General features: G+C 37.5%; 11 protein-coding genes across 25 annotated transcripts; 5 read left to right on the top strand and 6 right to left on the bottom strand.

The window, feature by feature from the left end:
* Positions 1-8557: 8557 nt before the first annotated feature.
* amacr (alpha-methylacyl-CoA racemase) lies at positions 8558-33182 on the bottom strand. The gene is made up of 6 exons (XM_028026158.1): positions 32803-33182; positions 30564-30820; positions 30292-30435; positions 27734-27894; positions 17048-17234; positions 8558-10210 (listed from the first exon to the last, which is right to left on the bottom strand). Exons 2-6 carry the CDS (start codon positions 30808-30810, stop codon positions 9801-9803), a joined length of 1149 nt encoding a protein of 382 aa, XP_027881959.1. The 5' UTR covers positions 30811-30820; positions 32803-33182; the 3' UTR covers positions 8558-9800.
* Positions 33183-63124: 29942 nt separating this feature from the next.
* LOC114149331 (lysosome membrane protein 2-like) lies at positions 63125-87622 on the top strand. Of its 2 annotated transcripts, XM_028025113.1 has the most exons (13): positions 63125-63569; positions 72808-72965; positions 73851-73998; positions 74161-74346; positions 74510-74601; positions 75777-75896; positions 80794-80972; positions 83135-83253; positions 83872-83945; positions 84044-84095; positions 84468-84620; positions 84774-84815; positions 85581-87622. In XM_028025113.1, exons 1-13 carry the CDS (start codon positions 63447-63449, stop codon positions 85683-85685), a joined length of 1551 nt encoding a protein of 516 aa, XP_027880914.1. In that variant the 5' UTR covers positions 63125-63446; the 3' UTR covers positions 85686-87622. The 2 variants fall into 2 exon arrangements, with proteins under 2 accessions (XP_027880914.1, XP_027880915.1); XM_028025114.1 differs by lacking the exon at positions 84774-84815 and having other exon boundaries at positions 63128-63569.
* Positions 87623-88539: 917 nt separating this feature from the next.
* On the top strand, positions 88540-95971 carry nup54 (nucleoporin 54). Of its 2 annotated transcripts, XM_028025111.1 has the most exons (15): positions 88540-88683; positions 89190-89297; positions 89766-89846; positions 90022-90186; positions 90571-90654; positions 91560-91715; positions 91955-92181; positions 92443-92630; positions 92722-92918; positions 93008-93062; positions 93170-93263; positions 94128-94235; positions 94525-94644; positions 95430-95540; positions 95715-95971. In XM_028025111.1, exons 1-15 carry the CDS (start codon positions 88641-88643, stop codon positions 95841-95843), a joined length of 1866 nt encoding a protein of 621 aa, XP_027880912.1. In that variant the 5' UTR covers positions 88540-88640; the 3' UTR covers positions 95844-95971. The 2 variants fall into 2 exon arrangements, with proteins under 2 accessions (XP_027880912.1, XP_027880913.1); XM_028025112.1 differs by lacking the exon at positions 90022-90186 and having other exon boundaries at positions 88541-88683.
* A 1231-nt stretch (positions 95972-97202) lies between these two features.
* On the bottom strand, positions 97203-105240 carry ppef2b (protein phosphatase with EF-hand domain 2b). The gene is made up of 18 exons (XM_028024847.1): positions 105175-105240; positions 105055-105072; positions 104935-104943; positions 104557-104684; positions 103584-103638; positions 103262-103437; positions 103026-103140; positions 102883-102929; positions 102647-102813; positions 101730-101766; positions 101491-101640; positions 101052-101399; positions 100273-100458; positions 100002-100144; positions 98953-99059; positions 98708-98871; positions 98529-98616; positions 97203-97703 (listed from the first exon to the last, which is right to left on the bottom strand). The coding sequence occupies exons 1-18, from the start codon at positions 105230-105232 to the stop codon at positions 97519-97521; spliced, it is 2181 nt and encodes a 726-aa protein (XP_027880648.1). The 5' UTR covers positions 105233-105240; the 3' UTR covers positions 97203-97518.
* Positions 105241-114787: 9547 nt separating this feature from the next.
* Positions 114788-117982, top strand: LOC114149177 (growth/differentiation factor 6-like). Of its 2 annotated transcripts, none has more exons than XM_028024822.1 (5): positions 114788-115034; positions 115398-115555; positions 115662-115745; positions 115836-115966; positions 116308-117982. In XM_028024822.1, the coding sequence occupies exons 1-5, from the start codon at positions 114913-114915 to the stop codon at positions 116455-116457; spliced, it is 645 nt and encodes a 214-aa protein (XP_027880623.1). In that variant the 5' UTR covers positions 114788-114912; the 3' UTR covers positions 116458-117982. The 2 variants fall into 2 exon arrangements, with proteins under 2 accessions (XP_027880623.1, XP_027880622.1); XM_028024821.1 differs by having other exon boundaries at positions 114789-115034; positions 115659-115745.
* Positions 117983-121594: 3612 nt separating this feature from the next.
* Positions 121595-138741, top strand: aff1 (AF4/FMR2 family, member 1). 2 transcript variants are annotated; one of them, XM_028024602.1, is made up of 19 exons: positions 121595-122036; positions 127300-127420; positions 128118-128927; positions 129723-129764; positions 130421-130504; positions 130685-130718; positions 131085-131142; positions 131853-131982; positions 132085-132960; positions 133045-133127; positions 133213-133423; positions 133495-133595; positions 134408-134471; positions 134563-134699; positions 134900-134971; positions 135130-135223; positions 135308-135348; positions 135441-135661; positions 136565-138741. In XM_028024602.1, exons 1-19 carry the CDS (start codon positions 122020-122022, stop codon positions 136684-136686), a joined length of 3318 nt encoding a protein of 1105 aa, XP_027880403.1. In that variant the 5' UTR covers positions 121595-122019; the 3' UTR covers positions 136687-138741. The 2 variants fall into 2 exon arrangements, with proteins under 2 accessions (XP_027880403.1, XP_027880404.1); XM_028024603.1 differs by lacking the exon at positions 129723-129764.
* Positions 138533-160105, bottom strand: LOC114149051 (macrophage mannose receptor 1). Its single transcript, XM_028024601.1, has 50 exons — positions 159910-160105; positions 157341-157486; positions 157148-157260; positions 156873-157006; positions 155889-156112; positions 155682-155785; positions 155478-155596; positions 155233-155368; positions 154404-154486; positions 154168-154287; positions 153988-154089; positions 153751-153909; positions 151446-151528; positions 151178-151322; positions 151053-151097; positions 150792-150959; positions 150239-150358; positions 150049-150159; positions 149934-149966; positions 149703-149837; positions 149437-149583; positions 148648-148782; positions 148216-148373; positions 147698-147842; positions 147543-147597; positions 147394-147460; positions 147154-147287; positions 147005-147048; positions 146740-146913; positions 146499-146653; positions 146303-146416; positions 146095-146210; positions 145240-145394; positions 144955-145160; positions 144076-144253; positions 143773-143997; positions 143495-143664; positions 143347-143417; positions 143109-143209; positions 142904-143023; positions 142539-142676; positions 142312-142466; positions 142128-142227; positions 141801-142036; positions 141179-141362; positions 140839-141087; positions 140551-140733; positions 140390-140446; positions 139258-139403; positions 138533-139154 (listed from the first exon to the last, which is right to left on the bottom strand). Exons 1-50 carry the CDS (start codon positions 159962-159964, stop codon positions 139110-139112), a joined length of 6498 nt encoding a protein of 2165 aa, XP_027880402.1. The 5' UTR covers positions 159965-160105; the 3' UTR covers positions 138533-139109.
* A 1959-nt stretch (positions 160106-162064) lies between these two features.
* On the bottom strand, positions 162065-172185 carry klhl8 (kelch-like family member 8). 2 transcript variants are annotated; one of them, XM_028024607.1, is made up of 12 exons: positions 172084-172185; positions 169634-169853; positions 169479-169540; positions 168808-168973; positions 168381-168701; positions 167511-167697; positions 166876-167019; positions 165295-165406; positions 165048-165216; positions 164800-164959; positions 164170-164371; positions 162065-164079 (listed from the first exon to the last, which is right to left on the bottom strand). In XM_028024607.1, exons 2-12 carry the CDS (start codon positions 169829-169831, stop codon positions 164031-164033), a joined length of 1770 nt encoding a protein of 589 aa, XP_027880408.1. In that variant the 5' UTR covers positions 169832-169853; positions 172084-172185; the 3' UTR covers positions 162065-164030. The 2 variants fall into 2 exon arrangements, with proteins under 2 accessions (XP_027880408.1, XP_027880407.1); XM_028024606.1 differs by having other exon boundaries at positions 162065-163544; positions 172084-172184.
* Positions 172186-172921: 736 nt separating this feature from the next.
* sdad1 (SDA1 domain containing 1) lies at positions 172922-178835 on the bottom strand. Its single transcript, XM_028024605.1, has 22 exons — positions 178615-178835; positions 178434-178538; positions 178252-178350; positions 178042-178152; positions 177399-177470; positions 177213-177313; positions 177073-177130; positions 176912-176986; positions 176721-176822; positions 176389-176458; positions 176194-176297; positions 176038-176095; positions 175907-175965; positions 175750-175826; positions 175150-175247; positions 174978-175054; positions 174643-174766; positions 174415-174506; positions 174143-174330; positions 173569-173653; positions 173266-173427; positions 172922-173140 (listed from the first exon to the last, which is right to left on the bottom strand). Exons 1-22 carry the CDS (start codon positions 178702-178704, stop codon positions 173093-173095), a joined length of 2055 nt encoding a protein of 684 aa, XP_027880406.1. The 5' UTR covers positions 178705-178835; the 3' UTR covers positions 172922-173092.
* Positions 178836-181331: 2496 nt separating this feature from the next.
* On the bottom strand, positions 181332-228737 carry ptpn13 (protein tyrosine phosphatase non-receptor type 13). Of its 4 annotated transcripts, none has more exons than XM_028025131.1 (49): positions 228391-228737; positions 222343-222462; positions 219244-219410; positions 217546-217611; positions 216253-216438; positions 216022-216109; positions 212998-213630; positions 204536-204628; positions 203934-204030; positions 202321-202525; positions 201633-201707; positions 201378-201555; positions 200766-200916; positions 200497-200635; positions 200108-200260; positions 199539-199721; positions 199274-199436; positions 197874-198306; positions 196205-196311; positions 195604-195657; positions 195051-195140; positions 194613-194720; positions 194378-194515; positions 193801-194282; positions 193318-193449; positions 190244-190337; positions 190081-190166; positions 189822-189990; positions 188091-188305; positions 187879-187977; positions 187413-187786; positions 186828-186987; positions 186571-186726; positions 186188-186359; positions 185859-186069; positions 185646-185728; positions 185493-185554; positions 185021-185176; positions 184705-184870; positions 184531-184617; positions 184346-184440; positions 184206-184261; positions 184019-184119; positions 183768-183916; positions 183208-183298; positions 182797-183134; positions 182503-182718; positions 182359-182421; positions 181332-182266 (listed from the first exon to the last, which is right to left on the bottom strand). In XM_028025131.1, the coding sequence occupies exons 2-49, from the start codon at positions 222455-222457 to the stop codon at positions 182189-182191; spliced, it is 7713 nt and encodes a 2570-aa protein (XP_027880932.1). In that variant the 5' UTR covers positions 222458-222462; positions 228391-228737; the 3' UTR covers positions 181332-182188. The 4 variants fall into 4 exon arrangements, with proteins under 4 accessions (XP_027880932.1, XP_027880933.1, XP_027880936.1 ...); XM_028025132.1 differs by having other exon boundaries at positions 193333-193449; XM_028025135.1 differs by lacking the exon at positions 193318-193449.
* A 5504-nt stretch (positions 228738-234241) lies between these two features.
* On the top strand, positions 234242-273343 carry mapk10 (mitogen-activated protein kinase 10). Of its 7 annotated transcripts, none has more exons than XM_028026184.1 (13): positions 234242-234589; positions 252040-252111; positions 254034-254203; positions 258300-258429; positions 258875-258933; positions 259291-259429; positions 260728-260893; positions 261383-261454; positions 264838-265020; positions 268029-268153; positions 268318-268381; positions 268628-268705; positions 271756-273343. In XM_028026184.1, exons 1-13 carry the CDS (start codon positions 234587-234589, stop codon positions 271896-271898), a joined length of 1404 nt encoding a protein of 467 aa, XP_027881985.1. In that variant the 5' UTR covers positions 234242-234586; the 3' UTR covers positions 271899-273343. The 7 variants fall into 7 exon arrangements, with proteins under 7 accessions (XP_027881985.1, XP_027881991.1, XP_027881987.1 ...); XM_028026190.1 differs by having other exon boundaries at positions 234243-234589; positions 271751-273343; XM_028026186.1 differs by having other exon boundaries at positions 234243-234589; positions 252040-252128.
* The last annotated feature ends 4320 nt before the right edge of the window (positions 273344-277663 follow it).

The raw sequence follows: 277663 nt of genomic DNA, 5'->3' as shown, positions 1-277663 counted from the left end.
CTCCATTTATATCCTTGCTGACATATTTTTATCTCATACATTGTTTGCTCTGAATGGCAAGAAATGTATTGTTTTCTCTTTGACATGTTCTTTTTGCGCTTGTTCTCAACAGGAGGAGAGTACCTTTTCCTGGATTTTCTATCATATTTATTAAGTTACTGCAAATCAAAAGTAACCGTAGGCCCTATTGGAGAGGCTGTGTTAAACTTTTTAATTAAAATGTATCCTACCATGTCCAGAAGCAGCAGCATATCAATATTTTACAAAAAAGCTGAAAACATACTGAGAAAATCCATTTCTGTTTGCATAATGTTCCCTCAAAATAACAAGAAATGCTTGTTTTAGAAAAACAAATAAATGACCTTTAACTTTATCAAGTTCCCAGGAGCACATTTTGATCTAAGCACCCCTCCACACTCTTAAATAGGCTATTTTCTCTATTACTTGTAATAAAGCATTTTTATTGCAAGTAATAAAAATAAAACTCATTTACTCATTTGTGTGAATATTTCTACAACATCTATCTTATACAACAAGAACTGGACTACCTGACAAGATGTTTACCCCCAAAACCTTATCACTCAGGAGCATAACAATATTATAACAATAACAGCCTGTGTTGTCAGACAAGGTTTGCTATCTCCAAATCTTTTAAAGGTCTACAGCAATTACCCCACAGACAGTTATGAAGCAAACAAAAAAATGATACAAGAGAGAAAGAATTAACAAATAAAAAAATAAATCAACACATAATCTCCTATTTTAAATTCATATCCAGGGAAAAAAATACTCTTCACCTGACTGAACTTATATCAGTTCTGTCCAATGTGCAGTCAATTATATGCGGCCCCTGGACTGATTTTGTGCGTCCCGCAACAGCAGTTCAAGAATGATACACATTTAGCCCAAAAGCCACGGTAGTTGATGCAACGGTGAGAAGTTTTATAGTTTATTAGAACAGAACTGCTTCCCAAAATCTTAAATCTTCTTCCAAAAACAGAGTAAACACAAAGTAATTGTATTTTATTAATTGAGCTTTCTGCTTTGGCTTTGTAGTAAATAGAACCACATCTATCCAGGGACTTTTACTCTAAAGCAAATCTTAGTGCACCCAAATCTGATTTAATCATTGTTATTAACACTTAGAATGAACAAAAACGTAAAACAAATTACACCTAGAGAATTGCATTATTAATTATTATTATTTGTAAAGTTGTCTTTCCTCTTTATACACAATGGTTGGCTTACTTCTCTTATTTATTTTTTACCATTAAATAGTAGAATATGGAGATTTAACAAATACCTAACAAAAGAGAGCTGAAATATTTTAGTAAAAATAGTCAGGTTCTCAACTAAAGATGAAAACAGCTACATAAAAATAAGATTTATTGAGCAACATTTATAAAAGAGTACCAGTAAACATGCCTTTCAGATTTTTGAACAAATCTAATTAAAGGGCAGTGTTGTAGCAGTCATATCTTTTTAACAAACATGAATAAACGGCTTTTATACTAAGAATCCCCTTTTCACACTTTATTGCAGAGGGAACGTTAGCACACAGTGCATTTGTGATTGTCAACAAGTGAGGAAAAACATCTCTTGCAAATTAGCTCACAAAGCAACAAGTGATAAATGTTATCAGTACATCGACATTGTGTTAAATTAAAGCCAGTACAGCACAGTTTACATTTACATTTTTAAATATTAAGTCATTTGTACATTTCTCCTTCAGAATACGTGCTTTGACAAGCCTCATTTATTGAAGCCGAAACTGATTAAGTTATTATGCAAATGAGATTGGAGATAAAAAAAAAAGAAAAGCTTTTAATTGTTATCAAGAAGCCAGTGTCCTTATGGGAGAAAACTAAATTCTCTCATATTAGCTTAAAAGGGAAAAAAAAATATTGCTGAGAGCAAATACACAGGTCAAAACACTGCACAAAGCTACAGCAAGCATATTTGATAACCATGGAAGATGCTGAAACATATGTAGACTGTTAGTGGACATGATGTTTTATCAATTCTGCTGTTCAAAGCCCTACATGACATTTGTACTAAATTAGTCCCAGACTGTGTGGGAGCAAGCGAAAAATCAGAATGCTCGTTCACGACATGACATTAAGGAGGAAAAGATCCAATAATAAAGGAGCTTTCCTGTTCCTGTGGGAGATCTTCAGCCAGTCCTGAATCTGCAGCCAGACAGAAGTAATTTAGAGCCGAAATGGACCGTTCTAAGACTTTAATGACAGTGTTGTCAAGGTGGGAGGGTAAAGGTGAAAGTGAAAAGAGACCAGTGATTTTATTGGTATTGTATTGTTCAGGATAGTTCTTGACTATATATGGTCAAGATGCCTCAGACAGCCATTATTTTAGCAGTAAATGGAGTTGAAGTGCACACATGGATGCTTATGTGCCAATTATAAGTTCCTTTATTTCGTATATAAAGAAAGCACACAAAATGTAGATATGGTAAATAACATATACCGTCATATACTGTATAATTACGAGAACAGTAATTTAAACACTACTACTAAAAAAAAACTAATCATGAAATAAACAAGAAACGATGGTGGTGAAGGCAAATAGCAACATGTTTAAACCAGGTCAGCTCATAAACTATCAAGACATGATGTCCAGATATCACAATAAAAGAATGTTCAATTATCCATGAAGGCAGCTTTCAAAGAAAAGGTAAATGCTGTCATGGCCACAAAAGAAGACTAATTCCAGTTAAACACTAATAAGGTTTTCCTGCCTTTATTAATTTTTTTCAAACTGCATTAGTGCTTTCGGTAGGTACGTATGAAGTGCACTTTGCTGCAGAGTTTGCAGCACTAAATAGATGATACAGAAATGATTAACATTATTTTTAAGGAACATTTGTTTTTTCTATAACTTTTTCCAGATGGATGTTGGTGTAAGAAATATCTTATTTCTTGAAAACAGAGAGCTCTCTGGGGCCAACATCTCCCTATCTGAAGTGCACATGCAATTATGATTTACATTTTCTTCTAAAACAATGCAAAATGACTCATCTACATTGTTTTTAAACCCTTACACTCCAAGCAGTTCAACCATCGTTGACTTCTTTCAATGATGGTTTCTAACTACTGTACTCCTTCATGAATGAACTCCTAATCTGCAGAATGTGTGAGTAATAGTAATCAACAAATTCTCTACCTAGTTCTGGATTTCTGAGGCTCCCCAAACACATCGCAGTTACTATCGCCATCTCGGCTGCTTCTCTAATAACAGATTGATCAATTATTCATTTATAACATTTAGGATATTTTATTTTTACAATATTTTATCATTTGGTGAATTATAAGAGTAGTGGCTTACAATGAGGTTTATTAAGGGGTATCAGAGTACAGAGGTGTCACATGGCACACATTTTGGTTTTTTATGTAAAACATGTTGGACCAGGAATACTTTTACTTACAACTATGCAGTACATTGTGTTCCTCAATTACACAAAATTCCAATAAAAACCTGTGAGGTTTCCGGTTGCAGCATGATGATGTGTTGAGAAGGGGTTTGAATACTTTTGCAAGGCACAAGGCATTTCAAACAATACACATAACTGCATTAATGTCTAGTAGTAGAATATGACAACAGTGATGTAAAAATTTTACACGTCAAAGAATTTGCAAGGGATGTTAATTGTCTAGAAGAGAGCCAAACTCAAAGCGCTGCTGGCCGTAGAAAGCAGCTGGTTCCCATTGACTTTCATCCCTGGGTGGCAATTAAAAGGTATAACATTTCCCGGTGTCTAACCACTCATATCTAAATAATTAATCACAACAGAAGGCAGAACTCCAATATTGCTGTTTCAATTAATTACACAATGTAAAAGACAAAACGGGCTCTCGAACCCTGAAAGCTCTGAGCTAATTTTCTAATTTCTACGAACAAAGACATCCCCTTAAAGCTCTACTAATTAAAAAAATAAGCTGCTACAAGGCATTTTGGGGAAACAGTCCTCATCTTGTTTTGGAAATTGAAAGCTCCAAATCAACAAATATCTGCCTTTTAAAACTTGACATTTGCAGCTTTAACTAACCCTACTCACCATAAACGACGCACATGATCTGACCATAAACACGTGCCGCAAATAACTTTGTCTTTTCAACATTTCAAGGGGAAAATGTAAAGACCTTTCAACCGTTCAAATGACTTGCCCTGGTGAATGAATCACAAGGGTTCTTCTGTGGTGGCTGGCTCTCAAAGCTAATCAAGTGATGCATGTGATCCCCGAGGGAGGGGATAGAGATCTGCAGAGGGAGAGGAGGGAACAGCGAGAACATTGCTTGAAGAAAAAAACTTAACAAATGCAGGCCAGAACGCACAAGATATTACCTGCTTTCCCTGACAGGCACATCAAATGTCAGAGCATACTGAAAGCTCAAACATGCTCATTCATGTGCTCTCATCCGACAGAACCAAATGTGTGATCCTCCTTCTGTTGTCACACTGTTCAACTGAGAGACTAATTTACACTAACAAGATTTTTTTTTTATTTGACAAGAAATGTCTCCTTTATCGCCATAGACACAGCAGACATTTTCATGTGCAAAAACAGGAATAAATCGGATCGTGGATGATAATGTGTTGCATTTGCATTTTCTCCACCAAGTATTTTGCCCTTTTTGCTAAATTTATTGAACCTGCTAATTTTAGCATTTGTTTGTAGATCAGGTTTCCACCTTAAGATTAGACCCTCTGTTTTTCTCTGATGAGATGTCAAGAATCTTTTACCACACATTTTAGTTTTTTTGTGTGTTGAATAATGCTTTCATCATGTCAAGCTTAAAATTCATATAAACAAGCTGTTACTTTTTAAAAAGAACACAGCATGAAGAAGTAACCAACACCGCAACATAATTTAACTGTTTCATGAGTCCAGACTGTGTTTCAATATTAAATATTTACAAGTCTTTCATGCTCCTGCTGCATATTCAAAAATAATTCCCTCTGCAATATTTACAGGGGAAAAAAGGTTAGTTGTTCAGACATGCACATTCATGGAAATACAAAGTCTAGGCAAAACTCACAAAAAAAAAAAAACCCACAAGGAAATACGTGAAGTGTGAATGCACTTCAAGGATGAGCAGCAGTGAAGATGGAAGAGAGGTTTTTTAAATGCTGGTCTTTTAGCAAGCACATGAAAGGAATTATCCACCTGTAGAGCATACAGGTGGCTCTACAGACATGTAATATATACAAATAGTAGCATCAGGAAAGAGCTTTAATTTTCTCGATGGTCTCCTCAGAGCACTTGCATTTAAACCAAAGCCCCATTATAATCTTTAGCACAGCAGACAGTGTACTGCTTTATCACAAAGCACTGCAATAAAGTACATGTAGGACAAAACACTCTGTGTCAGATGTCTGGTTTCTTCACATGCCTCATATGTTAGTCGCTGGTGGTGCGACAGTCTGGAAGCGTATGTATCAGGGAGAGAAAGGCGGAAAAAAGCAAATAGCAGTAACACTGTATAACATGTTTGTGACAAGGCTCAGGAGTACAGAACGAATTGTATCTTTCCTTGTTAACAGGTGACAAAGACTGCGCGACGAGGATTAGACCATTTTAGCTTGCTGCATTCAGAGGTTGCCTAGTGACATGAGGAAAAGCCATGATCGTAGCTGGAATACCCACAGAACCCAAAAGGTCGGTTGTTAATCAGCTCAGGCAGAAAATTTGTTGTTTGCTTCAGTAGAAACTGACACTAATGACTGCACTGATTCTGAAAAACACATTCTTCCCCTCAGACTTTATTATCCATTTCCGTTCTTCCTATCTGAACACAAATCTCACCTACTCATCTCAGCAAGAGCTATTTCAAATTCTTGCAGAAGAAGAATGCAACCATTTGGCTAGATCCCCCTTGGTGTCTAATGCTTATTAGACCAACCTATGAAAAGCAGATTTCAGGATATTTTAAACCTCTTTCAGGTTTATTAATTGTCTAAGCACAAAAGAAATACTTAGATATTGTTGGTTGTATATGAGTTGAAGGATATGGCTGTTCATCGGTTACACACAAAAACTAGCTGGGTGCAACAACCTTGGCTGAATAAATCAGTAAGCTCACAGTATCAGGTCATTGCTAACCCATAACATCAGTGAAATCCTTCCAGCTTGTGATCTGTTTCACATCAAAGGCATCACTAAGCCTTCACATGCAGCCCTGGGACCTCACAATGTTTTCTCAGGTAACCTCTGACCTCAGAAAAAAGAAAATTATTAACTGCATCAATTGTGCTGTAATGTAATGTAATGTTTCAAAGGGTTTCAAGTGAAAAGAATCCAGATGAGATGGGATTGTAAACGCAACAGCGCAAAGTAGTTCTTAGAAGTTCATACATGATATTATATAGAAGGATATAAATTTATTTACAATTTAGAAAATTGTTTCTTCTACTTAAAATGTATTACGCAATTATCTTGTTTAATCTTTTCATAAATAAACCCTAATAAAATGAAACAGATTTTTGTGTTCACATCCTCTTTGTGTGATGTCGATATATGCCTGATTATATGACTTTGTAACATTAAAACAAAAGCAAAAACTGAAGAAGTCTTTAGGACAAATATTAAATATTTCTGTTAAAACTGGTGAAGCGCTGAGGAAATACTGTTTGAATTGTATTTTTTATTTTTTTTTAAAGGCACAAAATTAATATTTTTAAATCAAGTTATTTCTTTTTATACTTGGGATAAACATTTTGCTTCTGTGAATACAGCATAGCTTCTGATAATGTGTTAACTATTTTTCTGTGACTGATCTTATCTGCTAACTTATCCATCAACTCTGCAAACAGGAAAGGGTTCAGAGTTCATTCATAACGTAATCCTCACCCCTGAACCTTGAATTCATCTGTAACTCTGACCTCATTGCTGTCCTACTGTACCTGTACATCTAAAAAAAAAGAGCTGGAAAAGTGAGTCTACATTATGCATCACTATATGTTTCCAAGATATACCAAAGAAAAATTAAAAAAATCCTAAACTAAGGAATTTATTTTTCCACAGGTGACCATATGGGAAGAAAATACATAAAAAACGACAAAAGCTCACTGAGCAAAAGAGAAACAAGCAATTGCAGCTGAAATGAAAGTATTTCAACACAAACTTTAATTAAATTTTGAGTAATGGAACTGAAGTGTTAAAAATGACAAAATGAGCACTCTCTACTCCTCCTGCTCTCCTTATGTTCAAATCTGTTTAAGCCCTGCTGTTTACCACCTCATGGGTGTTGTGCAGCGATCAATTTACAGTGTGTTTACATTTCAAACCAGATTACACAGCTGCTAACAAGCAAGCAAATTAAAAGTAAAACATATGCACACCCTGGAGTAATTCATTAATATTTTATGGCAGCCTTGAGTCATTTTGCTTATTTAGCTTTGTGCTTTTAAATATATTGACATACAGTTTTTACTCTTCATGAGTTTACAGATATCCCTAATCTTGCTACATATTACTTCTTGACTGAGCACTCGTACCCTAAATTAAAAGCAAGGGAAAAACTTTTTCTGCTGTAAAGTCTTAGAAAGTTTTTTTTATATATATTTTTGCCTTTCATTGACTTTGTGGCCACACATTTCTCTGAAGCACAAACAAAAAAAAAACATTTCTGCAGTTAAAAATATTGCAGAAATTGTAAAACTACACGATAGCCATAATTTGGTTTCTTAAGGCTTGCTGTCTGCTGTACAGCTGTCATTAGCAGATACCACATGTCTGTTACATACCTCGGTCTATTCCTGAAGCATTTCTGCATTATTTTTTTTCCCACTTATTCAGGAACTATGTTCATATTAGTCATCTGTGATTTACATAACCTCATAATTTTATAGCTGGTAAGAGCAATTCTTGTGCTGTTACGTTTGTCCGTGTTTTATATAACTATATATATACTCACACACACACAAGTTTATGGTATAAAAAGTGAAAGGTACAGTATAGTTAGTACATGGTGATACTATCAGCTCCAAAACTCAATCAAAAGAACTATTGAAAAGAACTTTTGAAGAACTAAATAAATAAATGTACTTATTTTAAAGAATACATAATAAAAAAGTTAAATCCGAAGGTGATCTGAGGTTAATGTCTTTTTTCTTTCCTTTTCTTTTTGACTGATATGCAGTCTCTCACATGGCTTCTTGTCCAAAAACATATAGTGCCGATGTGAAGCTGGAGCTGTAAGCTACAAATAAAACATTACCCTAGTTTATCAAGAAAAACCTTGACTCCCTCTATAAGTCTTCTTTTTTTTATCTGCACAGCTTGCCCACTACAGCCCATAAAACTATTAAAATCTATCCTTAGTGAAGTTTGAATGCTTGCTTGCAATGTTACTTATTTGTAACACTATAGCATGAAATGTTGTCACCTGTTCAGCATCTCCTGGATTGATTGCTTCTTTGCTTTGCATTATAAGATCCAAGTAAAGATTCATAAAGCTATTGGGTAAAAGTACAGCTTGTTTTTGATTGAAGAGGAAAACTGTGCGAAATTTGAGGCTGAGCAGGGACATCGGTCAAAGAATGGTGGTGAATGTTTTTATTGTGATCAAATATGTTTTTATTGGTAAATGTAGTCATTTACCAATTGAGTTAATTAGCTGGAGTCACTCTTACTCCAGCTAATGATTTTCACAATGCAGCTACAGTTATCAGAACCTGTGATATATCCCAAGTATACTTGGGACTGTATCAGGAAATCCGTAGATATTTTGTTATTAATCACTAAAATAACTCCACAAAATGCTACAATTTGAATGACAGATTTTTGTTTTACTTGTGATGTTTTCCATTGTATAAGTACAAACGTCTGGTGTCAAATAATTAACACAAAGGAGATCTTTGTTTAACATTGACAGTAAGTCTATGAGAATCACCAATGAGTTAAAAACAATCAATTAGTATAAACAAACTGGTGACTTTAGCAAAAATACGTGATGCAGACAATAAAATTAATACACATCTCTAAATGAAAATAATTACTGATCAAAAATTTTGATAAAGTCAATCCAATCAATCAATTCAACTCCAGAAAAAAACAGATAAATTCTACTCATAGAACAGTCAGTCCACTGTAACGATGGTCCTACTTCAGTGGATAAGTTCAGTATCTGCTGTATCTAAATTAGTTTTTAGAGGACAATAAATCTGCAACAGATCTGATACCGAGACCTACTACACAATGCAGACAGAGTAGGTGGACATCACACATTAGGATGACAAACCTAGAAACTCGGAGAGAACACCAAAGAAAAAAGAAAAAAAAAGTTTCTAGTTATTTCTGTTGATGCCGCTTTATGGTCTTTCAGGCCGGGCCCACAAATCTCTTTTGGCATGTTTTGACCCTGAGCTGGGTAATGTATCACCCATCAGGAAGGCGTGATTTCACTGGTGGCTGTCTTTTAGACCGACTCACTCAGAAGGCAAGAGAGGCAAAAAAAAGTGAGCTATTGCTGTAGAATAGCATATTTATTTTCAATTGTAGAACTAAAAAACTAAAAAGATAACCTGTGGGAGAAGTGCATGGCCCTTAACACCATTAAGTCAAGACACACTCACTTCACAAGAAAGAGTGTTTATGTCAGGTTACTCAGAAAGTTCAGCCTAGATTCAGCCTCAAACACAAAACGATTTTTCCCTGCCTTTTGTTAATGTTTTGTGGCTCTTACACACAATAATTAATATTTCAGCTTCGCTGAAATTACTAAAATAAAATTTCCCCCTTTTATTTTTCAGCTTGATCATCAAAGGTCTATTGATATCTTCTTTTACAGCTTTGCTTTGCCAGCATTACACTGCACAACGCCAGCTGCTAACATCTCGTCTATCTCTGCTGAAGTGTAGCCGTAGTCCAGCAGGACCTCGACCGTGTGTTCTCCTACTGCTGGGTCGGAAGCGAGACAGGGCTCAGCGGGAGTCCGAGACAGAACCGGAGCTGGCCGGGGGAACTCCTCCCCGCTGGAGTCCTTCATGAAAGAGCCTCTTTCTCGGTTGTGAGGGTGAGAGCTCACCTGGTCAAAAGACAACACAGGTGTGACGCAGGCATCGGTTCCGTCAAAAATCATCAACCAGTCCGCCTGGGTCTTTGAGGCGAAGCGCTCTGTGAAGAGCTGCTTGAGCTCCGGCCAATCGCTGAAACTCATCTGAGGAGGCAACTCTCCAGCGTCTAATTCTAAGCCTGAGAGAAAAACAAAAAAAAAAAAAACCAACTGATGCAACTCCACAGAAAAATAAATACGACTACAGTAGCAAAATTGAGTGAGATCAGTGTGAATATCTCAAAGAAGGACCTTTAAATGTTTACTTTTTAATTAGTGCAAAACTGAATTATTTGGACACAGAAAAAAATAAAACAATTAGAACACAGTAGGAAAACAACATTTGTGCCAAGATTCTTACAAATACTTGGAAAGTGCTTTTAATTTTCCAGTAATTGAAAGGTATGAAGAAGCTCTTGAGCTTCCAGAAAATGTTACTTGTATTTTGAATCAAGTTTCAAAATAATGGCAATTCACTAGACATGGTTTTTTTTGAGTTTTCTCTAGAAAAATAAAAGTGTAAGTCTTTTACAGTCTGAATTTACAGTTTGACTATTTTCTTGTAGACTATTTTCTGGACAGAGGAATGGCTGATTTTATATTCCTTTTGAGATGTCTTTAAATAACAAATCTCAAAATGCTAGAATCTTCTTTTTGAATAGGACGGCTCTTTTCATCTTACCATGATGCTCACTCTCACATCAAAAGGTCAGAAACACACCAAACTAAATATCTGGGGTTAAAACAAATCTTCAACAAAATTAAGTGTGAATAAGTCTAAGACAAACTTTTGCATCATTTTCTGCGCTGCAAGATGCACTTTTTTAGTGGATTATAACTTAAATATCTGATTTCTCATTACTGTTTTAAAGACTTTACTTCTGCTTGCTTACTGGCTAACCAAAGGTACTAGAAGAGATGCGCGGCTGACAAAGAATGGTGTGGAGATGAGGAGGTGTAGTAGGATGGCGGAAGAGGAGTAAGACGTGCCTCGCTGGGCTCCCGCTTCAACCTCTTTAGTTTATGGTTCTCTACTAAATGTCCTTGCTGTTCTGAGCATTAGGTCTGTCCGGACTCGACCTCTAAGTGACTCTTGCCTGGAAGAGTAGAAGAATGGCGACAAATTTGAGGAAAGGCAAACATTCTAGCTTTGCGGCTGCTAGGCCCGATACCGCCTCGGAGCAGACTACTGCTAAAGCCGGAAGCTCAGCACCTCCTTCTCCCTCCCGCGGCGAGGCGGACGCACTCTCCTTGAAGTCTGACATTCTTGCCGCTATAAAAACCGATCTCTCAGCTGTGATTAAATCCGAAATAAAAGAGGCTTTGGCTGAAGAGTTCGCTTTTATTAAAGGAGAGCTACAAGCGGTGAGAGCGGAAGTGGCTAACGGCACAATGCTACTTCGTGCCGACCTAGACCACGTTAAACAAAGCGTCAAAGAGGTAGAAGACGGCTTGTCAACCTGGTCCGATGAGGTTGTTACTCTACGCACCACTGTGTTGGAGCTGAAAGAAGAAGTTGATGGGCTCAAAAAGAAGTGTGACGATATGGAAGGGCGCATGAGAAGGTGCAACTTGCGGATCATTGGGGTTCCTGAGACGCCAGAATCCAGCTCCACTGCAGCAGTGGCTAAATTGCTAGCAGAGGTGCTACAGATGGATAAAGCGCCACTGATTGACCGAGTTCATCGCACTGGCAGTGGGAGCAAGTCAGGCGATAAGCCGCGGGTTATTGTCGCTAAGCTGCACTATTATCAAGAATGTGTGGAAATATTACGTCGGGCCCGGAGCCGTGGCCCTCTTCGCTTCAAGGAGGTACCGATTATCATCACATCTGATTATACAGCGGCTGTGGCCAGGGCTCGGGCGGCGTTTTCGGAGGTGAGGAGGCTTCTTCGCAACCGACGAGATGTTCGTTACGGCCTGCTTTTTCCTGCTAGGCTTCGCATTTCTCATGGGGAGGAAGACAAGGAGTTTTTGGATGCCAATAAAGCAATGGATTACGTCAAAAAGAAAATCATCTCAGCGACGGCCAGCGAGGACCGATGTTAACTGCAGGTCCAATCCCCATCGCTCCATTATTTCAGGTTGTACGGAACCTTCTGACATTATGTCCCGTGCTATATCTTGATTTAATTTTCGATTCTATTCTGAGGGACAACATTTTTCTTTTGTGTTCTATGTATGAGGGTTTCGCAGGGGGTCTGCCCAGATCTTGGTTAGTGATGCATTTACTGTATCAATGCAGCAAGGAGCATAAACGACATTAATATTTTAAAGTAGGGGAACCTTTTTTTTTTTCTTTTTGATTACTGTTATTTAGTTTTGGCGGGAGCCCAGGCAGGGAGTTAAGTTCCCCAGTACAAGCACAAATGTGTGGATTTTTTGTTTGTTGGGTTCTCCGTGGTTATTCAGGAGAGAGGGGTGGGACTATACTGGATCTATTTGTTTTGAGTATGCCTTCTGTCAGGTTACCTTTTTGTGATGGTTTGTGGATACTGTACTACATCTGATTGACCATTCATGAGCAGTCCTAATACTAATAGGTTCATCAACAGTCACCCAGTTAATTGTGTGAGTTGGAATGTGAAATCCCTTAATGGTCCAGTGAAATTTAGGAAAGTTATGACACATTTAAGACAACTTGATGCTAATATTTCTTTCTTGCAGGAGACCCATTTGTGTAAAGCAGACAGTGTAAATTTATGTAGGCGATGGTCTGGTCAGGTGTTTCAGTCTAATTTCCAATCTAAATCGAGAGGGGTAGCCATCTTAGTTGGTAAACAGGTGCAATTCACGGCATCCAGTGTTAAAACGGACGCTGCTGGACGCTATGTTATTGTGGTTGGAAAACTGTATGCACTTCCAGTTATTTTAGTCTCGGTATATGCTCCAAATTGGGATGATCAAACATTTTTTAATACGCTCTTTTCAAATTTACCTAATATTTCAACACATAATCTTATAATTGGAGGAGATGTGAACTGTGTGCTATCATCCCTTGATCGTAGTACAGTGGGAAGGATCTCTCTCTCTAAATCTGCCCAGTCAATTAATTCATTTCTTAACACTTATGGAGTGGTTGATGTATGGCGTTTTCGAAATCCGACCCTAAGACGGTATTCGTTTTTTTCCCCTGTTCATAAGAGCTATTCCCGGATTGACTATTTTCTCCTCGATAAACGGATTTTACCTTTAGTGAGCGAATGTAAATATGGAGCTATAGTCGTTTCTGACCATAGTCCGCTCATAATGAAACTGAACATTCCTGTTATGCAATCAGTTTATCGTCCTTGGCGACTTAATCCCATACTTTTATCTGACGAAAACTTCGTAGATATGCTTACTTCTGAAATTAAGTTTTTTATTGATATTAATCGGACTCCTGGGATGCCACTTAGCACTGTTTGGGAGTCATTAAAGGCTTACCTGAGAGGCCAAATCATTTCTTACTGTGCAAACAAAAAGAAGAAAGGTATCGAACGGCTAAAATTGTTAACAGATCAGATTCTACAATTAGATAGGGAATGCTCCCATACTTTTACACAAGACTCTCTTCAGAAACGTGTGTTACTTCAGACAGAGTTTAACATCTTATCTACCCAAAAGGCCGAATATTTATTATCCAAATCTAGGTGTGGCTATTATGAGCATGGTGAGAGGGCTGGACGCCTTCTTGCGCAGCAGCTACGGCAACGTTCAGCTAAACAGGATATCTCAGCGATAAATGATGATCATGGTGTAAAATGTTGTGAGGATGCTGGAATTAGTCTATGTTTCAGCAAATTTCACCAATCTCTGTATACCTCTGAAGCCTCACTTAACCCAACTGAATTGGATGATTTTTTTAAAGATATTAAAATCCCTTCACTAAGTTCTGATCTATCTAACGAATTGGAAATACATTTTTCTTTAGCTGAGATTAACTCTGCAATTAAAAATATGCAAAATGGAAAATCTCCAGGACCAGACGGTTTCCCGGCAGAATTTTTTAAGACATTTTTGGATTTACTTTCTCCCCTGTTGCTATCAGTTTTTGAGGAGTCCCTGGCCACACATTTATTGCCGCTGTCTATGCGTCAGGCTGTAATTTCATTGCTTTTAAAGAAGGATAAAGACCCTTTGAGCTGCAGTTCATACCGTCCAATATCGTTATTAAACACTGATGTTAAAATTCTCACAAAGATGTTGGCAAAACGAGTCGAACGGATTATCCCTACAATTGTTTCACCTGACCAGACTGGTTTTATTAAAAATCGTCAATCCTTCTTTAATATCAGGCGGCTATTTAATGTGTTGTATACTTCTGCCCCGCCCAGTCACAACTGTAATGAAATTTTAATCTCGCTGGACGCTGAGAAAGCGTTTGACCGGGTGGAATGGAACTATCTATTTAAGACCTTGGTGATGTTTAACTTTGGTCCTAAATTTGTTTCATGGGTGAAGTTGATATATACCTTGCCAATGGCAGCAGTACGCACTAACAGTAATCTATCCAGTTATTTTGAATTGAAACGTGGGACGAGGCAGGGATGCCCACTCTCGCCACTTTTATTCGCAATTGCAATTGAACCACTTGCAGTGGCTTTGCGAAACAGCCCCAAAATTAAAGGTATTAATCGGTTTGGCACTGAACATAAAGTTTCCCTATACGCTGATGATACACTTCTTTATATCTCGGATCCCTTATCTAGTATTCCTGAGTTACTTATTTTACTTCAAAAGTTTGGAAACATTTCTGGCTATAAGGTTAACCTTCAAAAAAGTGAATTGATGCCTGTGACTCCAATGGAAGTGCAGCATATGGGTCCAGTTCCTTTCAAAATTAGCCCTGCTAAATTTAAATACCTTGGTATCTGGATTACTCATAGTCACAAAGATCTTTATACAGCAAACTATCTGCCTCTTCTGGTGAACCTTAGGAAAGACATCACTACATGGGCATCTCTGCCTCTATCCTTGGGAGGTAGAATCAATATAATCAAAATGGCAATACTGCCTAAATTACTTTATCTATTTCAGAGCGTGCCAGTGTTTCTCACCAAGACTTTCTTTACAAAATTAAATAGTGAGTTGTCGTCATTTATTTGGAATAAAAATCACCCGCGAATAGGCTGTAAGATGCTACAGCTACCCCATGGTCTTGGTGGCTTGTCACTTCCCAATTTCCTATATTATTACTGGGCGGCTAATATTAGAGCCTTACTGTACTGGTTGAGAGAGGACAATCCTGCTCCCACTTGGGTGACTTTAGAGAGGAATTCAGTTACGGCTAGCTCTCTCTCTGCTTTACTCTGCTCCCCGTTACCGTTTAATCAACCAATCTCAACTTATACTTCTAATCCGGTTATAACTCACACAATAAAAATCTGGAATCAGTGCAGGAGGATGTTTAAAAGTACGGAATTATTAATATCTGCTCCAGTATCAAATAATCACATGTTTGCTCCTTCACTAATGGATTCTGTTTTTAATGCCTGGAGTTTAAAGGGAATAACTTCTCTAAATGATCTTTATATAGATAATAAGTTTGCCTCATTCGAACAGCTCACACAGAAATTTGACATTCACAAGTCACAGTTTTTCAGGTATTTACAATTGAGACATTTTGTAATGTCAAACTCTGGATGTTTCCCTTTACATCCACCAACTTCTCTTGTTGATGAGGTTTTGATGTGCAAGTCTGTAACAAGACGCTCTATGAGTAGAGTCTATTCTCTGCTCAGTTCATTTAATGATACCAATTTAGATTCCTTGAGGGTCAAGTGGGAAATGGACTTGGAGGAGTCCATATCAGACACAGTTTGGCAAAAAATTATTCAAAATATTTATTCGTCCTCAATATGTCTGAAACATGTTATAGTTCAATTCAAGGTAGTACATCGTCTACACTGGTCTAAGGACAGATTGTGCAAACTCAAAAGGGACTTGGATCCGACGTGTGATCGTTGTAAACAATCTCCAGCCACACTTTTACATACATTCTGGTCTTGTCCAAAGTTACACAGATATTGGCAAGGCATTTTTGACACTTTTTCAGGAATATTTGGACAAACTGTCTGTCCATCACCACTCATCTCTCTCTTTGGGGTGGCTCCAGCAGAGTCCTCCTTCAGCAAACATCAGAGGACTGTGTTAGCTTTCTGTTCTCTACTGGCTAGAAGACTCATTCTTCTTCGATGGAAGGACCCTCATCCTCCAATATATGGACATTGGTTAAGAGAAGTTATGTCTTACATTCATTTAGAGAAGATCAGATATACTGTTAGGGGATCTGTAAACAAATTCTTTGACATCTGGCAGCCATTTATATCTTATGTCGGGAATATTTCGGCAGATAACTTTGTGTAAAGGTCAAATATTGGTTCTTTGTGTGCAAACCTGTGCTTTGTATCGGCTGATGTATGAATAAAAGGTGTATTCGTGTTGGGGTAGTAGATCCGGTATAGGAGAGGAGGGTTGGGAGGGATTTTTGTTGTAAATTTTGTCAGTCTTTTTTTTTTTGTGTTTTTTTTTGTTTGTTTGTTTGTTTGTTTTGTTTTTGTTGTTTTTTTTGTGTGTGTGGTGTATGTAAAAAATAATAATAATAAAAAGACCTTGAAAAAAAAAAAAAAAAAGAAGAGATGCGCAATTGATACTGTTTTTACTTTATTGCACAGTTCTCAGATGCTTAACAATCAAAAGCGACTTTGAAATGTGATCTATTTCTGGATCACAGAAATGTTAAATCTGTGATCCAAGAAACTTCAAAGTTCTTAATCCTACTGAAAATCAGTAAATGCCCCAAAAAGGTCTAAAATTGTAAAAACATAACATGCTTTTTTTTCCATATAATTATGAATGTTTTTCAAATAGTATCTACAGAAACAAGCTAAAATATAATCTAGAAATTATAAATCAACAGAATAGCACACATGTGTCACTGCCAAAAAGTTTTGTCCTGACTGTAGAATAAACTTAATAGTGATTTTAGTACAAACCCTTAAGCAGCTGGTCGTAAAACTCTGTTTCTATGGCGCCCACAGCCAGGTATTTTCCATCCAGAGTCTTGTACGTGTCGTAGAAGGGAGCTCCGCTGTCCAAAAGATTTTCTCCCCTGGGGCGACTCCAGATACCAATTCTACGAGACTTCCATAAAAACGAACCTGTAAACGCTGCTCCTTCCACCTGAGGACAACAAAGACAGCATGAAACTATAAACGTTTCAATTTACAGGATGTATTTTTGCAAAAATTACTGATGCATGAAAGTCTGCAGCAAGTAATAATAAAATAATTCAGGACTATTCACATAAAGTCACTAGTAAAAAGTATTTAGAAGCACCAAGCCACATTACAACCACAGATATCAATGTATTTTACTTAATATTAAGGTCCAACACAAACTAATTATGGTGTTTATCACCATCTGTCTTTCCCACTAACTCTAAGCAACTTCCCAAGACCTGCTAAAGAAAAGCCTCCCCACAGCATGATGCTTTCACTACCATGCAGGGATGGCTTCAGTATACAGACAAACTTTGTGTATTTTAAGAGCTTATGTGACAGGAAAACACAAAGAAGTACACAGTTATGAACAGCAATACAAACTAAACGTTTTAAAACATTTGGGGATATGTCCAGCTTTGTACATCTAAAGGCTGACATTTTAAACATTCTACTTAAAGAAGACAGCTGAAGGTTACCGTAATAGGATTTTATGGAGAGAAACAAGGAGAGGTGTTCTTTCAGTCAGAAATTGTAAAATAAGTCTGGAATTGGCATATTTTGCAGTGCTCTAAAAACAAGGTTGAGAAAAAAAACTCTGTTGCTTCAATCACAGCTAAAAGTCTTTATAAGTTATGGCACTAAAAGCTTTACTCATCTCCGAGATCAAATCATTCTACTTGTAAGAAAAAAATCCCTTGGTTCTTAACTTTGATTTAACTTTTTTAAAATGTACATATGTTGATATAGCTCTTATTGAATAGACACTTTAACTAATTTGAAAGGCAAAACAGTTTTTCAATGCATATAAAAATAAACAAGTGATGACAACTCGTTTAATTCTTCAGATGGAAAATCTGTTGTTTGCTGAATAAACAATAGGCTGCTGAGTCAAAGCTTATCCTGACATTGCAGAATAAATAACACCATGATCAAACAGTAATGCCTGACAACTCTGATAAATCTGCCAGCTTTGAATGTCATCCGTTAGATTTCAAAATGTTGTTAAGTGAAAACAGCAGCAGCTGAAGACAAGATATCTATCACAACTATTATTGCTGATGGTAATCAATTACCCCTGTCTGAACTAATAAAAGGTGCACTTCATTGCAAAAGTTGCAGCTTGAACAGAAAAGAATTAGAGGAACACAAGAACCCATCTCTCTACTGTTCAAAAGGCTTTTTTAGAGGTTCAAATCTAATGTGACCCAAACCACATTTTGTTTTGTTGAAACTAAAATGGAAAAAAAAAATATTGTATGACGACTGAAACATAATAAAAAAAACCCAAAACTTTACACTTGAGAAATTATTGTGTTTTTTCTGACCGTGTTGCTGCTTTATGAAAAGAACAACTAGTAGAAGAACAGAAGGCCGCTCTGACACTGGTCAGATTTTCAATGCACTTACAATTATTCTATACCAGAAAAGAAACAAAGAAAGAAAAAGAAAAATCCAGACTCATGCTTGAAATATTTACTCTGTAGAAAAACAAGGATAAAACTTGGAATGTGGATTCTTCGCTTACTGGTCTTCATCATGAAAAATGCATCTGTGAATAAGAAAAAGATGAGAGACTCCAAGCAGTGTGTGTGTGAATGTGTAAAAAAAGACTCTAAACTTTTGAATTCTGTTTGCTTCTACCTGGCATCGAACATTCTACAGCTGCTCACCCTCTAAAAGTAATTTTATTAATATGTCCAGGACAGGACATGAAAGCATAATTTATAACTAATAGTAAAATTATGAATGTCTGAGTGCCCCTCTTCTTTTTACTGCTTTCATGACCTGCTGCACTGATTTCATTTTAATTCAACATTCCTTGTTGGTCCACTCTGAAATGTCAGAACAAAGGACGACTAGAGTTCCTGATTGAGGCTCTGTCAAGGTTTTCTCATGAAAATCTACAACAATAGACTATTGTTCCCAACATTACTACAGCAGAAATAGGCTGCAAGCTAAACAATCAGCATTAGTGCAACATTTCAAAGTGATTGTGGGGAACAAACTAGCAGCATTCTGGAGTCCTAATTATGTCCATTTGATAAACAACCATCTTGACAGTGACCTGGGGGAACTATTGACGTTTGGGCTTTTTAGCAGCTAAATGCCCCACCAAGTTCAGTCATTCACTGTGTAGGTCAGCCAATTGACAACTGAGGTTGATTCCCTTGCAGAGGTTTCTTGAGAAAGGTAATTTGGTTCCAAATAGTGATATTTTTCTGTAGCTGTATGGGGTTGGTACTGTTGCATACAGACGACTGAAGGACAGACAGCTAAAGCAGACAATTAACCTTTGCACAATTTAACAGGTGATGAAATGAAATCATTATATCGATTATATCAGAGATATATATCAGAGAAAAAAAATATAACATAAAAAACTGAACTTCTTTATTATTGGTAAACAACAAAAACAAATTTTAAACTCCGCTAAAATGGAATGTACATCAAGAAAAAACATGTGCTATCCTCTTTAGCCAACAAGACAAACAAAACTTTTGTTCAGAAGTACTTTCCCTATAAATCATTTACACAGAAAAACACCCACATGCTTTTTATTTTATTTTTTTTCCTGTTAAGAACCACATGGTAGTGAGTATCTTTTTAGTATTGGTATCAATATGGAAATTTTAGTGTCCTGACAACCACATTAAAACATAATCATGACGTACACAGAAACCTTTTTTTTGATTCACTATGTGAAATCATCCATAAATGCTGGTAATAAAATTAAAATATACATGTTTTAATGGAATTTTTTTTTAATAATATTTGATAACACATTTACATGATCTGCAACATTTTCTGTTAGTAGGAAACAGATGTTGTGGGTGGATTTCATCATTTAGTTAAGTAAAGGCACTTGGAAATGCCTGCAAATGCAGTTCAGCAACATTTCATCTTCTATAGAGAAATTTCTTAATAGAAAAGTTCAAATTAGTTTTCAAAAATGTTCAAACTAAAAGCTCTTAAAAAATGTAAATTCATTTTCTAAAACTATATCTTCTGAACCGTTTACTACCAAGTTTAATCTACAATAAATAAAATAAAAGTCAGACAATGAAAACAAATTCCAGCTAATAGGAATGTTTATTCTTGAGTGTTGTTAAAAAACTGCAAAAGTGTAAAAAATGGTTGCCTGCTAAAAATAATTGGAATGGATGAAAATAACTAAAATCAAAGGAACCCCAAAGTAAACTACTATATGTATAACATATGAAAGATAGCAATGTTCTGTGAGAATATGCAGAAATATATACAGAGTGCAATTATGTACAGAGACATTGCAAGAAGAGAAAAAAATGATAAAACACAATGATCACAGAAGTATAGCTTGCAGAAAGATACACAAGATGTAAAAGAATTGCACAGTAGGAATTATATGTGTGGAAAGAAAAAGAAAAATGTGACAAAAACAGACTCAAAAGGTAAACCTGAAACTAATTATTAGTAGGACATGAGATACTTCACTAAAAGACTAAAAAAAGGTGTGAAAAGTTAAATTGAATATTACATTTGAGTGACAGGGATCACTCTGAAAGACTTCCGAGAAAAAGCTGTCTGTGGAAGAAAAAATGAGCTTGCTTTGATTAAAAAAAAAAAAAATGTAAGAAGTATGTCAAAGTGACCCAGAGGGCAGAATCAGTAATTAGCGGAGAACTTCCAAATTGTGGAGGCGGTTCATTCCAGGTGTGCACAGGGCTCATGTGGCTAGATATGTCACACAGACTGCCAGTAACAAAAGTTTACATCCTCACAACCACTTAATTTAATTGTAATATAAGTTCCAGTGCACAGAAGCCTCAAAAGACGCGAGTGCTTTGAACTGGGAGGCTGAATGGAAAAGCAAGATGAATGGAAGCATACTGCTGCTGTTAGATGTTTGGAAGATGAAAAATGGAGCAGAAAAATGTACCGCCCTGATGTGTCACAGTTGACAGCTCTGAAGCAGATGGTGTGCGCTTTTGCAGCCTGTGATTATGGGAGGCTCATGGAGAGGCTCTGAGAGTCAGTATAATAACGTGATTGTTCCGCTAACAAAAGTGGCCACGCCAGCTGGTTCTGCACCCTAACAATGACGAACTGTCTATAGTGAAGTGAGGAAATAAGATTCAAGTGTTCATGATGGAGTCCTACAACACCGTGCAATGTTTCACGACTGTTTCCCAATTTAAACTTTCCTTTGGCAAAGTAGCAAAACAACGCAGCAATGTATAAGACTTTTTTTTATTAGGATGAATAACCGATTTTATACTGGTTCAATACTTTCTACAAAATATGACAAATTTATGCAGCATAAACACACTTAGGGTTTGAATTAAATCAATGGGCTGAAGATTAGTTAACAAAATTACCATTTAGTTCAATTTTTTAAGCTAAAACATTTTACACTGAACTTTGTCAACTAAATGAAATTCCTCTTTTGCCTGTTTATACGTTTTAAATTGAAATTCAGCATACTTTAATTAGTATTAGTAATAACGTTTACTGAATCAAGGAAAAATAATGTATTAATTTCAATTTAATGGAGGAATGTTTAAGTAAATACACACTCTGAATTGACCTTACGAGAGATTTACCATGAGTACTTTTTTTTTAAGACTTTATTACTTCTTAAAGACTGTTCCACTTACATATGCTGCTTTTTACTTTTCTGTATCTTGTTATTGACTGCAATGGAGGATGACTTGTGGAGGCTGTCACACAGAGACTACTGGGAAAGGTTCCAGCGACCACGTACAATGAATAATACATGCTGTAGAGAAGACAAAGTAGTAAGGACCACTTGGCAGACCCTCGATGTACTCTGTGTTACTTTCTGTTATATGTTTTGATGTGTGATGTTCATGTATAACTTGGTTCTAGTAAGCAGTTTTAGTCCAGAAGACTGAAATGTTATTTATTGTGTCTGAAGCTGCATTTTGTTTTCTTCTGAAAAACCTGACACAGCGATCTGCCCTTACTTATCAAAGGAGAGTCATTCTGACAAGTCTTACAACAACCACAAAGTTGTTTTGTAATTTTTACCGAGAGGTAGCAGAAGTTTGAGTAAAAATATTTAATATTAGACAAGCAGACAAGAAAGGAAAGAAAGGAAGGAAGAAAGGAAAGAATTTGCCTTGAAACTGTACAAATATTACATAAAATTTGCAACAACTATTACATGGCCTTGAAAAAAGACTAAAAGGTCCACAAGGCATCGACTCGTGGCTACAATTACACACCAAACCTTATTTTACAATCCATAATTTTCCTTCCACTTCTTTAAAAGTGACAAAATTTGGAGAAGTTCCAATCATATGAATACTTTTACCAAGCATCCAAATGAGTGACTTTCCTGTCACAGTTTTAAACTCAGCAAATTAAGCAATTTTTCAAATTAGTGAAACCTCATTAAAGTCAGCTCTGCAATTAATCAGAATCAAATTTCTGAACCCCCCCCAAAAAAACCAATGATGATAATTAATAAATCACCAGAGCCAAAAATATTCTATTAGAGGCTTCTAAAATGCTGTTGCCAGACGACAAACAGGAAATTCATTCAAAATCTAATAACTGCACTTCAGAACATGTGAGGGGTATGCACTGTTTCATACACAATGAAAGAGTGTATGTGTTCATTTTAAATCCAACATCCACATCATTAACCTAACAAATGTGTATGATGTGCTCTAAAACTTCTTGTTCCTGCTGTACCTAATAAAGTGGTCAGTGCCTGAATCTGTAAAATCCTAGGAGCATATGTCTGCATCCATAATCCCATCGCTTCTCTCCTCACTGACAGCCTGTAGGTGAAGTTTAAATTAGAGCTCTAGTAAATGTCCAAAATATTTAACTTTGCTCAAACAAATTATCAGTTTTGACACCCTCGCTCAAAATCTCTGCTTCTGCTAAAACCCCAGGGGAGCCTGGTTAAATTTAATCTTTAAGTCAACAATTGAGCTGGCAAGGTCACCTTTACTTTTTATCTCCTGCACCCCTCAAAGAACAAAAAAGAAGTACCAAGAGGGAAACTTTGGGCATTTTAGATTTACATAAAAAAATCAGGCTTTGGAAAGTGTCCTAAGAGTGTCTGGGATTTCTGCATCTCCTTGCTTCAAACAGCCTCTGGTACTGTCAGATTCTGGGACTGATTTGAATGCACAGTTCTTTTGAGGTCTGCTTAGTGATTTATGATTATCTTTGACTTAAGGGACTCCAAAGGCTGAGGAAAAAAAACTTAAGTTTGAGGCCTCTCTGGAGAGTCCAATACGGATTTTGCCTTTTTCTTTTTTCTGCAGATGGAGCAAAGTTTTTGTTCATGTAAAAACTAATTTTTCTTTTTTTGTGTGTGTGTCTAGGCCCCACTGAAAACAACTCAAACCCAGAAATGATTTGTTGGAGAGGAGCGTAGTTGATCTTTTAGAAACTCAAATTAGTGTTAACGTGAAGGACTTTCCGACAGCCGTTTTCAGAAGGTGCTCCTTAATCCTGTTCCTCAGGGCTCTTCATCCTGCTTACCTAATTAAAATTATTGCATTGCCTTCTCCAGAATATTCATGGCTGCCTATTAATCGCAAATTCATTTAAGTCCGGTGTGTGGCAGCTGTGAAAAATCTAAAACATGCAGAAAATGGGCCCTGAGGACCAGCATTCAGAACCTCTTGAGGTAAAAAACAAATTCGACTGAAAATACCAGAGGCAAGACATTGCATAACTAGAAATCTGTGACTGCAGAGTAGAAAAATGTTAAGGCCGCATTTGAATCAGTGACATAAAGGAGCTGTACAAACGAGCAAAGTGAGCAGCTCTAGAGCAAGTAGAGATTATTGTAAAAAAAACAAAACATATATATATAAAAAAATAATAATAATACACACAAAAATTCAGTTTGTGTTTTCACAAACAGAATTAAGTTTTAATCTCAGTTTCTACAAAAAAATTAAATGTTCCTCAGTCTCCAAGTGTTTTAGAACTTGAAGTAGCATTGCACATCCATTGAATAGTAAAACAACTTTTTCATTTAATGTTGGCAGAAGCCAAATATCAGCTTTAGCAGATGGTGTCTCCTCCTGTGTTTTTTCTGACAATAATAACAACATGACCTAATAGTGATTTGGGATACTTCCAGTCTGTCTGATATATTAAAATTTCTATTTTGCTGATAGATGGTGTAATAGGGGCACAAGACTGTGCTTACACGTTGAACAGTGTAACGTAAAAAAAAAAAAAAAAATATTCTATGACTTTCTCTTTTTTTTTTTTTATAAGAAGCATCATTTACACTGGAACGGTTGGTAAATATGCAAAGGCCTTATCGTTACAGCCAGGTGTTAACAGGAACATAACAGTGAATAAGTTCCTAACACACACACGCCCCCATACACCCCCACACACTGTTGATATCTCTTGGAATGTGATGTAAAAAATATATTTAATGCAATATACCCTTGGGAACAAAAGTTAGGAATATTAACCTAAATGGCAAAAAGTCAAAAATAAATGAAGGTGCAGAAAAATTTGGAAATTTGTTAAAGATAAAGGCTGCAAAAGCTTTATACATTCAAATCAACTTTCTTATCTCTTGAGTAAACACTTCCCACACTCAGCACTGACCCACTTAGCTCATTTTAGGTTCAATTCAATACTCAAAGAACACAAAAAAAGATCCTGAAAATGAGACAATAATGAATGAAAATAAAAAACCTCTCCTGCGTGTTCTCCATGCACTTCAATTTTCACTGCTCATTTCAAGAATATAAATTAATAAGATCTTCTGTAACTACATTCTCAGCAACACAGCCCCCTCTCTGACAGAGCTTCCCACACAACCACACTGATTCAGACCATCAGCTGACAAACCTTCCAGCTAAATCTCATCCTGTCACCTGAATCACTGCAGTTTGTTCTGCTGCTCTTGTCTGTTTTACACAGAGAACTGCACCACATCACCCCAAAAGGCTTTACAAATGGTGCCTTGTCTGAAAATTACCTGACAGAGATGTGAAGTGGATGAATAGACAACAGCTCTGCTCATTTATGTCTGGAAGCTACATCCTTGCTGGCTGCCAGCCTCTTCACTTGGCTGCATTTAGGTCTAACAGGAAAAACATTAGACTCCTCTTACTGCACGCTTTAATGGTATAGCTTTAGAGACGGCTTTGCACTTGGGCCCACTTCGAGCTGAAGCACACGTAAAAGCAGCGATGTTATAATATAAAGCAAACTGAAGGTACTAGAAAGCACTTCTAAGTGCATCATATCTGAAAAGTTTCTATTCAGGGTGGGGTTGGTTAGCTTTATACAGTATGGTTTAAAATGACATTGAATTAGAATTAATCCACCTTCCATAAGCAATTGCTGCTTTCACATTTCAAATAAGATTGAAGGCATGAGTCGCTATCAACGCATACTTAGTTTTCAAGAAGATATACTGTCATTTAAAAAAACCCAAAACAAAATGTAAAGTCTTTCTAAAGGGATATTAGAGAAAGTGTCTGAGTTACAACAGTTTTCTGCCCCTGATTTTTCCTGTTGCTTATCACTGCTAATCAGCTTGCTGAAAGAAGGCTCTTAAACTTTTAGGTTTTTAGCTTCTTCAATTGTAAAAAACACAGTCAGTCAAGTTAAAGCAACTAAAAGAACAGGATTCATCATTCTTATTAACGACATGCAGTTTTAGAGCTGCAGCTGGTAAAAATCAATGTTCTATCACAGCAAATTCTGCAGAGTTAAATCAACACTATGCCAAGTCTATTTGGTCCTTATCAGAATTGGTGTTAATTTAACTCTTTTCGGAGTTATTTCACCAAGAAAATGAGTAATTTTAACACTTGAAAGAGTTATAACTATAGTTGAAATAACTCTGTAAGAGTTAAATTAATGCCAATTCTGAAAGGGACCAAATAGACTCGGCATAGCTACAGTAGGAAAATGTTTTTCTTTATAATTTAAAGAAGAATAAATTAGATTATATTAATATATATAATGTCAAACATTAATATCAATCCCTCACCAGTCTGAATTCAGGCAAGCATTTCATTGGGTTGCTGTCTTAAATTATTTAAGAAGCTGTGTTTAGCTAACTGAAAGTGATTATCAGTCAATAACAATGACCCGAATACAATAACAAACAGCAGGTTTGTCTTGTTTCCACTTTGTAGAACAACTTGGAATGCAGAACTTGAAAGATTCACATCAATTTGTTGTACTAGTGTGAACTTTAGCAAATCCCAGCTCCCCCCCAAAGGTAAAGGCGAAGCTACAATTTGTAGACGCAAAAACACAAAGCGCTTTGTCTTATAGAAGGCAAAAGCTTTGTTTTCCAGCTATGCACAGAACATCTCTCTTGCAAGGACAACTCTCTGAGGTCTCATTTATGTGTGGACTGCTGGGTTTCTACAAGGACTCCTCTCCTACAAAATTTCAGAAAGGTGTTTTATTTTTGCTCTGTTTATTTGCCTTATCTTCCTTTGCAGCTGTTCAGCAGTTTCAATACCCTGCTGGTTCTCCCTCAATGAGGATCCATCTACAGATATTTTTCATCTTTCAATGTTTCACACAGAAACACTGACAAAAACAATTCCCTAAAATTTTGTAAAAGATCGGTGCTTCTGACATGCAGACATCTACACCACAGAGAAATCTGCATTCAGAAAACAAGAGCTAAGGTCCCGTTGTGATCAATTTTCAGGCAGAAGTCAAACTGAAGAATTAAAATATTTCATCACATCAATGAAACACTAATAAGAGCCGCAAACCAAGCCTGGAGTATATTTGTCTCTTAGCTTTAATAAAATTCAACCCAATTTGGAAGAAGTGTGGAATAGAAGGAATCAGATGCTGTAATTAAACAGAAATATGTGGTTATAGTTACATAAATTAAATCTACTTTGCATAGAAGCTCGATATATTTGTTTCAAATCAGCTCTTTCTAAAGCCATTAATATATCAGCTGCATTGAATGTGCATCATAACTTCCTTCCCATTGGGCTTCATTTAAAGATGTTCTGCCTTCTGAGACTCTGATGGGCTTTTCCAAGTAACTCCACCATGAGCCGTCCAACTTAACCCACCGATGCTAATTGGGACTTTACAACACAGAAGAGCCCCACCATGCAGCAGTGCAGAAAACATTTTTGCTTGTTTATGTCAACAGATCACATCACAGAGACAGAAGAGACAATTAGTTCTGCATCCTGTCCAAAAGGCATCTGAAGAATGTATGATCCTTTATTGTGTCTGATCACTTTTCTGGTTGAATTTCCTGAACTGTATCTCATCTATCTACACAAATGCATACAATTTTGCTGTCAAGTACTTTTTAAAACATTTTCATACAATGATACTGGTAACCAGCCCCTTACCTGTATTGTGGTTCTAAGCTTTGCGAAGTTTGCTTTGCCATAAAGCAGTGACTGCGGTCAGGAGACATATGAATAAATGGAAACTTGTTCTAAAAATCACAGGGTTCCTTACCATGCTAGCGTCAATGATCTGTCCTTTCCCTGACCTTGTGCGCTCCAGCAGGGCTAAGATGATCCCCAGAGCACAAGTAAGACCACCACCGGCAAAATCTGCTACCAGATTCAAAGGTGCATAGGGCTTCTCTCCACTCCGACCCAGTTGGGACAAAAGGCCTGTATGGACATTAAACAAACTCTTTAGATAAAACTTACAGCACACTAAGGACCAATTTAGTTCCAAAACCAGATATTGTTTAGAAGCTTTTCACTGAACTGGAGGAATTCACTGCACAAATTGTTGCAAAAGAACCTTGACTTTGTGTGAGACTTGGTGCTCCTTTTGCTGCACTGCTATCGCACTGGTATAACAAAGGGCCTTGAAGAATAATAAAAGCATAACTGTGCAGCTGCACAAGGATTTTTCAAAGTTTCTTTGTAATATTTGCTTTGGATGCCACATTAGAAAGGCCATACACAAAATACCAAACAGGATTTCTACAATGTCTTCAATCCCAATAATCTAATCCTAATTTATTCTTAAAATATCATTTGAGCAGTCATTTATTTGTGCTTTTTTTCAAACTCGCTTGTTGTATTTTAAGATATGAATTAATTTTTGTTACTAAAGATAATGAACCAATAATAGGGGTTCCAAAACAGCACTCCACTTCGATTTGTACCCTAAAATGACCTTTTAGTCATAGCTGAACTCAATTTGTGTGCTGCAAAATAGAGACGGGGCTGATGAACAACTGCAGCGTTCATCATTTGAAACGGAAAAAAACAGAGCTTTTAGCGCTGCAGCACAGAAACATCCAAAAAGCTCCTAATTATGTACTTGAGTTGCAGAATGAGGAAGAGCAACTTGTGATTTTGTGCTTATTGAAAGCATCTTAATTAGAAGTGTTCTAACTTTAAACACATGCAACTCATTTATTATACGAGACATTTTTAATCATTTCAAACTCTACTAATAGTTTGGTAAAACAAACAGCCTAATCTCTTATATGAAGAGCACTACTACTTAAAATAACTCTGAACCAGATTTTTTTTTTTCCAGTTTCCATCTAATTTTGAATGATGGTAGGCAAGTTAGCAAGTAAGGACATCATTTCCCCAGGTTTTGCTGTAATTGTTTATCTTTTCTTTACGTATCCTTCCTCTGTGCTCACTCGAAGGTTATTTTAAAGTTTCTGAACAATGCTGCTGGGTCTCAATAGTTTGAATGCACAGCACTTCCAGAAATAACAATAAAAAACATCTAACACTAAAGTTTAATGCCCTCCATATTTGCTGAGTTCTCTGGTAATGGTGTTTAAAATAACCTAAAACAAGCAGATTTGCTTTTCTTTTTAAGCAGCATGATTTCACAAATTTCAGAAAAAGAATCCAGCTTCTAATTTGACAACATTTATTCAGAGTAGAAAAAAAAACATTCCACTGATGTTACTGTTTAGTACAAACTTTCTTGCTTATAGTACTATAAGTACTATAGTACTATAAGCAAGAAAGTTACACAGCGTTCACCCACAAAATGTTATAAGCTTAAAGTACATGGGCAGAGGGATCTTTGGTAATTTTTCATTGGACACCCTTTGTAGCTCACATGCAATGAGTCCAAACTCTCCTCAGCTCACCCTGCAGGTTTTCAACAGGATTTATGTCTGAGGACTGACATGGCTAAGGAGGAATGTTGATTTTGAATTTGATTAACCATTTCTGTGTCGGTTTGGCCATATGTCTTAAGCCTCATAGTCACCCTTTTTAATTTAATTTTCAGGGTTATTTTATTACATTTGTATATCAGACAGATTTTTACAGGGTTTCATGGGCTTTGGAAGGAGAAACAGACCCCCAGCATCTTACATCCTTTAATATAACATTAGACATGAGGTGTTTTTCCACACTTTCACCTTCTGTTTAACACCAAAAATCACCAGGAGCAATTGGTGCTAAAAGCACGACTGTTTGCCACCTGATCAAAGCGCTCAGTTCCAAAGCAAAGTCCAAACAGAGTTCAGTAAGCTCCAAGTCCTTAAGTTTTTGATGATAGGACAGGATGGTGGAAATAGCTTTTTCCTGACATACCCCAAAAACATTTGTTGAACTTCTCTTATTATCCTCTCAACTTTAGACTAAATCAGTCACAATAGCTCCAGTTGTTTATACTTTTCAATCATTGGTCTGACTGTAGGCACAGATACTTTTATAAACAGCTATTTTCTTCAAGCCGTTTTCTTATTCATGGAGATCAAAATATATGCAGCAGTTCGATTATATTTTCCATTTCAAATAGCGGGGAACAGAACTGGATCTCTGCATCATTTATAAGGAAGTCAAAAATAAAAAAATGACACAATTGAATTTTTGTGACATTACTGTGAGGATGACTACATTGGAAGTGAGTGGAAGAGCATCCAAGGTTCAAAGAAAAACTCTGACGATCATCAGAAATTCTGCATTTTTCAATTTATATTCTGGCTCTTAGAATCAAAACAAAAAGAAATTTGGAATTAAGACTTTTGCAACAAACCAATCTTATTATTTACAGGTATCCCAACCAGTCTTTACCTGACATGGCGAGGTAGTTGATGTCATGTCCAGCTGCAGAAGCGTAACACCCACTCTGGCCATATCCCGTCAACCGAGCGTAGATCAGACGAGGATTTTCTGAAAGTAATTCACTTGGACCAAGGCCCAGTTTTTCCATAACACCTTCAAATAAGAAGAATAACGATTATTCATTGCTTCCTTACTGTGTTAGTTTAAGCTCAATGGTTTTAAGACAAATTAGCAGTCACTTAAAAACGTTCCCCCCATCTTTTTACAGATTCAGTTCTGACCTTTGCGATAGGGCTCGAGGACGACATCCGACTGAACGCAGAGCCGCCTGAGCAAAGCCACACCCTCTGGCATTTTCAGGTTGAGGGCAACGGACCGTTTCCCGCGAGCTTGAGTGTCCAGAGTTGAGAAAACCTTGGTGCGGTCCACACGGATCACCTTGGCTCCAAAGTCTGCCAGGATCATGCCACAGAACGGTGCAGGGGCCAGACCTGCCAACTCGATGACTTTCACTCCCAACAGTGCCATGGGTTTATGACTGCCAAGTTTATTTACACATATCGATCTCAATTTATGTGAGATAATGCATTAGTTATGTTAGCATTTAAAAAATGTCACAAGCAAGACACAATCAATATTCTCACTAAGCCCATCACTATGTTCTCCTTTTTCCAAATAATTTAATTCAGGCTGTTTTTCAAAAAGATTCAACAGATACTTAGACAAAGAAACTAACTGGCTCACTGCAAAATAGCCTAATTATGCAGAATGATCTGGTAAGTATTCAATGGTAAGTATTCAATGGTAAGTATTCAAAGTATTCAAAGGCAACGATTTTGCCTTTCTCCTGAAATTACATGTTGATCTCATTAAATTCAAATTCAGAGCCTTTTGCTATTGCAGCATGACACATTATCTGACACTGCGTAACAAAGTCTTTTTTTGTTACCGTAGTTGCAAGTTATTGCATTTTTCTCTGCATTTCATCTATCAGCCAAATTTTGACAGATGCTCCAATCCAGCTCTGTATCACACTGACTAAGGCAGTATGGCACTGAGTCGCAAAAAAAAAAATTGTTTTCTTTAATTGAATTGTTTTTGCACATTGTCAAAAAAAACATGAATCTATTTACTTTGGTTAATTTATCCAATTGCTGCAACTGTTCCACAGTTTCAGCCTCTTGCAACACAATTTAGTATGTACAGCCCAGGGTCAAGCATGCATTGACACACATTTAATTTATTTCAATTGAGTTTATAAGTGTCAATTTTTCATCTTTTGTCTGCAACCTGTCAGTCCACAAAAAAAGTTTTTCTCTCTGACAAAAGAAAAACTAATGTTCCAGAAGCTTCCTGTTCATGGTTATTTGTGAACATCCTAACCCACTTCCTTCCATCTACAAGTGACAATTTGGGTCTTTCTCCAGACATTGGCAAAGAAGAAAAACCTTCTGATATCTTTCATTTATAAAATGATGAAATTTACAGCTGTTTACAAAAGGCCCAAAAAGACATTACAATGTTTTTCAAATCATTAATTCTCTAATTATTTGGACTGTCCCATTTTGAGTATCAGTAAATCAAATGCCATCAAACTGATTGTTCTTATGCTGGCATATTGAATCACCAATTTGTTATTAATAGCCAGCCCTCGCCCTATCTTAACATATTTCAAACATACAGTACTACACAGCAGGGTTATACAATCGAACTAACCTCCACCAAGCAGGTGCAGAACCTCAGACTTTGCACTAAGAAAAAGTTAATTTGTGTAATGTCTACTCCTGTCCATGAAAACTAGAAACCTTGCAGCAAAATAAGCACAAAACAACAACTGATATGGTGATTATACCAATTTGTGAATACTTTAACTCTTTTCAGTACAATGCAGGTACCATCCACTACTCAATTTTTCATACTGCTTTGACAACTACTTTTCATTAAGCCCATATTTCTATATTGAAAATCTCTCTTTAATGAATCTTGGATATTATAATCTTAAGCATCATGTTTTCATTATATTCAAACTTTTTTTTTAACAATTAATCTAATGTTTTTACTTAATTAATTAAGTTACTGAAAGAAATTACCTTTCTTAAAGTATTCTAATTTTTGTTTATGACTGCAAATAAAAATCTACTTCACTATAATGCTTATTTTTCTGTTTCGAGGCGGATCTATGGAAACAGTGTATAACAAACAACCTTTAGTAAATAATATGCATCTCAAGTAAATGGGTGTTGTGATTTACCTCCATAATGCACTTATAGCTACTAAGACAAATAAACTGAGGTGAAAGGACAATGTTGGAACAACAGGTGGGTATGAAAAGGAGTTATGACTTCTCAAAGGCAAAATAACCCGCATACGTGCAATAAAGTAAATTATAACGTAAGTGAAACAGTGGCGTCTATGTTACAATGCCTAAAGAGCCAAAACAAGATATGTATTTGCAGAATCTATTCATGCATGTGAACAAAAATGCAAACAACGTGTTTGAATAAAGGTTTATCAGCTCACCTCAGTCAGCTCAGGACACCGACAGCTGGAGACTCGGCTCAAATTGACCGGCTCCTTTATCTTTAGACTGAATTTAGCTGTTTGAACAGCGGAACATGCACAACAGCGGGGTCACTGGCTAATGGGTTGACCTTAAATTCAAGTAAACTACGAGGGATACAAAACAGACAGTGTAGCCTGTCTGCAGACAGCTGGCATGCAATAATGATTCCAGATAGACATGCGTGGTTTAAGCAGAAACTCTAGCCTCCGTAACTCCGTGACCGCTTCTGCGGTGTTGCTCAAACATATGACGGGCTAGAAGACGAGGGAGGACGCAGGAGTTCACCCGGTCTTATGCGGGGAACGATAACTCCTCCTGGTCGGGCAACTTTCAGGTTTTCGCTGCGGTGTAAAGGTAACGAGATTCATGAATAAACTTCCTGGTGGCGTCTGGCGTCATCGCGTTGTTTTGCGATGGCCATCTGGGAAATGACGTTTTTTGTTGTTTTTTTGTCCATTAAGTTGGACTGACTTATTTTATTGTTTAATCTATTCACAATTTAATAATTTTGATAAATAAGCTCAAAATTAGACTTTATTATGAAGAAACTTGCTTTGTTCTTTTACACAATTAAAACATGAAAAGTGTCGCTTTGTATTTAGTTCTCCAGTAGAAGCTTATTTTTCTGCAAGTACACTTGCTGTTGACAGACTTTTTTCACAACATGTGAAAGCTGTGATGTTTTGAAAATCTTTTGGGTTAAAGCTTTGCACATCTAGAGCCTAGAATTGTTACCCATGTTCCTCAGAAACTACCTCGAGCTCAGTCAGATTGGATGTAGAGCATCTGTACACAGCAGTTCTCAAGTCATAGATTGTCTTTGCCATGTAGGTGTTTGGTCTTCCTCCTGCTGGAAAGGGAACCTCCATCCAACGGTTTTGCTTCTTCGGAGATGCCTTCTGACAGGTTTGCTTTGCATTTCAATCCATCTTCTCATTCATTCTGACCATCTTTCTCGTTCTGTTGAAAATAACTCTTACCCACAGCATGGTGTTGTTGAGGAAGGTTCTTTTCACAGTGGTGAGTGTTTGTTCAGTGTAGTCTTAGTTTTGCTCCATATATTTTACATGTTGCCTAGAAAGTTCCGATTTGGTCTCATCTGTCTAGAGCAAGTTCTTCTAATGTTTGATGCCCCCAACATAACTTGTGGGTTAAGGTTTCCTTTCAAAATTAGCTTTCTAAAGGACAGATTTATGGATCACATAACTAAATATTCTTTCCATTTTCACAATTGCATCACACTTTAAAGTCGATCCTTTTTTTAAGCTTTGCCACATATTTACCCCTGACCTTTCTGGTGTGTACCCTGCTCTTGATGGTGCTGTTTGTTCAGTAATGGTAATGACAAATCCCTGAGGCCTGAGATTCAGAGACTCAGTCAACATCAGTGAGGATCAGAGCTAATTGCATCATAATAATAGGATTACAAAATCAGCAAGACAGACAGCAAGCAGTTGGAGATCTTTTATGTCAACGTTCACATCAGAATCCTCACAAACGTTCAACAGTGCACAACTAAAAGGCTGACAGGCTTTATCACAACATGAGGACCGAAACAGACCATGTTGTTAAAGGAAAGCACGGATCTTCTCTGACCCCTACCAAACAAGACATTTATTTTGAAAAGGGTGTTGTAAACTTTAGGCCATTGTCTTTTATGTTTTACTTTGCAATATTGAAGGGCTCAGAGCCAATGCAATCATGTTTTGGTTGTTATAGCCCCTAATCTGAACTATGGCTGACTTGATACAGGTCAATCTTTCTATTAGGAAATATCTTTTAAAGGACCTATGGTTGCTTGTTTTTGTTTAATTCCCTGAGGAAGGAATATGACGGAATGCATTAGAGAGCTGACTTGTTATGCCAACAGACTTTAGCTCCAATGAACCAAGATTAATTTAATGGGGACTACAAAAGTGAGTAAACTGAGGAAGAAACTCATTGTAGGACCACTGGCCAAGTGGATTCTGATATAAACTATAACGTAAAAGTTTTAACAGCACAGTCCTTTATGACCTATCTGAAAATGAAAACTGAATCAGCAAAAAAAATAAATAAATAGATTGGTGGCAGAACGTTCACCAAAAAGCTAGCAGAAAGAAATTCTGCTTGAAGAAGTCCTTGTTCTCTGGACCCAGCCAATTTAATGATTCAGCTGGAGGTACTTAACTAGTGCTTGTTCTCTGTTACACAGCCACAATCTAAATATGGTTGGAGAACTGCTATGGATCTGAGAGCAGGGAAACAAAACTGCCAACATGATTTGGCCCAATGGTGCATTGAGTTTATGCAGGGACAGCTTCTGCCATCAGATGGTATACTAGTGTTACTTGAGATGCCAAAGTAGTTTCACACTGTGACAAAAAACTTGTGGCATGTGCTTGAGAACAGCCTAACATTCTAACTTTCTTCATTTGAAACACAATGAGTGGTAGATCAAACATGACTCGCAGTTATAAGGAGAAAAAAACCTATTACAGCCTATTAAGTAGTCTCTCTTATTACTGTTTATCCACTTGAATAAAGTAAATATTTCATTTTGCCGAGTGTGAAATGTTTTGAAAATGACAGTTTTCAAAATGTAATTGTATAAACATACCATTTTCACTTATTTTTCTTTAATTACAATTTAGAAAATTCAAGGATGTGCTTGACAAATTGTCTTCTGCGGGTTTAATAATTTCTGACACTGGATGGTTTTTCATGTTAGACATGTCCTTTAAGTTAAGTTTAGAGCTGATTGAAAAATATGTCATGTTTATCTTACATTGTTATTCCAAGTAGTCACACAGTACACCTGAAAATGATCAAAATTAATTAAAAACATTAATCTGAAACTTTTAAGTAGCTTGCTGGTGTAAAATTAATAAATAAATAGAGTCACTAACATCTTCACTGCAAAATTAAAATACCTCCAGGCTTTAAAAAACTGCTGGCAGATTTTTTTTAGTTGCAGTCGGTCGCTTGAGCCCATGAACCAGAAGGGAAGCTATTGAGTAAGTCCAAAAATATATATGAATCCCACAGATTATAAAAATGTGATTACGATAAGTTTCTGCCAAGTTACTGTGACTTTTCCTGTTAAAGTCACAAACATCAGTGGGAATAATGAAGATTTTACCTGATAGACTAAAGTGATTTATTGCTGCAAAAGAATAACAATAGAGAATAAAAAGAGAAGAAATGTATCTTGCTAAATTTTACACAAACATATAAATTGGTTGCATATGGTGTGCATTATAATTATGCCTCCTTCACTCTGGTACACTGTACAAACATTTTTTAAATCTAATTTACAGTAAAATACTGGCAGCTGTGGTTGCCAGAATTTAACCGTATTTAGAGAGTGTAGATCGAAGTAAAATCTGGTTCAAGCTATTTTCTTAGTAGGTCATTACATTATTAAATGGAGTCTTCCTGTGTGTAATTTTTTGTCAGTATAAATATAGTTCTTCTATGAAGGCCTCAGATGTTTGTTGAAGAGCATTAGAAAACAAACAGCATCACAAAGTTCAATGATAAAGTTGTGGAGAAGTTTTAAACAAGGTTAGGTTATTAACTAATATCCCCAACTTTAAAAAATACCCAGTAAACCATATAAATTTGAATAGCTTCTATATTATACATAGAAAAAAAGCTACATCTGTTTTGTTCTAATTTAAGGTTTTTGAGATAAATAAATTGGATTGTGTTATTTTTGCTTTTTGTGCATGTATAATCATCATACATAGCTGAGATTCTGCTCCCAGAACCTGTGGACAACTACATTGCAGCAGAGTAGCAGAAATCCACAACAATATGTGTATGACAACCTTGAATTGAAATGTCACCTTATGCCAGCAGATGCAGACTGATGGTTTATGTAAGATTTCTGTGGTTCGGTTTGCAAAGGTCATCTTACCTTGACAGTCAGATTTTGTGCAAACCTAGATGTGAGATTTTTATTTATTTATTTAGTTAGTTAGTTTTTGCAACATTTTCTGGCAGAAAGAAGAGAGAGGCAGGAGACAAGGTTAAAGAGGTGTCTTCATTTCTGTTATAATCTTGATTTGTAAAGGCAATGTAATTTAGACGCATTCAGCTCACACATAAGACATAATTACAGCTTTCAATTGAACCTTTTCACATTAGTCACCGTGTTTACGCCTCACAGAGCTGCTCAGCAAAGCACTGCCATCTGCTACATGAAAAAACAGTTTAAAAGGGGAAAATTAGACAAAAAAACGAAAGTGATAATGCGCAAGTATGAGGAAAATATTTGATGTTATTTATTGCACCTGTCTGAAAAAATGGAAGTCATTTCGAACTTGAAGATATCTAAAAAAAAGATATCTTTTATCATTTATCAAAAAAAGATTGTTGATAAATGTTGATAAATGGAAGTAAATTAAAATAGATCTCCGAGTGTTAAAATATTTTGGAGCTACATTGTAGTCTTAGCACAATAACTCACCTACAGTGGGATTTTTAGAAACAATTTTGCTCACACCAAATATTTTTGGGGTCTTTCTGTGTTTGTTCACATCTAAACCTAGTATTAAAGAAGATAAGCAGTTTTGTCTTACAACTTCTCCTTTTCATTTCTGTTCAGGTTTGTAGCTCTCCGTGGTTAGATTTATTTTAATGACCAAAATCGAGGGGTTGAATAAAGTGCTAAGGTGGGAGAGCAAGGCAGTCGTGACTGCAGTTAAAAGTTGCTGGAAAGTGATGTCACATTTGGAATACTAAACACAGGTATCAACCCATACTTCATTATTCATCTGAGATTAATAATATCAAATTTCAAATTTTAGTTCCTAAAATGAAGATTTTAGTGCCAGTTTATCCAGCTAAGAAAAACAAGTGCTTAAAGACCTAGTAAACTGGCACTAAATCGAGGGGTTTAAAAAAGCTTGCTTCGCCTTTGATTCACCACAATTTGGACGTGTCACATGTAGCAAAAATGTTTATTAAAACTATGAAATCCTAGCAGCATTCAAATAGACGCATACTGTTATAAAGGTACTTTCAAAAACACGTCTGCATCCTATTAACTGTATGCCCATAGTTCCTTAAACAATTCTTTTCCAAATGGCATTTTATTATCCATTTTGTACTCTCCTCCTGTTTTTGAGAAAGAAGGCTACAATTGCCCTTAAATCCACACTTCTTGTTTGGAAAACAATGGAATTGCTGATTGTTAATCATACATGTTTATTTCAATATTTCTGTATTTTATAGCTGTAAATTACATTTGCTCAAAAATTATAATGACACACATTGTCATTACTTCTTTGTAGAGACAGAATCTTGTCAAATTAACTGCTGATTTCATCATTTATTTGTTTTGTCTGACTGGCTCTAATGTTTGATTTTGTTTATCAGTATCCCTGCTGAGACTGATCAAGACTGAAACAAATTGATTTAAATAAAATCCCAATCAAATGATTGCAGTGAGGTTCAGGCAGTTAAACTGTAGCAATGGCTCCACCAAAAAATAACGCACTATATGAAGGAAATTGCTCGGGAGACCAAGAGATGGTAAGATAAAGTGAAAGTGGGAGGGCTGGAAAGATAATAAGATGGTGAGAGAAAAAGTGTTCGGCTGTTAGGAAGGAGAAAAACTTGAGATCTTTGGTTAAGAATGCCAATATTGCCAAGAAACTCATGGGAAGTGAAAAATCTTTGAATGCCACTGGAGCCTTGACTCAATGACAATAACAGCAAAGAGGCATTATGGAAAATCCTTGCTAAACAGCCTTTTCTGCAGGCATCAGGTCCATGAGGATTCACACTTTGAATCAATACAGCCCAAGCATTGTTGGGGTCTCTTAAATCTTTTAATCTTTTATGTCTCTGTTCCTGAACTGCTGCTGAATGTGTTCAGTGCATTTGCAGTTGAAACTTTTAAATGAAAATTGTTTCAGTCAGGCTCCATGTACAGTAAAGATTGATAAATCTTGGTATTGATTTCTCTGCAGGGAGCCTGCAACACTCCAAGGCACAGAGGAGAACATTCTTCTCTGCTGCAAGGAAGAATTGTCATCATGAGCTTGGCAAATGCCACGCATGAGTTTTTTTTCCCTATTATTTCTACATCTATTTTTCTATAAAATGCTTTTATGCTCATGCTTTGTTATTGTCTTTTGATACCTTGTAAAGTACTTTGAATTGTACATGCGTGGTGCTGTACAATTACAGCGCCAGTTTACAGATAAACTATCCTGGCTTTAAGTTCATTACAATAAGAGCCAGCCATTCTTTAAGTAAATAGCTTCTGTCAGGCTTCTGCTTCTCCTCTTTTCAAAAACTCATCTATTCCCATCCACTGTTCATCTTTAATAACAGAAATGTTTATGTGTATCCATGTTGACCTGAACTCGGTGAGCCATCACATGCTGAACTTAATGGTACAGTTGAGTCTTTATTAACAATTTACCTCTGTAAACATGCTTATGTGACTTCCTTGTTCAATTTGTGTATGACTGGTTTTATGTAAAATGCATTTCCCCTTATCCACCTTCCTCTGTTGGCATTTTAGTGAGGATGATTGTAGTTGCACTTTGTGTTTCTCATGTATTAGCATACATTTTCATCTCAGTGATAAATGGTGGCTCTCAGGACACTTTGCTGTGGAATCAACTCTCTCATTTGGTTTTGGAAACCGATACTCTATGAGTCATAATAAGACCGGACAGAAAAATGTTGAATTGTCTCAAAGCTTAGACCATAACTGGTTCAAATGTTCCTCAAATATTCATGTGTTACTCTGCTATCACCTCTGGCTGCTTGGGGAAATTTAAATAATGCATCAAACGCCCTCCTCCAACTATTATCATCTTCATTTCATGCCGTTAGCTTTGGGTGCTTCCCATAGTTTGATTAGCTATTTCACATCCTCTATTTAACCTGCTCGGAATGACAGAACTACCAAAACAAAGAAAGAAAAGCATGATTAATTAACAACTCTAAATAGTCCCTTATGTCTACACTACTGCACTGCATTTTGCTTATAATGGTTCACTCCAGGTACTACTAATCTATAAAACCTCTACTGAAGCAGATTCACTGTTCTTCCTGTCGCTCAAATTCACATTCATGTTCTGTTTTGCTTCTGCTGACTCTTGCGTTTGCATTTCAGGGGCATTTTCAGGCTCCCTAACCTACTACAAGCAATTGACAGAGTGTAGGATATACATTTAACATTAAATATCACAAAGTTAATTTAATTTAACTAGCATCACTGAGGAAACTGGTACTTGGGCTTATCTACTTAGTTATTTGTAATAATATGAAACCAGTCAGAGTTCTTGTTTGTGCTCACAGTCTTGGTGAATAAAGCTGATTCTAATTACTAAGCTGCTCACAGATTCCTGCATTCATCTGATGTCTTGGCTGTTTCGGTCTGCATTTTCCCTGGCCCTGTTTCCCTCCCGACAGCTTTCTAAAGATGTCTGTGATGTTGCTGCTGTAAGTTAAAGCTTGTTTTGTGATCTTTGTTACATCAACATGACCATTAGTTTTCCATATAAAGCCCCTCTGCACCAAACTGTTTATTTTCTTCTGTGCTTGTCCATCTTATGAGCAAAAATGATGCAAGGCAACTCATCTTTAAAAATTGAAGCTGTCAATGCCATCAAAGATTGCCCAGAAAAATATTTTTGTGTTTCCTCATAATGAAACATCCTCCTGTGTATAGGCGCCTGTATAAATAAATCCTTTTAGATACAGCGTTGCATTTTTTAGCTGATTTATTTGTTTGTTTCCAGCATTTCTTCTTTTCATTCTCTTTGTACGTTACGTCTATATTTAATTTCCAAATATCTGTGTAACTTTTTTATGCTGCCATCCAAAAATATTTAGATACATTGAAGATATTTTGGTACATTTAAGCTTTTCATATGTTGTGTTATGATGCATATAATACATTAAAGTCACTTTTATCAAAATGTGACTGTTCACCTAAACTGAAACCAAATGACCTTACCAAAATTAATTTTTTGAACATCATAAATTAAGGATTTTTATTCTTCATCATGATTGGAAAAATAAGTCAGAGAGCATACAAAAATGGATGGAGGTAAAGCTAAAAAAGAACTTAAAAATAGCTTTTCACAGATGACTGAACTTAAACTATTTTTAAATTTATTTCGTTTTTAAGTATGCAAAACAGGCCAAGACATTCTGCCCAAATTTACAGCTGTAAATGCTGAGAAAGATGATTTAACAAAGACTCAATGTAAAATATAAGCTGCGTTTTTCAGTTCATCACTATGTATCGTATTCCTTCCACTTAACAAGTATGCACAATTTTGTTTTGGTTTATCATGTAAAATTCAAACATAATACATGAAAGTTCATGGTTGTAATGTGACAAAATGTGAAGTGGTTTAACAAGTCCAAAAACTTTTGCAAGGCACTATACTGTTCACGTATTTAAATCTAAGTACAAAAAAGAGAGATTATACACAGGAAATGAACAAAATACTTTTCTGATTGGAACATAAATCCCTTTCTGAAATGGCCATGGATCCTCTAAAGCATTGGTTTCATCTGTGCAGTTTCTTGCTCATGGACAGTAGTTTTGAAACTAAAAGTAGCACAAGTTTTACAAGCTTTGAAATTCAACTTTTGAGCCACATTTTACAGTTAATATCTTTATGTGGAAACTTTTTTTCACTTTTTGACCAGAATGCACATCGCTTAGATGGATATAATGTCATCCTCCAATGAAATTTTGCTTGAGGGAAAGGTTCCAAATTTGTTCCAAGTAAAATTAATTCATTTTTTATAAAACTTTGTTCACATATTTACTAGTATTACTCTCATTTAACAATGGCAAATTGTTAATTATTCAGAAAGCTAAAGCTTTAAACTTTAAACAAATCATGAAAGAACACCTGCCATTAGATGTGTATTTGGAAATTAAATGGACCTTTATGTGTATGAAGGTCCATTCATAATCCTTGGTAAATGTGCAGCTTTTAAACAATTATAACTTTGTGACCTGACCAAGCATTTATGTAGAATAGCTCTTGAATAGCTTAGGCCCAATTATGTGTAAAGAGTAGGCCAGTCTGTTCTGACATAAAAGGCTATTTTGGGTTTGTGCTGCACATAAGAGAAAAAATAGGTTGGTATCACTCTGGGTCATTCATAAAAAGACTAAAATTTAATTAAATTCTGGATTTTATTCAGCTGGGTGCTCAAACCTGTGGGATCCTTGACACTTTTTAAGAAGCCTTGTGATTAGAGGGGCTCTCTGAATTTGAAGCTTTGAATGACAGATGGCATGCTTTACTCAGGGCAATTTTGTGAATGTTGTTCATCCAAAAAACACACTGGAAGCAGCGAAGTTATATAGGAGTTATATATATTTATTTACCTCGTTTGCTCTGTATAATGTTTTGGCCTTATAGCAGCAGCACAAAAACAAAGTTTGGAGCAAAACTGGGCTACATATTCTCCTCCCTTTTTAGTGGCAGCAATGCAGACTTTAATCATGGCCATTTTTCAGTAATGGCAGTTTATCAAAGCTGCACAAAGATGATGGAAACACCCTGCTGTTTTTCTGCAAGAGAGGAGGGGAGGTGAGAGGAATCCACAGATCGTTGTTGCCCTCTGTTGGTCATGATGAATCAAGCATTTTATTCCTACCTAGACATTGTTTCTACCACAATGAAAAAGAAATTGCAGGACCTGTGGTGATGAAACCACAGCAAATTATCTCTGAAACAGCTTACGGTCCTAGGAAGAACTTCAAAGCTTAAAATATGTTTCCTTTGTGGTACTAAATAGATTTTTAATGCTTGGATTAAGCTTGGACTATTATTTTTTTTTCTCTGTTGAAAGGTAGCATGGGGTGTCTTCAGGAATCATGCAGCTTATCTTCACAATAAGGTGAAATTAAACAAGAAAATTGTTCTTTCCTTATTTGGATTATTGATTTTTTTCCCCCCTTTTTCTCTGTAAAAACATTCTAAAAAGGATTCACTCCTAACATTTTGTTCACTACATAGAATATAGTGATTAACATTTGCCACAACAAGCCTTGTTGTGGCAAATGGCACAGCAAACGTGGAAAAAGGTGATCTGCTCAGATGCGATTAGAAAAATTATTTTGGCCAGCATGTAAAGCTAACACTGCACATCACTTTGATTAAACATTCATGAGTACATTTTAATAATATAACCTTTTTTACATCGCATTGTAAATTTGACTTGATTCTGAATGAGGTAGAAAAAAATGGTGAGCTGATGCCTGTATCTCATTAAACGTATGCCAAGTTCATCTTTTTATGGCATGGTGGCTTTTGTGCTCCAAACCCAATGCTGTGAAAATGATTCATGAATGTTCAGACAGACAACTCTCAAACAGGAACCCTGCAGAGATAAAGAGATAAATGCAGCTCTGGCAAAATTGGTGAGAACTGTTCATTCTAAGGACAAACTGAGGACACCATTGTGTCCTCAGTTTGTGTCCAGGTTGTATCAGTCTACCTACATATGGCTCTAATTGTTTTTCACATAAGGAGTTTAGGTTATTACAGTTTCAATTATCTTCCACTATGACTGCAGACAGATTTTTACATCAGTGCAAATATTGATGACATAATTTCATACATGTCAGAAGACACAGGTGCTGTGTTTGTTGCAAGTGTGGAATAAAAGACTACAGAAAAACACAAATGTTTGTCACGAAAAATGCCAAAATACAAAGGCACCCTGTCAGTTCAAGCATTTTAGAAGTCATACATCCTTCTAGTAGTTATGTGTTGCCATTTTATTTCTGATGAATTTCGTCATGGTTAGGTGTGTACTCTGTAGATGACTATTGTTTCAAATTGGCTCACGCCACACTTAATGGCCCCAGAGAGACCGCTCCTGGGTGTCTGCATTTCTCATTAAATTTGTTCAAAGATTTGTTGTGTGTGGGTAGGACATATTGTTTCCTTATCTGCTGTAAAAGTTGTTATCTGATTACATAAATCTCATATTTGGGATATTATTAGTAACAACGACAACAGGAGTACATTCACGTGTTTACAGTCTGACTTTTATTCATGATTGGAAAGTAGCTTGGTCTGGAGTTCACAACCCGAGGCCATTTTCCCTCCTTACTCGTTTATACATCCCACTTTGCACCTACGCCTTTCAAAACATATTACACATATCTTGCATCAGTTTGTTTTCACTTATTATTTAAATATTTTGGTGATTTAAGGAGATATTTAATCCAAAATGCTTGACTGCCGAGGAAAACTTCATTTATTATAAATTATTTTCTTAGAATTTTATATGAATCTCTATTGCTAAAAACTGATTCTGATCCAGGTTTGGGTCACTTTAAATTGTTAAATATGGCTAATTATAATTCTTAATCAGAACAATATAAAAGAGTGTCCTTCTACTGATGGATTTTGCTCGGGGTCAATTTATTTTTATTTTTTTACTGAAGTTCTAAAATGACAGAAAACAGAAAAATACTGAAAAATGAATGAATTCTCAGTATTGAGGGTAAATGTTACAAAACACAAACTGATGCAGGATGAAAATGACCAGCAGTCAGAAAGAAATCAGTACTAGCTCTTTCATGCAGATGTGTCTCCATACTGAAAAGTCTATTTCTTCAGTAATTTAGTTGATGAAGAATTTATTTCATTATCACAGTGTAACATGTTTGAAGTGTTTATTGGCTGTTTATTGGCTTACAGCTAATGAAAGCCTAGAATTTAGTTTTCTCACAATCCAACCACATCTTCAGCTAGCCGTATTTCTTACACTCCTTTTCCTATAACACTTTTTACTTTCAGTCAACCCTCCTTTAATATTCTTGGATGTTACTCTCTATGACCTGCCAGCTTATTTAGCAATTACCTTTTATGAGGAAGTCAAAACTTAACATTTCTGTTTTAAAAACGAATCTAGATTTGTTTTCATGCCTATTATCCAATTTACAGTCACTACAACTCTCCTTTTTTTTTTACTTAATGACATGATGGCATTAATGTTAGAAAATCAAATCAGGTTTCTAACTTAGTTTCAACCTCCTATGTTTTTGTATCTTTTGCTTGTGCCTAGTATGCAGTTCTGAAATAAAAAATTCTTCTTACCCTGAGCTGACGTTGATAGTCTTTCCAGAGCCAGTTGTTGCCATTCCACAGCTCAACCTGGAAATAACCACATGCTCACACACTTAATGAGGTCATCAGTCTATAAAAATAGTTTTCCTTGTCAGCGAGTGTCAAACATAGAACAATCAAAGCTTTGATGTGCAAGTGCTTTATTCCACTTTACAGTTCCAGCTGCTTCACTGTCGTTTTCTGTCAAAATTTAAAGTTACATTTTGAAGTTTCACCAAGCTTATATGCTGAAATGGGTACTGTAGTTGGTGTTTAATAAATTACTTAATATTTAAACTTACTAGGGCTTGAAGCAATAATTCTAAATCACTGTGCAAACAAAAGATGTTTCTACTTCTGCGTTAAAGCTTCTTTGAACATGGACTTTGGATCATGTGAAAGGAAGGCAACTATTACAACCCCTACTTCTATTATTAGCCTGGGCTGCTCACACCTGTTTTTCCACTCTAAACAAATTATTATATGTTACGTGAAACATAAAGCATCACTATACATTGATAGACTTTGTAGAATATCTTGACATGAAACAAATTCAGATGCTTTGAATGCCTAAATAATCATTTTCAAAAATTTGCATAAAATAAACCTACTCGGCATTGTTTTATGTAATGTCTACCTCTTACTGAGGTACAGTGGCTGTGCTCAGTTAACGTTTTTCCGTCTAATGGTTGAATTAATCCCAGCGGAGGTCTTGCTTTAGCAGTATTATTTTTAGAACTGTCAAGTGAAGAAGTCTGAAAGGCAGAAATAACTTATTACAACTGCATTTAGACGCAGCAAAGTTTTATGGAATAAATTAGGCTTAACAACACAAATCAGGTCTTCTTTTTTTAAACGTGTCAGTTTGAATTACGACACTATTGGATTGGGCTTAGTGCTTTAAAATAGCCTAAACAAAGACAATGCCAGGATGTCAGGTGACGTTCATTTATGTCTTTAACAGGGAACAACTACAACCAGTCCTGGAGTGAGAGGAAGAAATATTGTTTTGGACCCCAAAGAAATGACAAGTTTAAACAGTAGACCTTCAAACAATTTATTCAAGGTCATCATAAGATGTTCATACGGCTATGACAGCAGTAGTGGAAAACATAATTATTCTTCAAAATTGGGATTTTATGCTGTAGCCTCATGCAAAGGAGTGGATACATTCTCAAAGGAGTGGAGTGTGTTTCTATTCAGGCCCTAATTCACATTCAGTGCAAACAATTGACATCAGAAGTCACCTAAGTATCAAATACAATCTCTTTCTGTGTTTATTTATTCCAGTAAATCTACAGCTGTAAGGATGCTTTTAATTTTATAGACAGAGGAACATGTTGTACCTACACTTTGTTTATATACTTACATTGCAAAATACTTACATTGCAAATCAATGGGTCCAGATAATGGGTTAATAAAAGTATTACGCAAAAACGCTTCAAACCCAAAATTAGAAATAACCTTTGAAATTTTGGTCACATGTTTTCTATTCTGATATCAGTGGAAGAGGACATTAGTAAGCCTTTTCTCATTGCACAATTTAGGTTAGGGTTAAGACTATTTACTTTTATGTTAATCAGTCAGAATCCATGTGGTTGGCCCATTGCACATTTTTGAATCCATAAACCATGTGTTATCCACACTTAAAACCCCTAGGTAGTACAAAAAGACTTTTAATATTGTCCTTAGTATGGGAGCCATATGTAACAACCAACATTTGTGGTACTAGTGCACAAGAAAACAGGTATGTCCATAATTTGCTTTGCTTGGGATTGGAAGGATAAAATGTTTCCAAGTTGTACTTTTTAAAATGTTCTATACAAATAAAAAATCTATACATAAATTTCTTCTTCCCTTTATTTTTACTAGTAAAATTCTAATTACAGAAGTGTTGCCTGGTATATTTCCACAGTAAGTTAAACTGCTAGACTGGGGGGAAATTTTGCTACAGAGAAGAATAACTTGCCCAGGTCAAAAACAATGCATTGCACACAGATTTTGTTATTTTAGTTTATTTTTCTGAAAAAGAGAATATGGCTACATATTACTGAAAGAAGCATGAAAAGAAATGTCCTTGAAAAACGGATCGATTCAAGAAAACACATTAAACTCCAGTTCAGCTGAATAATACATCTTTAACCATTCATATAAAGAGGAAACGTCAGTGAGACCATAACAGAGGGTAAGAGTGTGTTGATTCAACAAAAAAGGGTAATCATTAACCTTTAAGTCAATAAACAGCAACTGAACATCAGCAGTAGGTGTTCAGATGTGTCTCCTTCGGAAACACTGACAAATATTTTCACTCATTTAGTTTCAAAATTAAATTGAGCCCAGAGTCGCTGACAGTTATAAGCCTGATCATGTTTCAAATGTAATAATGACACATAGAGAGGAAGTGGTGCCGGTTTCCTCTTCAGCTGCGTGACTGAATATAAACTGCACAGCCACAGGCTTCAGATAGGGGTCAGAGGTACAGTAGCTGCTCACACAAAGCGTTGACGCTTTGACCCCTATTTGAAAGGACTAATCTGGGACTCAGACACAGATGATGGATGCTGCTGTCTGGGAGTAAATATCAGCATTTCAAATGTAACTTTTCCACAATGCCCTGTTTTGAATCACAAACCTTTGCACAGCTACAAAGTTTGTCACACATTAAATAGCAACAAGGTTTCTGTTAGAGAAAGTGACTCACCCACAACAACTGGACAATATGTAGCAAAGAAAACAGCTATGAAAACAGATTTTCTTTCCATTTCTGTTTAAATAAAATTTAAGCAATGTTTAATAGTTTTCACAGAGACTGAAGTGTGTTGCAAAGTTGTAACAAACTTTTGCCTTGTTTGTAACAGAGCAAAAGGTCAATAGTGATATGCCATGTGGGAGTGGACACTGACATTTGTCCCCATTAACCTGGATCTGTGAGTGGAAGCTGGAGTGAAGGAAGCTGGAGTCAAGGAAGTAAATACCATTCAGGCTTTACGTCCAATTCATAGTAATGTGCTGCTATGTACTCGTCTATCAAAAAAAAGTCCCAATAAATTTAATTAGATTAGTATAATTTGAAAAACATAGGTTTATGGGAAATTAACACAGATACCTCCAGAAACACCTCAAGCTAATAATGCACAAAACCTATATGGGGATTTAGCAGGAGAAGCATCCATTTATCAGAGAGAGTCCCTCATTTCATAATTTACAGTTATTACTGAGATGTGCTATCTTAAATTCATCCACAAATCTCTTAGAAATTTTCAGCTGGAGAAAGAACCTGTGGCTTCAAAGGCTTCCTTTTTGCATTTGCGGAAGACATTTCCTCCTACACAGAAAGTGTAAATTGCTCAAACCAAATCTGTCTTTGTTTACAGGACGTAGTTTTCTGGGAGGACAAAACGACCTTTACAATGCCAACTAAATCTAGAGAACAGATGAATGCAAAACACCTTGTTACAGAAACTTTTGTTTTTCATGTGTTTTGTGGTTCTTAAAGTAAAATTATTTTGGTTACCGCTTGGTCACACAAAATTACTCTCCCCCCAGTCCCTATGAAACAAAAATAGGACTTTTTGGCTTAAATTACAAGCATTTTTTCAAGAGAAAAACTCAGACAACTCAGTTCCCAGATTGAGCTGATTTTGGCTGAATCAGACTGGAGACACATAATCAAACTACATCTTCCTCTTCTCTCATCGTCTTAAAACTTTGATCATGTAGATTATTTTATAGCCAGTAGGAAACAATTGGTTGTAAACACACCCAACAAACCTTTGAACACATTTAAATGCAATTGCAGATATCCAGGAAGGAATTCCTTGGGGCCTTTCAGTGTTGTGTCAGCCAAGTTGAGCAAAAGGTCATTGGAGACCATATCCCCTGTGTCGTAGTGGAATAACATGCAACTAATGCCTGAACAATTACCCTGAGGAATTCCACTTCCAGACACAATCGGAAAATGTAGAGCAACAGTTTTAGCCAAATCCATACAAGATGTTCATTACAGTTCTACACGTTGTACACCGGTGTATGTTTCAAACTGGTAAAGCTACTGCCTCCTTTGTTTACCATGGGCGGAGTGTTCTGTCGTCCATCCTGCTTTGTATCTTTAAACTGTATGGGAAAATGTTCGGAAGTGAGATTAACACACCAAGTCCAAGGCTAGAACACTTCCTGACTGTTAAAAAGACCTTAAAGTTCAGTCCGTACATTCCAATAAAAACAACAACGAAAGAAATCATGTGCGTGCGACACTGGAGGGACGCAAAAACGCTTCTCATGGCATTTCCTTAATTCTGTAAAGCATCACGAGAGGTGCTCAGCATAATCCTTTGGGAAAAAGCAGTTTGTTTACAAAAGATAAACAATATTAATATAAACTTGGAGAGGTTCCCTCCTAATTCAGAAATGCCATTTCACATCTTTCCTGAGAAAGGGTGTCTCTGGGCTGCTGCAGGCTGATAATAGTTGCAGCTGAGTGTTTTCTTTTTTTAAATCACTTTCAGCACAGCCACGTTCTTCTTCAAGGCAGATAAAGAGCAAGTTGAGGATGTTTGTTTTGACTCTTCCTCTACAGATGTTTCCACGTAGTCAAAGCAAAGTCCATCCATCCATCCATCCATCCATTTTCTGTTCACCCTTGTCCCTAATGGGGTCGGGAGGGTTGCTGGTGCCTATCTCCAGCTACGTTCCGGGCGAGAGGCGGGGTACACCCTGGACAGGTCGCCAGTCTGTCGCAGGGCAACACAAAGACATACAGGACAAACAACCATGCACACACACACTCACACCTAGGGAGAATTTAGAGAAACCAATTAACCTAACAGTCATGTTTTTGGACTGTGGGAGGAAGCCGGAGTACCCGGAGAGAACCCACGCATGCACAGGGAGAACATGCAAACTCCATGCAGAAAGACCCCGGCCGGGAATCGAACCCAGGACCTTCTTGCTGCAAGGCAACAGTGCTACCAACGGCGCCACTGTGCAGCCCGTCAAAGCAAAGTCACAAGAATTAAATAAGTAATGTGAGGAAGAAGTTATTCCCTCCTCAAAACCTTCCATGACTGTTGCTTTTATTCCTTTCAAGTCTGTTTGAGAAATCCTTGAATCTCCCATAACAGTCATTCAGCTGTGCAGAACGCATGGGGGGGAGATCAAGCGCCAATTTCAAGGACAAAGCTCTTCCTCAGACCTCACAGAGCAGCCCTTCACCACGATTCTCCAACTCAGCTCCTTCAGACGAGCCATCAGGAATTTACAAACAACTGGTGCAACTGATCATCTCTTAGAGGAGCGACATTGTGATGTTGTGAGACAGAGGAACAAGACACAAAACACACAATACTGCTCCTTTAAAACATGATCAAAATGCCTCCAGGCAAAATATACAGCACTAATTTGACACTATACTCTTGTTTCAATTTAAAATGTCTTTTACAGCACAACTTCATCAAAAAATAACATTAGTAGTAATAACGTTATAGCAAAAGTAGTGGCCATAAGTAGTATTGTGAGGAATGTATCTCCAATTGAGTATTCATCAGTTTAAAATGTATTTTTATCTATTCAAAAATGGTCTTCAAAATGTTCCCTTCTTTTAGAAATGGCTAGAACATGTTAGAATAGTCCTTTATGACTATCATTTTGTAAATTTTGTTATGTGGATACTCAAATTTACATTTCACCTTGTTTAATTAAGATTTCTCCATTCATTTGTTTGTTGTCTTTAGCTTATCTGAAATTAAGGAACAACAGATCCAAATGGGGAAACCAAGATGCATCGTCAGCAGCGTTCCAGTTTACTCTTGAGGGTCCCGTGGAGTTCCCAGGCCAGACGGGATATATAGATATAGTGACGCCTGGTGTTTCTGGGTCAACTCCAGTGTCTCCTCCCAGTGGGACCTGCTTAGAAAAACCTTTAAAAATAGGAAACCTTTTGATCAGTTAACTGTACCACCTGAACTGACACATTTTCAAGAAAAGTCTCTTATGTAGGAACATCACTTCAACTACACTTATTCAGGATCTTTTTGTTTCAGTCATGATACATATCTGATGACCACAGATGAAAGTAGACCGGCGGGGAAATCAAGATCTTCATATTTTGGCTTAGCTGGTTGTTGACCACAACAGACGAGGGTAAAGGTCACATTACTGCAGACCAGGACAAAATCCATTTATTAATCTCCTGCTCCATCATGTCACTCATCAACAAAATCCCAACATACTTGAACTCACCTATTTGAGGATGAAATTGAAAGAGGTAGCTGTCCTTTTTCAAGTTGGGCACTGTGGACTTAGATGTTTTTGGAGTCCATCATAGCATTCAAGGTGCTTCACACTCAGCTGCAAACCAATTCTGTGCAACCTGAGAGTCATCACCATGATTACTTGTGGAGGTGAACCCATGCACAGACAGGGCAAAGACAGTCTTGTGTTGATGATGATAGAATTTATTCAGCTGAGGATTCACAAAACTAAGGAATTGCACAACAGAATGCAAGAATCATCAAACTGGAAATAACAACAACTGGGGCACAAGGAAACAGGCATAGAGGAACCTGGTCACAAGAGAACTGAAAGAATGCAATGAGGGGGTAGGGACAAAGATGGGGTTATAAGTAGTGGCAAGTTCAATGATTGGCATGACATCCATGTGTGCCTAATCAGCAAACACTTGTGCAACTGAGAAAGAACCAGACAGGGCAATGAGAGAAATGCTAACATAAAAATCTTAACCAAACTCACCAGAAAATTATCTAAAGCTCTATAGGCGTGAAAGGTAAATGTATAAGTCTCAGGATTTATACAATTTATTTTTACCAAAATATTTTTATTGAGATTTTCCACTTTGGAAATACAATCATGTAACTATCTGAACAAGTTTTCTGTGTAGTTATTACATGACAGTAATTATTCTTTCTTATATCAGAGAAATGAAAACAAAGAAAGACAGAAGAAAAAAAATGACAGACATAGGAACAAAAAACAGCTTCTCAAAAACAATCTATTCAGCATGGCACACTGCAGGTTCCAGCAAATCAAAACAAAAAACAAATCCTCTGACAAGTCTAAGTTCTTAATAAAAATAATAAAAGGACCCCAAATCCTCTCAAAAAGGTACTGTTTGGATTTCCTAATATATGTCATTCTTTCTAGCGGCAAATTAGATGACATCTGCTTTAACCACTGCGTGGCACTTGGTCTGTTGACATTTTTCCAAGCTAAAGCAATACTTTTTTTTTTTTGCAGATAATACACTTTTCTATATCTATAAAAGTACATTCTGATTTACTAAAGTTATGCTTCTCGGGGTGTAAAGCTAACAGAAACAATTCAGGATCCAGTGAGATCTACTTTGAGAGAATTCTTTCAATTATATCTTTCACCTCTGTTCAAAACGTATTGATTTGTCTACACTCCCACATGCAGTTCATTAGAGTCCCTTTAGAATTACACTTTACTCAAAGATCTGGGATGTTATTATTGTATTTATTTAGATGCACAGGCATAAAATAAACACACATTAACCATTTAAACTGTATGATTCTAAGGCACCTTCTTGTTAAGCTCCAAAGCTGCTACTTTCTCTTTAAAAAGAATGTAAGTACAGTAGTTTAGAGTTTCCCTTAATACATCTTCTGATGCATTGGAGGGAATTATAAGTGTAAAGTTGAATATCAATGAATATCCAAGTCTGTGCATGGAAATGTTCATTCCCCTTGTCTGGTTTTAGGCTGTGGCATTCTTTCCTCCTTAGACAAGGACGCAAAGTGACCCTAATTACCGCAGTAGATTCATACAAGAAACTGGACAGTCCATGCAAATTTACAAGTTATTATTAATTTATGTTGTTTTCTGTTTGTCTGCATTGCAATTATATCCTTTAATATATAAAACAAGTGTAAACATTTAGTGAAATTAACAAAAAATTTCAACAGTGATGTGTTTTTTGCTTTTCAGTTGATTTTTATATTAGTTTCAAGTCCTGGTGTTAAAAATGCAATGGTTGTCAAGAGTTTATACACTCATAGAACCAGATTTTTGGGACCTCTTGGATGAGTCATTGATTGCTGAAGTAATTTGGTTGACTAGCCACTCCTGCAAGGGTTCACCACTCTCCAATGGTTTCCCTATTTGTAGATAATGGTTCTTACTGTGGTTCACTGGTAAATTTTATAAACTTTACCAGACTGGTTTATGCCAAAGCGGGAACAGCTTTAGGAGCTGCTCCTGCATTTCTCTATATCCGGACATGATATGTTGCTTTTTGAAACCTTTTAACCAACTTCATGTAATTATACAGGCCCTGTCTTTTTTCATCATCATTTGAGAATGGGATTATTTCTGTACTCCAACTCATCAGAACAGATGGGAGGAGCAGTTCTGACACTCTATCCTGAATTGAACCCATATGCCCTGCCAGACAGAAATATTAGCAACTAGCACAGAATGTCCCACTGATTACAACAGACTTCCCAGACATTTCACAATGGTGTCACTGCTCTGACTTTACCAGAATAATTGTAGACTTGTTGATTTGATTCAGGTTGACATGAGAAACTAGGAAAAAGTTCATTGATAAACTCTGTTCAATTTTGTGTGGAGTCAGAAGCTTTGAAAAGCTCAGGTTTAAATAAGTGGGTTAGTGGTGGTGAGTGATCTTTAGGGGATTCTTTAGGAAATAGGATGGCACGAGATTGGCTATAGGTACACACTAAAAATATAAAGATGAGTATAATAACTTTCCAGATGTCCAGGCTTCTATAGCCACTTTGCTTGCAGAAAGATCCCAGATACTCCTTCCACAGTCTGAAAATATAATTGGTGCACTTAGGTATGTGCTTGTGTGTGTGTTGCCCTATGGTAGATCAGTCCAGGGTGAACTCTGCCTGACTCTATCTGACGGTGAAGATAGGCACTAGGCCAGCTCTGCCCTGCAAGGAAGAGCGGATTAGACCATTACTAGGTGGATGGATAATCATATTCAGCATGTTAAGTTAAAAAAAAGTAAAATTATTGGTCGGATAACATTTTCAAATGTCAAAAGCAAAAAAACCAAATAAATAAAAGTAATTTGTTTGATATGTTAATGATCATATGTGTTAATGTAACCTTGATGAAAATGTTGAGAACGGTCGAGGCCATAATCTGAGAGGACAGATGGGTCAGGAAAATAGTAATTTACGAATAAAATTAGCATAACTGGTTTCACGAGGACAAGATACACTGAAACCTGCATGTTTGGGTGCTTCTTGTTTTTACGTTTAAGTCCTTAACTCCTACATTAACAGAGAAAAAATTGCCACCATGTTTGACAATGGGGATGGTGTCTTTTGGGTGATGTACAGTGTTAGATTTCTGCCACAAATAAAATTTTGCATGTAGAAGAAATAGTTTGATTTTAAACTAAAGGATTTGGATGAAATTCACTGAGCTGTTCAAAGATTGTGATATTGTTAGAGCTTTGCTGCCTACCTTTCGACAACTGCACATCAACCTATGTGGTCCTTTGTCTTTCTGATAGTTTGTTTTCTAGTAAACCTCTACAGGTTATATTTATACCAAGACTAAGCTACATGTAGACAGACTCTTATTTAGTACTTAGGTGACTTCTAAAACAGCTTTTGGCAATATGAATATTTGGTATTTAAGGGGGGCTGCACGGTGGCGCAGTTGGTAGCACTGTTGCCTTGCAGCAAGAAGGTCCTGGGTTCGATTCCCGGCCGGGGTCTTTCTGCATGGAGTTTGCATGTTCTCCCTGTGCATGCGTGGGTTCTCTCCGGGTTCCTCCCACAGTCCAAAAACATGACTGTTAGGTTAATTGGTCTATCTAAATTCTCCCTAGGGGTGTGTGTTGTGTGTGAATGGTTGTTTGTCCTGTATGTCTCTGTGTTGCCCTGCGACAGACTGGCGACCTGTCCAGGGTGTACCCCGCCTCCCGCCTGGAACGTAGCTGGAGATAGGCACCAGCAACCCTCCCGACCCCATTAGGGACAAGGGTGAACAGAAAATGGATGGATGGTATTTAAGGGTATACAATCAAGGTGCAGAATAGAAATGCATGAGATATTTTCAGACTTTTACTTAAAAATACAATAAAAAATATGTCCTTTTCCTTTCGCCTCAAAATTATGTAATAAGGGCGTGCCGTGATGGCGTAGGGGTTAGCGCGACCCATATTTGGAGGCCTTGAGTCCTCGACTCGGCCGTTGCGGGTTTGACTCCCGGACCCGACAATATTTGCCGCATGTCTTCCCCCCTCTCCTTCCTCGTTTCCTGTCAGCCTACTGTCATATAAGGGACACTAGAGCCCACAAAAGACCCCTAGAGGGGTAAAAAATTATATATATAATTAAAATTATGTAATAAATTCATCATCAACTCTGTGGTTTAAGTGTAAAAAATGTGAAATTCTTCAGGGGGTATGGTCAAATATTTGGAGGGTTTTTTTTATATTATGTTACCATTTTAGCCAGTTTAAGGCTCATTTATGGAAACATGTTTGTTTTGACTATATAAGGAAGTTAGTGAGGAATGAAGTGAAGAATCCAATGCAGAGTCTCGAAGGAAATGCCAAAAAAGGCTTTCTCCTTCTCATCCAACTCTGCTACCGTGCCACCAGTTACAACAAATATTTCTGAAAACACTAAATGTCAAAAAAACCTTTTAACAATAACAAAATTTGATAAACGCCAGTAGTTTGTTTCCGAGTCAGATTCAAACGACACAGCAGAAGCACCTCTTTGTTGTTTCTTGCTGCCATTTGGCACATAAAAAGCATGTGCTTGGAGGACTTTGGTAAACCACAAAATATATGTTTCAGGGGAGTGGCTAAAAATGTTCTACTCATGCTGTGTCTCAAGCCTTAAATCACAGACAGTTACTTTTAACTTGAAAGTCAGTGCAGAGAGCTGAAATCTGCTTTTATTTCTGATTGCTAGGCAGAAACCTGACGGTACTGTGTTGTACTGATCGGAACATTTTGGTGGACTCTTTGATTCCCCCTCACTGGCAAGAGTTCTTCAGAGCTAGTTTTCTTTCAGGTCAAAGAAACAGTGTTTTGGGACCCTCAGCCCTCTGTTGATAAAGCCTTCTTGACCCTTCCCAGAAGGAAGGGTCAAAGTGCACATGCTGAAACAGGAGGAAAAACTGGGGATTCCAATAAAGACAGTTTTGTGTTTCCAAAAAGGCCCTGTAAGCATTTTCATTTACTGATGAAGGTAAAATTATCACAAAGAGAAATGATGATTTTTCTTTTTATTCCTAACTGATAAAGTATTTACTACAAAAATTATGTCTACGTGAAGCACCAAAGCAGCATTGGACCATCTCAATATTACTGTTAATGTTTGAGTGTCAGTATGATGTGGTTTTAAGTTATTTTTTTATTAAAACTGCACTAATTCTACTTTTTGGAAAGTAGAATACTTTCCAAAAACTGTCTTATTGTCACCTAGAATGTTTTCTCAAACTCCTGGGAATTAAAAATATGCCTTTTATGTTTATTTTTGAACACTATTTGAATTTAAGAAGCTTGTATTTGTATGATATTAAAATTAATTGGATAACCTGAAATATTGAAGTTTGACAATCAAGCAAAAGCAGAGTCTTTAAGGAGATGAGCACTATATGATACTGCTGATGTTTCATCATGTGTTAGTGTATCATAACCCATTTGTAAACTTAATCTTACTTATACAAATAGTATTCTTTTCTACAAATAACTGCATTTCTAAGACCGTAATTGAATAAACATTTGCTGTATTCTACAACAAATGTTTGAAGGTCAATACTTTGTTGAGTCCAAAAAGCTAACTTTTTGTGCTGCTTTTTTATAACACTGATCATTTTTATAAGATACCTGAAGGTGGCTGATATCTTATTACCTGAATTATATGTTTGCACATTCTTCAGGTGCATAAATCAAGTATTCTGTTAAACTTGTAGAAAATATTTAAACCTTCATCCTCACATTAAGGGTGCTTGTATGTAATTTATGTGCCACTGAAGAAAGTACAACAGCTTGACACTTTCAAAACTTTAGATTCTTCTTTTAAAAAAAATTGTGATCTAAGTGCATTTTTAATTCGACTGACAAAAAGGTTCAGTTTTAGAAAACCACTGGAATTTAATTTTCTTGGGCAGATATTTTGTTTTTCATGTTAACTTTTTTCTTCTTTAAAGTAATCTGTTTCAGAAAAGGATTTTCACCTCTAACATAATTAAATTGTCTGAGTAATGGTTCCGTGAAATATTACTCATTGTATTTATTTTTTGATAGCCCCACCTCCCACACATACACACACCATCACTAACATGCACAATCTCACAAACAGTAATATTGAAACCTCTGACTCACCTATTTTCATCTGCAGCCTACAAAAAATGTATCTTTAGTTTCTAAAGCTGCATGCAAGTGCAGGAGTTTTTCTAAGTGGTGTTTCAAAAATTATTTGAAAATATATATGAACTTGGATATAAAGATTGGATGGGTATCAAGAAGAGATTTAGAAATAAAATTATACATGTAGAACCAGGAACTGTCTGCTGTTTGCCTAAACATGAAATAAGAGATATAAATATTTGCTTTTCTGACTATTGTTGAATATTTCACTTAGGTGTAGATTTTAACAGTAAGCAATGATCTTTTAATTGAACATGCTATTGATATTAGGTCAAAGTCATTTATGATTAGCTTCCCTTTTGCCGACTGATCATATAAATTAAGCGTGACTTCAACCTTTGTCTCATTGCTGAAGCAAGTTTGAGTTGTATTTAGGACAGTCATTTCCTTCCTTGTGATAAGCAAGAACGGAAACTGAACTTAAACTTTTCAACATTTTGTCACATGACATTTACAAAATTTACAGGGATTTTACTCTTTCTGAAAGACCAACCTAAAATATATTGTGAAGTACATGCAAATGGCAGATACATTGTTTCCAAAGTTTATTTTTACAAATAAAAAAATATGGGAGATGGTGGTAGCAGCTTCATAACGTGGTGACATTTTTCCTGAACAAGGACTGAGAAGCTGGCAACGGTTATAGAGAAGATAGATGTAACAAAACAGGGAAATCCTGGAAGGAAAGTTGCAAGATGTAATACTGGGCTAGGGCTGAGATTTGCCTCCCAGCAGCACAACAATCTTAGACATCTTGATATAGATACAATGGTTAGGTTTAGATCAAAGGATGTTCATGTGTTCATGTGTTGCACACATGCTTAAATACTATAAATTTTAATAATGGTTCAGAGTTTACCTTCTGCCTTACTAGTGACCCCAGTTTCTCTCAGATCCTCAACTCAGACACATGTATATTTACACATGTCTACACAATGTGTACTGAGCATTGTTCCTTCGTCCAAAGGTAATTCTGGGAGGAAACGTGCTTTTGAGGTTCAGTTAGCCAATGATTACATTTTCTTGTTATATAGAATATGCAGTTGATGTTTGAAGATGAAAAAAAAAAACTGCTTCCACAAGTTTTAGATATTAGTACTCTATACAATGTAAACCACAGGAGGCTCCTGTAGGACAATGGTCATTTCCTAAAATCTATTTTTAAAATTAGGCCACCGGATGAAAAACGACTTTTCATTTGGCCTGTAAAAGGGTTTGATCTTTGAAGAGATATTTTGTCTTTGTTTGAGGTTGCACCTGTTTACCAGCTGTGCTGTTTACATTCTCAAATCTACAGGGGCTACTAGACAAGCAGCCTTTAGAAATTATATAGCATGACTATCATTTAATAACAGATATTTTAAGAGATTCAAGACATTACGATTCAGCTTTCCACCTTTGTCCATATTTAAAGCAGACAAACTCATGAAAAAAAGCAATTTTTTAATGTGAATGTGTAAGAGCTGATTGCAAAATATATGAGTCATTCTGCTCCTTCCTCTTTTTCTCATAAAAAAGTTTCATAGTTTGCAAAGGATTCAGTTCTAATGATTGCAAAAAAAAGTGAGATATCACACTAATGATGATAAAATTAGTAGCGTGTTGATAAAGAGGTGGACTTTGACCAAAGTGGAGTTCTGGGCAGGAAAAGTGTTAATTACATAACAACTTTATGCAGTAGGTCAACTGCACGGTTGACCTACTGCTCACTAAAAGAGGGAACCAACTTATTCTTATCAAAGACATCACAAGTCTTGTATTGCACTGTATTGTCAGCCTTGACATTGTGAATTACCTCAACATTAAGGACATGTTCACTCCATCAGTTCAATCAGTGTCAAAGTTTTAGCTTGTCAAAAGGGCGTGTTGATGGTCTAAGACTGGCTGAAACTTGTTCATTTCCCATATATCAAGAAATGGTGTCTAGCAGAGTTGCATACTTAGCAATAAGGAGTTTTTCATTTTATTAAAGTTCTTAAGCAATAGTTAAAATAAAAAAAAATTTTACTTGAGGGTTTTTCCATGCTATTTCCTTGGAAAATCTACAAATCTTAACATGCTCCTTTTAAAATGCCACTGTCAGGATTTTTTTTTTTTTTTTTTGTCCTGCAGGGGTAGTCAAGATCAGACCAGTTACCTTGAAACTGTGAAAAAACGTATACATGGCATATCATCGAGATTTAGAAACCATAATTTTGGACAAAACCCTTTATAAAAGTGCTGCAAATGACCATTGTGTTGGTGTCTGATGAAACTATAAATCAATAGAATAACCATAGTGATCAATAGTGCATTTTGAAGAGAAAGGTGAAAGCTTGGAGACCTGAAAAGAACACTGCAAAGGAAGGGAAATCTTCACAAAATGAATGGCATCTTGAGAAAAGTCCCTTAATTTTAATATTTACGTCATCACCACTGCAATATTCTGCAAGATTGTAGTAGTACAATTCTTCCTGACATTGTGCAGCCTTAATGAAAAGTGTTTTGTTTGGTGCTGATAAAGTAAACCAAGACATCTGACCTTATTCATAATAATAAATTAATTAGAAAGCAGTTTAAAGACCACCATGTCAATTTTTCAGTCTATTTTTTCTGAATTTACTGGAAACTTTGTGGGGAGCACTAAAACACAAGCAGAGGCACAACTACATAATTTCTATGCGAAAACATTGTAGGCATACTTTACCCTTCTCCCTCTTCTGTTTTTTTTTTTTTTGTGCTCGCGAAAGCTTTAATTTCTGCCTCTCAATCTTTAGCTCCCTTTCAGTGATTCAAAAGAAAAAATTGCGCCTCTGTGAGTTCTCCAAGGGGTGAAGATGAAGGAGCAGAGGGACACCTAATACATATTGTTCCACTGTTATTAATCACATAATGTGCAACAGCTTCTAAATACAGAAAATGTCAACTAGAAATTATTTTTGCGCCAGAAATTTACCGCTTCCTCCGGCTCTATGCCCCTGTGCGTCACATACAGTGCATGCCCACCATTTGCACCACTGCCTACAAACATGACTCACTTACACCAGTTCTGTCCCAAGAAAGGGCCAAAATCTCAGCAAACTATTGCAAAATGCTTGTCTAAGGATAAACAAATGTATGATCAAATATGAACAAAATATGTGCCTGTTTGGAATTAGAAAAAGCTTGTGCGTCTTTTCGTACAGTGTACATAAACATTGGGTTTCAATTTTAGGTTTTCAGCACCATTTGGATCTAAAACCTTTGGTTTGATATAACAAAAACTCTATTTTTCTTATTTCACATAATCTATTTTCTCATTCCAGATGGTTAAAGTACTAGAATGTTGCAGTTTTGTCTTTTTTAAAAAGGTTACAATCCAGTGGTCCAATAGGCCTTTTAAGGCCTGGAGTTTTGCCAAGGAATATGTCAAAGCTCAAATATTTTGGCAGGCTCTGATTTCTGCATGGCTCAATGTTAGTTTATAAAAAAAAAAAAGGTCTCAAAAGTTTAATACTTTTAACTAAATTTTAAAATAGTAAAATGTGCCATTATTTTCCCTGGATATATCGTTTTTGCCTAATATCGACCGTAAACAATAATACAGACCTTCGATTTGGACAGTTGTCTCTGAATCACCTAACTTAAGAAACAGCATATTTTGGACAGATTATATTCAAGTGGAAATAGCGTGAACTGACCAGCAAAACAAACCTCCTTAGCAGCAGGGAATAAACGTATTCTTGCATCCTCGGGATTCAGGCACCGTGCAGCCACTGAATCAGCCGTGGCCTCCTCCGTGTCCCGAAGGATTCCACAGACAATACAAGGAAATGTAATTCGAAAATGATTCCAAACACACCATCAAATCTTCAATAACTTCCTTAATAAAACTGTATAAAAGTGATGAAATGACCCACTCAAATTCCAGACTCTAACTTAAAAAAAAAAAAAAAAATTGGAACTATAGAAAGCAGTGATTTAACTTGTTCCCAAAGGACACAACTTTCTAAAGTTGTAGAGAATGTGCCACAGTTGTGCTAACATGATGTGTATGCTATCTGTTGCTGTTTTGCACATTTTCAGAAATTATTAAAACATTGCAAACCCTTTAAGCTGGGGGAAGATTTAGTTTAAATGACAGTGTGAATCTATCAGCAGCTGACAAAGTAGAAAACAAACATACAAACAAAAACTTTGAAAAAAACAGAGAGAATCACGTCTATATTGGCCAAACAAAAGTCTATAAAATGAGGACAAATGTAATAAAACAGACCAAAAAACAAGGTGATGCCCAATTACATTTAAAATTACATCTGATATTACATTTTAAATGTTTTGAATGAATACATTCAAATTAGTTATTTTTTACCCAACAGACTTGAACTGAATGCAGCCCTCCTTGGTTTCATTAAATGGGAATGAAAGTTCTGTAAACAGAGAAACTCTTCACAGACTATCTTCTTTGTGCAGAAACTTATCCCTGCATTCTCAAGTTAAGAGCTTGCTGATGTGGGGAATCATCCAGCCCCATTTAAAGGTATATTTAACTATGTTGCTACCAATTTTTGATACGCATGTACTCTGTCTTTGAATTTATTATAAGCTGAATGGTCATGCCCTCATCTTTAAAGCTTATACATTGGGCTGAATTGATTGTGTTTCTTGCTATTGCATGAGAACCTGCTGCAGGTCGGGTCTGAGGACCGACGGATACAACATTAGTAGAACAGTGAGCTTTCTGCCACTCCTAACATTTCTCTTCAACTGACATACAGGCACATATATTTCTCAAAGTGCAGCACAGATGTTGTCTTTACTCATTATGATGACTTTGAATGCAGGCGAAACAACTAAAGATGCTGTCCTTAATAAAGTATGAGGCCTGACTAAAATAGATTAGGAGTTTGGGTATATTATATTAGCATGTTAGAATTATAATGTTCATTATCAACTTATGTGAGAATAGAAAGGTAGAATCCAGGTTTGAAATCAATATATCATCATAATTAATATGTGAATTGAGTCATAATCCATCCATCCATCAATAAGAATTCAGGCATAGGAGAAAATAAACGAGTCAGGAACTTTCTAAATGTATTTTTTCTGCTTGGTACCTTGAAAATCTTTTTTCTTTGTAAGTATTTTTGTGTTTGGAAGACACTGAGATGTGTTGCTCTTTCCTTTGGTTGATCAAATGCAGAGCAGTGTACATAATCTTTGAGTGCAGCATTAAGATTATGCATGCATCTTTTTGTTCTTCTGTTGTATAAAAGACATTCAGTTAAGAAAAGCAAGCCTCGCGTGGAAATAGCGCCACGGAATAAACCGAAAATGAGTTGGGTCGGTTTTAACAGCGTGAGTTGAAATGAAGTGCTTGAATTCCTGCATTAACAAACATAAAGCACATATTTTTAGAGCACGACTTGAGTATAGGTTTTTACCTGTTACTTGCCGCTGCTGTTACTTGTTTTGACACCTTTTCAGAAAAGTGTCAAAACAAACTCATAACAATGAATCAGAGGGATTCACATCTCTGATAGGTACCGTCAATATTCTTTAATGAAAGCGAGACATAATCTCAAGATGAACACCTGTTAACTGTACCAACTTAATAAAATGTTATTTTTATGTGTAGCTCCAGTTCCTCTGATGCGTCCACCTCTGTGAATCCGACCAGGGAAATTGTTACGGCAGAGGGGGGGTTGAGTTTTAAGGTTATTATAGGTTGCGCCCGAGAGAGAAGAGCGTCCTCAGCCCACTGCGCTCCCACTAGTGGAACCAATCAGAGAGCTCGTGGCTTGGAGGAGGGAGAAGCTCCCCAGTCCGCTACAAATACTCCTCGGTTCAGTTTTTAATTCATGTGCTTTCAGTCCGACACAGAAAAGGAACCGCGTGTTTTCATTACTCATAAGAGAGCCTCCCTGCAAAGCCTGTAACTCGTGGCGGGACTTCTGTGTAAACCCTTTTCAAAACTTTCCCTCAACTTTTCGACAGGGCAAAGTTAGTTTCAAAAAAAGCAAGAGGCACGTTTTTGTTGTGCGTTAGAGTAAGAGTAAAATTTTCTCGGTGAAAGGAAGTTAACCTGTCCAACCATCCTTCCAGCGTTCAGTCTTGCTACTTGCATCTGCCAACAATGACGCGAAGGTCCTGCGCTATCTACACGGTGGGGGTCATCTGCGCCCTCCTGCTGGTCAGTGGAATCGCCTTGATGGTGGCTCAAGTATTCCGCAATTTGATGCACAAACGCCTGAAAAAGGTAGAGAACTTGAATCTTCTGACTTTCACGTTTATTTAGAAACTTTACTGTCTCTCTGTATAGAGGGAGAGTAAAGTTCACACGTTGCCGGATGTGGTAAAAACGCCTAACAATGATGTGATCGTGTGAACCAACCCTACAGATCCTTACTGTCTTCAGTTATATACACACAGGGATTTCAAATGACTAGATTGTAATCACACAATCATTATGACATTTTTATTTCTACTTAATATGGAATTTTTTAGTTTTTGGTTCAATAGATAGTCATATTAAAATGAAAGCCAAATGTGAAATGATAGGGTAGCCTTCTGACAAAACAAAACAACAAAGAAATGCCATATTTTCATCACCTTCCAACCCAAAACCTCAATATTTTTCAATGGAATGAAAATTCCAGACATTTTGTATTTACAAAACTATCTTTTGTTGTGGCATGAAAGCTATAACCCACATAGGACACTTCTAGAGGACCATGACTCAGACTACACCAAATCTTTAACTTTTTGGCCTAATGCCAAACAACCACACACCAATTACATTGCAATACACAAGGAGGTGGGTGGGTCATTTGAGGGATGCTTTTCTTCTACAGGGAAAGCTGTCTGAGTATTTGTGGATAAATAGTGCACAAAATACCAGAGACTCCTGGAAGAAAACCTGGAAAAGTTGGAAAATTCTTGAGACTCAGAAGTTCAGCCTTGATATACATCTAGAGGAGTGGTGCCTAAAGTCGATCTGGCATCCTACATGTTTTACTTTTCTCCCTGGTTTAGTGCATCTGGATCAAATGATGTCTCCTTAGAAAGTCTAAGAAGAACATTGACATGCTGAAAAGCTTGTTACTACCACCAGGGAGAGAACTAAAACATGCAGGATGCCGGCCCTCGAGGACCGACTCTGGGCACTCCTGATCTAGAGCAACAGTGGAAGGATTAGGGTGTGTAATGTGACAAAATGTGGGAAAGTTCAATGGCCAGTAATATATTTGCAAAGAACTGTTATGTTTTTATCCTAAATTTATTAGAAAAAAATAAACCTAAACATTTAAATATCTCTGTGTTCTCTTTTGCTAGCTGATAAACATTTTGGCCAAGAGGTTCAACTTGGTTTTATAAAATGAAGCAGCAAATACATTGAACCTTTGCAACATAAGCTTTATAGGGACACATTTTAAGGAATTACAGTTGTTAAGCTGTTACCAAGTAGTAGACGTTTTTACAAGAAGTTGCAGACAGATGACTTACTAGGAAGTGTGGGTTCAATGGCCGGCGCAGTGCAACCAGCATTTCTTTATGCCTTTAAATGGTTAAAGTCCTATTTTGTACTCCATGCAGTAAAAGTGCTGTGTTGATAAACTTTTCCATAGAGCCTATTTTTGCAAAATAAGAGTTGTGTTGGCAGGTTTCTGCATGTTTTTTCTGGTGCTGCAAAATTTCACATATTTCAAGGAGTTCAGTCAAACAGAGTCAGCAGATTGTCAGGAGTTTTACTAAAAGTGGCTTAATTGATTTTCTCAGTTCAACTTTTAAGATGCTGCGGTATGAATAACCACTTCTGTTACCAGTAAAATTTCGTCAGCATATTCCATGTACATGTTTACTAATCATTAGATTATCTGTGACCGCACATTTTATGGTATTTTAAGTGTCAAAGGTATTTTAATGGCCTCTTATTAAATCAGAGATTAAACGTACAATTACTCCCATTTCTCCCATTACGCCACAGGACAAGGTAAATTCACATAAAATAAGAGATTAAAGACGTAAACATTTCTTTCTTTGTTACATCTGAATGGATTGCAGCAAAGTTCAAACGAGAGCTGATCGATAACTGAAGTCTGGACAGAGCCAATGAACTGAACACAATCTTACATACAATTGGTTCAGTAAGGGAATAGCCTGAGCAGCCTCCTCTCCTGTATTGAGCCAAACAGACCATTGATTCTCCTTTGACTAGCTGACTACCAGACCTATGTGTGATTGTCCACCTTGGCCACGGTTCTTACTGCTTCCCCATTACGGTCGTCAACCAAATGAGGAGTTGGTGATGCACTTTCCATCTTTCCTACCTGCCTCTCTTTTAGCAGTCAAGTGAAGAGGCAGCTGGAGAGACTGAACCAGAACAAGGTTGTGGGGCCAGATGGTGTCATCCCAATAAACTTGAAGACTTGTGCAGAGTAGCTCTGTTGGATTTTTTTAACACATCTTCATCCTTAGCCTGAAAAGAAGAATGTTCCAGCACTGTTTTTTTTCTAAATAAAAGCCACCAGACAAGTTTTATTGTGTATTTGACAGAACTCATAAGTCACTAATCACCAAGGAGGCTGTAGTTCTCATTTAGAAGATGTCACATTGGAGAGCCAACTCTAAATGTTTCTTTTTTTATTATTTATTATTTTTAACACAACAATGAACACCATACAGAGATGTTCAAGTCATACTTGAGACTCATACTTGAGTTTCATACTTGAGACTCACTGAGTTCAGTATGAATTGCCATACTGAGTTGTACTGAACCAGAACAAGGTTCTGCTGAATAATTCTATGTCGGGTACAAATTGATGAGGAGTGAATATGTTGCAGAGTAGCTTGCCATATTTCCTTATCGATCTCTATGTTAAAATCATCAGACAAAGTAGCACGAAGATGACTAAGCCCAGGAGTCAAATTGGACTTAAAAGGTTGTATATTTTTGATATTATACCCTTTGCAGTGGGACTACTTTCTAGCAGATGATCAGCCATAGTGGAGACAGGAATTATCGGAAAACCTGGGAAGCTCCAACACTGTTGAATAGATTCTGCCTTGTTCCTGTACTAAACAAAGTTCATCCATTAGTCCTCCATGACTGTTGTTACCCTGACATCCCAGATCCTGGAAACTTATGTTGAATCCTGCAGTTCACTTAATGCCATGGAGTTAGAGCTGAAGACACCATCTTACACCTATAATGCAAACCCATTACCATCTGGAAAAAGAAGAACTAAAAGGATCATGTCCTGTATTATTTAGAAATGATTCCTGATTTTAAGCAGGATGCTATATGGAAGTGACCAGTAGAGAGAGTCTAGCCATAAAGCTGGTAAATCCTTTTGCGATGAGATCATCACAAGAGGTCAGATTCCTCCTGTCATGTCTCATCTCTTCTCTGCCCCATCTTTTATTGTCTGGTTGTGTTTTGATGTTGCTCTTGTTTGTTGCTGTAATGCTTTACATCTCATAATTTCTAATCAGTTGTAAACAATTTGCTATCCAAGCTTTTCCTGTCTTCAAAGGCACTGAAGTAATGGACTCTCAGTTGTGATCCCCTCAGCAACTACCAATATAATTTGCTCATTGGCAGGATCAGTGGCTGTAGCTCTAATATGAATTTTATCTCTGCTGTTCAAAGAAAAGAGAACATCAACGTTGCCATCTACACATATTTGACTCCTTTGGCTCAACTTTTCCAATGCTTTGGTTCAAAGGGGTTTGCAGATGTTTGATCTCATTCCCAAAGGCGGCCGATTCAATGAACCATGTGTACAGAGCAATATAGGCATCTTGTTATTGTTTTCACAAGATACTCAGATTCTCACATATGGGATGGCTAGTCCCAAGCACTTTCACAGGAAACAGCAAAAATATTCAAAAATTCTTCTTTCTGCAAAACAAAAGATTAAAATTGTACAGAAAAGACAGCAGATATAGCCCAAGCTATAGTCACCACCTGAGCTGGCAACTATGAAGGTACTGCTAAAATGCACTACTCAGGTGGAAGGAATCTGTCAGCAGAACTATTAGTTGTGTGTTCTACAAATTTTACAAAGCAGTCCTGGAATAAAGCCTCCGCCTCAGTGTTTTCTGAGGCAGAGGCTTTATTTTACAGCAGGACATCAACCCGAAACATACAGTTAGACCTAATGTGAGATGGTTTATGTCAGTGATCCTCCTTTAGGTGTTTCCCCAAATTTTTGGGAAACACATAATGAGTGGTTGATTTACAGCCTACTAGCACATGATGGCATGCTAAGAAAAAAACAAACAAACACTTGAATTAGATATACTGGTGCATCTAAAACATTTAGGGTAGTCGTCCCTAAGGACTAGAGTTAGGCACCACAATTTTATTTTAAGGTATATTTATATGTTAGTGGGCTAGTCAGGAATGACACCTAAATCCAGAATGTGTGGCAAGAGGTGTTCTTCATGTTATGATAAGTGATCAGTGTCAGAGAAATATTTTTGTAAAATTAGAATAGTAATATTTGTTTAAATTCATCAACCAATCACGATGGGCTGCAATGGAAATATGTCTTGTCATATTTCTAGCAGACTAATTCCTCTTAAATCATAACATTTACAAAATCGTTACCCTCTGGGGTAGTGGGCTTAGATTTATGTGTAGATGCAGGAATAAGTGGAGTCATGGGAAGTTCATTCTGTTAAACTTGGCAACGTCTCCTGAAGTTACTGTAAATATGGATACGAAAGCCTGATGGAATTTAAAATCATAGCAAAAACAACTAAAAACTTTCCAGAAATGGCGAAGTGAAGTTGTGATTGTGACTGCATTTGTAGAGGCTGCAAAATTGATTCATTGCTTTGTCTACAGTTGACACATCAAAGTCCATGTTTTAGTTTCGTCTCCCATTAGGAATCAATCTTGATTTTCTGCTGAGACCACAAAACTAGCCACAATATTTTGAGGGGGAAACTGATACAATCTAGACTTTGAAGATAACAGTTATGTTGTTAAGTGACTCAGAACCAGTGAAACAAATACTTATTAATTGCATCTAGACTGGACAATCAAGCAAATATACAACTTAAACTATTTTTCTTACAGGCAGGCTTATGGAGCCCCTAAAGAGACATTGAAGAAGAAAAAAAATCTTTCTTGCACACATGAGATAGTATGTGGTGCGCACATATTCTCTTGTGCGCACTAGATTTTTTTAAATTAAAAAAATTATATGTAGTTTTCATATAAACAAACGTTTCACTTAGAACACTTAGTCATTTAGCTTACCCTTGATGAAAATTTTCATGACAAGTGTAAATATTTACTTCCTGAATTCAAAAGTTACAACAGGAAGTAGAGGTGCTAGAATAAAGGAGGCGAATGTCACAAATTAAAAACAAAACAAGAAACTTCTTCCCCATAACTTCTCAAATTTTGTGCTACGGCATTGATAAATTGTCATGAACAGCTTCCCAATGTTCCTTGCACCCAATCAATATTTTTTTGAGGGAGAATGTCCTAAAAAGTTATAAACAACTTAATTTATGATATTTTAAAAGCATAAGCAGTGTTGGGAATCTGTTCTAGTTGGGCATAAATATGTTTAGAATCCCTTGGCATATATTTGTTATCTATTTAAAATAAGAGTCCTCCCACCTTAAAAGAATTGAGCAGTTTCCCTGAGTTTAAAGATGCTGAAATCGTATGATTCCCATATTATTGTAAAACTTTCCCAGAAGGTTCACCTTACTATGATAACAGTGCAGCCAGGAAAATGACATTACTCTGGTGTTAGTGTTATCACACACTACACCTTCATTTTTAGTTTCAAACCAAGCCTGTCTCCATTGCAAGGGTCAGGTTGCTTTTAGGTGAAAGGTTTTTAAATCATCCTTTGGAGAATAACAGAATACTAACATTTCCATAGAGTCAATAATGTAGATTTATTAGCAGAGATATTTAATGAAATGAACTCAAGACATCAAGAACTTTATCTTTCGGTTTTGTGTTGTTGCAGTTCTTCTCTTCAAAAGATTCAATTGGAAAATATTTTACTAAATAATTTTTATTAACTCTTCTGTACCCCTCAATTTTTTATTTTTCCAATACATTGGCTGTGCTGATATAAATGACGTACATTTTTTTTTTTGTGCATAGGATGAATTTAAATGTTAAATTCTTTTGCTATTCTTTTTTTGTTTGAACAATTTTAATCGCATCTGAGTTTTTTTTTTGTTTGTTTGTTTTTTTACATAGTCAGAATATTGTTTTACATTTAATCTACCAAAAACTACCAGTTCATCTATATTATTTATGGGAGGAAATAAGATTACTTTTTTTGATGTTTTTTTCTTTCTAAAAAAGAAAATACTTTTTATAAATAACACCCACATTTGAGAGTTAAACACTTTTAATAAAAGTTGTTTTGTATGGTAAATACACAACTTAATTAAATATTAATTATGATATTAATAATATTAAATTCTCTTGATACATAATATTAGTATGATAATATTAGTATTACTATGATAATATTTTAAAAAAGCTGTTTTTGTTTCCAAGCGACAAGTGGAGCGTAACATGAAGGGAACCCCAGTAGTTAGATCTCTGTGTGTGAACTTGATGAGACATTCCTCATTTCTCTAAGAATAAAACGTGACAAGAGAAAAAGCATGGCACTGGCATTTTCGACTAAGTGAAAATTCAGATTGGAAGTATTCAAATAATTAGATTTTTTGTACTTGAAGTTTTCTTTGCATAGTGTTTTTTTATGTTACTCCCCAGTTATTTGTCAGCTAGTATGAAGTACTTTAACTGCATCAAGTTACTGCTTCACGCTACCAGGAGTGTAGAGTATCTCCTCCCACATGTGTCCTTTAAGCCCTAGTCTCTCTTTGTTTGCTCTGTTTCTTTTATTGTTTGAGATTTGTTAGGCAACTTCTGTGTTTTAGTGTGAGGTCAGCAAACAATGATTCTTTAAAGACACAGGGTTATAAGAATATTTTCTTGATTTTGGTTCCTTAGACCAGTGGTTCTCAAATGGGGGTACGCGTACCCCTGGGGGTACGTGGAGGTACTGCAGGGGGTACATGAAGCTTTTCAAAATATCTTTAAAAAATCAGTAGGCTCCTCATAATAAGTCTTGGGAAAAATTATTTTGTAAAAAGTTTGATAAAATATAAATGTGTGTTCATGCACTGAATTTTATATTCAGTATTTAGTTTCAATATCCTTTAAAATAAAACGGACCCCCCCACCAAGTTAGTTTGACCCATGGACCCAGGGCACTCGTCAACGACCTGTCGTTATCATGATTACACTGTAACTATGGAGACGTGGCTAAAGCATAGCAGCAATGCTGCTGAAAGTATAGATAAAGTGAAAAAGAAGGCACTGTACCTCTTTTTTATTCCAAAAATGTTTTGCCCGTGTCAGGGGGTACTTGACTAAAAATATATTTTTAAGGGGGTACATCACTGAAAAAAGTTTGAGAACCACTGCCTTAGACCATTACTAAATAAACAATGTTGGTGTAAGATTTTTATTTTTGCATTGTTGAGAATATGTTTAAAGAAAACATTTTGAGCTGAAAACATACCAAAATGACATTGGTATATTTTGAACAGCACACTAGATATTATACTGCATTTCTTGTTTTTCCCTTAGTAAATTATATAATTATTTAAAAACTGCAATTTGGTCATATTTAAGTGAGGGCTGTGGTGTTTTAGAAGGATTCTTTAGCCACCTTGTGGATGAATTGATGCCCTGTTGGAGTAATTTAGTTGGCCAGTCACTCTTAGGAAGGTTTAGTCCCAAATCCTTAGAAATAGTTTTTTTTATTACTGGTAGATAAAACATATTGTGATGCTTTTTGAGATCTTTTGTTGCTGTCAGGTTAAATTTAATAGATTGTATTTATTCCCTTCAAAAATCATCTTTTGAAAACTGACTTTGTTAAAACATGTCTGCAACTTTGAAACGCCAAATTGTGTCAAAAAAAACGCCTAAAAATTTCTAGGTTTCACTGTATGTGACTTTTGTTCAGAAAGTTTTGTTCCAATACTCCAGCTCAATCTCTCTGTTGTTATTGTCGGACCCCAAAGGCAAGAGCGAATCTGAATCAGATTCATTATAAATTTGGTTATTTTACTAAATTTAATTTCCACAATGCTGTAGATTATTTTGCTTTGCAGGAAGAGGAAAACACTTTTAAAGAATGCAAAGCTTTTGTGGCTCGACTGGAAGATTTTAAGAACTGTCTCCAGCTGTGTCCAGTGTTTTTCACATCTATGTATGTATTTGAACATCGCCACATCAAAGCACAGGTTTCTATGTGTGTTTGTGTATTCACCTGCCACGTGTGTTTATGTATCGGGTGTGGCGTAAGGGTTGCGATGTACAGAGATGAGAGGGATTTTTTGTTCCTGTTTCCCATATATTTTGTGTAGCATGCTGTGAGGGTTATAATATTGATTATTCAGAGCGTAAAAGGATGACAGACTCTGTTCCTCAATTTTAAGCGACAACTTTGTAATTCTTGACTACTCGGTTTTGTCCCATCGCGCAAGTAATAAGGGACTCTAAAAAGGAGGGGATTTTTATTCTCTTGAAAAATTTGCTTGGCGCCTACAATAAATTTGGCACAGTTAGGTCATATAATCTTTTTTCCTTACTTGCTGTTTGGAAAAAGACCAATCCCAATTCTATTCTTATTCCTTGTGCAGTAGTTTGAAAAAACACCTCTCTGTTTCATCATACTGTATAATCAAACAGGGTGGTCGGCAGTGCTCCTCCTCTGGGGCCTCAAAAAGCTAGATCCTGAGGAATGTGGCTCAGATCATCAAGGTCCCCCACAAACAGCGGGCATCAGGGTCCATGCATCACATGATCTGTCAGAGGCGCTGTCTCCAAGTGCCTGTCGTCAAGGGAAACGGCTGACAATGGGGTGGTGGAAGGGTCCCCTCTCACACCATTTGTGTTCGCAGCCAATGCTGTTGTCCGACACTAACGCAGCCGTTACCCCCCCCCACCCACACACACACACATTCCCCTGCACCCACCCAGAAGGATGTTTTTCTTCTTGGGGTTGTTTTTACTGCGAGCGTACTGGGAAAACTTCAGATTCAAAACATGTGCTTGCTGTGGCAAAGCACTGTTCATCGTGCAAGAACAGAATCATGCGATTAAAACGCATAAAAAGTCCAAGAATCATTTGTATGCTTCAATGTGGAAGGTTTCAACCAGCTCATTTTCTTTGCTCAGATTATATATGGAAAATTAAATAGTGTCTGATGTTCTGTTGAAAATGCATACCAAACATGCTGCGATTGGGCATAATGACCTAGAAAAGCGGCAGATGCAAAGCCATAGCTACAAAGAAGACATTTTAAGCAGTTCAGGAATGTTTTTTTTCTTTTTTCATTGGTTTAAACTTTCATAAAAAAAAGCTACAAAAAGCATAGTATAATTTCATTATTTTTGTGTGATTTTTGTTTATTCTTCTCAATAGGAAATTGTTTTAGTGGAAGGTAGCCGCGTGTTCGAGTCATGGAAATCCCCTCCCCCTCCTGTCTTCATGGAGTTTTTCTTCTTTAATGTGACCAATGTAGAAGAGGTCCTTAATGGGGAAAAACCAGAAGTCAACCAGATTGGACCCTACACCTACAGGTAAGTCAAAAACGAAACAAAAAATCTTTTGAACTTGAAATGACTTTTTGCAGAGTGACATGCTTATTTTGCTCACTCTAAAATATCCTTTTAATTTTGTGGTAATAGGGAAAAAAATGAAAAGTACTGTGGACCATTTTATAAAACAATTTAAAAGATGTTTAGCAATAGCTAGTGTGCAAAATAAAATAAAAAACTACAGCAGGGATTTTTGCTTTTGTATGGAAGAGTTCCAAAAACAAGAAAGAAAGTTTTTAAAAAATCAGATTTTTAATTCCAGAATTCTAATCTCAGTTATCGATCTGCATTAAAGTTAGATTTCAGACTTTTGTCGAGTATATGCTATATCCTCTCCCATAGTTAGTATGCACTTCATGGCATCAAGATGAATTAAGATGCATTTATGACCCCAACATGCAACTTCCTGCTGAGGTTATTTTAACACTGAGCTTTGGAGTTCTTTCCTACCTTTCTTGTTATCCTCCTGAACATAAATCTGGGTCATCTAATTTTTCATAAAACAAAGGCGTTATGAACTCTTCCATACTGTGTCACATCACATTTTTACCCGGGGGAAACATAAGGTGTGGTGTTAGATTAAAAGTCCCAAGAATCACTGAACAACTTTTTAAAAAAAAGAAAGTTACAGTGTAATTTCTGTTTATTTTAGAGAAAATAAACAGAGATTATTTTCTGTTTACAATGCCATCCAAGGTATTGTTGGATGTACTAATAGTTGGTGATTTTTTAAAAATTCCTAACTGAAAGTTTTCCTTTTTTTCTCTAAATTAATATCGATGTATATGACAAAAGGTTGGTTTAAATTTTCAAGTTTTAATTCAGCAGAAAATTAATCTTTTTTTTTTTTAATGACTGTTTGTACAGAGAGTACCGGTATAAGGACAACGTCACCATGCTGGACAATAATACAAAGGTGTCGGCGTACAACGCCAAAAGCTTTGTGTTTCTGGGGGATAAGTCTGTTGGTGACCCAGATGTCGATAACATCACCACTGTCAACATTCCCATTTGGGTAAGTCCTTATTTAAAGGTTGGAGATAAGTGGGAAAAAAGACTGGGAATCCAGCTGGGGTAAAGGGGAGTGTGTACTGCCACTGCATTGCTCTGCTCACCACCAGCATATCCTGCAAAATTGGTTGTATTTTCTCATATCTGTTCAAATTCTTGACTCTAGGCTGCAATGAACAAGGCGCAGGGATTGAAGAGCTTTTTCTTGAATTTTATGATAAAAGGCACCAAAAGTCGTCTCTTCACCACTCGAAGTGTTCAGGAATTACTTTGGGGTTATGAAGATGCTTTGTTGGACCGCATTGCCTCATCCGGTACTGATGTGGAGAGGGTTTTTGGCCTCATGTACAAGGTATGCACAGGTTTAACAGAAAAAAAAGATAATAATAATGATAAAAGCTCTTCTGTATTTTAGCAATTTTACAAAAGAGAGAGGACTTTTTTTTTTATAAACTTGCTCTTACCATCACACAAGAAAATGTCATTTTAATGAGCTCAATGTTTGTTTGGCACAGAAAAATGAAAGCAGCGACGGAGAATTTGTCTTCCACACCGGAACGCAGAACTACTTAGATTATGCACGGATCGAAACATATAAAGGGGAAAGGTAACACTGATGCAGTCTCACACACACCCAGGACATAATAGAATTGATCTTCTCATTGTGGCGGCATGTTGGGGTAGCTGGTGCTGCAGTTCTGATTTGTTCCTTTTGTAGACTTTTGTTTATAATTTCTTTGGTTGAATTTTTGCATGGTTGGACAATTATTCCCTCTGCTTTTGACTGCTGTGCAGTTGGAAGAAGTTTTGCCTTCACTTTCTTACTTTCTATTATGATGTGTAATCACGACAACTATTTTTTTTCCACAACTGGGAACAGCAGAGGAGCATCTGAAAAACTCAAATAATACCTGAATTACAACCTCATTCAGGAAGCCTATTTCCTGCATCCAGGAAGTAGCGCAGGACCAATGAGCAGAGAGAGAATGTGAAGGTTCAAACCGTCTCATAACCCCAAACCCAACATCTCTCTGCCTGGCGTTCTAGCCAGATGGAGTCAGAAAGAGGAGTAGCAAAAGCAAGTGAGGAGGATTAGCAGGACAGCTGATGGCGTCATCCAGGGAGTATTACTGTGGAACATCGTCTCTGCTACCCAGAAATTCACAACTTACTTTGAAGACACTGGCATGATATGAGCTGTGACATTTAATTTCTCTTTGGGATAAATAAAGTCTTTTTTTATTGAATAGGTGTGTGTTGGGTAATCTCTGCCTTTCACTTTTTTTCTTGTTGGTCTTGCCTGCAACTCTTACCACAGAAAGCTGGACAGAACATCTTGCTACTTGGATTTTCTCAAAAGGTTTTTAAATAGCCTTATCTTATCCAGACTTCTTATCCTTAAGTGGTATAATTACCCTTTTGCACCAGGGAAGCTGCGTTTTGAAGTGCTGCAGATTAAACCATTCTTGATCATTTCTACAATGAGTATAGCAAACATGTTGACATAACAAATGTGTTTTTTTGAAAACATCCTGTGTGTTTTCTTTTTTCTATGACCTCTTTTTGTCTGTGCAAAATAAAATAGCTCGCTAAACCTTTCTCTATTGCTGGCAAGAAAGAGGTACTATACATAACTTCATAAATTCAACAATTAACTTGGAGCGATGTGCTGAATTTAACAAAAACCTAAGTAATCTGAAAAGAGGGAAATGCAGGCTATATGAACACTTGTGATTGGTTTGTTGGCAAAAAAGAACAATGTTAATTTAATTTGTGTTATAGGATGCTCAAATACTGGTCATCTAATGAGAGCAACAGCATCCTTGGATCAGACGGAAGTGCTTTCCATCCCTTGCTAAACAAGAGCGAACGTCTTTATGTCTTCTCTCCTGACCTGTGCAGGTAAAGTTCAGGACCTCACCGCCCTCCTGTGTGACCTTTTATGTGCTTTGATATAAAGACTTTGGCAGGATCTTTCCACGTTCACTTTCTATAGGAAAAAACAACAAAGAAAATACGTATAGTTCAAGGTGATGTTATCTAATGGCTCTATTCTGGCGTGAAATACAGAAGCACTGTACCAGGAAGACTGGATTAGAGCAAGCACTAGCTCTGGATAGATCCAGGAGAGATTCAAAGCTAAATGCTAAAGTGCCAGTTCTAGGATTACTAACAAAGAAAGTAGAGATAGTTAATGACAGCAATTGGTTTGTCAATGACTCAGTCCAGGAAGGAAATATAGCCAGAAGCTTCGAGCCAGAAGAACATACTGAAGATGAGACACAAAGTTAAGTAATTTCAAGTACTGCATTAATAGAAAGTAGGGAGGAAAGATAGTAGGATGGTCATAATATTCATCAGCAGTCTGTAGATACAGTTATATCTAATGGTAATCCGAATCACTAATGGAAAGCTGTAAGCCTAGTTTTTAAAGTACACTGAGTGTTTAGCTTTGGTAGAAAAATAAGAACTGGTTCCACCAGAAATGGAACCAGCTCTTATTTGATGTTTTGATGATTATATTTAAAATCTAAACAAAAAACTATTAGAAACTACAGGAACCATCAGTAAACTTGCATTGTAGAGACATTCCACAATATTTTGGAATGTCTCTAATGGATTTCTATTCCATTAAAAGTCACATATCTTCTAATGACCAGAAATGTGATCAACAGGAACAGATTAGGGTTGTACCCCATTGCCTGACACAATCTTGAGTTCAAATTATTGTTTGCGAGGAAATACCAATGTGTTTTGTTTTTGGAACCAGTTTTGGATCCCTTTTGCAGCATCCTGATCACATACAAATAAGTCCACAACAAACCTCCTTTAATTGCTGGCATCTCATGCAGTGGAGGCATTTCATGTTTAATAAAAACCTAATATCAATCAAAGATAGTTTTTTTTATGTGCTAGCCTGACATTTACAGAACAAATGTTTTGGTAAACAAAGGTGTAGCTGCATCTCTGGGAGTTAAAATCTCTGTGTTCAAAGCTTGATCTGTGTGGAGAATAACCTTTTACTTATTAACAATCTAAGTAGTCCATTTAAGTATGATTCCACAACTGTTGATCCTTGTTTGATGCAAAACATACAGTATGTGCCTTGTGCTTATCCGTAATGAGGCCCACATCTTCCTCTTTTTGTTTGGTGTGGAAAGAATCTGGTAGAGTAATAGAGCAAGCACCTTTGGCTCTGATTGGATGTGTGCCGAAGACCCCTCACCCAAATTTTCAAAACTCTTTCACACACTTACTTTTTCCCTAATGGTGTCATTGTGTCTGACTGTGCTTTAATGACCATAAGGGAAGTCTTCCCTCCTTGTTCCTGTGTTTTTAAATTTTTTATTTATATATAATTTGAAGAGGAAACTTTTAGTCAACTAATGTTTTGACCCTTTACACACTTACTATGGCGTGACGCCTGTAGCTGAGTGGCTAAACCATGTGCTGAATGACATCTGAGACTGATCTGCTGGTTAAAAAAAAGTGCCAGGATTCCCATCTGCACGCTCATGCGGTGGTGACCCTTTGCTCCAGTAACTGACAGCTGACCTGCAAAAGCTGCAAAGTTTTGACAAACTGCAGACAGGTGTTATTGTTTAAATATCATTCTTCTATCTGAAGTTTATTTTCCCCCATAGCCACTAAGGGGTTTAAAGATCCTTATGGATTCCCCCGAATCAGAAATAACCAATTTAGAACTTTGTAAAGTGATGAAGTATGAATATTTGAAATGAAATTCATAATCCTTGAACTTGTTCACATTGTGTCAAGTTACAACCAACTTCTCCAAAGTTTTTTTTTTTTTTGCTACAACATAATTGTGAAGTGGAAAGAAACATTTTCAACATCTTTTACTAATAACAATTTGAAGAGCAAGCTGGGTTGTACAACAATATTCAATTTGAAGAAGTGAGGGAAGGCTTGCACAGCTGCAAACTTCACAAGACAAAGTCCTTCACCTAAACTGACAGCCAAGGCAAGGAGAAAATTATTCAACAGGGCAGCTATTATCCACACACTTAACAGATCTGGACTTCACAAGTCCTGTTTAAAGTTTGACACAAGCCATGTAGGCGGACACAAGAAGAATTTGCTTACCTCAAATAATAATAAATTGACAAGTAGGTCATCCTCCTGAACACACAATTCTATGGTTCATCTTCCAGTAGGACACCAATAAATGTGGAACCAGCACTGACCCTTGTAAGTGTTGTAATGGTGGAGTGAAAGTCCAAACCTAAATCCAATTGAAAATCGGTGGCAAGAGTTGAAAATTGATGTTTGGAGATGTTATCCTAACAATATGACTGAGCTAGAGCAAAGTTACCAAGACGAATGGGCAAATATCAGTATGTTTACAAAGCTGGAGATATGCATACCAACAAGACTGCTGCAATTACAGCAAAATGTAGTCAACCGAAGCTTAAATGTTTGCTCAGCTGATCTAAGCTTTCTTCAGATTGGTGTTTGTTTCTCATTACGAATACAAGACAAAAATTCCCAGTCCAGTTCTGGAAAGCAGAAACGTTTTAGGTGCTTTCCTTGGCTTCTCTCCCAAAGGTCAAGGGAAAAGGTCTACATAGTGTTGTTGCACTACTGGTATGCTGTGTTTCCTCCCAGTCAGTTGGCAGACAGTGTATGGAGGGCTTTGTTCTTGCTGAGGATGGTCCAGATTCCTCTCACACTTTATAACTGCAGTTATTCACAGAAAAAGGATGGGCCCCTCACAATAATGCAATTCTCCTGTGAAGTGCTGTAAGATTTTTAACAAAGAATTAGAACTGAAATACAGATAAAAATTAAACCATTTTAAGTAATACATTCAAATATGTTAGAAATGTTAACTGAGACTCCAAAGGAAACTGGCTTGATGCTTGAGAATGCATGCAGGATTTCATCCAAATGTACTTTTAGAGAGAATGATACAGTTTAGACATTTCAGATCCAGCAGGAATCTCACTAAACTTCAACAAATTCTTATATAAAATTAGTTTTCTGGTGTCACAACTATGTGTGGTGTTACATTGTTGGGTCAAGGCCCACGTATGCTGTATGGCTTTGTAAACAGGTTTTGGGAAGTGGATAGTTGCATTTGATTTTTAGCACAATTTAGCACAAAAAGTCCCTACTCTGACAGAGAATAAGAAAATAAGTTCATTTTTGTGGGGATGTTCCAGTCAAAGGTTTTTGGTTTGTCTGTTAAGCTCCTATATTCATCCAAATCATTGAGGATGAAGAGTTTTCTAAAAGTGAGTTTTGGGTTAAGACTCTACCAGTTTTATTAATTGAAGCACTGAAATTTTCCATTCTTCTTTTCAAAATGGCTTCAGCACATGCAGATTGGATGAACTTTTTTTTCTTGCAAATTTTTCCACAACTTCAAGTTAATTTAGATTTGGACTTTGACTGGGCCATGAAGAGACATGACTATGGTTTGATCATTTTATTGTAGCTAATGCTCATGCTAAAGCTAAAATGAGGCTTGGAATCTGTTTCAAGTGTTTTTGGTCATTTTTTTCAGCTTCTTTGTTCCTACTGAAAAAATAAATATCAACAGTATGATTCTGCCACCACCATTTTTACTGTGAGAATGCTATATAGAGCATTAGTTTTCAGACACACGGCTTAAAGGAGGCTGAGTACAAATGAAGGTTACAGTTTGCAGAGTTTATTAGTGGATAAAATTGTAAACAAGCCTTAGCTTGCCTTCCACATCACAGTTTCCCACTGTTTTGTGGATAATTCCCCTCAAAACACAATGAAATGTGTGGTTGTAAGTTGGCAAAAGGTGAAAAATCTCAAGCCAGTGTGTAGGATGTCATATAAAAATACATATAATTGTTGGCCAATTCATGCTACACATCACATTTCAAGCCAGGTCTAATGTGCCTATTCTGCACTGTATTTTTTCCTGTGTGAAAGTACATCCATAAATCAATGGCACTGTTGTTACTGACCCTTGTAACTTTGAACGATTCGTTTTGTTGGAGCACACACTAATGTCGCACTGAGCTTCTTCTGTTTAGTCTGTGTGAATTACCAAAAAGCAACAATAGAAGCTGATAAGCTGAAAGCACTTTCTGAACAGGGCTAAGAGAAAGCAAAGGAAGATTAGAGAGGATTTGGTGCTGTTGAACTCGCTGCACAATCAGGCAACCCAGAGCATATTATCAATGCTAAGCTTTAACAAAGTGATTTTATTTTAATGTCACAGATGTATTTGCCTTCCCTCAAGTCTTACTAATAATCAGAGTAATTTTATCATCCTTACCTTGCTATTGTATTGCAGTCGCACGGAGGAATAAACCACATTTAAGTCGATAATTAATCATACCCCTGGCAGATTGAGATTTGAATGAATTGAAACATTCAGATGCTGGTTAGAAATTATAGATAGAGTTTGAATGCTCTAAAACTAATAAAGATATTGTCCAATAATATTTAAGAAGGATATCAAAAGCAACATGTCATATGAATAAAATTAAACAAAAATGACAATTTTGAGAAATAGTTCACATATCCTATCAGAAACAAAATTCTCAGCGGAAAGAAAATTATTTCAAATCTAAACCTGCCAGGTGTATGAATGAATTTTGTACTTATAACTCAAAATACCAAAAAAGCATAATTGTTGTCATATTATGTTCAGGCTGAATGCCTTAGAAATTGACTTTCTGATTACGAAACAGTAGGATTTGAAATATGTTGATCTTTAAAACAATAAAAAATAGACTTTAAAAACATTCTTTTCAGTTCTTATGTTTGAAACTTTAGCTTCTTCTCTACTCTCTAGGACTATCTACATGGAGTTTGAGAAGGATGTTGAGGTGAAAGGAGTCCCCGCCTACCGCTTCACACCTCCCCGCTCTGTTTTGGCCAGCAAGGAAGAGAACCCGGCCAACAAAGGTTTCTGCGTCACCCCTAAAGAGTGCCTGGGAACTGGGGTCCTCAAAGTCAGCCCCTGTCGGAAAGGTAATTTTCACCCTGTGCTGCACATTTATCTTTAATAGTGTTTGAACTCCTACATGAGTCTGAAGAGCTTCAACTGTAGCATTTGCTTCTTCTTTTTTACTCTCCTTTTTGATTTTCATTGCCGACAAAGGAGCTTAGGGTTTCAGTTATATCACCAGCAGTAAAATTAAGCATGAAGGACTCACGTGACGCAGCTCTGCAGCCCAGGCCACACCTCAGGCACCATCTGACCATGAGTGGGCCTGCAGCATGTGGCAGTAAGCTCTGTCACCTGATTGCACCCTTGAATCTGATCAGGAATGACCTTACTGCCTTCGTTTCTGGACTCTTTAAAAGAAGAAACTCTAACTGACTCATGTGTTGTCTTGTATTGGCGTTACCGGGCAGTCTATTTCAAAGAACAACTTACTTCACAGCAAAAAACATTTGACTTAAAGCGGACTTTTATGCATTATGTTCTTACGTTTCATTGTGTTCTCACATGGAAAGAAATGAAATATTGCTGTCAATGCCAGCAGTAAAAGTGGTGAAACATTAGAAGACGTGTTGAAAGTTTACAAAAGTCAATGCTCGGCTGAGGTCAAGAGTTTTGTTTAGCCACCAACAAAAGGAGTTTTTGGAGTGGAGGATTAAGGTCACTCGTGGCTGTGCTGATTTTAAAAAGGGGGAAAAAAGTGAGTGCCGTGCTTGCTCTACAGTGACCTTGCAGGTTGTCACATGAAGACTGCTCTCAGGTGACTGCGGGTGGGCTGATGTTTTTGTCATCAGCCCACTGCCAAACACAAGAGAAGGAAATGTGTCACCTATGCCCCACTTTGTCATCACCTCATCCTCTTCCCCCCCCCCCCCCGTTATTGTTGTCAGTAAACACGAGCAGTGCGCAAACTGTGAAATATATTCATTTTGCTCTGAATTACGTCCGAGCAAAAGTAATACAGGCAAAAAAGATACCTTTCTTGTCTGTTCTCTTTACCTTTACACCATGTTGTCTAGTATGGGACCCTGCTGACAGTAAGAGGAAAGGAATTATTCTTTATCTAGACAGCCTTTAATTCGTTATACAAGTTGATTTATTGCCCCTTTGTGAACTGCTATTTTTTTTTGTCTTGGACATTAGCTTTTGAGGACAGATTGTATCTCTAACTTCCAAGGCCAAGTTACATTCTGATTTAATCAAGCATTAAAGAAGTCAGGAAATAAAACGGTGCTTGAAGTTATCAAGCTGTGTGTACGCGTTTGTGTGTGTTTGTGCCTGTGAGTTCACTTTCATGACCTCAGTGTGTGCATAGACACATAAACATAAAGACCAAGATCAGCTTGGAGAGCATTCATGTAACTTACATTTATCAAAAGACAATCTGATACAGCTCAGATTTACAAATAAACAGTCATCATTTAGTCCATTTCTGTCTTAACTTAGCAAATACACTCACTTTATTAAGTACACCTGTTCAATTGCCAACAGAACGGGGAAGACTGATGTGACTTTGAATGTGGTATTGTTGTCCGTACCAGACAGGTTGGTCTGAGTATTTCAACAACTGCTGATTTCCTGGAATTTTTGTGTATCGCTCAAGGAGAACGAGCCAAAAAAAGAGGAAAGTTTCCGCTGGGCAGCAGTTGCGTGGATGATAGCTCCTTGTTGACGTAAGGGGAGAATGGGAAGACATAGAAAGGCAACAATAGGTCAAATAATTCATTAGAATTAGACAATACCAGGGTGGAAAAAGTGTTTCCTGGAGCTATGAATCTTGAATTCAGCTTCATAATTCAGACAGTGGGGAAGGTCATAACTGAGTGAAAACAACATGAAAGCATGGATCTGTTCTGCCTCCTATGATCAACATCTTAGACTGACGGTGGCGGCATGTTGCTGTGGGGATTATTTTCTTGAAACATATTGGTGTTTTTCGTGTCAAACAAGGATGGTTTAAACACCTCAGCCTACCAGAGTATTGTTGCTGAACATATCCACTCCTTCATGGCCACATTGCACCTATCCTATGGTGGCTACCTCCAGGAGAACAATGCACCAGAACTTGCAAGGTATACCTAATATATTGAATATATTGGATACCCTGTATTTAATCAGTGAGTTGGTCAAAAAACATTGCGGTTAAAGTAGTCCTTATTTGTCAAAACAATCATTTTTCCTCTTGTAGGTGCCCCTGTGGTTGCCTCTTTTCCTCATTTCTACCTGGGAGAGGACAAATATATAGAAGCGATTGGAGGAATGGCCCCTCAAAGGCATCATCACCAAACGTTTTTAGACCTCAACCCGGTAAGCTACCAGAACGCACAGCTGTCTTCTATTTATACCAATTGCTACGCCACATACTGGCTCAAATGCAGTAGTGCAACCATTTTATGAAACATCAGAGGCCATACCATAAAGCATTTTTCCCCTCTTGACATAATTAGCATCATGCAAACAGGTTGATTTGAATGCAATCTTTTGCAGGCTGGAATATCATTGAAAAACTATTTATTTCACTAATTCAGTTCAATAAGTGAGAGTTATATATTGCAGTTTCCAGACACAAATTTATTTCAAGCATTTATTTCTGTTCATTTTGATGATTCTGTCTTAGAGAACATGAAACACCAAAGCTCAGGTTTTCGGAAAATTACAGTATTGCATAAGACAAATCAAAGGGATTTTTAATGGATTAATTTCATACTGAAATGTAGGTTTCTTTATTTTCTTTGTATGATCTTACGTAGCAGTGGCTGTGTGCAACGACTCCAAATAATATATAATTTAAAAAACAACTTTTTGAAATTATTTACCGAAATACATTCACTTACAGTATATGAAAGCAAACTTATTCAGGTTCACCTACACATTTTATTTAACATAATAATAATTATAAATACTTGGTAATTTTTTTGCCAACAGACAACTGGAGTGATTGTGCGTGCAAGCAAAAGAGCTCAGGTTAACATCTTGATCAACAGAATCTCTGGATACCCGTGAGTATCTGCACCCCAGTTTAGACTAAACGCTGCAGTCTTTTTGCACCTATATATTATTTATGTGAATCTTTACATTCTTTTCATTTTTTCAACAGAGACACTAAATTATTGAAAGAAACAGTCTTCCCTGTTATGTTCCTCAATGAGGTGAGAAATGGCAGATACACACACACAGTTAGTTGGGTGTATTTGATTTAGTGTTTTTGTGTAGTTTTTCTTTCAAGAATGTTAAGTTAAACAGTGACTCTATTTTTTTTATCAGAATATGTTATATCATTAACTAGTTTATTTATACCATTAACTAGATTCGTTCAGTACCCTAAACCTAGCTAAGGGTAATGGTTTAGGGTACATGATGAGCTCCCATCATGATTAAAACAGTGAATTCAATACAACAAAATTACATAATTTGTCCTTATCTGATGTGATGAAAACAGGTCATAGCTGCTATCATAGATTATTTTTGCCATGTTCATTTTTTTGACATTTAACTCTATAACCCTACTTCTTGACTCTCAGAGTGTGGTGATCGATGATGCATCAGCAGCGAAGATGAACAAGCTGCTCATGATTGTCAAAGTGGGGTCCAACTTCCCCCTCATTATTGTGGGACTAGGTGGGATCATGCTTATTGTCTTCATCATCCTCCTGATCAGGGCCCATCAACAGAAGGTAAAACACATCCTCCTTAACCAGGCATCATTCTAACACCTTGCAGTTTGCTTGATCCTAAAAAGTAATTTGTGTTAATCCTTGTTAATTCAATTTTTTAACTCCTCACCAATGTCTCTATGCATGTGTTTATCACCATTTATCTCTGGGCAGAAAAGAGTTAAGCGCATTGTGTTTACCAAGGCTGCCTATGCTGTAAGTCTTGCTGCATTGTTTCAATCCATTCATTTCTTTGTTGTATTACTTAATGCCTAAATGCATGATGCACAGTTCTAGTGAGAAGTTTACTTGTGCTCACTGTGGAGATAAATTTTGTGGTTTTATGTGGGTCAGTTATAATCGTAGAGTAAAATACCAAAACTTGAATTTATGGTACAGGTTCAGATGTTTTATTCTGTTGTTAACATCTGTTACAACAGAAGGGTTAATAACTAATTAATAATTGGCGTACATAAGGACGTAACATTTACATAATAATAAGTAGATCAATATCCACATCCACAATCTACAGTATACTCGCTTACACAGACACACATAGGAGATACAATCATGCATGAAGAATTTAGAGAGATTATTCAATCTTTCATGTATATTTTTGGAGTATGGGAGGAAGCTGGAGTACCCAGAGAAAACCCTCGGTCCATGAAGCAGGGAGAACATTCTTCATGCACCACACTGAGAAAATCTAGAAAAAAAAATTAGTAGCGTAAATAAAGAAGACCTAATTATAATTAAATTTTTGCCCATGATGAGTGATTAAACACTTCTCACTGGAAATGCATTTCATTTTTCAGCACACAGTAAAGACCACGCCCACTCCTGGTTTTAACACTTTAACACAGCTTGGTTATGCTGGAGCGTTACAAAAAATGTTAAATGCCTATCAGTGCAAAAGACAACATCAGCCCTTTTAGTCTGAAGATATATATATATTTTTTTATCTTTTCATCAATAATACAGACCGCAACTGAAGAGGACATCTCCTATTCACCAGCCAACACTAAGGAGAAGGACGATGGCCAGAATGGAAACTACATTGGCATGACGACTAAAACGGAGCAATAAACTTGGGAATGAAGAATAGGATGGAGCTGCAAGACAGGGTGGTGTGGCATCCTTTTCATTTTAAGCACAATGTATTAAATTTTCTTGGTTAAGCACACGCCACCTACAGTCCAGGTATAGCCATTGGAATCCTAAAAGCAGTTCTTTTTAGGTTATGTGCCACCAATCTGTTTTTAACTGGCTGGATTCTTGTCTTGGTCAGAGCTCAGTGCTGTCAGATTATGAAGTGCTCCTAAGCCAGGCACCAAGTGTTATTTAGGGAAGCAGCTCATTGGCATCTGTAAATGTAGTATTCGTAAGTCAGAGTCGTCACTCTCAGGGGGTCTCCTGCCCAGCTGCTGTCAAACATTATTAAAGCAGGATAGACATAAAACTGCAAGTACCGGTAATCTCTTTTTTCTAAAGACATTTCAATCAGTTCAGTGTGATTTTGTCCAATTTCCCTTTTATTCACTCAGTGTTGCAAAACATTTATTATTTTATATGTAGGTAGTCCACTTAGAACTACCTACATATAGTCATGATGTGAAGTGAGTTTTTTGTATAGACTGTGGGAGTTGATCAACTTTTTGTTGCCACGTTTTACTTAAAGGTTTTAGCTAATATGTAACCTGCAACTTTATAAAAACTATCCTACTGTTTTCATTTAAAATGAATCCAGATTAATTAATGCAAGAAGCGAAAGGTAATGGTTAGCCCAAAAAACTCCCTTCACTCCCTAACATTATTTTGAGAACTCTTAAATTGTTTTATATTTTTCCATCAGGCATTTATTTACAGAAAACTATATGATTAGTTTGACAAGAAATCAGCATAGGGATAGCATATTTGAAGCTTTTCAAGTCAAAATAGCTGCATAATAGAAAAGTCAGGCAGAGCAAAAAAAAATTTAGATTTGTTTTTTACCGTTACATTCTCTGTACAATGTTTGCGTATAGGGAGATCATTGTTACTTGTACACCTCATTCTCTAGTATCACTAAACTCATTCTCTAGCATCTATGATGCCATTCATAGATGCTATGAATGGCATCTCCATTCATAGTAAATGGAGATGCCATGAAGTATCTACTGCAGAAGCAGAACTTCTCACACATCCTGAGCCATCCCTTTCATCAGAAAGTTTTTATATACGCTGTTCAACTGCCTTTACTAACCAACATGTTATTCAGAAAATTATTTTTAACTTCTCTAGTTGTGCCTTTGTAAAGGTCAGGACTGTTGTGTGCCTACTATTGTATTTGTTCTTTACAAATGGAGTATTATGCCATTTGGATTTGTCTTCTTCTTCCAGCTTCAAGCAAAAGTAGAACATAAGACTCATGGAAGTTTTTTTTTTCTTTTTCTTTTGTAATGAAATCAGAGACACGAGGCTGTTTTTATTTGATGTGAATTTTGATGCAATCTTGAAAATGCTGTGGAATGATTCAAGTGAAACTGTGATGAGCCTCAGCTGTGATGACCGCTCCTAAAACATGCCAGGAGGGATCTGAGTAGAAGTTCCCTATGCACATAAATGAAAAATCATGATGTACATATCAGACAGTGGAGAGCGTCAATACAATTATAAACAATTAAAAAAGTTAAATGGAGCTCCAATGCTGTTGCAATTTTTATTTCATGCGAGCAGTACATGTCTGGGTAGACATGATAGAAAGGTTGTTGCTTTTGTAATGAAAAATAAGCAGTATTATACAACGGAAATCTGTCAAAAGGCTAAAGGACGGTAAATTATTTTTGTTACACTTACAAAACCAAAACACTGACAATGTAGATACTAGTCTGGGATTCTCTGTACCAAATTTTGATCACGATGTTCTGTTCTGTGAAATTATTGTTACTACTACAACCACATATTGCTCTGATTGTAAGCTTTTGAAATGTTGACTGTTAGCAATGTTTTTACTGTGTTCACAACAATAAAGCGTAGTTTTAGTAGATGAGTCTCATTACTTCACGCCATTCACTGTTTGCCTCTCAGTTTGGTCATTTTAAAGTTACAAAAATGAAGCTCACCGGATTTGAAGGGAAATACAGAGAGATAAGTTGCATGGATTTGATGGATTGATGCATAACTGGATCAACGGATGGACAGATAGACGAACGAATGGAAACATAGCCCTTTTGTTTAGCGATGACTTAATTAAAAGCTGTGAAATAGATAGCAAAATTGGGATTACTAGATAGATTACTTTCATTTGGGTATTGCCCACTTCCTCCATGCTGTTCTTCTCTGAGTGGAGCAGCATTCACAAGTAGTACTATTGAATAAAAATTAAATGTTTCTTTAAACTATAATGGACAAAAAAAAGTTAAAGAAGACTATGAGTGTAAATCACTTTACAGAAAAAAATTGTAGCTACTTATAACATTAATAGGCAAAGCAACAGTTTGAGGGCTGCGGTATGAATAAATCTATCTCTGACAACAGTGCAAGACAAATTCAAAGTATTGTCTGTATTTTAAAATGATATTCTATATTTTAAGAATAAGCAACAGAGATGTTCAGTGTCTCGAAGACAAAAACATTATGATGAATATTACAATGACAATTACTAAGTCACAAATAAGGGATTGTAAATTGCACACAACACAACTATGACTTTTATTAAGAAATAGTTTGCAATATCTACATAACAACTCTCTCCAATCACATGATTTTGTGGACTAGTGCCAGGAGACAGTGGACTTTTTATAAGTATATTGACATTTTGCATTAATGTGTTGTCATTAAGCCATATTAAATTGCTGTCTATAATTTATTTTTTATTATTATTCCCTATTTTATGTGAATCTGAGCGCTTCCGTATTCTGTTTTACTTTATTCTAGTTTGTTGTTGTCGACTCGTTTTCATCTGAGCTACGACCACAAGGTGGCAGTACTTCCCCACTTTGTAGAGGGATTACTGACTGGAGAACAAGGTGAAGAAGAGTGCTTGCGGTGACAGTCGTCAACATGGCGTTCAGTTTTGGCGGTGCCGCGACTAACACAGGGGCAGGTATGAGCAATATTTACCAGGGTTTTGAGTTTTTTGTTAAACTCAGGATATGTCACACGTGTGTTACGAACGCGGGTTGCCGTGAAATCAAGTTATAACATGTTCAGATTGGCTGAACGTTGTAGCTAACTTACTGTTAACCCTCGACGTCTCTAGCAGTGCGGTAACCAAGCTACCAAGCTAACGATAAACTTCCTAGATATATTCCTGTGGAGGGATCTGAAGTAGAAGTAGAATGGACGAATGCAAAAACTTTTCAGGTTTTTCGATTGAACAATTATACTCTGTGTTTCTAGCATCAATATATATTTCACTTTTTCCAAGCCATAGGAGTAATCCTATGGCTTGGAAAAAGTGAAATTTGTAGTAAAGACATGCATTGACTTCTGTTTCTGGTTGAGAAGGTTTAGGATGCGTCTTCATTTGCTCCGTACTAACCATGCCTCTCTTGAGTTTGTTCTCTCTTCAACCCGATGTAATTTGTTTTTCTATTTGTTCTTCTGAAGGGACGTCCGGGTTTTCATTTGGTCAGTTTGGTGCCAAAACCACAGCTTCAACAACGTTTGGTTTTAATCCGACAGCGACCACTACCACCGCTTCTTCGGGGTTTGGCAGTAAGTCCCCACAGCTCCTGAATTTTCCACAACGACCTCCACACTGAAACTCATAATTAATTGGGGTTTAAGTGTGGACAAGATGTCCTTCCACCATGTTCTCACTTACATATGCATGCTTCCTGAACTTATATATATTCCTCAATAAAGGCCTTTACACAACAACAACTGTATTTGATATTGAGATAAGAAGTACACACTGGTGGACTTTATAGTTTACTTCTAAAGCAAATTACTATCACTGGATTGTGAAGTAGAATGGACGAATGCAAAAACTTTTCAGGTTTTTCGATTGAACAATTATACTCTGTGTTTGTCCATCACATAATCCTAATAGAATACATTCAATTTTACACTCTTAACGTGATAAAATGTATAGAATTTGATATATGAGTTAATGAATCTTTGTCTTATTTTGTGTTTATGTCTGTGTATCATTTTAATCATCGACTTGTTTGAATTTCTCAGCTCTGACAGCTCCTGCTTTTGGCGCAGCCACGACCACAACTGCACCAGCCACAGGATTTAGTTTTGGTGCCTCCAACACAGGTGAGATGAAGGTCCTATTTCTAGCATCAAAGGTGTTTATTGTTTCTTTAGATCGCCCTCCTTGTAGGAATATAGAGGTTGTTAATAATACAGAGTAATCTTGAGCTCTGGCGTTGTCATTTATCTCCTCCGTGTTACTCTCTCTTTCTTCGCTGCCTGCCTGCTTTGGCTGCAGGATTTGGGGGGCTTGGAGCTGGAAACACCACAGCTGGTGGGTTTAGCTTTGGGGGGTTTGGTTTAAATGCAAACCCAGCAGCAATCAGCTTCAGTGCAGGTTGCTTTGGTACAGCAACCACAGCTGGCTCTGTTTTCAATTTTGGTAATAGCCTGGCTAGCACAGGTAGAGGATCTTTGTGATTCACTTCATTTTGTGCCTGTCAATCATGCATTATTGTTTAGTTTTTCCACCTCAGTGCGGTGCAGTGATGTTTTATTTTCTTTCATCTCACTTGGTGATTCTAAGTCACAACATTTGCATGAAAAATTTTGAGTTATTCACCCATGCCTGTTGATGCCCATGCGGAATGTGTTTTTATGGAGGAATAAAATAGATGGAAATCATTTGTCAAATTCTTCTCAAATTATTGTGAAAGTTTTGTCATGATTGTTCTTCTCTGCTACCCATCAAATATGCTGTATTTTCTTTCTTGTTCTCTTGCTTTCCTTTCATCCCCTTTTTGTCACTTCTTTCATCTAACTTGTCCTCATTCCCATTGCTTCACAGGTGCGTTTGGTGGCTTTGGGACAACTACAACAACTGCTGCCGCACCAGGATCCACTTTCAACTTTGCCCCCTCCAACACAACAGGTCGGTAATGGAGCTCAAAACATCCAGCTTTACATTTTCCAAATTTAAATTTGGAATCATAGCAATGGACAGTAAATTTAAGTTGTTTCTACAATGTCTTTATATTAAGTGGTCACTGGAGTGCCAAAAGTAATGGAGCGGTCCCATTGAGCAGTACACCTGATTTCGGTGTTCAGGCTACACACACACTTCGTTCAGACATGATTGAGTGGTGTGATGCTGTGGGCCTGTTTCTCTTCTGAAGGCCCTGGGAACCTGGTTAAACTGGAAGGCATCATGACTTCTTAAAAATACAGGGAAATGTTAAATATAAACCATATAGCATTTAAAATTTGGTCAGGGTAATGATCTAGAACGGCGTTTCCCAATTCCGGTCCTCAGGCCTCCCTGCCCTGCATGTTTTAGGTGTTTCCCTTGTGCTACACACCTGGATTGAATATATGGGTGATCAACAGGTTTCTGCAGCACTTGATGGTCATGCAATCATTTGAATCAACTGCTCTGGAATAGAGGCACATCTAAAACATGCAGTGCAGGGAGGCCTGAGGACCGGAATTGGGAAACGCTGATCTAGAATACTTAGCTGCAGCTATACAAAACTGTGCACTTGTCATAAAATTAGAGGAGCCAATACTCCTCTAATTTTGTATCCCTCTCCCTGAACCAGCCTTGTGAAGTTATGTCAGAGAAGACTATGTTTATTAATCAACCCTAGACTATTAAATATTACTAGCTGATGAATTACACTAACCTGCCACTAGATGTCACCTTTTGTCTCCCAGAACATGGGACAAAAACCTGACTGATCTAGTGATCCTCCTGCAAAGCTAACATATTTTCTAAACACTCCCGACCTTAAAGATGGTTCTCTTGTAGGTGATAATTTTCTTAATATTGTTTTTCAGGAAGCTTGTTTGGTAACACACAGAACAAAGGGTTTGGATTCCCATCTGGACTCGGAACTGGTGCCACTGCTGGAGCGACAGGCTTTGGAACTGGATTAGGAACAACTGGCCTCGGTTTTGGAGGTTTTAACATCCAGCCAACACAACAGCAACAAGGTCAATAATAAAATAAATAGGTTTGGGAATATCTGTGCAAATGCAGTCATTTATAGCTGCACCTTAATCGTAGCTTTTTCAAAATGTTAGATTTTTTTTGTAAGAAATGTGGATAAAATGATTTTATTTGTAATTATTAAATTAAATAAATGTGTTTATTTATTCAATTTTAACTAGATTGCACATAAATCTCAGCATGACTGTGTTTCACTCCCCTTTTTTTACTATTCCTGCTACAGGAGGCTTGTTTGGCCAGCCGGCTCAGCAGCAGGGTCAAGCTCAGCCAACCCAGCTTTACCAGCAAGTGACCGCTCTGTCAGCCCCCACTCTTCTGGGAGACGAACGCGACTCCATACTTGCCAAGTGGAACCAGTTGCAGGCTTACTGGGGAACAGGGAAGGGCTACTATGTTAACAACAACTCACCAGTGGACTTTACTCAGGAGAACCCTTTCTGCAGGTTCAAGGTAAACTAGGGATAATTGGTTCACTCATTTTCTACTCCTTACTAAGTTTGGAAAAATCTAAAATGTAAGTGTTTTGCAGGTTCAGATAAGTAAAAGTAAAAAGGAAATATCCAGAGACTGGAGTGGGGAATGAAATGATATTTAAAAACACAATATGTTCATGTTTTTATGTTTTTCATTGACCATTTTTTCTAACATTGTATAAAAAAGGCTTACCTAGGCAGCCCTAGGATTCTGTATTAATCTTTGGTCTTTTTGCAGGCAGTGGGGTATAGCTGTGTCCCAGTAAGCAAGGACGAAGATGGTTTAGTGGTGTTGGTTCTGAATAAAAAGGAGCCTGATGTTCGTGCTCAGCAGCAGCAGCTGGTTGAGTCACTGCACAAGGTTCTGGGAAGCAACCAGACTCTGACCGTCAATGTAGAGGGCGTTAAAGCTCTGCCCAACGATCAGTAAGTTTCTCTAACGTTACATGGTTTCCTAAAATCCTGAGGACTATAAACCCATTCTGAACAATTACCTCCTGCTTCATCTGTTCTCCAGGACAGAGGTGATCATTTATGTGGTGGAGCGTTCCCCCAATGGCACCTCCAAGAGGATCCCAGCTTCCACGCTCTTCACCTTCCTGGAGCAGGCCAACATCAAGGCTCAGCTCACCCAGATTGGAGTGGTCATGTCAGTAACACGCACAGAGCTGTCCCCAGCACAGCTGAAACAGCTGCTGCAGAACGCTCCTGCAGGTAAATATGTGCACATATGTTTACCAACAGGTCGGTCATTTTGTTGTTAAAATCAGCTAACCGCATTACCTCCTTTTTGCTGTCACCAGGTGTGGATCCCATCATTTGGGAACAAGCTAAGGTGGACAACCCTGACCCAGAGAAGTAAGTTGGAATATGTTTTTTTTTATTTAGTTTTTTCTTGCTTCTATCCAAAGAGCTCATAAATCATCCTAGGTTTTGTCCTTGAACTGCCTTCCATAAATGTTCAGGTTAATCCCCGTACCCATGGTGGGTTTCAAGGAGCTGCTCCGCAGATTGCAGATCCAGGAGCAGATGACCAAGCAACACCAGACCAGAGTGGATGTAAGTAAAAATATCTTTTGCTTTTTGTTTCTACATTTAGCAAAGGTTTAGAACACAGGTGTCAAACTTCAGTCCTCAAGGGCCGGTGTCCTGCAACTTTTAGATGAGCCTCTGCTGCACCACACCTGAATGGAATAATTAGGTCATTAGCTCTGGAGAACTGATCTACACAAGGAAGAGGTAATTAAGCCATTTCATTCCAGTGTGTTGTACCTGTGGCACATCTAAAAACTGCAGGACAGCGGCCCTTGAAGACTGGAGTGCGACACCCCTGGTTTAGAAGAAAAGGCAAGAAAATGGGCAAAAGCCACCTGGTTATTAGAAAAGGAATTCTGAGGCAGACTTCTGGTGTCAAGGACGGTACGCAGATGTCCAGTCAATCCTCACTGCCAGCTGCTTGTTTTCATCATGAAATATTAGAAATACCAGAGCAATCAGCGGGAGGAAGAGTGTTTCAGAAAATGTTTCCTTATTGAAGACTTCAAATGAAAGCCTTGGATAACCTTGGGTCCTTGTGTTTGTAACGCCAGTGTGGTTTAATTTGGATGCGACTTAAGGGAAATAACTGTGAAGTTGGGTTTAGTTACAGAAGAGTTGGGTTTTTACTTTATAAACCTAATCTGAAGCGGAAAAACATTCAAAAAGCACCCGCATAGATGGGATTAGAAAATTAGAACTTTTATATCCAAATCTAGGGAGTTTTCATAACAAACATCTTTCCAAGAGTTTTTCTATAACTTGGCCACAACAAGGCCACAATGAGGGATGGATGCAGGTGCAGGGAGGTGATAAAATCTAAAGGTAAAAAAAAAAAAAAAGTCTCTTAATGAGATGTCTTTGTTTGCCGCCTTTGTGCACTTTCAGATAATCTCCAATGACATCAGTGAGCTGCAGAAGAACCAGGCAACAACTGTAGCAAAGATCGCTCAATACAAGAGGAAGCTGATGGATCTGTCTCACAGGGTGCTGCAGGTAGTTTCTGCATTCAATTTAATTAAATATGTGTGCGTTTCGTTTGTCTAGTTAACGAAAACATAAAACTGTGAATGACACAGACACAACTTTTAAGCAGTCTCCACCCCACTTTACTGACCCATATTTTGTCAGGGAGATTTCAGATCCCTTCTTTCTCCCACAAATAGCAAAACCGCATCAAGCAGCATGTGTAAATTATATCAAGTTGGAATGTCCTGGCGCCGTCCGCTTCTCTCCCAGCTCTATAAATTCATCTTCGATAACTCTGGCATATTTTTTCTGGAAGGTACTAATAAAGCAGGAGATTCAGAGAAAAAGCGGCTACGCTATCCAAGTGGATGAGGAGCATCTGAGGGTGCAGCTGGACACCATTCAGTCAGAACTCAATGCACCCACACAGTTCAAGGCAAGTGTGTCCTGTCCAATAAGAAGCCTTATTTTTCCTTATTTTTTGAAGTGTTTCATTTTAAGTAGACTTATAATGTCGCTTGGATATTATCACATTTGTAGGTTTTACAATTTGATCAGAATTTGTTTGAAACGATTACGGTAATCGTGATTAGTCAATTATGTTCAACTATTTTATTGATTGATGAATCATAAGCATACAGATTGCTGAAAGAACGACACTGTCAGAACAGTAATTACGCCAAAACTGTACAAAAATATATACATGTAGCATTTTAAGATATATATATATATATATATATATATATATATATGTATGTTCTACCCAGAACTCTGAAAGTGTCATAGATTTGGATTCTCCTGGTTCAAATTTTGGAAAATCCATAATTTCCTATGAAGCATCTTTTGCATCTAATTATTAATTGGTTTATGCTAATGATCAAGTGTTCACTAAAGGAATGCTTTCTTGTTGCACTTTGGGCAATAAGCTATATGTTTTCTTATTTAATAAAAGGTATTGGATTACTTATTTGTATCTCTTTAATGCATTTCTAATATTGTATAAAAACTTAAGTGAAAATCTGAGACAGAATGTGTTCATTTTTTAAAATCTGATTAATTATCTGAATAATCGATAGAATAATATTGTTAGTTCCAGTCTTACAACAGTCAATCTAAAGTGGTGTATTAGTCTTTCTCACTCGTAGGGATCAAACTCCTGTTGTAATTTAGACACACTTTTTATTCCATGTGTAATTTGTGTTTGTTTTTAATCCTATCCAGGGTCGATTGAATGAGCTGATGTCTCAAATTCGAATGCAGAACCACTTTGGAGCCGTGAGATCAGAAGAGCGCTACAACGTCGATGCAGATCTCCTCCGAGAAATCAAACAAGTAGGATATGTTTTTGCCTGTTTATAAATCTAAGGCTTTTATTTATCAGATTGGTAAGAATTACTCAGAAATATTTTTGCCTGTTTTACACCGACTGCATAATATGAGTTAACGCTAGATGAGATGTTTGTTGTTTTCTAACGGAAACACTCTTATCTTGCCTCACATTTCCAGCACTTAAAGCAGCAACAAGAAGGCTTAAGTCACCTGATCAGCGTCATTAAAGATGACTTGGAGGACATCAAACTCATAGAACATGGACTAAGCGACGGCGGCCACATGAGAGGGGGCATCCTGAGCTGAGGTCACCCGTCCACCCTCAACACGTGTTCAGACCCTCTATCAGTCTGAAAAGGGACACTTCTCACCCAGACCAACCTTCATCACAGAAGGATATTAAAATCTCATTTTTTTGCAGGTGTGATAATTGAGTGTTTGGATGAGTGGTCATTCTCTGCTGTCTGGGCCGATTTAAACAGCTTAAAGAAGATTCAACAGTGTCTAATAAAAGCAGGCTTCCCTCATGTTAAATCAGATTATGGAGCGCGTCTAGCAAGTAAGCTGTGGGAGTACGCAGCATGATTCAAAACTATGTTAATACATATTTGTATTTCTTTTTTTATTTTAGTAAATATTAATAAATCTTTGAATTTAAAAAAACTATATCTCCTTTTATACATTGGCGCACTAGAAGCTTTGTTTTTTTGTGGTAGAGACATTTCTAGGCTGCGTTCTTTACTCGTGTGTTTGGATTTATTTATTTGCATCGTTATTGTAATAATGTGGGTTCATTTCTTGTTTACCTTTTTAGATTAGTGCTTTCCTACATCTCATCAAAGCAGGGCTTCACTTGATAGGTTTATGTCCTGGATTTGCGTCCTCTACTGGAGTGAAAAGGCTGATTGGCAGTTGAACTTATTAGGCTCCTTCAAACCGATTACATCCCCTCATGCAACAGGGTCACCCACATGCTAAGGGTCTGTAGTGTTATCCAGCACACACGAAGATCTAAACATGTTGTCAGATGTGTAGAAGAAGCAACGCATAACTGTAGAATGCCTTCGGTGTTTATAAATAGACTTTTTTTTATATAGAAACAGATTAATAGCAACTACCTCTACAGACAAAATAACCCTTAGAAAACATTTCCAAACAAAAAGCTCCAGTCAATGAGAATTAGACATGAGGAAGGTGAATCTTTTTTTTGTTTTTGTTTTTTTGCACGAGTTGCTATAGCGAACCTTACAAGTGGGATGTTTGATAAGTTCAACAGAAAGTCAGTTCTGGTCCTCGAGGGTAAGAGTTCTGGATGTTTTAGATGAATATTTAGCAGGTTATCCTAAAATGGTCTTCCAAGGCTTGTGGAGAAGAAACAGGCCCACAGCATCACAGATCCTCCACTGTGTTTAATGGGTCAGAGGTTCATTTCCTCTGTTTTTCTGAACTGTATACAGATAATTTTAGGTGAGCAGCTATTCAACGTTTCCTGGCTTATTGGTGGTGTCTTGTCCTTTCCATTTTGAAGAGTGACTAAGAGAAATGGGTCTCTGTGTTATCGAATGAACAACCTGAAAAAAGTAAATGATTTTGAATAACTGCAGGCATGGTTAAAAGTTTTAAGTCATATTAGGCATCAAGTATTGGCACCCATTTACAATGGTTGATCAGAGAATGTCTTTATTTTCTTTCACCAACTAAATAGGCAACATTTAAGTATAAAATTGTGGTAGAAAATCACAGTAGAACTATAGTATGAAACAGATGGAGAAATAATAATGCACCCAAATAACCCACCCATTAGAAAATGTGGGTCCAGATGATTTAACTAAGCTAACACTGTCAAACGTTCATTTTAATTACGCAGCACATTTAAAAACAACTAAGGTTGACAAGGCGTTTGGCCTGATTTTCATACTGGTGGTTTTCAAAAAATAATAAAAAAAAAATCATCTAACCTATTACTCCCAACTTCTCTCCATCAAGCATGTGTGGAGAGGTCGACCAGGCGAAAGGCCTCCATGAACTCATTGATATCGATGCTGCCGTCCTTGTTGAAGTCCATGCTCTGGGCCAGGTCAGTGATGGCCTTATCACTGATTTCCATTTTAAGATGGGAGCTCAGGAGCTTCCAAGTCTGACGAAACTCCTCGAAAGAGATCAAACCTAGAAGAATGGGAGAACTGTACACTTTAACCATTGTTTTGATCGGGCTGGTGTCTCGTTGATTTGTATAAGTTTAACAGATGGAGCAAAAGAGGAATGTCAACTACTAGTAGAAGTGACTCAATAACATTAGGTTGGAAGCAGATTCATTTAAAATTCAGCATGTATATATATCTGAAAGTTCTTTCAAATAACCTCTGTAGATAAGGATTTAAGTAAGCACAAATATTTCAGTATTTAAGAACATTGGTTCTTGTTCTGCAGGGAGAATTCGAATATATCACGATTAAATGGTGATTAATTGTTTTAGAAGGTTGGAAAATATGTTGAAATAAAATTGCAAACTACAGCATGGTTCATTAAACGTAATTTTAAAAAAATATGGTGAACAATTTTAAGAAAATTATGCATTTTTATTTCTAAATCTGGTTAAAATTTTGGTGATTTTTGAATTGAATTTGATTTAGTTTGGGTATACTTTTTCAGGCGGCTTTGCTGGTTTTTAAATGGCCAGTTAAACAATTTCAGTAATAATTTAAAAGTCATGACTAATTATACAGAACGTGATAGTGGCAACGCACCACAGAAACCAGGAAAAAAAAAACTGGTTCAACATGATATCAATGACCTTTATATTTTACTTTAGTGATCAGCTGACAAATGTAAATGATTGGTTACAGATCTATTTCATTTATTTTAGATATTTATTTCCTGTTTAAATTTAACTATGAAGGATCAAAGTAAGAATATAATAATTTATTCTTACATTTTAGCATTTCTTTGGCCCTCCACAGATGAAAAATACGTCCACTGCGTCTTGCTCACCTGAGTGATCTGTGTCTATGATGCGGAAGATGGTCTCCAGGTTAGAGTGGTTTTTGTACATTGTCTCCAGGATGCTGGTATCTGACACCTGCCAGGAGTTTGAAATTACTTTCTCATGTTTCAAAGTAATCGTGAGAACAGAGTGAGCAGCGAGTGGAAGATGTTTTTAAAGACGACACCTCTGGTTTGGGCTCAGTGATGGAGAGCTCTCGTATCCACTGCTGGTAGTCCACCATGCCGTGCTGGGCCCTGTTGATGAGCTGGGGGCGCAGCACCCTCCAAGGCAAACCCAGCTTCAGCACTCTCTCCGTAGCTGTCGCCCAGTGGCGTAGAGAAATCACCCCTGAAATAGATAGAGATACTTTTCAGGGGGCCGCTGTCACATTAACTGGTATTGAGATCAGTGGTTCTGCTACTTCTGTACCGGTGTTGTTTGGGTCAAACTCCTGGAAGGCACCGATGAGATCCGACTTGTGCACAAACAGTTGCTGCCTGAGCGCTCGCAGGGCTGATCTCTCTGTCCAGCCAACACTGGTGGAAAAACAGCCGAAAGCCGTCAAAATACTTTTTCAGTTTACAAATAGGAGTAAAAGACTGAAGTTGCAAAGAAACATAATTTTCTTGGAAAAACCTTTGTTTTAGTTAATTGAATTTCCTTTGGGTATTTGCTTGAATCTACAAATCTGTTTAGTAAAATTCAAATTAATTAAATAATGAAAAGAATCTTTGATGTTGAACATAAAATTGAAATTTCAACACAAGATAATTGGGTATTTTAAAATAACTTTGATTTTGTTGTTTAACATACAGTATTACCACCTGCTTAGAGCAAAGAAATTCTTAGCTATATGAAAAAGATAGTTGTTACAACTGAAGTCCATGGATAAATATTTACAACACCGCATTTTTGATGCCAAGAGGGTTGTCAGACTTAATCTGATATTATTTGATATTATTTAATAATATAGAATAGAATAGAATTCAACTTTATTGTCATTGCACTGTCACAAGTACAAGCAACGAGATGTAGTTTGCATCTATCCAGAAGTGCTCTACAAGATATAAATATTTATTTACAGATGTACAAGACTATGTATGTATGGACTATAAGGGGTTATAGCAAAGAGATATAGATATTGTGTATAAATATAAATATGGGAGCTATATGCACAGATTATACAGAATATACAAGAATGTTAGTATCAAATAATATACATAATAGCAAGAATTCTTGCTATTAGTAGTAAGAAGCGCTTTTACTTTATCACAAACTTTTTTTTAAAGTTAGATAACAGAATAGAAAGCAGGCAGAACCATTTTTTACTACACCAAAAGTATAAAATAATTTGCTTCTCTCATTCAGTGACAAAATAAATTGATTTTGTGCTGCTTAATAAGTCCTCATATTCATATTCATAAATTTGAGCCTCCATGCCAAATAATCTAGTTGGATTATTTGCTGAAGCTGTTCACCTTTGTCTCAGGGTCAGCTCCCTGCATGTCCTGCTGGCCTGGTACTGAATGAAGTGAGGGACCAGATCGTGACCCATTCTGATGTAGGCTCCTCTGTTGCTGCCCACCTCGTAATAATTAGAGGCTGAAAATATGGTCAGCACCTGTCGTAACAATGAAGGGGGAAGGGAGGGAACACTCTGAGCTCTTGTTTTTCCCTCCAGAACTTGAGTTTTTGCTTTTTTTTATTATTATTATTATTATTTTTTACCGTGTTTCTTTCTGTGCTCACCATGCGATTGTGGCAGAACTCGTAGCCGTCCTGTTTGCACTCGTGGGAGCGGATGAGAAGCTGAAGGTTGTGTTTTCCCAGCACCTCCTCAGTCACATCTGGCCCCCAGTAGCAGCCTCCACCTCGCACCTCGTTGGAAATGCAGCCATTTTGAGGCATCGGATCGCTCCATAGAAGGTCCACTATCTGAGTGCATACATCACTGGTTAGATAAAAACACATTCACATAAAAAATAACATTGAAAAAATAGGACACTGATTAATGGACATATGGGTCTTTTAAAATCCTTTTTTTTTAATGGCACAAGAAAAATGAAAACATCATCACTCAGCATTTTGAAGCAACATTTAGTCTGGGGCATGCCTGAGTGTTCAAGTCAGAATGAAGACCATGCAGGAGTCATGGGGCCTTTAGAAAGGAGATTGTAAAACGTAACAGAGGTCTGAAAATAATTTGAAGTCAGCCACTCCACTGCACGGAAAATAATAACATGCCCTGCTGGTTAGGCCCCCAGTATCACAATATCAGGGCAAAATAGAAAAAAAGAGGTCAATATTAATCACAATGAGCACTTAAAAATTACAACAAAATAATTAAATGTTAAAGAAAACATTTCAATTAATGAGAGGTTAAATACACACTACCCTCTACTATGGTGGACACTAAACTAAAAGATTATGTTGCAAAAACAAAATCTGTTATCTTAAAGTTTAAGCACTATGATCCTTCTATCTTTCACTTGTTAGAAGAGAATTGTTGTTTATGTCTACAGTCTTACTTGTTTCCACTCATGCCCATGTGTTTCTGTGGGTTCTCCAAACTCCGGGTCTGAGTCAGAGTCCAACGTCTTCATTTCTTTGTAGGTCTGATCGAACCCAGCCAGCCTGCGCCTCTTCTTCAGCTCGTCCTCCACTGAGCAGTTCAGCTGGGCGCCGCTGGTGGACAGGTTGTGGAGGGAGCGACGCGGGATGTTGTTCCTCTGACCCTGGGCCGAGGTGTTGGTCAGGGAGCGCACCCGGCGGCGGCCTTCTGCTGGTCCAGACGCGTCCTCGTTCTTGCCGCTCCCTGCTTTGTTGCCGTTGAGTGTGGGACTGATCACTTTAGGAGGCCGTAGAACCGACACGTACTGCGCAGTCACAGGTTCAACAGTTTTAGCTTTCCTGGGTTTGTATTGTACAAAACACTCTAATCTGACTTAAACTGGAAGCTTCTCTCACTCTGTGTCTGTCTATCCTAGCGACCATGTCGAGGTCTGTTGAGTCAGAGATTCCTCCATGTACAACCAGGACCTTATGGTTGATCACTGTGGCCAGGGGAAGCCAGCTGAAGATCTTTTGGAGCAGCTTTAGGATCTTCTTGCCGTGCACCTGAAAGTCAATTCAACATACGGCATAATCTGCTCCAAAATCCATGGTTTCATCATGCTGCTATTAGCTGTATAAAGTTGCATACTCACTCTGTATTTTCCCAAGACCTCCTTGGTAAAACCATACCTGAAGAGAACACATTAATAAAATCACACATTTTAGGATTATGAACATTAATCTAGTGCAAATTATATATGCAAGGTATTCATTTAAAATTTTTAAAGGAGGTCAGAAATGAAAGTGTGGGCCTGCAAGCAGTAACTCCACAACAACGTCAGCAGCTTTCTTACAGTCATTGCTGAAGGACAGGACAGACAGAATGCTGTCTCTACCATGTTTTACATGTGCTCAGGTAAACAGTGTTTTTAAGAAATATTCAATTTGTACCACAATAATCTTAACCAGAGCACCATCTTCCAGCTGTTTCCTTTATCCACTACGTGACATGTGTCAACTTGAAAACAAGTCTTGCCATTTTCCAACCATGACCGTCCTCTTGCCACTCCTCTACAAAGGCCATTTTTGGATCAGGGCTTGAACAATTGTTTACGAGATATACAAATAGTAGAATATTGCTTTATAACACAACCTGGCTTTAAATTTCTTCACAACTTGTACTTGATTTGTCTTCAGTGTTTCTTCACTAGAAGACCTCTGACCGCCTTCACAGAACATCTGTATAAAGTGAACTCAGTTTTGTAATTTAGTGGCCTTTGTAGGCTTTCAATTAATTTAGATTTTATTTGTGCATGTCAAAGTAAAGGGGGCACCTTTCAGACTCTTTCAGACTCTTATATATATATATATATATATATATATATATATATATATATATATATATATATATATATATAAAAAAAAAAATTCTGGATTATTTTTCTTCTACTTCACAAATGTCTGCAATGTTGTAAAATATATTGATGTATATGCTTGTAATGTGACAAAATGTTGTATGTTTAAGCAACATGAAGATATTGGGAGTGTAAAGGTAAAGTGAAGATTTTACCTCAAGTTAACAATGTGATCTTCATGGTTTCCTCTGTTCAGATGCACTTCATTGGGGTAAACAAGCAGGAACCCAAACAGGATGAGCAGGATCTCTAAAGAATTCTTGCCACGATCCACAAAGTCTCCATTGAAGATGTAAGGTTTCTCACATGAGGGTAAACCATTCTGATAAAAAAACAAAGAAATTAAGATGGACTTCCTGACTGAAGATATATCTTATATATATTTTTATACCTTATAGAATATCAATAGCAGATCTTCAAGCTGCCCATGCAAATCTCCTGAGAACAAAAAAACATTTGTAGTAAACAGAATGTTACTTAGGCAGTAAAATAAAACGTTAGTGGAAGATCCTAGAAAGAGCCACTTCAGTGTACCACATATTGTAATCTCCTTAGTGTGGCAGACCGATACATGATTGATGTTTGGAAGGATTCTTAGAAGTCGCCAAGTTTCTCCAAGAATCTGCAGAACATAACGAGCGTGGAGCTGCTGCTGGGAGAAAAACATGTATAAATTATCCAAGAAAACCTAGAAGCACCTGCTTTTATCTTCTTTTCTCATTTGGGCTTTTTTTAATCTATCTTACATCTTCATGAACCAATGCACCTACTTGTTTCAGCTTGAAAGCCTCCATTAGCTTGGACACCCCACAGAACGTCATGGGGAAAGTCAAGTGGGGGCCGCAGTAGCTGTCCGGTACCTCTATGTCTTTGTAGCAGAAATATCTTTCCCAGTCTGCATCATGGCAGACCTCATTCTCACGAAAGATGTGAGATATTAGGTTTCCTTCATTAAACACAGAGAGGAAGTAAAAGGGAAGTGGATCAATATGAAAGTGAATCTAAATCTTGGAATAAGGAGCAGATTGTTGATAAATAAAAGATATTGCACAGGAGGGTTAAAGTGATTATAGCTGACAATTATTCTCTTACTTTCACTGCTGGCTGGGGTGAAATGGTCCATCAAGAAGCCAAAGAAATGATACAGCTGTGAGAGGAACCAGAGTTTTAAATGTTTGAATGAAGAAAAACATTTCTTTACATGTTTATTTACATGAAGATAGCTCTAAACTTAAACTCATTGATTGTAATGTGCAGTCCACTAACATCAAGGCAACCAATAGTACAAAGAGCATGAACTAGTTTACAGAACACATGTTGCATACAAAAAAACAGTTAAATGCACTTATTATTATTGTTTTGTTTCTTTACACGTTCATAGCTGATCCAAAACAAAACATGAAGTAAACTGCTGCTTGGGTTCTCCAAACCAGCAGGGGGCTCTAAAGAGTGCTTTAGTTCTTACAACAGACATCTCAAAATTATTTTTTTTTATCAAGGTTGAGCCTTTTTTATTTTTATTTTTTATTTATCTGGCCAGAACCCGTTCTTCCACGTGTCTTGTGGTTCATTGCAAACTCCAAAAATGAAACATTTCTGACTTTCTTTCAGTACTGCCATTCTGTCTTGCTATTTCTATGCAACGAAGTTCAGATTTGTAGAGTGTAGAAATTATAGTTACCATCACAGATTCTCCAATCTATGTCTGTGGATCACTGCACCCTCTCAAGAGTAACTACGGGCATTTTGGCTACTTCTCCAATGAATAATCTCCTTCCTCAGCCTGTCAGCGTTGCTGGGAAGCCATAATTTAATTGGTTTGTGGTTGTGACATTCTCCTTCCACTTTTTGAGGATGGATTGAACGGGCCGCAGATTATACCTACACAATTATACACCACTTTGTGTTTTTCTGTGACATAAAATTTTTATAACATGCATTCAATTTGTGGTTGCACAGTGACAAAGTTTACAAGGTTTCTTCTTTTGCAAGGTATAAATATTCATAAATAGTTTTACTCACACATTGGAGGCTAATGTTTTCTGTGCAAAAATTTTGACCTCACCTTTATTTGATCTTGCTCGCCTGCATATTCAATAGACTGGAAGATGTTCCATGTGCACCTGCGTCTCATTTCCAGCCTGGCAACATACTGTCGATACCAGCGCTGGATCAGCAAAGCTGCTCTAATTGCTGAGAAACAGCAGAAGGAAACATCAGGAACGTGTCTAAGTGGCATTGTTTCTCTGAAATTCAGTCAAGGGGATGTTCTTCGACTAGTTGTTTAGGATATCTAAGCTGTTAGGCTTCAGAAGAAAGTTTCTTAAACATAATAAAACACCTCCAAGAACCAACAAGTGTTTTTTTTTTTTTCTGGGTGTTTGGAACACTTTGACCTGGAGTACTAATTCAAAATAAATATTCTGGAAAGAAAACAACCTACCCGTGGCAGCTATTCCGAGTGCATGAAATTTGGATTAAGATTACAGCAATTAAACACAAAATGAGAAGTCTGAGTACAGATTTTAATAATTAAGGTTTTGACGAAGGTAAATATAATTACCTGGAACAGAAATGCTCACTGAAAATGACCAAAAAAAAATATTACATTGAAGTTCAGAAATTAAAGAGAGGACTTGTTTAAAGTTGTGTTCAATTAAAAGACTAAAGAAAAACTTTGCACCTCTGTCACATTTGTTCGGCTGGATTCTGGATTTTCCCATGCTGCATCCCATGATCATTTGCTGCTTTCCCTGTCAGAAAAATCAAGTCTGAGATATGTGACCTTGGGTTTTGCAACCTCAACTATTCAGCAATAAATTATCTACACACAAAGTAGCACACTCCTCTACCATTTCCAACTCATTAAACAGATGCTGAATGAAATCTCTAAACAATGAAAGGACAATAGATAAAATTATTATTTCAATGCATTCAATGGACATGTTGTTTCCATGTTGTTTCCATTGAATGCAAATTGGCTGTTTTGCTTAAAACAGCCAATATGACTTAAAAAAAACCAAAAAACTCACCTATAGGAGTCACCCGTTTTTCATTACCTTCCCAGACTTCCTCCACTTGTACATATGTCCATTTTGTTTAAAAACTCCTTGGCTGCAACGATACAACGATAAAAAATAAAAAAATTGATTAAAATATGTTATCTCATTGTTCGCTTCCTCTGCAGGTTTGGTGTCTGTAATATTGTAGCTCTTCTCAGCTACACATCCATGCATCAGTTAAAGCCCTGGGGCATATCAGAGCCAGGTGTCTCGAACAGGCTACTGTAATCACTCACTCAAAACGAAATGCAGATGGATTAGGATTAAACTTTACTACAGCTCACATCCACCCTGAATAAACAGACGAGGGCTCGGTTAAAGGGCAGCAAGCTCTTCAAAAGGATCTTACGTGGTCTCATGTAAGGCTGCGTTCTTATTGTGACTCACTGGACAAATCTGGGCACTGATTACTGACTTGTCTGATATGTAAATAAAAATAATATAAATATAATAAAAAATAATATCCATATGTATTTCAACAGAAAAAAATGTTGCCTTTTATTATTAAATTATTTAAATGTGTCATGAAGTGTAAAGTGCCCTTAGTTTTTGTTGTTTTTGCTTTTCTTTTTTTTTTTTTTTCCATTTTAATTATAAAGCTCCCACACTCTCCTGATCTCTTCTGCACTTCAAGCTTCATCGCAATGCACAGATGAATACTCCCCTCATTGAGAATGTGTTGAAATACATTTTGGAATCATCCGCCGCTGGATCTGTTAAAATATTGTCTCTCTGTAAGTCACTCATCAGCCCAGAAAGGCTCTCTGTGATCCCAGACACCGGCAGCTGGCCGTGCTGTGACTCCCCGCTACAACAGCGGTCCTGTGGGAGGCGTCTGGCCTTCAAGGACTTCGTTTATTCATGGAAAGCTGCGAAAGGCCGAAGGTGCACTATCCCATAGAGACATGCACGTGTCTGATTGTGTGTGGGCAGTCTGATGCATTGTGTGGGTGGTTTGTTTTCCTTATACGGTCAAAAAAAAAAAAAAGAAATATATATAAAAAGAAAATCAAGTCAACCAAACGTTTTTCAATGTAGCAAATTTAAAAACAGCCTTAAAAACATTGAAGTAATGTACAAAATGTGTACTGGCCTGCAAAAGCATTTTTTAAGGTTATTTATTTATTTTACATTTTAATGCATTGCAACAACAAACAGTTTATTTTATTTGGATTTTATGTAATATGCAACACAAAGTAGAGCAACAATTGTAAAGTGGAAGGAAAATGTTGAATTGTTTTAAAGATATTTCACAAATTATAATTGTAGGGTGCCTTTGTCTTGGACCCACTTTAATATGATGCCCCTAAAGAAATATTCTGTGCAATGCATTTTTTTTCAGAGCTTGCCTAATGAAATGCAGTTGTGCATAATTCACTGTCAACCAGTCTTGTGAACAGAGAGGACAGGTCAGGCATAAAGTTGTGAATTTAAGGCAAACTTAGGTAATATAACAACATCTCAAGCTTTGAACACCTTACAGAACTCTGTTCAATCTATCGTTTTAAAATAACAACACTACGGCACAGTTCAAATCCTTTGCAGACTGAGGGCATCCGTCCACCGGGCAAGGAGAGCTGAGAAGAATCAAAGATTCCCGTCGTAACTCTGGCTCCAGAGATCCACTTCTCAGGTGGGAAATATCTTGACAGAATGGTTATTTGTGCATTCCACAAATCTGGCTGATAGAAAGAAGGCCACAAAAAGTCCCTGTTTGAACTTTGTTTCCTGGAGAGCACTGCAGACACTTGACAACACCTGGACTGAGTGGTCAAGCCAGATTGAATTTTTTGGCAGACAAAACAAGTACATCTTATTAAATTAGCGTACGCATTCCCATTCTGCTTGTTTGTCATATTAATAGTACAATTTGAAAATAAAACCCTTCAAGCCGGTTTCTCAACATACTTTTCACTCTGTTTTTTATTTGATGTAATATTCTAAACTTCAGTGTTGTGTTTTTGTGAGTTGGAAGCAGAAAAACATCCTCATTAAGAGAAATAAATGTTTCAAAACATGTATGTGTGTAAACAAACTGTTCAATAATATTCTAATTTATTGGTGTAATGAGTGGAGCATAAGAAAAGCTGCTCATCACTCTAAACACTTCATCTTCATCCGTCAGGATGTAGGAACACCTTTCTGCACGGACTGGTCTGTGTTGATGAGAAAATGGAATGGGCCAATCCCAGAAGAAAATATGTTACAGGCTGCAGAAGCCATACAAGCTGAGCTACAATGGAATGGTTTACAAAACATAGTCATGTGTTACTGAAACTCAGTTCAGGCCTAAAACCAGATGAGAGTCCGTTTGAACATTGCTGCTCACAGGATTTCTCCGTGCAGCCTGAGCTTTATCTTTTCTGCCAAGAAGGATGGGAAAAATTTATTTCTCCGAATGTGTAGCGCTGATAGAGATGCAGCTGGAAACACTTGTAGCACAAGTGGGTTATACAAAGTACTAACTCAGGGTGTCTGAAATTCACACCATCTTTTTTTGTTGTTGCAAAAATAAAAAAATAAAAAACACGGTGTATAATTCAACTTCACAGTTGTGCATTACTTTATGTTGGCATATCATACAATTGCGACAAACCAACCTGATTAGGTCGTTTCTGTTTGTAGCATGACAGGATGTGAAAAAGGTTTGAAACAGCACTGGCCATATCAAAGTTACTAAAATCTAAAAACATACTATACATTTTTCATACTGTATGAAGAATTTAAGTCAAAAATAGCAGCCATGGGCCATTACCTTAAATAATCACCATTAGTTTTTGCTCGTCAGAAGGCTTACTGCAGAATTTTGAACATCTTTCAGGCGCCAAAGTGACTACAGGTCAAGACCAGGTTACAAATACCTACAATGATCAGAACGAGATGCAATTAAGGCATAAATTACTGCCTTAAAGTCTTGCAATGGAATGTAGGCCATAATCTTAAAGCATTGTGAAAAAACTTAGCTTGACAACTGAGCTAATTTGTCACCCAACTATTGCTTGCAAGAAGAATTGAATGAGCCAATAGTATCTTTATGTTTGTTTACATGGTTGGATTGTTAAAGCAAAATCTATTTTGTGAAGATAATGATGTTTACGTGCATTGATATATGTACATGCATTCTAAAACAATCCAACAAAGTCTGAGTAGATGCGTCTTTGTTAACTGGAAAAGGCAAATAAAGTCTAAATAAACCAGCACAACAACAGAAGTCAATCTTATGCTTTTTAAAAATGCACTTTGAAGAATATATAATGAGAAAAGACCTAATATGGAGCCCTGGAGGACCCCATGGCAAAGAGAGGACTCAGAATAATAGCTTAATGTGTAGCAAAATGCAGTTTTTCACTATTACTTTTTTTATTTTATTATCCCGTATGTTTTTATTTTTAAAAATAAAAATAAGAAACCGTTGCGACAAACAACTTGCACTTAAAAACGCACACAGACCACCCTTGTGCCCATAAACAAATAAATTCAATGCATCAAGGTCCCGGCTGGAATTTGAGCTCAGTTTCCTCTCGCTGCAAATAACTGCTTGGACGAGTTCAGAACATGCATAACTATTGCAGGAGCCTGTTCCCATTTAATACATGTAGAATCACTTTTCAACCTTAGGGGATTCTCACCCTCGAGCTGTCACAGTTTGAGGAGGACATCTCAACGTATAGGAACATTGGAGTTATGCAAGTGAAAAATAAAATAAACTTTAATTAGTACCTTTCAAGAGCTGAACAAAAGCTGCTGCCGGGTAGGAACTATGGAGGCATAGATCTGGCAGGAAGTAAAGCATCGGGTTTCCTTGACATATTTTTTATTAAAAATGTTGTTGCAAAACATAGCTTTGAATCTGTGCAAAATACACAAACAGGCATAGCTTGAGCAAATAAAAGAGAAACTATTTTGAAAAAGAAAAATAACTTCAGTACTTGCAAAATAAATAGTAAATACCTATTTGTAGTATTATTCATTTGCCATGAACTATATACATTACATCAGATGCTACTGGAGACATGTTACACAAATTATGATGTACGCAAAACAGAGCTCTGCGTACAATACTGACGTGTGATGACAGGACTATTATCACTCTATGCACAAGAAACTGAACAGACAGATTTCTGTACTCCCTGATTATTGTTATTAGAAACATATCCATCTTAAAGTAGCCTTTTATGTTATTTTAAAACCCCTCCTTTAGTGCAGAAAATCATAAATGTGTGACAAAGTATGCAATTGTAGGAAACGTTACCACACCTAAAACAAGGAGTAACGCCATCACATGGACTGTTTTGTATAGACGTATGACTGAATGGAATTTGCTACCTAAACATATCAAACTCACTACTAAAAATATTAATAAAACAATATGTATCTAAGTAAGGATTGTACATATAGTGTGTATGATGTGCAGGGGCATTGTATAATTATAGGTTAGTATATGTGTAGGTGTGTGTACAGATGCAGGTCATACACACGTACGTGTATGTTTGTGTCTATTTGTATATCCATGTTTGAAACGTGATGTGTATAATATTACAGAATGTAGAAAATAATGATTGCAATTTGTTGTGTAAATGGAAAGTGCAAATAAAATCTATTTTTGCTTTGTTTAAGGTAAGTGTATACATTTTTTCTTTTATGTAAACATAATTCTGTTGGGCCACAGTAAGAATATCTGTAGTTCTACTGCAGCTAACAGAAATCTTAATAAACATCACTTGTATTTTTGTATGTGTGTACTTGTTAACAGTCATACAATTATGACAGTCATGCCAATGCTAGGAGAAGTTCAGACCTGCAGATAATGGGACATATTGATACCTGTGACCGAGCCCTCAGCAGAATTGTTGAGACTTGTCGAGCAGCTCACAAATGTTTTATAGTACAAATCTATGAAACAGGTAAACGATATCACATTCGCTAAAGGATTTAATCTCTTTAGATGGGTACAAATGACAAAATAGCAACTTGAAAATATTTCACTGAAAGTAAACATCAAAAACTGAATACATACAGCTGTGGGGGAAAAAAAGACCTCTGCACTGAACCTCATTGAAAATCTCATGGTTATTCCAACTCTATTAGTATTGTGAATGAATATGAGCTTGTTTTCTTTGCACTATTTTAGGTCTGAAAGCACATAATCTTTTTGTTATTTTTGACCAGTTCTCATTTTCTGCAAATGAATACTAAATTTCAGAGACATGTTGTCAGTACTTCATAGAACAAAAGAACAATATTGGCTTTACTTACACATATAGCTATAAAAAGTTAAATTAAATTAACTGATCATTTTAAATGGTCCCTTAATTTTTTCCAGAGCTGTATGGATAACAGATCATATAACATGCATCTCAACTGTCCCAACCTTTACTGAATAATGAAATAACTTGATCAAATAAATGCTTTGACATTGTTATATAAAATATACATTGTAAAAATTTATATTTACATAGAATATATGCAGTAAGAGCATGCCAATAATTTTTTTAATACTTAAATTGTCAATCACAGAGTTTTCTTCTTCATCCAAAACACAGAAGTATTTTGAATCTTGCGTTTTGAGTTATTTCTATATTTTCTATATTTATCCCTGTTTACTCAGGGTTTGCTGTTCTTCTATCTATTCCATGTTTCTGTCTTGCCATTAGTCTCTTGTTCTCAGTTCCCAAATCTGACAGTACGCACCTGATTTACATGTCACACTTACACCTCCACAGTTTTTAAGTTCTCTCACTTTAACTGCTCCTTGCGGGTTTCTGCAGTGGTTCCTTTGTTGATTTTTCTTGTGTCTTTTAAAAAGCTACTATGATTTAAAATGTTTAAATCCATCATTCCATATTCCATCCCATGTCTACCGGTGTCCTATTTGCATTTGGGTCCTCATCAATGTGACGTTAATAGATTTTATTGGAATTTTATTTGATAGACCACATCAGAAAAGGTCACTTTTTGCTGCAGTTACATGTGTAAGTATTTGGAGGTATGTCTCAATCAGCTATACATCTCTAGAAAATTACTCTTTTACTCATTATTCTTTCCAAAGTTCAAGCTTCTTCTGCCCAACTCAAGGCTTTTGCAACCTGCAAAGCATCCCCAAAGCAGAATGCTGCCACCACCGTCCCTTAGAGTTGGGATGGATTATGTACAGTGTACAGATTATGTATTCCTTCATTGTTTGTGGCAAACTGCAACAGGACGTCTAATGGCCTGATTGCTATAGAATAGCTTAAGATTCGGTTAAAAACAAGCTGTTTAATGAATTGATAACTCTGAAGACAGGATCTTGTTTAGGGGTGTCAAAGTAAAGCGTCTGACTACAAATGCATGCTACTCTTCAAATATTTGGTTTAACCTCACAAAATGTGTACATTTATAGGGTATAAACACGGTATAGCACTGTGATACACAAGTGTTAACTGCTACAAAGCTCCCGCTGGTTTTATTTCTCCAGGTCCAAATCTAACACGCAACATTCTGATCGTGGTCGGCACTTAAAATTCCTCTCATGGTTTCTTCTGTCTTGTTTCTGCTTGTAGCAGACATTCCTCTGGCTCTCTGCTGAAATATGGTTTGATATCAAGTGCACCTGAGCAATGCCCCATTTTGGGCCTCATGAGAAAGTTTTTACTTGTGCTTCGTTTTTGGCAAGGGGATCTTATTTGAGGGAACCTAAGGACAAAGCGCTACTGTGTACTGCAACTCTTAACCCCGAGACGTCTTTTTTTTTTTCTTTTCTACATTTCCAGATAACATCACCTGCAGCAATTTTTCGGATTTGTTTGTTGCATTTTTACCGTGTCCTTGATAAATGACTGCAGAAGAATAACGATGTTGTTGTGTTTATCATGTGAGGCAGCTCACTGTAATTTCAAGCCAAGAAATGAGAGATGCATAAAAGCAGATAATTAACCATATGCAGATATCATGGTCTACAGTTTTGTGCAGTTCTTAACATATTTTAAATCTAGATTGAATCCATCACAAGATTATTTGATATTTTTGGTTTAACCCAAACATATACAAGGGATCTGGTTGTACAATCACACAGAGGTGCACCTGCAGACACCCCCGCTCAGGGTGGCACAGCTGCCCCTTAGCCTCTGTAACCTCTTGCGTGTCTAACATCCAAGTCTTGCACAAGTTTGACCCCGGTTAAACTCTGAGATAACACAAGCTCGAGCTTGTTCAAGTGGTGTGGCTAGGAGCCATCATCAGCACACCGGGGTGGATCTCAAACTGGAAAATAAGAAATGAAATAAAGCTGTTGTGCTTCCTGAATGGTCGCTGTTTTTTTCTTTCCATTTAAAAAAATCTAAATAAAAATATGTTTTCTGTATTGTTAATCAAAAATCACAGCATCCAATTGTGAACTGAAATTTCTGTTAAGTTCCATTTGAAATATAGCATTTTTGTAACAACTTAATTGTGCTCTAAATGGCACTCTGTGCCTGGAAAATACAAAATATTGCCCCTGTTGAGTTATTTTGATTTATTTATTTTTTATCAGAAACATAAGCAAATTAACACGATTTCACATATTTGCTATTGGCTAAAAAAAATTCACACATAGATGTAAGTTCAGTAAATTATTGTTAAAATACAGCTAACATTCAGAGTTAATAATCAATCAGGAGGTACAGATAACTTAGGCTAATATACAATTATGCCTTTCTGACTTCCAAAAGAAATGCTGCAAAGCTCAAATGACTGGAAAAAGAATCAGGAGGGAGGTTTAGCTGCTAATGCTCCTTAAACAAATCAACCTCAAATTTCACAACTATGACCACTCTTATCTAAACTAAACAAACTCCAGGTATTCTTTTCCTCAGTAGCAATGGGTAATTATCTTTCACTACTCTGTACATGTCAAAGTTCAACTAACAAATTAAACCAAAAGCTCAGGAGCAATCTTTAACTCCTTACATAAATATATGTTCACAATAGAAAACCTGAGCTACATTTTTTTTTATCTGTATCTTTTTTCAATCTTTTTTTCATCACACACATACATGCATGCACCTACACACACACACTAATAGTATGTATTTCTCTCTTCAGAAAGACATTACATTGACTTGCATTCATTGTTCATTCATTTCTATAGTCTAACCCTGATACTTACCCTAACAATTACCATTACCATCAACCTAAATCTAATCTAAACTCAAGTCGCATAATCCCTAACCCCAAAACAGCACTTCTTCTTATGGGGCCCCATAAGGAGCAGTTAGTACCCACAATGTACCAAATACAAGGCCAGACACGAACACACCCATATATACAGCTCTGGAAAAAATTAAGAGACCACTGCTCTGAACCCCATTGAAAACTTTGTAGTTATTCCTCCAAATATTGACTTCTGAATTCCTCCTGAGTGAAAACATTGGTACTATTGTGTCTAAGTTAATGTGAACTTGTTTTCTTTGCATTATTTGAGGTCTGAAAGCACTGCATCGTTTCTCATTTTTTTGACCATTTCTCATTTTCTGCAACTAAATACAAAATTTATTATTAGAATTTCTGGGACATGTTGTCAATAGTTCATAGAATAAAATAACAATGTTCATTTTACTCAAACATATACCTATAAAAAGTTCAATCAGAGGAACTGATAATTTTAAGTGATCTCTTAATTTTTCCCAGAGCTGTATATGTAAGTAAGTGTACATGTAGTACATCACCCCAAGCACATGAAGTCAGCATCATGCTCTAAGGATGCTTATCACCTTATACTCATGTTTGTGGTACTTTGCTTTGGATGTAACATAAAATCTTATTGAAATAGATTGACGTTTGTGTTTGGAACCTGAATATATGTAAATAAAATAAATAAATTAAAAAATAAAAATACTCAAAATGTGTGAATACTTTTGCAAGACAGTGTACGGTAATTACACAAATTTTGGCAGAACGAACTCCAAAACATCAAAAGAGCATCACCTGTAAATGTGACTCCAGGAGCTGATATAATATTAAGTCACTCGGCTGGAACAGTCACAGCTCTGTCCTGTGACACTGTTGTACTTTCAAGTGCAAACTGCAACACGTGTGGCTCTGTTAATTTTGTCTTCTTCCCACCTTTCCTGCTGGTGTGTTTGTCTTGAGTCTACTAGTCTTCCTCTGTCGGACCGTCCTCCTTGCACTTTTTCACACAGAGTTGGGACAAGACAACAATGTTAAATATCTCAAGGTCACACTGTCTTGAATGAAAATAAAAGCTCAGGTTCCCAGACCCCGTGTAACAGTACCTTGCGCAGCATCCTCGTCTCCACACCTCGTCCAAGAAGACATCTGTGAAGAACTGCCATCTTTATTCTTTTGGAACCAGCCTTGGCCTCAATCCACATCCCAGCATGTCTTTTGCATTCATTGGCATGATGGCACTTCTTGGTTTTTCGAAGACGACTGCATTTGTCTTGCATCCATCCAATGAGGAGTCTACAGTCCCTGCTATTTCTTCATTGTCTCATCAAAGGTCAGTTATAGAAAATATGATTTAAGTCTTTATATTCTTCTGTGCATGTAGAATATAATCTTCTATTAGTCTTTCTATGATGTGAAACATTGTGTAAGCATTTACCATAAATGAATAATAAACTTTATATGAGACTCAGGGTAATTTCTTTTTACATTTTTGCAAACATTTTCTTTTCAAGCATCAACCCTTTATCATAAAATACCGCACCACTCCCCTTTCAATCATCTCCGCAGTGCTATTTTGTTTCATTTATTGCATAAGTTCACTTAAGCAATAAAATAAAATAAAACAAATTCTAATCAAAGCCTTAGTGGATACATTCCTTTTGATCATTTTTAACATGCTGATTTTAATATTCAGGTGCAAGGACGAGTCATTGCAGTCGGTCAGGAAGGGTCTCCTTAGGGCTCTCAACCTGCAGGCTGAGCCACAGCTGCCTGCTGGTGGGATAGATAGCATCCGTGAGCAGTGGCAGAGAACAATCGGCTTCATTCCTCAAGCTGCAAAAAAGACGGCACGTACGTGAAATTCATATTACAAAGAATCAACTCCAGGTGGTCAGATCTAATCCCATGTGTCAGTAGTTTGTACCCAACACTGACAATGTCCCTCTTTCTCCAGCAGCCACTGATTACTCTGTATCGCATGACAGTGGAAACAGAACAGGCCTGAAGTGTTGCTCTGTAGCCTTCGAGATCTCCATGAAAGGTACTGAGTGAAGACTAAAAATTAGAATGTACTCAAGACTGTTTTTTAAATGTTATTTAATTGTAATAATTATATTTTGTAACCTTTCAGACCTTAGCTGGGACAGCTGGGTGATCCATCCTTTGAGCCTGACCTTTGTTCAGTGTGCCCTGTGCAACCCTGCAGAGGGCACCGTGCAATGTCCCTCATCCTCCTCCGGTGTCCAAGATGCCAGCTCACAGGTAGGAATCGTCAAGAGCAATTCAATTCTCTACTTCCAAAAGTAATAAATGTACTGCAAGACATTCCTTCTGGTTGTAACCCTGCATGTACCTGTTTGATAAAAATGTGTTTGGGAAACACAAGATTATAACATAATTTAATATGTGCTGTGTGTTTAGGCTAAATGATTTTAAAATGCTTTGCTTTGAAATTTCCAAAGCAAAAGTAGGACGATTTTTTTTAGTACACCATACATGTTTATATAATCAAGTTATAATTTATATTTTATTTAAATGTTTATTATTTATAGGGTCCTATAGTGTGCTATATAGACTGACTTTAGATCCCTTTGTGCATTCAGGATCCTTTGCCATGCTGCCAACCCACTGTGCAGGAAACACTGAATATTGTCTACATGGATGAAACCGGCACCATCGTCATCTCCCCAATTGAGGTGAACCGCAGCTGCGGCTGTGGTCCTGGGAACGCCCCACAGCCCAGCACAGAGTGAGCTGAAGTCTGTCCTGCAGTCTTTGGCATGAGATCTGGGCCACCTGGCATATCCAAAATATCTTTGTTCACAGACCTGTTTTCTCAGATGTTGAATCACCCACCTGTACTGCCCTCTATCTTAAATTGTTTCTCTGTGTACTGATTGTGGGAACCAAAGCAACGTCTCAGTTTTCATTCCTGCTGCTCTCATATACCAAAAACAGATTTGTTGAGCCTGAACGTCTTGAAAATTAGGCCCTGCTTCTGGAAAAGACACAATTGTGATGTTTAAAAAAGAAACATTAGCTAGAAGATAGGCTTAGATGTGAAAATATTGTCTTTTTTTTTTCAAATCTTAGATTTTTCTACCTTATTAGCTGGAAAAGAACTGTGGTTCCGATGCCATCTATGTAGCTGGTGCTCTCAAGTCATTTATTTATAGCTGCTAACGGTTACTCTGTGTTCCCTCTAAAAATGTGAGAGAGAGTCTTGCCAAATACTTGACTGGCCAGTTTTATTTCTTAACTGAATTGTGAGGCCACCAAGCCTTCTCATGGGAAGGATGTTGGTTTGTTCTCTAACCAAGGTTAGAAAAATAAGGGTGTAAATTTTATAGTGCCCTGTGAAGGCTAGATTTAAAGTCTGCAGGGCTGCAAAGCTCCCAAATTTATTCATCTTTCAGAAACCTTGTAAAGTTAGGAGCCTTGGTATTTGAAGGAGATTTAGCAATAAAATAATTGTACTATATACCAACAACACGTAGTAATGTAGCACAAAGGCAATCTAAAATGCAAGTGTATTTATTCACTTATCACTAACTACATAAGAATTAAGAATTAAATTAAAGCACCATGTGAATACACTTAACTTGATCAAATCTGATTACGCAAACTACAAAAAGACAAACAAAAGAAACAACAACATGATTTTAGTCAGTACTAGGTGCTCTTTAAAAGGCTTGCAGCTTTCAAGGAATTCTCCATGTTTTTTAGAATAATTACACTGCGGTGATGGTGCGTTCAGGATGCTTACGGGAAAACACTCTACCATTAAAACCTAGTTTTAAGGTTCACTTGGATCCTAACAATGGTCTTCACCACTGTTGCTAGAGTTAGGATTTGACTTAATTAATGTAATTTTTAATTATCAAAACTTTCAAGCTTATCCTAACTGGAAAGACAGTTCTTTCTCTGTTTGAGCTCTAATGACAAAAAACCCCCCCACTTGTTTTAATATACATATTCACAAATTTTAAATAGATTTAATGTTCTCTTCTGGGTACTTCTAATAACTTCTCGAGTAGTGATTTCTGATTTTTATTATTATTATTATTATTTTTTCAAAATTTTTATTGTATTTTTGTACTAACTTCACAAAGTTACCTCACAGTTTATGTATTTTTTTCCACAGTGTGCAACTACTTTTAATAAACACATTTAGATCCAATGTTTAGGACTTTGCTTCGCCTTTGAAATCATTTGTATCAATTGTGTGATTTCCTGCCCTTGATTATTTCAATAAAAAAATTACTACAATGCTTTTAAGCAGATTCAGATTTTTATTCCTCTGATTTAATTATACATGGCCTCAATGTCCTTTCACAAAAAAAAAAAAAAATACAAGTAAATATTATGAAACTCTTATTCAATCCAGTCCTATGCCTGCCTGACAAGTAGGAATTTGTGAAGTCACGCCAAGAAGGAGGGAAATCTGAGCTGAAGAAACATTGGCTGTGTGATTCAAAAGATCAGGTGGTGCTGAGGGAAACGATAATACGCTGCTGTCCTTCTGGGTAGCCTCTGATGTTTTTACTTGTGGTGAAGGCATTTGTGCATAGTTTCAGAGTCAGCCGATTAGGACCCGGGTTCACAGCTGAACACTGCCAGTTGTATTCTTTTAAGCTTGTTAGTGGACAGAATGACAGGGTATTTTACGGTGTGTCTTTTGGCCTTTGGCTTGCTTTCCCATCTTTTGCTGGCGACTGGCGCGGCTAAGTGCACCGAGAAGGAAACGCTGCTGGTGCCGAAGCCCAGCACCGTGAAACTGCCAACGGACTGTTTGATAGAGTGCAGTTCAATGACATATGCTAAAAAACTGCAACTCCGGGACAATCACAACATACGGATTACAGACTCCACAGAAGGTAAGAGGCCACAAAGTGACTTCAGCTGAGTTTGATGCAAAAATAAATCCTGAATTGTGTCTTTTTTTTAACCTAAATTAAATGCAGAATCAATATGAACCAGTCTTTAATAAATGACTGTCTGACATATCTAAGCTTTCTTTTTAATCTACAAAAAACCTCAGTTTAGCTTTTATTTTGATATATTATTAGGTATATTTTTTAACAAGGCCAATTTATCTCATTCACTTCACTGTGATTCATATGGTTTTGCACATATTACACATAATAAACGACAAAACTAATAAAAAGTTAAAAGCTTCTGCAAGCCAATGCTGTAGACTGACTTCTCTTAGATTTTTATATTTCATATTTTTGCTTAATCCAACTCTAAGCAATCATGGCTGTATAAATCTGGACTTCATCATCATTAATATTTGACAAAGCAGGGGTTTGTTTTGTCTCTATTGTTAAAATTTCAATATGTAACTGTAATTTATTAGCTGCCTGCATCAGATGATGATATTCCAATGCTTTGCATCCAAACTTATTTATATAAAGATTTAAATCCTTCATAATTTTAATTCTCCATAAACAGGGGATCCCGGGGAATACTGCTGGTCTACCAAGCTGAAGTGCCTCGAAGGAGATAGCTTCACAAATGCATATGTGGTGTTGCCTGTGGACGTATCAGCAATGGAAAATGAGCAACTGGAAGCCAAAACCACCGGTCCCACTGCCGCAATGCTGCATGCGAACAACAGGCCAACCACAATTGCAGAGAGCTGTGGACATATTTACGAAGTAACCCCACATTTCACCATGCCAGCCACAGAGACGTCGTTCTGCTTGCAAGTTGTTACCCAAGAAAACGAGCCAGGAGACAGATTTCTTACTTGTCCACCCTTTCTGGTCTCCTTCTGGCAAAGAAATCCAAACCAACCGAGTCAACAAGACCTTGGATAAATCACAGCTACATTTAATTGGCTATGATGATGCTATTGTAAAGGTTCTCGTTTTAGATTGACTGTATAAACCATATATATATATATATATATACATATATATATATATATATATATATATATATATATATTATATTACATATAATATATATGTATATATTTACATATATATTATCTGTAAATATATAATCAAGACATTATTATGAAAGAAGTAAGAAGAAATCTTGTTCAAATATAACATAGACAACTTCTATTTGTAAATAATAATAAAAAAAGATGATCAAGAAGGTCAGTGTTACAAATCATCAACAATGATTTAAATAACTGCAAATAGTTCAAGGATGACAACTGAGAACATGGTCTGACAGATCAGTGAAGAAAGAGGTTCTGCTTGGATGAGGCGCCAGGTTCAACTTGGTCGGCAAACAGTAGACCAAAACAAGCAGTACTGATTGAAAAGGTCATGAAAAGGCTTGAGGCCACAAAAATAACGTTTACCCTACCGATAATCCAGATCTGCCATTTTGACCAAACAAGATATATGTAAATGTAAATGTGTGCTGTGACATCACACATTTTCAGAAAAAAAAAACTGTTCTAAAAAGACTAATGGAGTAAGATACAAAACAATAACTAGCTAATAATAAGAACAAAAAACAACAGGCATATTGAAGTACCCATGACTATGTTTGATTGTTTAAGGTAAATTAAATTGTGCTTTAACTACCTAAAAATACTCTGTGCACTCCTTCTGAAAATTCAAAACTGAACAAGTCCTTTATATGCATTAAAAAGTCTGTAAATTTAATGGAATTTTTAGATTGGAAACAATATGTCAATAATAGAAGCTGCTCAGTCAAAATAAAAAAGAAACTCAGTGTGATTTATGCTTTATATAATAATCAGACAAGTTATTCCGAACTTTACTGTGTATATAACTTCAATAAACTAAGCTGCTATTTGAATGCAACATATTAATGTTGTTTAAAAACATTTTATTGACAGATTACAATAAGTTGCTTGTATGTTTTCATTTTGATTCTTCAAAGACTGAATAAATTAAAAGACTCGGTTTATAATTTTCATCCTCAACCTCTTCGCTTGTAAGATTATGTGATTTCCAGAACATTATTTGTCTTAAATGTCCTTGGTGTTATTTCAGCCGTTTCTTTCTTCTGTTTCTCCAGACACAGTTTTTGCATGTAGGTCAAAAAGTTCAAAATTGGTTTTATCTGACTAGAGCACCTTCTTCCACACATTTAATGGTTAGCTACAGGACTTATGGAAAACAACAAACAAAAGTTTCTATTGATTTCTTTCAAAAATGGCTTTCTTGCCTCTTTTATAAAGGCTCGACTTTTGAGCGTAGAGTTGATGTGTTGATCTGCGTTTTATTGAAGGGTTGCATATATGTGTGAGCTAAATACAATGACCGGTTTTTGATATGGTAAATAGGTGGTGCTTAGGGCAGCACCAGAAGGGGGGATATGGTGAATATCTGGCACTAGCAACAGATAAAATCTAAGTGAATAGGTTTTGTTTTGCATGACTGATTGGGGGATCTGGAGAAGGATGCACAGGACAGTATTTATGCAAAAACCGATTTCAGATTTTTAGTTGTAAGAAAAATGCTGTATCTGTAACTTCCAATAGAATACAATAAAGTTTGCCATTTTCCTGTGGCAACATATGACAAAAATATGGAGGGTTATGAATGAATAATTTTGCAAAATTTCTAAAAGATCCTGCATGGAAGTCCTGTTACCTGAATCTAATTATCCATCTATTCTTTCAATATTGTCCCTTAAATACGCCAAGCTATAAAACTTTGAATTTTGAAACAAAGTGCTATGTGAAACCATCTTGTCTTTATGTTGAACCATCAGAGATTTGATCAGATAAAGGTTTAGATACTCACAGTTGCCAAGCGTAAAACTATAAATTATTATGAAATGATGTTTGTAAGCTTTTTGAATTCGTAGTAACTTTTCGCTCACAATTAATTGTGGCGTTTAAAACTGACAGTCCAGTAGGTCCAACACCATAAACACAGATGGCAGTACCATGTTTCGTCGCGTAGGGGTAATGTCCAAAAGTTTACATAAACTGCAGCGAATGAGCGAGAATAGTCCCAAAACACACACCCAATTGGACTCGGCTGTTATTACTGTTAATTTTCTTTTTGAAAATTACAGGCAAAGGCGGTAAAAGAGCTGTTTTGTGAAACTTTCTCGGCAACATTAAGAGTATATAAAACCTGAGCCTGGTCCCCCGAGTGGCTGCGAAGGGTAGAACAGTCCAGTAGGCAGACGGGCTGGACTGAACCCAAAATACGCGCAGAAAGCTGACAACTGCAAAACAACTTTGCAGCCGAAATAATTAAATTAAGTTTACCGGTAAACAATGTGACCAAGCGTGAACACCACCTCTGTGAGGACCTTCGCGAATAACGCATGACAGCGAACTTTGCTCGCTGCGAGAGGCGCACTGCACCATGGCATCCCAGCCGAGGTAGGCAGAACCTTCCGCGGCTAACCGCTAGCAGCTATCCCCGCTTAGCGGATGGGTAAGCCCGGTTGATGTTACTCTGCTGGTGGCGGCCAGCCTTTCCCGTGGCAGCGCGTCGGGTCTCCTGGAATTAGGTTACAGCCTTCTAGTGAAACTTTATGCGAGTACAACAGGGAGAAAAGGAAGTGGGTTTGGTAATTGAACATTGTGTTGTCAAACTAACTTGAAGACGTGCGAGGTTTTAGTTTCGACAGGCAAGCAGAGAGAGGTGGAATCAGCTGGAAACGGCAGACTGGTGTGACTTTTACCAGCTTTGAGACAGAGCTGCGGGGTTAATGCATGTTATTTAAATGGACATCAACCTCAGATCACAAGGTCAATGTCATTATCTGGGTGCATGCTCTTTTTTTTTAGAGTCGTGTTTGATAAACTTGGCGTTAGTTGGATTATTTAACTGTCCCTTTAACTATGTCCCCATACTGCCATCTAGCAGTGTTTTGCTTCCTAACATTAGCTGCAAAGAATGGCGTTTGACAGCAAGTTACTCCTCATATAGAGCCGTAGCGATAAGTAGTTTCCTACTTTTTCAAAAACGCAGACATTTTCTAAACAAAGCCCAACGAAATACAACTAAGAGTGAGACAAATTTTAGGAATTTTCTTTTTATTTCTACCAGTTTGGTTTGTTTACACATCTCTAATTTATAACAAATGTCATGTTATTACACTTGGCAAGAAAACGTGTCACCATTAATGTACAAATGTAAAGCAGCCAATTATTTACTGTCCAGTTCAGTCAAAAATGTAAGACAGTACAGTCAGGTATAGGGTTCCTACACAGTCTAGAAAAGCAGGGAATTGGAATCCAGTCTTTTCAAAGTCTGAGTAACTGTGAAAGAGAGCATTACAAAGTATTCCAGACATTACTTCCTGTCCTAATTTCATTGATTCATTCATTCTTGGTTGCATCCTTCCTTGTGTCCTCCTCACCTTTTTATTCCTTCATGTCGCTCTTGCCTTATGCTATTCCTTACTTTCTTGAACCTTTCCTTTTTACCGTTTTTCTTGTTTTTCCTTTAAGTCCTTGCTTCCTTTCCTTCTTTGTGTCCTTCTTTACTTCCTCTGTTGTCAGTCTTTCTTCTATTCTAACTTTTTTCATATTCTTTCCTTCATATGTCATTCCTTCCTTAATTTATTTATGTCCCTCCCTGCTGTAGGGATATTAGCAGTCATTATCACAAAACTGATGCTTTTAAAATGTGTGTAGGATGCAATTTCAGCGCTGGTGGAAGTGTTGGGGATGTACAAAGATTTTCCCAGATAACCTAATCTAAAGATTGGCTTTACTAAAGAAGTATAATCCTTAGTAATGCAGATGGGTTTTTTTTTTACATGTTAAAGCTTCTACTTTTTCAATCTAAAAAAAATATGTTCATTTTATGTCTTGGAGTTTTTTGAAAATTAGGTCAAGGTTAGTGGCATGTTCTGATTCAATAATTTTAGATTTATCAGTTTTTAAGTTAGATTCAAAACTAGAGAAACTGTTACTGAACATGCAAACACACAATTTCTTTTATGGTAAATGTTTGCTATTCAGTTGTTGAGTAAAAGCAAAGTTTATACTAATATTTACACAAAAACAATTGAATACATCAAAATGCTCTCTTTGTTTTTCTTTAATTAGTTGCCTTGTTCAGACTATCATCTCAATTATACCTTCAGTTTGTCCCTGTGTTGAATACTACAAGCAAACAGATTAGTCAAAAAGTATGTTTTGAGTCATTCCTGTTGTAAAACACAGTGATGACTCAGTACTGGAGTCATTGCAGCTGGTTGTGGAATGCTGTAAAAGAAATTAATATATCCCTGTAGGCATATTAGTGTTTTTTTTTTTGGCAAAGACCAAAGAAAGCTATTCCTGGCAAATTGTTTCAGCTGTGTATATAATCAACATTGACTGTGTTGTTTCCAAAGCAACAAACAAAATCTGATCTTATTGCAACATCAATAGGAGTGTGATGCAAATATCTCAACAACATGCTTCCTCTGATTATTTTTTAGAAGATTTCCAGGCAAGACCCTCTTTGGGGAGACCCCTCTTGGTAGATCCAGAACATTGAAGGGAAATCTTTCTCTGCCTGGGAACACATTGGGATTTCCCTGAATGGGCTTGTAGAGAGATTTCTGGATTTGCTCCTGTACTTCTTAAATTTCCAATGCAAATTCAGATCTGCATAAGACGTTACAAAGCTGGATAAAAATCTGTTTGCTTGCCCACATAAGATGGTCTAAAGGAGGAGAGAATGGTTTTGTGTTGATGAGTCATTGTCTTTCTAGACTCTTCACTAGTTTAGACAAGGTGGTCACTGTTGTAGGTTCATAAGGTACAGTCTGGGTTGCTTTTGCAAAGTATTAGTCAATGAGCCATAACATTAAGACAAGCAGACTAGTGTCGAGTAGTTTCACTGTTCTATTGTTCATTCGGACATGGGGTTTTGTAGACCTCCGGAAGTCTGCTGCAGAATTTGGCACCAGACTGTTAGTAGCAGCAGTTTTCTCCTGAACATCACACAAAGTCAAATAAGGGCCACATTATCCTGCCACCTGACATATGGGAATATTGATGTTGGAATGGTTGCACACTTTGAAGAACAATAGCTGTTTCCCAGTGGAATATTTCCTAAACCCCCCAGGGCAACCTTTGCTTTCGAGAGAAACCTTGACTCTCCAGTGACCCTGTTTCTGGTCCACTGTCCTTTCTTGTTTTTCTTTCTTGACTGAAACTCAAGTTTTACCCAAATGAGACAGGAAATGAACCTCAAGAGCTTCTAGACCTAAATAGCTAGAACCTAGCCCTATAGATATAATGTATTTGCCATTCAGTCCATCCGTTATCTATACCCGCTTAACCTTGGTAGGTTGTAGGTTCATCGATCACTGGTTGAGACTTGGGGTACAACCTGTAGAGGTCACCAGTCCATGACATTAAATCAGCCCTTGTCAACATCATTCAGCTTCTTATCCTTTGCTTTGCCTAACTTTATTTAATTGTTCTAGTGGGCTTTGATGTAATTTGAGGTTTCATGTAGGGCTATTATGCAAGCTTTTTGGGGGGTTTTCTGACAAATTGTACCAGCAGTTATTGGTCTGCCAGCAGTTGTAAAAAGCTGCTTAAAATTTAAAGATTAAAGCCGTGTTTTACAAGGGTGATTATGGTTCCTATTTGTCCTTTTACGGGACCGAGATGAGTTCTCAATGTTTATGGATTTCTTTTTATGTTGCCTCAAATTCTTCTGTTGCCAGTGGTCTCAATGTGTGTGTGTGTGTGTGTTTTTTTCTTTCCTGCTTTGTATTTACAGTTTTGAGAGGTTTTTTTTTTTTCCCCCGTCTTCTTGTAACTTCCAGGATTAACTTGTAAGAATTTGTATCTTTATTAAACTTGAAACACTAGAGCTTCTGTATTGTTAGGGTTTTCTCCCTGGTTATTATGCGCACAAGTTTTTATTTTGCCCTTTCTGACACCATCAGAACTTTTCTACATAGATTAAAGCCAATTTTAAGATGGGTGGGGGTACACAGAACAATTATTAATCTCCACCTTTATAATCAGTAAAGTATCTTACAATATGTAAAATCCAAGATGAGCAGCACTATGTCTATATTTACTTAAAATCTTAGAAAATGTTGTAAAATTGTTAGGAAGATTTGCCAAGATGACTTTTTTTCTCACTGCATAGAACTTAGCAGCACTGTTTAGCATTCTCTGACTAGAGTATACCAAAGTGCAGGTATTTGGTGAAAAAGCACGACATTTTGCAAAACTCACACTATTTATCAAGCAAATATGGTGGAGAAATCATGGATTGGCCAAAGAATCTGACACCTTGCAGACTTGACAATTGCTACAAATCTATCCTGGAATAAAAACTTTGGTCAACCATTCAGTAGCAGAAGCTTGTCTAATTTCTGTCCTGCAACAATAAAGCCATCTTAAGTGCATTACCAAGACTGCAACAGACTAGTTGAACAAGAAAAGAATGCATGTGTTGCAATTCTCCCGGTCAAAGTCCGCATCACGGCCAGATTAGAATACTTTTCCTGGACCTAAAGAAAGCTGTGGAGTTCCTTCACTGAAGTGATACAACCATATGAAAGACAACACAAATAGATTGATATGTTCTAATGTTTCTCTGGAGATGGAACTGTTTCCTGCTTTAAAGTGAACCTTTATGCTGTGTCAACACTTTTAATAACAGACAGTTTAATCAGTCACCTAATCTTTTATATTGATCCTTGTATTTAGTCAATTGAAAAGTAGATTGAGCTGTTGGAAGTCAATGCAATCAACCTTTAAATCTAGATCTGAAATGATAAACTTCTGTGAAAATTTAAATGCAACATACACTCAACAATCGCACTTTGATGGAAAATAGCCTAACCGATCAAATGAACTGATTTGGCACTAACATAACTTGTCTTTTATGCATATATTGTAAGTAATGTGTGATTCTAAGAAACACTTGATGTGTTGTTCACCCATGGGTGTTCAGCCTGTTACTGGGCCGTGCCAGTTTGTGCTTTCCTTGGAGTTTAGCAAGTCTGCCTGCTGCATTAATGAGGAGGTGCTCATCTGTTTGGCTTGGTCCCAAATCTTTGCTGCTCCTCTCATTGCCATGGCAGCATCCTGCTGGGATTGTTGTCAGTAAGAATGATTAGCACAGTGTTTTGGGAAGAAAAATGTGAAAACTGAAGATGCAGTGCTTGCGTTCATATTTTTGAAACTCACCAATAGAAGTTTCTGGATTTTTTATTTTTTTTCATCATTTATTACAGTTATTGGGCTCCTAAAAGTTGAAATAAATCTACTTTGGAGACTTGGCAGACGTGATGTGAGCATTATGTAGTGAATCCCCCTTGCACCTGTGAGTCAGTTCACACTTGTCTGCAGATTTAATCTCATCTGACGCTGCTGCTTTCCCCTTGGGTTTAAGAAGTCAATCATATGCTTGCAGTATTTATTTTCTGTTTTTGCAGAAATTTTATGATGCCGTATTATTGCTTTGCTTTGCCATTAAATTTAATTGTAACTATTTGTTTTGTTTTATAAAATAAAAAAAAGCAAACAAAATAACTTTGTGTTGTATAGTCAAGAATAGTAGACATTATCACTGTAACATGGTCAGATTTCCATATTGTTTGTCCCAAGGCGATGGTCATGTGAACGGGCTGTTAATTTAGCTTAGTTGTATTTCTTTGTAATTTTCCAGTGCACATACTGAAGAGAGGAACCTTCTTCGCCGCCGAGCATGGGAACAAAGAATCCAAGAAACCAGCCAAACCAAAGAAGTTAATGCTGAAAATGCGCCACTCTTTGCAGAACCGTACAAGGTAAGAGCTGCCTTTAGAAGGAACAAAATGCTTAAAGGACAACAGTGGCTGTCATTTGATCATCTGGTAGGTCTGTCCAGGCAGTCCGGATACGTGTACATGTAAACAGAAGAGCAGCCCCTTGTAGGGCTCTTGACTCATGGTTTCTATGAATAGCTATTTACTCATCTTAGCTTTGCTCAAAAAGGTTGCAAAAGTTCAGGATGAAAACTTGGGTAGAGTTTGCCGTCCTCCTCTGAGCCTGCTGATGGCCTTAATAACCTCTGCAGCTAAAATAGCCCAGTCTCTGTGGAGCAAACCAAGGGGCCTTAAGGTCAGTGAAACACTAGCTGGTTCTCTAAAGGATTCATTCTGTGAGGGCACAATCATAATTGAGCAAGACTCTGCTGCACTTATTGATCTTTTAGTTTTGAATGCAGCTGATGGAGGCTATCATTTTATTCACCCAATAAAGATTTAAATAGTGAATGGTAAGACAAAGTTTTGCATTTTAGCAATACTGAGAAATTCAAGTAATAAATAGAAGAAAATACACTTTGTTACTAAATTAGTTGACTATTATTTCAGTAATTGATTCAACACGACTAAACAAATGAATTATTTCAGCCCTATTGTGGAGTTTTAATTTTTTCACAGAACTGCAGTGTGGTGTTTTTGTTTTGTTCATAAAAGTAGAAATATTCTCTCTTTTTTTCAGACGGACAAAGCGGATGAGCTCTCTGATCGAATCCAAAGGATGCTGGGCAGTTATGAAGATGTGAATAATCCTGTGCCTTCTTCACTGGAGGCTTTACCCATTCCTTCCTATGTTTCCTTATCACAGTCGGATCAGAACCAGCCAGTTGCAGAACAATCAAACAAAACTCTTTCCCACAACCAGGACCTTCACATGTCTACTACCCAACAAAGCCAGAAAGGGACATCTAATAGTGTTTACTCCTCATCTCCAAACCACCGTGGACATTCATCTAGATTTTCAGCTGCGCCTTCGACCCACAGTCAGTTGAGTCGCTTAGGACATCATATAAAGGAGAGTGAAGTCTTCCCAGATCTCAGAGGGGCAGTCAGCCTTCCCCAGGAAGTGTCTGCCCCCTCTCCAGATACTAAGCCTCTTCCGGTCCTACATTCCTGTGACCACAATACTAACACGGACACGAGGGACACGTTCAAAAGGGATCAGCTTCAAGGGTCTCCAGATCTTTCCTCAGGGTTGACTGGCAGTGTGACTGTTTTTACATTGAACAGCAGGCTTTCACCTATAAATCCACCCCAAGCCAAGACCAACACACTGCCCTCCCAGACCTTTCCTTCTCTGCTGTCGTCCAAGCAGGCTGGGCTAGTCATGACCCAGAAGCCAACGGCCTACGTGCGACCCATGGATGGTCAGGACCAGGTGGTCCAGAAGTCACCTGAGCTGAAGCCATCGCCAGAGCATTATGCGCCATTACCAGAGCTGATCAACAAAACGGACATTGCCAAAACAATGAAAGTGCCTCAATTCTTTGAGGTAAGATTTTGCATGTGCAATTAAACATAAATGTAAGTAAATTAATTGCAATAGTGGTTAAAAAATATATTTACAAAAAACAGCAACAATAAAGGACACTTGCGCTAGTATTTTCAATTTGAAATTTGATATTCAAATGAAGTTAGACAGGAACTATCAGAAGCTAGTGATGCACAAAATGAAATTTCCTTCTCCTGCTTTACACTTTTTCTTTCATGAGTGGATATGTTTTTCTTTCCACTTCTTCTCCTTTAGCATTTCACCAGGTTGGAACATTGAAAGAGGAATGCTTGACCATTCCTCTCTGGCTCTGTCTCCCTTGGTCAATATTTTATGATATTTATTAGTACAGAAGTGGTGATTAAAAAAAAGTTGTAGGATGCATCCCTGCATATTGTCAGAACCTTATATAAAACAAATGCTGCTGTACAAAATTAAAGCTATTGTCAAGAGGCCACTCAAGAATCCAATATACATTAAGTAGAGTAACTGTGCCTCTAACTTGAACATAGAAATAGTATTTCAACCAAATCTTTCAATTTTTTATGTTTATTGAGTTTAATGGAACCTACTATGGAAGAAAATGTTCAAATAACTAAAGCGATAAACTTAATTATTACATCATTATTATCAGCAATATGCTAATGGATATGTTGATAAATCACTTATTTATTGTCCCAATTGTGAATTTAGAAATGGTGTCATTTTCACTTATTAGTTTTATTGTTTGCTTTTTTTTTCTTTTTAATCAGACAAGTGAAAAAAAATCTTCAATTTTCTTTTTTTCCTGTAAAGGCTCCATCTGATGAAGTTCTGTGTGTGGAAGATATCTTAAGGGTTAGTGCAGCCACCTATGTCCATGTTTAAGCAAATAGTAAATAAATAATAAATATACTCTAAATTTTTCTTGGTTTTTCTGAATGTACTTGGAAAAAATTGAAGTTGAAATGCAGAAGTTGTTTTCTTTATTTTCTACTTCTACTACTTTTTTCGCCCTTTTGGGCTTTGTGCCAGATTAGGAATTGGTATTTGCAGAAACTTTAATTGTTTATTTTTAATGGTGTCAAAAGAGAGACAATAGTCTGGGTCAACTTTCAGGTTGTGTGTGGGTTCTTCATACCATCAAATACGGGTCTTTATTTGTAGTAGCCACTAGATTGAATTGCAATGTACGAGGTGCAGCTGGAGAAAGATTTGCCCCATCTTACAAACTTACAAAATCATGTTTTAAAAACAGCCTTTTGTATTTCCTCAGGCTTTTAATGTTTGATATTAAACAGTATTCGAGGATCTTTAAATGTGAACTCAAAATAAAAACCGATAAGATTTTGAGATCTTTTGTATTCCAGATTTACCGATTTCCAGATTTAAGTAACATTTTCTCCCGTTCTAGTTTACTGGACAGAACAGATGAACTTGTTCAAAACAGATGGTTGTGAATCAACCATGTTTTTTTTTTAAATGCATGTCAACCTCTTGTTTGTGTTTGACAGGAAATGACTCAGCCATGGCCCCCTCTGCTGACGGCGATACACACGCCAACCTATGAACCACCCAAGTCTCAAATCCCAGCCAAGGTCAAAAATCAAAGCTTAATCATTCAATTTTTTTTACATTTTACCATCCTAACCTTCTTGCTCATATGTTTTCTAGCAATCCAAACTTTTTCCTCTTATTATGTTCTCACTACACGGTTTATCCCTAAACAAATTTGATGATGAGTAATACAATTCATATTTATTTTTCCATCCTAGCAGGAAGCAGAACAAGTCTCATCATGTCCAGAGCAAAGTGAGTAACATTTAGCTCGTCTTTAGCAATCAGTACAGCTAAATGAATCCATTATTTCTGGTGTTGTTGTTTTGGATGGCAGGCGTTTTTATGATTATGGTGAAAAGTAGAAGTTTAAGCTAACAGGAAAATTAAAAGACACACAGATTAAAATACATTGGAATATAATTTCAGACCAACATGTTGACTAAAAAGAAAAGAGCTTTTAGTAAAACTTCAGTTTAATAATTTATACATCCATGTATACTGCCACTAAGAAGAATTGCTTCCTGATATTACCAATCTCTCTCACATTCTTATTGATCAGTTACTATTTTAGTTGATCAAAATCTCACGATCAAAATAACTGTCCCTCTTTCTTTTCAGAAAGCCTTGAATTCTCCAGTAAAGATTCATCTCATTACAACCAGCTGAACTCCTCAAAGTGAGTACCTAAACCTTTCAGAATAACAGCTTCCTCATTTCAGAAATGTAATATATAATTAGCACAACCATATTTTTGTTTTTATCAAAGATGCATATTTTTTTATATGTAGATGAGAATTTACCTCAAAACATTCTTAAATCGTGGAATCGTGGAAGGAAATTCACTCCCTCAGATTTTGGCAATTTAGCATTTTTGGATATCAATAAGAGTGCTATTAGCTTTTTCCCAACAACCTGAGAACTTGGTTTATTATTTAATACACATCTTATGCTAACTTTGCCCCACAGAACTTTAAAGAAAGTGACCCATGCTATACATTTAGTGCATCAATACCTCCTTTTTCCCATTCTTGACTTGTGGTCACAGGCCAAACAAAATTCTTTCAAGGGCCAGAAATGGGCCCGGAAACACACTTTGCACACCCCCGCATTAGTAACATCTACAGGCTTTCCCCAAGTTAGTTGAAGGTTTAGTAATGTTAATATGTGCAAACTTCTGATTGAAAAAGTAATAAGTATTCTGGCATTTAACAGATTTTGGTTGTCTTTGTTGACCTAAATTCCGACTAATTTAGTCTGATTTACTAACCAATAGTGAAGGGCAAATGTTTTATTGATTGAATAAAAACATCTGGGTTCAGTTGCATGCATTGATGATAACTAATGGCTACCTTTTAATACCAATCTGTGTGTATTTGTGTTTTTCAGTTCCTTTGAAGCCGCACATTCCAGTGATGCAGAGATGAGGAGCTCCAGTGACAGCAGCTCAGAGTCAGACAGCGACATTTCCATTAAAGAGCCTCCAAAACCTCCAGAGAGCAAACTAGTTGAAATAGAGGTCTAAACTCATTTTACTATGTTTAATTATCACCCAATAAATTACTCACATACATATGTTTTCTTATTATTATTTTTAATACTTTTTATGTTCTTTTTATAGCCTGATGCTCCAGCAGCAAGCGATCGGGACTGGCAGCTGGGAGAGCGGGTTAGCTCCCATCAGCAGACCTTCAGCACTGATCGTCAGACCCCCATGCAGACCAGTGTAGACGCCAGTGAGGAATCAAAGTCTTTTTCTCAGCAAAAAGCGCTCACAGACAACATGGCTGCTACTCAGCAGAGCAGTCAAAGCTTCCAAGATGCCTCTTTCTGTCAGAACAATGGCAAAAAAAGCCTTTCTGATGGAGGGAGCCGCAGCAACAATACAAGGAGACTTTCAAAGCCTTCAGCGCCAGGGGGCCCAAATCGCACTGAAACAGCACTCAGTGTTAAGTCTGAGGAACTCGCAACCCCAAAGACGGAGCAACATTTCACAGACAATCCCAAAGTAAAATCAAAAACAGTGGAACACAGAAAGGAAACTAAAAGAGATGCTAAAAGAACTAAATACGCCAAACATAAGAAGGCTGGATCGGAAGTTGCGCCTGCGCTGCATGGTCGCTGTCCAACCTGTGGTGTTCATCATCCTAAATCCTGCTGCTGCTCGGCTCAGAGCCCCACCCAGCCTGCTGCTCCAGTCAGAGTCAGCTGTCCCAAAAACAATACAGAGACCAAGGTGCCTCACAAATCAACCCACAAGCATTCACATAAGGCCTCTCGGGCAGCAACGGGTTGGTGGGACCAATACCAGCCTCCTAAATCCCTGCTGGTGAGGATTGATATCGGTCTGCTCTCAAGAGTCCCCCTGAAATCCAGTAATAATAAAGGGATTTCCAGCAATGCAAAGAGACCAGCACTGGCCATAGAGAAGGATGTAGCGACCAGAGAGTCCTCTAAAGCACACAGACCTGGAAAAAGCAATAGAAAGTCTCAAAATGTGAGGAATTTGTGCGACACGGAAGAGATTGTACTCATTCTTATCGGAAAATGTTATTTTACTGTGTTTTTTTTTTTTTTTCAGGTCGAGACTAAAAGTCCACCCAAGAAGAAACTTAAGTTGGAAAACCGGAATACCTCATTAAGTCGTGCTTCTGTGAAAGTAGAGTACGTCCAGTAAAACAAAAAAATATGAGAATATAACATATTAAGTCATCGCTGCTCTAACTCTTGTGATTTATATTTCACACAGGAGTTCCAGCAAACCAGACAAGGACCAAAAGAATGCTAAGAAAACATCTCAGGACCTGGCAACATCCAAAGACACCACTAAAGCTCCAAAGGTACAGAATCCCTGTTCGGCAATGGTACTGAAGACCAGTAAGGAGAATCCCAATGGTAAGGACTCCAACAAGCACAAGACAATTAAAGGAAAACACCCACAACCCTCACTTCTTAAAAAGGTAATTGTTTAAACACTACTGTAGGTGGTGAGATATGAATAAAAGTTTTCAACCTAATGCGTCTTCTTCAGTGTCAGGCCAAGACCCCAAAGAGCGGTCTTGATGTGCCGTCAAATTTAAAGCCCCAAAGAGGAGCTGTGAGCAACAGATCCTTGCTGAATTTTGACAAGAGGTACAATTCCAAGTTTTCCTTACACTCAGTCTGGAAAAAGTTTTTATAGCCATTTTATATAGCGTTTCCTAAATACTGTAATTTTACAGCCACACATGTGAGTGCATTATAGTGGAATGTTACACTGCTTTGAAGTGGAAGGACAATGCGATATGCTTTTTACTGTTTTTTTCTTTTTGGGGTTTTTTTTAACAAATAAAATTTTAAAGTGTGGTCTTTACTTGCTTCCAGTCTCCTTAGCCCTGATTATTCAAAAATAAATTCAGAAGTCTTTCATCCTTTGTGTAATTAAATCCAGCTGTTCTGTTCTGGCCTCAGAGGTTTGTTAGAGAACATTAGGGAAAAGACCAATAAACATGGCAGAAAGGTTAAAGCTATAGTTGTACAGCAGAATTGGGTTATAAACAATATGAAATACCTTTTGATGTTTCTGGTGGTAATGTAGAAAATGTCAAAGGGTGTACATTATCTTTTTGCAAGAGACTGTGTGTTTATTGTTCTTCATGTTTCCTACTCAATGCCAGATGTTTTGGTGGACTTAATAGGTTTTTAAAATTCATATCAGTTTATTTATATAGCGGCAATTCACCACAGATGCTTAACAAAAACAGCAAATTGAATCCGATCACAGATTCAAAGTCGGGTACGTATTGATCCTAGTTATTAAGCTCAGTTAATTATTCAAATTACCTTAGAAAGGAAATCCAGCAGATTGCATTAACTTTCAGCGTTCACTCCTACTGAATGATCGTGTAGAGTCAGTAGACTGTCACTTACATTGAGTTGTAGAGTAAAATAATTCTTTTTCACAGGCAGTATCCAGTGAACCATTACATAAAAGAGGCAAAAAAACTGAAGCACAAGGCAGACGCTGAGGTAAGTTGGTCTTTTTTTTTTTTTTACTTTTAATGCACCACACTCCATACAGCTTCTTTTTTTACTCTCGTATTCTGTTACGTCTGTGCAGCAGGACAAGCTTAGTAAAGCTTTTACCTACTTGGAGGCAGCCATGTTCTTTGTTGAGAGTTGTATTGCCATGGAGAAAGATCCACAGATTTCAGGGTCTTCCTACACGATGCTTGCAGAGACGGTGGAGCTGCTCAAGTAAGACTTCATGTTTCTTCAACACTGCTTCAGGGACTTACTACACATGGATGCTTTCAGAAAAGTTTGGGGACCGATTTTCTCATGCTTTTTACACACTGGGCACTGAAATCTTCTTACAGATGTGAGGCAAGCTTCCAGTAATGGTGTGATAAATATTTTTTCCTGATTCGTGCTGTGTTTATCTCTCATTCTCACAGATTTGTTCTGAAACTTAAAAACCCAGTGGACTCATTAGCTGCACCCCCAGAAAATGACTTTTTAGCTTTATGGTAAGTTGAAGCTCCATCTCCTCAGATAGCGTTATGGGAGGTGGTTAAACTGTATTGCAAAGGATAGAAAAGCTGCAGAAATGCCATGTCTTCACCTAATGATTTTCTCATTGTTTTCTGACACATTTTTTTGAGTAACTTTTGTATCTTTCTTGCAGTTTAAAGTGCCAGTCTCTTCTTCACATGGCCATGTTTCGCCACAAACAAAAAACTGCAACAAAATTGTCAAAGACTCTTACGGATCACTTTCAAGTAACTTATAAATGCTTTATTTATATTATATTTATATTATCTCTGTTTGTTTTGTAGTTATAAAATATTTGGTTTATCTTTCAGAACTTCGCTCAGGTGTCACTCAAACAGCCCTCCTCAGCAAAGTCAGTCATCCATTCCCCCCCCCTCCAAAAAAAACATATTTAATGTGTGCAACCCTACACAGCGTTTAATATTTTTATATTTCATCTTTTAGGCTAGCAGAAAACCCATCCCTCAGCGTGCCGTCTCCAGCCAGCTCCAGCTCAGGTACCGGTTCGAACCACAGCGGCTCCGGGATCACTGCGGTCGGCAGCACTGTGATGATTCCTCAAGACATAGAGCAAGTGGCCTTTTCCTACGTCAACATCACCACGTTATTTCTAAGTGCTCATGACATCTGGGAGCAGGCAGAGGAACTGGCATTAAAAGGCAGCGGTAAGAAAGAAAAATCTCTCCAGCTGGTTGGTTAGCTAGCTAACATCTGGAAATCAAAAATTAGCTTCTCTAGGTCTGCATTTCTACTGTGCTTTAGCCTTAAGTAATGTGTGGTGTCATGCTTTTGTTGTTTACCTTCAAGTATACTATCAACATTTAGACACACACACAGAAGGTCATGGCTTTTAAATTGTTGTCCACTGTACAGGGTACCTACATGGTCTAGATAAGTATGAAATTTGATTTGGGTTGTAATTATGCAAGTATATTTGTAAAAGAGTTGGAGTTATTATATGACAGATTATGTATTCAGGGCTGGCTATTGTACGTCAGTTAATAGAACAAGTGGATTTATTTGTATATTTATTCTCAAATAAATATACAAATAATAAGTAATTTATTATCCGAATAAATAATCGGATTTGCGAAGTTCTGATCATTTTTTTTCCATGACAGCATGGTGGTTTTCACCTTCTGAGTTATTTTTATTATGTTCATTTCTTAAAACGTATTTTTATTTAGTCAGAGTTACTGTTTATATGGAGGCATTAGGAATAACAAGACCTCAGATAGAAAAACATTTTTATGTTGATTTTAAGTCCATACTGTAAAGATTTTAAACATTTAAAACTCAGATCCCAGAAACTGTATAGTGAATAAACACCAAAATAAGGTCTGTGATGCATGACAGTAGGACATTTGCATAAAATATCCTACGCATCACATTTTGTAATTGGAGCTCAATAGGAAGTTGACTCAGTGACAGTGACTCGTTGTTCCACAGTGTTAACATGTCTGAGGTCAAATATAGCATTTAAACCATAAACCTTAGATTAAAAAAAATACATCTATGCACCAAACGATCTTTTTGAATATTTTGTTTCCATTAAATGTGTGTTTCAGGTGTGCTCACAGAGCTGGATGCCTCCATGGGCCCACTGAGACTGATGTCAAATATGAGCTTCATGGTCCGCTACATCAGGCAAGGTGTCAACTGGTTAAGGCTGGACAGCCGAAAGCTTTGATGCTGGACGCCTACGCTCTCAGACTTCTCTGCATGTTTATGCCTCTGACATCACCTTATTTCATTAACAAAGTGGATGGCAGATGGCTGTGGAGGTGGCTCAGGAGAAAATTCTCATTTTCTCTCAAGGACAAAGACATCTGCTTTCATATGCGTCATGTGTGTTTTTATTATTATTTTTGTGTTGGTGTGTGTGTGTGTGTGTGTGTGTGTGTGTGTGTTGTAAACAAACATGGAAGGAAGCAAATCAGATATTGCCAAAAGTGCCATTTTGGGGCTCTGTGAATTTGCCCTCTTAAAATCATCTGCTTGTGGTCCAAGTATTGTGAGCTTTATTGTTACTTTTTTCACAACTTTTGTTAGTATTACGATCTCTGAAGAGATGGTAATTAGAAAACCAGGGCACTTAACTCACACCAACCTCCAGTTGTCTCTGCTAGCATCATGTTCTTCGTTTCATTGTGAAACTTCGGCTTGACCTGATGACCTGTGACCCAACGAAGTTTGTTGCAATAGTGTCACACATTTTTGAATTGGTCTTTAATTTATTATTTTAGCTAAACGTTTGGCTGGGGTTCTGCATTTTGTTTATGTGCAATAATCAAAAGCGATGGATAACAGTAATCAGGTGCCTTACTGTGAATTAGAGGAGGCCTTCCTATAGTTTGGTCCTTGTCAAACACTGTAAGGCGCAGAAAGCTCTGTGGAACAAGTGCAGCTGGAGTGCTAGTGGCATAAACCAGTTCTTCTTCTTTGTCTTAATTTGTTCTGCTGCTGTCAAAAGTTGGTGTACATAATGAAGATGAAGTTTTCTCTGGTTGATTGTGATCTCACTGTTGCGGTGTTGGGTTCATCTGACCAAATCTAAGAAAGATTCTCCGTGTAAACTATAGAAATTGTTTTGATGAAGAAACTTCTTATCTCTGTTGTTCCTCCTGTCGATTCAGGCCAGGAAGAGATCCTTACAGTTTGATTGTGGAAACAACTTTGAAGTTCAGCCAAAACTTGGCTTGTTTTGGTACATCATAGTTCCTGTCTTATAAAATCAAAAGTCATATCAAAATCTTGCTTTGTGTTTCCATGTGCACAACCACCTTAGCAGCTGTTGGTTGTAAAATTTCAATTTGATCGAAATACTTATTATTAATGACGGACGATGAACATTCTCACTAGATTTTAGTTGAACTTTGAAGACACTTAACAGAGAGAGTTTTCTGGATTTTGAACACCAAACTTTTATATAAAGTTGCCTTTACAGCCCAGAAGAAATTTTACATCTGTTCAGATAAAATGATTCAAAGAGGTAAATTTAGTTCTATAATTTCATAGTTTTGGATATTAGCCAGGCTTTTGCTGCAGTCATTTCCATTTATTTTGATGTTTTGCCATATTTCCCATATTCTATTGAGCTGCAACATCCCACCTAAATATGTGAGAGGTGGACAATTTAGGAAATAATGCAGTTTTTTTTTTCTCAACATTTGCATTTTGATAGTAGTTTATTTTAGGTATATCTGCTTGGCGAAGGCCATGCTAAACTGGCTGGACTGTGCTTGTTTGACTCAAAGCAATAACATGTTTTGTTATTACAATTTTTTTTATTTATATGCAAGGGAGATGCTTTTGGTATGACATGCTGATAGAGAAGGTCTAGACTAGCGTAGGAATAGCACTTGGCGTCTCTTAACTTAATTGTTTCTAGCTTTATTACTTTCAGCTATGCAATTAATATTTTTTAGTTAAGAACAGAGTGCCATCTAATCGGGAGCTATTTTTTTTTACGTTAGAACCTTCAGCAGGATGTCATTCAAATAAGCTTTACAGTTTGGGATGGATTCGATACTTTGTTTTTTCCTGTTCAGATCCTGTGGCTCTAATTTCATCATTTGTTTTTGCTGCTTAATTTATAAATTATATTGTAACTAATTGTCCAATTGTGTTTTGACTGGAAACAAAATCTTCAGACCAGTTTTTGAAAAATGTTTCTTTTTCATTTCTTGAAAATTTGTGAAATTGTGTTGCAGTGTACAAAGATGAATAAACACTGGAAACTAAATTGGCTTACTCTGGCTTATCTTGAACAAAATAAGTACATAAGTGTGGATGTAAAAGCTACAAAATATTTTCTTAGAGGTGCTTTTTTTTTTATCTTAATTTGGGTAAGAGTTGGAGAGATGAAAAATGGCTGCAACACTGGCATTTTTTTGTGGACTTGTCACAAAAGTTCTAAACATTACAAATATTTTTCACTCCAAAAAAGATCTGTGCTAAAAAGAGATCACGTTTTCTTTTTCCTGCTGTATTAAAGTACACACAACATTCCTTAATCCTATAAAACATACTTATCAGAAGCTTCAAACTAGACTGATTTAAAAAATAAAAATAGACCCTCATTAATGTACTTTACAGAAACAGGAGGAGGGTTTACGTGTCGGATTCTCCTGTAAAGTTCGGGTTGCTGAAAGCCGGCTGAAACAAAAAGGGGGAAAAAAAGACAACCCAGCATTAAAACTATAAAAATTAAACTGGATTTTTTTTTTCACCCTTATAGAAGCGCTGATTTGTAACCTACCACATCAACATGGGAAGTGGTTCCCGTTGGTAAGCTCAAGCTGCTCAGTTTATATCCCCGCACTCTGAAGACGTAGTACAGCAGTCCCACTATCAAGCAGAAGAAGACGACGGCTCCGATGACGGCGCCGACTACCACCCCGGCATCTGTAGACGCAGCAGGTTTGTCAACTTCTGTTGTGCAGCTTTTAAAAATTAGATACACGTACATCTCAAAATGACAAACGGCATAAAAAAAGTGAACTATTGGGAGCAAATGATGGCGCACATCAACAAATGAACTCAAAGCACCTCCACATGTTTCTGAGGCTCAAAATTGTCTCAGTCTGGGTCAGTAGGCTACACAATTTAACAGATTTTCTGAGAATGAATTTTGGGTTTTCACTACACACCGCACACAAAATTACAAGAAATAAAGCTTGGAATATTTTACTCTGTGTCACGAATCTGTATAACACACGAGTTTCACTTTCTGGAATAAGTGACAACATTTATTGAACTTTATCATAATATTAAATTTTTGTATGTATCTGTAAGCATTCTTCCTTATAACTGAATGTATTAAAACCTCTTCACCTGTTGCTTGATAAAAGCCTGACTTATTTGAGGAATGAATTTCACTGTTATTAACCTTGTTCAGGTTTTTTTTGACATTGTTTTTATTTTTATTTTTTTAACAAATTGATCTTTATTTTTTTCTGACATTGTTCAACATCACAGAATTCAAGCTGTCAGTAGAACAAGGCCTACACTGACACATTAGAAGGAACTCTGCTGCCCCTGGTGGCTTACAGGGATCATCACACCTAAAGCCGCCTGTTCTTTTATTTTAATAGTATAATGACAATTTATTAGGCATTCTTTGATCTTCAGACTACAATATATCCAAAATATATAAATATGTTTCCTTTAGTCTTTAAAACTATATTTTAGGAAAAAATACAACCAACTTAACACGTTGAGTCCTCAACAACCAATTTAAGGTGTGAAATCCTCAACTAATAGTTTCTAGATGATTAGAATGCCTTGATATGCAACATATATTATCAAGTCTCACCACTTTGAAGGTCTTAATTTTAAACAGCAGACATGTTAAAAGAGCCGTATACACAGTCGTCCACTTCATTACTTACTTCCACCTGGACTGTCAGTGGGGAAGATAGGATTTTTGCCATCATCTGTTGTGTAATCTGAAAGAAAAGTTCACACACAAACTGTTAAATCGAAAATTAAAAAACTTTGAATCAAAATTCAAAATAAAAAATCCATAGAAATGACGCGAGGAACTCCTTACACTGGCGGTGGCGACAAGCAAAGCCTCTCTTCTGCAGGCAGTTGTTGTCATTCCAGTGCCCGTCAAGGTACATCTCCACGCAGTTCTCCTCGGCGATATCCCCGGGATGGAAGGCCGAATTGGGCTCGCCTTGAGCCCAGTTAACAAATCCCAACGACGTCTTGTCTGTCCAGCCCCAACCAACTAAGTGGCAAAACATGTCATATGTACAGGTGAGCTGTTTGCAGGTACTGGACTCTATAAGAGAGAATGGTCACTGTTGCTGTTTCTGCTTCGTTGCTAACTCACAGTTTCTGTCCCGGGTAAGGCCGATCCAGATGTTGTGCTTTTTAGTGAAGTTTAGGTTCCTGATGAACTCAATCTCTGCCCTGCTGTGAATGGAGGTCAGCTCAGTCCTGACCGACTGGCAGTAGTGTCGGGCGTCGTTCCAGGAGAAGCCCTCCGCCCCGTCGTACATGAAGTAACAGTACCGGCCGTAAGGAGCAAAGAAAGGCAAACACTTCCCGTCGCCGGGGCTGGGAGTGGGAGGTGGTTTTACTGCGGACATTAATAATAACGATTCGAGACTTATTGGTATAATTAACTGTTGCAAAAGAAAAAGTACATGCGCCACTCAGGCTTGTTATACCAGAGGAGATCTTGCAGATGTAGGGCTTAGCCTGGTCACACTTGGTATCGTTCCAGGTCCCGTGGAACCAGATTGAAGCATGCATGCTGACACATCCCTCGTCCTGGATGTTGCTGGGCTCTCCTGGGCCCCACTGAGTGAAGAAAACTGGCCAGCCATCTGTCCACATGTAGGAGTTGTCCTCCTGCATCACAACACAGTTGTGGATTTATCTCTGACTTAAATCAGGATGTTGCTCTGCCGTAGGAAATGTTTTTTTTAATCTTACTTACTTGCAAAGACATTGATATGCCTTGAACTTTTGGAGATTTTGTCATGTTACACTCACAAAAAGCCCTCTTTATTCTCACACCCCTAAATAAATTCCAATTTCCCACATAATTAGTAAATAAAACCTAAATATACGCATATGTTTTTGTCAAGAGAAACTTATAGATTACGTAGATACATTAGTCATGGAGTGAAATATTTCATGCCTTTGATTCTTGTACTTTTTATGATTATATCTCACAGATAATGAAAATCATTGAATTTTGTGGTTGTAATTTGACAAAATCTTAAGTTCAAGGGGTAGAAACATACATATAAACATTACTGTAGGTGATATTATCTATTGTAAAACCTGGCGTCTTAATCCGATCCAGGCATCTGCCTTTCCCTGCAGGACGACGCCGGCCACAAAGGCCTGATCGTAGCTCATGTCGATGCTGGCCAAGTTGCCACCCTGCTCCTCGCAGGCCGCCTGAGCCGCATCCCAAGTCGCCGGCTTCTCAATCAGCTTGTAGCAGTTCTGGTACCAGGAGATGTAGTCAGCTGGGCAAGGGCTCTTGGTGGGAGGAGGGGGTTGGATGCTGCTTGCTGATCAGAACAAAAATATTTGGCTGCCAGCTTCAAATTGTTGGGAATATTTTCTAAAAAAACACAAAAAAAGTGCCTTTGTCTGACTTACATTTCTTTCTGTAGCAGACAAAGCTATGATTCCTGTGGCAGGCGTCATCGTTCCACTTGCCGGTAGTGAGAGTGCCATGAGTCATGGCCACACAGTGTTCCTGTTATGTAGAACAACTAAGATCATGAACATGTTTCACGACAACCTCTAAAAATCCTCAAGAGTTTAAAAAAAAAGAGCTCACCGCTCCTCCTGCGTTGTTGGGTTCGTGTTCATTCCAGTTGGTGTAGAGCACTGGACTGACCCCGTCACTCCAGGCGTACTGATTCTCCACTAAGAGATCCGACAGACCGATCCAACTAGGGAGCTGTAGATCTTTGAGGTAGCTAGCCACAAAGTCTTGAGGAGAAAAACAAAGAATGAGCTGATAGGCTAATTTAAAATATTTTCCTGGTTCTCTGTGGAGCTTACCGTTCTCATACTGGTTATCAATAATTGCCAGCTCCCCTCCTTGGTCTTTGCACCAGCTACGAGCGTAAGACCAGTTTGCTTTGATGTCATCTTTCTTCCCTTTAAACATGAAGCATTTGTCCTTAAAACGCATCCATCCTGCAGGACGAAAGGACGGAAATGAGTGAAGAAAGACCTGCTTTCTAACCTCTTCAACCATTTATTTCTACTAATCTTTGACCACAACCAACAATATAGGTTTCTGATGAGAAAAAATGAATCCATATCCTAAGGAAAGATCCATGAACATTTTGATATCTAAAGAAGGATGCTAGAAAGACAGAGAAAATCTTCCTGATGTTGCATTTGTCATCGAAAGGCGTTACCTGCAGGACAGTTGCCCTCCCAGGGTTGTGTGGGGGGAGGAGGTGTGTGGACGTCTCCAGGGAACTTCTTGCAGACATAACCGGCTCCGGCTCGGCCGCAGTTGGCATCGTTCCATCCACCTTCAAAATCCAGAGATCATTGTTCAGTGAGTGATAATGGGGGTGGGCTTGCTAAGTTTTCACAGTTAATAGTAGTTAACGGTACCTTGATGTCTGTTCATCTGGACACACTGTTCCTCCCCGTTGGCGTTGTTTGGCTCCCCTGGTGCCCAGTGGGTGAATGTTAGAGGGGAAAGGTCTATCCACCTGAGAAGAGAAAACAATCAATCACCTTAATTCTTGTACATGAATCCCGTTTCCTTCCATCCCTGTTGGATCTGTAGTTTCCCTCTGTGGGACAATAAAGGCTATTTCTATTCTATTCCATGTTGTCGTCTACCTACATGTACTGTCCACTTGTGATGCCAAACATCCTCATTCCGATCCAGGCTGCAGTCACCTTCCCTGTGCCCACCTGGCAGAGTAAAACATCAAATCAACATATTTGTTCCTATTTTTCATGTCCACAGAAGCCAAAGAAACAAGGCGTACCATGCTGTTCACATATGCCTGTTCATTTTTGTTGAGGATGGAGACAAGCATGGCCTTCTCTGCGTAGCAACGCATGATGGCTGTGTGGAAGTCAACTATATCGGTGTCATTGTAGTAGTAACAGATGTTGTTGTTCTTCCTCCAGCCAGGGTTGGAGCCACAGTCAGGAGCTGGAAGTGGGAAGGATGCATGAAAACAAATATGTCTTGAGAGAGTATTCATTTAGATGATTTTCCCCTGGAGGTTGGAACAACTGGTGCATGATAGAGATAGTTTACCTGGGACAGGAGATGGAGGCACTGGGGGAATGATTGGGGTTTTTCCTTTGGAAATCATGCAGATCCAGTCTTGATGCGCGTCACAGTTCAGGTCGTTCCACCAGGAGAACGTCCCGTTGTTGCTGCTCACCATCTCCACGCACTCCTCACGACCCTCGTGGTTGTTTGGCTCCCCGTGGCCCCAGTTTGTGTGTGACAAGGGAGTTCCATCGCTCCAGGAATACCCTGTGATAAATGAAGAGTCATTAGGTTCTCATCTCAGATTCCATTTAAAATTCAGAGAAAAACACGGTCTCTTCTCACCTCCTACTGTAGGGTTGTGCCTGAGGCCGATCCACTTAGTGCTGCCTTTACTGTACACAGACAAAAACTCCTCCTCCTCATGATTGTGGATACTGACCAGATTAGCTCCTCTGGATATGCAGTCCTCCTGTGCTGCTTCCCAGCTCTTTTTCTGGGACCAGTCTACATTGTGGAAAAGCTGCATCAAACGGAAACAAGAAAATCAGTTTCTCCCATGGCTTAAACCTTTTATGCTTCCTAGAACAAATTAGGATAGGTCTAAGAGCCATACAAAGCATGTTCATTACATTTTTTGCACAAAATCTTTCTTAGATAATGAGATTTTAGTCTGATTAGTTTTGCCTATTTTGAACTCCTTTCACAATCAGCTGTCTTATGGCCTCTTGTCACTTTAAATGCAAATGCAGCTTATGAAAGTTGGGCCACGCCGCCCAACTTTATGAAAATGGCTGTGGAATTATACAACTGTACATCTTTGGAAAGCAGAAGTGGAGCCTCCTGTACAATCAACAAGAATATAGAAAGTGGTTTCTAGATGGTAAGTCAACAACTAAACACTTGTATTTTCAGCAGCCATTGTACAGCGGTAAAACCAGCTGATTGAACATGCTGGAGCTCTGCTTGGGTTGCTAGGATTGGCTTGGGCTGGGGTTGCTAGGTAACAGCGCAGTGCCCTCAATTGTGACTCAACAATTGGGAGGTTTTGGAATTCGCTCATTCTTGAATCAGCTCAAGAACATTAATTTATTGCCAAAAACTGCTGCCTGGGCTGTTATTAGAAGCAATTGAGACCCAAATGGAAGTACAAAAGCATGTGAAAGGTAAATTTTTGCTTAAAGATCCTCTTTTATTTTATCTCTATTTTACTGTCATTATCACCCTGTAGCAGTTCCGGAAATGGGGCAAAGCCGTCCAGCCGTTAGCGCAACCCTGAGACGGAGGAGGAGTTGGAGCCTTTGTAGGTGGAGTGATGTCAGGTCTGGCCTTTTCACAGATGAAGGCGTACTTCTCTGAGCACTGTTTGTCGTCCCAGAAACCGCCAATCTGTCCCGTTGTCATAGCCACACAGGTACCATCTCCATTGTCTAATAAAAAAAGACAGTAAATGTTTTCTCATCTTGGTACATGTTCCCTTTCAGGCGAGGTTACAGTCGGTTTTAGTACCTGGCTGGTCTTTGTCCCAGTGAGTGAAGGTCAAAGGTAAGCCGTTGTCCCAGACGTAGTCGACCCCTCCACTCATGTCTCCCTGGGCGCGCAGCCCCATCCACCAGAAACTGGTTCTTCCTGACAAGGCTACTGTAAAATGGGACTGTTCGTAGCTGCAGTGAAACATGAAAGACATCATGTTTGGATTCATCTCTTCTAGAGAGTTTTATGTGATACACCAACACAAGGCAAAGCACTATTTTGAAGAGGAATTAAAATAAGATGTGGTTTTGTTTTGTTTTGTTTTAATCTATGACATGCACATGTAGTCAGCTCCTTTGAGTTTGATGCAATTCATCCAACTGCCTAATAAAAGTTTACCTCTGTGTTATTTACTCTTGGCTGTCCTGTGGAGAACATTAGTGAACTGCACACCAAATGTCCTGATCCTACCCTAAATGAGAATTTAGGGCATGACTTAGAAATTTGCTGTTCATAGTTGGTCTTCACCCTTCTAACTTTTACTGAGTTTGCTATTTTGGAAGCAATAATTGGCACAAATTTTTACCCTCCGCAAAAACCATTGCCATAGCACAGATGACTTACAGTCATAGTTGCAATGAAAGGTGGTTGAATAACATATTGAATTGAGTGAAAGGTGGCTACATACAAATGCAACCAATACTCTAAATTGTGTTGGTCCATCACATATTGTCCCCACTCAAAAATTACACTGATAAGTGATACTGTGATCAAATATAAAAAGGATTCAAGGTTATGAATATGTTTGCATGGCAAATATTTCTGCCCTGATGAAGATGGCCTTATTCATTCATATCTCTGCTGTTTGAAAAACCACAGATTCATCCTCACATGTCTCCGATGTGCAATAAGACGGCGTCCTGCTCCTTACAGAAGGCTTTAGCATCGGACCAACTCCTGGCCGACTCTTCCATCCAGTAGCAGGAGTAGCCGTACGCGTCCCAACCCTGACATGCAGGAAGAGCACATCTTCCAGATAAATGCACTGCTGCTTTAAAGAACAAAGTACAACTCAGACAACAGGAAAAGACGGTCCTACCTGCTGACATCCATACATGGTGGGTTTGACTGACGGTAGAGGGTAATGTGCTTTGGGCATTTTGCATATGTAGGTGTTAAGCTCTGTGCAGGACACGTCGTTCCATCTGCCGGTCTGCAAGAAAATAATTCTCAATTATCTGCAAAGAATATAAATATTCATTATTGGCTGCATGGATACAAAGAGGAGTTCTCACCTGGTGTAACATTTCAACACAGTCCTCACTGAAGCCATCATGGTTGTTGGGTTCTCCTGGAGCCCAATAGGTGAAAGTTACGATGTGTTCATTGGACCACATGAACATACCAGGCAAGCCCAGGTCATTCAGACCAGTCCACACGTCACTGGTGGCTGCAGATCGAAACAATCACACATAGAAAGATTGGTCTCTGATCTCCAGCTCTACATTTTGTTTTTCTGTGAATCTGCGTCCATACCCAGGTAGAGGTAGCTTTCCACCCAGCTTTGCTCCTTCATGGAATGGATGGAAACAAGCTCAGCGCCCAGATTCCTGCAGGTCCTCCGAGCGGCGTGCCAAGTCTTTTTGTCTCCAAAAGGTTTGTAGCAGAAGTCTCCAAACTCATACCAGTCAAGCCCAGAGCATCTCAGCTCTGATGGCAGGACGATGAAAAAAGGGATTCAGCAGAAAGAATGAAGGAAGCTGGAAATAGTCAAACTGATTATGAATAAATCTTTACTCACCCCCATCTGAAAAAGTATATGATACATCATAGTCTCCACCAAATCTGCAGACAGATGATTTTTAACTGTCAGGCCTCATAAAACCTTTCCTGAGAGTTCTCTTTAACTCTCAGGAAAACAGAGTTAAAGAATAAAACTTGTGGACTCACTGTCTGGAGATGATGCCGTTCCTGGTGGAGCCGGGATAAAAGTTTTGACCAGGAGCTTTTAACAAAGTGCAGTCTCCTCCGTTCTCATTGAGAACAACTCCAGCGTGGATGGCTGCTGCACAGATGTTTGAGTCCTGTTGCAAAATTAAGTGAAAACAAGCAAATAAGAAAAAACAAAATAAATTCACCAATACACCAAATATCTTAAAGTGATGCAGGTAATGGGACATAATTACATACCCCACGATATACTGATGTGCCGTACACCAGGTAATCTGTATTAGCACAGTCTGCTGGACAATGCACCCTAAAAATACAGCAAGATTATAGCATAAATTATAGTCATCCAAATGCTGCAGCATAAATGAAATATCTTGGAATTGACTCACGTCATTTGATCATTGGCAAAATTGAAGTTGGGCTTGTTGGCACATGTAATTGCATCTGTGAAACCAGAGTTAGTTTGGATAAAAATGTTAGAAATTAAAAACCAAAGCAATATTTCCAGTGTTCTTTGGAATTAAAAGTCTTATGATTTGCTCACAGTCAGGCGTGCATCCCAATACGTCAAACCGGAGCCCTGCCTGGCCGCTGAACTCCAGTGGACGGAGGCGGACGTACTGAGCGGACACAGGGGTGCCCAGCAGCTGAGTTTCAGGGATGTTTCTGTCTGTTGAACCTGGGAAAAACTGCAAATAGTGAAGTACAAGAAAGAGTGATTATAATAAATATTTAAGCAAAAGCACATTTTTAAATCTTCCAAACTAGAAAACCTTTAATTCATGATAACTTTGAGGTTTTTTCATATGGTGATTAAGGTTTATACACTTTTTCAGACTACAATTCCAAAAGCCAGATTTTCAAATCTCAGTCCATAAAATTACATTTTTAAGTGCAAACATAAAAGTTAATACATTTATTACAAACAGTGATTCTGCTTCACATATGGAGACTGAAAACTGGACAGCTGATGGATGTCATTTTCAGATGATGAAATAGATAAATTCTGGAAATACAAATACTTTTTCGCAGCAGATGAAGTACAAACCCTGTCTTACTCACATCTCCATCGGCAGTGTAGTCAGTCCAGCTTGCCCCGTCCATACTGTGCTGCAACTTATATTTAGTGACCCAGTGGTCATTGTGAGGACAGCCCTGGATTACAATCCCAGTTACTTTCCTGGTCTGACCCAGATTCGCTTGGATCCAGCTTGAAGTTGCTGAAAGAGGACACACAAGAGATCATGTTTCACCTGGAAATCAACCCATCAATGGCTCTTCCCTAGAAGTTTAAATTCATCCTTATTGTCATGTTGAAGAAATGATGTAGAAAAAAAATAATTTCTGCGACAGACTGGCGACCTGTCCAGGGTGTACCCCGCCTCTCGCCCGGAACGTAGCTGGAGATGGGCACCAGCAACCCTCCCGACCCCATTAGGGACAAGGGTGAACAGAAAATGGATGGATGGATGGATGAAAAAAATAATTTCAGACCACTTCCTGAGGGCATCCAGCAGGAGTTGCCATGCAAACGGGCTTTGTTCGCAGTAAAAGAACCGATAGAAGAAGAAGCAGAGAGCTGGAAGTCAGTGATGTTCCCATCCTCAACACCCAGGCCGTGCAGACACACTGAGAGAAAAACATGGCTGATTATAGTTTGTTTTTATGATAATGCATATGTAATGAAAACATATTAAAAGTATTGTGAAGAAAATAAGGTAAATTCTGTTCTGCAGTTTTTTCACCCCCTAGTGTATTTTTTTGTGCATTTTATTCTTCCAAAACCACTGTCAGATAATAATATTACTTGTTATCATTGAACTTGCGTGCATTATCATTTGATTTGAAAGGGTTATATACTTTGTGGGTTAAATCTAATGTGAATGACTACTCACATTAGGTTGATTTAAGTCATATGCCATGTAGCTTCTGTTGCATTTTCATTTGACATGCATCTAAATCAACTAAAATTCACTTCATGTTTATTTTTCTGCAGAGTCATTAAGCAGAGGAATATTGTGTGGATGTTTTGTGGATATATGGCTTTACTGCAGTATTATTGTACATTGATGCAACATTTTCATTGGCTTTATTTCTGGTTTCATCAACAATTTCTCACAATTTCAGCCTGTTCTTTGAATTTTGATTAGGATGGTGTCTGTAGAGCTAAGCCTAAGTTCAAGTGAACAACACTTAGTCAGGATTGGAGAGATATTAATATTTTGTTTCTATATGTCAATATGGAGTGATCATTCTCATAAAAATGAGAAAAAAAGATATTACCTTTTTGTTCGCAGCTATACACTATCTCCAGATATTTTGAGATAGTGGGGCAGGGATCTTTCTCAGCGCGGGCGTACGCGAAGCAAAAAGGACGGTTATCGCATGCCTTTCTGTACGGAGGAAGAACTCCTTCGACTGTACAGCTCCCTGTAAAACAGACAAAATCATATCCATATTTTCTTATTAAATGGTATTGATTACACAGTATGTTGTTGTAGTAGCACTGGTCTGTATTTCCATCTGTTGCAACTTATTTGTAGCAGAACCTTCTGATCCCTCAAAGTGTGGGCAGATGTCTTTGCTCTTGCGGCCGTAGAAAGCAGACTGGATGTTTATCACGCTTTCCTGAGGGCAGTGAAGGACAGCGGTGGAATCTTGGCACACAATTGCTGTCATGAAACCTTTAACAAAAGAACAAGAATTAATACTCGGGATATTTAATTGGGTGTGTTGATGAATCGTGCTGAAAAAGAAAAGTATGTAGATGTCCTTTTTACCATCATGTGGTGGAGGAGGCTCAGGTGTTTTCCCTGGAAGGAAGAAGCTCATTTTAGCTCTCTTTTGACCTGGTTGTAATTCACCATCAGCAACATTTCAAGCAGCATTCCTCACCTCTCCGCTTGCAGATATATCCTCTCTTGTTCTGGCAGTTGTCGTCGTTCCAGTAGCCGTCGTTAATAAGTATCGACAAGCAGTCTTCACCAAAGTAATCATCTGGGTTGCCTGCGGGGAACACAAATCTCGCTGTCTGATGTTGTTTTTGTTTGTTTCTGAAACTCAGAGTTTTCAGTCTCATATGAACCTGCATTCCAGCGTATGTATCTGAACGGAGAGCCGTCCGTCCACTCCCAGCCGCCCTCTGTGATGGAGTCATGACCCCCCATCCACAGGGAGATCCCGGTGGGAGCCTGCTGGATCAGGCCTGAGATTGAACATGAACATTTCAGTAGGCTGCTTTTCACAGCAGTCGATTCATTTTTGTATCGCTCTGGACCCAATATGTGCTTTATTTGATCAGCGACGGAGAGTGATGGTGTGTGAACGTCATATAACACACCTCTTTGGATCGCTTTGTAAGAATAGCATGAAGTTTAAATTATTAAAAATAATTTTAGCAACTTGTTTATGGAGCAACAAGAAATAATCACAACAAAACAATTAAGAATCCACACACTGAAATACTATAAATAAGTGAGGATTATGTTCACCAGTCCTAAAAGTGTGGTATAAAAAACCCTAATAAAACCAATCCGAACCCGACTTCAAGTGGGATTATTAGTTTTTTAGTTTTTTGTCAATGCAAACAGACAATCACTGACAATAACTTAGAAAAAATGACTTGAAGCTCTAAATACCCTGTATGAAAGCCTGCTCAAAAGGTTCAGTGATACTGAGAAGCTCCCCTCCCTGGTTGACACAGTCAGCTCGAGCCTCCGCCCAAGTCCTCATCGACAAATAGTTAAACAGGTAGCAGAAGTCGTTGAAAGGGTCAGAGGTCCACGAGCCGCACTTCTCATTCCATCCTGCAGCAAACGCAACAAGTCAGACGTTCACATGCATGTAAATACGCTTTATTATGCGTTTTAGATCTAAGAAGAGTATAACGTCAAGTCAACCTGGTCCAGATGTTGGAGGCTGAGGAAGAGACCCTTGACCCTTTGCTGCAATGACAGAAAGCAACAATTTACTACAAAGGGAGAAGAAAGACTAGAGGAGGTACAAATGTATACGAGCATCTCACCTTTTTTGCAAACAAATTCTTTCGTGGCAGTGCACTTGTCGTCATTAAGCTTCCCAGGGTCAGGGTGAGTCATTCCCGTCAAGTGAACGCAGTCCTCGTTGTTCTCATAGTTGTCTGGCTGGTTGGGCGCCCACGGCAGGAGATTCTGAGATCATCGGCAAAGAGCGGCACAAACTGAGATGCTGCTCTGATTGTCACAGTCAGCACCTACAGTAAGAAATGGGAGTATGGTGGAATGGGTGACATTCCCTGTGGTTGTGCTACTTACTGCATCTGATCCATCGGTGTACACAAACTGGTTTTCAATATTGATGTCATTCAAACCCACCCAGGCTTCACCTGGCATGTGAGCTGCAAAGAACAAAAAAAACACATCCAAGTATGTCAACAGACACTGTTCAAACCCACTGAGACCACAAACTGTAAAGTGCTATTTATTCAAATGTACAATAGCACAAACATAGAAGAGGATTAGGGTAACTTAAAAATAATAATAATAATAATTCACTAGAATCAGAATTGTTTGAATTGTTGATGCACCTTCAGGCAAATCTAGTCTTAAAACTCAAATCTATCAAGTAAATTTGGGACAGGTTCAATTGCAGGTTTACATCTTGTTTAGATTCCGACATAGATTGATGTAAAATTAGAATTCTGAGTTTAAAGTCAGAATTCTTCTCCTTTATGATTTTTAGAGGCTCCGACTCTTCAAAATTGTAAAGTGAAATCTAAATAATTTAACATTTTCACACATTAAAAAAATAAACAGTGCGGTGTTCAGCTCTATTTACTCCAGTATGCCTAAATAAAAACCAGTGAAAACAGTTTTAATCGTAGTGTAATTTATTCAGCTCTTCTGTGAATCTGACAGAACAGCGGCACGCCACACTTCTTAGATTTTTCTTGGTAACAAATTTTGAAAGCCATGAATAATTTCCCGTCCACGTCACAATTATGCACCACTCTTTGTTGGTCAGTCAGATCACATAAAATCCCAATAGAATAAACTGAGATTTGCAGTTGTAGCTCACACTAATTTAACTAGAATGGCTGGGTTTTCGATTTCTCCCTAGAATGGCTGAACAGGGCCAAAAGGCCCTGAGTCCACCCTGACGACTCTGATGGCTCAAATTAGCATTCTTCTTCAATTGTAAATGTGGCCGTTGACCGTCAGGCCAGAATGTAGGAATGTGAATAGTCCATGTTGGGGGTGGGTATCTATGATACCTGCAGGAGATCAGATCTCCTGTAGGTAGTGCTCTTCAGTTTAGTTTTGAAGCATACATGAAGTGTTTTTGGAGAGATGTGACCTTTTGCAGCTGATCCATGATGTTGTGCTGCATTATCCAGGTCATTTTGCCAAATGTACATAGAGTTTGCAAAACATACAATCTGTTTCAAAAAATATGCAAAGGTTTTTCTAAAAGAAATGAGTAATGTTTCTCTTTGAAATAAAGCTAAGAGGGTATTAATTGTGTTGATCCACCTCAAAAAAATCATGCAAAAAGTGTAAGCAAAAGAAATCTGGGAGACTTTGCACATGCAAATTTGCATGCAGCCTTTTGTGCTGTGGAGGATAAATAGGTGACTGCTTCACCTATTTAGTTCACAAGAACTAATGGCATTTATTTCAGTCATAATCTTGCGGGGGGTGACCAAGGTTCCATCACTATGTGACAGCTGGTCAGCAAACCTGGCAAACATGATTGACATGGCAGCACTGAATGCACATGTGCTTTATCAGGCATGCATTGGGGTGCAGGAGAGACGGGTGGACTTCCTGGTTGAGCTTGCAAAAGAGTTCGGTAACTCTCATGTGAGTGAGAAGAAGGCACACAAGGAGAAACTGCTTCGGCAACAACCTTCCACACCCAGCTCAGGCAAAAGGGCGAAGTGTCAGGTCAACCATCGATGCAGGATGCGTGTCCTGAGGCCGAAACATCATCAGTGACCCCTCACACCCCCACCATGGACTGTTCTCCCTGCTGCTCTCTGGAAAGAGGTTCTGCAGCATCCGGTGCAGGTCCACCTGGTTCCGAAACAGCTTTTTCCCACTTGCCATCAGACTGCTGAGCTCTTAACTGGACTGCACTCAAAAACTAGTCACCACTTTATACCTTGCACATGTACAGAGCTAAATAACTTCTATTTTACTGTCAGTCCTGCACTTTATATTTTATATTTAGATTTATATTCATATTTTATACTGTATTTTATTTTACTCACAACATTGGAACCTCAAACATTATCCTGAGCCGTATGCAACGAAATTTCGTTCTGTATACACCCTGTGCATTGAAAATGACAACAAAGTCAGTCGAAGTCGAAGTCTAAGGAACAATTGTGCAACTGTGAGATGCGTTGAGGCCATTACCAGGGTACTTCTAAGGTAATGGCCCTATTTACTGAACAAAAGCACCTGCTAGATAAAATCCTTCAGGCCAGTTGGACTATCTCTAGCCTGAATAGGTATATGTCCAAATGGCCTAACTCCAGCCATTCTAGTGTAAGAATATTTATGCAAGGCGTTATGTTTTCTTAAACCACAGTGATTTTATGTCACAGCTGCTCACCAGTGAGGAAACTGAGCTCTTCCTCTGAATGAAAGCTGACCAGATGACCCTGCTCTTTGACGCAGTCAGCTTCGGCATCTTGCCAGTTTTTCACCTGCTCAGTCTCAAAGTGGTAGCAGGAGTCCTTATAAAGCAAGTATCCACGGTCACAGTGGCCATCTGAAGTAAACAACACCACGGTCACTGGTAGAACTATTACTGTCTATATATGGGAAAGGAGCATGAAGACTAACTGACCAGGAGACGCAGTTGGTTGAGGGTTCATTCCACCGGTCATCTCACAGATGTAACCCAGACTCTTGAAGCAGTTAGTTGTTTCCCATTTGCCCTCATAGTTCCCTGAAATAAAGGGCTTATTCTAGAAGCTAACAAGAGGAACCATTTATTATAAATGGAGTGACAGAGGGAAGAACCCACCTGTGTAGATCTGGCCACAGTCCCAAGTGTTTTCAGTGTTTCTGGGCCAGCCAGTACCATAGTTTGAAAACGTGATTTTACTTTTATCCGTCCATTTAAAGTCTCCATCCTGGTACATATCTGCATGCAGAAAAAGCAGGGAAATAACCAGGAGGGTATATCAGAACTGTATGTTATGGCCTAAAAATTTACTTTTTAATCCGATTAGTAAAAGAGGATTTACTCAAAGTCCTAACCTGATAAGCCGATCCAGATATCAGGAATGTCTACTTGGTGAAAGTCCGGAAGTTTCGCATTGATGAAAAACTGCTCCTCTTGACTTTATGATGCAAAAGACAAACAAAAAGATGTGTCCCACTCCATATATACATATATACAGTATATATGCAATAATAACAACAGCAAAAAACCTAAAAATTTAAACTGCATGAATTACTAATGCTACTTGGAAAATAGTGGCATAAAAGTTGCAAATTGCCACTTACACCATGGAGACAAGATACAATGTCATGCTGCAGGAGCAGAACAATTTTATTCAAAGTGCATAAATACTGAGTGATAAGACTTTCCATTTTGCTCATTCATCTATAAAGTGAGTCTCTGCATACACCTGAAACATTAACAAACAGATAGAAGGTTACATGCTCAGCAAACGCACAAGTGAAACTAGAATTGCTTAGCTTAGCCATGTATCCAGATCTTCAAAGAATGGGGTTTCAAAACAACAACGTTCCAACAATTTACAGCCCATTTAGTGAGATGGCAGAGAGTGATCGGAGGTTTTTATGGTTGCTGCTTAATTCTGCAAGTCAACTTACAAAAAAGACAAATGTTTTGTTTGTGTCATGCTTCATTAAATGAAAAAAAACTTACATATACTTGGATTTTTTAAAAATAAATGAGTTGAATCTGTAGCTGCTTTACTTATTTTGTGTCTCCAAGCTAACAGTGACCGTTTTCAACTCATCATGCATGCAATAATGATAATGTCCACGGCTGCAATTCTAACCTGCATAGACGACAAATACATTTGTGATTACATTTTTGAAGTTCTTCATCCTCTACCTGTTTATGAACAGCAGGTGAGCCCCCATCGCAGAGCACTTGTTAAGAGCTTCATACCAGGTGGTCAGCTGATTGACGTTACTGACAATCCAGTAGCAGCTGCCATTAAAGCTCTGCCACCCTGGAAGACAGATGGCTGGGCGGGAAGGAGAGTGGGTTGAAGAAGAGACATCAGGAAAATCCAGACAGTAGGGGTGAACTTCCAAAAACATCAGCGCCAGGGGAAGACAAAGTGCTGAGCTTACTGCTGAGTAGACGCTTGCACATGTATGGGCGCTCATATCGGCACAAATGGGACCTCCACTTTCCAAATGCTTCTGATGTACCTTTGACCAACGCAGCACACCCGCCAACTTGTGGATCTCTGTTAGACAACTACAGCTTTATCCTAAATTCATCACATTTTTACTAAGAGAAGATCTTTTGTGAAGATGGATTATTCTTCTTACACTGTAGAGGTAACCTCCCAGTTGGTGAAGCTCACCGCCATTGCATCAGACCAGGCAAACTGGCTGTTCCCAGGATCAACCTGACATGAAATCTTGTTGCATTTCTGTTAAGACAAAGTTCATCTTCACATTCACGTAGCGCTGCGTTGATCATCTATTTTCAGACCGGTAGGTCAGCCTCTCCATGCATCAACAAGTTCCTCTCACCAGTGTGGACAGACCAATCCAGAAATCCAGATGTGTTGACGACAGCGTTCCCATCACAAACGTGTTTTCTTCCAGTGAGGATATGGAAACCAGATCTCCTCCCTCCTCCACACAGTCATGCCTGGCTGCCGACCAGCTTTTCATCGTTTCGAACTTAAACTTGTAGCAGTTGGAGCCGTGCTGCCTCCAGCCGCTGGCTAAGTCACACTGGGGGGCTGGATTTGCTGCAAGGCAGGAATAAAGGGGGAAATGCTTCAGGTGTTGGAAATGTCATTACATTTTACATCTTTCAAAGAAAAGCGCTTTGAGGCAGGGAACATCCTTTTTTTTCTGTAAATATCCTCTGCACACTAATCAACTGGATTAACTGGAACTGCACTGAAATTTCACAAGCCAAACTATCAACAGGTCATATCAAAACAGAGGAAACATGTTAGCATTTGCTTGTAGCATTTTTACAAACGTCATCTGAAAACACCATCAGGTGTAAAGAATGAATTTATTACAGAACCTAGCTATGCCTTTAGAAACAAATGATATTTAGGTGTAACATTTAAAATTAAAAGCGTATATAAAAAGCGATGCTTTCACTCCCTTTAATGTAGCATTGAATTTGGATTCGTATCAGCAAATGTTTTATCTTCGATTACTTGGTTCTGTGTTGGATTTAAAAATGGGATCATTGGAACATTTATGTTTGTCATTATCTGAGGAATTTATATCTAGTGTATAAATATTTAATAATGTTAATTAATGAAGAAATTGATTCTTGACTATATTCGTAGATATTTATAGGTTTTGCACGCAATTACATTATGGATCTTCATCAAATACTGCATCTAGATCAAACATCACACCACAAAAAGTGTAATCAAGTAAAAACTGTTGTAGAACATGGCACCTAAAATAAAATTAAAAGAATGGTAAAAAAAATAAAATAAAATAAAAATAAACCATGTAGAAGTGGCATTTAAGTTTTCTTACCATTGATGTATTTGCAGATATATTTCCTCTTGTTGCTGCAGTTGTCATCGTTCCAGTGTCCAAAGTCGTATCCCACCACCTCACCGCAGTGCTCCATCTCATTAAAGTTATCAGGCTGGCCCGACATCCAGTACCTGAAGAGGCAGGAATAGTGTTTTCTTGAACGCTCCGCAAATAAAATCTAGACCCTTGATGTAGTGAATTTCCCTCTGGGATTATTAAAGTATATTCATTCATTCATTTGGGCTTCAAAACGTGAAGCAGTGTATACATACGATAAATATTCTATGAAAGGCTTCCCGTCACTCCACTCCCAGATGCCTTCAATGACCAGGTCATTCAAACCGATCCAGAAGATCTCTATGCCGATTTGTGTTCTCACCCACAACTAGAACAAGAGACAGAAAAAAACGGCTTAAAAATGAACTTGAAACTAACTTTACAATCATGTGTGTTAAAACCCCTCACCCTTTCCTGGATGTCTTGAATGCTCATCAGGTTGCTGCCCTGCTCTATGCAGTATGCATTCGCCTCAGTCCACGTCTTGGTGTCAGTTGAAAAGAAGTAGCATTTACTCTCATACTCCCTCCAACCTTCCCGACACTGGCTGTGAGCTAAAGAGAGAGAAAGAAGTGAAATGTGGGAGAGGGTGGAGACTCACTACCCTCCTTCCTCACTCTATGAATGTTGGTTGACTCTGATCACTGTCTAGTCTTGTAGTCTAATATTGTAGTGGCTATTAATGTGGAAAAAGACACTATTTTTAAAAACAACAGAATTTCACGAGCCGATAACACAATTGATATTTTACTTTGGGGTATATTTTTCTTGACTGGACCGTCTGACTGCCACAGTTAAAGTGCTTTTTCTTCTTTTCATTTCCATGCTTTAATGAGAGTTAAAAGCTCCAAATAAAATGAATAATTTCATTTCTGGTTGGCTAAAGATTTAAAGCATAGTTTGGAAGAGTGAGATCTTGTTATTGTGCTGCGGCAGCATCTGTCACTCTTGATAAAATCATCAGTAAACCAGTAAACATATACTTAATGGCCTGTTAAATGCATATAAAGTTACAATGTTTTAAAATCACATTGAAAACATGTTAAGCATGCTTCCAAATAGTCTGTCTTCAGTTCCAAAATCATACTTTAGTTTTGCAATAAAATATGATTTATTTATAAATAAAAGCTAATTAAAATAATGTAACTTTCATTGCGGAATTAAAGAAACGTAATTCCTTTGATCGTCAAAATTAAGAGCAAGGGAAAACATTGCAGGGATTGAACTTTTTATATACCACCAGGTAAACGTAGTTCTTATGAACACTGTAAAAACAAAACAAATTAACACTTGAAATACATTGCTTGTATTTCAAGTATCATTCTGACAGTTTCAGTGCATTTAGTTTAAAATTGCATAATTTTCTGGTATCAAAATTTCCTCTGTTTTTTTTAAAGAATTTTTTTCTGCACTGGTGGTCTTTGTTGGACAGTAGTTTGACAGGAAGGGGGTAGATAGAAGAGGAAAAAGACATGTTAAAAAGGAACCGAGTTGAATTTGGGACAGCTGCGAAATATAGGGGCTTACTGATTTTCTAGACTCTTATACCTAACTAGTAAGGACAGAAACAGCTGACATTATTGTCCCAGGTGGAAGTAAACACCTAGGTTATCTGTTTATAGATACTTACCTTGGGGATTTCAGATATTTAATGAGAAGGAAATGTAAACATTTTTCCATTCTCCCTACTTTTTCTGTAACTACGTAGAGTAAATTTTGTTATATTGTTGAAAGTTAAAAGATATTGCGTAAAACCAGATTTTAAAAAAACTTAAAACTAGTCTTTTCTACTCTCTTCATTTAAAAAATGCTGGTCACTTCCAATAATTTTCGGCATATTTTTAAGAGCCTAAAGAGTTGCTGACCTCTGACCGGGTCGGCTTAGACGATGTTCACTAAATACTCTGACTATTCTACATGCTGCACATCATAGTTTTAGAAAGCCAGTAAATGCTCATCAGTCATAAAAGTCTTATGATCGGTTTGCATTTACAGACTCTGTCAACCAACTTTGGATTCTCACACAAATCTTTAGGTGAATGTTTGACAAATTTACAGACAATATAGTAGAATCACATGTCTTGATGACTTTAACTGGCTGAAAGGCCACCTAGAAAAATAGGGAGTCAACTTATAGAAATTATTTATTTTTATTCTTTCTTTAGTCCACTGCTGACCACTTACGTTGGTTATCATCTTGAGACATTGACTTGTTTTTTCGTGTTTTGTGTACAAATTATAGAACAATAAAAGCTGTTAATGTTCTTTAATTACTCTTCATGGCGGTCAGTGTCTCGAGAGATTCCACATACCAGAGAAGTTGTGCAGCAATCACAGGGTAACACAAACACACGTAAGAGAACTTCAGAGTGGCTTATTAAGCTACCATGCATGTTTTTGGGTGTGGATACTCTCTGGAGCCAGAGTATCCAGAGAGATTACACAAATGTACAGGGAGAACATAGAAACTCCAAACGGAAAGGTACCAGGCTGGATGCTGCAAGGCAACAGAGCTAACCACCACACTGCTGCAGGCACATAAAAGCTCAAATATTTAACAACTGTGTTCCTTAGAATGAAACCATTTCCTTCTGAATAAGAATCAAAGCGAAGGCACTCATGTAAAACATTTTATCAGAGAAAATTTACAATGCGCCACAAAAAAAAGTTTCATAAGAAAATTTTATGTGAATTTTTTTTTAAATAAACTAAACTGCTCTTGTAATGTAAAAAAAAATATATATATATATATATATATATATATATATATATATATATATATATACTTCAAATTACAATTATTTACTTGTTTTATTTTTTTGTCATTTTTGTAACCTGCAGAAACAGACAGACATAAATGATTCAATTGAATCTGTTTCCACTTGTATGGTTTTGAGAAAGTTTCTGAATCAAATTCAAAACTTCAAACAACTAAATATATTCACACATTTCATAAAAGAAAGAGATATATACTCACCACAAGCAAGAAAAGAAGCAAATACGAGCAGCTTCAGAAGAATGCTTCCGGCCATTATTTAATTTGTGTGTTTGGCTTTCAAGGTGATTCCCAGTACATCCTAATATTGAGTTGTTTTTTTTAGCCTCCCTGAGCCTATCAGTGTGTGTTGTACTGGATCTCTAAGTGTTCAGACTTCTGAGCATCTTCTCTTTGGTTCTCCTCTTTTCAGTGTTTGTCCAGAGTCCAAAGACTGAAAGCAATAAAGCAGGGATCAAAAAACAAGGCAGTGTGCAAAGGCATACTGTCATAACTTCACAAATTAAGAATGATCTGATTTGAAATTGCAAGAATGGATTTTGTTCTATTAAAAAAAATCCTTAGAATTCATAAATCAGCAAGAATAAGAAAAATAACTATGCGTAAAATAAAACAATTTGTGTTTATTTCTTAATATTCTTCTTTCCTCCACATTATTAACTTACTTTTCAAGAATAATGCACACTTATCTCACCAAAACAGTTCTGCCCACCCTTGCTGCAAATTGCTAAAAACTGATAGAAAGTAACTCAATTAGAGCATCAGATAGTGTGTTCAGAAAATTACAAGGCTGGATTTACAAAGGAAACTTTAAACCTACAGGAAGTAAAATACTGTAAGTCTTTTTCCTCAAAAATCCCAAGTCTTTGTTGTATGCAAACAAATAATAATAATAAAAAAACATTATACAATGTAATTACAGGATGATTGTAGGAGTAAACATAATACAGGATGACCCAAAAGTCCAGAAGCCTCCACATGTCAGACACCAATAAACTTAAACTGCTCAGATCGGCTTCCACCTGTTACTTTTTAACAAGGCTTCATAAAATGCTACAAAACATTTAAAATGAAATGTTTATTTATACTTCATACAACTTCACTTCATGGATGAAGTGCCTAGTAACTTATTAGAGAGGAACTTTTCTGAAAAACACAAGAGAAATTTATTTCTCTCCTTCTCTGAAAGGAGAAATGTATCTTTCTCCTTTCAGCTTTTGTATAAAAAGACTGCACTTACTGAATGATGTTTGTCTTTTGTAATGCAAAAGTCTGACAACTATATTCAAGCAAGGTCCTGTAGTAAAACTTTTACTGGATACTTCATCACTCCTCTTGTGAGAAATCACAGAGCTAATTTAAATTTGTTAGCTTCCTGAAACAAACCATGTGTTTTTATTATAGTTTTAAAAAATTGTTATTGGGGTTAAGATCACAAATCTTACAAGACTTTAGGTCTTTGTTTACAACTGTTGACTAGTTAGAGCATCAAACTACTGAGTCCAGGTTTCAAACATCTCACCCAAAATGTCACCCTCAGATCAAAGAAAGTTGGTTAAGACATCCAAGAACGGGTAATTGTTTGGCTACAATGAAATGAAGAATATTTGGAGGAGTCATGGTGAGGCTACTGCACCAGTTGCCAAGCACAGTAATGGCAGCATCCTGCTAATGGTCTGTTGGTCTATGACACAACGTGAATGGAATAATGAAGGTGCAGGACTACTTTTAAAATATTCAACTTCTCCCAAAATAAACACAATATGTTTGAAACAGGCACACAGTTGGTTATTTTTGCAGGACAAGTGCCCCAAACACAATTCAAAACTGGTTTTGGACTAAATACACTGGTTTAACATTAACTTCTGGAATGGCCCAAACAAATTGAAAACTGGTTTCTAAAAGAAATCAACTTAACCTGTACGCCTTCTGATAAGACAAACATCTATAAATCCAATGAGAATTAGTTTGCTAGAAGAAAACAGCAAGAAAATCATTACGGCTCCTCTCCAACTTGCTAAGAGCCGTTTAACTGAGGGCCAGTCTGTGTATATTTAAGCCTATGGATCATTTTCAAACCTGTGTGAATCAAATGTTTGCACCTAATTCTTAATTTTAAAGTTCATTAAAATTCTTTCATCCACATTGAACATTTTTAAGTCACGTTTAAGTCCTTGATGAATGTCTGAGAAACTAACCAAAACTATGTTGCTGTTTCTTTCGTAAAAAACTCTTATAGGGTAATTTAGTACATTTGATAGCTTAAAAACTAAAAAAATACTATGAAATATTCCTGCCATATGGCCAACAACTACTGTAAGTTAGACTGAGAAAAGAAAACCCAGACCCCATTAAATGATATTCAAACAACTTTATTTAATAATTTTATACCAACACTGTATGTTCATAAAGCACAATATAGTCAAACACCACACATTTCACACATTAACATTTAAACACACAAAACTGGCTTCAAGTTTGCTAGAAAATGATTGTTAAATTTAACACAAGATTTGTGCAACACTTTGTATTTATCTTGTACAAACAGTATATCTGAAAGAGTCATTTGTAGTCCTATTATGAAAATTCTGCCAAAGGTTATAAATATTTGAAATCTTCCATATGGCAGAACCACTTGTGCTAAACTGACATACTGTATGAACATATAACATGAAATTTCCTAATTTGGACAAAAATATATTCAGACCTCACGTCTATTCTAGGAAAATAGAGAACAGCAATGGATTATACAGTTAGGAATTGTTCGATTATACAAAAATGTTTCTATGTATATTGAAATATAATGGAACCATTTGCAGATACAAACCTCGTCTGAGTAGCGTACACATCTAAAACAACAAAATGATTAGGATTTCTGACAGTCCAGCTATCATCATTCACAAATCTCAAATTTTAAGGGAAATATTGTATTGGCGGTGTACCATATTGCTTTGATCTCTTTATGACACCTCTGTCAGCAATGGAGAAGCAATATTAATTCAGCAGATTTCAACTGGATTTGCCAGTGTTTGTTCTGTTTGGCACTTGCAGGAGTGTTGAGTCCCCGAGTGTTAAAGGTCCTGAAAGCGAGAACTGATTTGTTTCTAGGCTTTACTGACCGGCAATGATTCTTAACGGATAAATCAAAGGATAAATGTCAGCTAGTTCAGCTTAAAACTGGAGAGAACATGAAAACATTGAAAATGCTGGAACAAAAACTTGGAGTGAGCGTAAAGGAAACAGCTTCACATCCTAACTGATAAAAATGAGCCAGTAAGAAACCGATCAGTCACATCACTCTGGACAAATGCAGCAAATGCAGCGAAGTAGCGGCCGTCTTCTGAGAGAACTTTAAACCCTTTCATACTGGCCCCTTGTTACAGTCTTTATTCTGAATACATTAATTCTCAAGATGTTTCCTTTAAATAAGAGCTCAGCAAATAATATATACTCAAACAAAAAAAAAAGTACAAAATACTTCATTAAAGATTGCAAATACCACCAGAAGTTTAGAAACATAAAATTTTGTCAGTGTGTATTTTTTTAAATTCAAGTCTGTTACTTTTCCCTAATCATCCTCTGATACGGAGTGCTGACCGAACATCGGCCTGCAGCGTGAAAGTGAGTAGCTTCGCTCGCTGTGTGCTTTGTGCTGTGATTGGTTCTGACGGTGACGCTGCAGTCAGTCACCTTGTCATACGCGGGACAGTCGTCACATGCAGTTGACCACGTTGCTGGAGCCCTGGCCGACGTCTCTGATCTGGCTGACGTGACACAAGCACACGGCCACTCCGGCTCCGGCTCGGCAGTGGGACACGGAGCCCACCAGTTCCCATCTGAAATTAAAATGAAATTTATAGAGGTGGGGCTTTAGAGAATGAACAGTTAAAAGTCTGCAGCTGAACAAAGATCAATGAGTTGATAAATAAAACTCAGAAAACACTTAAGGACGATGCGATTCTCAAAAGAATTTTACAAAAATCACTTTATATATTCAGTAAAATTTTAAAAGGATAAAGTCCTGCCCTGTTTTAATGTAAACAGATCATAATTTGAAGTACTTTGGATTTCACTTACTTTGCAAATAATTTTTTTCCTGAACCCATCTGTTACATTACACACTGTGCTTTGAGAGTAGCTGAAACATGTTTTGACCATCTAAGCAAAGGGCTAAGTTTGTGAAGCAAGATAAATATTGAAACTGTATTGAAATATGTAGCAAGCTAAATTATTAAAAACCCACCAGATCAGAGAGGAAACACACTAAGCCAAGCAGTCAACCAAATTGCTCCAAACATTCTGTTTATTGGAGACTTCAGCTGTTAGTGTCGCGTCAGATATGTTTTTCCACAAATCTTCATCTTACACAAACTTTTTTGGGAAAAAAAAATATATAAATATCAACCATTAAAGAAAAACAGATACTGCAGCATCCAGAACTGCAGTGATGTTCTTCCTCACCTGTTCATCCTCGGCTCAAAAGCCTCCACTGTGTTCAGGTAAATGTTCCCATTGTGTCCTCCGACTGCAAACACTCGGCCCATTACAGTGGCAACCCCGACTCCACCGCGCGGGGTGGTGAGCTCTGCCACATACTCCCAGCGGTGCATCCGGGGGTCAAAGCGCTCCACAGAGCTCAGGGGGGAGTTATCATCAAAGCCACCTTAGAAACGTCACCAAAAAGATACACTTATTAAAAGATGGTTGCCCTTATGTAAAACAAGTGCGTATATAATGTAAACAGTTATGTGTGAAACTGATCTGAGTGGAATAACATTGTGATTAACTTAAACGTTCACAATGCAATCTAACACTATAAATGCTGAAGAAACTCTTTAACTTCAAACTCTGCAATAAAAACCCAGCCTGTGAATAAGTGACCAAAACAGCTTTACAAAACATGAACTTTTGTCTCAACTCAAGCCTTTGTGTATAAAACTGAAGGGTGTGAACCCAAAGCATGTGATGAGTGTGCATCAAAACGGGGAACTTTCTGTACATCTCAGCTGCATTTCTCAGACTTGCTGTTTATGGCTGCCAGCGACGTTACATGACCCGGCAAGAGTCGAAGAGACGCCACATTTCTCTCACCAACAACGTAGAGGCAGCCATTGAGTTTGCTGACGCCATTCCCGGCGCGCCGCTGGCCCATTTCGCACACCTCCGTCCACTTGTTGAGGTGGGGATTGAACCTCTCCACACTGGAAAGTGACGCCACGCCATCATTTCCTCCAACTGCGTACATGTAACTCTAAAGAAAACGATCAATCAACAACGTGCTGAGAATCAAATCGTCTAATGGACAGAATAAATGATTGATTTTTCCCTCATGCTTTTACCCCCAAAGCCACAGATCCAACTCCTCCTCTGGGCGTGTTCATCGGAGCCACGGCGCTCCAGCTGTTGTTTTCAATGTCGTAACGTTCTACGTCGTTGAAACAGGAGTTGTCATCGAGACCTCCAATGGCGTATATGGGACCACCGAGAGATGCTAGTGCTATTCCCCTCCTGAAAAAAGCGAACGTTTAAGTTAAATGAATTCAAATAAATGAAACGGTGCTCTAACATGTGTCACATTGTGTGTACCTTTTGGTATTCATGGAGGCTTTCATCATCCACTTGTTGGTGAGTGGATCAAACATTTCCATATTCCCCAGATGTTCGTTACCATCATGGCCGCCGACAGCATACACTTTACCTGTGGTAGGAAAGAAACACCCAACATGTAGGAGGAACTTCACAACAAACAGGCAAACATAATATTAATGGGAGTTCTTCAAATTTATGACAAATACTTAGGCCTGTCGCGATACACGGTAAATCAATTAATCGTACGATAAATTAAAACTATCGACGTCATTTTAATTATCGGCATTATCGTCTCTTCTGGCCTTTTTCTCTTTCTGTTGATGACACCGAATGAAAAAAAGGCTCAACTCCAGTGCTCTCCACTGACCCCCCCTTCCTCATTTTACTTAGTGTAATGCCCAGCGCACACAAGCTGTCGGCCGATTGTCGGCCCATTTTCAAAACCTGACAGATCACACATTAGCCGACAGAAATCCTAGGTTTAACGGTTCGATCGGGTTCGATCCTGCCGTGTGGTGTCCAACAATGGGCACAAAATAATGGCTACAAGTTCAGTGAACTAATTTTAAAACCAGGCTTGCTTTACTACAATCTACCTGCAATGCATGTGGCTAGTGTCAGCGTAAAGTCCTGACTGAATGAAAATCATTATAACCTATTTATGTCACGTTAACGAAGAACAGCTGAAAAGTTACCGGGTTTATCAACTGCGGTAGCAATTTCGCTCCAACTCCTCCTCTTGTCATTTCTATATTCTTTGCATGTTGAATAAACATTAATGTTGTTTCCACGTATCATCTCTAATGTCCGCTGGACTTCGGGTTGCGCCGTTTCAGCTGTTTGGGATTCCCCGACGTAATTTCCCCTCAGAAAGCACGGAGGAGAATCCAGGCTTTCTGATTGACTACCTGTCACATTCAACAGGCTGAGTTAAGCTCCCAGTCGGGGAAAAACCCTGATTTAGATCGGACGATCTACCATAACACACCACACAATCTTAGAAAGACCAACGTTTTAAGATTGTCATAAGGGGAAAAATAGCAGCAAAAAATCATGTAGTGTGAACTATTGCATCATGTAGTCGATGTGCCCATCTTCTCTATTTAAATCTAATTATTACTGAAGGGCAACATAATATACAGACTTCACAATCTGCACTCTTTTGGTTGAATGCAGTATTTATTTCCACTTTGGCTTTATGTTTAGTTTTTTTTTTCAAGTGAGTTTTTTGTTAATGGAGACTGAGAATCTATTTTATTTTTGTTTTTGGTTGTTTTGTTTATTTTGTTTATCAGCTCAAGTGTTAAATGTTCTTTTGAAAATAAAGTGTATCTATCTTTGGCAGGAAATCGCATGAATTATTACCTCATTTCCATTAAATCAGTGTAAAAAGGTCTTCAAACAATATTATCGTTTATCGCAATAATTTTTGAGACAATTAATCGTTGAGCAAAATTTGCTATCATGACAGGCCTACAAATACTTTATCAATACCGAGTTCCATATTGTGTGAGCTACGTAATGTTTATCGTATTTTGCTTTATTTTCTGAAACATTTGAACAAGAATCTCTTTTTACCTCCGACAGATATCACACCCACATGACGGCGCCTGCTGTTCATTTCAGGACCAAAGAACCAGCTGTTTTTAGTAATGGAGAAGCATTCGATGCTGCGAAATGGGTCTCCAGAACCTCCCCGTCCCCCAACACAGAACAGAACCCCTAAACAAGGAGATTATCAAAACAAACACAAAAAAATGATTGTTATGAGCTTGAAGACAAACACAAAACACAAAATTTACGAGAAAAAGCATGTAGAGGTGTATAAAGTGCCCCAGCAAATATCGTCATACCCACTGAACTGATTCACATTGCAATCATAACCCTAACCCTGGATGTGCTTTTCAAAATCTACAAAACTGTGATATTCTTAAATAAAATTCAGTCCAACAAAGTGCCTCCAGAAGTCACCTAAATAGTAAGTGACTTTTGAAGGCAATTGCAAGCCACACTTTTCAGATTTTATATGCAAAAACAAATTTCAAACTGAGAAGAACATTTAATTCATCAAACTTTAAAAGGCATGACTTTGAATTTGTTACATATGCATGCAGAAACCCGGTTTGTTTCTAGTAAGTAGCTGAGTCTTTTTAGCACAGCAGAAATTACTGACTGTTGCCATTAAGTAAATACAGTAGGTAGGAGATGTGTACCTGCGGTGTGCCTCCGTGGGACGGTACGGACAGAATACTCGAAGTCTGGAACCACCTTGTTACTCAGGTGAAGGTGGTAGTTCCTGGCCTCATCCATCAGGTCACGGCAGTCCAGGTTCCCCTTGATCATCTCTTCTTTTGCCACGGTTCCCGTCAGAAACTCTACGGGCAGCAGCGGGAGCCGCACCTGGACAGAGCAATGGTTCCGACAACTGAGTCAAGAAATGAAATATGTAGAGTTGATACAGATTTTCAAGGTGAATTGTCCAGACTTCTTGAGAGGCAAGTTTTGAGATGTTAGTTCTTTCCTTCCAGTTTAAAATCTAAAGTACTAGAAATCTATCTAAATTTATGGGAAATATTTCTCTATATAGGGTAGATTTTATATGTCACTGCTATTATTCTTAAGTAAATACAGTAGGTAGGAGATGTGTAAAATTATTTATTAGCACAGGATGAGGAGAAAAGCAATTTAATGGAATGATGCACAGAATAAACAAAAATGAACTGAACTAGAAAACAAGGAACAGACAAGAAAAAAGCCCAGACAGAAGAGTGCTTAGACACAAGGACAGAAGGCCAGAAGAAAACATGATAAGGGAAAGAACAGAGAGAAAGAAAGGACACTAGTAAGAATGACTGAATAGAACGAAGGACAGACAACTTCTAGACATGTGAAATAAAGTCTAAAATAATTGCATTCATTCCTTTTCCATACAAACCGAGAAAATTAAACTAAATTCCTTACTGTCCTATGCTGTGTAGGAATCCTTTATTACTAACTGTAGTCAAGGTAGACATTTTTCATAATGAACTTTGCCGATGAAGACAAAAACCATAAAATCACCACGAAACTCTTCATTCTCTAACCTGAGACATGATCTGGTCCAGCCAGGCTTCATGGTGCTGTGGGTTCGCTTTCAGCCACTTCACAGCTGCGTTATACACTTGTGTCTCTGAGTGAATGTTGAGGTCACAAGAGGACAATAATGTGCGCAGGTGTTGGGGTGACACACATGTGAAATCCTCACACTCCACCACCTCAGTGAAGTGCTCGCAGGCGTAGCGGTCAGCCATGTCCATCAGGTCCACTCGATTGTGGCTCTCTGCAAAGGTTCGGACTGCCAGGCAGTTGGTGGGGTGGAAGTGGGCCTTCATGTACTCACAGCATGCTCTGGCAACCAACTCAACCTGACAGAGACAAGCAGAGAAGCACATTCACACATTATGACATAAAATTCAAAATTATACATTCGATTAAACTAAAGAACTTACTGAGAGCGAGTTCTCTGTTTACCTGTAGGATGCAGGCAGCATAAAGCAGTGGCTGAACGTTGTCGACGGTTAAAGTGAGTTTGGAGGAATAGGCAAAGTGCACCAAGTCCTGAATGGCATCTCCATCAAAGTCTTTAATCTCTATAAGATCCTGTTTGGCTTCAGACATGTCTGATAGGAACATTGCCCTGAGGAGAGAAAGAAAGCCCTAAAACTTTGATATGGGAGATAAAAAAAGAAAAAACAAATGCAACCAATCTGTGACCAAAATGGTTAATTTTGTGGTGCAATTTTATTACCTAAAATAAAATAAAAAAATCTCCTCTCAACAAAAAAAGAAATTTCAACTACTATTTTGCATGTTGTTTATAAGCAGTCAGCTACTATTGCTTATTTGCCATCATGATACCACAATGTGGAATAGTGACTCAGCAGGTTGAAAATATTGAGATAAAACAACAGTTAACTGATTTCAGGTACCATGTTCGACCAAAAACATCAAAATGACCCATACATTTAAAGAAAGCCACATTGTCCTCATTAAAAACTACCACTGAGTGGCACACAAGGTGTTGTCATAATGGATCAGGCTCATTGCTTCCACGTGAAAACTGAATGGCTGACAGATGTTTCAAACAAATAGAAAAGAAACCAAAGGACATCTTGTGTATATACGACAAAAACTAAACCTACCGAAAGTAGGGGATAACACAAGCTAGAACTAACTTGTGACACGGTATCAACCTACTGCCAACCTATAAAAGGAGAAACACAAAATACATGACACAGAAAACATGGTGCATTTAACTTAATTCTGGCGAGAAAACAGAGGACAGGTCCCTGTCTACCTTCAGCGTAACGTCACACAGCTCGCCAACTTCATAGAAATGCCTGAGAGAGTTATGGAAATCCTTCCAGGCTTCGTGAGCCTCAAACACAAATGACCCATCCGCCTCACATTCTGACTTTGGTGCCTTGTTTCCTGGACGTTTCTCCTTGGTCTTCTGCTGTTTGGCATGCTCTGGCACCACATCCCCCGGTGCCATGGTGGGCTACAAGAAATGACACCTGCAAAGGTGAAGAGAAACAAATATCATAAACTGCTCGAGGAAAGAAACCACGGCATGGGAAAGCAGGCGAGTGGGAAACCTCAACTGGACAGATCTTAGAGTCTGCGTTTAAAGAGGATTGTTATGAATAAAGCTGCCCACACATTTAAGGGAAAAAAAGAAACACACCATTACAACTTTTAGATGCTTCCCTTCTCCAACACATGGCTCTTCCACAGAGGCCTGGTAACAAGCCAGTGATGCATCTCACAGTTGGAGCATAGTAGATCTTGAGGACCAGACTGGGACATCCCTGCTTAGCATCAATGTTACCATAGCCCTTTTTTCTCCAACACTGACCATTTTCTAAGGAAAGCATAAAAAAATAGAAATCTAGCTACCTTATGTTGCATTTCCCCACAAATACAGAAGAGGTCAGGTTGAGGAATTTCCATAATAATGAGAACAGACTAAATATTTCAGCTGGGCAGCTGAAAGATATGGATAGGAGTAATATTTGACATTTCAGGACTTTATGTCACCTAACAATCTGAATAAAGTAAGCTCTATAGTTTGAACAGGCTTTCTTTGCTGATACAAGTATTACATTTCATTGCAGTCATCAAAACATCCTAAATGTGACTAAAGTTTTTATAACTCCACCTTGAAGCGGTCAATAACATATTGTAAACTTATGTGCAGCTGAAACAGGGTTATAGTGTGATGCCCTGTGATAAAAGCAAAGCAAAAAAAAAGTGATTACAGTAGCTGTTTGTTTTACAACAAAAGATTACATAAAAATCTTACCTGCTGATAAATCCGATGAAAACACTATTTAGCCATTAGCCAAAACCATTTAGACTTGTTTGTCGTTGAGAGTCAGAGAACAAAACACAATGTGGAAACTCCACCCACACCTCGCTGTACTGTATCTTTTAAGCTTTAAACACCAGACTCTGAATAGGCTCAGTGTATCACCCCTCATCACTAGTCCTCTCAGCTATGAGAGCAGAAAACATCAAGTCCCATCAAACAAACTGAGGATCAAAAGAGTTCCATCAGCTCTGTTTCACTTTGTAGTTCCTCGACATTTTGAGGCATCAAGTTACATCCACTCAATTAAAAACAGATCAGCACTTTTCAGCCTCACAGGTAACCAAAAGCCTCCTGCTATTATATGTGAAAAAAAAAATTCCCGTTGTACATCTACTCAAATTTATAACCACTTTTAAAATCTGTCTAATTATGTATAAAACACCAAAAGGAGACTTGGAAATGCAAAATGGAGGAACGGGTGGAGAGACATGAATGGGATGATGAAGAGTTTACATTAAGAGATGGAAAGGCAGATGTTTGGATGAATATAGCACTCTTATGTCCATCTAGGATTTTAAATCCACAAAATTTCTAGAAATTTTAATATTTATCATGTTGTCAACTGGATAAAGAATCCAAATATTTTTCTATTCCATGTTTTCTTTTCACATGTCAATCCAGACTTATGGAAATGCTAACATTGATTCTCATACTTTCTCAGCTGACAAGTATTTCTGTTTTTGACAAGGATGAGTTATATTTTTCACATATTTTCAATGTCTTGTGACACACGTAACATTCATAAAATGGATAAAATGTTACCCATTTTAAAACAAACATATCTGTTCACAGGTGTGCTCTACACTTTCCTCCAAATAGTATGCTAGAAGTTTCAGATGTCCTATATTGGACATCTTAATTTATTCAATGCTGTGATAAATGTTAAGAATCAATATGATTAAAAAGATCCTTAGCATATCTGACCCCGACTGTCATTCAAGACTCATGGGGGAAAAACATTATATATTATACAAAGGTAGTGCAGCTATAAAAAGGGTTTGTTAAGACAAAGCACGAAAGCTAAAATTAAATCACAGCTTAAACTGCACGTCACAGATTTGTCATGTACGGTTAAAAACTAGTTACCACGTAGTTTACAACCCTATTTCTAGGCCATTAGTTTTCGTAATTCGTCGTCAATTGATCAAATTAATCGCTTCGACGATCATTAACATGATAAATTAAGCTAGCTAGGCTAACGGTATGTTGACGCTTAGCTTGTTTGCTAACAGCAACGGCATGACAGCTAGCTTGGCAGGGAACGGCGAGGATTTAACCATGAACCTATCAAAATACTCATACTAGAATGATAGAAATTACAGTAAATCGTTCTAAAAACGTTAAGTTATATCCAACATATATAAATTAGATACCTCATATCGTAGAAAGATATAAAATGCCGGCTTCTTTGAGTGGAACGTTTGGCACGGCTGCTATGACCGCAAGTGCTTCATGGGTATTGTAGTTCAGAAAATAATACCTTGGTAACAGACTAAAGAATTTTACCCAGACTCAGAATTGTGAAGCTTACTGTATTTTCTCAGATTTCCCTCCCCTCCCCAGATTTCACAAAAAAGCTTAACAAGACAATTATAGTGAAAATAATTATTTGAAAATTTATTGAAGGCATTTTATTTTAACTCATTTGATTTTATTCAACCATGGATATCTCCAAATCCCAAAGTAATTTGTCATTAAGTTTCTCTCTGAAATACATAACAAAATTGGGACCACTGAGAACTCAGTGGATAAAACAGTGCTAAATTCAACTTTGAACCAGAGTATCAATTATATTCTGTCAGTAGTTCATCCTGACATTTAAATTACTGAGTCTGCCTAACAGGACTTCCTGTACAGAACACTAAGGCACAAAGTTAAGGCTAAGAGAGTAGCAGGCAAAGCCATGAAATGTTAAACTGTAATTGCACACATAGTTAACTTGTGCAATAAAGTCTCATAAAATTACACATTAACATCTTTGCACCTTGGCATAAGTTTCTTTACAGTATATCGGAATTGTGTCTGCAAATTCCTGCTAGCGATTGTAAAAATGAGGAAACCTGAAACAAGGTCATGAAACTAACCTGAATTACACTCGCTTGAAAAGGAAGCAACAATTATTACTGTTTCTGTACATATAACATCTTTGCAAAAACTTTTGGTTTATTATTCAAATTTGGGATGTTCAAAAAATTAAGTCACACAACATTATCCAAATAGCAATGATTATTTATTTCAAGAGTGTAAGTTTATGTACATTTGCACACAAAAATACATAAAGATAGTATGTTTACATGCCATTTAAAAGATGTACAATATTATTTGACCCAGTCACATTTCTATGATGGCTGTCAGAGCCAGCATGAGTGCCTCCTGCTTGTTCTACTTGTACTGCTTCTTCTTCTTCAGGAGGGCAGCCTGGAGCGCGAGCTGGATAAAAAAAAACATAAAAAAAACAATTTCAATTCCAAAAGTCAAAATATTTCTCTCTTTCCGGCCAAAACAGGTGATTTAGCTATAGAGAAATAAAAAATTACATATATATTTAGAGCTACCTGTTTCTCTCTGAAGGAGCGTTTGCCTTTTGTTCTGACATTCTGACTGTGTCTCATCATCATGAAGTTCTTCTTCCTCCTCTTTTCCTTGTTGCTGGTGCTGGCATGCGGGTTCAGCTTGGTCCGCTTCTTCATAAATTCCTTTCGATCCGTTCGTCCGGCCTAGACAGTAAACATACCTTTAGTGGTCATGCATAACTGCTTATAATATTGGTGAGTAATGTTATTCCACTCTGTCCATCGGTCATAAATCCAGTTACTCCGAATTCAGCGTGAAATTTGAAAGCAGGAGTAAGATGTTACCATGGCTGTTGCAAGTCGGGTTTCTTTGTCTGATTTTGGTTTTTTGTGCAGTTTCTCGATGTGTCTCAGGGTCAGCAGCTCCCCTCTGAAATTTTGAAGAAAAAGAGTAAAAAATTATTTCAATATTTTGCTCTGTTGTTTTCTGAGCTCCAAAAAAAAAAAAAAGCTAGGTTAGTAAATTCACATGTTAACAGCAAACAGATGCTAAACTATAAAATATATATTTTTTCTTCAATACATAAAATCAAGATCATTTTATAAATTATTATAAAACCCTGCTTTACAGTAATTGTTTTCTCACACAGTGTGACGTCGCGTCTGATCCTAATATATATATATATGTATATATATATATATATATATATATATATATTAAAAAATCTGATAAAGACTCAAAGTAAGAAGGTTAGACAGAACTCTGTTGAATGCTGTTTTGTTTTCTTTGTATATTATTGAGCTTCTTGAACAGAACTAGGTTCAAATCTCTTATGAATAGGTAAAAAAAAAGATTTTAAGTCAGACACAAAATTTTAAAAGGCAGATCTTAAATATTGCTCTATTTTGTGTTACTCACTTGTCCTCTTCATTGTCACTGTCTGCCATTTTCCTCTTCTGACCCTTCCCTGGAGCAGCATTGACCTCCTTTGCCATTTGGGCCAGACGGATTTTCTTGAAGTCGTCCTGAGTGAGGAGCCGGCTGCCGCTGACCGCCGCTGCCTTCGCTTTTCTCTCTTCAGCTGGAATACTCTGGAGCTTCTCAGCCTTGGAGAAATTTCGGAAGTACTTGAAATGAATTCAAATCACCAGGTTTCTGCAGTCTCACTGGTTGTGTGTCCCATTTCTCACCACTTCTCCTGCGTCTTCATCAGATGAGTGGTGAACATCAACCCACTCTCCGTCCTCGTCGTCGTCACTGATGCTAGCACTCTCCCAACCATCTGATGAATTATAGGGAACAACATTGCCAACAAAATCAAAAATCTCTCAAGCATGTGCAGAGCAACACTGGATATCATTTCTATATTAACCAGTGTAATGGAGGCCCAATAGTTCCTCAGTACAACAGTAGCTGACCTTCATCTTCCTCTTTGTTTTCCTCCTCCACCTCCAGGACCTCAGCTCCAGGAATGTAGTCTTTAGCCTCAAGCTCTCCATAGTCTTTTATTTTGGCCTCTTTGGAGGCTTCTGTGGGCCTCCCCTACACAACAAATTTGATGTAGTTATAGATACTCAACTTATTTTTAGGGCTAAAAATTGAAAAAGCAGCAATGGAAGAAGTTTTTCAACTTATATTTTTTTAGCATACATTATAAATTCAATGTGATGTTGTATTGTCCCTCTTGTTCCTTATTGAGTACACTGTATTAGAGCTAATGAGAGTTAGGGTTTGACACACATCATGAGCTCACCCTGTCCTTTTTCTGCAGCAACTGTGGATTGAGATTTCTGAACAGTTGAATCAGTCCTCTGGCAGACATCATTACATCTGAAAATGTGGCAAAACACAGTGTGAATATGAAATTATATATATAAAAAAAATACAAAACGATTTAATAAATAAATAGAAGAAAATCTGCTCACTCTTGTCCTTGTGGGTCTTGTACTGAGTCAAGTCCTGCAGTAGATCCTCATTGATGGCGAGCGGGCAGCGGCCTGCCACCTCTCTGATGGCGTTGATGCTAAACAGTGCAAATATGATCGATCTCTCAAATGTGTCAATAAACTTGGTGCATTACTGTGCACAACCTTAAATTAAAACTATGGCAAAGTATAGCAGAGATGACTGACAGTGCTAAGACTATTATTAGTTGCTTCTAGGTAGCACTGGGACAACTGGGAGAAGGCAGAGGACTTAATATTTTCACAGAATATCTGTCTCACAACATATGTAAAAGAAATATATATAAAAGTTACATACTTTTACTTTAAGGGGTCCATACTTAAAGCTAAAACCAAACAACTAAACTTATTTTTCTCTTTTTTCCCCCTTTAGGATTAGTTATGACTCAGCTAACTGTCTAGGAAATATGTAAATATAAATATGGAGGAAAAATGACTAAACATCATCATTTTTTTTCTTTTTTTTGCATCACAAAACCCTGACAGTTTAACGGAGTTGTCCACAAAGAGGTGAAAAAGGACATTATTTGGGCATTTATTAAATGTGAATTAACGACTTACCCGACAGTCATGACCTCCCCAGAGTTCCTGTCTGTCACAAAGTTGTTGGCAATAGTCATGATCACAGGTTCAATGACCTGCAGAGAGCAACACACATAAGCAAACTCACACCCTGATGTGTAATCTTTGTAAATTGCAGAGTGAGCTTAGGATGTACCTCAGGTGGAACCAGCTGGTGTGAAGCCTGGGCGGCACACAGCAGAATCTTTGTAACCTCTGCAGAGACGGCAGCGTACCGTTAGAAAAATCTCCAAAACAAAGCGCAGCACAACACCGAGCGACACTTACCTCTCTGATGCGGCTGCAGAAACCTCTGGATGAAGGGGTAGAAATTGAAGAGGAAGAGCTGCAGAAGCCAAATAGCAAAAATGATTACATTAATATTTGATTGATTTGCCGTTTCATAAGATAATAGAGACATGCTGAATCGAAAACAAAACCGACCTCGTGGATTCCAACCAGACGAGAGATGAGCTCCATCATCATAATCTTCACCTCAAAGCGCTCCTTGGAGCTTTCCAGCTGCTTCAAGAGCTTCTCTGAGAAATCTTGATCAAAATATTGACTTGATGGTTAGCTGCTCAGTAAACTAGAATGCCAATCACTGCATAAGAGCACAGAGACAGTATGTCAGCCTACCTTGAGGATCGTGAATGAGGTGGATCGCTGAAAAATTGAAGACTTCAGGCTTCTTCTTTTTCTTATGTTTCTGCAGTTAGTTTAGAAAAATGACACCAAATTAACAGTCAAACAGTACACGACGACAACATGTGTAAATAAAATGCATATTTCTGGTCAGGATTAAAATAGGACAACCCTATGTTTATTCCAACTTAAAATGGAAACATTCATAGTTGTGTAGTACATCAGGTCCACATCATTGCCAAGTATTTTGAATGAAGACTGTCCCGACTGTACCTCAGAAGAGCACAGATATAATACATGCTTCTGTATTTTCACGACACTGCTACCTTGAGGACTTTCATCGCTTTTTCCAGCTTCTTTTTGTTTTTGGTGGTTTTTTTGCCTGTCGAGTATTTTATCATCAGGTCTCTTGCAGACGTTCCTTCGTTCTAAAAAAAAAAAAAAAAGACTTGTTTTTACTTTGAGGTTTCAAAGACTGTCTCTTTGCACATGTGACCACCTCATGCGTCAAACTTACCTCGGATTCCGAATCACTCTCGTTTTTTTCATCCTCATCTTTGCCCAGGAAGAACTTTAGGCCTCCGACGAGAATCTAGCGGAGAGGCACATCATGTTTATTTATTTATTTCTCGGTACAGATTGAGAAATGTATCCCTTCCCCCTAAACAAAAAGCCTACCTTTGTCACCTTGGAGAAGCATGCTGTTGTAATGACATTTACCGTTTTGGCGTCATTCCTGAGTGGGAATACAATCAGATAATGAGACACAACGATTCACAAGGAACGTCCGGGTTTCACGGATCTTATATGAAACCCACCATATGTTCCTCTTGTAAAGCTCAGCCATGACATCTAAGGAGATCTTTGCCGCTATGGGGTTACTGTCTCTCAGCATTGTGTACATAAAGTTCTGCAGGGTCTGTAACGAAGCACAATACAAGGATGATCATTTTAAGCTGGTTGATCACAGAAAATTGACATAGACTCAGATACACTCAACTTACTGTGTTGATCTTGTTGTTTTTGTGTCTTGCGTTGATGTTTTTGATATCTGTCACGATGTGTGTGTAAAGAGTCTGAGGATAAAAAATATATATATATTTCCACTTCACACATATTCATTACTTGTGTTAGTGTGAGGGGTGGGCATTTATCGCATCGTTTATCATTTATTGTGGTACATTATTTAACATAAGATTTGGATTTATTATTAATAGGATTTTTTTTAAGTAAAACTGTCATTGTTGGAGTTGTTCTTTTTACATTTCTTCCCCACTGTTTATTTAATGAGTATTAAAAAAAATTATAAATTTGGATGATTAAATGCTGTTACTGTGTGCACTTTAGAGACAAATCACAGCTATCCTAAATAATCATATTACAAATGGTATGTTTTTCAAGAGTAGTATTTGTGTTTGTGGGGCTGTAATTACTGTGCCATGGAGTCACAGCCATACAGTTCCCTAAAAAATAAGTAATAGTTATCATTGTTACTTTTATTGTTATTACAACTGTACCACAATAGGATAGATATAACTTTATGCCCATATTGCCCACTCCTAGTTGGTCTATCACATAAACAATATCGTCGCAGCAATGAAAAACGTGAAGAACTTTAATGGGTGTGTTTATATTTTCCAGGCTGACCTTCCTGAGAAGTTTATCATGACACCGCAGCAGCTCAAAGAAGAGCTCCAGGAGGATTGTGGGGTCGATAAGATCCTTATTCCGCAGAAGAATCAGCGCCTTGCAGAAAGTCTGCCAAGAGCAAAAGGACGCCATCAAAAGCAACTTAAAATCTTTGTACATCTTAAAATCCCATGATGCTGCACATCTTTTTTTTTAAAGACTTCTCACCATTCGCAGTTCTGGCTCTATGATAGTGTGGTAGCTCCTTAATAACTCAGACAGGTCCAGAGGAAACGTGGACAGCTGCTGCGTGTAGCAGTGAGCCACCTGAAGAGCAGGGAGACATTTCAACACATTTCTACCCACTCTCTGCTGCCCATGTTGTCTCACAGTGAAACCTGCTGGGATACCTGAGACAGGAACATGACCAGCTCCGCCAAGTCCTTGTTGGCTTTGTCAGGCTGCAGCTTGAAGATCGCCACGTTGGACTGATAATGGCGGTACTGCTGGAGAAACTGGAGCCGAAGAGAAGCATTAAAAACAATTACTACACAACTTTAACCCATAATGGTGTTTCCTCCCAGCACCTACCTCATCGACATACGACTGCGGGTCTCTCTTTATGAGATTCTGAAGTTGCGGCAAGTTGTTGGGTAATTTGTTGCTTTGCCTCCCCGGCATGACTACAGATTATTCAAACCAAGACGTGTCAAAAATTAAGGGGGAAAAAACTATTTTTATAAGGTAAGCGTGGCCTATATGTACGCTGCCATTACATACAAAACACGGGGGCCGACGTCACGTCCGTCTACGCGGTCGTCATTTCCGCTTTCTGCTAAACCAGGACAGTTTATTGGCAACACGTTATATCATATAACCAAAAATATATTCCTCGAAACTTTTTAAAATCAATAGTGAGATTATTTCTAGTCAAACTAACTATGTTGCGTTGGGGAAGATAATGAAATAATGCTATAACAATGAGCCGTGTTGCAAAAATAATGGGACAGTGATTTTTATTTATTTTTTTCCAGAATGTGTCATATATTTTAGAGAACATATTTATAACAAATTTCAAGATATCTATATTTCAAATTGGCAGTGCTGCAACCTTGAGTTTAAAGCTGCCTGTTCTATGTTTTGATTGTTAAAAAATCCCTGTTTTTAACGTTTTGCATGGAGTTACTTATGAGCAATAAAAATAAAGTTCCTTTAAAGTGAATGTTGTACAAACATGTTATTGACTACAGCGTGTCTATGAGCATAATACATTTTTCATAATGAATTTTGATCCACAAATTAGCATGTGGATAATCTATGAATAATCCATAAATTAGGTATATGGATAGCATGTTTTAGTGTGATTTGTTTTTTTCTTAGTCTAATTAGGAAAACCAAGATCATGAATTTCTACTTTGAGCTATTATATTACAAATTCACTTGCCCAAATTTGATGGATTTACATTAAAAAATATCTGTAAACATTTTAATGAAAGATTTTTTTTCTTACGCTAAACTAAATAGTTTTACAAAGTACCTTCTGCTCATGAAATTATCAATTATACTATGACAGCAGAGGATTTAAATAAGTAGACTATGTTTTAGTTTTGCTCTGATTTAAATCAATTTATCCACAAGGAGGCAATGTGGCTCAACTATAAGCATCCAAGCTGTTGACTATATGGAGCTCTCCAAAGCTTTATTACAATGAGGACATGATTTCCATGAATTTTGACAAATGAGAGAGGTGCTCTTTATTAGTCGAATACAGCAGACAGAAGGAAATATTTGTAATGTCCCTCATGAGTGAAAACTTTGTAAAAGATCCCTTTATTGCAATTAAGTCTAAGAAACTTAATTTCTTAAGTTTCTTAGGAAATTAAGAAACTTAAGAAGTTTCTTAAGTTTCATATTTATATGTCCAAAGCTATCTCACTCAGCTTTGGACATATAAATACTGGCATTTCTGCCCCCTTCATTGTGAAATAGCTCAGACTTTTTCAGATTGGATGGTGGGCATTTGTGGAAAAGCAATTTCCTGCCCACCATAGCTTCTTAATTGGATTTAGGACTTTATCTAAAATATTCTATAACAATTATGAAAAAGTACTAAATGTCCATATCCACATACATAAATATATTTCAATTTCCCATCCTAAGCTAATGTAATTGAGCTCAGTAGCGAACCCACACATTTGCATTTTATTCCCGTTATTTGCACCAATGATTAAAAAACAGAATATAGTTTACATAATTTAGCAGCTAGTCTGAGCAGAAACAATATTGTTGATTTTTGCACTCATCCAAAAAGTAGTAATTGAATTTTTAAATATTCCTAAAATTAGAATCCCTATGCATACTTTCGTAGCTTCAAAATACTAAGGCAGTCCGAATTTCTTTTTTGACACCTAACTTAGATTTAATGTACTGGTAAGTCCTCCATTGTTGAACGAAAAAATAAATAAGAAAACTGTGAGGTAAAGCAGAATTATATGGAACCCTTCAACAAATGGCCATACAAGTGAATATTAAGTTTTATTTTCTTAACAGTGATTCTGCATACAGGGTTCCTCCATACTTTTCATGAAAAAATTCTACTTTTCTGGACCCGTTTTCTTAATACCAAGTCCTTTGCATAGACTTAAATGAAATACTAGTTCACAAAAAAATTATAGTAAATATGCCAGCATACAGGCCCAGAAATATGTAATATGCAAAAAACAAAAAAAATAGGAGGGAACAAAGGAGAGCAGGTAGGAAAGAAAGTAGAACAAAGGCCTCAAAAAAGGACACAAGAAACTAAGATTGGATGGAAGAGAGGGTAGGACACAAGGAAGAAATGTAGAAAGAACTAGACAGGAATGAAGGGAGAAAAGAAAAGTGACATGAACTCTGAGGGACAACGGAAGGACAACTTTTAGGCCAAAAATGCAAAAAAATAAGAAAAACGCAAAAAAATAAAAATATTTTCAACACTTTTGCACACTTAGAAAATTAAATTATGTTCCATACATTTCCAGACTACACAGGAACTCTGTGCACTGTAATTTCCAAATATTACAAAATATGCCAGAAAAAATACTTTCAATTAGCTCAAAAATAAAAAAAAAATCCATATTTTGGCACCACATAGCAGTAGAAGTCGTCAGCTACTGTCTGCACTAAATGTTCAAATGCTTGCATTCTGGTATATAGGTTCAAAATGCCTTAAAATATACAGAACTAGATCAAAGAAATATGTGTAAAAATGTATTTCAGTGACACGTAAAGGCTGCTACATTGTGAAGGTCGCAATGTACATCATTCATAGTCTTCAGACTCAAAATGGTTTATTGTGTAAACTTGAAGTAAAACAATGACATTTCAATAGAGCACAACATAACACATACCAAGTTCAGCCCATATAATACTTTTTAGAGTGCAGTCACTTGTATGGCATCTATGTCGCAGGGGTGAAGCAACAAACAGTAAATACAGCAACGTTTCTTCTTCTGATATTTTGGGAGCTTGTTATCCACCAGAATTGTGTTTAGCGATCCAATGATTGAAGCTTGGAGTGTGACTGCAATCGTATCGTATTACATGGCATGAATGCAACAGCTGTAAAATGCAATAATAAACGCAACAATAAAATATGACAAGACAAATAAAACTTTTAATATTTGATCTTATTTAAAAGAAATTTTCCTCTACATAATATTTCAAACATATCCAGTTTAATTTTTCCAGGGATTAATATGTACACTTTCAGTTTATCATTTGCCTCAGGCAGTATGTAATAACTGTATAATAGATTTACATAGCAAATACTGACACAGTATTCTGTCAAGGCCAGTTCAAGCATCAAAATACACATAAATGTTCCACATAAAATATAAAATCATTTCATCATCAATAAAATAAAAAATCTAAAGGAAAAATAAAACATGAATGTTCTCTTGTTTGATAGGAAATACAATCAGCAGCTTGCATAAATGCAGTGAAAAAGAGCAGCAGCTATAGAGAACAAAAAGCAAAAATAGAAAATATACTTCTTAAATGATTCATTCTTGGAGAAAAAAACAGATTAAGGCATTAAAAAGCAGTGTAATTTGGCAATTTTTGCCTGTATTGACTTGTTCTGCTTTGCTCTGACTGGTCACCCAGGATCTAGAAGATATGGTTACTATCCTGAGATGTTTTCTTCTGCTTTAAGGCATCTGAGGACATAGAGGGCCACTTGATAGCAGAAAATGTACTGCTCCTATAAAAACAAAACCAGCAGTGAAAGATGAGCTAAACAATTTAGATAGTAATATAATAAATTCAGCTACTAAATACATCAAAGATAATTACCTCTGTCTGGATCATTCCATGTCTCTGAAGTCTCATATTTCGCACAATATCTGAAATATCAAACTAAAGAAAAAAAACAAAAACATTTATTAGATTATACCAATGAAACAAACCTGCCCCATAAACAAAACTTTGCACACTTACATCTGCATCTTTACTGATGAGGCCCAGAACCACATCTATGCAGATGAGGGCCCCTGAGCGACCGATGCCTGCACTACAGTGTGTGATGATGGGTCCTGATCGATGAATGTGTCTCATGTACGAAATAAATGTGAGCAGATGCTCGGGTTGAGAGGGCGTTCCGTGGTCAGGCCATCCGGTGTAGTTCAGATGAGTTACAAGCTTTGTTTCATTAGTCTTAAAAGAGAAAAACATGGATGTTAAAGATCTCATTTAATCTATCAGAGACGTAAATCAGCATAAAATCGTGCTCACCTGGACATCTTTGACCTCAATGAGGCGAATGACAAAGTGGTCTAGGTGCTGGTCTTTGATGAGCGTTATCTGCAACCTGTCGTCCACCATCTCAGCCGTCCTCGGCGTGTCCGGCCAGTACCGCTGACATTTCACTTTGCCGCCCTCGATCTCCTGAGTCATCATGGCTATCACGTTGGAATTCTGCTCCCACACCATCTGCCAAAAGTCGCCCAGTGTGGTGGGCAAAGGTCCCTGACAGGCGACGTACTTGAAGTGCTCATTCTTCACTTGCATGTTGATGAAGTTGGCGTTAATGTATCCGCCATCTTTGCCAATAACCACACGAGTTGTGTCGACTAGGAGATATGAGCTTAGTATTAGTTTTAATTGAAAAACCATAAGTGAAAAAAGCTGTGATGCTTTTCTTACATGGAATAATGTTCTTGTAGCGGTTCTTCTTCTTGTTCTCCTTGGTCTGACCAACTAAGCAGTCATCGAGTGGCTGTAGATTCTGAAGATTCTAACAGATAGAAAGATAAAAACTAATGTTTTCAATTTTTTATCAAAAATCATTTGTTATGCTTTACTAAAACTCTGGGTGAACATCTCCAAACTTGCGAGGTGTGATAAACTTGCGAGGTGTGATAATTGAGAAATGAGAGGATTCCAAATTAGAGTAGACAAAAATATATTTGCAGTTCGATCTTCATAAACAGAAACATATTTCTGGTCTGGTGGAGGAAGCTAAAGTACTAGAAGAATAATTGACCATGTTGCCGCAAGGTTTATCAGTACTAACGACGTCAACATCAATAAGGTCTGGGAATGCAAATATTTGCCCAAACGTGTTCCAGCCAGAAAAAAAAAAACAAAAACAAAAAAAAAACTAGAACGAAATCTCACATTCTTCTGGCCTGTAGATGAACCCCATATATTCCCTAGAAACAGGTCCTGTACCAGCAACTACAGGCATTTACATCCAAACTTACTTCAAATTCTTGAAGTGGTATTTTCTGGTCCAGGAGCCCCTTTATCACACGGACTTTAGAGTGGAGATTAGTTCCTGTGTACTGGCCACCAGGAACCACTCTGACAAGGGGTAAAGTGGTCAACTCGTCCTTAGTGATGATTGACTTGTCTGCGCGAAATAAACAGATAAATCCAGAACTAAATCATTCATATCTCCTTCCTGAAACCAATCAGATCCTAAGTTTCATTTATTAAAAAAATGAAACCGTACCATCTGTTGACTGGGAGCTGATCTTTTCTATGGGGAGCTCATCACTTCCCCATGTGAAGTCTTCATCTTCTGGCTGCACCGCACTCATCTGCAGGTAGCTGCTGTTTTGAGCAGAAACGGTGCACGCATTTCAGAAAATATGATAATACAACCTTCATTTTGCTAAAGTTTATATCCAAATCCATACTTTTCATTCCTTGGGTCGTCAACACTCTCTTCTTGCCACATTGCTTTCCGAGAACTCTGTTTGGATTAGAAATGAACAATTTAATAATAAAGAAACATTTTAATGGCTGAGTTTTATTAAGTGTGATGTTGAATTTGTACCACAGGAGAGTCTTCAGGTAAAGAGGATCCATCACAGTCTGTGTCCTCTGAAAGCTCTGTGTCTTTTTTCTCCTCCATAGGACCGTCGTCGTAGTCTGTCAAGGTAGATTAGAAACACTAAGAGGGCAATTTCAAGTTTTTTTACACTCTTGAGTTCATTCGCTCTATTGTTTTATCTATAGTACCTATTGGTGGTATGGCAAGAATGTTGGTGGATTTCTGTTCAACCAACATCCGAAGCTTAGTGGTCACTCCACTGTCCTCACTCAGATCTAAAAAAATAAAAAATAAAATTTTAATTCAAGTTTAGCAGCTGTTGATAAAAACCTGAAGAGCAGCACTGAAGCCCTGGATTGTACCTGTGTTACCATTGCACTTGTCAGAGTTTATAGGTAGATAGGCCAGGTATGTGTTTGGGTTCTGGTCAGGTGGTCTTGAAACAATCAGATGTGCCAGACCTTTAGCTTTTCGAATGGTAGTGACAGCTTTGGTGTGGGAGATATTAGTCATTAGGTCATCATTTACCTAGAAGATGAAAGCCAGTCGGTCATATTAAAACCCTCAAAAAGGCTGAATATTGTGTTTGAGGCTTCTGTATGAAATACATTTTAAAAAAGAATCTATTAAAACAAGCAGAGATTAAATAGGAAACAACAAAAGTCTAACAGCACTCACTTTAAGCAGCCTGTCTCCAACCTGCAGCTGTCCTGAGGACTCTGCGACGCCACCTGGAGTGATGGACTTCACAAAGATTCCCCTCTCCCCTCCAATTAGAGAGAGACCAAGACCTCCAGACAGTGGCTTCTCTAGATCCAACGTTATAATCTCCTCCTACACTCACAATAAGAAAAATATGGGGTTTCCTTTAACAGAAACTCTCTGTGACTCTATTTGTCAGAAACGCTGAAACATGTTTAAAGTGTTTTTCAAAAACACTTCTACTCCTTGGAATTTTTTCATATTTTGTCAGATAAAAACCACAAACTGTAATATATTTTATTGGGTTTTATTTAAATAGGCCAAGATAAAGAAGTGAAAGTTCAAGGAGCCTGAAAACCTTTGAAGGACAATGTGTGGGCTTACTTACAAATAAATAACAAAAGTTAAAGTTTTACCACAAAAACTTTAAATGAGTTTCCTGACTCACCTCTGCAGGACAAAGTCCGGTGAGATCCTCAGCGTCTCTGGAACCGTTCCTTTTAAGAAACCCTTAAAGCAACAAAAAAATGCTATTGTTACATTAAAAAAAAGGCAAGATAAAATGAAGCCCCCCCAAAAGTCTTCAACATGCAAAACAAACCATTCATGCTGGATGACAGCTTGGAGCCAATGTTGTCCAGAAAAGTGACATGTTTATGTTCAGGAGATACAGGCATTCCATCTCTGAGAGACAAAGAACAGAACAAGTAAAAAAAATTAGTTTCTGAATTTATTTTGTAGACATTATATAAGTTACCAAGATAAAACAGCACAAGCTAGACATTAGACAGATCAAATGTTGAGTGCATAATACCGTGTAGCCTTCAGACAAAGGTCGTTCAGGGAGAGCTCCAGGAGTCTGGTGCTCTCACTCAGAGTTAGGTCCTGGGTTGGAGCCCCATTAATGTAGTGGATAAGGTCAAGTGGTTTCAAGCTTCCCTCTTTTGAGGCTGGTGAACCTGGTATGACATCTTTTACAAATAAGACCCCATAAATGCTGTCCCTTCCCCCATCTAGGACCAATCCTAAGAAACAAACAAAAAAAAGAGATAAGAGTTAATTTAGACAGAGGAAATAATTCATAATACAAAAGAGTCGACCAACAAATTGAACATATTTTAACGTCTAAAAGACGTTTCTTACCCAGTGGCTCTTGGCTGCTCCTGAAGCAAATATCAGGGAGCAGATGGGCTTCTACTGGGAATTTGGGAGCTTCCAGAATCCTTCCAACCACCAAATCAACAAGAGGAGGAGCAGCACGGACTAGACTGACCACCTCAGTGTGGTTCATTGAACTCACATCTGTGTTGTTAACCTGTTGGAAGAAAATAATGCATCCACAAAAAGGAATAGTTCAAAATTAATTTAAGTACCTATCTAATACTGATACAGCAATGATCAAAATAATTTTAAAAAAAAGATGCGACTCTCAATCTGAACTAATTAGAAATTAAATTTAAAGTATTTTTTTTATTATTCAAATGAACAGACAAAAAAAAAATGAAGACATTGCTGTGAATTCATACTTTGATCATTCGGTCCCCAGGCCTAAGCCTTCCATCTGCTTTGGCCGGATCCTGGACGATGTCATGGATGTAACACCCTTGATCGTTGCCTTTGGTGAGGGTGAAACCAAGGCTACCCTTTTCTGACTTCAACAAAGAAATCATCAGCTCTGCTTCCTAAACAAAAAAGAAAAAAAAATGTTATAGGAATGAACATGTATGGACAGATCTAGATCCTTATTTTAAATTACACTGTTCCTCTTTTCTCAAGTCCTTACCGGAATCACTTCTTCTACATCCTGTCCATTGCTGGGGACTTTAAATTTTAAGGGTAGTGACATTGGAGGGGGCAGGGGATCAGGACTGGGGGCAGAGGCAGAGGATATCACAGGCAGAGGAGATGACTCCATATCAGCTTCCACAGGTGATGAAGAACTCCTTTCAAAACATTTGAAAAGATTTAAGGAAATATTTTAAAAAAGAACAACCAAAGATGCATCAAGAAACTGGCTAGTGACTGAAATCGGGTCTTAAATAACTTCCTGCTCAGAGAATGCACAACACGTGATGACAGGTGCAGATACATCAACTCTCATCAAACAAAAATAAGTTAGAAATTATAAGTCAGTGAAGTGTCTAAAATAAAATCAAAGGAAGCATGGAGACAAGGGAAGCTACAGAATGTTAAGGGTGAGAGAATCAAGACTTTCAGCAGATAACAGAAAGGTACTGAAAAGTTCCTCAGTTTTATTTATCACCTGTGACGAAATATGCCGTTTTTCATAATGTTGAGGGCCATGTAGAAAACTCGGACCTAAGCTAAATGTCTACAATTGCAAGGGTTAACATAACAGATCAGGTACCTGTTGCTGAGGTCCAATCTTGTCTTTGAGAGGATCGGAGAATAAAAAGCTGAGTGGAAGGTGCCATCCAGCTGACCAGAGCTGTCAAAGCGTCCCAGTTCTGAGTTGCCACCGGGCGTTTGATAGACACTCATGTCCCAGTTTTGCAAGCTGTGTTCAAAGGCGCTGGAGGTGAAAGCTTTCTCCACCTCCTCATCACCGTCGGTGCTGTCGCTGTAGCTGTTGTGTCGGCCGGGGCTCTTGAAGTTCAGCCTCGCCAGAGCCTCTTCCACGGGGGTTTTTGAAGTCGTCCCAGGAGGAGATGCTGTCCTGCTCAAGCTCAGACTGGGTTCTGTAATGGTTACAGGCACCTTCCTGGGTGATGGTTTGGGTGTCTAAGAAGAAATATGTTATTTTTTATTTCTATTATTTAACAAACTGTAAATATAAAAATGTATTTTTTTTGTTGTTTTTTTAAGCAGCTCACCAAAGCTGAGGCGTCCATATCTCGAAGAACACCTTTTTCAGGCCTACAGAGCAGGAGCGTCACTTCCTGTCCAGTTCCTCGTAAGGCTGATATCACCTCCTAGGTGCCAACAAATGCCCCCAAAAATATATGTGATAAAAAAAACATAATGACCAAAATAATGCTGCTGAGAAATTTGAATTCCAATTACACAAAAAAAGAGAAGTACAAACATGTTGTGAGAGTCCTTTCAGCGAGGTTTGATTGACTCGCAAGATGACGTCGCCCACGTTGATGCGGCCACTCTCTGCAGCTGGCTGGCCCGGGAAAAGCTTCTTCACTCTCACCAGGCTGGGGCCATTGGGCTCATCAGGGGGATGCTCTTCTCGGCTGAAGCTGAAGCCGAGTCCAGAAGTGTTCTTCAGCAGACGGACCTCAAACATGTTATCTGTCAGAAGGAAGATGTTAATCTGCAGTGAGAACCACGCCGAGGATTGCTCAGTTAATAAAGAATGAAAGTTACTTGTTATTAGATTTCCTTCTTACTTTGCGATATTACCCGAAATTTCCATTTGGCTGCACAACCTTCTTAGAGAAACAAATCTAATTATCAAGTAAATCAGAAGCTACTCAGCCATTTCAGTTCTCTGGTTAAAGTATGACTAGATAGCGTTGGCTTGATTAGTCACAATTATGCCCTGAAATTCCTGCCTCAAGGTTCCATGTTTACATCTAAACCCGACTCTTACAGGTAGAAGATTTGAATCCTTCATTTTTACACCCTTAGAAGTTTTTCACATATGGGTTTTTTCCCTTTTTACATAGAAGAATCTGAAAAAAATTTTGTGTTCATTTGTATGCAATCCCTCCTCAGTGTACTTCATGAAAAACACATTTCAGTGCAATTGCAGCTGCAAGTCCATTTGGGGAACATCTACAACTTTTCCATATTTACGGCCTGATATTTCTGATGATTCTTTGCAAAACAAAAATTCAATCAAAGTGAATTCAAGGTGGCTGTTTTCATTTACAGCGTCCTCTACATGGCTTGTGGAAAATGGCAGACCCAACTTATAGCTTTCTTTCAACAATTTTGCCACTTTTTCTTTAAATACACAGACCACATTTGTATAGTGCTAATAGTTGTCTTCTTCACAGATTCTTCCACCTGAGCTGGTGGTCTCTGCAGCTCCATCAAAGCTACTATGGGCCTCTTGACTGCTTCTCTGATCAAAGCTCTTTTTGTCCAGTCAGTAAAGGTGGACAGCTACATCCTGGAAGGTTTTGCAATTGTGCCATGTTTTTCAAATGGTAGATTGAGCAAGAATTTAAAACCAGGTGAACTATGCTCTACATCAGAGTATGAACACATCTGCATGGCAGAGATGATGAAATTTTATGATACTATAGCTGTCTTAGATCATGTAATTTAATGTAAACCAATCACATACCATATAACAATGGGAAGCATACAGTAAAACCTATTAAACAACTTGAGGCATAGGCACAACTGCTGACGCAACTATTTGTGGTGTTTCGTGTTTAATTAAAAAATATATTTCTAGTACATTTACTTAAAAACGAGGTGAATATAAAAAACAAACATGTAATTTTTAAATGTTTAATCAAAGTCATTCCAGGAATAAATGTGTTCGGCTTCTTCTCCAGTTCTAGGAAGTTCAGCTTGTTCTGACCGCCCGCTCAGCCCTGAATAGGCACCAGGGCACAGCTAATGGCTTGTTCAGACATGCTCATTTCCTTTCAAATCACATTATCTATGGCAAGTTACTTTGCCGGGAGCGAGAACAAAGGGTTGTATTGTGAATATTTCTGAAAAATTGCTGGCTCAAATAATCAGTGGTATTCAAGATAAGACAACCTCAGTCTGTGGAAACTAATGAGCTTTTCAAGGAAAATCTTGTGAAGCTACACACCATCTAAGAATCCTCCTCATTAAGTCTTACCTTGCGTGACGAAGCTGTACTCGGGTTTATCTTTGGCCTCTGGTGGCTGCTCCTTGTCCTTTGTTTGAGTGTGGTTACTGGCAGAAATGCGGGTGTTGGGTTGAGGGGTGAGGGGAGCTTGATTGCTGTTCACAGGTGAAAGACCTTTCTCCAGGCGCAAGTGAACCGTCTGCACACACAAAACGTGATTTACATAGTGTAAAAAGCCATCTGGGTGACTGCTGAACAGCTTGTTATCCATGTAAGTGCCAGCCCCAACCTGGCCTGTGTCTCTGAGGACATCGACAGCCTGGTGATGAGTAGCTCCCTCTAGACTCTTTCCATTGACCGCTAATACTCGATCACCTGAGCCAATGACACACCCATAATTAGTTAATTTATCTCCACTTTAATGTTTGTAGCATCGGTTTTTAACTGCTCACCTTTCTGTATCCTCCCATCGAGCTCTGCAGCTCCTTTAGGTATAAGGGCTTTGACATAGATGCCTCCATGTCGCACTGTTGTGTTAGCTCCACCCTAAGAAATAAAAAACTCTTCAGCCAAAGGAAGTTGCTACTTTTAAGATGTTTCTATTTGGGTTAATGGCTGATGTTAGATTTTTTATTTTTCTATTCTACCTTAAAGTTCTAACTGAAAATTGCTCCATCAAATAAAATGTCTAGACATTGAGTTTTTAAAATTATCTTAAACAAGTGTTGGATCTTTTCCAGTGCTCTCAGCAACTATTAACACCTCTGGTAAAGATGTCATAATTTCTTAAATTGTTTTTTCCCCCTTTCATAATTTTTTTTTTTTTTAAATCACAAATAAATATTTTTTTTTAAACAAAATCATGGCATCATAGTGGCTTTAGTCTGAATTAGCACTATAAATTTGTGATCTGTGGCTTTCTTTTTCTCTGAGCTGTAAAGCTGACATCGACAGTCCACTTGGCACTCCTAAAAATGGGTGAGAATGTCATTAAAGTGGCTAATTGCCTAGATTTGCCTGTACAGTCAAAACAATAACTAATAAGTTTAAAACAACTGGAACTGTGACCAAAAAAAGGCTGGATGAAGACCAGAGTTTATTTAGCTGTCATGAACAGTCAGGAGGATGGCAAGGGAGGCACAGCACTGGGAAAAAGTATTTAACTCCTTCAAAATTTCTTGTGCTGTTGCTTTGTTTGTCACATTAAGGTTTCAGATCAAGCTAATTTAATATTAGACCAAGATAATATCATCAAATGCAAACTAAATAAGTCCTCGTCTAAACAGTGAAAAATACTTTTCATGTATTTTCTGCCACATTAAAGGTTTTACAGCAAGCAGATTTTTGTGTCAGACAAAGATAATGTGAGTAAAAACGAAATACAGTTTTTGAATTATTTCAGTGAAAACAGCTGTCGAAAAAAAAACAAGCCATTGTGAATAAGTTACGAAATTATGAATCAACACCCAGCAAACTGGTTGAATAAAAAACAAATCACTTAGCTATAACCCATCTGACAATGTGAGCTAAGAAAACTCAAGTAACAACAAATCATCTTACATAAACCCAGTGTCATCTGCAAGTCTGGGTAAAAAAGTAATTTCTTAGATTTTACAACTATGATGAACTCCAATAAGAGTCATTATGTAGACATGGAAGAAATACAGACTTGTGAATTAATCCTAGGAGTGTATGACCTCTCACAACAATTCAACCAGGAGGCCACAAAAGAAGCCAGAACAATATCTAAAGCACTCCAGGCCTCACTTTGCTCAGTTAGCATTCCTGTCCATAGTTCACAATAAGAAAAAAAAGACACCCATTAGATAAATTCAAGTCTAAGACCACAGCTGCTCAGTGGCGCAGTTGGTAGCACTGTTGCCTTGCAGCAAGAAGGTCCTGGGTTCGATTCCCGGCCCGGGGTCTTTCTGCATGGAGTTTGCATGTTCTCCCTGTGCATGCGTGGGTTCTCTCCGGGTACTCCGGCTTCCTCCCACAGTCCAAAAACATGACTGTCAGGTTAATTGGTCTATCTAAATTCTCCCTAGGTATGAGTGTGAGTGTGCATGGTTGTTTGTCCTGTCTGTTTCTGTGTTGCCCTGCGACAGACTGGCGACCTGTCCAGGGTGTACCCCGCCTCCCGCCCGGAACGTAGCTGGAGATAGGCACCAGCAACCCTCCCGACCCCATTAGGGACAAGGGTGAACAGAAAATGGATGGATGGATGGACCACAGCTGAGCAACAACAACAAAAGGCCCAGCTATACATTTGCAGAAAAACATGATCTGCAAAGCTCTAACTAAAATAATCCTTGCAGTAACAAGACAAAACAGGGACTTTTGGAAAGTGTGCATCCTGCAACATCTGGCATAAAACTAACAACGTTTTGGAGAAATGACATTACACTGACTGTCAAACATGGTTGTGGTAATGTGATAGTCTGGGAAGTTGAAACTACTTTTACATGGCTGAAAAACTAAAAGGTTCTGGAGGGGCCTAGACAAAGTGTGGACTTAAAATGGTAAGTTGTTGCTGTCAGTGAGGTACAGCCGGTTTTTAGGTTTGGGAGACAATAACATTTCACATACAGTAAGGACAATTTTCCACCTTTAATAAATTAAACCATAGTTTAACAACTGCATTGTTAATTTACTCAGATGATCTCTGTCTAACATTTGAATTAATTTGAGGATCTAAAGCAAAAACAGAAGATATCTGAAAGCCAGACTTGGAACTTTGTATAAGAAATCTCCAAAGCTATAAAGTGGCAGAGCACTGCAGTAAAAGGGTCTAAAATTCTAGGGCTTTAGCAGGGGGCTACTAACTACTGGGGTACTGAGTAATAAGTCTTGATTTTCTAAGATAACAGTTGAAGCATTTATCATTCAGCAAAAATGTATTTGAAAATGATACCACATTCTTCAACATGATGTTATTGACAAATATACGTACATTAGACATGTAAAGCACAAATGATCAACAACACTCAGGTAACTTTTTTGTCCTTTTGATGAATATAGTATGAGCTCAAAATGTGTATAATCAGATTCTAAATAAACACTGCAAGTAAGAAATGTTAAGACAATAAATTATCACTAACCATATTGCAAAGCTGACAGCTTATGGGGAAATACATAATCTAGTAACTGGTAAATTGAATGTTGCTCTCTCTAAGTAGAAATCCCAGCAAATCAATTTCTGAATTCCCTGAGAGAAAAGTTTGATTAATGGGGCTCCAGAAAAAGTCAATCATAAACTGAAGCCAGCCATAGAAAATCCCACAAAGCAGCTCTTTGTATGCAGTTGTTGGTCATTATTGCCAAAGTGCAAAAGATACCAGGACTTTATTAGCATTTTTTAAAAATGAATAGATAAAAAACAAAACACATGCAAAATTAGTTATATCACCAAAAGCTATTCCAAAAGAAAGCATTAAGAAAACCAACCAAAAACAAACCAAACACAGAAGAGCGACAGTGAGGAGGATGAGCCAGAAAGGAGCCAAAACAAAGAGAGGGTGAAAACCTTGTCGAACAGTACCGTGACATTTATGCCCAGGCTGCTGTCTATTTTGGACAGCTCAACGTCAAATAGATCTCCTGGACGGAGACTATTGACCCCTGGGGCATTATCATTTAAATTTTCCATGATGTTTTCCTGCAAACAGAGAACATGGCATCAAGGTGAATTGAACATGCAGTGAGAAAAGGGTGATCAAGGCCAAGTGAAGAAGATAAATTTGAAGTCAGATGCATATCATGCACTATACAGGCAAAAAAACAAAAACGTGCTTTCCACTAACACCCATAACAGTAGGTCAAAGGTTAACCACAGGCAGTTAGTGGTGTCAAGCATCGGGATAGCTAATTTGTGATGCTTGTGTTCATGGGTGAAGGATTTGCTCCAACAAAACTAAAAGATGATTTATGGTCTCTCAAAACTATTATGTTGGGAAATGGAGGGCAAACATTATTTAAAGCACTAAATTCATAACAACAAGGACCGCACCTTTTTGGCCTTCACTTTTTCTTGACTACTGGAATAAGTCTCTTCATCCATGTCTGTATCCCCCCTGTCGGACTGCTCAGAAACCGGAGGAACTACTGAAAGTTTGACTCTTCTAGTTTTCGGAGGCAGAGCTGGAGGCGACTGATTCAATTCAACCTTTGGCTCCGGTCCTCGAGATTCGGTAGCGGTTTCAGAGGAGGCAGCAGCTTTTACTCTTTCCAAGGCCTGCTGAACTCTATCGCGAGGCGGCTGGTTGACTTTAGCCGAGCTGCTCGTCCTAGAATCCTGAGAGCCGAGGCTGCTGAGCTGACGTGCCGGCGAGAAGGCAGAAGTGGGAATGCCGGCGCCCTGGAGAGGAAGAACGGGGCTGACCGTGCCATGATGTTCCTCTGATGACGGGTCAACCTCTCGCTCTGGTCTCTGAGCAGGTTTAGGTGAATTAAAATATGATTTGGGTGGTTGGGGAACAAATGGAGAACAATCTGACAAAAGAAGGGAAAAGGGAAGTGATGTAAGCCTAAGAGGAATGTAAATAATCAGACATTTTACTTGTAACTTAACAGATTTATGTCCTTACGTTTATCCTGATAGAGCCTCTCTTTTGGTTGTGACACTACCAGAGTGACATCATCAGGAGCGCTCTGAAGGATGTTAACAGTTTCATCATGAGGATATCCATCCAGGTTTATATCATTCACAGATATCAGCCGGTCACCTAAAACAATTAGTCACTGTTAACAACAAAGTAATATAGCAAAGGAGTAATTTACAGCAGGGTATAAAAATGAAGTCACTATGAATTAGTCTCCTACCAGGTTTTAGAAGTCCATTTAGATCAGCAGGACCTCCAGGAGTGATGGAGCTAATGATAGTACCGAGGTTTGTACGGCCAGAGTTCTCCCCTCCAACAACCTGAAATCCTACAACACACACAAGCACAGATATAAACTCACAAAAGTAATAATATTCCCTAAACCTTTTTCACATTAGGCAAATTTCAACAAAGTTTACCACAAGCCATGTTCTAACACAGGTAAAAGAATGAGCAAAGTCCAGACCTAAGCATTTGTAACGAGGCTTAAAAAATGTATGTTCCCTACAAAAATCCATTCAATCCAACTGAGTTTAAACTATTTCAGCCCATTAGTTAAAATCTATGTTTGGGATAAAACTGCAGTGCATTTGTATGCTGAGAAACTCTCTCTTTCGTGAAGTAAACATCACAAATAAATATGAATATGGATTCCTACCCAGCCCATATTTCGCATCTTTCTTTAAGTTTACAGTTGTGATCTCTCTCTCTAGAGTTGGCAGCTCATTCAGCTTTTTCTTCAAAGAATCTGTACAATAAAAAAAATAAAAAGTAGCATTTTTAGTTAAATACATTATTGTCGGGAGACACCTCCCCTTCTCTGAATTAGGCATTTCTTAATATTAGCTGGATCAACTGTAGGCTACCCTGACTACATTTAAAAAAAACAACACAGTAACCATTCATCCACTCTAGATGAAAACAGAGTGGTGATGACGGACTCAGACTTCAGCAAAACAGCGAGAATAAAGAAGAAATGAGAGACGTACATGAAGCTATTAAATAGCGAGACTGTAGCCAAAGTTCAGATTCACAGGCCAGCAGCAGAATAAGAACAAAGGCTCAATTCTAGATTATGTAAGTCAGATTTACAGACTTCTAATTTTGGCTTGTATCCAGATTGTACTGTCATGTGCGGTCAACTGACAGAAGAAGAAAATGGTCATGTTTTAGTGCAGATTCCTAAATCCTTTTTAATACATCATGCATACCATTAGCAGAAGCTGGAGTTGAAGGAGCTCCAGAGGAACTGTGCATACTGACACCTGTGAACAAGAGATCAGCCGTTAGTGATTCACTTTTTACTTATTGTACAGGAGATTTGTTGTTCTGTTGATGAACAGGCTATGCTTGCTTTTAAAATAGTCCTGCAGTGCACTAGGAAAATGTTTCAATACTTTTCTTGCTTTTCTAAATAAACTATAAAACACATTTGTATTGAGGAAATATTTACCATAAATATATCTCTGTAATTTGTGGGGGGTTATTTTTAGTTAATTTAAGTTTGTTATTGAATTGAGGGACTCCATAAGAGCTGGAATAAAGGATTTTTATGTAGCTTTGCTCACTCTTCTAATTGGATACTCAAAAAAGAAAAACTGATATCTAGAGAATTGTTTCTTCTGATACTGAAGAAACAATTGTTAAGTAGGTTTTACCTCAATATAATGTGGAAAAATGTACTTAAGCCATGTAAATGCTGGAGTAAGACAAAGATCCAGTCTACAGTCTGAGCAAGAAATTTTTCTTGCGGAAAACCTCTTCATATATATTCTATTTTTTTTTTGTAATAATCTAAAAAATGAATCTTACCAACTACATATGCTTGGCCATTGTCCTCAATGGAAGATGAGTCTGACTCCTTTTTGGACTGACTGAGGTGCCATGATGGGCTGTTCTGGAGAACTGAACCCAATGGCCTGAGAAAGAGAGAAGGATGCCAGTTTATCTATACAGCACATTAAAAAATGATAACCAAAGTGCTTTACAAATCATTTGGAAAAAACCCCAAAACAAACTTAGAATAAATAAACAGAAATGAAGGAACATCATCTGCTCTAACAAGGTCCCAGACTGTTCAACAGTTTTGTTTCAGCCTCCACAGAAGCTTCAGGGCTTTTTGTATTTCACTTTAGACCTTGAAGCATGTAAAAGGAACTGGTTGTTTGACTGCAGTGTAAATGTTTAGTAGGCCACATAAATATGGTGGGACAAGACCATTTTAAACTTTATAAGCCAACAATAAAAGTTTATAATTGATTCTAAAATGGACTGGGAGGCACTGGATGTAAAGTTGCCTTTAGAAGATGAGAGCGCTGCATTCTGGAAAGTTTGTAATTGGTGGAGGGAAGACTGGTACAGACCAGCATATAGGGAATTGAAATAGTTCAAACATGAAGTAATAGAGGGATGAAAAACATTCTCCAGATGTAATAATATTAATCTCTATTTGAAGAGATAAAACTCTGCTAAGTGTTTCTATGAAGATTTCACAACTGCAGAGATCTGTTTGAAGCCAGGGGGGACAAAATATGGTGGGAGGGAATGTTGTTCCACCTTCCAGTGTTAATCATCTTGATTGTGCTCAGTACTGGTGGGACGAACAAGGGAGGCAAAACTAAACTGACACCAAATGCAATATAAAGTGATGTGCTTTATTCAACCGTTTCTCAGATTCCAGCTGTTTTTTCAAAAATGTTGGAAGCAATCGCAATGCATTAGAAGTTCCTGGCAACGTGAAATTGATTTAGCTGGGCTAAATAAACCAGCAAACACAGAGCCAGGTACAGTCTCCCACGGACACAGGGGATTGTGTACCCCCACACACAGAGATTCCCCCCAGAGAGTCAATTAGGCAGAGATCTGTCCGTTGTATCTCTAAAGTCAAAGCATAGGTTAGATTCCTGAAACAAATCCTCACTTAATAATCTTACTGTATACTAAAGTCAGCACAAAGGGGTTTACAGAAACAACCCACAAGCACACACTGGACTAGGCCTGGGAGGAATGAATTTTTTCATTACAAATCAGATTCTAATCATTTTTTCCTCTCACTTTTTTTTTTTTTAAATAAATGTCAAATGACAGAAACTTAGCTTAACTTTTATTTCAATTATTTCTTGTGGAAGTTGACCTGAATTTAAAGTTGAAGTAAATACAATCTACAAAATATGCTTGTGAAACAAGATGATAGGGCAGGTTGATATCACTAAACTACAAAAACCCAGAATGCATTGGTATAAAAAAACAAAAAACAAACAAACCAAAAACAATCATAAACAGAAAATTTGATAAATCAATAAAATTAATTTATTGCCCATCCCTACTCGGGACCCATCTAAATAAGTAACTTGGAAAAATGTTTCATAAAATAAAGCCGTAAAAATGCAAAATTTGCTTGGTTCTCCTCGGAATATGCACTTTTGTGTTCAGTGTTCAGAAAAAGCGTGTAGCTTTTAACATTTACATTTTATTTACTTACATGTCCTGAAGATGAGAAATTGAATCAGTGTCTGAGCTTGCCCGCTGACGTTGCTGGAAGTTGGAAGTTGCCTGGTTTAACTGGGGCTGGGTCAATCTAGCATTTGACGAACGGAGCAAATCCAACACTGGGTTCTGCTCCGACTCTGACATCTGTGCCAGGTTGTGGTGGGACCGACTCATCAATCGTGGATTGGTAAAGGCGGTGGAGGCTAGCGGGTTGTAACCTGGAAGGTGGAGCTCGTCATGGACTAATACTGAGCCGGCCGGTGTCTTGTTGAGAGCCACCTCCGAGTACGAGATCCTCTTCAGGTGTTCCGGGTTGGAGCGCGTGGATAAGCTCTGGGCCAGGCTGACGGGACGTGCTATCCGGGCTGATGCGTCTCCACCCTGAGAGTCTACGGAGTACTGCATGCTGCTCAAGGGGCAGTTCTCTGATGAACAAGAAGATGAAATGCTAAATATTTTCTACTTGTTTCTGCTGGAGGATTCGGAACCAAATTGGATTGCTCGGGTAGAAATTTGCTCTTGAAAAACACCAGTTGGAAGTTTGTACTTTTCGATGTGAAGGATGGTGTTAAATGTTTCTACCTGGTTGAATATTCTCAGCCTTTTATTTCAGTTACTTCTAAATTAAATCTCCTCTGAAGATGATATGTCCTGACAACCCTTAAATATACGGCAGGATTAAATGGTGTTTTTGTTTGCAAATGTAACATTTAAACCCAGTAGAACATGAAGAATATCAATGGCTGATGAATGATGACTTAATTCAGGTATGGAGAGAGGAGAGTAAAAGATTAAGTCACTTTCTAGAGATTTAAACTGGCAATGTTACTGGACATGTTTTACATTTTGTTTATTAAAAATTAAATAAATTAAAAAAAAAGCATACTCCCAGAATTTTGTGTTTGGAAGTGCTCCTTTACGACAGCTCTTGCAGCTTTTATTCTGTGAATGCTTCCGTGGAGTTAGTGTGCTATAAAGGCACAACTGTTGTAGCACAATTATTGCTCATAGTTTTGACAGTTATTACTAAAGATTTCTGCATTTTATTTTCCTCACTGGAGCTCATTTTTCTTTCTCAGCCTGTTTTATTCAATATGCTACACACAAATATTGATTATTGTTCAAAACTAATTTCAATATGTAACATCTGAGATTATTGCTAAGAGGTTATTTCAGAACTTTTTAAATAATGTTCTCATTGCTTTCGACAGAGACCTCTCTCCCCAGATCACTGAAGCTGCAGTAATACAAAGTTTAAAAATTGTGTTAAAAAAATAGCTGTACTCCTGCTGTACAAATACAAGTTAACAGGTTCATAAGCTAGCCAAATTGGTTAGAAAACTCCATGTAGATAGATGTTTAGATATTTGTGACTCTCTGCTTCAGACATACCAAGATCCTGCAGCTCCTGGTTGTTTTGTCGCGCCTTCGACTGCAGTTGGAACTTGTGCTGATCCGAACACAGCTGCAGCAGATACTGACATGTCCTGTTGCTGTCAGTCTGGAAAAGGTGTTTGACCTCATCCGATGTGTTCTGAAGGCAAATTTTCTTTTTCTTAAGGAAGAAAAAAAATAAACAATCACAAACAATTAATCTAATCTTTCCAGACAAACTGATATTATTTATAGAGACTCAAAATAGGAGACAAGTGCGTACTGCAAAGGAAATCTTCTTGGTCTCCCTCCAGGGGAACCTCAGCGCTGGGGTACGATTTCCATTAAGAACTTCAAAAATGAGCACGCCTTTGGAGTAGATCCCCAACATGACGCCTGATTGAGACCTCTTCTCTGGAAGGACTCGATGGAAATGGACTCCATACTCAGCCAGCCTCTGGCTCGCCTTTAAGACAAACACGAGTTCTTAAATGTTAAATACCCCAAAATTAAAACACAACACAAAAATATATATATATAAATCAGTAAGTAAGTCTACATTGAGACAAATAAAAAAATCCACAAAAGGGTCAAATATTGAGAAGAATTAGCAATTTGAATTTTCTATATAGACCAAACTCCATTTATAATGTATGTACTTAGTATTTCTTAGTAAATATTTATATCATAAATATTTAATAAATATTATCAAATATTTACTAAGAAATACAGTCATTATCTGACTTATTATTGTGTTTATTAATTTTTTATACATTATAGAATCCAAATAGCAGTAAGTTTCAAATTCAATGTATTAGAGCATTTTATATATTCATATAAAATGAACCTAACCTTGAGAAACTCAAACTCTGCCTCTGATTCTGATGCACCATAGTAGTTACTGTGAAGTTTAGGCAGTTCTTCCCGAAGAGTTGTCTGGTCCACCTTATCCAAGATGGACACTGGCAGGTAGTGCTCCAGTCTGAAATATGTCTTCCCATGAAGCTGCAGCACAGACATTAACACCTGGTTATAATATCATGTGAATGGCTCCTTTTAAAATACATTTACTTAGAAAATCGGTGATGTGTTCAATACTGATATTACCAGCCGCATGCATATAGATAAAGACATGTAGCTCTGTGAATTTGTGAGGTAGTGGGTAAGTGGGTAAAAATATCTATACATTTCCAACTCAGTTTACATTTACATTTCAACTGTTTAAAGATGATCTTGGTTACCTCAGGTTGGTAGTCACCAAATTCAGCCTGCAATGCCAGGGAAGCCAGAAGCAAGGCATTTTCTGTGTTGCAGCGCATCCTTTCCTCCAAGATATCCTTCCTCAGTTGTAGGTAGTGCTGGTGTTTGGTCATAGCATGCCTGTTTTCCACATAGATAAAAAAAAGAAGTGTCAAATAGATCTTTATATTTTATATGTTAATTGTGCTATCCCAGGGAAGCATATATTAAGCAGCAGAGTTATTCACGCAGAGTAAAAATATATGCTTACTGTATGAGGTTGACATCATCATGGAAGAATTTGATCCGCAAGAAAAGGTTAAAAGGCACGTCGGTTCTTCTTTTCTTGGGATGCTCCTTCCATCCATCAGGAGCTACTTTGGTGAGCTTGGCATCAGGTTCAACAAAGAAAAACTCGGTTTCTGTGTGGGATTTTTTTTAAAAAGACAAAATGGATTAGAGTAGGTGACAGATTGAAAATGGAAAATAAATCAGACTGAAAAGAAAGTAGTGTCTGTGTCAATAATCTGATTAGGTGTAAAGAAAAGGGGGCAGAATACAACGACAGACAACAATTTTATGATTTTTATGAGTAAAAATGCTGACAATCCTTTCATTTCCTTTGTGGACAGATGATTGGTTTGTGTTGATCACTTAAAAATCCAGTATAATAAACTCATCTTTCAGTTTATGTAACAAAATATGGAAATGTCTAAGGGGTATGAATACTTCTCCAAAGCACCATATATTTATATTAACAAAAGGATGAATTTAGTGTCGAGATAGATAAAAAAAAAACCACATAGGCAAGACAGGTGACTGTGATTGAAATGACAAGAGATATACAACTACAAATGCATAAATCCCAAAATCTCCAAATTACCTTTGAGGTATGCAAGGCCAAAGAGATGGTGCTCCACGAGGCCAATGTGAGCCACCACCATATCAAAAACGTCTTTGCAAACTGCCTTAAGGTCACAGCCCAGCTCCAGTTTTTGCCCATTCAGGAGCACAACGCCCACCTTCCTTTGTGCTTCTTCCACCTTGTTTCGTTTCGGTTGCTAGGGATGAAACAGCAATAGTTACAAAACGGATAGTTAAACTCTTATTTGAAAAAAGAGCAGAGTTAAAATCTCACCATGATTGATGAAGGCACAGATAAGGTTACTGGTGGCTCGCTGGCCATCTTCACAAACTCGGGTCCATGATAGTTCTGTCGGTAATGCACAGAGAAAAAGCAAACACAGAAAGCTGTATTCACTCAGTGTATATTTTGCAGCTTTTCGTGGCTGTGCACAAATTCAAGTTTCCAACTGGTAACCCCAACATCCTAAATCACATTAATTAAACACACCACAAACATGTGAGGAAGAATGTCTCACACATGGATGTGTTCCCAACATCAGCAAATTTGTTTTTACATTTACCAACAAACATTTTTACTAAATTTGCAATAATTGATGGAATAAGTCTGAGTAAACTCTTAAGTTCCCACATATCCCATGTATTTACAATTAACCCTACAAAGGCTGGAATAAATTAAACACTGCAGTCAGCAGCTTTTGCAAAACATCAAATAAGCATGGAATCAACAAGTTTGTGGCAAGTGAGCTTATGCAATTTAAATTTGTACACGAATCATCAAAAACTGCATTATAAACAAGCCTCAAGCTGCTTGCATGTAGGGGGTTTAAGCTGAAAGGGAGGTGTAGAAATGATAGCTTTAAGGGTTTCTGGATTAGTATCTTAAAAGCTGTCTTTATGATGGATTACAGTTATCTCTTTTGGTGCACATCCTTAAGCACTGACTCACAATGTACACAAACCTTGTTTTTGCGGAGCGATAAAGGAGTGTAAAGAGGGTCCTGAAGGTCAAGTGCTGAAGCCTGAGGTTGGAGCAGGGGCTCGTCTGCAGAGTAGAAGTTGGACCTGGACAGCCGATTGGCCAGTTGCGTCTGCAGCCGCTGCACCTCCTCCTCTTGCCTCTGGAGGAGCATCTCAGCACTTTCATCAGCAGGCCCTTCATTTTGCCTTAAGGGAACCAAATGTTGGTTGGTTAGCTCAGCAGTTTCTTGTGTGATTGATGCCTTGTAGGCATCTGTGGCAAACTGCACACAAGCTGCACAAAATATAGGAATTTTTTTTCACCACAACAGGAACGGGGAGCAACAGAGGGACAGATCAAAATGATTTTCTCTTTGGGAAAAGGCATGGCAACAGCAGGCTGTTTAGGCCTGTGATGCCAGAGATTAGAGAGATCAAGAGGACTGAATGTAAATGTCACATCAGATGACCTCACTGTTGAGGCATGAGGCGATCCTGCTGTGCCACACCAGCTGTGTGTGGCCCAGAGGACCAAAATGGGACAGCTTTGTCTGATGGTGCTCTGCTCATTGGCGGGTAGGAAGGGCAGATACCAGCTCATCGTCATCATCATCAACAGACAGACTCATTAGTCAACACAGGCTCACCCATACACACGTCATGTTTTCTCAGGACAGGAATGTTCACACAAAAATCAATAAATTAACCCTGCACGTGCAAAAAGCAGTCTATTCATAATATTACCGTTTACTCAGGAAATTCTGACTTCCCAATACTCATTAAGAAAATACAATAAATGACGCTAAGTACATCCAGGAGCAGAGTGACTCATAGTAATACTAAATCAGTTGTGGGTGTGTGTGGAATTTGCATCTCCTTGTGTTTGCATTTGATTTTCTTCCTTGCAAAGTTCAAAGTTGTGTGTTATTCTCAACTCTGGCATATTAATTAGTTTGTATGGTTTTAAATCTCATGGTTATGAAATAACCAGGATGAACCAAATGCTCAGACAAAATTAAACCTAATATGGCTTTAAGATTTATGCCCATTTAGAAAAAGTTTTAAACAAAGATAAACTGATATCAGCTTTGAAAATTATTCAGGCCCTTTAAACTTCTTCACATGTTGCAATATTATGACCACAAATGTCAATTAAGATTGCTCAGCCATGCAGGAGACCGGGAAAACATGAAGGACTGCTGCTGCTCTGATCAGGTGAGACTAAAACCTAACAAAATGCTGCGCTTAGCAGAAAGTTAACTTTGCACATCATCTCAACTGGGGAAACACGGTGGTGGCAGCATCATGCAATGGGGATGCTTTAGTTCAGCAGGAACTGGAAAGCAAGTCACAGTTCATGGGAAGATGGATGGTGTTCACCTGTCAGAGAAAATCTCAAAAAAACAGTGAGGTCTGTTTTCTGTTTCCCACACAACTACGTATACCTTTTAGAGAGCAAAGAGGGGTTGCTGAAAAGATCAGCATGAAACAACTTCTGCTAAGATTGAGTTACCCTGAGCTGAGGAATACCAAGCAGCAGTAACTTCAAGGGTGTCAATTTGTGACGGACAATACGTCTTCTGATACACAGCTGCAATGGGCCTGTGTTTACTACCTGTGTCTCTGTGAGTTGTGGCTTCTCAGTGACAGGGCGTCTTGTTCTGCAAGCGCCAGCTGGGAGCCGTACCTCGTCACTTCGCTGGGTTTCTTAGCTGCAAGAGATGTGAGAATATTAGCTGCACAAGCAAGCACAAAGCAACACGTTTAGTTTGATCAATCTAACACACCTCTCCTGACACCCACAAGGTGATGTGATTAAACTTGCATGAACATGTTTGAGCAGAATTGTGGTTACAGAACACTTAAGTCAGGCAAAGCCAGGAGTATGAATAAAATCTGCTGACATCCACTGAATATGTGTGAGTGAAGTGACATGACATTACAGCAGCACACTCAGAGAAATTAATGTAATTTCCACCCAAATAAATGTAAGCTTTTCCGTGTCTTGGTTCCCATGATTTTAAATATATTTCAATAGAAAATGAATGAATAAATTTAAAACAAGGTTTGGCTTTGGAATTGCTTCTTAACTCTTCTCAGCTGTTAGTTTAATAACTCAATACAAGTTTAAAGTAAGTAAATAAAGCTAAATTAAATTTATTTTTGCCCCTTTATATGCTTGATGCAAAAACATTGAAAGATTTAAGGATTGTTTACCTAGCCTGTAGTCTGGATCTGAAGAGGCCACTGATGGGCTTTCACTAGATGAGCTGTAATCACTGTGGTACCTTTGGTGGGTGTGAACAGGGTCTGAAAGAAAAACATTTATCTCAATAAGAAACAATAAAACAATCATGATCATGCATCAACTGGGGGGGAAACACAACCATCATGCATATAATACTACATAATGGTTACACTGATGTGTTTGGTATATTTTTTTGTTAGGATGAAGCTGATTGCCTTCCACATCAAACAGAAACTCCATAACAAAAACCTCGTCACTTTTTATAATGGGAATTTAACAAACAAATTGATGAGTGACTCATGCTTTCATCCCCAGAAACCATTCGAAAACAAATTTAGACTTTTCCGTAACACTGAACAAGACGGCACAACGGAGAACAAATACAGGTATTAGTCATGCTGTTGGTAAACACTGCTAATAGGAAGGAATATGAAGCTACAGGAAGGCGGATTCACCCTATGTGTGTAGGCGTGTCTCTTGTCAAGGTTTATAATCAGGGTTTTAGCGTTTGTCTTGCTTAACTGGTAGAACCACAGCAAGCAGAGACCAGCTCAACACATGTTTCCTAAAAGGTATTGCTTCATAAACCCTGTAATGAACTTCACTCAGATGTAAGAAGAAAACATAAACAATAAACTTTGAACCCTAACCAAAGTGTCATGTGTTTTTCTGCTAAGTTCACATAACCTGAAAGTCCTGCTCCTCAGTGTCAGCTGCATAGCCTGAGTAAACCACATTCTTCAGTCACCGCTCAAGAATTTCTGTTCTGTTTCACAATACAGCCGAGCTTTCTTCTCTTCATGATGACAATGGTTGTTCAGTTTGGCAAACAGCTTCAGGAAGTGCATTTAAAGTAAATGCAGCTAAAGTGAACTTGGAAGCAGGTCATATAGTCACCTAAGATAATTTTCCTATCTTCTATTGCAGTGAATCATGAGTTCCCTTTACACAATCACGCAGTTGAAAAGATTCAGAGGGTGGCTCATTTGTGCGCTTTTCCCATGCAGTTAAGACAAAAAAAAAATGTGTACATTTTCCCAAAAACCGACAGACTCATGCAGTTACCCACACATGCAGTCACTTGCCCAGACAACCTGATATGCCAGTTCTTTAAAAACCTAATGGGTGAAGAAAAAAATATAACGCAGACAAAGAATTAAAGCCATTTAGCTCCTAACAAAAAGGGATTTTAAAATACATGTAAAAGAAAAAAGTTTCAATTTCAACTTACAAACAATAAATTTGAAATAGCACTTTCTTGTGGCATTATTTTAAGTTTCATTCCACAAATGTAAAAACGAAAACCTCACCCTTCTAAAGAAGTTCAGATGAATAGAAAAAAATAATAGTTTTGGTTTCATATAAATATACTTTTAAGCATCACATAAGTATATGTCTATTTACAAAATTCACAATGTTTGTGGAATGCTGTAGAGACCATTACAATACGATTTAGGATGATTTAAGATTTCAAAGTTAGCTCAAATAGTTACAAAATATTCAATATCTGTTATTTTTCCAAACAATTCCTACAGTACAATCTTCAAAGTAAGGCAGTTTTGTGATTACCCTAACTCAGAACCACCACCCTGCCTCTTTCATCTACAAGTATCCTTTTATCATTTTCCATACTGGACCTGACCTCAGCTCAAAGCTGCATAACCTGCTGCCAAGAGCAGGAAAAGTCCAATAATCTTAGGAATTCCCTCATCTGCCATGCATGACTCCAATTACAGCTTCAGGGTAGGCCAGGAAAAGTTTCTACTCATTGAAGACTAAAGCATTTTTGGGCAAAAAGGAGGGGAGGGGTTGGAGTAGTCTATTTGCTGGAAGACAAAGAGGTGGCCAAGTAGTAACATGCCCCTGCGCACCCCGGCAAGTGGACAACACAAAGACTTGCACAAAGGAGGAAGAAAAGAAGCTATGAGGAAGACTCTGTGGAAACTGAGACAAACGCCTGTACCATCACTTTTCTGCAGAAAAGAATAGAAACAAGTAAAAATGGGGAACTCTGGCAGTTATCCTCAAATCCTTAATGTTTTGAATACACACATCTAATCCTTCCAATTTTCCTTCTTTTGTTAAACTGGGTTTCTTTGAAAACTGATTAAAAAAAACCAACAAAAAAAAAACTATTTCTACTTTCCTTTGAGGAAAATAAAAACAAAATAAAAATGTCATGGCACTCTGTTTAATACACTGCACAGCCTCCTATGGCTGTGGCCTTATACTGTTTTAGCTGGGCTGGTTTTTAGCCTGTGCCAAATCCTTCATCAACTCTTTCCATTCTGACAATCCAGGAACCCAAAGCAGTTTGAAGGTAAAAAGAACTATACCACCTACAACTGTCCAAATTTATTGTGCTGACCAGGGGATGAAAAACAAAGACAACAAATAAAAGCATTTTTTCAACCCCCCTATTTGTTTTATCCACCCCTTAAAAATACTTTGATCAAACTGAATGCTTTTCCAGACTCTGTGGGAACCATGTTTATGCTTTTTCGTGGCCTTCAACAAAATTCAACAGAACAACTTCTATTCTTAAGCTGCTGTAATTTTAGAATTTTTTTTTTTTTTAAATCACGCCCCATCATGTTCATGAGGTGTGTCCCCCTTATGACGCTGATGTATTTTGCAAAGGCGGACTAATACTGTGTTGCAATTTTCAAGGTCAAGTGAAAGTAGTGGTTTAAATTTGCCCAAGTAAAAACTAAATGTAACCAATCCAACACATACTTTCGATAAAAGTCCCCAAGTTACTCCAAAAGCAATGATGGGAGACAGCGCAAAGTACAGACAATATCATGCTAAAAAGAATTAAATTATTAAAGTACATAAAAAATATGGAGATATTCTGATTTGCTAGAAGTTAGAAAGCACATCTCTATGGTTGCCTCTTAATAATAATTGCTCATAGAAACAGAAATATCAAACTGTAATGTTAAGGATGGAAAGAAGTCATTGTGATTAACGTTTCTGTGAAGCTCAGTTGTTTTCATTTTAGTATACACGACATAAAATACCTAATTTGTGTAAGACCTGCATTATGAAAAGAAATGTCAATTGGTTTCTATAAATGAAACCTAATATGCTTTACAGTATCATAAAAAAATATTCAACACTTTTAACTTAATAGTAAGCAGAATTTTCTTGCATGGTGAAGAATTACAACTGCTGATCTACTCATAGTGTGATAACTACCACATCAAATTTTAAGACATATTGCACAAGTAGTCAGGACCTATAATGTCCTCTCAGCAGTTCTACACTTGAATTTTTGTTAAGTATGGCATGCCCTGACCAGAAATAACGCTGTTCTTGTTTCTGCCACCTTAGAGAAAACAGTCTTGGCCTTTTCTTTTGCCATGTTGTAACTGACTCATTTTATTTATTTTTCACATTTAATGATAATTTCTGCAAATGGCGATAAAAGTTCAAAACTCTATATACCTTGTATAAGTGTTTAAAATTGCCAATTAAGTTAATAGCTGAATTAATCAAAAGGTAGGTTGGATTTCTGTCATTTGAAGCTGAACCAAGGAAGGTGAGAAAATTTTCATTCGTGTGACCTGAACTGAGTGTTTAGGATGACACAAAGAGAGGCTAATATTAGCCAATTTCTGTAACATTTGAGTGGCATTTGCATAAAACCTGTTGCAGCTGCCAAAATGTGCTGCGACATTGCAGCGACGGAAGAATTTAATAGGTTCAAAAAGAATCTTGATAAACTGGTGATCACACTGTGTGTGTGACTGTATCAAGGGACATGCTGGAAGTTATAGACAGCATTCATAAAATACTGAGCGTGATTCTTAGGGATTTTAGTAATCCAATACAATCTCATTGAAATAAGTGTAATAATCTTCTCTGTTCTGATGTCATGCAGCTTTCTAGTAACATTTTCAATGATTTACTAAGAAACACCATTGTTTGAACCTACGTCAAGTAAAAAGTTGACTATTACAAGCTGTGGCTTGACACGAAATAGAGTGATAGATGTTTAACAAGCACTGTAAAACGTAAAACATTTGGAAAAACAATGATCTTTCAGAGCCAGTTTTATTGAAAACTGTATATTCAAAAACGGGACAAACATAGTAACCATAGTTTGATTACTTCCTTTATCATGTATACAGAAAGGAATTGTGTCTTAACAACATTTTGTCATATCAATGCGGAATCCAATTGCGATCAAGATGACGAGAAAAGAAAGGAATTCCCCCAAGGATATAGAAAATAATGCTGTATTGCTAGTATAAAAGTAGCTGCCGGCAAAGTAAGGAGGCTACAAGTAGACTGTAAAAGGAGTGGTGGGGGTCTGGAAAAAATAAGGCAAGGAAAGGGAAGTATAAAAGACAGCAGATTAGTTTATGAAGCCAACATGCCTGTTTGAACCCTAATGCTTTCTTCATAGTCACCAGATGACCTTCAAACCCACACAGGTACATGTGAGTCAGCGACTAAAAGCAGCCTCCCTATGGAGCTTTTACCAAGAATACAAAAAGCTTTTGAGAGAAACGGAAACTCTGGGGGGCTTTGTACTAGGTAATTACACAATTGCAACAATTGTGATTTGCCCAAGCATGCAACGGTACAGTTTTTTCCACTATACCTCTGTTAGTAAGTAACAGAGGTGTATCAAAGGAATAGCTGCACATAACATGTGTGACAATAAGGTAAAGGCTAGAATTATGCTGTTCTTTAATTAGAATCAGTAATTTGGGTGACTTTCGTGCCACTGACTCATTCTGTCTAAACACCGCTGAGCGGCCAACGCAAATGATACTCCCTTCAAGCCAATAATCAGTTCTGAACCCATATAGCCATTCAACTCCTATACACAGCTGGTAGCCAAGTGCCTGGCTGCTCTCATCATCCCACTGTAGTTCATATTTCTCTCCATCTGTCAAATATAACGAGCTTTAAATTGCTAATTAATTACACTGTCTAATTTGCCATTTTTCTTATGCTGAATAACAACAGAAATCCTCATAATATTCTGACTTAAAAAATTAAGTCTCAGGGCTGAAGCAAGACATAACATGGTGTATGGGTTGAAACGCTGAGGACCACAGTTCAAGTTCAGACAATGTTCTGCTAAACACTTATTACAAAATGATAACACGACCTAGCTATAGTGTTTCACACAAAAACCCATATTGTGCAATCTAATGACAAAGCATTTGTTATGAAGCAGGTGATGCAGTGCCTGTATTCAAAAGGTAGGTGGTGAAAGACTTGATGTACGTCATTTGTGCCTTTTCTGTTTTTTAGCGCCATGTAACCGATGACAACCTTCAGAAAACGCCAACAATAGTTTGTTGATTTAAACTTAGCAGGACACTCGTCAAATGTTAAGAACCTCACAAAATTTAAACAAAGGCTTTCATGACTATCGTCTGAGACTGATGGTGTACGACAATCAAATTTTGTGAAATAAAAGACACCCAAAAATACAAAGACACTGTCTAATGGAAACAAGATGCTACACAAAGAAAAAAATAATTCTTCCAAAAATAAAAGCTATGCAATTAATATTTAAATAGGCATTTAATATATTTTTTAGAAAACTGATTTGCGTCGTTTTGTTTCATTTTAGATAAGAAAACTGATTTTTATTTAGAGGAAGAAGTAGTAGTCAGAGAGGGTAATCAATAGACAAAATATACAACAGGAAATGAAGGAAATCCTGTCTTCAGAGAAGAACTTGGGATAGAGTAATGTTCCAAGGAGGAGAGATCTCAAAGGGCCTGATTACTGTGCAACTGGAAAGCATTCACACTGCTTCACTTTTTCTACATTTTCTGATGTTACAGCCTTATTCTAATATGTATTAAATGAACCTCTTTCCTCAAAATTCTACACAAAAATACCCTATTCTGACAATGTTGATTAAATATTTTTGCAAAGTTATTAAAAATAGAAAACCAAGAAATCACATTTATGCAAGTATTCACAGCCTTTGCATAATACTTAGTAGATCCACCTTTGGCAGCAATTCCATCCTCTAGTCCTTTTGAATATAATGCAACCAGCTTAGCTGGTCTTTAGGAAGTTTGGCTCATTCTTCTTTGCAGTTCTTCTCAAACGCCATCAGGTTGGGTGGATACATCTGTGGAGCCATTTTCATATCTCTTCAGAGATGTTTAATGTGTTTCAACTCTGGACTCTGGCTTGGTCACTCCAGGACATTTTACAGGGTGGTTATGAAGCCACTCTTTTGAGCTCTTTACCACATGTTTTGGATCATTTTCCAGCTGAAAAATGATCCACCTGAGGTCAAGATTCTCTGGAGTAGGTTTTGATCCAGGATGTCTCTGTACATTACTGTGTAAATCTTCCCTCTATCCTGACTAGTCTGTCAGTTCCTGCTGCAAAACATCTCTGTAAAGTGATGCTGTCACCACCATGATTCACTGTAGGGACAGGTATGGTCCTGTTGATAAGCTGTGCCTAGCTTCCTCTGAACATGACCCATTCATTCACACCAAAGAGTTCAATCTTTGTCTCATCAAACCAGAAATGTTTGTCTCTCATGGTTTTAAAGTCATTCATATACAATTTGGTAAAACGGCAGACTGGCAGACTTGCTGCCATTTGCCGTTTATTAAAAAGTGGCTTTCATCTGGCCACTCTTCCCTACAGGCCAGATTGGTGGATTGCTGCAGAGGTGGTTGTCCTTCTAGAAGGTTCTATTCTCTGTACAGAGGAACACTGGAGCTCTGTCAGAGTGACCATTGGGTTGTTGGTCACTTCTCTGATTAAGGTCATTCTCTCCCAAATTGCTCAATTTCGACCAGCTCTGGGAAGAGTCCTGCTGCTCCAAACTTCTGTTTACCAATAATGGAGGTGATTGAGCTCATTGGAACCTTCAAAGCAGCACAAATATTTCTGGATCCTTACCCAGATTTGTACTTCCAATCAGCTGAATTTACTGCAAGTGGCCTTTATTTAAGATGCAGAAACATCTCAAGGTTGATCAGTGAAAACAGCTCAAATTTCATCTCTTTCAATTAAGCAAAGGTTGTGAAAAGTTATTGTTAGAATAATTATGTTTTGTTATCATTCTTACATAAGTAGTTACCAGTTTGCTTTTTATTTAGTATTCACACCCCAGAGAGGAGGAATTTGTTAAACCGTGTGAAAGACAAAACTTTGCTTTTTCCCTAAACCTTGAAGCTGCAGCTGCTTTCTAATCCAAGGATCCTCCTTAAAGGGCCTGTGTGTTAGTTTACGTGTTCTTCCTTGTTTCAGAATAGCCATTCTTTGATTTATCACTCTCCCACATTTCACTCTCGACTCCCTTCTTTCTCCTGCTTAATAAAAAGACAGGCTCTGCTGCAGGGAGTCAGAACGCATGGTAAACACCTTGAAGAAGTGGTTTGCTATGTTTTCTCCTTCTGCAGAAGCTTGGTTGAAAACTCATAAACGTTGTCTGTGGTTCTTTCTTTGTATTTAGGTAAACAAAATACCTATCAGTTATGCAAATGTGTTTTTTGACTTTTCCATTTTTAACAAATTTGCAAAACACTCAAAAACATGTCATATTGTCATAATGGCCATTTGTTTGAAGAATTTTGAGGACATATTCATTTTATATGACTGGTAAGAAGAATGAACTGACAAAATGTGGAAAAAGTGAAGAACTGAATACTTTCCAGATGTATTATAGTCATAGAAAACTAGAAGTGATAAAAACCACACATTTAGAAATACAGTTAAAAAAATGTGTCATGTGCTCAGCTTCTGACTAAAGACAGTCACAGTGCACAGTACACAGTGAATTCTGAACAAAAATAAGTGAATGAAACATAAATTAGTAAAATAATGGTTTCTTTTGAATTTCACTGCTGTACAACGGACAAAGTTCAAAGTTAGGATAAAGACAGTTTTATTACTGCCTGTATTATCCAGCTGTACAAAAATAAGGTAAAAGGTAAGAGCGTCTCGGTTTTAAGATGATGCTCTATTTAAAACGGTGAGTGACTCAAACACAAAGTCTAACAAGTTGCCTGAGATTCCAACAGCATATTGTAATTTTATAAATGATCCTTTGGCAAAAAGAGTGATTGTTTTTAATCACATGATGACGAAAGCCTGGTTTAAATATAGCTATTCAGCAGAAAAGGAGCAGCAGCACACATGTTTGACAACAGTCTTACCAGTACTTGGTCATGGAATAACTTGAGTAAATACTTTATTAGTACTTTGTAAACAATTTAAAAATATAAATACTCTGAATAACGACTAAAACACTCAAAGTGACTCAGTTCTGCATTTTGAAAACCCTCTACACATGAAGAAGTTATGAAAATCTCACTCTAGAGCTGAACTCAAGGATCTGGACTGAATCAAACAGTGTGACAGCAGAAGATTCACAGTTGTGCAGAGCACAGTACATATATACTTTATTTATGACAGCATTACTCACCGTTTACCGCCTGCTGTAGTGCCTGGAGTTTCCTCTGTCTTTCCTTGATCCTGTCATATGCAGCAGGGAGCCCGGAGCCGACAGACAGGGCAGAGAAGTGATGAGGCATTCTGCCCTTCAGCTCACCAAACTCAGAGTACCGATAATCCACCTCCTTGGCCACAGACAAAGGTGATTTCCGCCTCCCCACAGAATGCGTGCTTAAGACACTGCTTCCTCTCCGGGCATCTTCCAAAGCTCCAAAACGAAGAGCTTCTGGGTCAATGTAAGCCAAGTCCACAGAGGAGGCCCAGGTCTTTCTGGGCTGACTCGGCCCTCTGTCTGTGATTTGGTAGGGTAAAGATCTGCGGTCCAGCTCCACAGGCCGCCCCTTCATCTGGGGATGCAGCGGGTGCAGATAGGGGTAAGAAAGCTGGTGCTGGAGTGAGGGGGCTTTGGAGTAGAATTCTGTGGAAGAGTCAGAGTTTGTGTGATACTCAGACAGGGAACTGTGGGGAGCTGCACCCTCATCTCCCTTCAGCAAGTCCAGTATCGGCAGCGAGCCCATAGATCGACTGAGGCCCCGGTTGAGAGCCGCTTGCTCCTGAGTTCTGGCTTTGTAGCGCTCCAAAACTCTGGGGGCGGCACTCCTCCCTGAGAAAGAAAATGTCGTTAATTTTTGAAGTTGACAAATTAGTCAAATTTTTAAAATGCTGAGTTACTCATTCTTTAACTTAAGTATCGATGACAACCAACACAGATATAAATAAAAAACACAGATGCATTCACAATGAGTACTTAGCTCTGCTATTAATTACTTTACATTAATGTAAAATGTAAAACCAGTTAAATGTTCCCAATTTTTAAATCTGATATTCTAGAGAACGTAAATGCAAAAACAAGGCAATAAATGTAGCAATCAGAACAACCTTGTAAACTTGCTTAAAATGTTGGTCATATAACCTAAGCTAGAAGTAAGTAAAGGTAGTTAGACTATGTCTACATGGAGATGTTCACAAGAAGTGAACTCATAAAAAAGTAATTATCAGCTTCCATATATTTTTCATCTGTGATATCATTTGTATATTTGTGGATGGGAGCCTTTCTACACTCTGGTCTAAAACATAGGGACGCTCAAGGCAGGTTGCTATTTTAAGCTGACTTGATTTAGACATCTTTTTCTTTCAATGGCTGTTCAGCTGCACAACTTGGATGTCACTGCCATATGGCTTTTAAGACAGTGCCTTGCCAACGTATTCACACGTCTTCATACTGACACATTTCAAGTCCTGCTACAGACTTTCAATTGAGCCACTATAACACAAGAATATGCAATGATCTAATCCAGTTCTTTGTAGCCCTGGCTGTTTGTTTAGGGTCGCTGTCCTGCTAGAGGGTGAACCTCCATTCTAATCTCAAGTCTCCAGCACATTTTTTTGTGTTTTTTTTCACTCTCACTGGGTAATCTCTGTTCTCTTACCAACTCTGATTTTGAAGAAAAACATCATGACACCATGCTGTTACCATCGCCATGTTTCACTGTGAGGATGGTGTGTTCAGTGTGATTTACAGTGTCTTCTTCCATATTTTTGCTCTGGCTATGACCTGACTGAAAGCAACTTTTTAGGTCTCTATTCAACAAATTCTTTCTTCTCATCACTCCTTCATTTCAGCTCAGGACTGTCGAGTACACAACTAATAATTGCCCTGTTAACAGACTGAGCAGTGAATCTCTGCAACTTTCAGTTATCATCTTTGCTGGTTTTCTGATTAATGCTTTTCTTATCAATCCTAATTGCTGTTGTGCTTTACTCCTATTTTCAGAAGAAAGACTGAGCATTGCTCTGTGAGATGTTTAACTTCAGGAATAATGTTTCATAACATAACTTTGCTATAAAACTTCCAGACAGCTTTACTCCTGTCCTGCCTGTGCTCCTCACAGAGAAGAGACAGCTGTATTTATATTGGAACAGTTTGTTGCTCCAGAATTTATTTTGGGGTGTCCGAGCAAACGTGACTGAATACAAATGTTTGTGATACTTTTTATATTAAAAAAGGTATGTGGTTCTAAGTTAAGAACCTTTGGAAAAGTTCAAGTGGTATCAAAACTTTTGTAAAGCATAGTAGTTTAAGAAACAGAGACATACAGTGTCTATCTGGGCAAAAAATAAATAACTAGAAACCTGAGCAGCAGCTAAAACTTGAAACAACTAGGATGCAGGAGGGAGGGAGCTGCTCCATTAGAAGAAAGATGCTAAGGAATGGAGTGATCCTCTTTTGCATGTACTTTCCCTGAGGCTGCATTGTGTTCAGCCAGACAAACAAAACACTGATACAAACAGCAGACCAGCAGCTTCACTGGTGACTCAAAATATGAATCTAATCAATATCATGCAGCGCTTACATAATATGGATGACGGCCATGAGTGTGCTCTGGCTGTCCTTTCCATGGCCTGGAGAAATGCCGGAATGTTCAAAAACCACCGAGGAGGTTCAGTCATATTTTCCTGAATTTAGTTTAAATTAGAGGTTTTGGTGTGTTCTTTTCTTTCTAAAAGTAATTCCTCAGAATGTAAGTTGTGGAAGCTGCATTTATTTGCTTTGCTGTTACAGATCTGTTGAACTAAACTAAGATCTTGAAGGAGAAAATACTTCCGTTCGTAACTCAATGAAAAGAAAACAGATCATGAAGTTATCAGTTTCACTCCATTAAAGCCTATTTTCAAGTTATATTACAAGTAAAAAGGCCTCTAGCGCTTAGCCTTGAGGTACCACCGTAAGACAATCTGACATGCAAATAACGTTATTGCAACCATCTAAAAACGTAAAGTACATCTTAAACTTAAAACATATCATGTATCATACCTATCTGACTGAATAAATAATAAGTTTTTTTGGCCAACAATGCCATATATAACAGAAGGATCAAGCAAAAAGACATCGATATAACTCCATATGCCACTGCAGTATGACTTAGGCAACTCAAACGGCAGAGAAGACTTTAGCTACTTTGTGTTCATAGTGTAGAAATGTAGCTCATTTTACCGGATGGCAAGCCTTTGCCTCTCAACCGCTCTCGAATCTCCTTACTCCGCTCTGGAAGAGATTCTCTATCTGTCAGCAGACCATCCAGCTAAGAAAAGAAGAGTTGAAAAAACAATAAAATGATAAGATGGTAAAACTGGTGGAGAAAAAGGAATTTTTTCATGATTGAGAGACCCATTTCTCTGCAGCTGATCCACAAATCATCCTCACGATTTAAATTGAAGTGTGTACCTGAGAGAGACTGCCAAGCACCAACCGCACCAGTTTTCTAATGTAGGAGAAAGGAGGGTCACAGGTGGAGTTCCTGATGTGTTTGCTGCAGATGTCCAGCACCGTGCGTAGTGACATCCGACTCAATGTAATGTCATCAGACATGTTGAGCAGTAGACCGTTAAGGTGTTCCCCCAGCTTCATGGGCTGCACAGGAAACCCAATGAAGAATGAAACCATTACCAAGGGCAGGACTTTTATCTGATCTGATAGTGTAAATCATCATTCGTTTTCTAAATCATCTTGTAAGCATTACTTAAAGTACCTTACATTAAAAGAGTAATCTAATATGCATTTTATATAAAAGGAAATGTAATATTATAACCATATAAGCATAACTCTAGTGACAAAAAGTGAAATTTTTTCTCCTAAACTGATCATAAAGGACTCCAAACCCAAAGGTCTTTATGTGAGGTAAACTCATCCTTTGTAAAAGCAGGTAATTTATCTTCAGAATCAAAGGTTCCAGTAACAACTGTTTGCTTAAAAGCTTATGAAATTCACATCATCTGTGCTATCCTTCACAAATCCATTATATAAAATAAGGTGCAACTATTTCAATTAAGGCAGGTATTTCATAGGACGCCTTTTTCCAGAATAAATGACGCATCGCAGTAATATTCAAATTCCTTTTTCTGATATTTTTAGTTTCAAGGCAATAGATAGAGGGCATTCCAACAAAATAGTTGTCATTTAGTTCTCATTTAAATAATTCGGATCAGATTGTTTTTAGATAAAGTAAATGGTTACACAAATAGACACTACATTTGTTTCATGACACATATTGGAGTTGCAATGAAGTCAACCTCAGTGCTAGTCATGGTGACCGTGGGAAGCATTTCCTCATAAATGTGGATGTATTTCTACATGTCATGAAGATGCGGGGGAAACCTGACCATCTTCATTTTCCAAGTGCATTCCAGACAGCATTTCCAGGCAGCACTTTTTCCTCATCAAGATTAAACTTTAAGATAGTGTCATGGGAGAATAAAAATAAATATTGATATGCATTGTTATGAAGCATCTGGACTGTTTCCAAGTTTTTACTCACTGTATTTGTGACGGTGTAATCAGGCAAGTGACAAGTTTAGGTTGGAGTTTTATATGTTGCAAAAATATTAACCGAAGGAAATAGGACTATAATAGTTTTGCTGACAGCAGATATTAGACTCTAAAGTCTTTGAAAAATAATAAAAGTGATTTTTACATATTAACAGAAGCCTTTTTTATGATTATTTGATTTATGATGCTTACCTGGCTTGGAGGGATCTGATAGTCTGCTCCCCAAAATAATGTCATTCCCAGTGAATACATATGCATCTGTGGAAGGAAAAAAAAAAACTAAATCTATATGTGCAAAAACAAAAAAACAGACAAAACAAGCTGATGAAAATGAAAAAAAAAAAGGTTTAAGAAGGTTGACGGTTGTAGACAAAAATAAGGTTAAATTTAGGAGAAGTAGGCAAAACAAACAAAGAGGATTAAAGTTGAATTAATTTTCCACACACAGAACATAGATGAGGTCTTTCACGGTAAATCACAAAATCTTTTTCCATTTTCCTGTTATTACCCTCTACTCATTGCTTTGGAGAGAAAATACTTCCCCTGAATGTTGGGCTTGGTAGAGGAAAGAATAATTCAGGGATTGCCAAAGAATGCACCGTACCCTTTGAGGTCCTTCAGGAATAGACAGAGTGCAAATTTAAAGACACACTAACACTTTCAGAAAATCTGGAAAACGGTACAGTGAGGAATTAAAGTGAGAACAGAACACCAGGTTGAAAACAGTAAAAGAAAGCTTTGGCTCTTGCAGCTGACATGTATTTACACTCAGTCTTAAAATGAAGGAAACGGATTATAACTTCTGCACTGAAATAACTCAGCTGGAGAGGCAGATCCAGCCTTGGAAAACTGACTCAGCACAAAGCTGTTTGAGGTTAGTGGGGCTGAGCCAAAGATGGGTTTTCAGTCGTGCAAGGTTTCAGTTATTCTACCAGAGTAGCAGATTTGAAATGGGAGGGCTGTAGTGAGTCTTTTAACTACAGACGGAGGCATGCTTCCTCAGAACTTCGGACATAGCTTCTGCCAACGTGTCAGTTTGACACTTTAAGTCAGGACAAGTTCAACCAAACTACACCGTCTATCATTTACATACACACACACTACTAAAAATAGATGCACATCTGACAGTCATTTACAGCTTTGCTTTCTGTTGACAGACGCTAGAGTTAATTTACATTTTAAATCCACATAATTGTCAGCTCAAAGGTCAAAGAAAGAATAAGATGTTACAGCTCTCTCTTTAAAGAGTTACTACAAATTTCTTTAAGGTTAATAAAAGAATGTCGAGTCCTTTTTAAGACCAATATTCCTACTAAAAGTCTTAAACTAACTTGGGCAAATTAAATTAGTAGCTTTATATATGACATTTAAGTCAAGTACTTTTATACCTAGATTACCAAACTTCAAGCATTAGTAACACACCTTGAAGTAAAAGTTGTTACTGAGTATTTACTAAATTCAATATCTGTAATGTTTTTAATGAATAAAATAAAAGAAAGACCAAAGATGTTGGAGGCTGTTTAAAAAGAAACCATGTTTTCTACAGAGGTATGGTGGCCATTGAATTATGTTGCTACTTAAAGGAGGAAAACGTTCAGCAGATAACAGAATGATAAAAACTTCACAGAAATGTTGCTCTGTTTTATCCTTTTAAGCTTTTGACCTTCATGAATTATGCAGGATTTAGACATTTTGGGAATCTCTCAAGAATCTTTGTTATCAAGGTAAAAGAGAACAATATGACCCAGAAAGCTTCGATTGGTACATCTCTGCTCTGGTTTATTTAAGGGAGTGCACCAAAGACCTTGGTTAGAAATGCATCAAGACAAAGATATAACAAAGAATGTTAAATGTTTCTGTCCCAGTGTGAATGATCTAAGCATTAAATACCTTTTCAATGTCAGAAACTGAATTCAAGGGGTTGCCTTCCATGACCTCTGGGGCTGTGAAAGCTCTTAAGTCCTCCTGGGTGACATACTCGTCTGTAAATGAAATGTTGCCAGAGGGCATGAGGAGGAGGGACCAGGGTGAGATGATGAAGCCCATGGCTGCTGGGTCTGGAGATGGAAACAGACAATTCAAAACATGGACATGGATATAAGACAGAAAGAAAACTTGGTTTTCTTCAGATAAACTTTTAGATGGTGCCAAACAAGCTCAGAGACCCACAGCATTAAAAAACAATGTTCTAGAACTCAATGTTAGTATCATATTCTGTCCAGACATTTAAAGCCCAAATGCCTCACACTTAGACATATCTAACCACAGTGGCTGTTTCTTGCAAAGGGCTTTGGCATTTATGGATATCTGAGCTGACTGAAGTAAACACAAACACATGTTGCTTTCCTGGCCTGCATTAAATAAAAAATAAAATCTTGAAGCATGGAAGCAAAAAGGAATGACTACACAGTACTATTCTCTTTTCCTACAAAGCCACAGTCAGTGCTTTGGTTAGAGACTGTTTTAAAAATATACAGAGGAATGCTTGAGCAGTGCTGCAAAATTCTTTTCTTCAACTCATACCTTAGTCTGAGAAGAGCAGAGGAAAAGGGGAGCTCGATTTGAAGAACTGGGGGAAAAAATTGCTTTCAAAAGCTGGAATTTACTAAGTAAATATAGGTTTCCTGTTTAAAACCCATCTGATCATTCAAAGATCTTACTGTATATTTGACTTGGGTAAGTATCAAATACAAAGATGTTCTGAAAAAGTAATCATGATTTTCAATAAATTATAATGATAATTATGATGAAAATATGCTGTTGCTGTTTGATGAGCAACTAAAGTCTTACTGACAAGAAATGATTCTGAATCAGCACTCTATAAAATTGAGTGTTCAGACATTCTAGGTCATTTTTATTGCTACGCTGATAAGCAACAGCACATCTGGAGAGTGATTATAAAGATCTGGACAGACTTTCAGTTCCCTACAAAAGTATTCACACCCCTAGAGCTTCTACACAGTGCAACCATAACTTCCATGTGTTTTATTTGGATTAGACCATTTGCACAACTGTAAAGTGGATGGACTAAAATTAAACTTCCTGGTCTGCATGCAAAATAGTCTATGTGACAGAAGGCACACAGACTGTGTGGCTCGAACACAACCCACACTGTGAACACAGAGGTAGAAGCATTATGCTGTGGGGATCCCTTTTATCAGCTGGGACAGGGATGCTGGTCAGAATTGATGGTAATATGAAAATCGCTAAATACATGGAAATCCTGGAGGAAAACTTGCTAGAACTTAAGCGACAAAAATCATAAAGCAAAGGTTTGCCTTCCAGCAGGACAGAAACTTTAAAAAACACGGTCATAGCAGTAAAAGTTAAAGAAGTTGCTAATGATCTGGGTACTTTTAAACACTATGTGCCATTACATTCTATCTCCATATAATCTGACTGAACTTGATTTTTTTTTTGCAAAGAAGCACAGAGCTGACAAAGACAAAACCTGAAAGTCTTTCAGCTTTGACTGCAGTGAAAAGGTGTTTGTACAAATATATTTTTCAAACTGTGTATCATCCTCCTTCTGTCACATAAAATACATGACATTTGTGGTTTGCATGCGACAAAACGCAAAATTACAAAAGATATAAATGGCTTTGCAAGCTACTGCAGGAACACTCAAGCAGACAAATGTGACAACATACTCAAAGAAAACATGGAAGAATACTAGTAAAATCCTTTCACTAATCAGACAAACTCATATCAATTACTAAAACAAATCTTTCTTAAGCAAAAACGCAGTAACCACTGCAGTTTGCCCATGAAAAATCTACTAGTTTCACATTTGAAGACAATCTCCTAATCTTTATGCACACCTTCACTGCGTAAACAGATGAAAAGAAAACAGCACAAAGGCTAAATTTAAAGTTAGAATATTTGTCATTAATAACACATTCTTGTTCCAAACAGACTTTACATAGTTCAGTAACTATAATTACTGGGTCCAACATCTGCTATTCAAATTTTAGCTTCACTCAGCAGTCTAAAGCTCCACACACCAGCAGCCACAAGTTACACAGTACAACTACACACTGAAAGGATAAAATTGTGCTTTAAGTACAACGGAGAATGCAGCAAACGTAAGACAAAATAATGAAGAAAACCTTCAAGTATCCAGCTTTGCTTCTTGGCTTATCAAATAAGCCTTCACAAAGACACTATTCGAGATCATTTCTGCAAAATCCTTTCATCATAAATGTGACCTCGGCTGCTGAGGAATATTTAGAAGCATTCACTGATAAGGACGTTTTTCTGCAGCATGATGGGATTTGCATCACCAAGCTTCACTAAGCAAAACCAGAAAGTGAAGACAAGCTGATTTTCCCCAGAAACATAGACTTGGCTACAAGTTAATGCTTAGTGGAAATTTTTAATGCACAACTGTTTAGACAATAGTTTTAGTTTGTGTTATCAGGTGTACTGGAATGATGAGTGAAACCAGGAGCCTCCTAAAGTGTTTTTAAAGTGACAATCAAGGGCAAGATTTCTGCAGACTCGCATCCTCTTTAGCGTCTCTAAAGTTAAACTTGCCTCAGTCACCCACTGCTTGAGTTTTCTCAAAAAACAAAGTATTTCTGGAAGCTGAATTCCTTATCTGCCTGTGCCGCCAAGGACAACTAGATAGCCTCACCGGCAATGGCAAAACTTATTAAAATGGCCAGGGCTATCTTAAAGTCTACCAGGCATTAAAAATGAGCAAATGAAGCCATCAGAATAATAATAATAAAAAACATTACATATAAATTATCATTTTCTGGTTCTGATTTCATTTAAAGGAGGTCAAAGATTTACTAGCTTTGCTCCAGTAGAAGTATAAAACTCTCAGAAAAAGGCTTTTCAGTGCTATTTTTCTTTACAGACAATATTAAGGTTCTGTGAAACCAAACCACTATGCAAGTAATTATGCATGAAAAATAAAGTTGGTCCCCGCAACAGAAAGAAATAAGGAGAAAAAGAAAGAATAATTGTCTTTGCACAGCATACCTTTGTTAAAAAGTTCTTGGAGGCTTTCTGCACTCTGACTGAGCAGCGCCCATACCTCCTCCTCCTGGAGCGGCCCCCCTCGAACTTGCAGGGCTTCTGCCAGAGACACATGCATCTTTCCTGCACAGGTAGCGAAACACACAGTTATCACCTACAAACATATTAACACAAACATTCTTCAGCGTGCAGTTTTTGTTTTCTCATTTAAAATTCCATAAAATTCTTTAACATATGCCAACTTTCCTCCAAGTTAGTTGACATTTTGTCCTGTTACCTTAATAAGGAGCACCAAGCAGAAAAAAAAAAAATCATTTTGACTTTTGCCTTGTTCGAAGAAAAGGAAAACCCCTCAGAGCTGTGGGAAGGAAACCTCGAAGCAGATCAGCACAGCACAGAAAATGCAAAGGCAGCACCTCCGAGTCACAGTTCTGTTCATGTCAGCAACTACGGCCTCTGGAAAATCCTTTTTGAAGTTTTTTTGTTTTATTGCCTTACAACCATAAATTAAAAATCAATTTCCAAGAGGTTTCCTTTAAGCAAATCATCAACACATCCCTCCAACTCTTAAAGTCCAAACTTTATTGGTAAAGGCACTAATTAATAATACTGTGAGTTCAGAAAACTTGTGTATATTAATGTGGAAGTTTACACATTTAAGCATATATTGTCCTTTATATTTTATAATCTAAAGTTTATCTGTTACACTGAAGTACTGCAGATAAGACAAAGATCAGTTGCATGCTTAAAAATAAACCTGATCAGGTCATATAAATGACTCTTCTCTTCTTTTTTTTTAACTGCGATCTTAAAGCTGTTTTTTTGCTGTGTCTTATGTAAACTTCTGTTTTCTGATTACATGTTGTAAAACCTGAAACTGGGTCAGGCTCAGAACAAAACCAGTCCCTCAATGGCTGACAAAACACAACATTTCACTGTTACATTAGGAAACTCAACATGCCTTTAATTTATTTAACCAGTGCCCCTCACCCCCATTTAAAACAGGATATGTGTGCTTCATTCTATACCCTAGTCGAGTCATTCACACAGGGATGTGAATGAGATAAAAGACACATGCAAAGTTGTTCCCGATGTGTCACAGTTTCTGTCTGTACTCCAGCCGCTGCTCTGCAGTGGTGACAATGGTTTCTAATCTTCCTAATTCATCAATGGCATGACACCAATGTAAGCAAACCAGTTTTGCAAACAGGCTGTGCAGAAACTATTCGAGCCACGGTAAAGTTGCACATCCAAAGGAACAAATAAAGATTTTATTACATCGCATGGGTTACACAAGCAAAAAAAAAGCCCAAACTGTAAATCGATGCTGTGAACAGCGATGTTGGAATTTTCTGTCAGATTAAAATGTAAATGTCAGGCTTGTTCCTAAAGAGGACACCCATGTTCTAGACCAATCTTCTGAGCGCTCCATGAATATTGGTTTGCAAAATCCAAATTCAACTTACTTTTCATAATGTCTTTATTTTAGGATTTCAGAGTCTAATATAAAGAGTAAAAAAGTTAGCGGTCAGCAAAGTTAAAAGTGTAATCAAGTAGTTATGTGAACATGCACTGTATCTTGGTGAACAGTTGAAAAATCGGACCCACTTTGAGATCTCCAAGGACCGTAAATGTCTCCAAAAATTTCATGATAATCCATCAAATTAATGCACACATACTTCAGTCTAGATCCCTGCTGTCTCCTGAAAGCCTATCACAAAAGGAGGCGATGAAAACACTTCTGCTGCATCTGACACTAAAGGCTAAATGTGTGCATATCATTTATCCATAAATCCTTCCAGTAAACTGGGCCAGTAAACCAATTAGTCACTTTTTGTTTTGTTTTGTTTTTCTGAAAGCAATATGTGAAACAATGTCCTTCCTATGAATTGGAGTTTTCAGAAGAGAGCTAATGAGTAAACCTGTCACGAGCCTAAATGTTTATGCAGGAATGCAGGTTAACCATTCTAGTAAATGGGAGGAGTGAAGTTTGAGGACAAGTGGGATACCAACCATCTAGTTCATTACCCATGAGAAAGGGGAGAGCGGGTGCTGTGAGGGCTGATTGTTTTGTGACCCTTGTTATTTCAGCAGAGACCTACAGTGGAATGTTTTTTATCCGCGCTGAGACCGCCGTACAGGCCAACTACTCTCATTGGTTCTGCTCATTACGGAGGGTGTTCGGCAATCTAAACGCAGAAAACCCTCACCACTGCAGAGCCTCTTGCTCTTTCAGGTTTGCCAACTATCTGGGTTTTTGTTCCCAGGTCTCTCTGTGTATTAAAACATCCTGCCTTCAAAAACAAACAAGAAAAATACCAACTAAAGACTGCTGTTGTTGGTTAGAGTTTCAGAGTTTTGACTACAGTCACAAGGATTTTAAAAAAATAAGCCTGGAAACGTGACAGAGGTCTTTACTCGGCACTTCCACCCACTTTCCTGTGTGTGACAGAACCCATTGGAGTTACAACCCATTGGATGGATTTGAAAACAGTTTCCTAAAAATGTCCTTCAACTTCATAGTGCTACATATATCAGTTATTCAGTTTGTCCTTTCAAGAAACAGAAAAAAAATCCCCCCCCCCCATTAAAACTCTTAAAGAGACAAGCCCACCGAAGTTACATGAGATTCAGCTTTTAATTTTGGGAAACACAGCATACATCCCATGAGAATGAATTTGGTAATATCCTCCCAAACTGTACTCTGAGCTGGCAAGTGCATTTGAAGGGAAAAAGCAGAAGCAGTGAGGTGTGCCAACAGAGAGGTTAAAAAATTTTTCCTAAGGTTATTCTTGCCAGTAAAATTCAGAAACAAATTTAAAATGAACTATTGCCATTACTTCCAACTACTCTATTCTTAGAATTAGAAAGACCATGAGCACACGTGGCCTTCATAAGGTTATAATCTTAGCCAACATATCTGGAGATATATAGGGGTAATGTTTCATATTCATACCAAATCAAAAGCAGGTTGAACATTACTGAACTACTGACATGGAAACCCAGGACTAGTACATCTACCATGCAATGTAGTAATTCTGAAGCAGAGCCACATCTGGAATATCCACTGACAATAACAGTAAAGTGGTGTTGTGTTTATATGCATTGTAGTTTTTTCCTGGAATACAAATTAAAGAAAGTCACTTTGGGTAAACTGAAGAAGGGCATCATAATGTTCACAGGAGAACTTTGCCTTCTTCACAATTTTGGGTAAGAAATGTTAACATCACAAGGGAGCAGCACAAAGAAATGCAAACATAATCATCCATCCATCCATCCATTTTCTGTTCACCCTTGTCCCTAATGGGGTCGGGAGGGTTGCTGGTGCCTATCTCCAGCTACGTTCCGGGCGAGAGGCGGGGTACACCCTGGACAGGTCGCCAGTCCGTCGCAGGGCAGCAAACATAATCAGACACTACAATTTATGTGACACTAAAATTAAATCTTATAATTTATAATATTAGATATAAAAACTGTATGTTCTGTACTTCTGCAGTTCTATGTTTGCATGTTGCATCATAGTAGCAAACACAAAGATTTGTATGAGCACTCCACATGATGGGAATCTTATGTAACACACTAGAAATGCTAAAATAAAAAATAAAAAAATAAATCACCTATATAATAGTCCACGACTTTAGTTCTGATCCATGTTTCAGCCAGCTGATTGACATAAAATAAAATATTAGTAAAATGTAAAAGGAGACTTTTTTTTAGATATCACAGCAGGCACAAAGCAACCGGTGCTAACTATAGGCCTGGTATAGCGACTGTTGTGACAGAGGGTTTCTTTTTGTACTCAAAAGAGGGACACAATGGCCACAATCCATTTGTCATAGGCCTATTGCAGCTCTGCATTTGCATAGAAATATTGTTACATAAAAGCAAGTGTATCAATTTTGTTATTGTTTTTTTATAGCCTCTGCAACATAGGAGTCAAGTTAGAAGCAAAACCTTTAGATTTTTCAACAAATAGCTTTCTAAAATGCATTAAGTCTCTCTATGATTATAATCCCTTGCAGAAGCAAACAAATGAGATGCTAGGCATTATTGTCTTGGTACCTCAAATTTTGTTTTCACCACATCTACCGAAGTGTGTGTTAATTTCAGTAAGAGAGTTTTAGTTTTAATTTATATTAACTTTTTTATAGATCAGAGTAAAAGGCAAATCTCAAACGTGTCTCTTTATCTAGTTGCTTGTGTCTGATGTGGTATCATAAAGCAAAACAACTGGATGTTGCTGAGATGAAAGATCAACGTTATAAAATGTGGTTTATCAAGCTGTGGGCATTTCAGATTTTTTTTCAAGGTCTGTTGTTCAGAGTAAAAAAGGCTTGCGAGTATCAATTAGGAACATATGAGCATTATTATAAGTCAATAAAAATAGGGGTAAAATGACAACACACACATCATCAAATACAACCAAGATGTTTTTCTAATGTTTGTATGCCTTTACTATTATTTTTTGTTAATTAGTTTGGAGTGGCACCAGTTAGGAAATTTCTTTAGTTAAAAACGATTTATGGTTTTCTTTTAAATTTGAAGTGCCAATTCTGATTTTGACCCTTTTTTTAAAACCACTATATCAAAAAGAGCAAAAACATATGCAAAATATTTCTGATAACAAAAAAAATGTGATAATAAAATTGTCATATTTATGTCAGAAGATCTGACACTAACATTTGTCTAATTTTTATTAAACTAAAAGAGCAATTGGTGTGTTTAGACCAGCATGTGGTAAAAGTTTTAAAAATGTATATGTAATTAACAACAAAAAACAAACAAAAACACGCACACACACACACACTCCATGATCAGAGCTGCAGCCAATTATAGGAACCTTTTGCTCAAAGTCAAGAATAATTTGGCTCTGCATACAGTAAGTTTTTTCTTACTCTAATATTATATTACAAAAATAGAATTGAAGTTTCCCAGCTGGGTCTTAAATGTGTTTCATGTGAACAAAACAGTAGTAGGGATTTAGCAACAGCAGTGACTCACCTAAATAAAAGAGAAAACACAGTGGTTAGTTCACATTCTTTGTGATCTACGTACCATCTACAGCATTAGTGGAGGTACTTTTCCAGATTACACAAAACACAGGCCAATACAGCGTTGAATATTGCACATTCTAGTTAAGGGGCTGTTTTCCTTCTTCACAAACCAGTGAGCTCCACTCAGTGTTTTTGTTTTTCAGTGAAGCCTGTCTTGAAGTGCTATGACTATTTCCTTGGTTATCAGCCCAGCTCTGGACCAATAGCCCTTATTTCTCATTTTGGTCTGAACCTCATCCGCTCCATTTCTGTTAATCACAGGGTTGCTATGAGAACTGTGACATGGAGAGCATTTTTTTTTTTTTTAGTAAAACTTCACTCTAGCTTGCCTTCTTCCCAACACACAAACCCTGCCCTTTAACTATTTTGCTCATTTTTTCCTATGAATAACGCTCTCATCACCTTCTCCATGACAGCTTAGATGAGAAAGTTCACCCCGTCTCACAGCCTTCTTTCTTAGCTTTTCCTGACCTTTCACTTTGAGTTAACTTCAGTATACTTCGATGTTAATGAAGGGGGAAGGGGGCCTAAATACCTTCTCACATGCCAATCCATAAAACCTTTAGTCAATAATGATTATATGGCTCTAAATGCTTTGGTAACAGGGAGAGAATGCATGCTAAAACATTAAACTTGTGGTTTATTTTTTCAATATTAGCCAAGCTACACAAGTGATAGATGTTTCAAACAGTTACATGGCATGTTGTTTTTATAGTAGTGTTCCCTCCCTCCCAATTAAAATGCTGTTACTTTAGTGATGTGGGGCAGCCAAAAATATACACATAATCTTAATATAACGTTGCATTTAACAAAAAACTTTAAAGTGATTCTAACAATCTAAAGGATAGTAGATAGCTAGCAATCAACGCACTGAAGAAAGACTTAAGTCTCACTCCAGCTGACTCAATCCTTCAGGTTTCGCAGCTGGGCTAAAGTTAGCCAAAACACATGCAAATAAAATAGACTGAAAACTAAGTGAGTTTAAAACGAAGCTTACCAGGAAAGAAGAGTTAGACAATTAATTCAGGCGTAAATGTTCGTACTCCGACGAAGCTACGAGTCCGCACACAAACTGCACCAGACGCCATCCCATCCACAAAGCAACATCTTGGATTGTAGTTAACTACACGGCGAGGAAGACAGGCAACAGGTCATGCTACTCATTCCACTTTAATGGTCCTCTACGTGGAATTATTTTCAGCCAAAAGTAAAAGTAAAAAAAAAATAATAAAATGTTACATTAAAATATTTGTTTTATTTGTTTGGGAATCTGGTCTATTCGCTTCGGCACGGTTACCAGCTCTCCTCCAGCGAAACAAAGTTACCATTTCTGCGGAGCAGTGGAATAAACCCTCCCTCTGCCAGCTTAGCGTGGGCTGACTGGGAGTAACCGGACACCAAAGGCTGGCCTCTGATTGGCTCGCTCCTGGGGGACTGTCATTTTAACCACTGCCATGGCAACACACAACCAGGAGGGAAATGCTGAGCAGAATCTGGTTTATTAAATTTTCTGTGGTTTACAAATCCCCTCCCTTTAATTGCCATAAATGTAGCATGACATGGGACAAAAATTATAAAACATAAACAAACACAAAAGAAGTAGCAACGAATGAGAACGTTTTTTGGCAGTGTTCTGGCTTATGTATGAAATTTAAATGTTTTGTTTTCTTTTTGTTAGTTTGTTTTGTTGTCGTTTTTTTTTACATTGAAGTGATTCATATTTTATGGTTTAATTATAAATCTTGAAAGCAAACAAGTATCTTCATATCTCCGTAGTATTCCATTTACACTATTTATTGAATAAATAGGAATTATTACATCCTTAAATGAGGGCTATTTCTCTGACAACCTTGCTTGATCTGATAATCGACTTCTTCAGTAAAGCATTTCAGTGTAGACTCAGGTGAATGGTGAGGGAAGGCCTGTTTAATTACTTTTGCATACAGGCACACAGTTTGTTAAATTATATTATCGACTGTTTGCAGTTACATATAGTGTGATTCCAGCACATCCAAATATCAGAAAGGATCATATCAACAACATCAACAGGCAACATTTTACAAGTTGTATACAAGTTTATAAAAACAAAATTGCAGCAAAAAACCCCCCCAAAAAACCCCTCAATTTTCCTGGGGATTATATTTCTTAAAGTAACACAACATACCACATCTACACCTGTTGTTGCACCCTTCTTGACAGCCTAGAAAAAAGGCTTATAAACATTTTCTTTACTCGTAGATGGATGGCTTTTTGAAAGTAATTACAGATGCTACCTTATCATATAACATGAATAATTAAACTGTTCACATCACCAGAAAGGTTATCATACTCTTAGAGTATAGAGCTAGTGTTAACATGGTCTTATATCTGTATTTCTAATCACAGATTTCTTTGTCATAACTATCATTACTATTTCAGCAAGTACCTAAACGATGTAGTCACATTATGGTGACTATATATATATAGGCATAGATATATTATTCTATGAAAATATACTTTTATCTCTTTTCATTCTGTTGTTGTAGAAGCCGATATCTCTTCGAAACTCAGTGAAAATCGAGACCGTGGGCTTCCCACAGCATCAAAGTGATTCATTTTCGGCACACTCAGGAAGCAATCCACAGCTGAGTATTTCCTTCCCGCGTAGTACTTCAAAGTTGAGTTTGTTTATGATCTGTCTATCGCCATCTAGTGATTATTAGTCATTATTACATGGCCCTTCATATCATTGTTAGAGTTACAGTATCTGACCCTGCCCATGCCTGGTAAATGCAGTAAATATCAAGCTTTCCCTGAAATAACAGCCTATCTACATAAATCACTCTGAAGGGATTAAAAACTGACATCGCACTTATTTTTGCATGTGTGGGTTCAGTTTCCACCTAGGTAATTATTGTACTAGTCACCTAGACCCTTCAAGTCTTACATAAGGCAGTAACTGATTTACACTGTGATTTGTAAAAGGGGACTGTAATAGCATAATTTGATATTTTCTAGTAAACATCCATTTCAAAAAATAATTTCTAATATAGGAATCTAAAAATATATATTTTTTGAATTGAATGATCATTAATCACTAAAATACTTGGTCAGGCAGCTGATTGATGAGCCACCACTGTATCCAGTTTTCTTGTACATCTGTCGACTACAGCAAGTAGCTAGGTCCATTTTGCAAAATGAATTCCAAGCTTTGTATATGAAGTTTCTATCTCTGATTTCAAAACCAACTTTGCTCTAACTGCTGTGCTAAAAAGAAAAAAGTAGAAATTTTTAACAACAAAATTTGAATTAACTTTGAATTATGAGATGTGTTTTTACTTGGTTTTTATTTATCTTTTAAAGATACTTTTGGCATTTTGCTATTACATTGCTTCTACTGATGACATTTTGGGAATCCTTTCTGTAAAATGTCCATTACATTTAAGTGTCCTAGGTCTTTTTTTTCCTCATTGTTTTAGAAAAGCACGCTGCTTAAGGTCTTCATGAACAAATTGATGAAGACCTTGTGTGCATCTGGCTTTTAGTAGAATACTCAGTAATATTTGAAGGAACTTGTGAGTATATTTCAACATTTCATTTTATTCTATGTTTTTGTCTACTTCAGATAAGTGCTGCATGGAAGTTTATAATACAGCAAATTTATGTCGATATGTTTATTGATACTTTCCAATGTTCTGGATGCAATTTAATTCTTTTAAAGTTCTGCTCAGAATATTTTTCTTTTCTTGCCTTTTGACTGGAATACTATTTTCATCCCATTGCCTTTTAAAAACAGTGCAATTAAATAAAACACACACAAAAAAACCCCAATGATGATAATAATGATAATAATACAAGGGTGCAACTTTGTGTTGCAAGTTGGTGGGGACGAAGAGGAACGAGGGGGACGGCTAGGGTGCTGATGCACCTGTAACCGGATCCTTTCAGTGTTGTGCTGATTTTATTGATTGATCAGGCCGTGACACGGTTTGTCTTTAAAAAGGATGGTTTCTTGATTTATTCTGACGAGAAAAACATACAGAAAACAACCGTGTTATTGGCGGCCTGCTCCAAGTCCTCTGCCGCAGGACAACATGACAAAAGGGCGTGGGAGGACCATGTCTCACAATTTTTAAATAAGCAAAATAAACCTTTTCTATACAACATACCTGACGAGAACAACATACAGAAAACAACCATGTTATAGGCTGCCCGCTTCCAGTCCAACACAAAATAAAAGTACATAACAAAAATTAACTTAATAGATCTATAAATAAACTGGATGTATTTAGATGAAAAATAAACAGCACACCCCTCTCCCACAGGACATGACAAAAGGGGAGGGTCTAAGGGGCGCAAACAATTTAAAGACAATACCACAGAAGAAGAAATAAAAAGGAGGAACTTCCGATCTTAAAGTAACACAATTAAAACAATGACAGAGTTTTTTAGAGGTGTGTCAGTCAGGTAAGGAAAGGAACAATACAAATAACCAAAAAAAGACATTTTGTGTAATTATAACAAAACAGAAATACAACCAGGTTACACACCCACAGTTACTGGAAGGCCTTTTATTTTTTAGTGCTAAGAATAATGCCAAAACTTGCATGTGAATGCCAGACAAGTCTTATTCAATAAATTAGGACATGTGTCCTGTTCAGGCTTGTCAGATTAATAGTACCTTTAGAGAATAACCTTTTAGCAGCTATTAAACATACTACGAAATATAAATATGTTAAAACATCTAATTAATCAAATTAATTTATATAATGTCTTTCACTTGGAGATGGAATTACAAACAAAGTAACTTTTCAATCATATTCTAATTTATGGAATGAGTCTGTATTTACTGAGCATATTTGCTTTGATATAGCAAATATTAAAGAGAGAAAACCCTGTTTTGGGTCTGGTTGGGGCAGTTGGTTAGTAGAGTGACCATCGATATTACAGGTTTCTATAAAATGTGACTTAAAGCTGAGATGCTGATGTTTGAACATATAAAATATATATATTCTCTCTGCATACAAATCTATAAATAGTTTGGTTTCTGTCAGTTCTGTGAAGACACAAGAGAGAACTAAGCGAATTTCTCTTTTATATTGACCAATAATTTTATGTTAATTGTCGCTGTAGCAGCCATGGTTTAAAATTTAACAAACTTTAGCTCTTTATGCTTTATGAAATATTTAATCCTATTTGATGACTGCTCTGAATATTGCCACGTTCAATCGTGCAATTAGTCCAGGGAAAAATGTAGACAAACGGGTGATTGTGTTATTTTTCCCAGTCTATCAGCCTAACGTCACACGTTGCCATGACAACCAATAACAACAGCCCCGGGAGCGCAGAACAAAGATTAGTTCAAGTGCATCTGGAATTAACACTAAAGAACCACAACACATTTCACAAAAAAGTATGTAAAAACACCACAGTGATCGCCTGAACACTCGCGGTGGTTGATTAGCTAATTTAAACACACTTCTGATTATCTGTCAGAAAATGTGTGTAGTTCACCTTATTTTGTGTTAATTGAACCGAAATACTCCGAACTGTACAGCAAGGGTACATGATGATAAACGTTAAGCTAGCATAGCTAACCTACTCTCCACTTTCTTATATACATTTTTAACTAAAGCTTTTTACTGACCTGTGAAGTGATTCCCTTGGACCTTGTTATCTTGCCGTCGTAGCGTTTTCAATTAATCTAAAAACTTTGCGTCCATTTTTCAGATTATTTGCTTGATTGTGTCATTTCCCCGACCACCGAAATTCGTGACTCAACGCAAAGCAACGGCGCAGTGAGTCACCTGATGTCCAATCCACTAGATCAGTGGTTCTCAAACTTTTTTCAGTGATGTACCCCCTTAAAAATATATTTTTAGTCAAGTACCCTCTGACACGGGCAAAACATTTTTGGAATTAAAAAGAGGTACAGTGCTGTAAAATCACTGTCTGATTTATTAAAGCCAAACAACTTATATCAGTGAACCTGACAAATACATCCATATTGCAAACATTGCATGGTTAAACAAAAAAGAAAAACAGAAGACGGTGACCACCAGGAAGGTATAAAACCAGTCAAACCGTTTTATTTTAAAGGATATTGAAACTAAATACTGAATATAAAATTCAGTGCATGAACACACATTTATATTTTATCGAACTTTTTACAAAATAATTTTTCCCAAGACTTATTATGAGGAGCCTACTGATTTTTTAAAGATATTTTGAAAAGCTTCACGTACCCCCTGCAGTACCTCCACGTACCCCCAGGGGTACGTGTACCCCCATTTGAGAACCACTGCACTAGATCACTGAGCGGACTTGCCATTTACGTTTTACAAAGGAATTTAAAAAAGCATTTCCTGTTAATGTTTTGATACAGCGTGCAGCTGCTGCCGAGTCACTGTCCGCACATGGATGCAGGCGCATAAACACAAAGAACGGAGCAGGAAATATAGGTGGGGATTGTCCCCGTCAGGCCAAAGTTGGTGGGGACATGTCCACACCAGTCCTTCAGGAAGTCACACCTATGTAATAATATGTTCTATGCTATGAAATTTATTTTTTTCCTCCAATGAAGGACTGTGCTTCTTTGTACGACAAAGTTTTTGCGGATTCTTGATAAACATTTGGATCGTCGGACACACCTGCCCCACTAACAGCTGCACCACAAAACTACGAATTCCTAATTGGATGGTTGGACGGTACAGAGTGAGAACAGAGGAGATACTTCGCCCCTCCCATCTGGAGGGACAGCCTCCATGTGAGCTCTTCCTCTCCGCACCGTCTCTCTCCCTCTGCCGAGGCTTTGACGTCAGACGTGCTCCTGGGCGGTTGCTATGGCAACATATTTCCCCGTTCCCATTTTTTCCCTCATCCCTCCCTCTCCTTCTCCGAGCTCTGGTAGGCTTACAATGGTTCGGCCAGCATCTTGCAGCACAATGGTTGCAAGGTGGTGAGCTGGGAGGGAAGAGTGATTCAGCATCAGCAAACCTCAGTTTCCGTCCATTCCTGCTTCTTTTTTTTTTAGTTGGTTTTCTTTCTTCATCGCTCGTTCGTCTTTAAGAAAATAAAAGAGAAAAAAAAGCGCCTTTCGCTCACCCGCATGAACGTGTTTATTACGCCTCCAGCGATGGTCACTGCAATGTTTCTCGTCGGGATGTTTTGAAAGGGACTGGCTCCGGACTGGGATCGTCATCAGCTGGCACGGAATGGTAAGGCCGCTGCAAATTGTGAATCCCCCCCCCCCCCCCCATCACCACCGCACTATAGTTGCCAGGAAGGTGGAGTGATGAATATTGATTGCAAATTGAAGGTTAATGAAGTCCACTGTAGTGGTGTCTTGGTGAGGGGATTTAATAATAAGCAGAAATCCACCCATGGACATGTTTTACAAGCGTCTCTATGGAAATGCCTAAAACATCACAGAGCTCCTTCATTGGCTGGACTCTACTTGCAAACAAAGAAAAAAAAAAGGAACATCACCTAATGGGGTACAATTTCTCATTTTGAGAAGCAGACAAAATACTGCAGTTAGTCATGATCTATAGGTGTATAACTCAAAACCTTTTACAAAATTGCAATATTTGAACATAAAAGGCACAATTTGCATTTTTGATTAGGCACCGCAAATGGACGTTGGATGACTAATCTCCTTCACAACACAAGTCTAAGTACTGTAGGCCATCATGCAGGGCTTGCTTGTCTCTCCTCCCCCTCAGAAGTCAGCTGCGCACCTCGTGCATTATGCAGAGCATCACTACTTCTCCAGGATGCCAGACCAGTTTTGGATCTTTCATAAGTCTGAGAAAACTATAGATAGTACAAGTGTAGTGCTTTCAGTCAAACAGTTGGGTTAAATGGAAAAAGATTGATTTGGGACCTTTTTATTTTGGTATTCTCCTTCTCTGTTGCGGTTTGGATGCTGCAGCTGTTACTGTTTGTGGTTTATATGAATTTCTTTGGCCTTGTTATGAAAACTTAAGATGTAAAATGGATAGGATGTTTTTTAGCCATAGTCTTGTGTTGTGTTCTATATAGTGTTGTGTGAATTACCTTTGTTTTGGGGAATTCTATTGCATATCACTGCCTTATTACACTCAAAAATCATTTGATCTAATACACTGATTGCACATGTGTGCAGAAATAGAATGTATCATTGCAGCTGCATCATTAAACCTGCTCTTAAATTGTTATTGTTTGGGGAAAGATTCTCATTGTGCTCATTACTGGAGGCTTGCTGGGATATTGATAAAGATTTAAAGGTGTCATAACAAACTGTCTGCATTAAAAACAGGTAAGAGCGGGTTTTTAGCGCCATGACCTTGGCTGCTGAATTATTCAGAAGGCAGGCTTGGGAAAGAGCTGCAGGGAACGGATCTTGATTCGCCAAAGCTTTACATGGTTTGTTTCTGCAGTAGTTGACGAAAATGACATCTGTCTGTCATTTTTGTGCTAGGCCTACTTAAAGTGTATGAAAAATAGTGCTTTCCAAATACTGGAAGATAACTATTTCTTGTGTATATAAATTGTTCTCGCACTATGGAGTTTAAAAAAATAATAATCAAAGTTGCCTTTGCAGGTCTGCACAAACTGGCAATTAATGGCATTGATTTCTGAAGAGGTAGCTTGTTTATGCAATGCAGAATCGTTAATGGAAACAGCCATAAGCAAAGGAATGTTATGCTGTGCTGTAAAACTTGTGTTTCGTTTCCATTTTGTTCTTCAGATTTAGGAACACCAGAATGCCCATCCTTAGTTATAGAATGTTATTAGGTGATAGTAGCAAAATAAACAATATTCATCTGTAGCCATGTGCTGAGATATACAGTAACATTTGTACAATTTATAATAATCCATGGTAATTATCTGTCTTTGTTTCATCTGAATCCAAATAGCAGATTTGGATAATTTCATGCCCTTTTTCCATTTATTATAGTTTTTTATTGAACCAGTTGTTTTGTACATATAACAGATTAAAAACAAATCAAAAAAGTCTGTCATTGCTGAGAAATATTATTTACTGAAGCTATAAAACCCTGGTTCCTTACTTTAAATCTCATCAAAGTGAGAATGTATCATTCCTAAGACAAGTAGAAACTAACATGTGGACAATAATGAGACAAGGCAGGCAGGTAGGTCCTTTCTGAACCTGAAAAGTGAGGTTTGAAAAGATCACAACTGCAAATATGCATGTGATGGAGCCAAGAGGAGAATATAGAACATTACTTTTAAATGTTTATTATCAAAGGCATTGCAACGTTTCCCCAAATTTGGTACAAAAAGTCAAGTTCAAAAAGATAAAGATTAGAAAAAAATGCTCTCCCAAACAACATAAGATTACGTCTAAGAGCAACTAAAAAACGATAACAGTCAAGATCAAAAACATTTTTTTCCTACATTTGTCACTTGTTGAGATTTATTGCTCCTTTAAATATTCACTAGGTCAAAGCTGTATAAAATGAAGGATGATTAGGGATCAATAATGATGACTGGCATTAGCCCTGACTTTGAGGATTTTTCCCTGCCAAATTTTAATAAATACAATTAAATTCAGTACCAATACAATCTTGTCTTTTTTGATGATGTACTTTAGTATGGTTCTACAGTGTAAATAAAAAAGATAAAAAGCTAATTTAAAAGAAATATTTGAGTTATACAGAAAATTCAGATTCAAATATTGGAACAAAGTGAAAAAAATGTATATCAATTGGGGATTGATAGATTTAGTGTCACAAAAACTGAAATATATTCATTAAGACTGAAATAAATAAAGAGCAGCGCCTTCAACGGCTGCAGCACCATGTACCTCGTCTTCTTTGGATGAGCTGCATTGAAATTAAACTTTGTTGTGCTTCGGTACAATAACAATAAAAGCCTTCTGATTGTGATGTACTCGAAGTTATACATTTCTATTAGAAATATCGCAAATAGTCAATATTTTACAATATTTTATAATGTATCAGTATCAATATTTAGCAAATATATTTTAAAATCATTCAAGGAAGATTGATTTTCAATGTTTTAAATTTTCTCACCATTTCTAAGTTGATTGTATATTGCAACAGTTAGCAAAAATGTGTTTATACCTGCCAGTTTCGTTGATTCATTGACTTTGCAGTAATCCCTCATCCAATTATTGGGCGACAGTGGAGAGGAACCACTTCCTTTACAACAGGAAGAAAGCCCCAGCAGAACCAGATTTAGTAGGAGTCCACATCTAACACAAGAGACTGTTGGGTTAGAGGACAGAGCAGGCAACCAGAAAGCATGAAATTGTTGGTCTAGGAGTATTTTTTTTATTTGGAAGATGACGTATATACACAATTGGATCTATGATGTTAACTGAGGAAATTAATAAATCAATATATTTCTATACAGCCTTACTTTCCAAAGACTTAAATATTAAACTTTGCATGAGAGTTAGTTTATCTTTCTACATTTCTGTAGATAGAAACATAAAAAAGACAGAGAGTGAAATGCACAGTTACATAAAAAGATCTGGTCTGCCAAACATGCAGCTTTATTTTTCGTCATGTATTTGTGTGATTTTGCAGGTGGTTGAATGCAACACTTAAAAGCCGTGTCAGATTTTGTTCCAATCCTCCAAGGGCACATCTGCAGAGAGAATTACGAGTCGCCAAAGGTCACATATTGTAGCAGCTCAGGGCCCATTGGATGGATTTTAGAAGAGGGGCATTAAATCCAGACAAATGACAGCGCTGGGAAACAGCAGCATACTACTAAATGTTCTATTAGCCTTTCATATTTCTTATTGGTATACAGTGTTTTATGCAAGATGTTGACAGGTATTTGACACTTTGCTTTTTGGATATATGTTGGATTTTGGTAGCCAGAGCTTAAATTTTAAATAAAATACAAACTCAGTAACTGCTGGTTTTGTTTAGGGAAGTAGTTGTTGTTTCTGTTTAATGCAAAATCTAAATATATTTTGAATTTTCTCAAATAAAGTAATTTTTTTGTCCTCTTTTCAAAAATTTGTTCAGATCATTATTTTTCTGACCATAACAGTGTTTCTCTTTTCCTCAAAATCTGACATGCCAATTCCATTTTGATTGATTTATATTTTTCTTTCTAAAAGCAAGGGCAGATAAATAAAAAAAAAAGACAAAAAAATGTGCTGCAGGATTTTAGACAGAAATAATACTTTTGGAATCCCACAGGAAATTAATAGTTTACAGGCTTATCCCCTTTTAGTCAGCAACTTAGTTTTTTTTTTCGATTTTTTTATTAAACTCACAGAAGTGCGCCATAATTCATGTTAGGTAATGCATTTCTGGACAGAAAATGATGAGAACTCTTAGATCTGATGCATTCAGTAAATGGGGAAAGTAAATCAGATTTTTCACAATATGTGCTTGCAGTCAAGGCAATCAGAGATGTTCAGAAACTGTGATTTAAGCGAGATTCGTCAGCTGTTTCTTTATAATGAATTATGGTATGTCACAGTAGAGACCAGAAGGCATTTTTGAAGCTCTAACAAAACAAATCAATAGACGCCAGTAAATATTCAGGGTTTCTCTGTCTGTAGATGCGCTCTGGAGTCCTGCCGCTGTCTTGTTTTTCTGCAGCTATAGAAGTGCTTAACTTCCCTTCCCTTCCCTCCCCTGAGCCCAAATAGGAGGCTGTGCCACGCTTGGCTCAGGCTGCACAGTCTCAACAGCGAGGCAGAGCTGCATACTGCAGAAGAAGCGAGGCTGAGGCTGCTGAACCAGGCACTCACAATGGAGCGCCGAGGGAGGGGGAGGGGAGGCGCATGCAACGCAGCCTGGGAGCCTGGTAGCGGGAGTGGTGGGAGTGAGGGAGGGACAAAAGAAGGGAGGCAGGAAAGGGAGGTTCTCCTGATCAGCGAGGATGGAGGGGAGAGCGAAGACATGGATGGATACGGACAATGCTGCGGTGTGCATTGTGTGACATTCACAAAGAGTGTAGCTTTCAGGCCTTTGGCAGGAGGAGGAAGAGCGATGAGGGGAGAGGAAGAGATGATGGATACAAGAGCCAACAATAACAGTGGCTGCTGTGGACATTCGGACCAGTACATTGTGTTTCATCATTGCAGCTAAAGCCGTCCGTCAGCTTGTTCAGTGCAGACAAAAAGAGATGGACAGATTAAACTCTGTGTGACCGCATCAAAATAAAATTGTCACTTAGAATAACTGAGAGATACAGAAAAAGTAGCTCAAGCAGGCGAAAGGCCAGAGGATCTTTCATTGAGTTAGCTGGATCATTACAACCTAAAAGCCCCCATTACAGATAACAAGTGTTTATTATTTCTCTTCTTCGGGATATTTACATGCTTATATAAACAGGGAGTGTTTCACACATCATTTTATACTTTTTTTTATACAAAATATGCAATCACCTCACACTTCATCCATAATAAGGACCTTGTTTGTAGAGTTTTACTAAATTCAGTAATCATCACAGCATACATCGTCCATTTCTGCAAATCGAGTCAATGTTGAATGCTGCTTCTGAAAATTGAGAGAACATGCACATTTGCTGGAAATATGTGTGTTTTCTTAAAAGACAGCACAGTTTGATGATGCCTGTTTAGCTCCATCATAAAATGATGCACATTAATATGAGTAGTCCTGAAATTGATTACCATATTTCCAAGAAGTGAAACACTGTTTGACACTATCTCCTTCCAGGAAGTCTCCTTTTAAGCATCATAGAAATTGTCGAAAGTAAAAACAAGTAAGAGCAAAAATCCTTTCCAGCTGCACAGCGTCCAAAAATGGAGGGAATAATTATCCAAACATGCAATGCCTCAGCCCAAAAAATATGAACAAAGCACTACTAAAAGAACAAATCAGAACTAATGTTACAGAGCTTCTCCAATATGCTGCCAGCATGAGCCATGCAATGCTAGAATTGCTTTTAAACTATTCATCAACATATTGATTGATTAAAGCTTATGCAAATGTGTAAGAAATTTGCCCCAGATGGTTAGAATAAAATCGAACTCACTCATCTGAATGTCATCATACTAGTACTGAATTAATTTGAAAGGTTTCTTATTTGAAGTTTATTACATTGTCTATTGATTGCCCTGAGATAAATTATGATTTGACTTATAAATGTACTGAAATAAAAATACTTCAGCTAAATCAAATGCAAAAAAGATCATCTTTAAGTCATGGGTGAAAATCCCAGTGTTTGCCTTAGATCATCTAATTATTGTGTGCTGATCATCTTTTGGAATTACACACACCATATTATTCCAACAAACCCATCAACATTTGGGAAAATATACCAAGACAAAAATTTAAAAGTTTATTATGTTTTTGAGAATTCTAAGCACAAGCATGGCATAATTTGAAAACCCAAATCACTCTGCCAATTTAATCTGCCATTTTGCACTCACGTGTTGCCATTCTATCCCTTCTAATTTATTTTTCTAATTTGGGCCATAAATAAGTATTTTCTTTTTCTTGCACTGAAAGCATTACATATGAGTATGTTTCTCTTAGTAGTTAAGTTTTTCAAATGATTGTAAATATAGATAATTATCAAAAGTATAATTCAGTTTAATTTTATAAAATATGAAAGATTTTTTTGTTCAAACAAGAAATGCTGTTTTGTTTTATTCTGTAAGGATCTTGTTGGTTTTGTGGTTTGATTATTTTGTGTCCCTTAGTCTCTTTCTTGTTTGTTTTATTTTAGTTCAGTCCTTCTTAATGATTCTAGTCTGTTATGTTTGTGTCTTGTGTCTAGTTACTCTTTGTTACTTTAGTTTAATTATGTTTCTAGTTATTCCTTAGTTTTAAATTTATTTCCTAGTCTCCAGCATTCTCTCCCTCGCCCTCTGCCACTTTTTCTCTCTCTCCTCTGCCTGCCTTCTACACTCTACCTTCACACCTGCAACCCATTTCCAATCAGTCATCTGTTTGTTGTTCAATAATCAACCTTTCCAGTATATATACAACTCATTCTCCATTCTTCTTGTCTAACCTTGTTACTTCTGTGTGGTCCCTGTGATTTCTTTTTGTTCTGCTCTGGCTCCTTGTGATTCTTTTGTAAGTTTTTTTTCCCTGTCATTTTTTCATTAAACATTTTTCAATATGATCCATACTCCCGGCTCCTTTCTACATTTTGATTCGCCCTACAAACTACATTACATTACATATTCCTTGTTTTGGCTTTGCTGCTTTGTTTTCAAAAAAATAATGTTGTCCTCATAAGGAGGACCACCTCTGTGCCAGTATGCTGCAGTCAAGTACATTTTGTACAGAATGACCGTGCAGAATAAATTGGCCTTGGCTACATTTCTCCAACTGGTAGTGAAGTGGTCTCATGACTCAAAGGAGACTGCATGCCCTCTCATAAATATCCAGGTGCTTCCCACACAGGAAAAGCTCAATTATTTTGGAAAGTTTGTGTAAGCTGACCCAGAAATCCTAAATACTTGTAGTTTAAATATATTAGAAATCCTGCACAAATCATCTACATCACAAGATTGCCCTATTTTTCAACCACTGTCACAGTGTTGCTACTGAACACAGTCACAGAACCGCAAGTTTGTTATGCAAACATGGAATTATACAATATTTATGTAGTTGGTTTCCAACTTAGCAGAACATTTGTTTCCATTATTATGTGACCAAAAATGGTTCACGCGATGCAAAAAAAATTATCTTTTAAAAGTATCTAATGTGCATTGTGATGGTTTTAGGGAATTTTAAAGCATCCTGAAGTATAGGAGATTAAAACATGCTTCTTTATTTCACTGCTGACTGATTCAGAAAAGAACAGCTAAACATAACCATAAAAACCTTTCTTTTTATTTACATCTTTACATTTTCCTCATACATTGGAGTGTAACATGTTTTGATAAAAGCACCTAGGATTCAAATAAACAAACTTAACAAACTTAACTCTAGTTAGCTGCCTTTCTTTTATCAGTTTTTTTCTTTATTGAAGCCACGATCCTACTGTAAAAGGGCATATTCTAACAAAATAAAAGAATCAGAGTCAACCAAAACTGTAGGCACAGACAAGGACTTTGACTTGTTCACAATGCACAGACATTGAGTGTAAACACTTAAACCTTAAAGGAAAAAAAAGCTCTACACCCTCAGCAGGGTCCTGGAGGGTGCATGGGAGTTCGCCCAACCAGTCTACATGTGTTTTGTGGACTTGGAGAAGGCGTTCGACCGTGTCCCTCGGGGAGCCCTGTGGGGGGTTCTCCGGGAGTATGGGGTACCGGGCCCTTTGATACGGGCTGTCAGGTCCCTGTATGACCGGTGTCAGAGTCTGGTCCGCATTGCCGGCAGTAAGTCGGACTCGTTTCCGGTGAGAGTTGGACTCCGCCAGGGCTGCCCTTTGTCACCGATTCTGTTCATCACTTTCATGGACAGAATTTCTAGGCGCAGCCAAGGTGTTGAGAGGATCCGATTTGGTGGCCTTAGGATCTCATCTCTACTTTTCGCAGACGATGTGGTCCTTTTGGCTTCATCAGATCGTGATCTGCAGCTCTCGCTGGATCGGTTCGCAGCCGAGTGTGAAGCGGCCGGGATGGGGATCAGTGCCTCCAAATCCGAGGCCATGGTCTTGAGCCGGAAAAGGGTAGAGTGCCTTCTCCGGGTCAGGGGGGGTGTCCTGCCCCAAGTGGAGGAGTTTAAGTATCTCGGGATCTTGTTCACGAATGGGGGAAGAAGGGAGCGGGAGATCGACAGGCGGATTGGCGCAGCGTCTGCTGTCAAGCGGGCGCTGTACCGGTCCGTCGTGGTGAAGAGAGAGCTGAGCCAAAAAGCGAAGCTCTCGATTTACCGGTCGATCTACGTTCCCACCCTCATCTATGGTCATGAGCTTTGGGTCATGACCGAAAGAACGAGATCGCGGATACAAGCGGCCGAAATGGGTTTTCTCCGTAGGGTGGCTGGGCTCTCCCTTAGAGATAGGGTGAGAAGCTCAGTCATCCGGGAGGGACTCAGAGTAGAGCCGCTGCTCCTTCACATCGAGAGGAGCCAGTTGAGGTGGCTTGGGCATCTGGTCAGGATGCCTCCTGGACGCCTCCCTGGTGAGGTGTTCCGGGCACGTCCCACCGGGAGGAGGCCCCGGGGAAGACCCAGGACACGCTGGAGGGACTATGTCTCTCGGCTGGCCTGGGAACGCCTCGGGATTCCCCCGGAGGAGCTAGAAGAAGTGGCTGGGGAGAGGGAAGTCTGGGCCTCCCTTCTGAAGCTGCTACCCCCGCGACCCGACCTCGGATAAGCGGAAGAAGATGGATGGATGGATGGATGGATGGAAAAAAAAAAGAATAGGAACAGTATGTATAAGTGTGTGTGCAGACATTTATTTTAAAAAGGCAGCTTGTGGTTGTGCAATTATTATTATTTTCCTGAATAGCTCAGGGTGCACGGTTTTGATTATGTTTGCCAAAGAGAGAGAAACCTTCTATATGGTGGCCAGTTTTTGCAAATAGCGCTGAGAGTAAAACTTGAAACAGTCTATGTCCAAGATGTGTGGATTCTGCAGAGATGGTTGCCCTTTTCCTAACCCCATAGAACTGTTCAAGTCCTGGAGGAGGAAAAAATCTGGCCTGGTGATTTTCTCTAAAAGTTTGGACACATGTTGTTTTGTGGCTTGGCATGGAGGAGGTGTGGGGGAGTAAAACATCTTTAAACTTTTAAAAATAACATTATACTTATACTGTCAAATGCTCTTGTGATCAAAAGCTGTTATTTATTCATCAACTATAATAATTCATAATGATAAATATTACCGTGACATTTGGCTATATGGATACAATTTCAACTGGCCGTATTGGAGGTGCTTTTAAACGTCGACAATGCAAATGAGAACCTCTGCAAAGCTAAATGTCAAGAACAGTTAACTTATATGCTGCTTATGTGACAAATGAAATTCAGGAAAGCATTGTAAAAAAAAAAACCCATTAAAAATGGATAAAAATGTTGGAATTCACTTTTAGGTTGTTTGTTCTTCCAACTCAACTTCACCAGCAGGGTGACTTTAATAATTATCAGCTGTACCACTGCAGTAGTAAAACACCATCTACAATTATTGGCACATGTATAAACAGCAGCAACAACAACAACAACAACAAAAAACACCAATAAAATAAATCATTATTATGGAGACTTGGAGACCCTGTCATTCCCAGCAGTTTCATTAGGTGCCGTTATACAAATTCATCACTTATTTCATACCAGATCAACCAGGAGCTAAGCAAACTCTGGAAACTTAGATTTGTTATTTTAGAACACTGTAAAAGCTTTTTTTAGATTCACTCCCAAGTAACCACTTGAGAATAATCGTGCCTAATGGTTGTCATGGAGATTTGGAGTGCCTAAGAGGCCTTTCTGTCCTGAAATTCTCCATCATTGAGTTTGAGATATTTTTCTTTGCCTCCACTCCGTTCCTCCTCTATGTGGGTGCAAGATGGACATGGGTTTACTCCCAGCCTTGTTTGTCATAGTTCAGTTTATTATTGCTCTGCCTGTTGATATTCTCAAGCTTATTCAAGTACCTATTTTCTTGTGGCCATTTCCACACAAATATCAAAATATTTACCACACTTGAATAACATATGGCAAAAAGGCACTATGTATGTAAGAAACATTAATGCACTGAAAGCATTGGGAAAGAAGAATCTATGGATTAATACTCAAAAGTTCCCATATTTTTTAAGTCGTTTTTAGAGGAATTTTCAGTTTTTCAATATTTACAGCACCAAAAATTTTTATTTAAAATTTTATTTTATTTTTTCTTAAGGTGATATTTTTTCCACTCTGTAGAAATGAGTTTGCGACAGGACTGTTCTTGATTGTGTAGTGGAACTAATTTCTTGATGTCAACTCTGTCACGCTCACTATCAACACGTTTTAAGGATTTTTACACGTCTGTCAAGGTGCCAAAACATGTGGATGTCATTTTATGGTTTAGATTATTTGAGAGAACCTAATACATTACCTCCTTATCCACTTGCTCTTAATTTATTCATTCCACTACCTCTTTGATTTTGCTATATATTGTGCTAATGATATATTTCTGAATCTGTGAAAGATTTAGGTCAAAATTTCTGATCTAATTTGAGTTATGTTTGATTTTGCATATCATGTCATGACAACTTTTAATATTTTGAAGTCCATAAAAACATTCATAGGAGGTAACGTTTTATGTTTTAGTTTGTTTCTGTGTCTTGTTACTCATCAGTCTGATCCAGAAATAGATTTCATGGCCCAGATATTCTTGATTCCTGTCAATGGATGGCACAGCAGTTTCATGGTCTCAGAGTGGGTTTGACGGGGGCTTCCTAATTGGCCTCAAAATGACTCAGTCTTTGAGTCTGCTGGAGAATTGACATCTGCTGTTAATTCCACTAAACAGGGAGTGGCAATGCAGCTGAGCCCTTCTCCCTGCTACAAATTGGCACTTTTATATATAATCTATACTGCTGAATCTGAATCCTCTCCATTTTACAGTTACACAGCTTTTTAAACTCTGATGCAACGTCAGTAACTTTTAAATTCAAATAAATCTGAGCTCTTGCCATGCAGAGCTTGTCTGCCAATGTCTTCCTAGTGTAACCAAGAGAAGCAACTGTGAGAAGTTACAGAACTTAAAATTGGGTTGTGTAAAAAAACATTATAAAATATTATATTTTCTTAAATTTTCAAAACAAGGTATGATGCAAAGTTTTGTGTTTGTGCTACAGTTTTCTGATTTGTTGCCATGCTGTTAAATATAATCTAAATGCTGCATCAAGAGCATTTATCACACTCCTGCTAATGGTTTCTACATCTGCCAACTCACTCCCACCACTCCCAACACTTCCTGTAAAACTGTCACTGTTGCTGGCAGTTTATCTCAGTTTGGATCATTTAGCAAAGCTCCTCTGGCAGGGGGATTGGAAATATTCACATTTCAGGGATAAACAGGGTTGTTTTTGGTTATCTTGACCGAAAGCAGATATAAAACTATCAGATACCAATGTCCCTACAACTCAAGAGATTTTTTTTGTTGTTGTTGCTGATGAGCTGATTTTTTTAAAGTTTGTGAATAATACAAACATACATAATTACTAAATTTCTGTTCAATATTCTGAGATTTGTGCTTAGATTTCACGAGAATCCTCCATTCTCAGTAATCTGTAACAAACTGGTTCAAGGAGTAATTTATTTTAGTAACACATTGACTAAAATCTGTAAATGCTTCTCTGCTAGGAAAATGATTGTAGAATCATTTCACAAGTATTCAGATTCATTAAGCCTTTCAGCATTTTGTCATGTCAACTAAAAGTTTCAATGCATTTTTGTTGAGTTTTAATGGAATACAAAGTATAGCATAATTAAGAACAGGAATGAAGATTTTGCATGGTTTCAATGTTTTTTTTTTTTGTTTTTTAAAGAAACATCTGAAAAGTGTGGATACTTATGCATTCATCCCCCGTGAATGTTTCAGCTGAAAGTCTTTTGGGGGATTTCTCTACAAATTTTGCACATCTAGAAACTGTAACATCTAGAAACTATTTCTAATTCTTCGTAGAAATTTTTCTCAAGCTTAGTCATGTTGTAAGCAACTTTTTTTTTCCAAATCTTGCAACATTTCCCAGTTATTTTTAAAGTTTGACTGTGCCATTCCAGTAGGTTTTCTAGCACAACAATATAGTATGTAACCAGCTGCTCTATGCACAGGAAGAAAGAGAATTTAGCTCCAACTTAAATAAATTGCTTTTCTCCAGCGTAATTATTTTACATTTGTTTTACTTAGTAAACTTAGTAAATTAACTTTGATGAACTTAATCCAATTGCTTGTGACCAATTAAAGCAATTTATTTAAGTTAAATCACCTATTCTCATTTTTCAGTGTACATGTTGAAGAAAAATATCAACAATATCAAGGTCAGCATCATGACCTTGGCAGCATCATTCTGCCAAGGTCATGTTTCAACATGGGATTGATATGTTCAGGATGATATGCAGGGTTAGTTTCCAACCTTATATATAAAAAAGCTTTATAATGATAGTTGAAGAAAGCACCTTCTTCTTCCTTTTGACAGATTCTTCCACATCAGCTGTAGATCTCTGGAGCATACTCAGAATTATTTCAAGCCTCTCGGCTGTTTATCTGATTAATGTCCTTCCAGTCAGTTTGGATGGGTAACCATGCCTTGGTAATTCTGCAGTTGTGCCATACTCCTTTCATTTTAAGGTGATTGAATGGTTCTTCCTGAGATGTTAAGATCATTCAGCACAACCGTTTCCTTGACCTGTCTGCTGTGTTCCTTGGACTTAAAGATTATCTTGGTTTCTGTGAAACCTCTGAGGCATTTGCAGAACACTTGAATTTGTAATCAGATGAAATTGCACGCAAAGAGCTGGGCTTTTACTTGTTAGGACCAATGGTTGTGCTGAATTGAATTGACAAACGTCACAGTGAAGGGAGCCATAGAGATGCCCGTCACACTTTTCAAATTTTAATTTCAAAATAATAAGAATTATTGTTGTTATTCCACAATTACCCTTGGATTTGTGTTGGTCTCTTACATCAAATACAAACTAAAATAAATTAAAGTTTGTGGTTGTAACATGACAAAATTGGGAAAGGTTCCAGGGACGCACACTTTTAAAACATAAAAGAGCCATAATTACTCTCCATTGATTTTTTATGTTGGTTTAATCATGAGAGGCAAATTATTTTGCAAAAATACGGAAATATAAGATATATGCAACATAACGTTATTGTGTATTAAACTGAGCTTACAAAAACAACCCTAAGCACTTTTGATCTCATCTCTCACTCAGCTTCTATGGATAGCTGTATGTAGTTGGAATGATAAATTGGTATTTTGAAGAAGGCTGCTGAGTGTAACCTCAGCAGACTTGAGAACAGCACTTTATCCATAATCACCATCAGCAGAATGAGAGCAATGAATTAGCAAGCTCAGAATCTGCTGTTTTCATTTTGCTCAGTGAGTTCACTGGAGGTCCGGTTTTATGGAGGAAAGATTTGACATAACTTTCGTTTTGTCTCTTCAGTGATAAATTCCTCTTGATAATTACTCAGATTTGTTTGACCTATTTCCAGCTGTGTGATTTATGTAAAAAATTAAAATAGCAGGGCTAGATGTCAGTTGTCCTTACTCATTCAGTTTCTAAATGATATTGACTGTCTTTAATTTATTTAAATGAAAACGCATATTTTACCATACATTGTCCTTTCAAGCTCCTTCTACAACCAATGACACTTTTAAGGACAATGAGTAAAAAAAAAATACACTAAATGTTTGTTATGGAGAATCCAAGACACCTTCTATTTTGTGCAGTTTCCTAGCAATAAGCTTCAGAGATTTTTCTTAATAATTGCTCCCCATCCAAGATGATTTGTCTTCACGACTTTTCCGTATTTACATCGCTGAAGCAGAACTGTGAGCTTGAATGACCAAATAGATCTATAAACAATAAAGATCCTAGAGCAACTAAATTTAGTAAACATCGTATGTGACGTAAACTAGAACTCTGAGGTACTCCATAGCTAAATATAGATGCTAAATAATTCATCGCTGATGAACAGAAACTGAAAGCCTTTGGTACCAACATTTGTACAAAAACTTTAACATAAATTGTTGGTATGAAGACCTGGTGATGCCATTCTTTGCTACAATTCCCTGACCGCAAACTTTGACCTCCCTTACACCACTCCACACTGTTCAAGAATTTCTGAAAAGTAAAAATAACTTGCGTCCGCATCCAGACTTTTTTTTTTTTTTGCCACAGATCCAGATGTTTTTAACTTTTTAATTATCATTTTGACTGCAGACAAGGTCAAGTTTAAACAATTTTCAGTTTTCTTGCAGCCCTTCCCAACTTACTAAAGTAAAGCAATTCTATATTACTTTTTCATTTTGTTTTCCTTATTTTGTAGAGTGAGAGAGAGAGAAATCAGCCTCTTTATCACATCTTGGTTATGAAAAGTCATACGCTACTAATTAAAAGTCCTTAGACACTCTGATTAGTTTTAGATGTTAAAAAGAAAATTCAGTTACATCCACTGTTCATTAACCAAACATTATTTTTCTTAACAACTTAATGACTCTCCCCATCCCCACTTAATAAATGTATTTCTGTGAGGCTATGCTAAATAAAGTTACTTTTAAAACATTTTGGTTTTTTTTGTTTTTTTTACCATGAGTGCTAATCAGTGTAAATTTCCCTTGGAATATGCTGAACACTGAAAAGGACAATTTAGTACATCCATGCAGCCATCCTTTCTATTTTTCATAGATAGATGTACAGTAGAATAGGGAAAAAATGGTGGCTTTTTTCCCCCCCAAAAAATCCACCATTTTTGGGGGGATTTATTTAAATGTAAAAAATAATACAGAACAAACACAGAAGCTTATGATAAGCATTATACCAAATATGTCTTATATCGCACAACAGAATAATATCTTTTTGTTTGAACTGTTGCAGTGCAATACTGTGCACACAGATGGTTAAAGATTGTTGCTTTGTCTTGCTACTAAAACTGATTTAGTATTGATCAGTCAGATTATCAGCAGATACTGTACACTACCAGTCTTCATGGTGACAATGAGGCTTTGTCTAATATACAAAGGTTTGCGAAATCATTATAAACAAGTGATAGATTGTGAATGATTTATTGACTAGGTGTCCTTAAAGTCTCATCTTTTCACCTGCATGTTTTATTTACTCCTTTTTGCTCTCCCTTTCTGTCCTTTTCTATGCCATAGTACGCTACATTTTTACCCCTTGTGAGACCCGGATAAAAGAAATGGGCCACTTTTTTAAAGGTCAGAAAATTAAGCCGCAACATAAATCTCCAACCTCTGTGGCCCACATTTCTTCTTTTAAAGCCGCTATGTTCCATTTTGAGTACCGACATCAAAGCATGAGCAGCGACTCTAATACAGCCCTGGTGGAGCGAGGTGATACAGAAAGTTTCAGAAAGTACATCATTTGAAAGTTTTAAAAAATATATATAAAAAAAAGGTCTGGGAAATTATCCAAACTTGTGAAGAAGTTAATTCATTTCTTACCCTCTGGACAGACTTTTTTCTTCTATGAATGTATACACTTTTTGTATCTTGTTTCCTTTGTATGAAAAAAGCAGAAAAATGGCAAAAGCTGCTTGTCAGCCAAATTGACTCATTTTTCTTTCTTTCACTGTAAAACCTTCTGACGTTTGTGTATCATCACAATATCAGTGCTGTCTCTGATGCTGTGACGCTTTTGTATTTGGTAGTAATATAGTACTGTTACAAATAATGACAATTGTTGGTCTCTGTCTCAACACAAATCATCCCCTTATAGTCTCGTAGTGTCACAGCAAAAAGTCAACATAGATTGATATTAAACAGGATATTTGTTCCCATTTTTGTTTGCTTTCTGTTTCATGAATTTGACAAGTAAAGACAAATGTATACATGAAGTAAGCGGCAAGCATAAATGTTTGTTGAAGCTGAAATATAACAGATTTCCTTGTTTAGATATCCTGTTATGGCATTATTCCGCCAAAGTTGCTTTATGTTTTCTTCTCTTTCCACAATATGTCAGAGCATTCTGTCTTGAAACTATCAGGATTGTGATTTTTTTTTTCACACATTGAAAATAATTTAATCTAATCCTACCTCAGCTGGAACAATAATAAAAACAAAATCTTACAGCGTCTTCAACTCATTCAGGTTAACAAATCTTGGCAAGAGATTTTTGATTTAATTTTCTACCAAGGCAAACTAATGCAGTATAATGGTACAAGCATTTTTAAAATAAAAATCATTGTTGCATCATTAAATGGTCTACTTTTACAAGATTTCATGGTCATGTAGTTGTCGCTATAGATTAAATATGTAGAAAATAGATGAAGATGTTATAAATATGTTGTAAAAAGGACTGAAGAGTTAGATTTTTGCTTCAAACGTGTCTGCTTTAGTTTGGTGTGTACCTCATCTTTGTTCCAAAATAAATTGTGCAATGACTAAAAACATGCATTGACTCTGAAAGCAGTGCAAGCCCTGCTTTGCGATTTTTCAAAAGATTTAGAATAGATATGAAAGTAAGCATAAAAACTGAGAAGTAATGAGATATAAAGATATTCTTATTTAATCATTGAATCAGTCTCTGTGCACTTGAAACAAGTCATTAATGAACCATATTTGTCTATAATAGCCCCAGGTTTGCTTATATCTCCATCTGCAGGCTGATAGACATTGATCTCTGTCGTCCTGCTGTGCTGCTCTCTGATGAGGAATTGATGTATTGGTCAGTTTATATTTATAGAGGTGTGGGTGGCGGTGACTTGCTGTTTTTCTCATTTTTATTGAGAACGATGGGGTCAGGAGGGAGAGAGAAAAAACAGCTGTGAATGTTCCTGAGGGATTCAGTTCCACAGCAAAAAGAGAGACTGCAAAGACAAATTTCCACAGAACTAGTTTCTCAGACGCTCCATCATAAGTTAAGCTGCTCTTTTGCATATTAAGATAAAGCTGATCCAGATGAAGGTGCAGCTATTTTTCTTTTTTCTATAAAGGTGCAGAACATATTTTGAGGCCATCACTCATGTGAATAATTTCAGCAAAGGTATTTGCACTTCCCTGCCTCTCATGCCCCCTGCAATCACTCTCTGACTCCTCTTCTCCCCTGTTTGTGTCTTCCAGGTATTTATGAGCAGACATTTCTTATATAACTGCAGCCAACCAGTCCTGGATGTAAAGATAGCTTTTTGTCAGGTGTGTGTTCCTTACAGGTAAAAAAGGTACAGTATTCAATCCCTTCCATTTCCCCGTATTTCCTATGTGTGTTTTTGCTGTGTTTGCTGTGTTTCTGATAGGGTTCTACAGCGACTGGTGCTCACAAAACCTCTCATTTCATGTAAAAACAAAATCCTGCATAATGGTCTGGAATCGCTGTATATTTCCAGTGGGAATTCCAAAAGTAGATGAAAGCGAATGAAGAGCTTTTAACCTCACCGTGACAATTAAGTATGCAAAACTATTTCCAGTGCAGACCCAGTTTCCTGCTGGAGTTCAATACCTCAAGTGCTTATCTGTATCTGAGACATTTGGCTAAAGTGGGACTTAATTGCCAGCTTCCCACTGACCTCGTACAGCTGAAATGCCAAACTCATTTCGAGTATGCATAATCCATACGTACAGTATGTGTGTGAGAGCTGCTTTGGACCTTTTCACTGCAGCTGCAATTACTCAGGAGCTTTGCATGCTATGTTGGATTGCACATGCATCTTATGTTAATGTTTAACAGCCACTGTTGGTACTCCAATAAAGCCAAACATTAAAAATGAATCAAATCACAGGTTATGTGTATTCATGTCATTATGTACATTTTCCTGGTTTTGACTTGTATAACTTTAAGGCTGAACTTACACAGTCGTACCCAACAGTGTGCTTTTATTTGGTTTGTGAACTGTGGAGTAATTACAGTCTGTAATTAACTTAATTATTATTTTGTTGTGCCACTATTTCCATGCCCGTAATTGCAGCTTAACTATTGTGTGCACAATGATGCAATAATGTCTTCAGCTGAGGGAAGCAATTAGTGGCCCTGATGTAATAACATGGCCAGTATTTATTCTGCTGCCTATATTTTCGGGTAGAAAACAGAATTTATGTTTCTGTAAGGCAACAACAGATTTTGCACCTTTTGCAGTGTACCTTTAAATCCTTGCACACAAATCTCAGGGTACTGGGATCATTTGCAACAATGTTGCAAACGTTTTAAGTCTTAAGACATAATCCTCTGTTTAAGGATTTGTTGTTGATCTTGCTAGTGAAGAGAGCTCCTGTGAGAGTGAATTTCTTAACTATTGGTGTCAAAGTGTTGTGACTACAGAACAGAAATACATCTTTTAATGTGCATCATTTATTTATGTGTTATAGTTTATGAACATAAATAAGTGTGAAGCAATGTAACATGTACCTTCTTTGGACCTAAAACATAAACTAAATCCCATACCGTTTTGGAACAATATCGTCAGATGAAGCTGAGCCTTTTTTAAGAGTAACAAATTTTAAAATTTTTCTCTTTTTAATGATATTAAGCACCACATGATGACAATGTGCTGTCGTCCATGAGAAAGCAAAAGTCAAACTGACAATGAACCTTTCAACAGAATAATAAACCTCAGCAGTATAACAGAAAATTGAGTAATAAAAAGACTTGAGTCAAAGCCTAGAATTGAAACCAACTAAACTGCTCAGGGGATTTAAAATCTACCATATTTAAGAGAACCATAAAACATCTAAAGTACTTAAAAAAGTACTATTAAAAAAAAAGAGACTATTAAAAAGTTCTTTCTCAGACAGGAGCTCCAACACCAGACATTTATTTTATCAAATGCTTCCTTTGTTGTGCCTATAAACAGAAATATATGGTATAACGTAGAATTCAAAAAAGTAATCAGGTGTTGAAACAATTTAAATGCTGATTGATAAATAGTAAAAAAAAAATAAAATACAGTTTTGCCAAACTGAATACAATGTTATGTATTGTATATGCTATATCTCCTTTTATTTTGTGATTATACTTAATTGCATTGAACATAGTAATTGGGGTTTTCTGCTGTAAATGTAAACCATGCCTTTCTCTTTCAGCAAGACTAACGCCACTACTGTGCTGTATTTGACTCGCGCAGGGTTTTGGCAAACAAGTGGATGTGTCATATATTGCCAAACATTACAACATGAGCAAAAGCAAAGTGGACAACCAGTTCTACAGTGTGGAAGTGGGAGACTCCACCTTCACAGTTCTAAAGCGTTACCAGAATTTAAAGCCCATTGGTTCTGGAGCTCAGGGAATTGTCTGGTAAGTTCACAGCCACGCCTTTTGTTTTTTATGCCCTGGCTTAAAACAAAGCTGTTTGATGAGGCTCTTTGTTATATTTAATGTTTAGGTTGTCTCAGTTTTACTGTTGGTCTCCTTGTTCTGTGGCTTATTGCTTCAAATGTTGATAAAATTTGTGATTATATAGTGGAGGTTGGTTTCACATTTGGTCAAAGAGAGCCTTTACGAACTCTACTTTCTGCCTTTTGATATAGAAATGGCATAAAAGCATGCGTTTTAAGGCATTTATTAGTAATTCGGATAAACTTCTGCTTTTAGTAAGCATTTATAATTCTTTTCAAGGTTTTTTAATATCTTATATAGCTGATTCAACTGAATGTACAATGCTCTCTGATTCATTTTGTGCTTTTAAGAATAAGAAAAACAAACTCCTTTCATAGTATGATTATCTGAGCAAAAACTTCTGATCTAAAACTTTTTAATGTGACAGCAGCAAGTGTTTATGAATTCCTATTTCAAGTAATAAAAACGCTGCTAAGATGAAGTTGCAGCTGATGTTTTAAAAGTGGGATGTTTCAGTCACTTCTTTTGTAAGGTTCTTTATGACAATATAGAGTATTTTATGACTATATACATATTGCCATATATATATGTATATATATATATATGTAAACAAAGAGAAAATATTCCTTAGAGGGATCAAGTATCAGTATTTGTGATATAATCTTTTTTATCAGGTGTGAGCTGATATCATATTTTCTATTTGCATTGTAGATAAATGGATTTTAAGGGTCTATCACCACAGTCCTCTTATGAATCCTTAATCCAGATTGCAGAGGGAGCCAGCTTTCATTGTAATTCACCTCACGTCTTCCCTGTCAGAATGCAGTGGAACGACTGCCAAAGCTCCACTTAAAGAAATGCTTCTTACCATCTCTGTCGATCCACCAAACACATTCATAACTCATGCTCATGCTAATGCTGTGTCACTGTGCTAATATACAACCTCTCAGAATCCTCCACACCGATGATCCAAGTTGACGTGTTTCGCTTTAGGATGTATCTCAACACCTTTGCCCTCCATGTGCCCTCTTATAATCTCTGCCTTCTGCTACTTCGGTCCAAAAAGTAGCAAAACCAATTCTTTGTGGCTGCAGGTTGGCTTGAGGCAGGTTTGGATAATGTTTTTAGAGATCAATTGTAGAGAGGACATCAAACTGTATCTTCCCAGCTGTATATTTCTTGACTTTGCCCACAGATGGCATCTGGTGTCATCTGGTGGTAACAGCAGACAAAAAAAACAACAACAAAAAAACAGAGACTGATTTGAGGCATCAAGCATGAAACTTATCTTTTTCAGATGTTTACAGATGCATTAATGCATAATATCAAAAATTTGTTTTTGTATAAGTTGAAATAACTGTTTGCTCTCAACATGGTGATAAAACATTAAAAAAAAGATTGTTGGTTATCTTCAGTGTGAACCTCAGATGGGTGACATAATCACATTTACATAAACATCTTTGTGACTCAGTTCCAACAGCTAGCCTCAAATAAGCAACATGCACACAAGCAGATAGATTTAAAAGATTATGCCTAAGTCAGCGAGAACACATTCTGCTTTGCTTATGCAATCAGGCGATTTATCCTAGTTCAGCCAGAGAACATGCAAATAAGGAAAATCTTGCTTTCTGTTAAGATTTATTTTGCCTATGTTGTTGCCAGTCCATGTTATTATAAAGTAGTGTGGTCAAAGGGTCAAAAAGATGAACAATACACAGCATCAGCCTTCGGTTCCAGCTTCCTCCGAAGAATTTTATTACATTTTATTGGCTCTGACATGAATCCTGAGCAGCTGAAAACTCACCGTTCTTGTAGTCAATTGGCAACACATCTGCACTTGATTGGACTAAACCACAATGAAGCAGGTCAAACCAAACAAAATCTAAACAGAAACAATCTAATCTAATTTACAAACTCATTTAAATATTTAAATGGTCTGTAAAATAAACCATGTAATATAGGACAACTCAAAAGGCTACCTTAAAGAAAAAACAAACAACACAACACACAAAAGAAAGCACTCTAATTGGTTGAACCTAGCAATGTGATCAATGACATCATCCAGCTATTTAAGCTGGAAACACTGGGCTGGCCCCTCCCATACACTGGCCCTTCTGGAGAATCTACAAGGGACAAACAATGATGAGTAAAAAAGGAAAACAAATAATTTATCATAAATATTCCTTGAAACAAAACAAACAAATTCATCCAGAAGTGTTAGCTTTAACCAAAACATAAACATAGATGGAAACTGCAACATAAACAAACCCGGGATAGTGAGTGAAGCAAAGGTGCAAAGTAATGTTTAAATTTCAACATTATGACCAACTACAGAAAGAGTAAATGAATCAGACAAATGGTAAACAAACCGAACCATTGATCCACTGAACCAATAATCAGGTACAGTATTTGCAAATACTGAGTTCTAGTGCAATATGCTACATTTTGTGTGTCTGAAAACTCAGTAGCTTCAATTTGAAGCTACTTTTAGCATACTATGTTTCATCAATCTCTGTTAATTTACTCACTAATGATGTAATAGATGCATAGTGTACATTTTTCTGGACATTGACAGATATTTTGAGGACATAAACATCTAGTCTTCAACACATTTGCATACAGAGCAGCATGTGTTCACCTTGCAACAAATGTCATTGCAGTTCCAATTAAAAGTTTGGCTAAAAAAGCCTACTTTATAAACTTATAGTTTGAATGCCAAACACTTTGAAGGCTAGTATATCAGCTGCTTTATACACAGCAAAAAAGATCAGCACTGACAGGCAGCCATATCAAAGACAGGGAGACAGAAAAATCATATCTTGCCACTTTAAAAGAATGATTTAATGAAGAGCAGTTTGCAAAAGCATAGACTAACCTTGTGTTTGCTCTGTTTGAATATGAGTCACTGCTAATTCGACTTCTGTTTCATTGTTTCCAGTTCATTAGTTGGTGATAAAATGCACAGAAAATATTGTTCTCTTTCTTCAAAATGCTCTTTGCTTGGAACATTAGACAGTTTTATGGCTAATGTTTTACCTGCTTTCTGTGCGGCTTACATGACATGAATAAGCCAATCAGTTAATACATTATATATTTTTTATTGTGAACAGGTTAAAAACTAATAAATCAGACAGATCAACAAAATAGTGTTAATGACTGAAAATATAGGAAAAAAAAAGGACATAGTTTTTTTTTTTTTTTTTTAATTAGCCACAACAATTAAGGCCACTGTGGTGGAGCTGACAATATTACAAACATATACAATATTTTGCACAAAATGTTAATGTTGGGATTAGACTTCCTTGCACTTATTTAGACGGAGCTTTCATGCTTTCATATGGGAATCCTAAAGATGGATCAAGGTTTTAAGTAGTTTAGCTATTCATGACATCACCTTTCACTCATCTAGAAAAGTGATGACTTGTTAAAATCCTTATTGGATAAAAGCTTTCATAAATCCATCATATGCATTCTCCACAGAGACACTTAAAACCACAACGCATTGCATACAGCATCTTCTGCACGACAACATGAAAATACACTGATAGTCCCTTTACAGCATCAAAGGGCGATACGGAAAAATACAGAATATCAAATGACATTTTTATGCCTTATTTTTCTCCACACCTGTTCTCTGAGAGTCAACAGAAAGGACTGCAAGGAGCTCCAATATAAAAGGTCTCTGGAGTCAGGGTTGCACTGTGCTAGCAAAGCAACAAGTTATGACTCATATTTTCCTACTGGATACATTTTACTTTGCCAAACTGATTTCTTTGTGAACCATTTAAATTGTTCTGTATTTTTCGTATACTGTATGTAAATATCTGGTTCAGCTGTAAATATGTTTGAAAGAAACTGTCTGTGGGTCTCCTTTACATTGATAACTTCAACATGCAGAAAATCATCTATTTGCTCTTGTGCTACAAATTGCAATTACGGTGCAACCACATACACCCAGATAACCATCCAGCTATGAATGCTGAAAGAATGCTGATGATTATGTGTTTTTCCTCTCTCTCTCCCTCTCCCTCTCTCTCTGTCTCTGTCTCTGCAGTGCGGGCTATGATGCTGTCCTGGACAGGAATGTAGCCATAAAGAAACTGAGCAGACCCTTCCAGAACCAGACCCACGCCAAGAGGGCATACCGGGAGTTGGTGCTCATGAAATGTGTCAATCACAAAAATGTGAGATATTGTTTTTTTTTATGCATTGGGACAAAGAAAGTAAAAAACAAGCAAAAAAAAAAACAATACACATCTGCTGTCAGAAAGATTCTATTTCTGGCCAAATCGCTCTGCTACAAAGTGCACACTAGCCCCCATGCAATGTTGTGACCATGCTAAACTCTGTGCCTGCAGCAAACTGGTGAGAGAGAGTGAAACCAAGAGCACTTGGAGGGATGACTGTAATCCCTACTGCTACACTTTGTCTCCCTCTCTTTGTTTCCTGTCACCAGCCTTTATCCCCTTCTCTTGCCTCCATTCCACCTCTTCAGTCTATTTTGTCCTCTCTCACCAGTGTCCTTCTCAGCAGTCATTATCTTCTCACAGTCACTTTCAGTCAGTTAGTTTATTTTCCCTTTTTGATTACCTGTATAATAATCCTCTGACTGCATTTTCTCTCTTTCAGATAATCAGTTTATTAAATGTCTTCACGCCACAGAAATCATTAGAGGAATTCCAAGATGTGTGAGTTCCTTTTTGTTTTTTTTTTATTAATCTTTGTTTTGATATACATAACAAAACGTCTGTTTTGTTGGAAATTTCGTGTCCATTTTGTGTTCCTCAATCGCTAGAGCAGAGCCGCTAGGGGGTAGTCAGGGAAAGCCGATAGAGGCGTCATGTTCTCGTACTGATTCATAAATGAGAGCATGTTTGTTTTTAGAACAGTTCCTCTACTCTGGGATTTATACGTCTCATGCAACAACAGCTTTTTTTGGTTGTAGTTCATGCAGAAACATTTAAAATGCCTGACGTCTGCGTACAACTAACCCGTCAAATGTCAAACAAGTCATCACTTACTGAATGGTCATGGCATTTTCCCAGGTACCTTGTGATGGAGCTTATGGATGCCAATTTGTGCCAGGTGATTCAGATGGAGCTTGACCACGAGAGAATGTCCTATCTGCTCTACCAGATGTTATGTGGTATCAAACATCTGCACTCAGCCGGCATTATTCACAGGGTAAGAGAAGACAGTGAGCATTTTTTCCACCTCTACCTGTTAAGTTAACTTTGCATTGTGTGCTTCCAAATCTGTCACGATAATCAATTGTTGAAAGTAGCAAAGCCTGCAGTCTGCTTGCACAATATTTTGGCAGCGATCATATTGTTTGTAATATGAGAGTCTATTTACTTTTCAAAGCAGATCAGACTCTGCAAATAAGCCAAGTTGTGTGAAATGTAAAATAGGATCCAGTGTTTCCTGTTTTCGCTACTACATCTCAGTGAAGCATTTCTCTGACAGCCCAACTGGAACAAAATTAATATAGGTTAAATGGTAAGGTTTAAAAATAAAAATAAGTTTTAATGATGAAATTTAGATGCCATATTTGATCTTTGAGGAAATCTTTTTTTTGGTTAAATAAAATCTGATGTATAAAGATACACTTGATAAATATTAGCAATATTTTGACAGCAAATGAGAGATTTCGTTTTATTTATTTGCTAAGTTGAACATTTATGTTTTAGAATTTTTAGATAGGAAATTGTACATATCTTTTTTATCATTTCACAAATCAAGAAGTACCGATTAACACAATAACATATACAGGAAAAATATTCAACTTGTTTAAAAAAAAAAAGAAGTGAATTCAGGTTTAAAATCTGATCTGAACAAACTCTTTTTGGAAAAACAAACAGAATAAAGATAATTAATATAGACAAAAGTATTAATTATACTGGTTCAGCTGTTTGGAAAAACAAACAGAATAAAGATAATTAATATAGACAAAAGTATTGAAAAATAGGACAAATTAATAATTTGTCAAATAAAATTTATGACAATTTTATAACAGAAGATCCATTGTACTAACACTAAATATAGTTTGTTGTAGTTTTAATAAAATATTATTTTCAGATTTCCAAATAAGATATATTGTACATTTAAAATAATATATATTTGCTTGTTTTGTGTTGGTCTGTTGCAAGGTCAAAAACGTCCAGTTGTGACCCAGCATAAATCAGCATTTGCTTTTTCTTTCCTTTAAAGAACTAGAATAATACAAATTAGGGCCTTTTGCAACAACACAAAATACATTCACATATGTAAGTAGTTTTTGTTTAATTTCACATATTTTCATTATCTAAACAAACAAAATGGTGTTTAATTTGTACAGACGAAAAAATACTTCTTTCTGATTAGCCCTCTCTTAGATTAGAGAGGACTCGTGTCGATCTCACATTGGCTTTTGCAGCTCCTCTACAATAGGAAATATAATGTTCAGTAATTTAAAGATTGCACATAATTTTTTTTCTCTCTAGGATCTCAAACCAAGCAATATAGTGGTAAAGTCTGATTGCACCCTGAAGATCCTGGACTTCGGTCTGGCTAGAACCGCGGGCACTAGTTTCATGATGACCCCATATGTGGTGACGCGATACTACAGAGCCCCAGAGGTCATCCTGGGAATGGGATACAAAGAAAATGGTGAGCTTCGCCAATGACAGGGTGTGTTTGTAGAGTCACAGATCTCTGTCAGACAGCTCCAAATGAAAGTTTAGAGAGTCCAGCACCTGCAGCTGATCAGCTTAATCATTGCAAAGGCAAAGACGTGATTCTGGTTGAATTGCAGTAGAGCTGAAGTGCTGGCGCAGTGAGTCATTGATTAAAAGCCCTCAGAACATCAAGACACATGACTGAATGCCAGCCTTGCTATGATTCATTAGTCACACTTCTAACTTAAAATGACAGCCTGTGGGCTTTGAGTTTCCTTTAGATAATCAGTCCTTCTAATGCTCAGCTTTCTTTTTCACTATTCACTATTCAGCTCTTTATCTTTTGTGTGCATGTTGAGTTGTAACATGCTTCTCACCTATTGAATAATCTGCTAATCACTGTAGACTACTCTAACCTTTGTTTCCCCCCCCTCTTTCCCTTTGCTCCCTCTGTGTGCCACCTTCACCTCTTTGTGTGCAGTGGATATTTGGTCGGTGGGGTGCATCATGGGAGAAATGGTGCGCCACAAAATCCTTTTCCCTGGCCGGGATTGTATCCTTACTAATACAGAGAGAGAGATTGTGTGATGGTACCCCAATAGAGTTATTTAATTTTTAGTTAAATTTTTTTAAGATAGCTTTGAAAACGACACACATTAAGTTTTATAATGAACTGACCTCATTTCAAAATACTTAGAGAAGACTGCTCTAAAAAGTAAATATCACAGCTGAATTAGACAGTGCCTTGAAAAAAACCCATCTATCTACAGTATTGCACTGGAAAAACAGTGAACTGCAACACATTTTCACTGATACCTTCTTGATTTAGTTTTGTAATAAGAAGTTATAGAATTATTATTATTTTTTTGTTGTTTAATCAACACAAACAATCTTAAAAGGCTGAAAATAACCAACAGAAATGCAAGGATTTCTTTCAGAGTACGACACATTTTAAATGCTTCATTAAAGGCAAATATGCCAAAATAATACTGAAAAAAAAAGACAAAAAACAATTTACAGGGATATGGTCAGATATATTTGAGTTTTTGCACTGCCTTGTTCTTGACTTACAATGGCTGCCACACTCTGAGTTCTGCTTGTCAAACAGAATGAAAAACCTGCATCTTTATTAATTCACAGCATCGCAATTCCCACTAAAATATATTAAGTTATGTTGCTATTAGGAGTGAAAACTTGGAATAGGCTTAATCTAAAGCATTTGATGCAAATAAGACTTCATTTTTAATATTATTTTCATGATTTTTTACTGGAGTAGTAGACCTGATTTTTGCTGTATGTCACAGAGGTGCACTAAAACCACTCATATTTGACCAACATTGTATAACATGTTTATTCTTTGTAGTTCCAACATTTCTTTTAGTAGTACTTCCTCTTCATATGTGTTGACTTTTAATTCAAACATCTCCTGGCAAATACATATTTCTCTGCTTGTCTCTGAATATTTAAAATGTGCTCTGTGTGTTTTAGAGTGCAACTAAGTGTGTGTACTTGCAGTGAGAATGAATGTCAGTATTTTTGCTAAATAGTCCTCATGTTATGGTTTTTTTATTCCATGGCAAATGTGTGAACATATGAAGGACATCTTGCCATCTATGAGAGCCTAGAGATGAGAGTCACAGCATTCGCTTACTCAGTTTGAGCATCTGTTAGTCATTGCATAGTTTAAATTACGTGACATTGTGAAGAGGATGTATGCTTACAACATGAATATTTTATGATGCATTCTCAGAAGATTCATGCATCTGAATAATTCCAGCATTTCTCCAACCCCAATTCCAATGAAGTTGGGACACTGTGTAAAACATAAATAACAAATGAATACCATAGTTTGCTAGACCTGCACTTATTAAATACACTACAAAGATAAGATATTTAAAGTTCAAAAGTAACTACAGAAAAAAAAGACAACCCTACATTTTATAATGGCTACTTAACAAACAACTGCTCTGAAGTTGGGTTATTTCCACATGCAGCATGCTGCCTGAACAACAGTTTCATGTCTGCAGATGGCGTTTAAATATCTTTGTGCTTCAAATATCATTTGTGACAAAAGGCTCATGAGGTTGTTGAAGCCTTGGACAAATAACTTCCTCTTTGCCTCCACTCAAAACATATGCTCCTAATAAGTTAGACAACTTTCTGATTTATTATGGCTTAAAGAAGAAAATCATGAGCCATATGTGTCATAAACAGTTGCAGCATACAGGATGTTAGGATGTTTTTGACAGTAACCATTGTGACTCTGGTTGTGCTGCAGTGTTTGCAGCATTATGTTTGATAGTAAAACAAATCAACCCAGACACCTCCACAGGACTTCAGATGTGAGTGGATACATTAAGCATGTCGAAATGCTTCAGGAATAGTTTTTTTTTTTTTTGTATATTTGTGTCACATTTTGACAACATGAAAAAAATGACCATGTTCACTATTTAAAATGGTGACTTAATGTAGCTTAATGGCCATCAGACATCAGGTGTTGGGGGGATTCCTCACTCTGCGGCCTTGTACATGCAGCTCCTGGAAGATTAATGAGCTGAACAGCGAGAAAACCCTGCAATGAGCTCAGCAACTTCTCATCCCTTCTGTCTCGGCTTTTACTGAAATTGTTGTCATCTGTATCTGCCCCCATCATCAGTTTTCTTTTTACTGCGAATCAATGTGCGCTCAGACAAAATTCAGTTAATTTTCAGCTCATTTCTCAGTGGTGGATTGGTGTCTCATATTTAACGCTATTGACCTAAAGTATACTGACCTTGAGATTTGAGGTCAACCCTGTGCTTTGTCCAACAAATGATGATGGAGTGCAGCAATCTGTCCACTGAGATAAGTCACGATTCTGTAGGCCACAAGGTTAGTGGTTGTTTAATGTTAAACGATTGTAGCAGCAATGCCAAAGAGAATCTGAAGGTTATTATTTAAGGTAGACTGTTTAATTGCAGAAGTATATAAAGTTTGATGCACTTGTGTTAATAGGCAGACATCAGATGATCATCAATTGATATTTTGATTGTGTTATACTCTGCTCTCTGTTTAGATTTTTAAAAATGTATTTCTCTAGGGGCGTAGGGTGAGTTTAAAGCTGCTCGAAAAGGTCAATGAACATGTACAAGCATCATCATCGGACCAATCCCACTAATAATCACTCACACTGCTGCTGATACTGTATTTTTAATCCTTCAAGTTTTACTGAAAACTACAAAAAAAAAAATTCTCTAAAAGTATAAAGATGATCAAAATGCAAGAGGAATTACGAGGTTTCCAACTTCAGTAGTTACTGGAAACAGCAAAGATATCTTGGAACATCACAGCTTACGTGATTTTGTGTGTGTGTGTGACACCAGTGGACATGTGGTCAGTGGGCTGCATCTTTGGAGAGGTGATAAGAGAGACGGTTCTATTTCCTGGGTCTGACCGTATCCTTCCACCTCCTCTCTCTGATTCATATGGAAGCCTGGAAGCATTTTTGACAAGCTGAGGAAAAAAAAAAAAAAGACACCTCAGGCTGTTTGACTAAATCCAAACCTGTAGCAAGGAGGAATATGGATTAAAGCTGTGAGAGATGGAAAAATGGGACTTTACTGGCTCTCACTCAATGTGTAATGGTGACAGTGAAGAGGTATTGCTATGAGGACTCCCAGCTAAATAAAGCAGTAGCTGGCAGAATGATGCAACATATTTGTTGGTAAAAAAGAAACAGTAAGGATACCGCTCATGATCCACAACTGTCTCATCAGAAAGTCTCTTCACCAGATTTGTGTCTATATAAACAATACACAACTGAATTTCTTATTTATTAATTTTTTTAAACTGCCTTTTCAGGAATATTATGACATAATATCTCCCTAACATTCTGTGAGATGATACGATGCTACATATTCCAGGTGAGTTTCCTTTAACCTTGACCTGCCACGCCAGACATTGACCAGTGGAACAAGGTGATAGAGCAGCTGGGCACGCCCTCTCCAGAGTTCATGAAGAAGCTGCAGCCCACGGTGAGGAACTACGTGGAGAACCGGCCAAAGTACGCGGGCCTCACTTTCCCCAAGCTCTTCCCCGACTGCCTTTTCCCTGCTGACTCTGAGCACAACAAACTCAAAGGTGAGAGCCAAGGTTTTATGTTGGCGGGATGCTCCAAAGATGCCTGTTAATGAAATGGATTTATTTTGACTTGATTATTTAGATGAATTATTATGTGGGGTCAAAAAAGGCATTAACTCTGACGATATACAGTATCTTTGTCAGCTCTTTATTTATTCCTGCCATCATGGTTAATAGGAGCAGTAAAACACCTGAGTAATAATTTAAAAAAATAAATAAAAAATTTGATGCTGATTTTACCATAAATATTTTCCTAGTCAAGCTTATTTGTACATCACATTTCAGCAACAAGGCAGTTTAAAGTGTTTTACAACATAAAAACATAATACAGTAGCCAACTATGAAGCAAGCAATAAACATGCTATCATCAAAATCATGAAGCAAATATTCATTAAATAGATTGATTCATGTTCCAATTGTTATTAATCAAAGGCAGTTCTGAACAGTTGCGGGTTTTCTTAGCTTTGTTTTTGAAGAAACTCTGGGTTTCGGCTGTTTTGCAGTATTCTATAAGTTTGTCCCAGATTAGTGGAGCATAAAAACTGAATGATGATTCTCCATGTTTGATGGGATTCAGAGTAGAATCAGAAGACCTGAGCGGTCTGGAAGATTGCAACAACAACAACCGATCTTTCATTTTGGTGCTATGCTGTTCAGTGATTTAGAAACAAATAAAATTATTTAAAGTCTGTTCTCTGAGCTACAGGGAGCCAGTGTAAGGACTTCAGAACTGTTCTACACAATCTCCAAACTTTTTGTATGAGAAATAAAGGAATTACAAAGGAGCCTTTAAATCTCCAAATACACTTTTGGGGACTTTGTAAATAATCCAAATTTAAAAAGTTGGTAATACCTTTTTTGAAGGGGTGTGCACAGGACTGACAGAGCACTGTCATAAACATACAGGAGTCTTTATGAATGTTTAAGACTGTTGTCATGAAGTGTCATTCGGTAAATAATGACACTTAATGCAAAGTTGACTCTTTTAATTGACTTTCAATGTATGTTTTAATGCAACTTTGCATAGAAATGTAATTATTTACCAAATATTGCTAAGTTGACACTTGCAATGCACTTTTAATGCTTCTTTTGATTAAAAGTCTCATTATTTACCGAAAGACACTTCATGACAACAGTCATAAACATCCATGAAGACTCCTTCATGTTTATTACTGTTGCTATGTCATGTTTATGACTGTGTAATGTCAGCCTTATGCACACCCCTTCAAATAAAGTGTTACCAATTTTTTAAATATTTTTTTTTTAGAATATTAAGGAATTATCAGGTAATTTAGGCAAACTATATCACATTCTAAGATAGGTATAAACATCTTGCTGTTTGGACAGAAACTCCCATTTCCTATTATCCCCCAAACACCGAGTCAAATAAATAAATAAATAAATCCTGTCAACTAAAAAAGTCCAATTCCCCATAAAAATCTAAAGCAACCCCAAGATTTTCCAACCCTGCTAGAGTGACTGAGTTGTTGCCTTTTAGCTTCCTTGTTAAAATTCAGAGCTGAGGACTGAAATCCCAATCAGAGCTCCCACTTAACTCTGCTTCTGGATATGATCAACCCTGTGCACCTTATTTTGCTCTCCCAGCTGAGAAAGCAGGAAACAGAACATCCATTTTACCAGAGACAGAAAACTCCTCTTTTTGTGTGTTCCCACATCAAAGCTCCAGAGTTGTTCAATTGTCATGAACCAGTTTTGTATGCGGGTTGCGGGCTGCTGAGGTGACGAAGTTAAAGGAAAATCACCCAGAGAGGCACAGTGGGAAGGTGTGAAAGCAGGTTGAAGAAAGGAGGGAAACACTCGCTGTGCTTTGGATCTTATATTTGTTAGAGACTGACAGACAGTCTCTAACTGTGAGAGGAGGATGTATAGGAGAGGAGCCCATATAGGAGTCGCTCCACAGATTTGATCTGTTTTTGTTACTGATAAGAGAAGAATCCATTCTCCATTTTTCCGTTTCTCTTTTCAAACTGTAGTCTCTGCTCCATAGCTGCTGTGGAGCTGTGGCAAATCAGTTCAAGGGGACTTTCTCAAGAGGAGGAAAATTTGCCCCTAGAGTGCATTGAAAGAATATATCCAAACTGGAAAGAATACATTTATTTGTGCGGTAAGAAGAGAACAAATCAGAGGAATATGAGATTAAAGGTGGAGCAACATGGATATGTCCTTATTTATTTCCGCAGCTTATTTCATCCTTGTTTATTCCAAACAGCTGAAAGCCTAAAAAATATTCCATCCTGCAACCTTTTAGGACAAAGGTCTGCTAAATGCTTTTGCACATTTAGTACATTTAAAAGGAAGTGATTTTATCAAAAACGAACTGAGATATTCTCTAGATTTATAGATCTTAATACATTTATTATGAAGGGTAGCTTTTGCATTTGCTCTTCTTCAACCTCCTTCTACTCACCTGATTTCAGCTTCATAAGTATTTCCTGAGAATTATCACCATAGAACCACTGGGGCCACCTTAAACCATAAAAAGAAGAGTGAATAATCTAAAATGAGAAATATTTGTAATATAAAGGAAATGAGGGCAGATCTACAATGATCAAATGACACTAATCGATGTTTAGTTGTCGCATACTGATATTTAACATTGCACTTAATTAAGAACTATAATTTACCAGAATCTTAGGCTTGCATTACTGTCCAGTTCTTTAAATTTCATGGTCATTCTTCTTTCCTCCTCACAGTATTGAATTTGGTGGTGCACGCAGTGTTTGGATAACTGTTTCATGCCTCATTTTAATCTTAATTTAAAGTCATTTGTCTGAAGCCGGAGTGTTTATCATTACCATCCAGCCATGATGAGTTTCTGTAAGATGAAAATTACCTCTGATAACTTTCTGTTTTTAATTATAGCTCATCTTTTCCCCTCCTGATTTGTTTTGTCTCAATCTTCCCTTTCACATGTGAAGTGCAGAGCGATACTTTCTTGTCCGTGTGAAATCAGCTGGGTGCTTTTGTGTTTTGTCTTTCGACTCCAGCAAGCCAGGCCAGAGACCTGCTGTCTAAGATGCTGATCATCGACCCTGCTAAGCGGATATCAGTGGACGAGGCCTTACAGCACCCCTACATCAACGTGTGGTACGATCCAGCTGAGGTGGAGGCGGTGAGTAGGCGGTGTGCGTGCGTGGGGGGGGGTGTATGTGTGTGTAGTTGAAACTCAGCCCTGTCCATTTGTGTTTGATCAAACACTACCCAGTTTTGCTTTTTATATGTGACACATACATGTTCATCTAAATATCTTCCTGTGCTCCCTGCTTTTTACTTTAGCCTCCACCTCAGATTTATGACAAGCAGCTGGATGAACGAGAACACTCTATAGATGAGTGGAAAGGTAAGAATAGTCTGTTTTAACCAACACTGCAAGCTAAATGTCAACATTGCATGAGTCTAGTTAATCTGTGTATTAATTAGGAAATGTAGGGTTTAACAGCGCATCGAGAAATGCCTGTGCTTTTGTTTTCCAGTTTCAAAATACACAAACCACCGTTGTCTCTGCCGTGTCACGTTTCTCACACGGATAATGAAAAGTGAAGTTTGGCCACCGTTTGCATTTTACTGACTCTTCTATTTTTGCCAGAACTAATCTACAAAGAGGTGATGAACTTTGAGGAAAGAACGAAGAATGGCGTTGTGAAGGGACAGCCTTCACCTTCAGGTACTCTCAGTGCATAAGCCTAATCGCTCTGTAAGTGAATTTACTATAACCTTAATGGAGTTTTCCCTTGTAAATACAGATTCCCATTGTGCTGTTGACCATGTGTCTATGTCTCTTGCATCTCTGATTAAGTGTTGTTTAATATAGTGGGTGTTTTTTAAATTTTATTTTATTTGATAAATGGAACAAAATCTGCTACTGTTAAATGTGCCTTCTGGTACACAAAATATCTGATAAAAAAAAATGTGTGAATGTTTGTATTTGTGCATATAAATGTGTCACGATTTGAGGTTTGGGCTGTGTGGTTTCCTTTGCAAATGTCAGTTTTCAGCTGACATTGTAAGCCTCTAGAGTTATTCATGAAATGAGAGCGAGTGCTGTCCACATTTTCCACCACAGAGTGGCAGCAAAGAGTCATGTTGATGCACTAATAATCCAGTCACACTCCTATGTAAATTTAGTGAACGAAACAGATGTATCATGGTTACAGCAGCATGCTGATAAGAAAGAGTAACTAAAAAGGGTGCATGTAAAGTACAATAAATTTCCTCAGACTATAAAAACATATAAAGTCTGTCCATCATTTGCATTTAGTCATTTAAACAGCACCTAAACTTTGTTATATTTAATTCTGTCATTGCAAGAAGAGAGATAGCATTTTGCAATCTCTTTTTTTTTTGCTCTCTGTATCTTATTTTTTTTATTCCCCACTAGTACACAATATCCACCCTTTCCTGTGTTGCAGCTTGTTGCAATTAAGCAGATTGGCCGCTCTGTAGTGTCTGATGTTGAGCATATCAGACGCAGTGCAGGAACTGCAGGCAGCACTATTTCACTGCAGCAGGAAGGTAGAGGAGCAGAGAGCACATGGTGCCCTGGTCAGAAGTTAAAAACACAATATCCTTAATACTGTTTTAAATTTGTTTTGTAATTCGTTTTTTTTTTGCTAACATGACACAAATCAGAATTATGCTCAAATCACTTTCCACCTGTATGTTAATATGATAAGTTTTACAGTCATAGGTTTGTAGCTCACAATACTTAAATTTTTTTTGATGTTTTAAGTCAAGAAATATGTAAGAGAGCATGAAAAAAATTAGTGAATATTAGGTAGTTGAGAATACAGCTGAATTTCCAGTTGTTTCAAAATCATCTAAACGTTTTCTCAACACAGTTTTTGGTGAGTGAGAAGAAGAGCTCTATTCTCTTCTTCCACTTTTTCCATAAAGCTCACTCAGATTTGAAGCATAAAGAACCATTTGGAATAGTAAAGGCGCTCACTGCCTTTTTTTCTGTTGCCGACAACCTGCACACATCCATTGGCATATTCCTGTTTGAAATATCTTTCTTGTCAAGAAAACATCAATTTTTGTTCAAGGTAATAGACTCTGGAGTGCTTCCAAGTGACGAACCTACACCAGCATCTATATGTGCAAAAGTATAACGATTTCAGAAGGCACAGCTCCAATTGCTGGTTTCATATAGGTTATTAAATTATCTATGTGCTTTGAAATAAAATCAATAAAAAAGCAGACTGAATCTTTTTTTTTTTAATACATAATTTAAATATTCTTTTTGATTTTCTGGATCTACACTATATTGATCTATTCCTTTTAAGATCCCAGTGGAAACTGCTGCAGATAAAATCTACTCTATCTGTATTAATTGTCTACTACAAGCCAACAGACTAGAAAACTTTGTTCCATATCACTAGCATAGAAAGAAATACAATCAAGAAAAAGTTCAAACTGTGTTCCTGAAATGCTGCATTCAACATGTTGTAAAACATGTTATGTATATGTGGAAAGAAACAGCCTCCTAAGGCTCACAGTTTGGTGGCGTGTCTAAAAGAAAAGCTCACCGGTTCCATATTATCAGTCATTGATGGAAATAAATCGATTTATCTCATCCATGGCGTCATTACCAGCAGAGCTGCAAGTGCTGTGACATGAACTCAGTTCCCATTTCTGAAAATGGATCATTCTGTGATATCCTTAATTTCATCACTTAATCTGTGATAATGATGAAACGACAGAATAGCAGGTAAAACTGAGAGACCTCTCATGGGGTCTCCGAAAGTTTGCTGCTGACTGATTCTAACTTCATGAAATTGTCAATAAAAGAAAATTGGGAAACTCTTTTAATAACTTCCAAATGAACTGACATGAATTGTGCCAGCGCAGCAGTGTTTAATGATGACATAAATCAAGGAATGCAGAGAGAGCTATGAAAGAGCTTATTGATACCATGTGAATGATTACAACAGCTGCCGCCTAAATAATGCGGGGAGCCTTTAATAGCCTTTCATTTAGTACCCACACAACCCAAATCTTAATCACTCTCGCCTCATCACACTCACTGTATACTTCTGGTCAGATGCTCGGATACAATCTTTATAGACATGAATGTCATAATAACTTGGGGGTTTGAACTATTCTTTTTTTTTTTCAGGCTGCAATAATGCTAAGACATACAACTCCAGTCATTTTTAAAAACAGGAATTGGGTGCAGCATTTTTAATATAATGTGGATTTTCTCAAAATCTATGCTGGATCAGAAGCCTCTTCAAGAGTTGCAGAGAACCCACACACACTTGTAGCAATCAATAACCTTTTTGCTTTGTTCTGGTTGATAGTTTATATTTGAACTTGAATGTGTAATTTTGATTTTGCGCCACAATAAATTTAAACGTCTGCACCTCATTCTTGTTGTTAAAAATCACTCATGCTGTTTGCTGTATTAGCTGTTTATCCTGGCATAAAAACTGTTCAAATGCATCAATAAACAAACTTGACCTTCATGCCTCCAAAGGCTCCTTGGGAACATCTGATCAGAGCTGCAGTTGTGACTCTTTCCTCTTAGCGGATGTTAATAATGTCGTTATCTCTGTCCCAGCAATGCAACTCAACTTTACTCAGCATCCATCCCCCCTGTGCTGTCCGTGCTTGCAAACTGTATCTTCTGGCTATATATAATTTTTTATTAACCTGCCCCCATCAGAACTCTTTTACGTTTTAACCCTCCTGCTGCTGTTGATTCCCGTAGCACAGGTGCAGCCGTGAACAGCAGCGAGAGCCTCCCTCCCTCCTCCTCTATCAACGACATCTCCTCCATGTCCACCGACCAGACCCTGGCTTCAGACACTGACAGCAGCCTGGAGACCTCCACGGGACCCCTGGGGTGCTGCAGGTGACTATCCGCCTGCCTGCGCAACCCCATGTTCTTCCGAAGGTGAAGAACCCAACAGATATGACCGACGAAATTGAATCGAGGTTTAAAAAAATAAAGCAAAAATTAAAAAAAAAAAAGAAAAAAGAAAGATCAAAATGAATATATTCTGAACAAAAACATAAACTATTGAAACAGTCTGACATGATGAAACCCAAAGCCTGCGCATTGTCATTCAAAACGCAGCAGTGGCATTAAACTGAAGATAATGAGCTGAGATATATGTTACTGATCCTCTAGTTGCTTTGCTTATAACCCCTCACTCCTGAAACACGCACACATACACGCCCACACATGTCTTGTATATGGCATCCAAACAAAAAACCCTGCGCCTCCTGTAAAATGCATTTTGGCCGGCTGCTGGTTCCTCCTAATTACTTCCACAAGCATCTGTGGCTAATCGTTGTGGCAAGGTGGGCTGCCATTGTCTTCATCGCTTTTGGTTACAAAAGAAATGTCCCTTTTTTCTGCATTCAACTCTGAACCTCAACTCATTTCCTGAGTCACTCCCACCCAACATGAGTTTTGAAATGTAACTTTGCCTGTACTGTTTACTGGATTTTGTACATCTTCAGGGAATGTGCAGTCGCTCTCACCCACAACTACTTGTAAATATTGTAATTCTGTACAGCTGAAGGGCAGACAGATTTGGGACTGAAGGCCAGTACACTGGGAGTTTTTTTTGTCTTGTTTTTTTGTTCTTTGCCTGACTAGCGCTCACCTTGCCACATTACTTCTCTCCACCTCAGTTGCCCCTCTGCCTATCGCCGTAGTTGTGCATGATTAGATTAAAACTGCGCAAATCGCACTGTATGCTAGAGAGAGAAAAAAACCAGTCTGTACAGTGACTTATATTCATGTGATATGTAAACTAACTCCACCACAGACATTAGAAGGCGGGGTCTGGTCTCAGTAGGACAGGGGTGTGTCTGTGAAACACGGGCAAGCTGAAAAGATGGTAAAATCAGGATTGAAATGGTCAGTGTTCTCAGAAATCATTTGCACTGGTCATAATCTCCATGCTTTTTCCCCTGGTGGTGTACAAACGGTCCCATCGTCACCACCACCCCATGGGCTGACCCACGGCGTTGCATGTCACTGTATAAACCGTCATGGTTGAAAGAAGTGGAAATGTTTCACTGTGGTTCAACCACAGAGAGGCTTCTTCCAAATATTTGACTCCTTAAACACCATTCAATGAGACAAAGGTGAAACAGTGCAGAGGTTTATGGTCAAACAAGGAGTGTTAACTTTGAAGCTGTGACTTCACCTGACAAATAAACACGCTCTTATTGTTACCGCACGCTACACAATCATACTCTAAAGAGGCAGCTGGTTAGGATTCAACTGCCACAATTCCTGACTGGATGGCTCATCTATTTATTTATACCAGTGGGAGGAATCTGAATATGGCTAGTTTTATTAGGAGTAAAGGACTGCAGCTGCACCAAAAAAGAAGAAAAAAAAGTCCCTAAACCACAGTTTGGTGAAAGGATGTGGGAAGGCCTTGTTTAACCTCCATTTTCTTTTTTTCCAGGATTGCTCTAGTTATTTAGCCACTCAAATTGTGAGCTCTTTTAGCTCTGTTTTCAGCTTCGTCTCCAGCGCATTCACAGTTGTCGCATCATAAGTCTTTGGAGATGTTAGTACTTGTTCTGCGCTGCTCAGTCGCACTCTGCTACATTACACTGCATTACCTGAGTGAGGTTGGCCCCTCCACCTTCTTCAAATCAGACAAAATTGGTGTCAAACGTTGTGCTACGTTTGTGCAGCAAAATTTTTTGTTTGTGCTGCTATGATTTTAAAGATATAAAGAAATGTTCCTAGAAGTCATCAAAGGTCAACCAGCCCCCCCCCCCTTCTTCAAATCTGACGAAATGGGTGTCAATTAACTCAACTACATTTGTGCTGCTTTGGCTTTGAAGATATTAATGAAAGGTTAAAAGTCAAAAGGTCAACCAAGTTCTCCACTTTTATGAAATCAAACAAAATTGGTGAACAGGAATTTAGCTTCTTATGATATTAAGAATATTAATAAATATTCAAAGTGTCAATGATAAAATTGAGTTTATTTAATATTGAGGCAAAATGGCAAATTATTTAAATTCAGTAATTTAATGTGCACTAAATATTGTCACAATAATGGCAAATGGGGATCCTAACAAGCAAACAAACAAACTAAATGTGCCCAAAGGTATGTTGTATTTTGCTATGGTTACATTGAAATTCTTTTAGATGTATATATATATATACGTATATATATATATATATATATATATATATATATATATATATATATATATATACGTATATATATATATGCCCTGCGACAGACTGGCGACCTGTCCAGGGTGTACCCCGCCTCTCGCCCGGAACGTAGCTGGAGATAGGCGCCAGCAACCCTCCCGACCCCATTAGGGACAAGGGTGAACAGACAATGGATGGATGGATGGATATATATATATATATATATATATATATATATATATATATATATATTTTTTTTTTAAATCCTATCCATTTTTATTGTGTTTGCTTGACAACCCATTGGTAGGAATAAAAGAAGGATGGAGAGTTAAAGGGAGGGAAGCCTAGAAAGGAAGGAATAAAGGAAAGAAGGAAGGAAGAAACAATTACATGTGAAATTTTTTGATTTCCATTGCCATAAGTGCCATATTTTGTTTCTCTGCTAGTGTAGTGACCCATTAAGATAACCGTTAATGCTCTCTTCATCACAACCTCGTTTGAACTGCACAGCATGAACTAAGCAGATTGATAACTGCTGGGTAAAGTCATTGTTTGTTAAATAAATTGTCAAAATAAAAATGCAGCAGGATGTCTCCACTATACATATCGTCACAAATTGTACATATAACAGTAGAAAGGTGTGGAGAATTGCTGAGTTGGTGGCGTCTGTCTGTATATAGTCTCAATCTTAGCAGCACAACATAATTGTTTTCCTGCAGTCTAGCCACAACACTGTGCACATACAAAAATCCTGACTTCGAACAGCTACTTTGTTAACACTCCTGAAGCCAGTGCAGTGTAGGTACCACAGAGAAGAGGGCGACTGAGGTTGGCGTCTCCAGAATAAGCTATGACTAGCTTGGCTTTCTGTTCAGGGTCTGGGTCAGGGCAATCTTTCAAAAACAGGGTGCGACTTTGAAATGTTTTGTGTTTTAGAATGTTCAAATAATTATTTTTTTTTTCACCTAAAGGAGGTCCACAGCTTGAGTTGGCTTCTTTATCCCACAAATACACACAGTAGTGTTACAGTTTTCTACAAGGGATTTTTGAACCATGTAAACTCTCTTTTTTTCCGTATCTTGACATGTTCCTGGTCACTTAGTAGAAATATTGACACGTCTTAATGTCTTTTCCCCCAACCCCTCTTTTCTGAATGTGAACTGTTAATCTTTTTATTCAACATCCCTCTGGACAATTTTCTTGTGATTAAAGGTGCTTTTGATCCTGGTTAATGTGCCTGAAGAAGAAGAAAGTTTTGCCGCACAAACTGCTGTTTTTTTTTTTTGTCCCCCCCCTCCAACACCGAATGTAGAAACAAGAGTTTCACAAGCACGCATGTCATTGTCCTGAAATTTGACCAGCAAAAACAATAAAAAAATAAATTTTAAGTTTGTGACCTGATCTGGACTTTTACTGCAGTTGCTTTCAAGAATGTCAAAGACGAACTCAGTTGTGTGTTTCGGAAGTTGTTTGTGTGTCTCTTGGTGTTCAGTCACATTAACCAACGGATTCAAAAACTTTACTGTCAATCATGATCCAGATTTTTGCGGAAATATTTCAAAGTGATCTCGTGTGTTCAAAATCAACAACATGTATGTCTCTCAGACTTTTATCTGTAATCTGAGGATGACTGACCTGTCATTTAGCCATAACATTGCAAATACTAAAAAAAAGGAAGAATACACGTCACAGGTTAGGATACGTCTTGTGGTAGTGATCCCCGACCTACTGATTTTCTTTCACACAAGCTCAACTGTAAATAATAACACTCCAAAAAAAATGCAATAAACCTTTTTATTGCACTCAAACAGGGAGGCAAGCTACTGTGAGGGTCAGGCGAAGTGTCTCCAATAATGAAACCCTGTATAGCTCATCTGAATCAGGTGCTGTTGTTCTTCAGTTCTTTTCCGACTCCTTCTCTCTTGATTCTTTTGCTCCGTGCTGTTTTAAACAAGTCATTCTTTTTGACATTGTCAGGTTAAAGACAAAAAGAAACTGTATCTGTTTCACGCTGATCTCAATGCTTCAGAATATAGCGTTTCGAGTAAAAGTCAAAATTAATGCAAATGAAAACAGAACAAAACAAACACAAAAAAATATAAAAAAAATATTGAAAGCTGTTACTGTAAACACAACATTTTAAAGGAACTGTGTATGTACAAATAGTATATGTATGTGATTGAAAATAAAGAAAACCTTTGATCTTGGACTATGGTTGATTTTTTGTTCTTTAATTTAAGTCTTTCAAATGAAAAGTAGACGAGTATCGCGAATGTTGTCTGGCAGAATGAGTACGGTAGTCTCCTAAACTGTTATTGCAGAATAAATACACAAAGCAAAGCAATTTTATTACTTAGTCTTCTAGTGTTCGCTTATTAAGTTAGGATAACCAAAAATGTTTATTTCTTTATTTCTGAGAGCCAATTTTAATTATGTGTAAATATCCACAGAAAAGAAACACCAACCCTGTTTTACCATGGAATGAAAAGCTACTCAGAGAAGAAGAATCCACCAAGTCAAAAACAACATAACAAAACAAGATACAGTTGCAAAGGCACACAAGGATAAAGACCTTAATTTAACAACGGGTCTTGCAGCTAAAATAAAATTTTTGGACCAGATTTGCCATCGCCACATTTGGAGGAACCATTGAAATAAAGGGTTGTAAACATCATGCTGTGTGCATTTTACAAAATAGATGGCATTGTGAGAAAAGTACATTTTGTGGAAAAAACATCAAGGTGTTCTGGATTAACTGGGTTTTGAAATGGACAATGACCCTAAGCGTACAACTAAATTACTTATAAAATGTCATGATGTCTGGTTATGGATGGTGAGGATGGAAGCAGAGAACCCAGGATGAGGTGCAAATGATAATTTTAATGTAGGAAGTGTACAGAAATCCAGCCAGTACAGAGAGCAGAGGCAAGTAGCTCAGAATCTGGTAGCAACTGGTAATAGTACACAAACGGAAACGACGACAAACGACAAGGACCTGATCGGGAAACAGACACAGGTGGGTATAAATAAGCCGGGAAGGTAAACAGGGGAAACAGGACACAGCTGGGATCAATTAAGGGGTGGACGACACAGGAACGAAATAAACACAGAAAACCCAAATTCTTACATAAGGTGGCTTAAGGACAACAAAATCCATATTTAGAGCGTAAGTAAGTCGGGCTGCAGACCTAACTCAGTTACACCAGTTTTGACTGGAGGAATACGACAAGATTTTCAATAGCATACACCTGCAGACTCCACTTTGAAACCTAACACCACTATAGGACCTCACAGTTTGAAAACCCCTTTCAGGTTCCTGTATGTTGTCACTTCTAGTTCAGATCTGGTTGCAGACGTAGCCTCAAGGAAGTTAGCAGACAAGTTTCCATGCTGTCTCCTGGGATTCCTGGAAACCACAATATAGTGTAGAATTATTAGAAGGATGACATACAATCATTTTCACTTCCTCAGCATCAACAGTGC

Source organism: Xiphophorus couchianus, chromosome 8, assembly GCF_001444195.1.
Source record: "Xiphophorus couchianus chromosome 8, X_couchianus-1.0, whole genome shotgun sequence".
Taxonomy (NCBI): Eukaryota; Metazoa; Chordata; class Actinopteri; order Cyprinodontiformes; family Poeciliidae; genus Xiphophorus; species Xiphophorus couchianus.
This window is presented reverse-complemented; position numbering and strand designations above follow the sequence as displayed.

Coding starts and splice junctions, on each gene's coding strand:
- amacr (XM_028026158.1), bottom strand. CDS start 30,810: ATGGCACTGTTGGGAGTGAAAGTCATCGAGTTGGCAGGTCTGGCCCCT. Junction 30,436..30,563: donor CCTCGAGCCCTATCGCAAAG/GTCAGAACTGAA, acceptor TCTTATTTGAAG/GTGTTATGGAAAAACTGGGC. Junction 17,235..27,733: donor AGATCATTGACGCTAGCATG/GTAAGGAACCCT, acceptor TGTTGTCCTCAG/GTGGAAGGAGCAGCGTTTAC.
- sdad1 (XM_028024605.1), bottom strand. CDS start 178,704: ATGCCGGGGAGGCAAAGCAACAAATTACCCAACAACTTGCCGCAACTT. Junction 178,539..178,614: donor CGCAGTCGTATGTCGATGAG/GTAGGTGCTGGG, acceptor CTTCGGCTCCAG/TTTCTCCAGCAGTACCGCCA. Junction 176,298..176,388: donor CCTCATTCACGATCCTCAAG/GTAGGCTGACAT, acceptor ATTTTGATCAAG/ATTTCTCAGAGAAGCTCTTG.
- LOC114149331 (XM_028025113.1), top strand. CDS start 63,447: ATGACGCGAAGGTCCTGCGCTATCTACACGGTGGGGGTCATCTGCGCC. Junction 72,966..73,850: donor ATTGGACCCTACACCTACAG/GTAAGTCAAAAA, acceptor CTGTTTGTACAG/AGAGTACCGGTATAAGGACA. Junction 84,816..85,580: donor TTACCAAGGCTGCCTATGCT/GTAAGTCTTGCT, acceptor TCAATAATACAG/ACCGCAACTGAAGAGGACAT.
- ppef2b (XM_028024847.1), bottom strand. CDS start 105,232: ATGATCATGGGATGCAGCATGGGAAAATCCAGAATCCAGCCGAACAAA. Junction 103,639..104,556: donor GCGAGCAAGATCAAATAAAG/GTGAGGTCAAAA, acceptor TTCCTCTCACAG/CTGTATCATTTCTTTGGCTT. Junction 100,145..100,272: donor AGTTCTGCCACAATCGCATG/GTGAGCACAGAA, acceptor TTGTTACGACAG/GTGCTGACCATATTTTCAGC.
- klhl8 (XM_028024606.1), bottom strand. CDS start 169,831: ATGGCACCGGGGGATGTGGTGCCAGAGCATGCCAAACAGCAGAAGACC. Junction 167,698..168,380: donor TGGACCAGATCATGTCTCAG/GTTAGAGAATGA, acceptor TGCTCTGTCCAG/GTGCGGCTCCCGCTGCTGCC. Junction 164,372..164,799: donor TGGCTGCCTCTACGTTGTTG/GTGAGAGAAATG, acceptor GACGTTTCTAAG/GTGGCTTTGATGATAACTCC.
- LOC114149051 (XM_028024601.1), bottom strand. CDS start 159,964: ATGGCCGGAAGCATTCTTCTGAAGCTGCTCGTATTTGCTTCTTTTCTT. Junction 147,288..147,393: donor GCACATCAGTATATCGTGGG/GTATGTAATTAT, acceptor ATTTTGCAACAG/GACTCAAACATCTGTGCAGC. Junction 139,155..139,257: donor CCACTTCCCATGTTGATGTG/GTAGGTTACAAA, acceptor TTTTTGTTTCAG/CCGGCTTTCAGCAACCCGAA.
- nup54 (XM_028025111.1), top strand. CDS start 88,641: ATGGCGTTCAGTTTTGGCGGTGCCGCGACTAACACAGGGGCAG. Junction 90,187..90,570: donor TAATAGCCTGGCTAGCACAG/GTAGAGGATCTT, acceptor ATTGCTTCACAG/GTGCGTTTGGTGGCTTTGGG. Junction 93,063..93,169: donor GACAACCCTGACCCAGAGAA/GTAAGTTGGAAT, acceptor ATAAATGTTCAG/GTTAATCCCCGTACCCATGG.
- aff1 (XM_028024602.1), top strand. Junction 129,765..130,420: donor GTGTGGAAGATATCTTAAGG/GTTAGTGCAGCC, acceptor TGTGTTTGACAG/GAAATGACTCAGCCATGGCC. Junction 135,224..135,307: donor CTCTTACGGATCACTTTCAA/GTAACTTATAAA, acceptor TTTATCTTTCAG/AACTTCGCTCAGGTGTCACT.
- ptpn13 (XM_028025131.1), bottom strand. CDS start 222,457: ATGCATGTGTCTCTGGCAGAAGCCCTGCAAGTTCGAGGGGGGCCGCTC. Junction 202,526..203,933: donor CACAACTCACAGAGACACAG/GTAGTAAACACA, acceptor GGTTCCCTTAAG/GCAAAATGAAGGGCCTGCTG. Junction 199,437..199,538: donor CCAAGAAGATTTCCTTTGCA/GTACGCACTTGT, acceptor TTCTTCCTTAAG/AAAAAGAAAATTTGCCTTCA.
- LOC114149177 (XM_028024821.1), top strand. CDS start 114,913: ATGTCTTTTGCATTCATTGGCATGATGGCACTTCTTGGTTTTTCGAAG. Junction 115,746..115,835: donor CTTCGAGATCTCCATGAAAG/GTACTGAGTGAA, acceptor GTAACCTTTCAG/ACCTTAGCTGGGACAGCTGG. Junction 115,967..116,307: donor TCCAAGATGCCAGCTCACAG/GTAGGAATCGTC, acceptor TTGTGCATTCAG/GATCCTTTGCCATGCTGCCA.
- mapk10 (XM_028026184.1), top strand. Junction 258,430..258,874: donor AATGTGTCAATCACAAAAAT/GTGAGATATTGT, acceptor TCTCTCTTTCAG/ATAATCAGTTTATTAAATGT. Junction 268,382..268,627: donor CTCTATAGATGAGTGGAAAG/GTAAGAATAGTC, acceptor TATTTTTGCCAG/AACTAATCTACAAAGAGGTG.